The sequence below is a fragment of the Microcaecilia unicolor genome, chromosome 11 (genome assembly GCF_901765095.1).
Source record: "Microcaecilia unicolor chromosome 11, aMicUni1.1, whole genome shotgun sequence".
NCBI classification, from domain to species: Eukaryota; Metazoa; Chordata; class Amphibia; order Gymnophiona; family Siphonopidae; genus Microcaecilia; species Microcaecilia unicolor.
This window is the reverse complement of record NC_044041.1, coordinates 162,099,774-162,343,566: the sequence shown is the minus strand read 5'-3', so window position 1 is coordinate 162,343,566 and position 243,793 is coordinate 162,099,774. Positions and strand designations below refer to the sequence as shown.

The 243,793-nt window shown below is 44.5% G+C and overlaps 1 protein-coding gene across 1 annotated transcript; it reads right to left on the bottom strand.

The window, feature by feature from the left end:
• Nucleotides 1–459: 459 nt before the first annotated feature.
• Nucleotides 460–174,227, bottom strand: NPAS1 (neuronal PAS domain protein 1). The gene is made up of 12 exons (XM_030219981.1): nucleotides 174,184–174,227; nucleotides 144,672–144,897; nucleotides 118,916–118,934; nucleotides 113,077–113,159; nucleotides 96,115–96,204; nucleotides 60,987–61,155; nucleotides 58,775–58,854; nucleotides 55,573–55,763; nucleotides 42,468–42,574; nucleotides 36,394–36,541; nucleotides 3,750–3,856; nucleotides 460–1,634 (listed from the first exon to the last, which is right to left on the bottom strand). The coding sequence occupies exons 1-12, from the start codon at nucleotides 174,225–174,227 to the stop codon at nucleotides 460–462; spliced, it is 2,439 nt and encodes an 812-aa protein (XP_030075841.1).
• Between the last annotated feature and the right edge of the window lie 69,566 nt (nucleotides 174,228–243,793).

The window sequence follows — 243,793 nt, the reverse complement described above, 5'->3', positions numbered from 1 at the left end:
TGTTTACTGAGAATAAGGGAGGGATTAACCTGGTTACTCTGCATTCTAATACAAAACAATCAACTGGAAATGGCTGTGATCTTATGTTCCCACTAGATGGTGCTTCAGGATCTTAGTTCAAGAGCTAGGGCACTGGGGTTTCTTACTTCACAACAACAGATAATATAGAATACCTGGGATATACATATATCACTGACTCCAGAAAAAAAACAGAGGTTTCCCCCTGTACAGCTCACTTTTGTTTCTTTTTCCATAAGTTTGTTCATTTGCTTTTTCATGCGGCTGTATGTGGTATGTTCCATCTTGAGTAGAGAGGTGTGGTAGCCGTGTTAGTCCACTTTTAAAGGTAGTCAATAGCAATACAAAAAAAAAAAACACCTGCAAAATTATTTCATTCAAAGCAGCTGTATGTGGAGCCAGCTATTCCTGAGACCCTCCACCACAAGCTGTCACCCGAGCTCAGGAGAATGTGCCTGTAGATGTACCATGGCTTTCCTTCCACTCTGCTGCTCTTTGGGTGCTGACAGGACCCAGAGAGAGAGACAGGGAGGGGAACAGATGTTCAATTGTTGCAAAACCTGTGGAGGATGGCATTACATTCAGTCTATGTAGGTGATGGTGGTACATGAGTTCTATGGGCATTTTGGTTTCAGTGCTGCCAAGGTCAATAAAACCAATAGGGTGGGAAGTAGGGCCTGTATTTCCTTTCATGGCCAGACTCGTATCAGCTGAGGCATATCTGATAGTGCTTGTTGAATATAGGCTCTGTGAAGAAATCAAGGTGCTGGAGATAGAATGTTGTTGACTCAGCTCCCCTCTAAGTTGATGCATAAGTGGCAAGACCATATTTCGTGCTTGGAATTGTTGAAGAATCTCTGTTTCATTTGGGTACCCCAGAGGCATAATAGCAGCTCTGTCCTCAGAAGAGGACCCAGAGAATGGTGGAGACATGGTTTCCAGGGAGGCTGCTGGATGGAGGTGGATAAAGCCACCTTGTGGTGATGAAGCAGCTAGCGGAACCTTGTGAGGGCCACCACCATTACTGTTGTCGGTCTCTGGTGTTATCAGTACATCTTCAGGAATTGATACATACAAGCTGGAACTAGGCTGCCTCAAGCTATGCTTTTCCATAGGAAGTGCTGTGTTTCTAGTGCACGACCCTTCCATGAAGGTCATATAATCCCACATCCTACCTTTATAGGCTGGAGCCAGAGGCTGCTGTGTTTTAATGCAGAGTCCCAGAGTGGCAGCTTCATCTGGGTTCCTCTGGGCCTGAATGACAGGAGGATATCCTGAAGTGTGAAACCTGGGTGGGTCTCCTTTCCACCTATATCCATTGATCCGTTGGTCCATTTTAGGAGCCATCCTGTCTGCCTCTTCCTCACTGGCACTCTTGCCTGATTCTGAGTTTGCTATCTCCCCATCCCTGAAGACTTCCAGCTTAATTCTTTTCTTGTGCATGGCCATTCCTTTTTGAATCTCCTCAGCCTCACTAGGATTAATACTGGATCCTTTGCTCTTGCAGTCAGCTTCTATGGGGCCGGTGACATTTCTTTCCTTGGCTGTGCTGTGGGCACCAGTGTTCCAGGTTGTGTATGGGTTTCCCAGCTTGATTTCCAAAGAAGAATCATGTTCTGAAAAAGGGAATCTAAAAGTTAATTTTAGCAAGAGCTGGTAATTGAGCCTGTGCTGCTATCACAGCATTACGCTGCATTGGCAAGTCTCTTAGTGAAGCTCTGCAGCGAGTAAGACCTGCAGAAAATCCCAATAAATAAAATAAATTTGTACTGAATCATTTTAATGGAGGAGTTCTCAGGACACACCCAGCCAGTCAGGTTTTCAAGATACCCACAATGAATAGGCATGAGATAAATTTGTGTGCACTGCCTCCATGTATGCAAATATCTCTTATTATATTCTTTTGGATATCTTCAAAACCAGACTGGTTTGTTTTCCAAGGACTGGGTTGAGAATGACTGCTTTAATGTGATAGCTTCTACAGGAATGCCAGTGGCACTGCTCTTTTAATTATATGAATTTGGAAAATGTTTATTTATTTATATATATATATATATACACACACACACACACACACCCTTCCTATGTTACTAATTGCCATCTTCCTTTTCATAATAATTTCTGAAAGATCACCTACCAGCAGTATAGTGTGGCATTATGTCTAGATTTCCCAACTAGCTCTAGCCTAGATATTCAGGACAGGCTGACCTGGTCCTAGTTTTTATCACAGTACATCAAAGGTTCTCAACCCAGTCTGGTTTTCAGGATATCCACAATAAATATGCATGAGATAAGTTTGTATGCACTACCTCCATTGCACGCATATTTATTGGGTGTATCCAGAACCCCTGAGTGGCTGGTTGTGCCCTGAGGACTGGGTTGAGAAGCACTACCCTATTTCATGCCCTAAGATCATAGTTTTCAACCCAGTCCTCGGTGACCACCTGGCCAATCACCGCTCCTATCGTCTCGTTCAACTGCGAGTCTACCCACCCTCTTCATCTGCACTCTGGAGTCCCTCAGTGTTCCATACTTACGTCCTCTCTATTTAACATTTTCCTGCCTCCCTCCTCACTGTCACTCAGAACAACACTTGCCTTTTTGCTATGCTGTTGACATTTAGAGGTTGTTTTTTTTTTAGGGTCACCAGTTCATCTTTAGTCATCACTCAACAACTGCCTTTCTAAGGTTTCTTCCTGGCTTAAATCCAACCTCCTATTCTCAACACCACCAAAAGTGAAGTTATACTTTTTTCTTCTTCACGTCACAAATACATATAGCACATATGCACATACATTATGGAATACCTTAATCTATGCACATACATAAATTGCTTTCCTTCATTTACACCAGCTCTCAAGCAAGTGTAAATGATCACACCTATATCCCAAGTACATTTTCTTATACATCTGCTAGTATTTTATAAAATAAGTAGGCATCTACTTGACTTCATAAACACCTCTATAGGCACCTACCCATGACACTCTATTACCCTGATTCCCAAACCTCCCAAAATTTTATAATAGGGCAGTGCTTCCCAAATCTGGTCCTGGAGTCTCTCCAGCTAGTCAGGTTTTCAGAATATCTACAATGAATATTCATGAGAGAGATTTGCATGCAGTGGAGGCAGTGCATTCAAATCTCAGTGTTACTGAATATCCATTCTAATAAATGTGGTACTCAGCAGGATTGACACTGGTAGTTTTAAGTGCTGGTGGTAGCATAGCTAACCGGACATGTTGGATTGCATAAAAAGCAATCCTAATTACGCCCAATTAGTTATGTGAGTACAGCACTGAATATCAGCCATACCCGGATAGCTTCTGGGCACTGCTATAAACCCATGTATTCAATGCTGATGCCCACACAGGGCTTGGCACTATATATCTGTGTCTAATTTAGCCAGAAATGCTGACTACCAGCACTTGAATATTGACCTGATTAATTTTAAATTACTTTTGTGAATCTTGAAATAGTCACTGCTTTCCGCACCCCTTTCAAAATTCTCAACCTGTACAAGCAGCCTCATTCTCAACAGATCACATTCACTACAACACACAAATGCCATCACACATAGATTCCCACTCATTCACACACACAGGTCTCAGACTGATTTTATCTTTCAGTTATGCGATCTGATCATTCCACTATCTGAAAATAGGACAATACCCTTTTAGGTATATGTAGAATTTTACAGGTTTTTTAAACCCAGAAGACAGCTGAATGCTTACTTTTATCGTCTGGTTCCATAGCAGAAGTTTCCCCAACTTTGCTGCATTCTGATTTCATTGTTGGCAGCTGGCACATATCCAGAGGTATGGTTTTATAGTCCGGTTTACTAAAGATAAAAAAGAAAATGCATCAGCAGGACTCAGGGCTCTCACAAAAGAAAGACCAATACGTGGGATCCTTAGCATCAGGATTCTGGTTGTATCATGTCAAATACGCCTATGGCATAATTTTATAACTTTGTGGATTCATAAAGATTATGCACATACTTTTCCCTGTGTAGCTACAGGTAAATTTTCAAAACGAAATATGTGAGTACATCTGTGGGATATTATATGTATATAAAAAGGCTTATATTTCTTTTGACTGATTAGTGGTATATCAAATAAATTTGAACTACATAAGTATTGCCATACTGGGACAGACCGAATGACCATCATTCCCAGAATCCTGTTTCCAACAGTGGCCAATCCAGATTACAAGTACCTGGCAAGATCCCAAAACAGTGCAATACATTTTATGCTGCTTATCCTAGAAATAAGCAGTGGTTTTTCTCCAAGTCCATCTTACTAATGGCTTATGGACTTTTCTTTTAGGAAGCTATCCAAGCCTTTTTTTTTTTTTTTTTGCTATGAGCTACTTCTATTAAACTAATCCTAGGAAGAAGGAAATCTGATCACATAACCCCCCTTCAAGCTGAGCACTGAATCCTGGTAGCGTACAAGATTACCTTGTAAGATATTGACTATTGCACATCAGGCCGTCTATGTCAGTCACCACCTTATTTCACCTCTTTGCATTTGTTTCCAGCCCAACTTGACCTTTCCCTATCTCCCTCTTGCTGCACTGTGTTTTAAGCATTATATCATTGTAACCTACTTCCCTTTGTACTACCCTCTTCCTTATGTGCCTTGATACAGCTTTCCTGCTTTGATTATGATCTTTTCTCTAAAGTTTTAATTTTGGCATTTATAATCCACTGGACTGTCAAGTTCTAAGCGGAGTACAAATACAATCGACTGTAAATTGACATTTAACCATCAATTATCCAGGGAACCTTCCTTATACAATGAATGTCATTACATAATCAGAAATTAAATATCTAAATATATCAAAAGGTAAAACATTTTAAGACCTAAGGTCTAGATGAACATCATTACATAATCAAGAAATAAAATACTTAAATAGATCATTGGTTAAAACATTTTAAGCCTTACAGGCTCAAACAAGGTTAATTACATAATCAAGGAGTGAAATACTTTGTGGTCTGTTCATATATTGGTCATAATAGAAAGTATCTAGACGGGCTATTAATGATTGGAGATGTCTAAGCATAGTCAAACTGTCTAGTACCATATGAGCTTAGAAAGTATTGTGGAGGTAGGAGGTTTATTAGAGATTCTGCCTTAATATGGTGTATGTTCAGTGTGATACGTGGAGGGGCATAATCGAACGCCCATCTCCATGGGCATCTATGTCCGAAAACGGGTATGTGAAGAGGCGGGACAGACCGTTTAGAGGCCTCTCATTTACCACCACAAGTGTTAGGGGTTGGGGGGGGGATGGGCCTGGGTCTGGGTCTGCCTGCCTGAAGTGCACTGCAGTACCCACTAAAAGTGCTCCAGGGACAGGACTTGTTACTGCTGTATAACCTTGGCACAGCAGTTCACACCTGAAGACTAATCTCGCTGAAAACGTCCTTTATTTGAATAAGCACATTTACTCACAGTTAACTGCAGATCAGGTTGTGCCCCATTGGCAACGAGTCTCGCTGATACTGAGATTAGCAGTAGGTCAGAGCTGGCAGAATGGTGCCCTCTTTCAGCAACATCCAAGGTAAGAACTAAGTGCTGTAACGTGGCTAACACATGAAAGGGATGTAAAAGTGTTTTACACAAATGGCCACTACCTCATGGACTATTGGAAACAAAACGGCACACTCGACCCAGTAAGCAGAGGGAAAAACACCATGGGAGTAGAGCCTACCAACTACCAACATCGTGAGCATTTAACACAAGCTAGTGGAATCACGGAGCCCAATACCCTACACCCACCACAATGCATTGCTGATGTGACTCTGCAGTGCCCTTAACAGAAAAGGTGTCACACTCACCCGAGACCCACATCAGAACCAGGGAAAGGCTGTCAGAGGATTGAACACATTCTGCTGTCATGGAGGTGGGTACGGCATTTGAGGCTGGCATACAGGCTGGGAAAAAAAGTTTGTAAAATGGGTTGTTTTTGGTGAGAGGGGTTAGTGACCACTGGGGGAGTCAGGGGAGGTCATCCCCGATTCCCTCCGGTGGTCTTCTGGTCAGTTGGGGCACTTTTTTGGGATTTGGACCTGAAAAAAAAGGGTCCAAATAAAGCGGACCAAATTCTCGTCAAAAACGCCCTTGTTTTGATTATCAGCTAAAGAAGCCCATCTCTCGGACGATAACCACACCCCAGTCACGCCTCCAACACGTCCCCGTGATCTTTGTTCGTCGTCGTGACAGACTGCAGTTGAGGACGCCAAAAATTGGGTTTTGATTATACCGATTTGGGCGCCCACGGGAAATGGACGCCCATCTCCCGATTTGGGTCAAAATATGGGTGTCTTTCTCTTTCGAAAATAAGCTGGATAGTCTGTACAGAGGCTTTTTGGTGGCATAATTATCCTTATGCAGTGTGATTAGATTGCAGGGTCAAAATAATTCTGAAGTAGCCATATTGAACTTTTGTAATAGCATACTCCTTTTGAATAATTGTCAGAATATCAAAGAACTATTAACTCCAGTTCTTTGACACCCACAAATTTCCCGAGTTAATTTACATGGGTATTTTCTAAAGTTTTTGCATAGATGTTAATCCCTCCACAACTCCAATGCAAGGAATATCTCTGCTCAATCAGGGTAAACCTATGCATACATAGATTCTACACACATTAAGTTCAATTGCCTAGGAGAACAATAATTTATAGGAACCTATTTCTATAGATAAAATATTTTTACCCATAGAAATGCCTTTTAAAATTGCTCTCTAAACATACATAGGAGAGCTCACTATAACCACATCCAGCTTATAGAGTCATTCTCCATATAAAGATGTTATGCACAGAGCTCTTGCTATAACACTACTGACTTAAAGAGTCACCCTGGGCATAAAGCCATGGGGCTCATTTTAAAAGCACTTAGGCTTACAAAGTTCCATAGGTTTGTATGGAACTTTGTAAGTCTTTGAAAATACTCCTCCAAATGAAGGAGCTAAGGGGGGCAGTTCTCTTCAATGGGTGCTAACAGCATGCATAAATGCTTAGAATACTACTACGAATCATTTCCATGCCAACCCCTGCTTGATAGAGCTTACAATCCATTCAAGATAGACAAGCAGAACAAATAAGGGATTATGGAGTACATTTATGTGGTCTTACTACTGCGGGTTTTCCCAGGCATATTTAGATACACTTTTACAGTCTTTTTAAAGACTATTTTATCTCATCGCTCAGTTTTGCTTGGATATATATTATAGGTCTTTTTCTACTATCATTCATATTATAAGACTCCTGAGGTGGGCATCATTGCCAAAACACGGTGCCGTGTTGAGTCTTTTATACATTAAAGTTTCCTGATTCAATATAAGCTGTCCTGTTGTCTTTGGGAGTGTCGTGTTGGTCACACTACTCCTCTTGCTGGTACATTTATTTTGGGAATGATTAAAACAGCATGGGTGTTGTACAGGTGGATAAGGTATTAAGAATTAAAAGCAGCCTCAAAAATGTGGGCTTTTAGCCTGGATTAGAATAGGGCTAAAGACAGGTCATGACGCACCAACTCAGGCAGTCTATTCCAGGCATACAGCACAGCAGATGGAAGGAATGGAGTTGGTGGAAGAGAAGGGTAGAGACAAAAGTAACTTATTTGATGAACAAACTTACTGGCTGGGGTTAGGGAGAGAGAAGAAAGAAGAGATATTAAAGAGCTGTAGAAAGAATGCAGTTGTAAATCAGGAAGAGGAGGCTGAACTGTCTATGAAAATGGATAGGGAACCAATGAAGAGGGGTTATGTGAGTGTAATTACATTGGTGAATGACAAGATGTGCAGAAGAATTTTGTGCACACGCATACCTTATAGAATGCTATAAATTACATGTATCCCTTAGGTATTTAGGCATCTGCAGTTAAACCAGCTGTATGGATGGTGTAAGTGGTTATGCCTAAATACCGTATGCATTTATTACCTGTTATGCTAGTATTTTATAAAGGAGAGTAGGCACCTACTTTGCTTTATAGAATAGGCTTTTACCAGGTACCTTCTGGGGCCCTGTTTGCAAGCACCCAGATACACAATTGCTCTCTAATTTGTATAAGTGACTTGAGCATAAAAAATACTGCTCTTTAGAAGCTCAAGTGAGTGCTTTCAAAATTGCCCCAGCATTTACATGCATAAAAGGGCTCTTTTACTAAGCTGCGGTAGCATTTTTAGCTTGTGGTAGAAATCAGCTGGGGCGTCTCGGCGTTTACCACCAGCTGATTTCTACCGCAGCTAAATATACTACTGTGGCTTTTGTAAAAGGCCCTCAAAGGTAGGCGCTTAGAAAACATAGAAGGCAGTTCTATAAATTGGTATCTACACTAACACACCATTTACATGCATCACTGCCAAAAATTATTGGCAGTTGAGCACCTAAATGCACTAAGCTCCATTCTGTAAAGATGTGCATAACTGCTAGGAGGCATGCTATTGGACAGGGTGCCAAGTAACAGATGTACCTTAAAGAATTCTGTAGGTTATGTAACTGATGGTGCATTATATTTTTGGTGTACTAATGGTGGCTTGCACTAGTATTCTATAACGGAATCTTCATGCCAAGATCCCATTATAGAATTTACAGTGTGCACCAATGGAGCAACAAATTTTGCAAGCAACTTCATAAAATGACCACCATACTGTCTACTTTTATGTGATAATACACACTGGGGAATTACACGATTTATATGTAAGTATTGTAATATTTTTGTTTGTTTAATTGGTGAATTGAACCCCCCCCCCCCCACACACACACACACACACTCCAGGCAGTGATCTTCAAGTCAGTCATAGCAACATGGAATGAAACCCATACAATAGTTGAAAAGTGGGGGACATCCCAGCCCTGGCTTCCCAGTACCACACAAACAGGTCTTCCATCCAAAGAAAAAGAAGGTGTCAACCCCATCCCAGATAGAACTCTCAGTCATGGTCCACACCCCCAGCAGCGACCCCTTCATATACCCACACGCTTCTCAAATATAATCACTCATTTCAAACCAAGCACACACACCAACAGAATCCCAGAGATTCATCCCTCCCCATCCACCCTTGTCAACAATTCCAACAAACCAACGAGCATAAGAGCTCCACCAAAGGAAGCAGCCATGTATCCTGTGTTTCTCCACAGAGAGAAGCCCCCTCCAGATCCCATCCAAAAAGTAAAACATTGCAACATCATAAACCACAAGCAGTGGTAATGAACAAGAAACAGTGAACCTGCCACAAAAATTAACTTTCGCACACAGTTCTGTTTGTCTCTTCTTTCCCTCTTTTGTCCTCACTGCCCTGCCCTTCTCTGCTCCCGTCCCTTTCCTTTCCCTTCTCCCTTCCTCCCTCCCCCTTCCCAATCCCTGGATCATCCTGAAAGGCCATCATAAATACAACCCCACGTGAAGAAGAGAGGGGGAAAAAAAACAGTTTCAGGCAAGTCATAAGTTGCAATTGTAAAGGAGCTGGCAGACAAAGTCAGAATTGGATCCATAAGCATAACTAGCAACATATGCACCAATGTGTCTCTCATACTCTTACATTTCACACATTCTTCCCCCTCCTAGAGACTCCTGTGGTCTGCATATCGGGCCCTACATGTTTATAATATAACAAAAGAAGCATAGTCAAACATAGAATTGCAGCTACATAGATAAGGAGCCCTCTCGAGATTGGTATCAAGCACGCAGAGAACCCTCTTCTCTTACCATGCTACGTGTGTCACCAGCAAAGATATCCTATCTATTTATTTATTTTATTTTTATTTATTTATTTGTTACATTTGTATCCCACATTTTCCCACCTATTTGCAGGCTCAATGTGGCTTACATAGTACCGTGAAGGCTTTCGCCAAGTCCAGTAGAGAAACAAATACAAAGTGATGTTATAGTCGAATAGAGGTCATATGTTACAGGCACATTGGGGAGTCAGGGAGAAGAAGAGTTATGTAGTGTTCATTTTGAGCTTTGGTTTCGTTATATTGTAGGGTTCAGGCATTTAAGTTGGGTTGGTAGGGTATCCCTTTTCGAACAGGTTGGTCTTTAGTGATTTCCAGAAGTTAAGGTAGTCGTACGTTATTTTCACAGCTTTTGGTAGTGCATTCCACAGTTGTGTGCTTATGTAGGAGAAGCTGGATGCATAAGTTGATTTATATTTGAGTCCTTTACAGCTTGGGTAGTGGAGATTTAAGTATGTCCGTGTTGATCTATTTGTGTTCCTGGTTGGTAGGTCTATGTGATCGGTCATGTATCCCGGGGCTTTGCCATAGATAATTTTATGGACCAGGGTGCAGATTTTGAAAGCAATGAGTTCTTTGATTGGGAGCCAGTGCAGTTTTTCTCGGAGGGGTTTGGTGCTTTCAAATCATGTTTTTCCAAATATAAGCCCGGCTGCTGTGTTTTGGGCGGTCTGAAGCTTCTTTATGAGTTTTGCATCCCGCATAAATTCCATTGCAGTAGTCAGCATGGCTTAGTACCATTGATTGTATCAGGTTTCGAAATGTTTCCCTCAGGAAGAATGGTTTCACGCGTTTGAGTTTCCACATTGAGTGGAACATTTTCTTGGTTATAGAGTTCACTTGACTCTCGAGTGTAAGGTTACGGTCGATTATAACACTGAGGATTTTCAGGCTATCTGAGATAGGGAGGGTGTAATCTGGGGTGTTTAGATTTGTAGGTTTGTTCGTATTGTGTTGGGATGAGAAGATGAGGCAATGTGTTTTTCTGTATTGAGTTTTAGTTGGAATGCATTTGCCTATGTGTTCATGGTATTCAAGCCGAGCTTGATTTTGTTGGTGATTTCTGCCAGGTCATGTTTGAAAGGAATGTATATTATAACGTCGTCTACATAGATGAATGGGTTGAGGCCTTGGTTGGATAAGGACTTGGCTAGTGGGGTCAACATTAGGTTGAAAAGGATCGGTGATAGTGGTGATCCTTGAGGTACTCCGCAGTCTGCTTTCCACGGTGATGATATATTTGAGTTTGATTTCACTTGGTATGTTCTGGTGGTTAGGAAACCCTTGATCCAACTAAGTATGTTTCCACCAATCCCGAAGTAGTCTAGGAGTCTTAGTAGTATATTATGGTTTACCATGTCGAATGCATTAGATATGTCAAATTGGAGGAGAAGTATGCTTTTACCTGTTGCTATTTCCTGCTTGAATTTGGCCAGGAGAGTAGTTAGTACTGTTTTGGTGCTGTGGAGGGGGCGAAATCCTGATTGTGATTCATGTAATATTGAGAATTTGTTTATATAGTCAGTGAGTTGTTTGGTTACCATACTTTCCATCAGTTTGACTGCTAGTGGGATTGATGCTACTGGGTGGTAATTGGTGATTTCATTTGGTTTTTTTTCTTTGTATCTTTTGGTATAGGGGTGAATAGGATGTTACCATTTTCCTTTGGGAAGAGACCTTGTTGGAGCATGAAGTTTAGGTGGGATGTGAGGTCTGTTATGAAGCAGTCAGGGGCGGATTTTATTAGGTAGCTGGGACAGGTATCCAATTTGCAGTGAGTGTTGGAGAACCTGTAGATCACATGGGTAATTGATTTGGCTGTGAGGAGAGCGAAGTTTGACCAGGTTCGGTCTGCTGGGTATTCTCCTAAGGTTGGGTCTAGACCATTGATGAAGTTTTCGATATCAGTAGTGTTCTGAGGAAGTGTGTTGCGTAGTTTTACAAATTGTTCATTGAAGTAATTGGCAAGCTTGTCTGCCGATGGGATGTCTGTGTTGGTTGTGGTGACCAAGGTAGTGTCTAGTAGTTTGTGTACGAGTTGGTATAGTTTCTTCATGTCTTTGTAATCCGGTCCTATTTTAGTTTTATAGTATAACCTTTTGGTCTGTCTTATTGCGTATTTGTATTTTCTTTGTGTTTGTTTCCAAGTGTTGAGTGTGTGATCATCTTTTAATTTTTTCCATGCTCTTTCAAGCTTCCTGGTTTGTGTTTTTAGTTTTTTCAGTTCGTCGTTGAACCATGGTATCGAGTTTTGTCTTCGTGATGTTCTTGTTCATAAGGGTGCTATTTCATCTAGTATGCTTCTGCATCTTTTATCCCATTCAGAGAGGTAATGTATGGAGTCCGTTTGTGCTGTCCATTCGTTATTGTATATCTGTTGCCAGAATGTTTTCGGGTCTATTTGGCCTCTTGTACTGTAAGTTGTGTGTTCTTGTATATGGTATGAGCCCTTCTTCCGCCAGTTTAGGGACAGGTTTAGCTTGCAGTGATCGGTCCAAGGTGTTTCTGTCCATTTGATATCTGTTATTCTCAGGTTCTGGTCTGTGGACAATTTGTATGAGACGAGGTCAAGTGTGTGCCTTTTGATGTGGGTTGTTTGCATGTGTGGCCATTTGAGATCCCATAAATGGAGTAATTCCTTGCATTCGCATGCGTTGGTAGAGTTTGGGTCTTCTAGATGAAGGTTGATGTCACCTACTACTAGTATGTTGGAGTTGGTAGCACAAGTATTTGAGATGAAGTCCATGAAGGTTGACTGGCTTTCGTTCCAGTTACCTGGTGGTCTGTAAAACAAGACACAGTTCAGGTGATCTAGCAGGGATTTATTGTGGATTCTGATTGAGGCAATTTCAAGTTGGTTTGTTATGGACTCGGCAATGGTTTCAGTGGTAAAGTGGGATCGGTAGATTAGTGCTATACCTCCGCCTCTCTTTTCCTTTCTGGTCCAGTGGGTGATTTTGTATCCTGGGGGGCAAAGGTCCTTTTGATCAAGGTTTCATTAATGAAAATTAGATCAAGGTTTTCTGACATGATCCAATCTGTTACTGTTGTTTTGTTTACAACGGATCTGGCATTGATGTAACCCACTTGAATTGTTTGGTATGGGGCTTCTAGGTTTGGTGTTGTGTGGATTTTTGTTAGTTGTCGTTTCTTTGTAAGCGTGTGGTTGTTATGACCTTTCTTTCCGTTCTGTTGATGTTGTCCGCATGTTGGTGTTCTTCCTTTGTTTTGGTTATTATCAGTTTGGTGAGATGTGGAGTATCTGGTCATTCTTTGATAATTGTGTAATATGGGTATGATGTTGTTTTCTGCGAGTGGGGTGGTTAATGTTAGGTGGATCAGTGATAAGGAGTAGATTGCTAGGAGTGATTTCACGGTATTCATTTTGGTATTGCTACAGTTTGGGCTGATAGTAGACCATGTTCAGTAGGGAGGGATGAGGTAATTGCTTCCAATGTGAGGAGACATTATCATTGGAGTGAACAGTGGCACCCCAGAACAGACCTGAGTCACTTTCTTATCGGAGGTTTCTTTTAGTGAATAGATACAGATATTTTACTCACAGTCAGATGTTCAGAAGTGATGCTCCAGGGCACAGAGACTCCGTTATTCTGGGTGCTGTGTCTGTGGTTTGAGGTAGGGGTCTAAGAGAGACAGTTATGTTGCAGGACGAGACAATTTTTAATCTAGTCTCCTTTAGTCCTCTGCAAAAGGCACACTCCTGGATGCCACAAGGGTCTCTCGCTCCATATGCCTGGGACCCCTCCATGTCCCCCAAGTCTCAATGTTGCAGTAAACAGTGTCCATTGCTCCATGTAGTGCCTGCAGGAGGAGGAATACCTTCCCCCCTGCTCCAATCTCCCCAAGCACTGTCATCTAAGTTTGCAAAAACACATTCAGGCACTTGTTGTTGTAAAACAGTAACACCATGTCACTTGACTGATCCATACATTTGGCAGATAAAATAGTAGACAAGAAAATAAGATCTGCCTCTGTATGTTGAATTGTCCCTCTTGTAGGCCTTCAGTGCATCCACAGAGTCAAACACCCTGCTTCCTCCTTCCAGTATGACCTTTACCTTTGCAGGAAACTGCACTATGTAGCAAATTTCTCTGCTGTGGAGCTCAGAACAGTACAGGGCCAATGCCTTACGGCTGGTGGCAATGCTTCCTGAATAATCATTAAAAAGCAACACTCATAAGTACATAAGTACATAAGCACTGCCACGCTGGGAAAAGACCAAAGGTCCATCAAGCCCAGCACTCTGTCTCCGACAGCGGCCAATCCAGGCCCCAAGAACCTGGCAAAAACCCAGAATTTAATAACGATCAATGGACTTTTCCTTGAGGACTCTGACCCCTTATACTCCAGACTTTATTTCCTCCAATATAAGAGCATGATTATATCTTTGTTCTCAAAATTTAATATTCTGGCTACCACTGGTCTAGGCCTTCCACCATCCTCATGCTGGGGGCCCACACAATGCACCCACTCTACTTGAATGCGCATGCCTTCTGGCCCCATGCCAACGTGTCCTGGCAGCCATGTTTCCACGAAGGACTCAGTGCGGCATCTATGATATTTTCTGGCAGTCCCACAACTCAGATGTTATTCCTACGCTCTCTGTTCTCTTGGTCCTCTACATGTGCAGTGAGAGTTTTGCACTACTCCTCTAGGCCCCAGATCTGTGTCTCCATTATCCAAGACCTGTCCACCTGGATATGCGGTCCTTGCCGCTCCAAGTTCTCTTTAATCTCATCCATGAATGCCGGCAATTTAGATAGCTTATTGTCCAGGATCGTGGACAAATTCTTTGTGAGTTCTCGAATAGCTTCTTCTTGCAGTGTGATCACCAGGACATTGGTCCCGTCGCCATCTTTGGTGAGTCCTCCTTCTTCTTTTCCCAAGCAGGGTCTTAACAGGCATAACTCTCCTCCACTGTTAAATATTCCCAAAAGGGATTCATCGAGTGGCGCTCTGTTGAGCATATAAGATCTCAAGTAGCGATTTGGTAACAGGGTAAAAAGTTAGATTTTGGTAGAGTGGGAGCAGAGCCAATAGAGAGAGCATCCGCTTAGCACACTTATGATATGACCCCCTCCTAACCTCTATGTTTATATATTTTTGTGGAAGCAATTCATAAATTTTTAAATCTTACAATATTTGAGCTTGAGTTTTTTTGTAAATTTATTTGAAGACAACTTTATTTGAAATTTGATTGGCTTGCATTTAACTTCCATAGAGGTTTTTTTTAAAGCTATTATGGTGATTTTTCCCTAGGGATGGGTTACCCTGGACTTTTGTATTGTTTTATTCACTAAGATCTCTTTTTCCATGAAGAATAGTTTTTGTTTAACTTGTGCAGACATTCTGGTGCTTTTTTGTATTTTATAAGGTTGGATTTTGTTGTGTTGTTGGGATAAACGTAACTTGAGGACATGCCAGGAAGGTAAATTCCTAGGCGAAATCAAGGACTGATTTATGGAACAGCTGGCTCGGGAACCAGAGGGGGAGCAATTCTAGATTATCTAGTCCTTAATGGACTAGACCACATGATCTCGTAGAAGAAATAGCATGATCAAATTTGTTTTAATACCCGGAGTAAGTACATACAGGAAATCCAGTACATCAGCATTTAACTTTTAAAAGGGAATCTATGATAAAATGAGGGAAATGGTTAAAAAAAAAAAAAAAAGATGAGTAGCTGCAAATGTCAAAAATTTACATCAGATGTGGACATTGTTCAAAAATACCATCCTGGAAGCCCAGATCAGATATATGCCACATATTTAAAAGGCACAAGGCAGGACAAGTGGCAGCCAGCATAGTTAAAAAGTGAGGTGAAGAAAGTTATTAGAGCTTAAAGAACATCTTTCAGAAAAAGGATCCAACTGAAGAAAAAAGAACAACAGCATAAGGAACGGCAAGTCATATGCAAAACGCTGATAAGGAAGGTTAAAAAAAACTTTGAAAAGAAGCTTGCCTTGGAGGCAAAAACATACAATAAAATCTTTTTTAGGTCCATTTGAAGCAAGAAGCTGATAAAAGAATTAATTGGATGACCAGATGATTGAGGGGTAAAAGGAGGACAAACCATAGTAGAGAGACTAAATGGATTCTTTGCATCAGTCTTCACTATGGAAGATGTGGAAAGATACCCATGTCTGAAATGGTATTTAATGGTGATGAGTCAGAGGAATTTAAATACATCTCTGTAAACCTGAAAGATTTGATAGGGCAATTTGACAAACTAAAGAGTAGCAAATCACCCGGAGTAGATGGTATACATCCCAGAATACTAATAGAACAAAAAAAATGAACATGCAGAGCGATTATTGGTAATATGTAATTTATCTTTAAAATCAAGTGTAGTACTGGAAGATTGGAGGTAGCCAATGTAATGCCAATTTTTAAAAAGGATTTCAGAAAATTATAGACTACTGAGCCTTACATCGGTGCTGGGCAAAATGGTGGAGGCTATTATAAAGAACAAAATTAGTGAGCATATATGTAGGCATGGATTAATGGGAGAAAGCCAACACGGATTTAGCCAAGGGAAATCTTGCCGCATCAATCTGCAATATTTCTTTGAAGGGGTGAATAAACGTGGATCAAGGTGAGCTGGTTAAGTACTGCTGAATGTCAACAGTTGGGTAGCTCCAGGTGATTTAAGCGGGCTGGAACCTCTCCTGCCCACTTAAATCTCTTTGAAAACCGGCTGGTAGGTGTCATCATTGATGATACGTTGAAACTCTGCTCAGTGTGCAACAGCAGCTAAGAAAACAAATAGAATGTTAGGAATTATTAGGAAAGGAATGGAAAACAAAACTGAGAATGCTATAATGACTTTGTATTGCTCCATGGTGCTACCACACCTCAAATGTATGCAATTTTGGTCACCACATCTTAAAAAAAGATATACTGCCCAATATTCAGTGCTACTTAACCAGACAGGAATGGCTCCTGGCTGGTTAAATAGCGCTTAGCCGGCTAACCACTAATATTCAGTGGGAGATAGCCAGTTATCTCCTGCTGAATATTCACAGTCAGTACTTAGCGGATAACTGGTTATATCACGCAATATAGCCGGCTATCTGCTAATATTCAGCTTTTTGCAGGCTAGGTTTGGCAACCAAATTGAGCTTCTGAAATAGCAGGCCTATCTTTGGTTGGTTTCAACTTAACCGGCCAGCACTGAATATTGACTTGGCCGGTTAAGTTGAAACCGGTCAAAAATGAACCAGATATTCAACGTTGGTTACCAAAAACGACCTGGCATTGAATATCCGGGCTCAGAGCCGACTGTGGGAGGCAGCCCGACTAATTCTCATGGTCTGCATATTGGCCCAATAGAGAATTAGAAACGGTACAGAGATGGGCAACCAAAATGATAAAGAGGATGGGACAGCTTCCCTATGAGGAAAAGCTAAAGAGGCTTTGGCTCTTCAGCTTGGAGAAGAGATGGCTGAAGGGAGATATGATAGAGGTCTATAAAATTCTGAGTGAAGTGGAAAGAGTAAATATACTTTTTGAAAGAGTGGAGGAGTGGCCTAGTGGTTAGGGTGGTGGACTTTGGTCCTGAGGAACTGAGTTCAATTCTCATCTCAGGCATAAGCAACTCCATGTGACTCTGGGCAAGTCACTTAACCCTCCATTGCCCCATGTAAGCCACATTGAGCCTGCCATGAGTGGGAAAGCGCAGGGTACAAATGTAATAAATAAAAGGCAATTTACAAAGACTAGGGGCAATAAAGTTACTATGTAGTACATTTAAAACCAATTGAAGAAAATATTTCTTCACTCAACATATAATTAAGCTCTGGAATTTGTTGCCAGAGAATGTAGTAAAAGTGGTTGGCATAGTAGGGTTTAAAAACGGTTTGGATACATTTTTTAAAGCAACAGAAAATCTGTTTTACTGTTTTGGCCACTGTTGGAAACAGGACACTGGCCATGATGGACCTTCAGGCTATCCCAGTATGGTGATGCTTATGTACTTAGGTGACCTGCGCACTACAATAAAGATGATGTACAGGAGGTGGTGAAGTGGGAGGAAGCATTGTATATACACTAATGGAAGGTGGTCAGGTGATATAGTGCATCACAGATCTGGGCCTGTGTGTTTCCTTGCATGTCTTTCAGACAAATCAGTTATTAAAATAGATGGTATACCTCCAAATAAACAACTGTGACAACTGAATGAAGAGCGAAGTGATCAAGAAGTTAAGCTTGATGTCATCACAATGTATTCAAATAAAATCACACTGACCCAACACGGCTGTGTTTCGGTATATGTTGCCTGAGTCAGAGGTCTGCAAATATACAAATAAAAATACTAAACAAAAGACTAAAGATACACAGCTCTCAGAATAAAATGTGCACATTTTATTTGAACAACTATATCTTCAGTCTTTAGTATTTATATTATATATATTTATAGTATTGATGCAAGCAACATACACCAAAACATAGCCATGGTGGGTCAGTGTGATTTTTATTTAAATAAATTGTGATGACATTAAGTTTAATTCCTTGGTCATTTCACCTCTTCATTTGATGGTCACCACTGTCCTTTTGCTGTTGGTGCCCTTTGTGAAGACCTTTCTCTTGTTGATTCTGTGACTTTAGACCTCCAAATAGAAACATAGGACTGCCATGAAGACCTCATGTATAATGTTGTACAGTATTGAATTATACCCCTTACCAGTTTTCCCAGGGACATGCAGAAATGACACGAGGTCTTTATAAAAGTATATATTTATCAAATAAATAACCAACAAAAACACAGGCTATTTGCCATTGACCAAAATAATAATAATAAAAATGAACAGGGACAACAGACTTAAGAGTTCTTTTACTAAAGCACGCTAACATATTTAGCATGCACTAAATGCTGCGCAGCCCATTCTATCCCTATGGACTGCATAGCATTTAACACATGCTAAATATTAGTGGGTGCTAAATTTGTTAGCACGCTTTAGTAAAAGGACTCCTTAGTGGTTACAATAATATATATTTTTTTAAAAGGCCCTCAAAGCAGGCCCAGGGCGGAGCAGTGGTGCAGGCAACATGACACAAGATGGCAACAGTGTTTGCCTGCATTGCTTCCATGACCTATTTACCCACTGCAGCCATCTTCTCAATGGTGGCCCTCACTGCCTGCACTTCAATCACCAGCTCGATAGTTAATGAAGGTTGGGTCTGAGAGCCAGCATTGGGAGAAGGATATGATGGGTGCTGGTTTCTCCCTTCAACAGCCCTCCTGTTCTGACTTTGAGGAGGAGTCTGAGCAAGAGGAATCTTCTTCCTTCCCCTGCCATTCTGGTCCTGCCACTGCAGCATCTTCTGGTCGCTGGCCTTGCTCCCCAACTGCATACCATGCCTCCTGACCTCGAGCATCTGCAAACATTAAAGAAGGTAATGTAGTGGCATAATTCTGATCAAATTTGGGGCAGTACACAGAGTGACAACATGTACAGAGACACATAATGGATAAATTAGATGTCACTCAGTAAGGAAGGTAAATGTATACACTGAGGAATCAAGCTGTGGCCTTAATGTCATAATGCATACATTAGTCTTTATAGTTCAACATGTGCATGTCCATTTGGCTAAAACGTAGAGTGGCCAGGGATGGATGCATATGCCAGGTATACATGATTTTGGACTTACAGATATTGCTAATGCTTCTGTTTGTTGTAACATGTTACTAACATAAGGTTCACAATGAGGTCACCTTGCCAAGGATGGAGGACAATACATGTCTGTATGAGGACATGGTCTGCTCTCCTCTCTCCCATGTGCCCTGGAATATGTACAATTTAGGTGTATCGATGCCATGCAGAAAGTTGTACATGAGTCTATAAAGGGATTCCAGGTGCCATGGGGCCAGGAGTTTATATACATGACTAGTGCACCCATCCCTATGGATAGTGCATGCCACACCATAGCCAATAAATCTAATTATGGAGGTCAGTTTTAAGGAATTCACACTTATTCACCAGGCAGGGGCCAGGTAACACAGTCCACACTCATGAAAAAGCCCAGCGCCTATTAGCTTAATCTAACTTTTCAACAGAGCATGTTTCAATCAATAAATCAGTTTTCAATTAAGCAGATCTCTATACTCAATATATTTTCCACTTATAATGAAGTGGACCTCAGCAGCACTGACTGTGCGGTGGTGATTCATTTATTAAGAGGAAGGAATACGCATGACTCTTAACTCTCTTAATTTGCCATTTCCTCTTCACCGGTCCAGTTTTATCATCATATTACTTGTGCAAACTTTATTGTAACTTCTATTAAATATATATCTTAAAGCTCAAAAAAAGAGAACTTAGCTTTTTAAAGCCGTTGTATAGAATGGGACCTCTGGCCGACATGCAGCATGTTTCACTATGGCTGTGTCACCATGGTGGTGATCAACGAGAGGACCCGACCCCGACACAGCCATAGCGAAACATACCGCATGTCGGCCAGTGGTCCCATTCTATACAATGGCTTTAAACAGCTAATTTCTCTTTTTTGAGCTTTAAGATATATATTTAATAGAAGTTACAATAATGTTTGCACAAGTAATATGATGATAAAACTGGACCAGTAAAGAGGAAATGGCGAATTAAGACAGTCATGAATATTCTTTTCGCTTAATAAATGAATCGCCGCTGCACAGTCAGTGCCGCTGAGGTCCACCTCATTATTTGTGGAAAATATATTGAGTATAGAGATCTGCTTGATTGAAACCTGATTTATTGATTGAAAAATGCACTGTTGAAAAGTTAGATTAAGCTACTAGGCACTGGGCTTTTTCATGAGTGTACACCATAGCCAATGGCAGACTGCAAAAAAAAAAAAATCCTTACCTCTTACCTCCTCCAAAGAATGCTTGCCTCTATGGTCTGTGGCACCTCATTCATCCTACGGTGGGAACAGACTTATTTCTTCTAGCAGCCATCACCTGGCATACTTATGATCCCCACCTGCAGCCTCTGAACCATTCTGTATTTTGCCTTTAAGACCTCCAGGTCTTGCCAGAGGTTGAACTGTCTGGAAGGTAAACATGATGGTTTGTTACAGTTTGAACACGTCAGGTCTCTCTGCAAGATATTTTCCATCCACATTGCTCTCCCTCGCTGTGTTTTCCTATCAATGTGGATGTATTGTGCAGCAACAGCATTCATCTGGCACATCTTACTACCAATATTAGTCTGCATTGTAGGTGAACATGTATCCATGTGCAGATATGTTCCTGCCAGTTTGCTTCATGTCCTGGACACGCATCTCATGCTAAGGGCTCTACTGTCATTCCACAATCCGTAATGCATAAGGCATGTTTGAGGGTTCATGAAATTAGAGATGGGCTCACATGGTAACATTATCTGTGGTAGCTCTGGCAAGGTGAACGTGGTTGGGTCAGATGACACCCTATCACCCCAGTCTTACATATGGAATGGTGATTAAGATGGGCATGGCATAGTAGTAATGTCATGTGCCTGAGTCCAAACCTATAAACATCAGTAGTAAAGTGAACCTTTGTAATATACACCATAAGTAAGGAAACAATTGTTTTTACACATGCAGTGACTACACACTTGGGGCCTGATTTATTAAAAAGGATATGGAGTGACATATTGCCTCTTACCAGTGCAACCTGCTTTGGAATTGCCTCCAGAGATTCCTGCAGCATGCAAGCTGGTCGTCTTATCACCCTTAGGGTAAAGGGTGGCCTTCTGCTGGAGTACCAACTTGCACAGTTCCTCCACCTACTCCTCTGAGACATTTGGTTCTCTCTTCTGCATTGTGCCATGATTGTAGTGAGTCTCCCAGCCTGAGAGGGCACTAAACCACTGAATGTGTTTCTACACAATCTCCTTTAAATGCTCAGGTAACGTGCTGTGTCCCCAGGTACTTGGCACTATGCCCCCAGGTAGGTGGCAACATACGTCTGGATGGATGCTGATAGCTACCCAGGTTTGGTCATACACACACAGCAATTCATATCACACACATACATACAGTCAGTCAACATAGTTGCTTTATTATGCGATATTCAGCACTGAAAGACCAACATCATGGCTGCTCAGTGGCCAGTATTGATCAGCAAGCAGGTTGTATGGTGGCCATATCAATTTTGAATAGCACCATTTTGGGGCATTTTCATTGTTGATACTCATTCAAGGATATTTATGTGATATGCAGATATCGCATGGGGTTTCAAAATGCAGGTTTAGGTTTGTGCAGTTGCTTTTAACCACTACTACTACTACTACTATTTAGCATTTCTATAGCGCTACAAGGCATACGCAGCGCTGCACAAACATAGAAGAAAGACAGTCCCTGCTCAGAGAGCTTACAATCTAATAGACAAAAAATAAATAAAGTAAGCAAATCAAATCAATTAATGTGAACGGGAAGGAAGAGAGGAGGGTAGGTGGAGGCGAGTGGTTACAAGTGGTTACGAGTCAAAAGCAATGTTAAAGAGGTGGGCTTTCAGTCTAGATTTAAAGGTGGCCAAGGATGGGGCAAGACGTAGGGGCTCAGGAAGTTTATTCCAGGCATAGGGTGCAGCGAGACAGAAGGCACGAAGTCTGGAGTTGGCAGTAGTGGAGAAGGGAACAGATAAGAAGGATTTATCCATGGAGCGGAGTGCACGGGAAGGGGTGTAGGGAAGGACGAGTGTGGAGAGATACTGGGGAGCAGCAGAGTGAATACATTTATAGGTTAGTAGAAGAAGTTTGAACAGGATGCGAAAACGGATAGGGAGCCAGTGAAGGGTCTTGAGGAGAGGGGTAATATGAGTAAAGTGACCCTGGCGGAAGATGAGACGGGCAGCAGAGTTTTGAACCGACTGGAGAGGGGAGAGGTGACTAAGTGGGAGGCCAGCAAGAAGCAGATTGCAGTAGTCTAAACGAGAGGTGACAAGGGTGTGGATGAGGGTTTTGGTAGAGTGCTCGGAAAGAAAGGGGCGGATTTTACGGATGTTGTAAAGAAAGAAACGACAGGTCTTGGCGGTCTGCTGGATATGAGCAGAGAAGGAGAGAGAAGAGTCAAAGATGACCCCAAGGTTTCGAGCTGAGGAGACAGGGAGAATGAGAGAGCCATCAACAGAAATAGAAAACGGGGGGAGCGGGGAGGTGGGTTTGGGGGGGAAAATGAGAAGCTCGGTTTTGGTCATATTTAATTTCAGGTGGCGTTGAGACATCCAGGCAGCAATGTCAGACAAGCACGCTGAAACTTTGGTTTGGATGCAAGGTGAGATATCAGGGGTAGAAAGGTAGATTTGGGAGTCATCAGCATAGAGATGGTAGGAAAAGCCATGGGATGAGATTAATGAACCAAGGGAAGAAGTGTAGATAGAAAAGAGGAGGGGACCAAGAACAGAACCCTGGGGTACGCCGACAGGCAGAGGGATAGAAGTAGAAGAGGATCCACCAGAGTGAACACTAAAGGTGCGGAGGGAGAGGTAGGAAGAGAACCAGGAAAGGACAGAGCCCTGGAATCCAAGTGAGGACAGGGTATCGAGAAGTATGCTGTGATCGACAGTGTCAAAAGCAGCGGAAAGATCAAGAAGAATGAGGATGGAATATTGACCTCTGGATTTAGCCAGTAATAGGTCATTGGAGACTTTAGTAAGCGCAGTTTCGGTTGAGTGGAGAGGGCGAAAACCAGATTGTAATGGGTCAAGAATAGCATGTGAGGAGAGAAAATCAAGGCAGCGGCGGTGAACAGCACGCTCAAGTAATTTGGAGAGAAAAGGAAGGAGGGAGATGGGTCGGTAATTAGAGGGACAAGTAGGGTCAAGTGAAGGCTTCTTAAGGAGAGGTGTGACCACAGCATGTTTAAAGGCAGCAGGGACAGTCGCAGTGGAAAATGAGAGGTTGAGAATGTGACAGATAAATGGAATAAGAGTAGGAGAGATGGCATTAAGAAGGTGGGTGGGAATGGGATCAGAGGAACAGGTGGTACATTTTGAGGAAGAAAGGAGAAGTGTAGTTTCCTCAATAGTAACTTCAGGAAAGGAGGAAAGGGAATGAGGGGAAGGAGAGAGAGGGGAACGGACTAGTGGAGGGAGAGCTGGTGAGGTAGAGAAAGCAAGGTTTATCTTTTGAACCTTGTTGTGAAAGAATTCAGCAAGGGTCTGAGGAGATAATGAAGGGGGAGTTGGGGGAGGGGGCACCTTGAGGAGAGAGTTCAATGTGGTGAAGAGAAGTCGAGGATTAGAGCCAAGAGAGTTGGTCAGTTGGATATAATAATCCTGTTTGGCACGTAAAAGAGCAGATTGGAAGGAGGTCAGCATGAACTTAAAGTGTAAGAAATCAGCAAGGGCCCGAGATTTCCGCCAGAGGCGTTCGGCTGAGCGGGTACAGGAACGTAGGTAGCGGATATTAGAAGTCAGCCAAGGTTGGGGTTTTGTACGCCTTACAGGGTGGGTCATCAAAGGTGCAAGAGTGTCTAAGGCAGAGGATAGAGTATTGTTGTAAGAAGAAACAGCCTCGTTGCAGACGTGGATGGTGCCACAGTAGAGAGGAGGTTTGAAACATGGGAGGATAGAGATGAAGGGTCAATATCGTGAAGATTCCTAGATAAATTAGATAGGATAGGACGGGACTGGGAGGGAGGAGATTGAAGTGTGAAAGTTATAAGATGGTGATCAGAGGAGGGATGATCAGAGGCAAGGAAACTAGAAGGTGAACAGTTGCAGGAGAAGATGAGATCAAGACAGTGACCATTTTGATGAGTGGGGGAGGTGGAGCATAGTTGGAGATTAAAGGACGACGTTAAAGCGAGTAACTTGGAAATATAAGAGTTGGAAGGATCATTAGCAGGAATATTAAAGTCACCAAGGATGAGAGAGGGAGAGGAAGGATCATGGAAGAAGGCAAGCCAGGCGTCAAAGTCACTGAGAAAGGATGAAAGGGACTTATCAGGGGGACGATAAATGACCGCTATTCGAAGAGGCAAAGGAGAGAAAAGGCGGATAGAGTGGACTTCAAAGGAGGAAAAACAGTGAGATTGAGGTGGAAGAAGGGGTTGAAATCTGGAGGACGGAGAGAGAAGTAGTCCAACACCGCCCCCACGGCCAGCAGGGCGAGGAGTATGTGAAAATAGATAACCGCCATGGCAGAGGGCTGCGACTGAAGCAGAGTCATCAGGGCAGAGCCAGGTTTCTGTTATGGCAAGCAGATGGCGGTGACGCGAGATAAAGAGGTCCTGGATATAGGGGAGTTTGTTACAGATAGAGCGGGCATTCCATAGGGCGCAAGAGAAGGGCAGAGAAGAGGAGGGGAGTAGAGGAATAGAGATGAGGTTAGAGAGGTCACGGTGAGATCTGTAGAGTTTGGATAATAGTTGGTGAGGAGGGCCAGGATTGGGATTGATGTCACCAGCTGAGAGTAAGAGAAGGAGTAAAAGAGAGCGGAGGAGAGTAGGAGAGGTGTGGCCACGAAGGTGTCGAAGGCGAGAGGTATTTAGGTGGAATGGGGAAGGCAAAATGGAGGGAAGAAAGAGACGGAGATTAAAAGCCAAGAGGGAGGAAGAGGGTAGGAGAGAAGGTGAGGTGATGAAGTCAATGGATGGGAAGTGAGTTCCTGTAGCGGAGAGAGGTAGGGGGTGAGGGAAAAGATTAGGAAGGGACAGAGCTAGGAAGAGAATGTGAATAGGGGCCATAAACGATTAAAGTACTTTAGCAACTGGAAAAAGATTAGAGCGGAGGCCCTGAGTGGATCGGGGTGGACCTGGGTGTCACCCCGGAGAAGGCTGTAAGGATATGCAGATGAGCTGCAAGTCCTCCACAGCACCTGAAAGGCAGCCGGTGGTAGAGGTGGGCACCTCTCAGCTGAGGAAAGGCTTACCAGGGGTTAGGCCGAAGCCAGCATTCCTCCCCCTGAGGGTCGCCTGATCCAGCTGTTTAACTGTTCACTGAGTTTCTGAATATTGACTGGACAATTCTTTTTGCTAACTTTTTTTTTGTCTGACCATTTATATTTCTAATTGTTTTGGTCCTAGTCTCTGGTTTCTGTTTTCTTCTGTCTTTTCTTAACTCTCTTGAAAGGGTTTCCTGGCCATGTGTCATTTTTGCATCACCTCCTGTTTTCTTCATCCACTACATCCATCTCCAAAAGAATCGGTTGGGCTGCTGGATGACCGAGGGGTAAAAGGGGCGATCAAGGAAGACAAAGACATAGCGAAGAGATTGAATGAATTCTTTGCTTCGGTCTTCACCGAGGAAGATTTGGGTGGGATACCGGTGTCGGAAATGATATTTCAAGCGGACGAGTTGGAGAAACTTACTGATTTCACGGTAAACCTGGAGGACGTAATGGGGCAGTTCAGCAAACTGAAGATTAGCAAATCTTCTGGACCGGATGGTATTCATCCTAGAGTACTGATAGAACTGAAAAATGAGCTTGCGGAGCTAGTGATATGCAATTTATTCTTAAAATCGAGCATGGTACCGGAAGATTGGAGGGTGGCCAATGTAACACCCATTTTTAAAAAAGGTTCCAGGGGAGATCCAGGAAATTATAGACCGGTGAGTCTGACGTCGGTGCCGGAGAAAATGGTAGAGGCTATTATTAAAAACAAAATTGCAGAGCACATCCAAGGACATGGATTACTGAGACCGAGTCAGCACGGCTTTTGTGTGTGTGGAAATCTTGCCTGACCAATTTACTTCAATTCTTTGAAGGAGTAAACAAACATGTGGACAAAGGGGAGCCGGTTGATATTGTGTATCTGGATTTTCAAAAGGCGTTTTACAAGGTACCTCATGAAAGGCTACAGAGGAAATTGGAGGGTCATGGGATAGGAGAAAAAGTCCTACTGTGGATTAAAAACTGGTTGAAGGATATGAAACAGAGAGTGGGGTTAAATGGGCAGTATGCACAATGGAAAAGGGTAGTTAGTGGGGTTCCTCAGGGGTCTGTGCTAGGACCGCTGCTTTTTAATATATTGATTTAGAGATGGGAGTAACTAGCGAGGTAATTAAATTTGCTGATGACACAAAGTTATTCAAAGTCGTTAACTCGCGACAGGATTGTGAAAAATTACAGAAGGACCTTACGAGACTGGGAGACTGGGCGACTAGATGGCAGATGACATTTAATGTGAGCAACTGCAAGGTGATGCATGTGGGAAAAAAGAACCCGAATTATAGCTACGTCATGCAAGGTTCCACGTTAGGAGTTGTGGACCAAGAAAGAGATCTAGGTGTCGTCGTCGATAATACACTGACACCTTCTGCTCAGTGTGCTGCTGCGGCTTGGAAAGCGAATAGAATGTTGGGTATTATTAGGAAAGGTATGGAAAACAGGTGTGAGGATGTTATAATGCCGCACCTTGAGTATTGTGTTCAATTCTGGTCGTCGCATTTCAAGAAAGATATAGTGGAACTGGAAAAGGTGCAGCGAAGGGCGACTAAAATGATAGCGGAGATGAGACGACTTCCCTATGAAGAAAGACTAAGGAGGCTAGGGCTTTTCAGCTTGGAGAAGAGACAGCTGAGGGAAGACATGATAGAGGTATATAAAATAATGAGTGGAGTGGAACAGGTGGATGTGAAGCGTCTGTTCACGCTTTCCAAAAATACTACGACTAGGGGGCATGCGATGAAACTACAGTGTAGTAAATTTAAAACAAATCGGAGAAAATTTTTCTTCACCCAACGTGTAATTAAACTCTGGAATTCGTTGCCGGAGAACGTGGTGAAGGCGGTTAGCTTGGCAGAGTTTAAAAAGGGGTTAGGGGGTTTCCTAAAGGACAAGTCCATAAACCGCTACTAAATGGACTTGGGAAAAATCCACAATTCCAGGAATAACATGTACAGAAAGTTTGTACGTTTGGGAAGCTTGCCAGGTGCCCTTGGCCTGGATTGGCCGCTGTCGTGGATAGGATGCTGGGCTCTATGAACCCTTGGTCTTTTCCCAGTGTGGCATTACTTATGTACTTATGTACTAATTTTTTTACTTCAGCTCTCATCCGTTTATTTTTCTGCCTCTCTGTCCAGATTTCATTCATCATTATTTTCCTATCTTCAACTTCCCTCTTTTTACTGTGTCATATTTTCTCTCTCTTTATATTTATTTATCTATCTAAAAAAATAGATAGATAGATAGATAGATAGATAGATAGATAGATAGATAGATAGATAGATAGATAGATAGATAGATAGATAGATAGATAGATAGATAGATAATGGATGTCCACATCAGTACATCACAAATGGATGTCCATCTCACATGTAAAGGATGCAACTTGTTCTAAAATACATGTGAGATGGAAGTTCATGTGCTGGTAACATCCAGCATGAACATCCATTTTAGAAACTGAAACTTCCAAATTAAATAGGGGAAAACAAGGGATATGGATGTCAGTATAGCAGCATAGGAACATCCATCTTATAAAATGGGCCACACAGATGTCTGTTCAGAGCAGAGGGGTAACCTAATGGTTAGAGCAGTGGGTTGAGAATTAGGGGACCTAGATTCAAAAACCACTTCAGCTGTTTGTGATTATTATTTTTCTGATTGTGAGCCCTCCTGAATGTACACCACTTCAATAGCCTTGCACATCTGTTATATATTCAGTAACGGTAGGTACTTTTCTGCCTGCTTAAGAGCAGGTGTAAATGTTACATGTATCTTATGCACATATTTGATAAAAGTACATGCAGGTTTGCAATGCACGTACTTGTAGGCGTGATTTAATTTAACTTTTTTTAAACATTCTTTATTGGTCAAGGTAGAAAATAGTACAGCAGTGGAATGATAATACAACTCTTACCAAACAATCAGGCAAATAAAAAGCAGTAGCACATAATGTTCAATATAAGTCCTTGACCAAATTTTATTTTACAATATTAAATAATGCTAACAATTATCTCTAATCTCCCCCTAATCCTGTATACCTCCCCCCCCCCCCAACTAAGACGATAAGCAGGTGCCTATTTCAAGTCTAAAAAAGTAGGTGTTTACTTTTCTTTATAGAATACTAGTGCATGTGGTAGAAATTATGCTTACATTTAAAGTGTGATCACTTACACCATCACTATAGCTAGTGTAAATGCCTACACCTAGAGGGTAAACAGGCCAAGCAAAAAAAAAAAGCACAGTGGGCCTCCAAGAGTGGGTTGTCATCTAAACTTTAATGAGAGACCCAACACGGACTGTGTTCCAGTGGTACACCTGCATTAGGGGTCCTGAGAAATGTCCTCTTCTCTCAAAATTCCTAAGAAAAGTTCTTGTATAACCCCTAGGTTTTCTCTGCATTGTTCTCTAGCAGCAGCCACTTACAGCCAATATGGTTGCGAGAAGCAAGTGATACAGCGCTGAGGCTGAGCCATGAGCGGCTGCTGCTAGAGAACAATGCAGACAAAACCAAGTGGCTATACAAGAACTTTTCCAAGGAGTTCTGAGAGAAGAGGACATTTCTTTGGACCCCTGAATAGGCCTACTGCTAAAACACGGTCTCTCATTAAAGTTTGGATGCCAACCCATTCTTGGAGGCCTGCTGTGTGTTTTTTGCTTGGCTTGTTTTCCTGTGCTTCGGATCCCTTCTCTTCCTTCCTTTGCCTACACATAGAGGTTATCCAGAATACTTGTAAATTATAGTATTCTACTATTTACATGTCATTTGCATACTCTGCCCACTCACCCACCACCAAATTATGCACCATCATAACATGGCGCAGACTTTTCTGCTAGTCTGTATTCTATAAGAGGTAATTTACTTGTGCTCCTCCTGCTGCATAAAAGTAGGTGACTCATTAGGTGCTAACATTTATGCACCAATTAAGCACATAAATGTTTAAAATAACAGCATATATGCATGCAAGTGTGCGTATATGTGCATGCATGCCAATGTTCCTCCTAAGTGCTATTCTATAAATATGCATGTAAGTTATATAGGGCCAAATTCTATAAATGGCGCCTTAAAAACTGGTGTCAAAAAACCATGCACTTAGTGAGATTCTATAAAGTATGCCTAAAGCTAGGCGCAGTTTATAGAATATGCTTAGCAGCCATTCTTTCGACTAAAATGTAGGCACACCTATTTAGGCCACCTAAAACTAGGCCTAAATATAGGTGTATTCTATAATAGTGGACATAGTTTTTTAATATGCCCATGACACCCATTCCATGCTCCCTTTTCGGCTGTGTACATTAGAATTTACATACACCACATTATAGAATATGCCTAGAAAGTTGTGCATATAAATTCTAATTAAAGCCAATTAGTGCTGCTAACTGGTTGTTAAGCATCAATTATCGGCACTGATTGGCTTGTTCATCAATTAAGTTGTGCGTACAATTAGGCCATGTGGCCAAATTAGCATGCCCAACTTAAGGCACCATTTATAGAATGTGGGGGGGGCAGCATGTATTTTACAGGTGGGTAAATAGACGGGCAAAATCTGGGCAGGGCATGAGTGAGACTCGTACCCACTTAACATAGAGAATACTATAAGTTACAGGCATATTACCAGCATTTAGGCACAAGCACATGCATCAGCTCTATTAAGTGGTAACATCTAAATTCTACTTATCTTTCTGGTATGGTCAAGAGGTATACTCCCACAAGGCAACTACGCTGTTCTCAGCAATCTTTGCTGGTACTCCCTTCATTATCTTTGGCTAAATTGTCTTCTATTATGAATCATGTTTTATGTTACTGTGGTACTCATCTGTGGAATTCTTTGCCAGAAGAAATTAGAAGCATTAATAGTTATTGAATGTTTTGCAAAGCCTTGAAAACATGGCTTTTCAAAAGCTCTTTTGGGCAGTTGTTTTAGTTTTCTGTAATGTTGAAGAAAGTACTTAACTGGTCAGCGGCTAGCCTGGTCACCAGTTATGTCGCATGACATAGCCGATTAACGCTGACTTTCAACGGCTGACCGGTTAGGTGTAGCGGCCGCGTAAATAGCAGGTCTATCTTTGGCCGCTAGAACCTAGTCAATCAGCCAATAATTATCGGCTTAACCGTTTATGTTTGCGGTGCCAAAAATCCCCCTGGAAATTCAATGCTGGAGGCTTGCATTGAATTTCCGGGTTCACCAGCAACAGCAGGAGCTGCCGGTCTAACTCCCGCTGTCTTAATATCAGGGCCTCAGTTTCATGTAAGCTTTTTTTATTTTTAAAAGAAATAATGATACATTCTGGCTGATATTTAAAACCATTTAACTGGCCAGGAAAGACACCTGGTTGGTTAAATGGTACTTATCTCCCACTGAATGTTGCTGGTTAGCGCTTATTACTTGATATAATTGGCTATCTGCAGATATTCAGCACATTGCCAGCTAAGTCTGGCAGCCAAATTCGGCTACCAAAATAGCAGGTATATATCTTTGGTTGGTTTAAACTTAACCAGCTAGTACTGAATATCGGCTTAGCCGGTTAAATTTAATCCAGCCAAAACACACCTGGATATTCAATGCCGGTCACTGGAAAAGGCCCAGCATTGAATACCTGGGCTCAGCACTGACTGGGAGAGGCAATGTTTGTATTGTATTGTTGTTTATATTTTATTGTAATCCTTTTTGATGCATTTTTTGTGCAATGCGGTATATCAAGTTAATAAATCAAATCAAATAAAAATCTGATCTGCTTCACTAGTATGCTATAAAGGAAAGTAAGCACCTGAATATGGGTGCCCTATTATTGAATTGCTCACTATTATGTAAAAGTATGTTTGCTGGGGGGTCGATATTTAGTTGGCAATGCTCAGAGTTTTGCTGACCGCCACCAGCGTTATTCCCAGAAATTCAATGTCAGGCCATGTCTAGGCTCCTGGTGTTGAATTTCCGGATTTATGGAGCCAGTTAAGTGCAATATTCAGTAGTTAACCCGGCTATGGCATGCAGTATAAAGATAGGACTGATTTTTACATGGTTCTATTTGGCCGGTTAAGTGCTAAACATTGGCACTTAACTGGCCAAGCGCCCTCAGAACGCCCTCAAAATAGACAGTTTTGAGTTTGGTGCTAACCACACGTTTTCAGCAGCACTAAATGGTTAAATGCTGCTGAAAATGAATGGCTAGCCCTGAACAAGTGGTTTAACCAGCCAGGATCCAAATCTGACTGGTTAAATCACTTTGGATATCAACCCCTATATTTCGATATTCCTACTTTTTACAAGTGTATACCCACACACACACTTGCCGAAAATGCTTTATAGAATAGTCCCACACTGTGGAAACATGTGCATAATTTTGGCAATTTTCAGACATTCTAGCTGGGTAAATCCCTTTAGAAATCTTACTCTATTCATTTTTATAGCTCACAATTCTGTATTGTTTTTTTAATTTGAGAATTCTGTATTTTCCTCCTTTAGTTCCTCCCTAGTGTGGCTGTGAACTTTATCTTACCACAACATCACTTTGTATTTGTTTACACCGGAGTCTGTAACGCCTCTCCAGTACTATGTAAGCCACATTGAGCCTACAAATAGGTGGGAAAATGTGGGATATAAATGTAACAAATAAATAAATAAATTAGTTAATGTTGTCCAGTAATTGTTATAATTATTAATGCTTATTTTGCTGGGAATTCTGTTCAATTTGCTTAATTCTTCAGTTATTTGGAAGAGATTATTTCTAAAACTGAATTTTAGAAAAATCACTGCTCCAACTGTAGAATACAGTGTACATGATGTGTTTTATGTGTACACATCACTGTGCTGTGTATATTGATGGCATTTCACAAATGATAGCTTGAGTCTAACTTTGTCTGTAATATCTTCCCTTAATTTTTCTTTCTCTTTTCCGCTTTAATTCTCTCTCTCTCTCTCTCTCTCTCTGCCTTCCAGTTGTCTCTTTCCCGCTTTAGACCCTTTACGCTTTCCTGAAACTGAGTAGGATGTTGCTAAAGGGGCTTTTATCCCAGTTGCCTAAGAAGCTCCCACTACTGCACTTCAGCTGAGATCTGAACTCCCGCAGGGAACAAATATACCCACAAAGGAGAAGATAGGTGATGAAAGGGAGGGGGATAATTTGTTCATTGCCCTCCCCCCAAACCAGATCCATCAAGGCCCAAACTCCCAGTGCAAAAACTTTCAAAAACCCCATAAGCTCTGCTCCTTGAAAGCTGTAGAAAAAGTTAATTAGTCTCTGTAATTACAGCACTAATTAACTAAAATACTAATCACCCTGACAAATCATACATCAGTATCTGTAATTACAGAAAAATTAGCATAATAAAGCCGCCTTTTGCTTCTGTAGAAAAAAAATATCCATTAATAACATCTGTTGTAGTGATTCATATATTAATATTTTTTTAATGTTTAAAAAAATGCAGCATAATTGTGGTATATTTTTAACGTGCAGGTGGAGAAGGAGTAAGAAACCTAAAAGCAAACATTTTCTGATAAGTGGTTATGACATTCAAAGAATGTTTCTTGGATTCCAAATTGCAGCATCTCTTTTACTGTCCTGCTGCCTGTAAATCTCAGGGTGATATAGAAAAATTCCAGACATGATACCAATCCTCATGAAAATACCATGCATGTGTGACACTGATACATGTAATGCATGAACACAGCATGGACACTTGAAGAGCAAACCTTCATAAGAGCTCCCCACTGGCACCACATTGATATGTGTAATGCATAAATAACATCAAGATCAGAGCCAGTGGAACGTGGTAAGCCAAGCAAGCATGGCAGAAGGGCACCATTTGAGGGGTGCCACAGTGCCACACTTACCTGGTTTACTGCAGTGCCAAGCCTGCACTCCAGTACTGAGTGTCCTGCTCCTTCCAACAGGAAGTCATCTGAGGGAATGGGAAACAACGTTAGACCATGGGCCTCAGATAGGCCTCAGTTAGCACTGCAGTGGTGGTGGACCTGGGGGGGGGGGGGGGAGGTGGCAGTAACAGCAGCAGCAGCAATGGAGGGGAGGATGCCAGCAACACTAGCTCTGTTCCTGAGGCAGATCTTCATCAGTCCAATGCATATATGATACTGATACATGTAAATCATGAATACAACTTACATAAGTACATAAGTACTGGGACAGAACAAAGGTCCATCGAGCCCCGCATCCTGTTTCCAACAGTGGCCAATCCAGGTCACAAATACCTGGCAAGCTCCCCCAAAAAGTACAAAATATTTTATGCTTCCTATCTCAGAAGTAGTGGATTTTCCCAAGTCCAATTTAATAATGATCTATGGACTTTTACTTTAGGAAGTCGTCCAAACCTTTTTTAAACTCTGCTAAGCTAACCAGCTTTACCACATTTTCTGGCAATGAATTCCAGAGTCGAATTACATATTGAGTGAAGAAACATTTTCTCCAATTCATTTTAAATTTACTACTTTGTAGCTTCATCGCATGCCCCCTAGTCCTAGTATTTTTGGAAAACGTAAACAGACACTTCATGTCTATCCGTTCCACTCCACTCATTATTTTATAGACCTCTATCATATCTAACCTCAGCCGCCTTTTTTCCAAGCTGAAGAGCCCCAGCCGCTTTAGCCTTTCCTCATACAGAAGTCGTCCCATCCCCTTTATCATTTCTGTCACTCTTCTCTGCACCTTTTCTAATTCCACTATATCTTTTTTGAGATGCGGCAACCAGAATTGAATACAATATTCGAGATGCGGTCGCACCATGGAGCGATACAAAGGCATTATAACATCCTCATTTTTGTTTTATATTCCTTTCCTAATAATGCCTAACATTCTATTTGCTTTCTTAGCCACAGCACACTGAGCAGAAGGTTTTAATGTATCATCAACGACGACACCTAGATCCCTTTCTTGGTCCGTGACTTCTAACGTGGAACCTTGCATGACGTAGCTATAATTTGGGTTCCTATTTCCTACATGCATCACTTTGCAATTGGTCACATTAAACGTCATCTGCCATTTAGATGCCCAGTCTTCCAGTCTCGTAAGGTCCTCTTGTAATTTTTCACAATCCTCTCGCAATTTAACTACTTTGAATAACTTTGTGTCGTCAGCAAATTTAATCACCTCACTAGTTACTCCCATCTCTAGGTCATTTATAAATATGTTAAAAAGCAGCGGTCCCAGCACAGACCCCTGAGGAACTATCCTTCTCCATTGAGAATGCTAACCATTTAACCTCACTCTCTTGTTTTCTATCCTTTAACCAGTTTTTAATCCACAATAGGACACTACCTCCTATCCCATGACTCTCCAATTTCCTCTGGAGTCTTTCATGAGGTACTTTGTCAAATGCCTTCTGAAAATCCACATACACAATATCAACCAGCTCACCTTTATCCACATGTTTGTTCACCCCTTCAAAGAAATGTAGTAGATTGGTGAGGCAAGATTTCCCTTCACTAAATCCATGTTGGCTTTGTCTCATTAATCCATGCTTTTGAATATGCTCTGTAGTTTTCTTCTTTATAATAGTCTCTACCATTTTGCCCGGCACCAACATCAGGCTCACCAGTCTATAATTTCCTGGATCCCCTCTGGAGCCTTTTTTTTTTTTTTTAATATTGGCGTTGCATGGGCTACCCTCCAATCTTCCAGTAACACACATGATTTTAAAGATAATTACATATTACTAATAATAGTTCCGCCAGTTCATTTTTCAATTCTATCAGTACTCTGGGATGAAAACCAACCGGTCCAGGAGATTTGCTACTCTTCAATTTGTCAAATTACCCCATTACATCCTCTAGGTCTATAGAGATTTCATTCAGTTTCTCCAACTTGTCAGCTTTGAATATCATTTCTGGCACCGGTGTCTCTCCCAAATCTTCCTCAGTGAATATTGAAGCAAAGAATTCATTTAATCTCTCCGCTATGGCTTTGTCTTACTTGATCGCCCCTTTTACCCCTCTGTCATCTACCGGTCCAACCGATTCTTTTTCCGGCTTCCTGCTTTTAATATACCAAAAAAAAAAAAAATTACTATGTGTTTTTGCCTCCAACGCAATCTTTTTTTCAAAGTCCCTCTTTGCCTTCCTTATCAGCGCTTTGCATTTGACTTGACATTCCCTATACTGTTTCTTCTTATTTTCAGTCGGTTCCTTCTTCCATTTTCTGAAGGATTTTCTTTTAGCTCTAATAGCTTCCTTCACCTCACTTTTTAACCATGCTGGCTGTCGTTTGGTCTTCCATCCTCCCTTTTTAATATGCGGAATATATTTGGCCTGGGCTTCCAGGATGGTGTTTTTGAACAGCATCCACACCTAGACACCTAAACAACTGAAGAGCATATCTTTATCAAACTCTATGCTGGTATGTCACTGGTATATGTAAATTATGAACACAGCACATACAACTGAAGAACAGATATTCACAAGAATCTAGTGCATTCACAACATTGATTATATGTAAAGTATGAACCCAGCATGGACAGCTGAACAGCAGATCATCAGATCTCCATGGAGGCACCTAACTAATAAGTAGAACGCACAAATAACAAAAGATTTATAAAAATGGCTGTGTAGTAATGGTAAAAGAAACACTCCTTTGTATTCCAAAAGAAAAGTTAAACAAATTTTTGAAATAAAATAAAACATATTAGGATAAAAAAAGAAGACCCAGAAATAAGACTGAATATGAATACAATGGAGTTAAGAAACAGATAAGTCCCACTGTATGATGTCAGTACTGCATAATGCTCTAGGTAGCTGTAATTAGGAACCTTACCTGAGGATGTAGTTCAACCACACCATGTGCCTTTCGGTTGGGTTCTTCAGGTTTACTGAGACTGTAGCATATGACTGGACCCAAACAAAACCAGCACTCTTCTGTAGCCAGCGGTAGTACTGAGTTACCACTTGTCCTTTCCTCAACACTGAAAAGCAGTCAAAAGAATCAGAAAAGGAGAAGACTGAGGAGACCAAATGCAGTTGTCTAGAATTAGAGAAAGACAGAGCTGGAACAGATATGAGTTATGAGAAATAGTTCCAATTTTTGGAATTTGCTAGCTACTTGTGACCTAGACTAGCTGCTATCAGAGGCAGGATGTTGGGCTCGATGGACCTTGGTCTGATATCAGCATTTCTTACATTCTTAAGTGTTCATCAAGAGAGGGAGAGCTTGTAGGAGCTTCAAATGACTGTCCAGAGTCAGACAATGAGAAAGCTGAGAAGGACCTTATGAGTTGATCTAAAATCTGATCATGAGCTAGAAGAGAACTCAATTGGTTATCCAGAATCAACAAAAAAGATGACTGTGAGAGACCTTAAGAGGTCATCCACAGAAATCTGAGCCTCCATTCAGAAAAAGATGGCTAGAAAGGTTATCTAGAATCAAGCACTTATCCAGAGAAAGGGTCTGGGTGGAATTCATGCCATTGTTCAGAATCAAAGAAAGAGAGGGTTGGGAGAAACTTCACATCATTGTCAAGAATTAGAGAAATACAGATCTTGGACACCACTGAATATGTCTAAAAGTAGACTATAATCTATCAGCTGGTATTCCATCTTCCTTCTCTGCAATGAAAGGCAAAGTTTCTGTCTGATCTCACTGTTACTTTATTACAGTTTGTCTAACTAATACCACTTTTTCTAGAAAAATAGCAAGTTCAAAGGTGCTTGGTTGGTTTGGGGAAGTTATCAGATCTTTAGCAGAGGTAAGGTCATTCATTGTAGATGTTCTGAAAACCCAACTGGCTAGGTGTCCAAGATCTGTATTTCTCTATTTATATGCATGAATTATAGAATACTACTAGTAAAACAGGCCCGTTTCTGACACAAATGAAACGGGCGCTAGCAAGGTTTTCCTCGGAGTGTGTATGTTTGAGAGAGTATGTGTGAGATTGACTGTGTGAGAGAGAGAGAGTGAATGTGCAAGTGTGTGTGTGTCGCCACCGCCACTCCCCCCTCTCCGTCCGCCCACCCACCCAACAGACCTGCTCAAGTCTCCAGCATCAGATTTCTGGCCACTGCTGCTTCTCCTATTCAGCAGCAGCAGCCACTACAAAAACACCAACAGCTGATTTTAGGAAGCAAGACGGCACCGCAGGCAGCCAGCAGGCATTGGCTGTTGGCTCTAAAGCCGCTCCTCCTCTCACCTCTCACGTCGCTGTGCTCCTCCAGAGTCATCCTCCTGGGGCAGTGACGTGGAGGCGAGAGGAGGAGTGGCTGCAGAGTCAATAGCAAATGCCTGCTGGCTGCCTGCGGTGCCGTCTTGCTTCCTAAAATCAGCTGTTGATGTTTTTGTAGTGGCCACTGCTGCTCAATAGGAGAAGCAGCAGTGGCCAGAAATCGGAGCTGGTGCCGCCTCTGACGCTGGAGACTTGTGCAGGTCTGTTGGGTGGGTGGGCGGACGGACAGAGAGGGGGGGAGCGGCAGTGGCTGTGGTGACCTCAGGAGGGGAGCGGTGGGGACCTTGAGGTGGGTGGAGGGGTGAGCGGCGACCTCGGGGGGGCGTGGCGGCAGGGGCGGACCCTCCGTCCAAATCATTAAAATGTCATCGATGTACCGGTAGTATTTTAGAGGTTTGGTCTGGTGTGTATTCAGAAAACAATTTTATTCTGCCTTCAATACATACCATCCTACAATCAGATTCAAAATTGACTACTCCCCAGAAAAAGTCAATTTTTTGGACACCACAGTCTCAATCAGTGATGGCTGTATACAACCATCTATATACAAGAAACCCACAGACAGATGCAGCTACCTCCACAACTCCAGCTTCCATCCTTCACATACAAAAAGATCCATCATTTACAGCCAAGCCACAAGATACCACCGTATCTGCTCTGACCCAGGGGACAGAGACAGACACCTTAAAAGCCTGACTGCATCCTTCAAACAGAAAGGCTACAACCCCCAAATAATCTCCAAGAATATTGCCTCCTCCCTCAAAACACCCAGGGAGAATCTGCTACAGTACAAGAAGAAAAAATCCACAGGCAGAATCCCGCTTGTAGTGACATACAATCCAGAGCTGGAGAAACTGAGGAAAATCATAAGAGATCTACAACCTATACTCCAGGAGGATGAATTACTGAAAGAGATATTCCCATCCCCACCAGTACTGGCCTTCCGACAGCCACCCAATTTAAAACACAAGCTAATCAGAAGTAAACTTCCATCACAGACTGAAAAGGAACAGAAGGGCACACTTCCCTGTAATTTATCCAGTTGCAAACTATGCCAAAATATTTCACATGACCCCAAAGTCATCCGCAAAGGAAAGATATTCAACATAAAGGGATCTTTCACTTGCTCATCTTCCAATGTGGTATATATCATTCAGTGTAAAAAATGTAACGAAGGATGCTATATTGGAGAAACAGGCCAGATGCTTAAGACAAGATTCAATTTACATAGACATCACATGAACAATACTGGTGCCAGCAGGGTTCCCACGCCTGTTGGTCAACATTTTACAGGACCAGGACACTGTACCAGTGACTTCACAGTGAGAATCCTAAAAGGTAACTTTAAAACCATACAAGAACGTAAGACCTTTGAAGTCAGTATGATTGAATATTTTAACACCCAACAGAAAGGACTTAACAAGGATCTGGGGTTCCTAGCCCATTATAAACCATAAAGCTGTATGTCTCTGTTGATCACCCTCCCCTCACCTATCCACACCCATCCTGTTAGAATATCAATGATATGCTTTGATGTCCCCATGCATACTTCCTACCCACCCCCCTCCTCCCACCCTGTCAGACTGTCATAGTAATGCTTGAATGTTTTCACTTATATACACTGTCAGCTAGCACATTTGCTTATTTCCGATCTGAGGAAGAAGGGCAACCTTCGAAAGCTAATCAAGAAATGTATTAAGTTATGTCCAAAAAAAAGTATCATCTTATTTTCTTTTCCATGTTTTATTTTGTTTGATTTCTATTGATAACCTTAAGAGTGGACTAACACGGCTACCACACTCCTCAAATCATCATCTAAATCCAATAAGTAAAGTTTTGTACTTTTCACAAAAGATTGTCCAATGAGTTTCTCTAAATGCTGCCAAAATGCTTCCGAAAAAGCAGCTATACTAGAGCAACCCCCCCCCCCCCCCCAACAATGAACTATATATATATATATTCTTTCTCATCTTACTACTCACCCTTCTGGGATGAATATGAAGCCTATGTAAGATGTTATAGTGCATTTCCCTAAGCTGGGCGCTTTCTACCAGATCCTCTCTATTCCTTACTCCTTCTAAAAATCCCTGGTATTATATTTAACTGTTGTATCCCAAACCCATTTTTGTATTGTGTGTCTAAATGGGTTCTAATATCTTTTCTGCATGTATGCTGCACAGTAGGTTCCTATGAGTCCCTTAGTAATCCTATCCTGGGGCCAGAATTGATCAAAAGTTCCCCTCTCCCCTATCCCTGGATACTGGTCTGTTAGGGACTGGACATAACGTTTCATCTGTAAATATCTAAAATAGTCCTTATCTCCAAACCGAAATGTCTGCTTCAGTTGTTCAAATAAAAGACGTTGCAAGAAATCTGACTCCTTTACCCTCTTAAGTGATTTAATACTCTGTTGATTCCAAGCAGCAAACCCATACCGTGTATGCCTGGTATAAAATCCTCATTATCCATCAAGGGCAGATAAAGTGAACAGTGTACTGGTACTGAAAATCTGTATCTTCTCTGTTTCTAGGCCCATCTTACTGATTGAATCAAGGAGTTCTGTATGATTTCAGTGGTTAACTCTTTACCTTTAGCATGGAACACATAAGATCATTTATACAGTCTAACAATTTGGCACTCTATCACCTAATGCAAAAGATACTGGTCTCTTGAATCCAGTCCCTAGCATGTCTCATTAAACAAGGCATATTATAGACTTTAATATCAGAAAGGCCAAAGCCTCCTTCCTCTTTGGAGACCTGAAGCAGATGCAATTGCATCAACGGTTTTCTTCCCCTCCAGAGAAAATGATTTAGAAGTTTATTCCACCGCTTAATATCTTCATCTTTTAGTCTTATGGGAAGGTTTTATAATGCATACAGCCACTTGGGCAATATTATCATTTTAACTAGTTGTGCTCTTCCATTTAGAGATAAGGGCAAATCCTGCCAATTTTTCAAGAGTCTTTCCATGTCTTCTAAGAATGGTTTTATATTTAACGACTATAATTTACAGAATTGTCTGGGGATGCATAATCCTAAATATTTAAACTGATTTGAGGCCCATTGCAAGGAAAAAGTCCCCTTCCACTTCCCCTGCTGATCATCTCTAGTACTAAGCATAAAAGACTTCCCCAAATTTGGTTTGAGGCCCGCAATATCCAAAAGCTCCTTAAAATGGGCTAACAATTGAGAAAGCACAGTCTGAGGTGCCATTATGAAGAGCAAAATTTTATCAGCAAACAATGCTATTTTTATTTCACGGGAATGCAGATAAATACTCCACATTCCATTATCTTGTCATCAGCTGTACTAGCGGTTCCATGCAGAGAACAAAAAGAGATGCCTGACTCAACGGGTTTTCAAGCATTTTAAAGTGGAATACAGATTATATGATGACATATAGTACCTGATTCCAATTGATGGCACAAAGGAACATGTGCTGGGATGGATTTCTAGTACATTGATGCAAGTTCAATATTGGATATTTAGTCAAAGGTTGAGTTTGAATGTAAAGAAAACAGATCTGGTGGTTTTAAAGTAGACCCTGAGTTTTTGGAGGTATTGGAATCTGAGGATTATGAGATAAAATTTGTGTCTGAAGTAAAGACTCAATTCACATCTGTCATTAAAATTACAGGTGAAGTTGGTGGTTTGGAATAGATTTTTTTAAATTGGGGATGATATGAAGACTGAGACCTTTTCTCAATTATGATAATTTTCATTGGTTGTTCAATCAATACCAATCAATAGTTATCACATATCTTGACAACAGCTGAAATATGTATTACATGCCTTACAATTGGTACAAAATACAGTAATGTGAGTAATTACTGCAGCATGACACTGTGAACATATTACACCTATTTTGGTGTCATTTCATTGGTTGCCAGTACTGTGGAGAGTAAAATTTAGGGTTTTGGTTATGATGTTTAAAATTTGGAATTGAGTTTCACCAAAATGTATGACATCAATGTTGCAGATTTTCCCTACTCAAGATTGTTGCAGTCCAAAGGACAGAAATGTTTATATGTTCCACCTGTGAAGCTAGTGAGATCGTCACTTATACAAGAGCATATGTTATCTGTGGCAGGACCCATTTTATGGAATATGCTACTGAGTGAATTGTGCACTATAACTGATGTGATGAGTTTCAGAAAGGAATTAAAAACGTATCTATTTCAGCAGGCCTTTGCATAATAACCAGTTGATCTACATTACTGTGTGATAATCTAAAGGAGGCAGAGTGAAGGTTTGATCATTTATGATAGAATTTATTTTTGATGGACAATATGAAGTACATGTTGCGGTTTGTACTTATGTGAAGTGACTGTCTTTGTTTTAAACTAATTTGTTTTATGTCTCAAATTGTATATGTTTTTACTGTTATCTGTGTAGATGTTTCGATATGTGGATTATAATTTAAAAAACAAACAAACCAGAATTTATGAGCTATGTTCCCTCTCTCCTAGCCACAGTTCTGTTTATAGCATTTGAGATATTTTCTGCATGCCTGGTTCACACCACTGGTTATACTTCAAACCAGCAATTTATTGATATGGAATATTTGTGTGGAAAATTCACCATTCTTTGGAAAACAATTATCTTCTCCACCGCTCCACTAATTCAAGCCACAGCTCACATAGTGGATTAATGTGGTCTCTAATGCTTACAGTCTATGTGGCTCTGACGGATTCCTTCCACATCCTCCACGTGAACAAACTGGTAACAGCTTTTGCCCACAAGCTCTGAGGGGGACAGGTCCATGTAGTCAGTGATCCTGTAGATGAAAAGGAGAGGAGGAGAAAGACGGCAGGAAGAAGATTTGGGCAAAGGCAAAGAGAGAGAGAGCAAAAAGGGAAGAGAAAATAGAAGAGAAGAAAAAAGAAGGGGAAGCAAAGGCCAGAAGAAGAAAAGAGTTGAGAAGAGGAGGAGTTGGGAGGAAAAGTTGAGAAAACATGAGAGAGATAATATTTGACTGAGGTTTTGAGTTTATCAGCAGAATTAATTCTGCCAGTTAATATACCAACTAAAGTATTGGCTGATAATGGACAATCTAATTTAGATGTATCTGCTATCTTGGACTCTTCTCAGGAATATGTCTCAGATTGTGCTACTTTGCTTGTAAATTTTGTGTTTGAACAGGATTTAAATATGCTGATGCATTTATATTTCCACAATTTACAAGACAGCGAGTATGGATATTTCCAGATTAGGCGAGAATGATTCAAGAGAGACGTAAGACCTTTCTGGCCATGCAGCAGGAGGTCTTGTCTCTAGGTGCCACTTTCGTATTGCGATATCCTTGCAAATGTATAATTAAATATGTTGGTACTAGATGTATATTCTTTGTCCCGGAACAGCTTTGTTCCTTTTTAGATTTGAAGAAGCTCTCCCTAGGTATTCCCTCCCCCGGTTTAGTATTGTACTCTGAATAGTCATCATGCCAATGCCTTATTGCTTCTGTCTTTTTTTTCTTCTTTTTTAGAAGTTCCACTTTTTTTTTTCTTTTTCTTCCCCTTCCCACCAGCTTTGTTTGTGGTCTTATGGATTGACTTTGGGATTGTTTATTTTCTTGAAAAAATTATTTATTGTAACATTGTTTTGGAAGTTAATCATATTTCTGAATCAAGTGGATAGCTTATAAAATTATGTTTATAACTTAATAAAAATGAAGTAAAAAAATATGAGAGAGATGGCAGAAATAGAGAATGACAAGACAAGATGAAATACTTGAAGAAAAAGTGAAAGTGATAAAAATGCACATGAATGATAGAGAAGAGAAGAGAGAACAAAAGTAAGAAACAATGGTCGCTAATGGAGAAGCAGATAGAAAGATAGAGAGGGAGAAGGAGAGGAAATTGGATAAAAAGGGAGGTAAGAGAGGGAAGGAAAAATGAAAATAGATGAAGAAAGGGGGAAATAGAAATTATACACTGTTGTGATTCACAGGATTTTCACAGCAGTCCAATACAGACTAGAGTAGCCCCGTGTCAATACCATCTCTATGAGCTGGGGCAGGGAATTGTAATGTTGTGCCTGATCGGGATTACTTTGGCATTATGGGGATCCAATTTACATCAAACAATCCAAGTGTGATGCTGCATTCAGAGAAGTTAAAACCAACAAATGTCATAGCTTGTTTTCTGCTTCAAAAGCAAAAAATGAGGCCTCATGGTGCAATTGGTAGGTTACTTGCCTACTGTGACTATGACCTGAGTTTGAATCCTGAACTGGGATTTCTGTCAGGTAGCTGGCCTCTGACCAACCCAGTCATCCATTCACTTTGGTTACTAAATTTTAGAAGGGCTTTTCATATGTGAAACTGGGTTTTACACATGGAAAAAGTGCATAGGCAGCCATCCTATGCATATTTTGAAATAGTTTATAAGTGGGCGTTCCCAGGGACAAAGGTAGGCGAAGTTTAAGATTTACATATGTGGAGCATCATTTTGCAAGGACGTATGAAATGGAATTGAGATGTCCAGGTTGGGACTTCTCCAATTCCACTAGTATTTTAGAACAGGCACTGCTGATGTAGACCCTGTTTTTAAATACATCAAGAAATATACGTATATGCACCAGATACTTGCAGCTGGAGTAAATTTTCACAAGCATCAATGTTGACAATATCAATGGGCACAACATGGCAACATGAATGTGTATAAGCCAGTATTTTAGAACATACATGTGTCCATGTCAGCATGTACAGCTGTATGTTAGCCATTTTACAAACATATACATCTATGTTGCTGAAGATGTCACAGAGGCCAATATTCTTTCAAGCACTAAGTAAAGTAGAGGTTGACCCATGACAAGCCAACGTATTTTATTTTTTTATTTTTCTTACATTTGTACCCCGCGCTTTCCCACTCATAGCAGGTTCAATGCGGCTTACATATTATATACAGGTACTTATTTGTACCTGGGGCAATGGAGGGTTAAGTGACTTGGAAGTGTTGCTTAGGAAACTTTATTGAAGGCACCAGACACTTGACCCGACACAGGCTGTGTTTTGAAGAACACGAACCACGTACCTCAGAGGCGCCAACGCGGGCCAATTTGGAGTTACCACCCGGCTACCGCATGGCTGTTGTGGTAATTTCATTTTTGGCGTGCGTCCGCTACGTGCATCCAAAAAATAACTTTTATTTTCTAACTTGTGTCTGCTACGAGCGTCAAGTGGCATTTGACACACATAGGTCATTACTACCCAGTTACCGTGTGAGATCTTACCGCTAAGTCAATAGCTGGTGGTAAGGTCTCAGACCCAAAATGGACGTGGGCCAATGTTTATTTTGCCGCATGTCCATTTTCGTCAAAAATTTTAAAAGGCCTCTTTACAGGCACGCTGAAAAATGGATCTGCGTGTGCCCAAAACCCGCGCCTACACTACTGCAGGCCATTTTTCAGTGCACCTTAGTAAAAGGATCCCATAGATAACTGGTTTTTGTAAAACCGGACATAAAGCTAAAAAGTTTCCTAGGCAACACTTCCTACATTTTTTTGTCATTGGGTCAACCTCTACTTTACTTTGTTCTGACTGACTTTTCAGTAGGGGTCTTTGCCCTGTTTGCAGCTTTGTCATTCGGCAGCACTATCCAGATAGTACCACTGAATCTATCATTACAGCCTGCCTAGGCTCTATTCCCTGGATTCTATAAATGGCGCTCAAAATTAGGTGCAAATTTGTGCCCTCACACAATTTAATTGATTAACTAGCCAATTAGCATCAATAATTGGGTGCTAATGTTAATTGGCAACCATTTAGATTTATGCATGCATCTCGCTAAGCGCTATTCTATAAAGATGCGCGTGCAAATCTCTTAGGGGCCCTTTTACTAAGCTGCGGTAGACTCTACGCGCATGCAGTGCATGCCAAAATGAGACTACCGCCAGGCCAGCATGCCCCCTTGTAATAATTTCAGATTTGGCACGCGCCCATAATGCCTGGATGAATTATTTATTTATTTCCATCCTGTGTGTGCCATTTCTGGTGGTAATCGCATTTGGCACATTCCGACTGGTCACCGCACGTGTAGCGCATGAGCCTTAACGCTAGATCAATAGGTGGCGCTAAGGGCTCAGGACGGTTTTAGACGCACGCTGGTTTCAGTTTTATCGGCTGCCCTTTTCCTGTCACATTAATAAAAAAAAAAAATCTTTTTTGCAGACATGGTAAAAACTGGCCCAGCATGTGCCTAATACATGTGCCTACACTGCTGCAGGCCACTTTTTACCGCAGCTTAGTAAAAGGGCCCCTTTGCATGCAACTGAAAAGGGGGAGTGGCCATGGGAGGAGCATGGGCAGGTCAGGGGCACATACTATTATAGAATTTGAGGGAATTTATGTGTGAGGATTTACATCAGGTTTCAGTTGGTGTAAATCCTCACGCCCAAAGTTGGTCATGGATCCCAATATTACATGCTATTCTATAAACAGTGCCCAACTGAGAGCGCCATTTATAGAATAGTGCTCAGCACTCATTTTTTTTTGGCACCCATTTACAGAATGTAGTCCCATCTGGATAGTGTACGGGCGGTCCATGGATGAAGCAATTATCCAGATAGTGGCTATATTCCGCACCATTATCCAGATAACTATCCGGATGACTTAAGGCAGCCCTTTTGCTGTCTTAAAGTCAGTGCTTTTTTTGTGCCGGTATGCGCCAGTACGGCGTACCAGCACCTTTTTCGTGAGGCCCCGCTCCCGTCCGTTCCTGCCCCGCGCTCCGTTTAAATAACATTACCCGTCTTGATTCTCTGTCCCTCCCCTGCCCTCCCCTCACCTACCCTCCATCAGCACGTCGCCTCTCTCCACTGCCCTCCCCTCTGCAAGTCGCGCAAACCAGTCCGGAAGTGAAGGCAGCAAGGCAGGCACGCAGCAGACAGGTTCCTCTCCTCTTGCGTCGCTTCCCTTTAGCGCGCCCCACCTTCGTGGGTGGGACATGCTGAGGGAAGCAACGGGAGAAGAGAGGAACCTGTCTGCTGCGTGCCTGCCTTGCTGCCTTCACTTCCGGCCCGGTTCGCGCGACTTGCAGAGGGGAGGGCAGGCAGTGGAGAGAGGCGACGTGCTGGACATGGAGGGTAGGTGAGGGGAGGGCAGAGGAGAGATGAGAAGTGCTGGGCATGGCTGAGGGGAGGGCAGGGGAGGGAGGAGAAGTGCTGGGCATGGATGAGGGGAGGGCAGGGGAGGGAGGAGAAGTGCTGGGCATGGATGAGGGGAGGGAGGCGACATGCTGGGCATGGAGGGGAGGGGGGAGAGAGAATCGCTGGACAAGGAGGGGAGGGCAGAGGAGAGATGAGAAGTGCTGGGCATGGATGAGGGGAGGGCAGGGGAGGGAGGTGACATGCTGGGCATGGAGGGGAGGGCAGGGGGGAGAGGAGACATGCTGGACATGGGCAGGGGAGGGCAGGGGAGAGAGGAGAAGTGCTGGGCATGAATGAGGGGAGGGCAGGGGAGGGAGGAGAAGTGCTGGGCATGGATGAGGGGAGGGAGGCGACATGCTGGGCATGGAGGGGAGGGGAGAGAGAATTGCTGGACAAGGAGGGGAGGGCAGAGGAGAGATGAGAAGTGCTGGACATGGGCAGGGGAGGGCAGGGGAGAGAGGAGAAGTGCTGGGCATGAATGAGGGGAGAGCAGGGGAGGGAGGCGACATGCTGGGCATGGAGGAGAGGGCAGGGGGAGAAGAGACATGCTGGACATGCGCAGGGGAGGGCAGGGGAGAGATGAGAAGTGCTGGGCATGGATGAGGGGAGGGGAGAGAGAATCGCTGGACATGGAGGGGAGGGCAGGGGGGAGAGGAGACATGCTGGACGGGCAGGGGAGGGCAGGGGAGAGAGGAGAATTGCTGGGCATGGATGAGGGGAGGGCAGGGGAGGGAAGCGACATGCTGGGCATGGAGGGCAGGGGAGGGAGGCGACATGCTGGGCATGGAGGGGAGGGGAGAGAGAATCGCTGGACATGGAGGGGAGGGCAGGGGGGAGAGGAGACATGCTTTGACATGGGCAGGGGAGGGCAGGGGAGATAGGAGAATCACTGGGCATGGGTGGCTGGAGGGGGGCAGGGGGAGAGGAGGGTTGCTGGACATGGGTGGATGGAGGGGAGGGAAGAGGAGGGTTGCTGGACATGGATGGAGGGGAGGGAAGAGTGAGGAAGGAGATGAGATGAGGGAAAAGGAAGAGAGGAGAAAAACTGCACATGGATGAAGAAAATAGGCAGAAGCTGGATCCACTGGACAGTCGTCTGCGGAGTAGGACCCAGCTTTTACTTATGGATGTAGGGCAAGAAATGAAGAAGAAAAGTGGAAAGTAAAGAAATAAATGGAAAGGAAGCCCTGGAAATGGAGTTAAGAGGACAGATAGCAGCAGAATCGGTTACTGGGCTAGCATGATCAGAAAAACAGTCACCAGACAACAAAGGTAGAAAAAATCATTTTATTTTCATTTTAGTGTCTGGAATATGTCCAATTTGAGAATTTACATCTGCTGTTACAGGTCTAGTATCCCACTGGGGATACTGGACCTGTAACAGCTTACAGAAATTATTTATAATAAAAATCACATTATTTTTTTTCTCCTATACTACTATAATATTTTCAATGTCTGTTTATATGTGCCATGGCTGGTATAAGGGGTGTGGCTAATGTGGGTGTGGCTATAACAGGGGTGGAGCCATATGTGGTGACCCCGCCCACAATGAGTACTGGCACCTTTTTTTCTACAAAAAAAGCACTGCTTAAAGTTATCTAGAGAACACCAGTACCGATCACTCAATTTGAATATTTACCTGTCACTATCCAGATAGTATCCAATGTCAAGCCTATATACCTGAATGAACAAACTATAACTACAGTTCTAATCAATCAACGCAATTCCACATATATTTTTGTAGTTCTTCTATTAAACCTTGTTCAAAATTGTAAGTTATTGAGGACCATCAGAGGTGGACTTCCTTGAGAGAATCTTCTCTCCTATATGGTAAGCAGGTAATATACCTAGGTCTTCATTGGTCCCAGAGTTAAGCTTTTTCTTTTTTTCTTTTATGTATTTTCTTTTCTGTAAATATTACTCTTTCTCTTTAACTTTAAATAATAAATTGTTTACTTATCTTAAGTAGTGGAGATTTCCATATCATCATGCTGATCAATCCATAGACTGGTGGGTTGTGTCCATCTACCAGCAGGTGGAGATAGAGAGCAATCCTTTGCCTCCCTATATGTGGTCATGTGCTGCCGGAAACTCCTCAGTATGTTCTCTATCTCAGCAGGTGGTGGTCACACACAGCAGCAGCTCTGGCTAGGCCTCCAAGCCTAATTCTTAGGTTTTGTTGAGTGCCTGGGGTTGAGGGCTCTTCTTGAGCAAGTGCAAACCTGGTGGTGCCAGGTCCCTCCTTTTCTCCCCCCTCCCGCTGGCTCCGTTTAAAAAAAAAATAAAAATTTTGGACGTCCTTAAGGGCGTTTATTTCGACGTTTATTTAAACGTTTATTGCAGCTACTCACTGGGACACCAGGTCGTTACAGCTCGGAGCGGAAAGCAGGTAATTTTACCTTTTTGTAGCGGGCAGGGGGTTCCCCGATTGATCTCCACGTGGCTGATGGCGTCGGAGGGCGAGGGCGCAAAGAATCGCTCCCCGGACCGCGTGTGCGCGTCTAGCGGGGATGCGGGGGTTTTAAAGTCTGATTCGCCCTTGTTGGGTGTCAGTTTGGAGGCCGGTCAGTGTCCCGGTTCTTCCTCCGGTGCGGCGGTTTTTCCCGTCATAAATGCCCATCCCCCGCTGCTCGCCTCCGCCATCTTGGCCGGCCATGCTGCTCGGACGGCTTCTTCTTGGGCCACCCTTGAGGTGGGAGACAATGCCATGGCCGCCCTTCATTTGGGCGACGGCAGAAAAGCGGCTAAAGTTAAGCGCCGTTCTTCCCGCGCGGCTCCTTCGCGGAGTGTCGTGCCGGACGCCATCTTGGATGCGCAGCATGTTTCTCCCCCGCTCTTGCGAGCGCCGGTTGAGGGTGCATCTAGGGCTGTGGCCCAGGCTGCTGAAGTGCACAGTCTGAGGGGTTTCTCCCCCGAGTTTATTTTGCTGCTGCATCAGGCCTTCCTTATGCAAAACGCTGCCCCTGCTCCCTTGTCCGATAAAGGGATTGAGGCCCCCGGAAGTAAACGCCCTCGGGTGGATTTCCAGGCCTTAGAGGACTCTGTCTCCTCTGATGTAGATGAGGGCAGCGTATCTGAGTTCTCCCAACGGTCCTTTGGGGATTCCTTGGAGGAGACGGATTCCCGCTCGGATGGAGCGGATGACCCCTCTGCAGCGCGGATCTTTCGCTCAGAGGACTTGCCCAACCTGTTAATGCAGGCCATGAGCATTTTGAAGATTTCCTCTCCAGAGGACGTCTCTCCCTCAGCCCCTGTTGGCTCCGCCATTATGCTGGGGACGAAGCGCCCGCCTAGAACCTTCCACGTGCATGATGCCATGCGCACCTTGATTTCGGCTCAATGGGATGTCCCGGAAGCGAGCCTCAAAGTGGCTAGGGCTATGTCCCGCCTCTATCCTTTGCCTGAAAGTGAACGGGAGACCTTTCTTTGGCCTACCGTGGATTCTTTAATCACTGCGGTGACTAAGAAAACGGCGTTGCCGGTGGAAGGTGGCACGGCCCTAAAGGACGCCCAAGACAGAAGATTGGAGGCGGCCTTAAGGTCGTCCTTCGAGGCGGCTGCTTTAAGTTTGCAGGCCTCAGTTTGTGGCTCCTATGTGGCCAGGGCGTGCCTGACAATTGTGCAGCGGGCTTCCCCCTCGGATCCTTCCTTGAGGGCTGACTGGCCAGCCCTGGAATCGGGCCTGGCTTATTTGGCAGACTTACTGTATGATGTCTTGAGAGCCTCGGCTAAAGGTATGGCTCAGACAGTCTCTGCGCGGCGGTGGCTTTGGCTGAAGCATTGGTCTGCTGACCACGCATCTAAGTCCCGCCTGGCTAAGTTGCCTTTTAAAGGCAAGCTGCTCTTTGGGGTCGAGCTGGACAAAATTGTGACCGATCTCGGCACGTCTAAGGGCAAGAGGTTACCAGAGGTCAGGGCTCGGGCCAGTGGTGCTCGCCCTGGTAACTCCAGAGGACGGTTTCAGGAAGCCCGTCGGTACCGCCCGGGCAAGTCGGGCTCCTCTGCCCCCTCTTCCTTCAAAAGGAACTTCTCCCCCAAGCAGCATTCCTTTCGCAGAGACCGCCGTCCCGGAGGTGCGCCCTCCGGTCCTCCCCCAGGGTCTCGTACCCAATGACAGGGCCATGGTCCATGGCCCAGTGCAGATTGGAGGACGCCTGTCCTCGTTTCTGGGCGAGTGGACCAGGGTAACTTCAGACGCTTGGGTTCTGGAAGTCATCAGAGACGGCTACAAGCTAGAGTTCTGCCGACCCTTAAGAGACGGGTTTGTACTCTCTCCCTGCAAGTCTCCGGTCAAAGCTGTGGCAGTGCAGCAGACCTTGGACAACCTGATACGCCTGGGTGCGGTCGTTCCGGTGCCAGAAAATCAGATTGGCAAGGGACGTTACTCCATTTACTTTGTGGTACCAAAGAAAGGAGGTTCTGTCCGGCCTATCCTCGACCTCAAAGGGGTCAATCGGGCCTTGAAAGTGCGGCACTTTCGCATGGAGACTCTCCGCTCTGTTATAGCGGCAGTGAAGGCAGGGGAGTTCTTGGCTTCCTTGGACATCAAGGAAGCGTACCTGCATATTCCCATCTGGCCTCCTCATCAACGCTTTCTGCGTTTTGCAGTCCTGGGCTGACACTTCCAGTTCAGAGCCCTCCCTTTCGGGTTGGCTACTGCTCCGCGGACCTTCTCCAAAGTAATGGTGGTCATCGCGGCCTTCCTGCGAAAGGAAGGAGTACAAGTCCATCCTTATCTGGACGACTGGTTGATCCGAGCCCCCTCTTATGCAGAGTGTGGCAAAGCTGTGGACCGGGTGATTGCTCTTTTGAGCTCCCTGGGGTGGATCATCAACTGGGAGAAGAGCCAGCTGCGCCCGACTCAGTCCCTGGAGTATCTGGGAGTTCGATTCGACACCCAAGTGGGCAGAGTGTTCCTGCCAGACAATCGGATTGTCAAACTTCAGGCTTAGGTGGACCGGTTCCTAGTAGCCTCTCCTCTTCGGGCTTGGGACTATGTGCAGCTGTTGGGCTCTATGACGGCCACGATGGAAGTAGTGCCCTGGGCCAGGGCTCATATGAGACCACTACAACACTCTCTGCTGCAGTGCTGGACTCTGGTGTCGGAGGATTATGCTGTGCGCTTTCCCTTGGACCCAGCAGTGCGCAAGGTGCTGAGCTGGTGGCTGCAGACAGACAAGTTGTCTGCAGGAATGCCTCTGGTGACCCCGGAGTGGATTGTCGTCACGACGGACGCCTCTTTGTCGGGCTGGGGAGCCCACTGCATGGGAAGGACAGCGCAGGGGCTCTGGTCTCCTGCAGAGGCAAAGTGGTCTATCAACCTCCTGGAACTCAGAGCCATTCGGTTGGCGCTTTTGGAGTTCATCCCGGTACTGGCGTTGAAGCCAGTACGGGTCCTGTTGGACAATGCCACGGCTGTGGCCTATGTCAACCGCCAGGGAGGTACCAAGAGCGCCCCTCTAGCCAAGGAGGCCATGAATCTATGCCAGTGGGCGGAAGCGAACCTGGAACAGCTGTCAGCAGCCCACATTGCCGGAGTCATGAATGTCAAGGCGGACTTTCTCAGTCGCCATAACTTGGATCCCGGAGAGTGGCAGCTATCTGCTCAGGCGTTCTTGGACATCACGAAGCGCTGGGGCCAGCCGAGCCTAGATCTGATGGCGTCATCGGCCAATTGCCAAGTGCCGCGCTTTTTCAGCAGAGGACGGGACCCTCGATCCCTGGGAGTAGATGCTCTTCTCCAACAGTGGCCGACACAGGAGCTTCTCTATGTGTTCCCGCCCTGGCCCATGTTGGGCAGGGTGCTAGACTGGGTGGCAAAGCATCCGGGCCGGATAATCCTGGTGGGTCCGGACTGGCCCAGACGTCCCTGGTATGCGGACTTGATCAGGCTCTCAGTGGACGATCCTCTGCGGCTGCCAGTGGAGCAGGGCCTGTTGCATCAGGGTCCCGTGGTGATGGAGGATCCCTCCCCCTTTGGTCTTATGGCCTGGCTATTGAGCGGCAGCGTCTGAGAAAGAAGGGCTTCTCAGACAAGGTCATCGCCACTATGCTGAGAGCGAGGAAGCGCTCTACTTCTACTGCTTACGCCAGGGTTTGGCGTACCTTTGCAGTGTGGTGTGAAGCAGGCTCACTTTCTCCCTTCACTGCTCCAATTTCTTCAGTGTTGGCGTTCCTGCAAGAAGGTCTGGAGAAAGGCCTGTCGCTCAGTTCCCTTAAAGTCCAGGTAGTGGCTCTGGCTTGCTTCAGGGGCCGCCTGAAGGGTGCTTCCCTGGCTTCGCAGCCAGATGTGGTGCGCTTTCTCAAGGGAGTTAATCACCTGCACCCTCCTCTGCACTCAGTGGTGCCTGCGTGGAATCTCAACCTGGTGCTAAGAGCCTTGCAGAAGCCGCCTTTTGAACCCTTGTCAAGGGCATCTCTGAAAGACCTGACGTTGAAAGCAGTCTTTTTGGTGGCTATCACTTCAGCCAGAAGAGTTTCCGAGCTCCAGGCACTCTCATGTCGAGAGCCCTTTCTGCAGTTCACTGAGGCAGGAGTGTCTATTCGCACAGTGCCTTCCTTCCTGCCCAAGATTGTTTCTTGCTTCCATGTGAATCAGCAGCTCTGTCTCCCTTCCTTTCGTAGGGAGGACTACCCAGAGGAATACTCTGCTCTCAAATATCTGGATGTGAGACGAGTCATCATCAGATACTTGGAAGTGACCAATGATTTCCGGAAGTCGGATCATCTGTTTGTCCTGTTTGCAGGTCCTCGTAAGGGTCTGCAGGCTGCTAAGCCTACAGTGGCAAGATGGGTCAAGGAAGCCATTGCAGCGGCTTATGTGGCCGCGGGGAAGGTGCCGCCTATCCAGCTGAAGGCTCACTCCACTAGAGCTCAGGCGGCCTCGATGGCAGAGGCCGGGTCCGTCTCCTTGGAAGAGATTTGCAAGGCGGCAACTTGGGCATCGGCCCATACCTTCTCCAGGCATTACCGCTTGACTGTGGCTGCTCGGGCGGAGGCCCGGTTTGGAGCTTCAGTGTTGCGGTCAGGGATTTCTATGTCCCGCCCTGGGTGAGTACTGCTTCGGTACATCCCACCAGTCTATGGATTGATCAGCATGATGATATGGAAGGTAAAATTATGTATCATACCTGATAATTTTCTTTCCATTAATCATAGCTGATCAATCCATAGCCCCTCCCAGATATCTGTATTGTTTATATTCTGGTTGCATTTCAGGTTCAAGTTTAGTCTTCAGTTCCTGTTCAGGAGGACTTCGTGTTCAAGTTTTTCAATGGATTCTTCAAGAGTTGAGACGAATTTGTGTTACAGTGAGCTGCTGCATTCCTCTCCCCTCCGTTTTACGGGGCTGGATTGAGACTTAAATTCTGCCGGCACTCCCTCCCGCTTCGTGCGGCAGTAGGGCAGCTTTGTACCCCTCCCGCTTCGGCGGTGTTAGGGTCAGTCAGCTCCTCCCACGGTTGCGGTTGCAGGATAAGCCAGATCCCCCCGCATCAGCGGGTGTGGTGTCCCTCCCCCGCTCCGCGGGGATGAGCTGGACGGATTCCCCTCCCCCACTTGTGTGGGGATGAGCTGGGTTAATTCCCCTCCCCCGTTTCGGCGGTGGTGAGCTGGGCAGAGTGTCCCTTTGTGGGTGTAATTCTCTAAGTGCTGAGTCCTGCGGATGGAGCTTGGATATCGACATACTGAGGAGTTTCCGGCAGCACATGACCACATATAGGGAGGCAAAGGATTGCTCTCTATCTCCACCTGCTGGTAGATGGACACAACCCACCAGTCTATGGATTGATCAGCTATGATTAATGGAAAGAAAATTATCAGGTATGATACATAATTTTACCATTGTGCATTACGCTGCTCAGTATCCTCTTTTATCATAGTCAGGGATGACAGCGCGCTGGGGGTGGGAAGCCCCCGTTGAGCTTACCGCCGCTTTGTAAAAGGGGCCCTAGGTCTTTAGAAAATCACTCAAGATTTTTCTTTTTAAGAAGGCATTCCATGATATTTTATAATTTTTAGATTACAGTTTTTGAGAATTCCGTTTATTGAGAAGGCCATTAATGATACTTTACAATTTTTCGGCGTATTCTTTTTTGATATTTTGTTTACATGTTTCTGATGTATTTAGGCTGTTTGTTTTTATTGTTGGCATTTTTTTAAAATTATTTTTATTGCATATGTTTTATTTGTAATCCACCTAGAATTTTAAAATAGAGTGGACTTTAAATAAATAAATAAATGCAGATTATTCATATTTATTTTTTTCCTAGTTTAAATAAAAACAACAGAGACAAATTTCACAAAATATGAAAATTTCACAGTTGCTCAGGCAAAGGGACAGACACCCACACCCCGACAACAGGAATAGGCTAATAGAGCAACAGGATTGAGAACCAGGGAAGCCCAATTCAAATCCAGCTGTAGCTCCTTACAATCTTGGGCAAGACACTTAATCCTCCATTGCATTGGGTACAAACTTAGAGACTATAAGCCTTCCAAGGACAGGAAAATATCTACTGTACTTGAATGTAACTCACCTGAGCTACAACTGAAAAAGGTGTGAGCTAAATCCAAAATCCCTTCCCTTACAAGAATGGAGATCTTAGGGGATGGGCACTTCCCACTCACCTGCTCTCACAGTATACAATCTGGAGATCCACATTGACCCGGAAGACAAACATATGGCAGTCGATGCGGACTTCGTTCGGTATGGAGGGTGGCAGGGTATGGGCCAGCGCCACTAACCCCAGGACACGGCTGGGGACAGAATGGGTACAGGAGGAGGACAGCAAATGCAGGCGACCCGTCACATGAACCACCTGCAACATGTAGAAAGACAAGAAGGAAGTGTGGTGGGAAAGTTTATTCCCTTGGTTGCTGGTGTTCTATGTGGAGTAGTTTCACGCTTTATATCACAATATATAGAGAAGCTGCAGGCCACTACTCCTGGATAAATGTTCCTAGCCCAGATCTTTCACTTTTGAAGTGTGTGGTAGCTCTTACTTAGAAAATGCACACCCCAGGCCTATTTTATTTCCTTGTCCCAACAGTCTAAAATATAGATTTGTGGCAGCTGAACCAGCTTGAGTCAAAGTTAACACTAGCTCCTCATCAAGATAAGCTGATCCAGCCCTCTCATATGCAAGCAAAGTATTGCTCATTTTAGGGAAGTCAGAACCTGCAGTAGGCCAATCAAGGACTTGATCAACCTGTGCAGGGCTAATTGTCACCTGAGACCTGTTAGTCAGTGTTATTTTCTGTGAAGTAAACCTGGGTTCAGTTCCTGACTCCGGCTCCTGCTCCTTAGATTTGGAGGATTACTTTAGGTTTTAGAGCTTTTGTTTACGCGGATGATATCCAGATTCTTCATGCCCTAGATCCAACTGATATTCATTTGATTAATAATATTAATAGCAATTTGATGCATCTAACCAACTGGTTAAGAGGAAACGGGCTGATCCTTAATCAAGGTAAACTGCGATGTATTCTTTTCTCAAATTCTGTGACTGTCACTTTGCCTTTACCCATTCTTCTTTGTTCAGCCAGTCTCCAACCGCATGCCAAGATACTTGGTGCCATCCTAGACAATACATTATCATTCTAGCCACAAATTTCTCTAGTAGTTAAGAAATGCTTCTTCAAGCTTTGCTAGATTCAATTTATTAGATCTTTACTCTACCTTCCAGCCCACAGGAGCCAGCTCTGTGGGTGCTGTGGGCAGTGGCGTACCAAGGGGGGGGGGTGGTGGGGGCGGTCCGCCCCGGGTACACGCCGCTGGGGGGGTGCCACGCGCCAGTCAGTGTCATTCATTTCCATGCTCACTCTGCCCCGGAACAGGAAGTAACCTGTTCCGGGGCAGAGGGAGCATGGAAACGATCAACGCTGACCGGTGCGCGGCAGCCCCCCCCCCAGCGGCGTGCTCCCGGCGGGGGTTCTTTCACTGAGGTGGGGGGGTGTCCCTTCGCCGGGAGGGGTCGCGCTGCACGGGGGGGGGGGGCGGGGTGCATTGGCGATCCGCCCCGGGTGTCAGCGCCCCTTGGAACGCCACTGGCTGTGGGTGCTTGAGCACCCCAAATATAGAGACAATTCCTTGTATGTGTCCATGGAGGGGTTATTTTCGTTGGGCTTAGTACCCCCAATAATTCTGAAAAGTTGACTCCTATGCTTTGGCCTTATGTATACTGATTCATTTGTTTATTATTTGTTAATTGCCAACTAGATTATTGTAAGTCCACGTTTTATGCTGGACTTACAATAAGGGACATCCGTTGATTACAATTAATACAAAACACAGCTATAAAATTGATCGTGGGGGCAAGAAAATTTGACCATGTCACAACCCTCCTGAAGTCAGCCTACCAATACCCCATCAAGAGCCCCCATATCTTTCACGACTGTTAATCCCTTATTCAACTTCTAGAACTTTAAGATCTTAACCTCAAAATCAGTTGACTGTGCCTTCATTTCAGGAAACCTTCCACGAGCACAACAGAAGTGCAATTTTCTCTGTCCAAGGTCCTTTTCTCTGGAATAAACTGCCACAATTCTTCTGCCACCAGACATCATTAGCAGACTTTAAAACAGAAATTAAAACCTTTCTGCTTGCAGATGCCTATGGCTCTACTGCCTGCAGGGCCGGACTTAGGCAGGGGTGACAGGGGCAGCCGCACAGGGCTCCGCGCTGCTAGGGGCCCCGCATCTTTGGCATGTCTGTCCTCCTGTCTCAGGACACCTCTCTGCTCTGTACCTTAATGTGCATCTACATTTCAGTAGAGAGCATCAGGCAGGGGCAGTGATTTTCATATCCCATCAGATGCCGAACCCAGAGCCTCCTGGCTGCTGCATCCCGCCCACTTTTGATGTCACCTCCTGCTTCTGCAAGGGCGGGATGCAGCAGCCAAGAGGCTCTGGGCTTGACAGCTGACAGGATATGAAAATCGCTATGGTGGCAGGTGCCGGCTGGGGGCCCACTGAACTGGTCTGCACAGGGTCCTGCAATTGCTAAGACCGACCCTGGTTGCCTGAGTACTATGCCGGTCCCGAGAAGAGCCTGAATGATTTTTATTTTCTCCTTCCTCATGTTCTATCCTATGCTGTCCCATCAGAATTGCAGTTCTTCCCCTTTATCCTATTTGTCATATCTAACCTATCACGCTTGCCTTATTTCTTTTCCCTCTCTTTAGATTGTAAGCTACTCAGATATCTCTGTATATTGGGTGGAATAGTAAATTCATAATAAACTTGGAGGTCCTTTTACTAAGCTGCGGGAAAAAGGGCCCCGCGGTAGCGTTTTTCCTGAACTGCAGTGGGTAAAAATCCCCTAAAAAATGACCATGTGGCCATGCGGTGGGTGGGGGGGGGGGGGGGGGAGCACTTACCGCCACCCATTGAGGTGGCGGTAAGGGCTCCCATGGTAACTCAGTGGTAACTGGGCAGCACGCTATTCAAAATTGTTTTTACAGCATGCTGGAAATGGCACACACTCAAGGTGGAACTACCACATTGGGCTTACTGACACTTTGTAAAAGGGCCCACTGGAAACTATCCCAGGCTGGAAGTAAGGACCAACTCCTGCTGTTACATTAACTCATCTTGGCTGGTCAATGAATAGTACTGGAGAGAGCTAGCCTTAGCAGGTCTCAACTGAACTTGATTTATAGATAAAGTGATAGAGAAAAAACTGAGACAAATAGTCACATGACTAAAGGAGGTGTCTATCTTGGAAAGAGTTAAATCGGGTGACTGTTTTTGACATTCTGAAGATGACTGAATGGACTAGGTAAATGGATAAATATAACTACTCAGATTACTATTGTAGACTTTTCATTACCTTGAAACCGGAAGACTTGACATGGAGACCTCGTTTGATTAGTGTCGATTTCATCCGGATGAAGAAGGACCGCTCTAAGTCTTCACAGTCAGGAAGCACAGGATTTCTAGGATCTGCTGCAGATAATTTGGTGTAATCATTTTTACTTCATGTTTCACTGCATGTGAACCCAAAACACAATGCTCAACAAATGCTGACAGTGGATTGGTAGTACCATGACTGTAGTTGTGAACCAGATTCGAGAAAGGTTGGCCTGTGATTAACAATATTGTGACTGTGTTTGTTGACCATGACTTGAGGAAATTAATTATGACTGAACAATACGATAATGATGGCTTTTTATCTATGTTGTAATGCTAATATATATATTTTTTAAATCCACTCATTTGTAAATCAAATTAAGTGGATTTTCATGGGTGATGAGTAGGGTTGATAAGACAAGAAAACCTGATCAGAGCTCAGATCTCAGATGAGTGTATGGGGGGGGGGGGGGGGTTTACAGCTTTGACCTGGTTGGAATTGGGAGGAAGTACCAAGTCTTCATGGGCGAAAAGAACAATTTCAGCCTCAATGAGAACCTTAGAGGCAATAGAAGAGCTATGGGGAGCAAAGGAAGAGGGCAGCATAGGTGCAGATGGGTGAGAACAGAGAGATGTCAACACAGGAGGTGCAATTTTATAAAGATGCATCAAAGTCAAGAATGGCAAGGGAACTTTGTTCATCATATCAAAGGACTGTGGTATTTATTGATGAAGGCTCTATCAATGAGTGATCATGCAAATATGGCACAAGCAATTAATTTTTAATTTGTGGCATAACAACTTGCACATTTAACTAAGGCATTCCAAAATCTATGGGGCCAATATTCAAACCGTGGGAGGTAGCCCGACCAGCACCCGCGTCAGCAGTGAGACCAGATATTCCATGCAGGGCTGTTTCCAGTGACCAGCATTGAACATCTGGTTTATTTTTGGTTGATTTAAACTTAATCAGCCAAACTAATATTCAGCACTGGCCAGATACATTTAAAGTAGCCAAAGATAGGCCTGCTGTTTTGGCAGCCCATTTGGCCACCAAACTTAGCCAGCTATGCACTGAATATTAGCAGATAACCAGTTATATTGCACAATATAACTAGTTATCCGTTAAGTGCTGACTAGGAATATTCAGCGGGAGATAACTAGCTGTCTCCCACTGAATATTCACGGATAGCCGGTTAAATGCTTTTTAACCAGCCAGGTTGTGCAGGGTGCATAGCATTAGATGAAATAATAGGTGACAAAGGGTGTCATAAGACAGAACCAGATCAATGCATCCATATGGTGTGACAAGGAGAAGAATATGCTATATTAATTACCTGTATTGATAAGACATTACTAGTCACACAACATATGACAAGTTTCTACAAAAGGTAAAACATTTTTAGAGACCAGAATTTAACTAAAGATCTAGAAGAGCCAAGTTGAATCTTAGGTATTGACCAAAACATGTGGACAAGAAGTAAATATCAGTTGATCAAAAGGACTACATCCCAATGAAAGACATAATCACTAATGCTTTGACCATACTACTTCAGTACAATAAGAATCTATTTGATATACAAACATTTGGCCTCATGAAAGAAGACGACCTCAGCAAATGAGATTCTCATGAATAAGAAAATGTTGGGCTAATATTTCATGTCACTGTACTGGACTTTGCAAAGGTTTTTCAATTTCTGTACTGATGATTGTATACCTTACTTACTTCCATGTGTAGTGGAATGGGGTGGGCCATTGAGACCACAGCCCAACCAATATTTTAAATTGATTGAGCTGGAAGAGGAAAGGAAAAAGGAGGAACAGCAAGGCCAAAAAACAGAAAGTGACCAAAGTGAGGAAAGAATGGGATAGGAAGAATGTGAGAGGGGTGAGGTGAGGGAGACATTGGAGAGAATGGGGAAGAGGGATGGAAGGGCTGAACAATGTTGAAAATGGGAAAAATGGTAGGAAAAGAGATTAAGGAAGCTGAGTTTTAAGAGGTGAATATAGGATATTGTTTATTGGTTAAGCTTTCAGGTTTCTGAAGAAACAGAAGAATTAAAAAAAAAATTATTTATGCAACTTTTAATAATAAATCCAAGATTATGCTTGTAAAGAAAAAAGAAAGTATGATTAAGTAATAACAACAAAAGCAAAAAAAGAAACAGAAAAAATATATATATTTTTTTTACCAGAGTCTGATGAATGAAGTAGAGAGGAAGAGGAGGAAGTGATGCAGGAAGGCTTTTGATTGGCTGACTTGGAACTTTTGGTAGGCAGCTTCAATCCCAGCTGTTCTGCAGCTTCAGAGTGGTCTCCAGGGTGAATGTAATCAAACATACTGCTCCCTGTGAGCTCTACCTGCAGAGAGAGAGAGAGAGAGAGAGAGAGAAGAAACATGTGAACGCACACACACAGAGGCATAGTTTAAGGGTGCAACACTCCCCAAATGTTCTGGATCCTAGTGCTAAATTGGCCTCTCTCTCCCCTCAACCAATATGACCTTTCTACTCTTGCCACTCCAAACTATACCTATGCATATACACACATTGCAGAAGGAGGGATAGGAGGGTTGCCATTTTTTGAAAGGAAAAAAAAAAAGTCCCTCCATCACCATGCCATCTGCACCTTCCCTGGACAACCTCTTTAGTAGGTGGGCAACAAGAAAAAAATTCACATGTACTTATATCCATGGATAGGCTGGGTGATAATCAACTTGCTGAATTCAGCTGGTAAAATACTATTTTACCTGCAGAAAGGGCATTGACTACTGCCCTCTCCCATTATTAACCTTTAATATTGTAAACATTAATGCACAGAAAAACCTTTCTTCCAGTTAACTATTCCATACTTCCTCACCAATTTAACACATCCACCAGACCTCCCCATATACATGATCCGTTTCTCAGGCCCTCCCCCCTTACATAAACCCCTGGATTCTCTATACGGTGCCCAGAATTGGGTGCCTATATTTGGGCACCAATCCTAGATGTGCATCCAACTAAATTGGTTAACGAGCCAATTAATGCCAATAATTGGGTGCTAACTGGCACTAATCGGCACCAATTTGGATTTGGGCACACATTTTGCTATGCACTGTTCTATGAAAATGTGCACCCAAATTCCATAGCGCGCAATCCAAAAGGGGGCATGGCAATGGGAGATGCATGGGTGGGTCGGGGGCATTCCTAAAATTTGTGTAAGGTGTTTAGAATATTGGGGTTGTGAGCATTGGGTGCTGGGAATTATACCTGGTCTCAGCAGGCATAAATCCTGGTGGCCAAAGTTGGGCACTGAAATCAGCACTCAATGCTATATTATAGAATAGCACTGAGTGCCAGTTTTTTTTTTTTTTCGGTGCCGATTTTTGAGCATCATTTACTGAATCTAGCCCACATCCCCAACAAGCAGCACTTCCTGAATATGCACATTTCGCACTGCCAATATACACAGAAACACCATCCACAGCAGTTCTTCCCCCTCGCCACCTCAGGTTGCCAGTTCACCCCAAGTTTATAAAACAGGCTGATCCAATACTTTTTAGCACATTGGATTAATGGATTTGTGGCTCTGGGTATCTAAGAGAAATCAATGCCCAAAGACCCTCGTCATCCAAGCCCAAGCAAGCATACTAGAAAGACATATCTAACTGCTGTAGTCAAGACAATCTGTAAGGAGAAACCTAAGAACCACTTAAGAGCTACACTGTGACGGGACAGTGAAAACAGGAAACCTGCTGCACCCACTGCTAGACCAAGGAGTAAAGAGAATCTGGGCATAGTCGTGTATTTCCTGCGGGGTGATCAGGCCCACCTACCATCTACACAGGTTCCTGGAACATCTACAGAGGCTGAACCAACAAGAACCACTTAAAGCAAAAAGCCTCCTGGGGCCCATCACACTTCCCCCCAGCATCAAGCCATCTAAGCACTGTTTTGAAGCCTCAGAATCCCTATGTCTCTCAGTGTATCTAACAACAAACACCATAAGTGACAGTCTTCTTTGAAACATACTTCTACTACTTGCTACACTGTTATTAAGCAGCATTCAGGAGAACATATCCACATATTCTGCCAAGGAGGGAGGTTATAAGGGAGATATGAGACTGTGTAATTACTGCTTCTTTCATAGTTACTGACTGCAACTGTTAGTGACCCAATTTATATACTGAAGAGATTTGAAGTAAATCCAATAGAACACCAGTACCAGAGTGGTCTGCCTCATTGACTGTGTGAAGAGTGCAGCATGAGAGGAATAATTGCCTTCAGCCTCCTAGTTTCTTCCAGTCCTGGCCCTGGCTCCATATCAAAAATTCTTCATGTGAGGGGTGCTACCACACAGTCTCTGAGCATACACCAGGCCCTCATTACAAATGCAAGGCCCAGGGGGCAATGGCAGCCCCCTCAACCCTAAGTGTGGCGTCCTGACTCTTTCCTCAATTTCCTCCCACCATTTCCTCAGACTTGCTTAAGTAGAGGAGTGTGGTAGCCGTGTTAGTCCACTCTTAAGGTTATCAATAGAAATCAAACAAAATAAAACATGGAAAAGAAAATAAGATGATACCTTTTTTATTGGACATACTGTAACTTAATACATTTCTTGATTAGCTTTCGAAGGTTGCCCTTCTTCCTCAGACTTGCTGAAACTTCGCCATAATAGTTATTCTGTTTAATATCTATACCACATTGGTGAGTTTGACCTATGTGCTGCCTAAAATCCCACTCTATTCTCAAAATCTATATAAATAATTCTCACCTTGAACATTCTGAAGCTCACTCTGTGGCAGGGACACACTGAAGCCCTGCAATGTTGGTAGGCTAGGCTGCCAGCACCACTCACCTCATGCACCACTCACTCTCAGTCAGAGACCCCCCCCCCCCACAGCCACGCCCCTTCCGGACATAATTCGCAACCTCAACGTTCTAAATGAAGCTGCAGCTTCCGGTCTTGCATGGTGGTGTAGATTGAAATTTGGATTTTTCTCCCAGGACTGTCTGTCCCGCCCTCGCATCACGACGTCGTGACGTAGAAGGCAGAGCTAAGACAATCAACGAATCGCATCGCGCAGCAGCCCCACCCTCGCATCTACACGTCATGACATCGAGGGCGGGTCATGACAAAAAAAACGTCCTGCGCTCTGCAATGCCTGCCCCACGCCGTCCTTCCAGACACACACACACAAAGAAAGCGACGCCCCTTCCAGGCTCCGAAATGCTGTGCACACGCGCCCCCCCCAGCAATATCAACCCCCATTGCCATCCTTCCCTCGCTCTCCGGCCGCTGCTGCTGCTGTACACAATGGACAAAACCTAAAGGTGAGAGGGAGAGAGGGAGGGAAGCAAGCAGGCAGGCACGCAGCCTGAACGTCTGAAGAAGGGAGAGAGGGAGGGAAGCAAGCAGGCAGGCACGCAGCCTGAACGTCTGAAGAAGGGAGGGAGGGAGCGAAGTGACCAAACAAACAGCCAGCCTGAATGTGAGTGGAATGGAGGGAGGGAGCCAGCTTGAACATGGCAGTGCCAGGGATGAAAACTTTTCTAGCGCCCGTTTCATTAGTCTCAGAAACGGGCCTTTCTTACTAGTAGAAATATATTCAGAAAGACTTATCAGAGGCAATTCTATTATTGGCTGCCTCCATATAGGTACCTTGAGGCTGCACAGTGGGAGCCTATTCTATAGCCATGAAAGTCTTTGCTTAACAAGAGGCTTTCCCTACTTCAGGAAGCAGGTGAAAGCTTGGCTCTTCAGCCAGGCCTTTAATGGAAGACATAACTAACTTGCTAGTCACACATACACACACACACACTGCCTGCACATACTGTAGCAAGACTTACTTATCCACTCTTAATCTAGCTGAGATTAAATTCATGCACCTTTCTGACTTCATGTGTAACTTTCTTTCTCCGAGGACAAGCAGGACATTAATTCTCACAAGTGGGTGATGCCGACCCACATTGCCCGATCCGGGACTTATGATTAGCATAAGTAGGGCTTTGTGGAGCACAAACCATGCTCCACCACACATGCGCATGTACCTTCCCACCTGCTTTGAAAGCGCAGTCTCCTCAGTTCCTTTTCTATTGCGGTGAGGAGAGGGTGTGTTTTTTTAATCGTCTCCTCACTTCGCTCAGTCCCTTTTTTTGCCTTATTCCTTTATTTTCTAGTTTAAATTTGCTTGGTTTTAAGTTTCCTTTCTTTTCCGTCATCATTCGGCTGTTTTAGGTCTTTACTTCGGCCGGGATTTTTCCCTTCCTTTTTATCGTGCCTTGCCCCTTTTTCAGGCTCCATCGCTTCATTTAATTTAGCCAAGGAAGTTTTTCCTTCCCTGCCCACGAAGATTCCCAGTGGCTTAAAGCACTGTACATGGTGCAATCAGATGATCTCTGGGAAAGACACCCATTCTTGGTGTCTTCAGTGTCTTGGGCCTGACCATAGCCCAACTAACTGTGTTCTCTGTCTTTATATAAAGAAGAGGACCCAGGTTTCCACAGAGGCTCCATGAAAAGACGGTTTTTGGAGCCAAGTCTGGTTCCTCGATGTCAGCATCAGCATCGAAATCGAAGGTGTCAGCATCGACATCAAGCATCGTACTGACATCAGGAGCTTTAGTAAGCATGGCTGCTGTTAGACCCTTGGACACTGGGAGCAGTGAAGCATTGAGTAAGTCCCCACCTGCCTTGAGGCCTCCTGCCATACAAGACCCCCGAGTGTCAATTGTTGGATCTGACCCGAGGCGATGTGTGAATTTAACGATGTCCTCGTCAGCACCAAGGAGCCTCGATGACAATCGTCAGGTGAAGGCCAAGAAGCATCAACATCGATTGCCCTCAAAGCAAAGTTTCGGAAGCTCTGGGGTGTCGAAGGATTCAGCACCCTAGAAGTGTCAGCACCAGGAGTACAGCTCTCCCTCCATACAGGAGGTGCCGATGCATTGATCTTCCAGCAGCTAAGAGCCAGCTTTGCATCGACCTCGGCAGTTCTGCAACCTGTACCTCAACTAACACTCCAGTCTTTCACAGTGTTGGCCCTCGATGAGCGCATCTGGGCCTTGCTCCCTGAGCTGCTGGATGGCCTTCTGCAATGGTGTGCATTGGCACTGGGGGTGCTTGCGTCTACTTTGCCTCCTATTGTGGCCTCGCTTGGCCCTCAGCCTGCAGTTCAGTCTCCAACACAGACACCGCATGTGGATCCAATACTGACTGCCACCCAAACTGGCACTTCCTTGACATCGGTGGAGGAAGCTTTGCCGGAGTCGAGGTGGGAACCGACTTTGAGATGCTGTTCTTGAGGACATGGATCCTCCACATTGAGGCAGGTTCAGTCTCAACATTCCCACCAGGAGGTATTGTCTGACACTGAAGAGGAGCATTCATGGGTTTCAGAGAAAGATTCAAGATACTTTTCCTCAGATGAGTCCTATGGAATTCCCTCTGAACCCTCCCCTTCACCTGAAAGGAGAAAGTCTCCTCCAGAGAGCCTTTCATTCCCTTCCTTTATCAAGGAAATTGCTGACGCCATTCCATTTCCTTTGGAAGTGGAGGATGAGCCCAGGGCCAAGATGCTTGAGGTCTTCGACTACACGTCTCCTCCTAGGGAGGCTGTGACTGTCCCTCTCCATGAGGTACTCCAGGATGTCCTTGTTAGGAATTGGGAGTTCTCTCTGTCTGTCCCGGTCATGCCCAAGAAGATCGATACCATGTACTGGATCCACAGTACACCTGGTTTTGATGCCTCAGTCGCCTCACAATACAATCCTACCAGCTCTTCATGAGCATCCACTTGAGAAACTCAGTGCGCAAGTTGTTGGACCTGGCTGAGATGCTCCATCTGGAGCAGGCTGAGTCACTTCGTCAGATGGTTAAGCATCAGAAAGCGTGTTGAAAGTTCTTGGTCGGGGCACTTATGATAGAGTATAGCAATGTGCAGACTCATGGCTGCGTGTTTCTGACTTGGAACATTCTGTTCAGCAGAGGTTGGTGAATGCCCCATGTTGGGGGGACAACCTTTTTGGAGAGAAGATTGAGGAGGTCGTATACCAAATAAAAAAAAGCATACTGATAGCATTTCATCTCTCTCCCGCCAGGCGCCTTCTGCATCTACCTCCTCAGCTAGGAGGAAGATTTGGCAAGCCAAGGAGGAGTCCCTATTACTATCAGAGGCATAGGTACAACCCCTCAGCTTGCCAGCCTGCTCAGGCTCAATGCCAGCATGCTCGTTCACATCAACAATGTGCGCCAAAGGCCCCTGCTGCTCCCCAGGCAAAGCAAGGAACGAGCTTTTGACTGGCTCCAGCAGAGAATAGTCACAGTAAAAGTGTCCGTCCTGGACAACTTACCAGTCGGGGGGAGGCTGACATTTCTTTCAAGAAAGATGGCCCCTTATAACCTCTGACCAGTGGGTTCTTCAAATAGTCTGTCTCGGATACGCACTCAATTGGTATCTACAACCTCCAAATTGCCCACTGAGAGCTCATTCGTTCAGCTGTCAGCACAGGCAGTTGATTGTCTTGCCAACATTCTTTCCTCAACCTCATCCCCATCCTGGTGAAAGCATCTTGCACACCTTGGATTGCAAGAGAGCATTGGCCTACTACATGGAGTGGACCAACAATCCGTTTTATTTCTTTTGATCCCAACAGGATGGGGATCATCATCAGGAAACACACCATTTCTATTTGGCTGGCAGATTGCATTTCCTTCACTTATGCCCAGGCATAAGTGGGCTGGTCCTAGAGGGTCATGTCATGGCTCACAATGTCAGAGCCATGGCTGCGCCGGTAGCCCACTTGAGGTCAGCCTCCATTAAACAAATTTACAAGGCTGCAACGTGGTCTGCAGTCCAGGCATTCACATCAGACTACTGTCTTCAGCAGATACCCAACACAACAGTCAGTTCAGGCAGACAGTGTTGCAGAACCTGTTTGGGGTCTAGAATCCAACTCCACCCTCCTAGGCCCATTTTATTCTGTTCCAGGCTGCATTCTCATTCAGATTGTATATAGTTTCAGGTTAATCTGCATAATATCCTCGCTGTTGGGAGGCCCAATTGACCACTGTTTGATGTTTTTGGTGAGCCTGGATGCTAGGGATTCCCCACTTTTGAGAATTAATGCCCTGCTTGTCCTTAGAGAAAGCGAAGCTACTTACCTATAGCAAGTATTCTCTAAGGACAGCAGGGCTTATACTCTCACAATCCCTCCCACCTTCCCTTGGAGTTGTCTCCTTTCTTTCTTTCTTTCTTTCTTTCTTTCTTTCTTTCTTTTTTTTTTTTTTTTTTTTTGCTGTAGTAAAAAACCGAGGAGACTGCGCTTTCACAGCAGGCGGGAAGGCACTCGCTGACTTCAGAACTACCACTGGGCTCCTGCTCTATCCTGGTGGTAGGAATGATTTGGCACATGCTAACTGCACGGTAGCCCTACCGTGCCTTTGTAAAAGGGCCCCTTAGCGATCTATTTTCAAGATAAAATAAAAACTATCAGGGACCAGTTTGCTAACACCAAGAATATTATTGATAGGGATTGTATTCAACTCTACAAAAATAATGGATTTCTGGTGGATAGATTTTGGTCACATTTTGCTTCTCCTACGTGGCAAGAATTTAACACATTATTTAAGAAATATGCCAAATCCTATTACCAATTAGACAATTGTCCAACTAATATTTTGATACTTTCACCATTAAACTTAAGAGTTCATGTTTTTGATTGGATTCTGTTATATCTTCGTTCTGGCACTTTTCCTTCAGAGCTTGGGGAGATTATTGTTACACGTATACTGCAAAATATAAAAACGTCTAGTCAGCTACCTAGTAACTATAGACTGTTGTATCTATTCCTCTGTTTGCAAAGCTTTTAGAAGGATTAGTTACTCTGCAATTGACAAGTTTTCTTGATTTTCATAATATATTCATTTCAATCAGGTTTTTGTTCAACCTTCAGGACAGAAAATGTGATTGGTTCCATATCAGATTACACTATGTTAATTATTAGTAAAGGTAATAAAGCACTTTTATTCAATCTCTCTAGTGTTTTAGACCTAGTAGATCATGATATCTTATTGCAGGAACTGGAATCTTTAGGAATAGTAGGAGGGTCACGTGATGCTGGTGAGCTGAACAGACGCTTCTTTACCTGGCTCCGCTCCTACCACCCGGAAATCTGCTAACTATCAGCGTTTTAGCCCCCGAATAGGCTCTAAAGTTAATCGGCTGAAGACAGGAAGCCCGAGTGCTCCTTGTGGCGGGGTGTAAAGCCCCAACAACCTGGGAAACGGTGGTTATGCCCGCGAAGACCCCGCGGGGGGGAAAAGCATTGCATACAAGGCTCGCAGTCCAAAATGGCAATGGCACACGAGGCCTCACCTGTGGTCAGTTTACCTGCGGACATAGTAAGAGATTTAGTCCAGCAGATCTCAGTGGTCCTTGAGAAGAAGCTGTCCAAGCTCCAAGCCTCCGTGGATCACATTCGGGTTTCTCTGGAGCGGCAGGGCGTGTGCTTACGACAAGCTGAAGAGCGTATATTGCGCCAAGAGGACTGCACTGAGAATGCGAGCGTGAGGATTACAGCGCTGGAGCAAAAGTGCACGCAGGTAGCCCAGAAAGTGGATGACCAGGAAAATAAAAGCAGGTGTAATAAGGCACTCAGGATTATTGGAGTCCCCGAATCAGTGAAGGAGAAGGACCTGTGGAACCTTGTGGAGCGATGGTTGCCTGCGCAGTTAGGCCTGCAGCTAGCTGACAAAGTGCTGCACATCGAGAGGGTCCATAGAGTAGGCACCGCATGAGAGGGCGAGCAGAGGCCGCGACAGGTGCTGGCGTGGATCCTTAACTATGCCGACAAAGATAAAATATTGCAGGCATACAGAGGAAAAAAGAACGTGGAATATGAAGGCCAGAAAATATTGCTCTTCCAGGACTACTCCGCGCTTGTTTCTGACCAATGGAAACAGATGGGGCGCCATTGCAAGCGCCTCTTCGATAAAGGGATCCGTTTTGCGCTGTTATACCCAGCTAAAGTGCTTGTTTTGCATGACAACAAGCTGCTCTATTTCACTGATCCCAAGGATCTGTGTACTTTTGTGGATAAATTACAGTGACACTTTGAGTTCCTGCGAGTGGTGCAGCTTACCAAGTTGGTGAATTTGAAGTCCCAGAACTTTTTCAGCTACTTTGTTTTGAAATTTAAGCAGAGGCCTGATTCTTCGCGCCTATGCTACTAGTCGTGGACTCTGCTGAAGAGACCAAGCACCTCCCTGGATGTTGCAAGGGGCCAGGAAGCTCTAGTGTTGTTTTCTTGAGCATAACATGCTTTTCTTTTCTTTCCTTTTCTTATTCCTGCAAGTATATTACAGCTACTATAGGGCATGTATTAAGCAATGTCTCCTGGAGGTGGGGTGGGCGAGGAGTGCGGGGAGGTTGGTGTTGAGGAAGAGGGGGAATGATTGCTGTGAACTGGTATGATTCGGTTGGTTTGTATGCAGTATTTCTTTTAGTTTCTGTGTGTTTCATTAGGAAAGCGGTTGAGTTTCCATTTGGGAAGGCTGGGAGTGGTTGGGAGGATTGGGAGGGACTGTCCGATCCATTATCATTGCGGGCTATTGACCCACCGAAGTGGGGTGTGAATATTTTTGCTACAGAAAGAGCGATTGGTATGGTGTTTTACCCTAATGTTTATTTGACCGCCAGAGGGGCTCAGCTGGGAGGCCTCCTAGGCACATGTACGTTTTCAACTTACCTGTATGCTATTCAGCTGGCAGAGATGGCCTATGGCTAGTCTCAAAATAGTGTCTCTAAATGTTGATGGTGTGCAGTCTCCCATAAAGCGAACTAAGATATTGCAAGCCCTTAAGAGACAGCACACTGACATAGTACTGCTACAGGAAACACATTTAAGGAAATCAGAACATCTTAAATTGAAGAGAGATTGGGTAGGTGATCTTTACTTTGTGGCTTTCAATAGCAGGCAAAGAGGAGTAGCCATCTTGATAAAGAAAACTATAGCGTTTAATATGCACAGGCTATATCAGGATCCAGAGGGACACTTTGTAATTGTGGCGGGATCTTTGCAAGGAGTCAAGGTGGCGCTTTGTAGCATTTATGCGCCTAACAACTATTCCCATAGATTCTTCACACTCCTGACGGCCCGCCTAGCAATCTTTGACGACTACCCACTTATACTGGGGGGAGATTTCAACATTACTAGTGACCCTTTGCTAGATTGTCCACTCCCTAAAAGGCCTAGCAAAGATCATGATGGGCGGGGGGTGAACTTTGTAGCTAGGGAGTTGGAGGTGATGGATGTGTGGCGCCTTTTCCACGTGGATGAGCGCGATTATACTTTCTTTTCATACCCTCATGGAGTCCATGCACGCCTAGACTATATACTCGTGTCCCACTCATTGATCCAGGTGATTGACCAAGCAGGAATAGGGGAACTGGATGTCTCTGATCACTCCCCCGTGTGGACCAGCATGTGATGGGGGAAAGGGCGGGCTCTTTCCAATGGCGAATGAATCCTGCTTTATATCAGGACAGAGATTTTCGTACATATCTGAGGCAGGGCTGGCTCGATTATGTGGCTGAAAATGACATGCACTCTGTTGGGCCTAGAACGTACTGGGAGGCGGCTAAGGCCATGCTTCTGGGTAAAATCATAGCTTACATGGCATCTTTAAATAAGCGCAGTGACTCTAAAATCAGAGATCTCACATCTAAACTGAGAGATACCCGAAGGCGTTTTATCCTTTCCCCCTCGGAGGCCATGCGCAAAGCCTACTTAGAGAGCAAGAAACAAATGCAAGTATTGCTGGACGCTAGGGCACTTTATAACGTAAAGTTGTATAAATATAGGTTGCACCAGTGGGGCGATAAGACGGGCAAGCTACTTGCTTCTCTGGTGAAACAGAGATCAGCCAAAAGTTATATCAGCAGAATAAGAGATGCAAAGGGAACTAACCATTCGGGGAAAGACAGCATAAAACGAGAATTTGTTCGGTTTTACGCCTCTCTTTATAGTAAGGGTTCTTTCTCTGCTGACAAATGTAATGATTTTTTTGCCAAGTTGAACCTCCCCTCTTTGACTGAGAACCAGCTAGCATATCTCAATGCGTCGCCGCAGGAGAAAGAAGTACAACAAATTATCAAGAAACTGAAATTAGCCAAGGCACCGGGGCCGAACGGTCTGGGCACTGAATTTTACAAAATATTACAGGATTTGCTAGTCCCGTCCTTCATTTCAATGTGAGATGACCTAAAGGCTACTAGAGTAATGGGCCCATCACTGACTCATGTATACATTACAGTTCTCCCAAAGCCAGGAAAGGACGCAGCGCTAGTGGGCTCTTATGACCAATATCTTTGCTCAATCAGGACATTAATATCATGGCAGCAGTGCTGGCATCCCGCTTAAACGTATTGGTCCCCCGTCTGGTCCACCCGGACCAGGTGGGTTTTGTCTTAGGCAGATTTGCATCTGCCAACATCTTAAAGGTGAGCCGTATCCTGTTTGAGGGGAGTCGTCGGGTAGGGGATGCAATTTTGGCTAGCTTGGACGCTGAAAAAGCGTTTGGTAAAGTAGTGTGGGACTATCTATTTTGGGTGTTGCAGCGCTTTGGCATTCAGGGGGACTTTCTGAACTGGATTCGAGTTCTCTATAGCAATCCCACGGCCCAGATTATTATCAATAATTCCCTCACAGAAGTGCTGTCCTTGAGTGGAGGCACTAGACAAGGGTGTCCCCTGTCTCCCCTTTTATTCATTCTCACTGTAGAGCCCTTGGCAGCTAGAATCCGGCAGGATCCGGCTTTGAAGGGAGTCTCTGCGGGAGGCAGGGAGTACTGTATAAACTTATTTGCTGATGACATGTTATTGCTGCTGGACAATGCGTCCTTGACGCTCCCGTTGGTAATGGCTATCATACAGGATTTTGGTGCGTTCTCCGGCTTAAGTATAAACTTTGGGAAATCAGAGGCATTGCCCATAAGTTGCCCTTGTGCCAGCGCTGCCTTGCCAAGTTTTCCTCTGTCCTGGGCTAGAGTGGGCATAAAATATCTCAACGTATATCTCGGTGCAGACCAGGCCTGGGTCTATAGGAAAAATGTGCTAGAGAGGTTAGAAGCTGTCAAAAAGCTTTGTCATCAGTGGAGGGATCTTCCTGTGAGTTTTATGGGCTGGATCGCATTAGTTAAAATGGTTTTGCTGCCCAAACTGCTATACCCCCTGCAGATGCTCCCGATCTGGGTTCGAAAACCTGAGGATGGCATATTTCGCAGTACGATTGGCTCTTTTATTTGGCATGCTAAACGTCCCAGGATATCTTTTGCTAAACTAACCCATAGTAGGGCCCAAGGGGGACTCCACTTGCCCGACCTAAGGGCTTACAATGTTGCGGCCCTTCTACGTTGGACACAGCTGAGCCCATAACGGAGAGGAGACTGGGAGAGGTGTTCAAGAATTTTCATCATGTGACCTCTAATGCAGCATTACAGGATATTCAGTATAAAATCTTGCACAGAGTGCACATCACCAAACAAAAAGGGAGGGTCTGCTACAGGTATGTATCTTCGCTTTACTGCCTTCCTACCAAACCTACCTCTTTAAAACTGTATCAATAAACATCACCAAAACACTACATGCTGTACACAAGGCTATTTCTACCTTTCCTTTCATTCTATCTCTTCAAAACTGTATGAATAAACATATGAACTGCAGAAATTCTCTCCACTTTCCACCACACTGTTTAACTTCACTAAAATGTAAATTGTAAGCCACTTTGAGCCGAAAACTTGTTTTTGGATAATAGTGGGATACAAGAATGCATAATCAATCAATCAATCATGGGTTTATGGGATAGTGACATCTGCAATAAGTGCAAGAGACACGTGGGTACGTTTTTACACTCCTTTATGGAGTGTCCCACGCTGCTCCGGTTGTGGTCCGGTGCGTTGGCCACCACTGAAAGTATTTTGTAGTGCTCCGTAGAATGGGGGTACACAGCTGTGCTCATGGGAAGTGCAACCTCTCTTCAAGAGCAGGGGTTGGGAGAGGCCCAGTGGAAATTCTTACTGTTAGCCACCCTGTTAGTTAAAAAATGCATTTTAAAGGCCTGGGTAGATCCTGAACCCCCTTCGGTGGGTCATTGGCATGGTGTTATGAAGGAGATGGCCAGCTGGGTGCTCACCTCCCTTAAGTTTTCTACTTCTATAGGATAATGCCAATACTGGGATTTGAGGGGCAGGGTGCTCTCTTCGCTCTCAACAGAGAGCTTAGTAGATGATGCTTGCTGAACTTATTCTGGACGGACGGTGGGGGGGAGGGGAGGGGGACCTTATTTCATTTAACTTTTGTATAGCTAAAGTAAAAATGTAATAGAGGTGATACGCTTTTGTACTACTCATGTGCACAGTTCTTTGTATGGGCCGGTCATCCTACCCATCGTTTGTGAATTTTTCTCTGTAACAATGTGTTCTGGGGGCCTGATACGTTCCTCTTATGTTTCACTGTATTTGCCTCTATCACTCAATAAAGATATTTTTAAAAAAATGAATAGTAGGTAATGTGTTGAAGTGGTTTCAGGGTTTTTTGAAGTTTAGATCTTATAGGGTGATATGGAGGAGCATTTTTGATATGACATCTAAGTCCAACTTTTTGCACAAAATGTCCAAAATCTGAACAGGAAAGAAGGTACTTAAGTACATAAGTAATGCCACACTGGGAAAAGACCAAGGGTCCATCGAGCCCAGCATCCTGTCCACAACAGCGGCCAATCCAGGCCAAGGGCACCTGGCAAGCTTCCCAAACGTACAAACATTCTATACATGTTATTCCTAGAATTGTGGATTTTTCCCAAGTCCATGTAGTAATGGTTTATGGACTTGTCCTTTAGGAAATCGTCTAACGCCTTTTTAAACTCTGCCAAGCTAACTGCCTTCACCATGTTCTCCGGCAATGAATTCCAGAGTTTAATTATGCATTGGGTGAAGAAAACGTTTTTCCGATTTCATCGCATGCCCCCTAGTCCTAGTATTTTTGGAAAGCGTGAACAGACGCTTCACAACCACCTGTTCCACTCCACTCATTATTTTATATACCTCTATCATGTCTCCCCTCAGCCGTCTCTTCTCCAAGCTGAAAAGCCCTAGCCTCCTTAGTCTTTCTTCATAGGGAAGTCGTCCCATTCCCGCTATCATTTTAGTCGCCCTTCGCTGCACCTTTTCCAATTCTACTATATCTTTCTTGAGATGCGGCAACCAGAATTGAACACATTACTCAAGGTGCGGTTGCACTATGGAGCGATACAATGGCATTATAACATCCTCACACCTGTTTTCCATACCTTTGCTAATAATACCCAACATTCTATTCGCTTTCCTAGCCGCAGCGAATAGAATGTTGGGTATTATTAGGAAAGGTATGGAAAACAGGTGTGAGGCTGTTATAATGCCGTTGTATCGCTCCATGTGTTTTGAAAATAGTGGTTTGGACATTTTTGCAATAAAAACACCCATCTGCCACTTTGTGCTATTTTTAGGCATTTTTCTGTTTTGAAAATGAGCCCCTAAATGATGCTTCCTATATGCATGCTCAGGGTTTTGGAGCTATTGGTGCTGTAAGCAATGGTTAACAGTCTCCATGTTTTCTCAGTCTATCCCTGATACTTCTGCTGGAGCAAGAAGATCGTGGGAGGAATGGATAGGAGGAATCCCCGCTGTACAGAGGAGTTAGGAATGGGATTGGAGGTTCACCAAGAGGGTTATGGTGTGAAGGCTTGATTAATAAAGTGGCTGTGCCAAAGGGCATCAAAAGCTGAAGATGGGAGGGGAGCATAAAACACCCTATGTAGAAGGCAACAAAATATAGACATACAGACAGCTGCCCATAACGTACATTGGAATTAAGATTATAACATTAAAGCAGGGCGATCCAGACACTTTCATTTTCCATACAATCAGCCTGAGATGCGGCTGATATTCTGGTAGATATTAGGTGATCTCAGTTCAGTGCAGACCTGATTATCATTCCACACTGTGCTGCCTTGCCAGCACTCCAGCACTCTGTCTGAATACTAAAGGTGAGGAATGAAGCTGCTGAATACAGGTGGTGACTTGCATTAGATAGGTCAGATTCCTAATATCCATTTCTAGGAGCTGCAGCATCACCTAAGAGGGTTCATCTCCCTGCCATTTAACTCTGCCCTGCATTGGATGTAGGGGGGAGGGGGAGCCTTCATGTATTTCACTCTGCTTTATTGGGGAAGGGGGGAGCTCCCTCCATTTTGCTCTGGCCTTCAAGGGAGGGGGAAAGCCTCCCTGTACTTCACTCTGCCCTGAAGGGGGGGTTTACTTCATTTCACTCTGTCTGTGGGGGAGGGAGTCTCCCTGCCACTTCAATTCGCTGTGGGAGAAGAGGAACCTCCCTGCTATTTCACTACATGTGGGGGGGGGGGGGGGGGGGGGGAGGGAGTCTCCCTGTCATTTCATTTTACCCTGCACTGGAAAGGAAGCCTTTTTGTATTTCACTCTGCCCTTGTGGTGGTGGTGGTAGGGGCTCCTTGCATTTCAATCTGCCTTGTTGGTTGGGTGAGGGGATGAAGCACGCCTCCTTGCATTTCACTCTGAACTGCAAGGGAGGGGAAACCCCTCCCTGTACTTCACTCTACCCTGAAGGGAGGCTCATTTAATTTCACTCTGTCCTTGGGTGGGGGGGGGGGGGAGCTTCCATTTCACTCTTTCCTATGGGGTGGGGAACTTCCTTGCCAGTTCACTGTACCTGGGGGGGGGGGGCAGGTGCCTCGCTGCATTTCCTGCTGCCATTTCCTATTTACTTACTTGGTTTATTCTTTATTTTAGTTTAGTTTAGTTTTGCTTCTAATTCATTCAGAACTGGTCTACAACAGCTTGAGCCTTTATCCATAACTATCCAGGAAATATTTGCTAGGTGGATGGCAGAATGGATAATTGTATAATTTTCTGTTATTTTTTAATTTAATTTTAATATATTTTGTGATATTGTATGTAAACCATTATGTCAGTATTACCTAATAGCAGTATATCAAGCTCCAATAAACTATAACCTACTAGTTTTTATCTTGTTTCACCCTGCACCTTTGTCTCTCCCTTTCTCTTCCTTGCCCTGTGTGTTAATCCCTAGCCCCCCCCCCCTTCTTCTAGTAACTAGATACCAACATTCTAAAGCCAAATAAATACAGTCCTCCTACAAGATCTTTTACCTCCCTGTTTACTAAGCCGCGCTAGTGGAGGCTGTCTGTGCACTAATGCCAACACAGCCCATTCACTTTTAATGGGCTGTGTCGGCGTTGCTGCACAGCTTAGTAAACAGGGGGCTTAGTGTGTAGGGTGAAAGGGAGCAGCCAGGATGGGGTATAGTTTATGGTTTATTAGATGCTTAATATAGTGCTTGTAATAGTGTACAGCATAAAAGTGTACAATCTGTAAATTCGCTGGAAACAGAAAGGAACACCATGATCCATATAAGACAGGAAAGACCCTCAGCAAGCAAAGAAAATAGTAAAAAATCATAATTTTACATAAAGTAATCCAAGGAAAAACAAAACAACCATAGGGTGTGGGAGAAAGGAGATGGGATGTAAATGTGAGAAAGGGTATTGGCAGGCTAGCATGAGAAGAAGAGCTGAGGTGAAAGGGGGTAGGGGAGCAAAGAGGGAATGGGATGGGATGGACAGGGCAGACAGCTCTATGTGAATCTTTGGCTGTCCCTGGGGCAGCTCAAGGCCCTAACCCCACCCCCTATGTTCAGCACCTCTCCTTCCCTTCCTTACACTACCCTCCAGGTGGCCAGCATCTTCCCTTCTCCTCCTTATCTCCTAGGTGGCTAGAATCTCCATTTCCACTCTATTGTTACTGATTGTGGTGAATCTGTGTCCAGTATGTAAGTACATAAGTATTGCCACACTGGGACAGATCAAAGGTCCATCAAGCCCAGCATCCTGTTTCCAACAGTGGCCAATCCAGGTCACAAATACCTAGCAAGATCCCAAAAAAGTTCAATACATTTTATGCTGCTTATCCTAGAAATAGCAGTGGATTTTCCCCCAGTCAATGTAATAATGGTCTATGGACTTTTCCTCTAGGAAGCTGTCCAGACCTTTTTTAAACCCTGCTAAGCTAACCGTCTTTACCACATTTTCTGGCAATGAATTCCAGAGTTTAATTATATGTTGAGTGAAGAAAACTTTTCTCTGATTTGTATTAAATGTACTACTTTGTAGCTTCATCGCATGCCCCCTAGTCCTAGTATTTTTGGAAAGAGGAAACAAATGATTCACGCCTACCTGTTCCACTCCACTCATTATTTTATAAATCTCTATCATATCTCCCCTCAGCCGTCTTTTCTCCAAGCTGAAGAGCCCTAGATGCTTCAGCCTTTCCTCATAGGGAAGTCATCCCATCCCCTTTATCATTTTTGTCGCCCTTCCCTGTACTTTTTCTAATTTCACTATATCTTTTTAGAGATGCGGTTACCAGAATTGAACACAATATTTGAGGTGCGGTCGCACCATGGACCGATACAAATGCATTATAACGCCCTCACTTTTGTTTTCCGTTCCTTTCCTAATAATACCTAACATTCTATTTGCTTTCTTAGCCGCAGCAGCACACTGAGCAGAGGGTTTCAATGTATCATCAACAACGACATCGAGATCCCTTTCTTGGTTGGTAACTCCTAACGTGGAACCTTGCATTACGTAGTTATAGTTCAGGTTCCTCTTTCCCACATGCATCACTTTGCACTTGCTCACATTAAATGTCATCAGCCATTTAGACACCCAGTCTCCCAGATTCGTTAGGTCTTCTTGTAATTTTTCACAATCCTCTCGCGATTTAATGACTTGGAATAACTTTGTGTGGTCAGCAAATTTAATTACCTCACTAGTTACTCCCATCTCTAGATCATTTATAAATATGTTAAAAAGCAGCGGTCCCAGCACAGACCCCTGAGGAACCCCACTATCTACCCTCCTCCATTGAGACCACTGACCATTTAATCCTACTCTCTGTTTTCTATCCTTTAACCAGTTTTTAATCCACAATAGGACACTACCTCCTATCCCACGACTCTTCAATTTCTTCTGGAGTCTTTCATGAGGTACTTTATCAAACGCCTTTTGAAAATCCAGATACACAATATTTATTTATTTATTTAGTAGCATTTGTATCCCACATTTTCTCACCGATTTGCAGGCTCAATGTGGCTTACATTTGCCGTAATGGCGATTGCCATTTCCAGGTAACAGAGTACAAAAGTCGTTGCATTAAGGTGCATACATACATGGTAACGAAGAATACATTGTGGTAGTGCATATTGATTCCTATGTGAAAGATAAGATTGTAACATACATTAGGTCATCGACTGTAGAGAAACTATATTCAACATAAGGGTTAAAGTGAAAGAGGGTAGTCAGTCAAGTGATAGGGTATCAACCGGCTCGCCTTTATCCACATGTTTGTTCACCCCTTCAAAGAAATGTAATAGATTGGTGAGGCAATTGTGTGTGGGGGAGGGGGAAGGGGAGGATGTTGTATATGTTTCTGTGAAAAAAATAGATAAAGATTAAGTAACCAAAATTATGTTCTTAAACTGCATGCAGATTGTGAGAAATTGCAGGACAAGAGATTGGGCAGCTAAAATTTAATGTGCATAAGTGCAACATGATAGTTGCCTCTCATGTGATTTTGTTTGTTATCTGTTTGTTGTATTTACATTTCTCTGTAACAAAATTCAATAAATAAACTCAGACTAAACAAGGGGAAAAATAAGACAGATTATAGCTGCACAATGCTAGGATCCAAATTGAATTAGCACCCAGGAAAAGGGTCTATTCATCATCATGAACAATATGTTAAAATCTTCTGCTCAGTAAGTGGAGAGCAGCCAGGAAAGTAAATTAATGTTACAAATTTTTAGAAAAGGAATGGAGAATAAAACAAAGAATATCATGATGTCTCTGTATTGGTCTATGCTGCAGCGGCAACTACTCCTTGAGGACTGTGTGCAATTCTAGTTGTCACATCGCAAAGAAGATATTGAATGACATTTTAGAAAGAATGTTCAAATGGAAAATCAGACATTCAGTTTTAGAACAGGATCTGCTGACATTGAACTTTTCTAAAATGCACTGTGAAATGGACATCTTTGTGCAGCTACATGCAGGGGGAACATCCAAGCAGCAGGCATAGACATCCCATTCATAGCCCATCAACATCTATATTGCTGTCACCCAAACCTCGCCATTGTATCCAATCCCCTTCCAGACCCTCTCATTCAGTTCTGATCATCACACTCTCAACCCCTCCATTCAGTTCCAATGCCTTCTCACACCAAACTCCACCTTCAACACAACAGCGGCAGCCCCTCAGAGCTATATCCTCTCCCACCCCCACAACTCCCCCACACACCCACTAGGATTTACCTGAGATGTAGATGGGCCATGTCAGCATTGCCAAGTGGCAGCAGTGTCCCCTCCACTGCTGCCCGGGTTGCTGACAAGATCCAAGAAAGTTACTCTACCTTCTAGCACTACTAGAATGTAGAAGTCCCATCTTGGATCATGGCAGAGGCATCATCTTGGATCCTACCACCATCCTGGGCAGTAGCAGAGAGGGACCGTTGCCACCTGGCAACATTGACATGATCCATATACATCAGTGAGGGTAAATATCTACTGTTGTTTAATAAGCAAAACCATATGGTGTGATGACCACTATTACATAGGTGGGCACCCATCCAGATATTGGAAACTCTTCCTCCATTCGTGAGCACTAGATCCAGCTTTGACCCTTTCCTCGTGGGTTCTGTCACCATTTGTCTGAGCAAGGCATTTTGACAGGCATCCACAATCTCCCTACTTCCTGATTCTGAAGACGGGACGTTCCAATCCACGTCAGATAAATTGAAATCTCCCAACAGTAGCACCTCCATTTTCATACCAGTCTTTTAAATATCTTCTATCAGATCCTTGTCTAACTTCTCCATTTTTGCCGGAGATCTGTAGATAATCCCCGTGTGGATACAGGTTCCATCTTCTCTTTCCAGGACAATCCATAAAGCTTCTTCCTTTCCCCAGGTTCCCCACATTTCAGCTGCTCTGATGTTGCCTCTCACATACAGTGCCACTCCTCTACCTTTTCCCCACCCATTAAATACATTTCCCTTTGGGAAGGCCTACGTACTTATGATGCTAAGGTTTGGGATACAGTTTTTAAACATCTCCTTAAGATTTATATTGCTAGCAATTTAGTAGAAAACGGATATAAAATGTTATATCAGTCGTATCTCACTCCTGCCCATTTACATAAAATGTATCCTTCTCTTCCAGCTGCATGTTGGTGGGCTTGTGGTAGTCAAGGTACATTTATCCATATTTGGAGAACTTGTTCTTCTGTAGAAATTTATTGGGATATGATCTTTGCTTGATTTCTGATATCATTGGGTTGCCCTTACAGAAATCCATAGGCTGTGGTCTTCTTCATATTAAACCAGGGGAGCTCCCGAGGAAATGTGTACACTTAGTTCTTCATATTGTTACTGCAGCCTGGTTGCTGGTGGCTGCATCCTGGAAGCAACCCTTCTTGCCATCAAATTTGCAGGTGCTGAATAAAGTGAACTTTCTTTGCAGGATGTCTCATCTCACAGTGCTTAGTTGGAATCGATTCCTGAACTTTACCCAAATGTTTACCCTTATATTTAATGGAGAGAACGAACAGTTGTTTGAGCTCTGTTGCTTATTGAACCTTATTCTATTCTAGGTGATAATTTTTTTGGTGGGGAGGGAGGGGGGGGTTGTTCCCCAGCATGTATACTGCATTGTACCTAAGAATACAGGTATGACTTGTTGGTATTGTGGGATGTTATTTCTGGTTCTTGAATTGCACTATGTTTTTTTGAAAATGTGTAAAATACTAAACAGTTGGCTAAGAACCTGGGAAACTGGCTTCAATTCCCACTGCAGCTCTGCCAGCACACCATGTTTAGCACGCTTGGGCTCTGCCAATTTTAGCCCTCTAGTGTGTTACCAAGAGGAGAAGGAAATCAGCCCATAGAACTGTTGCCTATAGCATCCCCCAGGCTTAGTCTGTGCTCCACCAGGAATCTGGGCCTACAGCCTTCTCAGGAGCAGCCTACTCATAGTTGCTGCACCCTCTTCTGAAGCCAGAGATATGCTGTGGAGCTGAAGGCAGCACTAGCCCCTATAGGGGAATAAAGTCAGTTCTGAGCTGTTTTTCTATGGCAGGTGGATATAACTACTTATCTGGACTGGTCTGGCATGGATGATAAGGAAGCCTCGTATAAAAATCTTTGCACAGCACATTTAAATCCCATGATAATATAACTATTTGGTATGGAAGACCAAAAAGCTGAGTGCAACACAAAGGACTTTCAAGCCAGGTCTGAGGAGACATGAAAGGTTAGCTCATTTTGCAGACAGTTTTAGTGTGTATTCCATGCCTCATTCTTCTCTTTACTGTGAGCATATAAGACCTATGATGCTTTTCTAGGCTCTATATAGAGCATGGTTAAAATAAAAGACAGAACTGAGGAGGAGGTGCACTGAAACAAAAGCAGAGTACTGGACTGTTGTGAGTTGCGTGTGCACATAGGTCTGAGTACATAAAATTATATCAGCACCCAGAATCATATGCACATACATCTGCACATGCCATGGAATGTTATTGCGCACATAAATATTGGTATTTTATGCACAAATAGCATTCCAGAACATGCACAGATGTATGTACATACCACTCCAGGTGCTGATACAATTTTGTGTTCAGACCTGTGTGCAAGATATAGCAGCCCTAGTGCAAAGCTGTGTGTGCAAGCGTCTGGTATCCTCTCCCATTTTGGTGCACAATTCTTGTGCTTGGCTTATTTTCATGCTATTTGGTTACTGCAATGGGGAGCAAAATGTTTGCATTACACTAAGTATTACCACACGGCTCTAATGCACACTTGCTGCATAGGTCCTTGCCTCAGAACTGAAGGATGGCTTCACCTTCAGCATGTATAGTATTACCACTGAATTACAGCATGTCCCACAGTTTGCTCTGTAACATTTTCACCAAATTACAGCATCCCCATATGCATGCCACTGTGACACTGAACGACAGTTTCCTCTGCAGTACATACTGCAATCTACTGTGCATTACAGTGTATTCTGGGAACCATATGCAGGTAGAAGGGGGCACCTGTTCCCTTCTGCAGTTCTCTCAGACATAGGAAGGATCATTCTCAGTACCAAGATCCAGCTCTGAGTTTGGAGCAAGCTTGTTCACAAGCCATGACTCCTATTTCAGGAGTTACAGCCTCCCTAGCAGCCTTTACCAAAGCCTGTGGCAATGTTCTTTTGCTCAGAACTGAATATTTCATCAAAGGACATCGTCTCCTTGCCTGGGGTGCGCCCTAAGTCTGAAATCCTTGATTACAGTATGCTAAAGCACCAACCATCTGATTCAGTAGCACAGAGGATGGGCAAGTATCTCTCCTGAGACATTCCCAGCTATTGTATTGTTCAGAGTGAGGGGAAATAGGGAGGGTTAAGACTGCGGTTTAACAGCTGGTATATGGCCCTTCCATCAGACATCACATCCTCCTCTCCTTGCTCCATGGCCAAGACTTTGGTTCTTGCAAGATGCCTAGAAAAGCATGCATAACATAAAAAATAAAACTTGAAAACCTCAAACAATGGAGGGAGATACAATGTGGGATGGACAATGGGTGCTTCACTCCTTATGCTGCAGTCCCTGTTATCAGTACGCCCTACTCACTTTCCCCCTAATTCTATAAAAGTTGCTAAAAATTGTGCTCACAAATTTAGGCATGTGCCCAATTTGCACATGCAATTTAACTGAATGAGCTAATTCTGATAATTGGCTTGTTAACCAATTATTGGCATTAATTAGTTTTAATTGAAATATACATGCATAAATCTAGGCACAAGATCTGCACCTAAATTTTGCACACGTTCAAAAAGGGGGCTCAGAAATGAGAGAGTCATGGGTGTAATGGGGGCGTTCCTAACATTTGCTTGCATTGTTATAGAATGAGGGGGACGGTGCGTACATTTGCACCACATTTCAGTTGATGCGCATGGCTATGACTAAAGTTAGGTGTGAGTGCTATTCTATAAACCATGCCTAACTTTAAGGCAGCTTATAGGATAGTGCTTTTTTCAACGCCAATTCTTTCAGTGCCATACATAGAATTCACCCCTATGGGGTTAATTTTATAAAGGGGTGTTTATTTTTAGGCACCAAGAAAGCACCTGTTTGGAGCCTAGTCTATAAAGGAAAGTAGGTACCTATGCTCATTAATAAAATACTAGCATAGCAGGACAAACACCACACAGTGGCATGGAGGAGTGGCTAAAAGGTTATGGCACCAGCCTTGACATCTAGAGGTGGTTGGTTCAAATCCCACTATTGCTCCTTGTGATCTTGGGCAAGTAACTTGACCCTCCATTGCTTCAGGAACAAGCTTAAATTTTGAGCTCTCCAGGGACAGCTTCACTGGCTCCCTATCCACTTCCGCATACGGTTAAAACTTCTACTTTTGACCTACAAGTGCATCCACTCCGCAGCTCCTCAGTACCTTTCCGCTCTCATCTCTCCGTACACTCCTCCCTGTGAACTCCGTTCGCTGGGTAAATGTCTCCTGTCGTCCCCCTTCTCCCCCACTGCTAACTCCCGGCTCCGTTCCTTCTATCTCGCTGCTCCCTATGCCTGGAATAGACTCCCTGAGCCAGTACGTCAGGCTCAGTCTCTGGCTGTCTTCAAGTCTAGGCTAAAAGCCCACCTCTTTGCTACTGCTTTCGACTCCTAACCATGACTCTCTTACTTATCACCCCTACCACTGCAATTTCCCCACCCCTAGCTGTCTGTTCATCTGTCCAATTTAGATTGTAAGCTCTGTTGAGCAGGGACTGTCTTTTCATGTTAATTTGTACAGCGCTGCGTAAGTCTAGTAGCGCTATAGAAATGTTTAATAGTAGTAGGACAGGGAAATACCCAGTGTACCTGAATATAAATCACCTTGAGCTACTACTGAAAAAGGTGTGAGCAAAATCTAAAAAAATAAAAATATATTATAGGTGTGACCAGCTATAGAGCTGGTATAAATGCTCATGCCTAAATTTCTAGAAAACTCACATAAATTATAGTATCCTATAATTTATGAATGTAACTGTGCAGTGTTCCCAAACTTCACCTAGACGCTACTCATGTGTATGCCCACCTTCAAAGTACACATCATCACATGTAATGTTATATGATAGTTCTGCAGTGCTGTTAAATGTGTATATTTTGATACTGTTTCATGTTAGTCATATCATTAGGTTTAAATTTGCCATTTCCAAGTTTATCTCATTTATCGTATTTATATTTTACTAGTGTTATACTGTCAACGAAATTGTAAATTTTATGTTAGACTGTACCTGCAGTACATCGTCTTGGGTGAATCTCTTTATAAAGGTGGTTAATAAATCCCAACAGATAATGCCATATGATAGAATATTATGTAGCCAGAACACTGGCATTTATACACTCTCTTAGAAACATAGAAACATGACGGCAGATAAAGGCCATATGACCCATCCAGTCTGCCCATCCTCTGTAACCCCCAATTCTTCCTGTTCCTAAGTGATCCCACATGCTTATCCCATGCCTTTTTAAATTTTGGAACAGTCCTCAACTCCACCACCTTCACTGGGAGGCCATTCCACGCTTCCACCACCCTTTCTGTGAAATAATACTTCCTTAGGTTACTCCTAAGCCTATTCCCTCTTATCTTTGTCATATGCCCCCTCATTCCAGAGCTCTCCTTCATTTGAAAAAGGCTCTCTTCCTGTACATAAATGTAATTGAGATATTTAAGCATCTCTATCATGTCTCCTCTCTCCCTCCTCTCTTCCAGCGCATACATGTTGAGGCTCATAAGCCTGTCCCTATAGTTTTTGCATTCAAGACCGCTTACTAATTTCGTAGCCGCCCTCTGGACCGACTCCATCCTGTTTATATCTTTCCATAGGTGTGGTCTCCAGAACTGCACGCAGTACTCCAAATGAGGCCTCACCAGAGATTATACAACGGCACTATCACCTCCCTTTTTCCTGCTGGTCATGCCTCTCTTTATGCACCCAATCATCCTTCTGGCTTTGGTCGTTGCTTTTTCTATCTGTTTGAAAGCTTTAAGGTCGTCCGACACAATCACCTCCAAGTCCCACTCTTCCTTTCTTACACTGAAGCACTACACCCCCTATACTGTACCGTTCCCTCGGATTTTTGCATGACCTTGCATTTATTGGGATTAAACCTTAGTTGCCAAATATCGGTCCATTCATCTAGCTTCGCTAGATCCTTCCTCATGCATTTACACCCTCCAGGTGGTCCACCCTGTTGCAGGAGTTTAGTATCATCCTCAAAGAGACAAACCTTACTAGGGCAGCCCTTCCGCAATATCACTCACAAGACGTTTAAAAGGGCCGGCCCTAGGACCGATCCCTGCGGTACTCCTCTGACTGACAACCTTTTCTCAGAGCAAGCTCCATTTACACCACCCTCTGTCTCCTACCATTCAACCAATTTTTTAACCCCAATCAGTACTCTAGGTCCCACACCGAGGGAACTCAATTATTTATCAGTCGCCTGTGCGGAACCGTGTCAAAGGCTTTGCTGAAATCCAAGTATACCACATCAAGCGCCCCTCCCACATCCAACTGTTTGATCACCCAGTCGAAGAAGACAGTCAGATCATTGACACGACCTGCCACTAGTGAAGCAATGCTGCCGGGTCCCGCATTCCATGTAGTGCAAGAAATGTCACAATCTCTTCTTTAGAAGCGTTTCTTGGCAATTAAATGTTGGCACCTCCTTATAGAATGCTCTCTATAGAGTATGACATGCTGGCATTGTGAATTGCTGTGCTGTCTTCACCAGAACATAGCTGCTCCCAGCTTGCCAGCAGGAAGGGAGGCTGTCTAAAAGGCATACACTTGCCCCTAGTTCAGGAAATTAATATCCAAAACCTACTCCTCACTTCACCTGACTGAACAATAAGCCATATTAAATTTCCGCAAAAGAAAAAGCAGAGAGCTGTGAAAAACAGAGTCAGAGGCTTCAAGAAGTTTGACTGCCACTCTTAGAATTCACGGTATAACCTTGAGAGAATCCCTTAACCTTCCCTGAGCTGAAAACTTCAATAGGTAAGATATCATGGGCAAAGTTAAAAAAATACCCTTACCTGCTCATTTCAGACAAGTTAATTTTCACCACTGACATGAATGGCAACACCCCCAACCCTGCTTATGAAGATCAAGAGGAGAGCAGTAGAGGGCACTCCCCTCCCCTCCATTCCCCCCACCCCCCCCCTTAAGGAAGCAATGACTGGCAGCACCATTGACAAGAAGCAGCAGCATTTGGGGCAGTGACTTGACAGCTGACAGAGAGCAAGGCTGCAGAGTCAGGCTACAAGAAACATCCCCATCTTGGAAAAGGAGCAAGAGTACCAATAAGCTGGACAGCTGCATCAGCAACAACCACCACTGCCAAAGAGGAGCTGGACCAGAAATCCCCCTCCTTAAAGGAGCGAAACAGTGTTTTGGGGCTGGGAAGACAGAGGGGCTGGAAGGGGGTAGGAAGGAGAGAAGAGGAAAGTGATAGGGGCAAAGGCACAGCCATTTGTGGCCTCGGGGGGCCATGGCCCACTAATTTGTAGACAGAACTACCAGTCAGCCGCAGCAGCACTAGCCAATGAGAAAGAACTGGAGGTGTTGTGAACATCCATATTGTCTAGCCCCTCAGGCTCCCCCTAAAATCAGTCCTCACTATGCCACTGGATGAGGGAACTAGAGGAATGGAGAAAGGGGATGTCACATGAATTATGGGGCAGGGGAGGACAGGACTGCACTGAGCTGGGGAGTGGGGGAATGTAGAAGCTAGGGCTGCATGAGGGTAGCGTTGAGGGGAAGGTACACTTTCACTGGGAGAAATGGTATATGCATTGTAAAGCATGTTTAACAAGTGGGGAAATGGTTCTTATAAAGTTGTGTACTTTTATGCAGTCCATGCATCAATGTTCCCAGGGACATAGTTTAGGTGGAGTTGCAATGTCCACATGTACATTCAGAGTACACACAGAGTAGATGTACATTTTTGTGAGAACATTTGCACCTGTGGGGATTATAGTAGGAGCCTGTTTTATAAAGGCACATAGGCCCCTATATTCCTTTAAAATGGATGCCTTTTGGAGAATTTATATAGGTGCCCTGTTCTAAAAGTACCCCGGCGAGTGCATATCACCCCTGCTGAGTACGCCATTCAGAACATTTTTCAAACAGACCTTCTGAATTATTTGTAGAATAAGACAATTCTATTAAGGATTTTTAATGCCCCTACATGCAAGCAAGTTCTCAATGCAACAATAAATCAGACATTCCACAGGCTGTGTTGTGGCTCAACCTCCGCCCCCATACATAGTGAACACACCTGTCATTCAAATAAGTACATACGTATTGCCATACTGGGACAGACACGAATATCCAATCAAGCTCAGCATCCTGTTTCAACAGTGGCCAATCCAGGTCACCAAGTACCTGGCAAGATCCCAAAACAGTTACAATCTATTTATGCTCTATCCTAGAAACAAGCAGTGGATTTTCCCTAAGTCCATTTTTAATAATGGTCTATGGACTTTTCCTTTAGGAAGCCATCTAAACCCTTTTTTAACCCCATTAAGCTAATGCTTTTACCACATACTCTGGCAATGAATTCCAGAGTTTAATACACATTGAGTGAAGAACTATTTCTCTGATTTGTTTTAAGTTTACTACTTTGTAGCTTCATTGCGTGCTCCTAGTATTTTTGGAAAGAGTAAACAAGCGATTCAGTTACTCTCATTTTTTAGACTTCTATATATCTCCCCTCAGCCATCTTTTCTCCAAGATGAAGAGCCATAGCGCTTTAGCCTTTTCCTCATAGGGAAATCGTCCCATCCCCTTTATCTATCATTTTTCATTGCCCTTCTCTGTACCTTTTCTAATTCCACTATATCTATTGCTTGTTGCCAATAGAACATCAAAGGCCCATTAACAATGATTGAAAACTTAGAGTTCTTGTGACAGCCTCGATCTATCCTGTAGTCCTTGTTCACCTGATTGTCCTATCACCCCAGAGCTGCAGAGGGAGGTGGTGGGCAAGACGAAAATTATTCCACTCTCCAAAAGTTGCTACCATGTTTCACTAAATTCTCTTTGGCCCAGGACCGGGGTTAGGGGGTGGCAAACGGGCTATTGCCCTGGGCCCCTATACCATAATGGGCCCCAAACCTGCCTCAAGCTAAAGGAGGCATAGGAGAAGGCCGCTTTTGCGCCCCCTTCCTGTTTTTGCCCTGGGGCCCTGAATGTCTAACGCCAGCCCTGCTTTGGCCAATGCAGTAGCAAATCATCCATGCCAGTGAAACCAGCATTCAGCTACGTAGCTACTCAAATAGCGGGGCCTATTCACCTTCCTCTCCAGCCCATCAGTGATTCTAGGCAAGGTGCCATGTTCCTTTTATGGGAGTATGACAGACAGTCACTAGATTTTATCATACATCACAGAGAGAGAACAATTTAGTTTTTAAGCCCAAAATCAAATTCTTTAAACCATTAAATTACTAAAAACGTATTTGTTTAGTAAAGCATATCCCAGAGCCCTCAATACTATCTAAACCCATATTACCGTTTTGTTTGATTTCCCGCTTTTTGCCTTATGTCTGCTTTTCCTTTTGTTGCTCCTGTTTTCCCATCCGTTTTTCACTTAATTAGCAGCTTACGTTACTGTATTTGTCCATTTTTATATAACTATTATAACCTGCTGTACTATGTAATTTTCTTGTAACTTTGTTAGCCACATTGAGCCCGCACAAGCTGGGAAAATGTGGGATATAAGTGAACCAAATAAATAAATAATAAATACATTTCTCTTGTCTTCCACCTCTTTATCTCCAGCAAAACACCTTACGAAATAACATCCCAACTTCTATTTCCCAGCACTCAGCTGTTTATTTTTATAGCAGAGCGGATAGGGGAAACACACTCAGGGGAGGTGGAAAATTTGCCTTCTCCTAAAAGGTTTCATTGTTCCTGGACAAAGAAAGCAGAAGAAAGCAAGCTACCCCCTATCCTCCCCCTGCCATCGACCTTTATCCTTTATGAAAACAGTAGCGGAACCAAATAAAACTATATTGGATCTCACGACACTCCATAGCTCACTTTCTCTTTTTGAATGAGTTGTGATGCTGATGGGATATGTTTCATTGTCTATTAAAGTGGGCAGCAGTGAAAAAGAGGAGAAAAAAAAGTCCAAAAACAGTCCCACAGGTATAAATTAGAATTTGACATTATTTCGCCATAAACGTTTCTGCTCACTGGCAAGATACTTTTGGAAGTGAACTTTCCATCAAGCACTTGGGCTCCAGTTAATTTATACTCTGTGTCTGCATCCCCCTGACTCATCTGCTCACATACTTGGCAGCTAAATGCCCTAATATTCATACAATAATCCTGGCTTATGACCTAGCAGAGTTTAGAAGCACAAGGTTATGCACACGGGAAAGTTGGGGATCAATTCTGACAGATATTAAAAGGGTAATTTTATAATAGGGCGCGTAGGCTGTGACAGCACACAGAAGTATATAAGAACCATAAGAGTTGCCATACTGGGACACACCGAAGGTCCATTAAGTCCAGTATCCTGTTTCCAACAGTGGCCAATCCATGTTACAAGTACCTGGCAAGATCACAAAACAGTACAATACATTTTATGCTGCTTATCCTAGAAACAAGCAGTGGATTTTCCCAAGTCCATCTTATAATGGCTTATGGACTTTTCTTTTAGAAAATTAGCCCAAACCTTTTTTAAACCCTGCTAAACTAACTGCTTTTACCACATTTTCTGGCAATGAGTTCTAGAGTTTAATTACACGTTGAGGTAAAGAATATTTTCTCCAGTTTGTTTAAATTTACTATTTAGTAGCTATATTGTGTGCCCCCCTAGTCTTTGTATTTTTGGAAAAAGTAAACAAATGATTCAGGTCTACCTGTTCCACTCCACTCAGTAATTCATAGACCTCTATCTGACCTCCCCTCAGCAGTCTCCTCTCCAAGCTAAAGAGCCCTAACTGCTTTAGCCTTTCCCCATAGGGAAGTCATCACATTCCCTTTATCATTTTCTTTGCCCTTCTCTGTACCTTTTCTAATTCTGCTATATCTTTTTTGAGATGCGGTGACCAGAATTGCACACAGTATTCAAGATGCTGTCGCACAATGGAGCAATACAAAGACATTATAATATTCTCATTTTTGTTTTGCATTTCTTTCCTAATATTAGTAATAATATGCTGTGCCTGTTTTATAAAGACACCTAGGGGGTAACTCTATAAAGGAGGTGCTAACATTTCCATGCTAATAACACATGTAAACGTTTACAAATGCCAGCAAATATGTATGTGCGCATGTAGATATATATGTACATGCCAAAAATCTGCCTAAGCAGTATTCTGCAAATACATGCATATTTTATATATTTATTTATTTATGCACATAAATGTGGACTTACTGCCGATATTGAATTTGCACTTAGCGTGCATCATACCGGCAACAAACGTTTCATTGGTGCAAATGGACGTGCCTAAATTTACATGTCACCCCTGTGCTTAAGCACTATTCCATAAATCACACCTAACTTTAGGCACGGCTTACAGAATAGCGCTTAAGTGGGTTTTTTCAGCACTGATATTTTTAGGCGCAATTTATAGAATTCACCCCAATCCTAAGAGCAGTTATATGTATAACAGCTAATTAGTCTCAATTAGATCCAATTAACACCAATTATAGCCACTTATTGGTAAATGCCAATTAGCAGCTAATTGTTAAATTAAATTACATGCACAACTGACACTATTCTATAACTCTTTTGTGCAACTTCACACACTAAAGGGGAATTATACATAAAGTACCGGAAGTTAGATGCTGGAAAGATCCATGCTGAGTAACTGACCTTTATAGAATATTTTGGGCACTAGATTTACACCTGATTGAAACAGGTATAAGTTTAGTTTCCAACTTAGGTGCAGATCGGCACTATTCTAGAACGTGGCAGACTTATACGGTCTGTGCCAGAGCCAGTGGTGGGAGGCGGGACTGGTGGTTGGGAGGCAGGGATAGTGCTGGGCAGACTTATACAGTCTGTGCCAGAGCTGGTGGAGGGAGGCGGGGCTGGTGATTGGGAGCCGGGGATAGTGCTGGGCAGACTTATACGGTCTGTGCCCTGAAGAGGACAGGTACAAATCAAGGTAGGGTATACACAAAAAGTAGCACATATGAGTTTATCTTGTTGGGCAGACTGGATGGACCGTGCAGGTCTTTTTCTGCCGTCATCTACTATGTTACTATGTTGGCACCTAACTTTTGGGAACATCCATGACCTACCTATGCCCCTCCCATGGCCACGTCCCGTTTTGGTTTGTGCTTGGGAAAAGTTGGAAGCCAAGTTATAGAATAGCATGCCAGGGAGATTCATGCACAACTTCAATCAAATATCAATTAGCACCAATTAAGTGGCTAATTGGTGCCCCTTTCTTCATTAAGACATGCATGGATCTCGGATCTGCATGCAAATTCTGGCTCCGAAATTTGAGTGACCTAGGTAGAACCCAGGGGTTAATGTAAACTTGAACACACAAGTTCATAGAATTTAGGGGTTTGTGTGTAAATTTATAAGATCGTTCATTTTTATTTTGATATACCACCAGTGGTGCAGCCAGGAAATTTTAATAGGTGGTGCATCTCCCACACACGCACACCCTCGGTACCATAAAATCACCTCTGCTTCAGTCTTCTCCCGGGCAGAAACACTCATAGGCTGCCTGCGGTCTACACTGGGAATTTCTCTCTGAACCGTCCCACCCTTCACAAAACAGGAAGTTGTGTCATAAGGCATAGGACGGTTCAGAGATAAAGTCCCAGTGCAGGCCGCAGGCAGCCTATGAGTATCGCTGCCGCTGCCCGAGTGAAGGCTGGAGTGGAGATCATTTTAAGGCATGAGCGGAGGGTCGGGTCTGACAGGGGTGCGTATGCAACACACATACCTTGAATAAATATGCCACTATATACCACCTATCAGAGCTTCGGCTAAGCACATACATAAGAGCTGATTCCACCACCGCTCTGCTCATTCTCCACGCCTGGGAGTGTCTACATGTGTACCACATAAAAATAGATACTTATCATAGCACTTACTTTTATGATGTATATACAGGAACATTTTATGTGCACCTACCTGGATACATAAAATGCTGTAATTACTACTACTACTACTTATCACTTCTATAGCGCTACAAGGCATATGCAGCGCTGTATACCATACATGAAAAGACAGTCCCTGCTCAAAGAGCTCACAATCTAAATAGGACAGGCAAACAGACAGAACAACTAAGAGGTAAGGGAATTAACATAACCCCAATTGTCTAAAACCCACATACAGACATCACACCAGGCATTGTCTTGTGATGGCAAAACAATACTCCTTTGATTTTTAAACATGAGAAAAATGTAAGCTATTTCGGAGGGTCGCATAGAGAGCCCCCTCCCACCCCCATCCCACCGACAGGGTGATCTGATGGCACCTAATTTTGAGCTCTACAGTCAGGCAGGCCAATAAAACCTGGGGACTGGCTGGAATCTATTCATTTGGGAATTTTAACGTTTAAGGATGCACCTCCTGGTCAAAAGACTCCACATTTCCTTCTGCCCAACCCCCCTTCAAAATCGATTCACTTCTTAATGCAGTCATGAATTACACAACACATGGAAAAGGCTTCACTTGCAGGAGAGATAATTACTGCTATTAATTATTCAGGCAGTAATGGCCAAAATGTAAAACTGAGAAGAAGTGACTGCTTTTTGTTACCTCTGTGAATAGTTAAAACCCTTGCTAAGTTCTTTCTGTTCAGATCATCACTTCACCTGTTGCTTACCCTGGCATTCCCCTTTCTTTTTTATCCTATTAGGTTGCATTTCTTATAGTTATGCCTTCCTTTTATTTCAAACTAGTAAAAAAGGCCCGTTTCTGACACAAATGAAACGGGCGCTAGCAAGGTTTTCCTCGGAGTGTGTATGTTTGGGAGAGTGTATGTGAGAGTGACTGTTTGAGAGTCAGAGTGAAAGTGTGAGTGTGTGAGAGAGAGAGTCTGGGTGTGAGTGTGTTTGTGAGAATGAGAGTGTGTGCAAGTGTGTATGTGAGACACAGTGTGAGAGAGAGTGTGTGTGTGTGGGCGAGAGAGAGAGTGTGTGTGAGACACAGATTCTCTGTTTGAGTGAGTGTATGAGACCAAGCGAGTGTGTGAGTGACTGTGTGGCACATAGAGAGTGAATGTGATACAGTGTGAGACAGAGTGTGTGAGAGTGAGAGTTAGAACGACATTGCATATCAGAGAGAGAGTGTGAGCCGTGCCCTCCCAATCCATGGCCATCTGTCCCCTGCTCACTCCATTCATCCTTTTCCAGCAATTCCCCTCTCTCTCTGAGCCCTGCCCTCCCAATCAATGGCCATCCATGCTCCTCTGTCCCCTGCCCCCTCCATTCATCCCTTTCCAGCAATTCCCCTCTGTCCCTGAGCCCTGCCCTCCCAATCCATGGCCATCCATGTTTCTCTGTCACCTGCCCCCTCCATTCATCCCTATCCAGCATTTTCCCTCTCTGCCTGAGGCCTGCCCTGCAATCCATATCCATCCATGCCCATCTGTCCCCTCCATTCATCCCTATCCAGCATTTCCCCTCTCCCTGAGTCCTGCCCTTCCAATCCATGCCCATCCATGCTCCTCTGTCACCTGGCCCCTCCATTCATCCCTATGCAGCATTTCCCCTCTCTGCCTGAGGCCTGTCCTGCAATCCATATCCATCCATGGCCATCTGTCCCCTCCATTCATCCCTATTCAGCATTTCCCCTCTCCCCGAGTCCTGCCCTTCCAATCCATGGCCATCCATGTTTCTCTGTTACCTGCCCCCTCCATTCATCCCTATCCAGCATTTCCCCTCTCTGCCTGAGGCCTGCCCTGCAATCCATATCCATCCATGCCCATCTGTCCCCTCTATTCATCCCTATCCAGCAATTCCCCTCTCTCCCTGAGCCCTGACCTGCAATCCATATCCATCCATGCCCATCTGTCCCCTCCATTCATCCCTATCCAGCATTTCCCCTCTCCCTGAGTCCTGCCCTTCCAATCCATGCCCATCCATGCTCCTCTGTCCCCTGCCGCCTCCATTCATCCTTTTCCAGCAAGTCCCCTCTCTCCCTTCCATGACCCCCCCTCGCATCCATGCTCCTCTCTCTCCCATGTCCCAGCCTGGCCCGCCCTCTTCTTCCCCCCCCCCTCGCATCCATGCATCGTTTTGTTTTGTTTTTCTTCTTTTTCAATTTACCTCCATGGCGTTTCCGGCAACGAAGCGTCAGGGAAGGAGGCGGCGCTCCCGACGTCTAGCTTTCCCTTCGCTGTGTTCCGCCTTAAAAAGAAGGCGGAACACAGCGAAGGGAAGGCTAGATGTCGGGAGCGCCGCCTCCTTCCCTGACGTTTCGCTTCCTGATTTGTTTGTTTTGTCGCGAGGGCGGGGCAGAGACGGCTGGCTGGCTTGAAGGCTTCACACCACGAATCCACGAACCCTACAGCCTCAGTGACGTCAGATGGCTTCAGGGCTTCACAGAACGTTGTCCTCAGAACGTTGAGGGTGCGTTTTATTATATTAGATGAATGGTGAGTGAGCACCTTAACTATGACGGAGCCAACTTTTCAAAATTATTGAGGGTGCTAGGCCCAATGAAAATAACCCCTCCCTGGACACATACAAGGAATTTTCTCAATATTGTGGGTGCTCAAGCACCCACAGCACCCACAGAGCCGGCTCCTAACAACCAAAATGTCATTCAATGAGTCCATTTTTAGCAGTCTATGTTATATTCATAATGTATCGGGTAAGTATGAATATAGCTCTGAATACCCGGGGCTTGGTGTTGTTGACGAAGATTGCTTTTCAGCTATCCATTCTGTACTATGAGGTAAATTCTATATATAGCACCAAAATAATTGGCGCAAAAAAAGCGCTTTTCTATAAACTACGCTTAAAGTTAGGCACGGTCTATAGAATAGCACTTAAGCCTAGGAATTGCGGCTAACGTTAGGCACAGCCCTGTATATTAGATATCACATACCCAGTAGAACTTATGTATCAATGTGTGTTCATTAGTAAGGAAGGCATCTCACCTGTGACAGGCCGAGGTAGATGGATACTGTCTCAGAAATGTAGAGAAACTTGCCCTCCTGGCTCAGTGCAAACACAAAACCATCCAAAGACTGTGGGAAGCAGAAGACAGAAAAGAAGGGTAGGCTTTACTATCCCAAGCATGCCTTAAAAGGACATAGAACCTCATTTCAGAATAACTTGGTTTATCTCTAGCAAGCACATGAGTTATGTGGGATGGAAAAATTACAAATATCAGACCCTGTGGTTAGCACCTTGGCTCTAGGATAGCTACAACTTAATTCTGGAGACAGCAGAAAAGGAGGGGAGTGGCACCAAATGAAGGATTTAAATACTGATGATGCCATGCTGCAAGATAATCTACCACTAGTACTAGGTATTACTACATTTTAAACATTCTATTCACTGATCTATTCAAGTTACTCTACACTTTCAAAATGAAAAAACAACTATAGAAGTATTTAAAATATTAATCAAAAGAATAAGAAACCAAAATGTCTTGATTATATGTTTTCACACCTTTTATCATAGGAAACTCACATTATGGTTTAAGGTTTATTAAAATTTTATATACCGCCTTTCTTTGGGTAAAAACCAAAATAGTTTACAAAATAATTTTTTTTTTAAAACATGAAGGATATTGGAAATAGAACTGCAAATGCACATAGTACAGATGAAGTAGAAACTGTATTTACAAAAATTGTCATAACAAGGCTCATAATAAGTTAAGGAGCTACTCCTGGGTGCTGGGTAGAATTCATGTATCCCCCCCCTCCCCCCCCCACACACACACAAAAGGCACGGAATTTACCTTTTGCATGCAGAAAAGTGAAGAGCCAGCAGGGGGGCCTGCTAGCAGAGAAAAAGATGGAAGCAGATAGCCTCTAGCAGGCAGAGCAGGGCCTAGTTTAGTTTTCAATCCCACCCACACTCCCCAACTCCCACCCACCCCTAACACAACTCTTCATTTATAATAAGTTATTCTAATTAAGAACTCTTTGCCAGAGGATGTGGTAACAACGGTTAGCGTATCTGGGTTTAAAAAAGGTTTGGACAAATATGGGGAAGCAACTGTTTGCCCCAGTATTGGTAGCCTGGAATATTGCCACGATTTGGGTTTCTGCCAGGTACTTCTGACCTGGCTTGGCCACTGTTTGGAAAACAGAATACTGGGCAAGATGGACCATTGATTTGACCCAGTATGGCTACTCTTATGTTATCAGATAAGTGTGGCAATTGAAAGGGTTGGCTCTGGGGCTATCCAGGACAGCAGGAGATGTGTGATCTGCATTCCTATGGCACTGGAAAGAGCTAACTGTGGGCCTGCAGGAGAAGGAAGAGTCAAATAGTGCAGTGGGCTCCAACTTCAAAAGTAGAGTGTCAGCCTCTTAAGGCACAGCAGGAGCTGGGGAAGGGGTAAAGCTTTGGGGAAGAGGGAGGAGAGAAGGAACTGGAGGGGGTAAAGCCAAGGGAGTGAACTAGTGTGTCAGACTAGTAAAGTACAAGAAGAGGTGGAGAGACGATCAATCCTTGGGAGGAGGGAGGGGAAAGAGAGAACTGGAAGGTGTCAAGCTAAGGAAGAGAACTAGGGTGTCAGCCTAGTAAAGTACAGGAAGAGGTGGGGAGGGGGGTCAAGTCTTGGGGGGAAGGGGACAGAGAGAGAGCTGGAGGGGGTGAAGTCAAGGGAGAGATCTAGGGTGTCAGCCTAGTAAGATACAGCAAGAGCTGAGGAGGGGGGTCAAGCCTTGGGGGGGGGGGGAGGGATGGGAGTGGCAGAAAGTGCTGGGGGGGGGGGGTCAAACCAAGGAGGAGAACTAGGTTTTGGGAGAAAGAGAGATACAACTGGGGCTAATCAAGACTGGGAAGGGCAAAAGATATGAGGATCAAACCCAGGAAAGATTGCTTTGGTGGAAGAGAGAGAATGTGAATGCAGTGGGATGTGAACCTAGGGTAGGGAGAGAGTGGGCATGAATGATGGGGTCAATACTGGGATAGGGTGGTAGTGGACCTGAAGCTTAGGGAGGCAGAATGTTGGAGAGGGAATGAAATTGGGGAAGGAGCAGGGAAGAGAGAAATGCAGGTGGAGATGAGTATGTAAGAGGTATGCCTTGGGGTAAGGGGCTGAGAATTGGGGGGGGGGCAGGAAAAAGAACATATTTTATGTTTAATTGTTATGTGGATGATATTCTGATAGTGGCAAAAGTGAGCCCTCTTCACCCAGATTTGACACCTTTTCAAGAATGTTTATCAGCAGTAGTCAAATGGCTGAAAGAACAGCGCCTGGTTTTAATGTCAATAACACATGTACCTGCTCCTGCTGGATTATGGGACATGGGAAGGAACCAATTTCTTGCAATGTTGTTTCATCTCTAGTAACTCAATGTTAAACCATAGATGTGACTGTCTTTTATTTCTTATTTTCAGTTTGAGTGGTGCTATTTTGTTCAGTATGTTGTTGCTTACTTCATCCCAATTCTCCATGAAATGTACGTTATTAGGTGGTATTTTTGCTTGATCCATTTGCACTGTTATCCAGAAGCTTTGATTATCCACCTTTCCTCTGGTTGTAATGGTGTGCGGTGTTCTTGATTCCCTATTCTTGCCATTTTCTTTCTATTGGAGTGTGAATTAGGGAATGACATGGGGACAAAGTTTGCCCCATTCCCACCCCGTCCCCACAGGCCCTATCTTCGTCCCCACCCCATCCCCGCAGGTTCTGTCCCCGTCCCTGCCCCATCCCCATGGGCTCTGTCCTCATCTGCAGAAGCCTCGAACAATTATGATTTTATATTTACTACTACTACTACTTAACATTTCTAAAGCGCTACTAGGGTTACGCAGCGCTGTACAGTTTAACAAAGAAGGACAGTCCCTGCTCAAAGGAGCTTACAATCTAATGGACAAAATGTGCAGTCAATCAAATTGGGGCAGTCTAGATTTCCTGAATAGAGGTATAATGGTTAGGTGCCGAAGGCGACATTGAAGAGGTGGGCTTTGAGCAAGGATTTGAAGATGGGCAGGGAGGGGGCTTGGCGTATGGGCTCAGGAAGTTTATTCCAAGCATAGGGAGAGGCGAGGCAGAAAGGGCGGAGCCTGGAATTGGCGGTGGTGGAGAAGGGTATTTAAATATTTTTATTAAAGTATAAAAAGGAACAATATGCTGTGCAACTACTGTGTATAAATTACAAATAGAAAACAATAGTAACAGCGATCAGCTATAATAACCCTCCTCACCACCACCCTCTACCCTTCCAACCCCAACAATAGCTGATTTCTACTACCCCAAGGAATCCTAATCCACTCTGTTAAAATGTCCAGGATACAAAATACAACTTGTTCTGTATGCCCTAAAGGGGAGAAATATGCCCTATGAAGCATTGCTATGATTTTTTAATCTGTGGATGAATAAGAAGTCATCAACAATCTCAGGATTCAGTCTAGCTCTCCTGTCCTCCACAGTCCTTCCTGCAATAGAAGATGTCTTCTTAGAAGATGTGCCACCCCTTCCCCATAGGATCTGTCCCCATCCTATCCCCACAAGCTCTGTCACCATCCCCATCCCCGTGGTTACTGCTGGTCCCCGTCCCCGTGTCATTCTCTAGTGTGAATGTGAGTTTGCTGTGATCTGACCATATCACCTCTTCCCATTTACGATTTTCTAGTAAATGGTTATTATTGGCTGAGAACCTGTAGTATGTCTAATAGGTAACCTTTTGCTTGAGATGAAGTGGCTTGTAGTAATGTGAGGTCCCATTGGTTCAGGAAGTTTATTAAGGACCTAGTGTTGGTGTCATGGTGTTTTTCAAGGTGCAGATTAATGTCTCCTAGTAGAAGGACATCAGTGGAGTTAACACAGGTATTTGATATAAAATCCATGAAGTTGTCTTGAGTGTTAGACTAGCTTCTTGGAGGACGATAGAAAAGTACGCAGCATAGTTGACCAGCTAGTGTTGTATCAGTGATTTTACATGCCAGAAATTCAATTGTAGAGGATATGTTTTCTGCTATGGGCTGTACTGTGAAGAAGGATTTATATATTAAGGCAACACCCCCCTTTCTTTTTAGTTCTGTTGATTTGTATTATTTTGTAACCTGGTGGGCATAAGTCAAGCAGTACTGGGTCATCTTTAAGGTGCATCCACTTTTCTGTAAAGAACAGTAATCCTAGTTGTTCATTTGCAATCCAGTATCTGATTATAGCTGACTTATTACTACTACTACTATTTAACATTTCTAGAGCGCTACAAAGTGTACGCAGCGCTGTACAAACACAGAAGAAAGACAGTCCCTGCTCAAAGAGCTTACAATCTAATAGACAAAAAGTAAAGCATTTAAATTTAAAATATTTAAGCAGTCAAGCACAAGAGAACAGTCACAGAAGGACAGAAGATGTTGAAGGGTGGTCAGTGTGATTAGGTGTAACTCTGGTTGGAGTAGTGGGAGAAGGTGATAGAAGAATAGAAATGGGTGAGGTAAAGTAATGAGTGGGTTGATAGGGAGGTTATATAAGACATGTCACTCTAGGGGTGGGTGGGTAGAGGGGTAGGGTGGGTGGAAGCAGGAGAAGGTATTCTCTGCAGCCTATCTGTGAGATGGAAAATGCTCTCTGAAGCTGCTGCTATAAGTTGTTAGTTTTCTCTCCCTGAAAGAGATCCAAGCCACACCCACGAAGTTCAAACTGTCAGTGGGGAGGGTGAGGGGAGGAAATGGCAGTGCTTGATGAAAAAGAGAGCTCAGTTTGATAGGAGATATACAGCTGACCTTGCATTTATATAGCCTATTTAAACAGGAACATAAGTATCATGTTTAATATTAGTATGTTTAACAGTTTGTAATTGTCTGTGCATTTTTTCTTTATTGATTTTTTTTCCCCTTGGTTAACATATTGTTTTCTGGTTTGTAGTGTGTTTTGTAGTTTGGTCCTTCCAGTTGACAGTGTGTGTCATCTGTCAGAAATAAGTACAGGGATTTTGTTCCAGTCATAAAGTGAGGCAACTTGTAGCCTAGTTATCCATATATCATGAACATATAGTAGAAAAGCCATGCCCTTATTTAGTCATTTTGGAGTGTGTTAGGGCGTATGTGGAGGGGCATTTTCAAAAGAAACGTCCAAGTTGTGATTTGTTTGTCTTTGCAAAATGTCCAAATCCAGGGGCGGGAAAACCGGATTTTCGAAAAAAAGATGGACGTCCATCTTTCGTTTCGAAAATACAATCAGAGACGTCCAAATCCTTACATTTGGACATTCCTAGCTTTGGACGTCCTTGGATCTGGACGTTTCTTTCAGCGATTTTTGAAACCAAAGATGTCCATGTCAAAAACGTCCAAATGCAAGCCATTTGGATGTGGGAGGAACCAGAATTTGTAGTGCACTGGTCCCCCTGACATGTCAGGACACCAACCGGGCACCCTAGGGGGCACTGCAGTGGACTTCATAAAATGCTCCCAGGAACATAGCTCCCTTACCTTGTGTACTGAGCCCCCCAACCCCCCCCCCCCCAAACCCACTACCCCCAACTGTACACCCCTACCATAGCCCTTATGGGTGAAGGGGGCACCTATATATGTGTTCAGTGGGTTTGTGGTGGGTTTTGGAGAGCTCACTGTTTCCTCCGCAAATGTAACAGGTAGGGGGGTATGGGCCTGGATCCACCTGTCTGAAGTGCACTGCTGTACCCACTAAAACTGCTCCTGGGACCTTCATGTGCTGTCACAGAACTGAGTATGACATCTGAGGCTGGCACAGAGGCTGGCACAAAATATCTTTAAAGATTTTTTTGAGGGTGGGAGGGGGTTAGTAACCACTGGGGGAGTAACGGGAGGCCATCCCCGATTCTCTCCAGTGGTCATGTGGTCATTTCGGGCACCTTTTTGTGCCTTATTCGTTAAAAAAAACACGTCCGGGTTCATGTGTTCATCAGGCATGTCCTTGCTTTTTTCGATTATGGGTCAAAGACGTCCAAGTGTTAGGCACGCCCAAGTCTCGCTTTTGCTATGCCTCTGACATGCCCCCTTGAAATTTGGACGTCCTTGCGACGGACTGCAGTTGGAGACGTCCAAAATCAGGTTTCGATTATACCGATTTGGACGTCTCTGGAAGAAGGATGTCCATCTTCCGATTTATGTGGAAAGATGGACGTCCTTCTCTTTCGAAAATGAGCCTGATAGTGAATTGAGCAATAGTCCTTCACATGGCTTGGGATCAGCTATCTATTATCCTTAACATTGACATATTTTAGAAAACAGACCTGTGGTGACCTCACAGTCATGTTTGTGACGATTAAAAAAAAACTTAATAGAGCTGCACGAGACTATGTTGCCTTGAGGTGCAGTGCATGTTCTTAAAAGGACAATTCCCAAAAGACAAAGGTGACATTGTACTCACACCAATCCCCAAAAACACAACCAGCAAAATCAGCAATATCCAAAACTACAAACCAGTGGCCTCAATACTACTGGTGACCAAAGCGATAGAAGGCCTGGTAGCACAGCAACTAATGGAATACTTGACAATTTTCAATCCTTCACAAATCCCAATCAGGTTTCAGACCAGAACACAGTATAGAGACGGTCATAACCACCCTAATAACAAAGTTCAGAAGCCTAATCTGCCAAGGACAAAGCTTAGTACTACTACAATTCGATATGTCAAGTGCATTTGACCTAGTAGTTCACACAACACTAACGACCCTGCTCGACAACATGGGAATCAATGGAGCAGTGGCAGCATGGTTCAATTGTTTCCTAAAGACCAGATCCTACATTGTAAAGATGAACAGCCAAATGTAATCCTCTTGGACCTCTGAGTGTGGAGTATCACAGGGATCACCAATATCAGCCAATGTTGTATATGGGTCGCGTTATTCAATGGGTATAGTGGAGAAAAAGCCCTCAGAAACCTCCAGTGATTCTGGTGGTTTGATGCGAGGTTATACACAATTTTGTGAAGTAACTCACGCAGTGATTCTATCATAGGGCAAAAAACTCCACTCCCTGACTGTTACTTAAGTCTTAATCTGCACACAGTATGAACAGTGTTTAAGCGATGTTTTTAATAGTCGCGATTTAAACAGTGTTGAGGCAATATTTTGTGCTCTAATGTATCTTTCAACTGCACAGGGAATAAGTAGCACTTAGCTTTGTGATTTAAATCGGCACTCTTCTGTGAACGGTCACAGAAGAGTGCCGATTTAAATCACAAAGCTAAGTGCTACTTTATTCCCTGTGCAGTTGAAAGATACATTAGAGCACAAAAATATTGCCTCAACACTGTTTAAATCGCGACTATTAAAACATCGCTTAAACACTGTTCATACTGTGTGCAGATTAAGACTTAAGTAACAGTCAGGGAGTGGAGTTTTTTGCCCTATGATAGAATCACTGCGTGAGTTACTTCACAAAATTGTGTATAACCTCGCATCAAACCACCAGAATCACTGGAGGTTTCTGAGGGCTTTTTCTCCACTATACCCATTGAATAACGCGACCCATATACAACATTGGCTGAAGTTGCTTTATTTGGTATTAGGTTACAATTTTACCTCAGCCACACTGCATTTGTCTCATTTAATCACCAATATCACCAATACTGTTCAATGTAATGATGGCACCACTCGGACAAAAACTGGAACAAATGGGCTTCAACCCATTTATATATGCAGACAATGTCACTATATACATACCGTTCAACAAAAGTATCACAGAAATACAGGACAAAGTTCAAATAGGCCTAGACGTCATGGAAAATTGGGCATCAACCTTCAAACTCAAACTAAACAGAGAAAACAACATTCCTGGTTGTATTCAGCCCACATAACCCCACACCCTACCAAAATTTCACAATAAATCAGCAAACATATCAAATCAAATCATAACTAAAGATATTGGGTATTATTCTCAATAAACACCTAACACTGGACAAACAAATATCAGCTGTAGCTGCAAAATGCTTCAGAACACTATGGAAGCTGAGAAGAATAAGAGACTACTTCCCTAGACAAGCATTCCGGATAATGGTACAATCAACGGTACTATCACAACTAGACTACTGTAACGGAGCATACGTGATAGGGTCTAAGGAAAACACTTTAAAATTGTAAACTGTTCAGAATACTGCAGCAAGACTGATATTCAAGAAGTCGAAATATGAAAAGGCAACTCCACTACTCAAAATACTACACTGGCTGCCTATCAAGGCAAGACTATTTTTCAAAGTGAGCACCCTAATTTTCAAGATACCATTTGGTACAGTGCCTGAGTATATGATAGACTTGATCAAACTGTCCCCAAGGAATGCAAACCCAGAAACCAGAGGATACCTACTCCTTTCCCTATACAACTGCAGAAATGTAACCTACAAAACCATCTACACAGCAGGCTTCAGCTACCTAGGCTCCAAATGGTGGAACTCTATACCAGAGACAACGAGAAGCATCACAAAACTACCTTAAATTTAGAAAAGAACTGAAGATCTACCTCTTCAAAACATTCTATAGCTAACCACATAAGCTATCAAATTCCAACCACTTTAAATCCTACCTTGCCTAAAATGACATGGTCATACACATAAGCTATCAATGTTCTCCAAATCTTGACTACTAAAATCTATTGTAACTACGCTAAACTGCAAACTGCAAAATGTAAGCCACTTTGAACCAAAACTTGTTTTTGGATAACAGTGGGATACAAGAAAGAAAGAAAGAAAGAAGAGACAGAGCATAGCTGTGACATAGAAAATCTACCTGTTCTGCCTGTTCTGGGCTGGGCAGTTTGTCCTTTTGCTTCTGGCTGTTTTCAGCATTTGTGCGGTTGGGGGAATCACTGTGGTAGTGTCTCTTGGAGCTATGCAGTGGCTCCCTTCTGTTCCTGATGGTGGAAGGTGGCATGTCTGCTAGCGAGTATGAGGTTCATCCTCTATGTGTTCGTTGGAGGCTCCAGATTCGTTGTCACGTGGTGTTGGTCAAGGAGGCTCTCCGTGATCTTGATGAAAGCTCTCCATGCACCTGTTGGCTGTGTTAGTCAAGTTCCTTCTCATGGCTCCAGTCTTGGGGGGAGAGGGGTCACACTGTGATTTTATCCTCACCAGAATTATGTTTGTGTTGACAGTCTCTGGAGAGCACATTGAAGATACTTGTGCTCAGCAGCCATCATTACACCAATATTCTGGGGGATACCTATTCCCCCAGTTGATACTTTCAAATATTTAGGAAGAGAGGTGTGGTAGCCGTGTTAGTCCACTCTTTATTTTATTTTGTTTGATTTCTATTGAAAATATTTAGGAATATCAGTTGATTCATGATTAACCTTTGACAATGAAGTCACTGAAGTAATGAAAAAAGGCTTTTGTACTTTGAGATTATTGAGGTCAGTAAGACATCTTTTTGATTTAAAAAATCACTTCATATATTGCTTCATGCACTATTAATTTCCAGGTTAGATTACTGTAATGCAATTTACGCAGGGACTTTGAATGCTAATATTAAGTGCCTTCAAACATTACAAAATACACCACTTACATTACTGGGTAATTGTAGGAAGTATGATCAAATTGCACCCCTTTTTTGAAAATTTATTGGAATCAGTTTCATTTAGCATGAAATTTAAGGTGTTGACATTAACTCATAAAGCATATTATTCTTTACAACCAGGTTATTTACATTCATTAACCATCCCTTATACTCCATCTAGGGTCTCTAAGTTCCTACAAGATCACAAATTAATAGCCCCTCTCTAAAGAGGGTTAGGTTAAATTTAACTAGAACTAGAGCACTTTTCTACATAGCATTTTTCCTTTGGAATCATCTTCCAAACCATATTCATTTGGAAGAAAATTTTAAGAAATTCAAAATGTTATTAAAGCGTCTTTTGTTTAAAGAGGCTTTTAATTTGGACACCTGTACTGATGGCTTGGTGCACTAATGCCTCTGGAAAATGGTAATTTCCTTGCAAACTGTGGGGCCATTTTACTAAAGGATTGCCGCATGGCATCCCAGACCTACTACTGGCCCAATGCGGCCTACAGTGGTAGTTCCACCCCCAGCGTGCAGCATTACTAGCACTGCTTGAATTTTTGAAAAAATAATACAGCAAGGCGTTACCCAGTGGTAACCAATGCCCAGTTACTACTGGTTTAGCACGGGAGCCCTTACTGCCACCTCAATGGGCAGTGATAAGTGCTGCCCCCAAAATGGCCACATGGCAAGTGCAAACTTACCACACGACCATTTCCTTTTTCCACCTTTGTACCCTCTGTGGTAAAAGGGGACTCTGCACACATCAAGAGCTTGTGCAAACAGGAAGTTGTGTCGGAGGGAACGCTCAGGGCTGGTGCGAACCGCTGGTATGAGTCACAGCTTACTGCCAGTCCAGCACTGAAGGATTTAAAAGGTACCGGGGGGGGGGGGGGGGGGGGGGGGGGGGGTTGGAGGAGGAAGTTAAGAGATGCCAGATCACTGGGAGTCTTTAGCTGGCAGGGTTTGTGGATCTCTGAGCTCAAAGTGGGCAGGCTTGGGCTTAGTAGGGCCCACTGGTGGCTATGTTAATGATTAGGTTAATCCTGAAAATCTGACTAGCTAGGTATGCCTCCAGGAGTGGGTTGAAGCACTGCTGTACATTATAATGGACAGGTTGATCCAATCCTTGTTTTACTTCATTCCATACGTGGAATTCAGTTCTGATTTCTCTAACAAAAGCAGAAATTAATTCTTCAAGCATGCACTGAAAGGGGGTTAGGGATGGAAGTGGTAAAAACAGGCCTGGATTCACCTATCCTGAAAAAAAAGATGATGGTAACTGATCACTCTAGACCCTTGGTCTTCACTCCCAGTCTTCAAGGTCCACCAATGGGTTGGGTTTTCAGGATATCTCTAAAGAATATGCATGAGAGACCTGTTGGTGGCTTTCAGAGGTTGGGTGTGAAGACCAAGGCTCTAGTTTTATTCACGCTCCCTCCTCCCTGTGAAACCCAGAACACACGGATGCAGTAGTTGCCACCACACAGAAAGATGTTCTCTGGATGGTCAAGAATTAGCATCTCAGGGGTTGGTGTATGTTCAGCTCATTGTTAAGCTTCTGCTCTTTTGAGGGTCTGCAATCAAACAAGGGCTTTTTGCCTTTTCTCTTTGACTTCCATCTTGAACCTAGAAATGTGACTCTGATGGTTTTGGTAGTCAAACTGTAATTTCCAGTCATCAAGGTGCAGACCTTAGCTCAGTGATTCTCAGTCCAGTCCTTGGGGACCACACAGACAGTCTGGTTTTCAAGATATCCACAATGAATATGCATGATATATATTTGAATGGCCATGCTGAACACCCTGAAAATCCAAATGGGTGTGGCGTTATCAGGGCAGTTTTAGGAGGACCTGTCTTTTATACTTACCATGGTTCCAAGTCACCCTACATAACTGGTTGTGAATGATTCAAAGCCTCTCATCCTTCTGGGGTGCAGATACAACTTTGGTCACCTTGTTGGGCAGACTAGATGGACCAGACAGGTCTTTATCTGTTATCATCATTTACTAAGTTACTATATTCTGTGAATTTGTCAAGATTCCACACATGCCACCCTACATATGTTTTGTAACTGCTCCATGTGAGTTGCTGGACAGAGAAATGGAAGGCAAAGTTTGATGGAAGGATGAAAGTCATGCCTTGGCAGGAGGCTCAGGCAGGGTTTGATGGACAACAGGAGGCAGGGATCAATTGGTGGATGGATAGAAGGTAGGCCTTGATAAGTGGATGGAAACAGGCTTGATGGATATATCTCAACAAGCATCAATCTTTCAGAAGAAGCCAGGAGACAGACAGAATATTATAGTATTCACTCCTCTCTTCCCCCACACATCTGCATACTAAAGAGCTATTAAGGCTGGTCAAATCACAGTTGTCTAAATCAATAGCACACAGTAAGCACAGTTGACGGTCTTCCTCTCAGAAACACTCGGGTTAGCTGCTCCTGAAGCTAAATCCTTTCCCCTTTGACAGTCTTTGTTATCAGAAACATTAGACTTAAAAGTTTTCCATATCTGATGAGGTAAAGGGATAATTGTCCACAAATTACTTTGTTAAGTTCTTCATTTGAATGAAAAACTAGAAAGAAAAAAAAAAAGCTGCACTGATTCTCCAAAAGCTCCTGTCCTCTGGTTGAAATTTAGAATGCCAGCCATGTAGTTTCCCAAGAGTGATCCCCAAGGATGCATTGATTCAGTAGGAGTGCTCTGCTCTTTACTGCTAGCATAGAGCTGTTGTCCCAGGGTTGTGTTGGAAGGACACTGCTCAGTGCCTTTCAGGGAAATCAAGGATCTGTCTTTCCAGCGGGAATCACTTCTGAACAGTGGAATGGCAATCACCGAGTCCTGGAGTGTTGTCAAAATAGATAAGATGATGACCAGATAGCTCCATGTCACAAAAGATCCAGATTCAGCTTGTTCTGACTTTAATTGCACCACATCTATGGACTTTTAGTTCCAATGTCTCTAAAAAAATTACAAGTCCATTGAAACACTGGTAAAACTAGGACCAGCACAGCCTGATTCAATCTAGCCTATACAGTCTGACATAGAGAAGAGCTTTCAATTTACCTGCATATTCTTCTGTGGTCCCTGACAAATAAAAGCATTATTCCAGCCACCTGTATCACTTCCATAGTGTCTGACCAACGGAAGAGAGTTTTACCAGTTGCCTGTATTTCCTTCCACACCTGTATCACTTCCATAGTGTCTGACCAACGGAAGAGAGTTTTACCAGTTGCCTGTATTTCCTTCCACAACTTCTTACCAATGGCACAGTTCCGCTTGCGCTTCCTTCCACAGCTTCTTACAATTAGAAAGTTCTCCTGGTCACCTATGTTCCCTAACCCTTACACAGCCTCTGACCAACAGCAAAGTTCTTCTGACTGCTTGCGTGCCCTTCCATAGCCTCTTTGAAACAGAAGAGTTCTCCAGGCTGCCTATGTTCTCTACCCCTTCTCCTGACCAATAACAGAACTGCTGCCTGAACTACCACCTGCAGGCTGTAACCAGCTATTAATCTCTTTATCTCTCTCTCTCTCTCTCTCTCTCTCTCTGACTCTCCATTAATAAACCTGAAGGCCAATCAGTTAAGAGGTATTAAGTTATGAACTCCTTGATTTGCTCATGGCCATCTTTATATAACATGCTGAAGAGCTGGAACTGGAAAAAATGTATACATGTTTGCTCCAAAAAACAAACAAACAAATGTTCAAACCAAGTTATATGTTCACTGGTGGCAAGTAAAATGATTATCCTCTATTTTAAGATAACGGGCCAAAAATCAGGCTGAATGGTCTGATACTATCTGTATAATATGGGGCTGAGCGTGAAATGGCTTAAGGATTGGGCTTTAAAATTATCCTTTTAGAAGCAATATATGTGTATTAACTTATGTGCCGACACCAGCTCTTAAATTAATGCACTTATAGTGCCAGTTCAACAATGTATAATCCCAATACTTTGCAATGCAAATCTGATCTAATACTGTATATATTTCAGAAGTAACTTTGACTATTTTCTGAAATGTCGAGTTTTAGATACTGAATTTGTTCAGCAATACTTGGTAATAAGAGGTCAGCATTCAAAGTGATTTAACCAGCCAGAAATGGCTTCTAGCCAGATAAATTACCTGTTCGGGGCTAACTGCTAATTTTCAGTGGCACTTAACCAGTTAGCGCCAAACTGAAATTTTGGGGCATTCCGTGGGTGGAGTCAGCACTTGACAGGTTAAATGGTGATATTCAACATTTAACCAGCCAGGTTAGTTGCATAAATAGGTCTGCATAAAAGTCAGTCCTATCTTTACGCGGTAACCCATAGCCAGTTAAGTGCTGAATTTTGTACTCCCTGGAAACACAGAAATTCAATGCCAGTGCCAAGATACGGCCTAGCATTGAATTTACGGGTTTAATGCCAGCAGTAGTCAGCAAAATGCTGATTACCACCGGCTGAATATCAGGCCCTCAGCTAGTCCAGTGTATATTAGACCCTGCCATGCCTTATTGCCAATATGCACTGAGTGTCAAAACATCCTTAGTATCAGCTGCAGATTTTGTTCCTTTCCTGAATTCAACCTACAATGAACATAAAGTACAAATGCCAGCGAGCTACTTGCTTCTGCTCTTAAGTCTTCATGATATTTGACCACTGACCAGATTATTTATTTATTTATTTATTAGGATTTATTTACCGCCTTTTTCAAGGAATTCACTCAAGGCAATGTACAATAAGAATAGAATCAAACATTAGCAATAGACAATTATAGTAAAAACATTCAAATAACAATACAAGTATGGCATAATATACTACTAACAATGCCAACATTTTTCTTTTGAGAGGCAGATGAAAATCTTGCCTCTTATCAACGGCATTTTAAAAATTACTTTTGCTGTTCTCTTCATTGCTTTTCTCATCCTCAGTGCATGGGGAAGAAAACTACAGTCTTTTCGATGCTTCTCCCCTTCTCTCTTGCCCAACCCAGATGACTGCTGTAGTAAACAGGGTTTAATAAATTGCTGTTTGTATGTATTAGCATATGCCACTTTTCACAATTAGTCAGCAGCCCCAGGAGACAGCTGTAATGGGAGCTCCTAAGCAGTAATTAGTCAATTCTGTCTGCTTTGGGAGCTCTTGCCTCAAAGTTATCTGGGCCTTGATTGAGAGCAAATAGTCATAGGTACTCTCATGGGATGCAGAAAGAAGGCCAACTGGTGCATACCCACGCAACTGAAACCTACTCAGTTGATTTACAGGGGCTACTCTGACCATAGGGGTAAGGTATGGGGATGATGACCTTAGAGAAGCTTAGGAACAGGGCTCTCCATTCTATTCATTCACCATGCACCATGTCTTCCTCTCCAACAACTCAAGGTAGCTATTTGATGAGTTAGAAACTGTTGAGTGATAGATGAGAGAGGGTATTGGTAACTGAAATTCACTTGGGGAGAGAAAAGTAACGTAGTAGATGATGGCAGATAAAGACCCACAAGATCCATCCAGTTTGCCCAACAAGGCAGCCAGAGCCGCATCTGTCACTCTATGTAGGTTAAATTCCTTTATGATCAAATATTGTCATATAAACAGGGCAGTTGACAATTTGCCACAATGCCAATCACAAATAAGCAGTTGTATTTGATGCAATCTTGGAAGAGTGGTTTTATATATTGGAGGCTTAGTATATGCATATTTGTCTCATGAATATTCATTGTGGATACCCTAAAACACAAAATAGTGGCTCATCAGTAACCAATAGTGCTTCCATTAGGTGAACTTGCTGGTTGCCTACAACACCAAGATTTGTGGCACAGCAAACTAGTAGGTAGCCTGGGTAAATACTAGATCCCCCCTCCCAATCAGCAGTTGGCGGAACAGTGGGAACGAACAGGTAAGTCAGCAGCTAAAGAACAAGGAAGCATAGGGCCTCAGCACATACACACACTGCCTGCCACATGTCTGCCCATTCTGACAGAGTCTTCCTGTTATGGAGTGGGTGGGAACACCTTGCCCATTTTCCCCACTGTTCTGCCTGAGCAAGGCACAGGGAAAGAGAAATGGGAGAGGCTGATCCACCAGGTAGATGGGACATAGGATGCTGGATTAGGGAGAGGAGAAAGAGAATAGAGAGGGAGGAATGCTGAGCCATGAGATGGGAAAACAGAAAATTGTGGGGAAGAGAGGGAGTGGTGAGAATCTGTATTGCGGGTAGTGGTCTGTGGGGCACAAAATTAAAGATTCACTTAAGGCAACTAATATCCTTGCCCCAGCCCTGGTAACAAAAGTCATATGAGACCTAAGGACTTGAATGTATATACCTTACAGGAGAGGAGAAACAAAAGGATATGATATAAACTTTTAAATATCTGAAAGATATCAATGTACAAAATACAAACCTTTTTCAGTGTTAAGGGGGTTATAGCATTAAGAGTCATGATATGAAACCTTAATGGGGCAGAATGAGAAACCATACCAGAAAATAATTTTTTCATGGAAAAGGTAGTGGATGCCTCAAATGCATGAAGAAATGATTCAGTCCAAAACAACAGTGGGTTAACCTGCATGGTTACAGCAATAGTACAAGAGCACTGGGCTTCTAAGATAGGTGGGGTGACCTTCATGGAGATACCATGGTTGAAACCCTGATTTCAATAAGGAGGCCAAACTTTGAATCCTCAATAACCCTAGTGGCTAGGGATTATTACAAAACTTGATAACAAGATAAAGGGGACCTGGATGTTAAGAAGCAAAGTTGATGATGGCAAGGCCTGTTAGTGGAGGTGGTGGAGGCCATCCCTCTAACATATTTTGGGCATGCTTGGGGGAAAAAATGGAAGATAGTAGGGATGGTTGAGAGGCCTGTAAAAGACATGGGAGGAGGATTTGGTACATACAAATTCTCACGTACAACCTAGTACTTCTACTTAAGGTGGGTAAATCTCAGATTAGCTGGATGGATGGATGGACCATTTAGATCTTTATCTGCCTTCATTTGCTATATCACAAAATGTCTCCAACCCATCCTTTAGGAAGAGCATCCATCTATCCCTTGGAGGAGTTTCAAGTCAACCCTTGGAATAAATTGCCATAATGATCTTTGTAGAAACCTCCAACTTGTCCTTAGTCGGAGTGTTTAGGGTGACCTCTGGAGAAGTTTCCATCTTGATGGGAACCTCCAACTAGCTATCAGAAGTATTTAAGCTGACCTTGAAGGGTGTTGACTCTGGCAAAGTCTCTGTCCTACACTGAAGAGAAGCAGCTATCCAATATTAAGAGAAAAGGGGTGGATGAGGCAGTATTTTATCTTAATGGAAATCTTCAATAAATCCTTAGCTGGGGGGGAAATAAAGAACAAACCTTCCTAAGGAAAACAGCCCTAGGAAGATTGCTTTGATCCCCTCTCATCCATCTCTCTGCCCACTGCCTCTGTTTTCAGATGTCCTTTGCACTCCTTACTCACCTGAAGAATGTGTCCCCCCAGGTGCTGCTCAATGATTCCCTCAGACAAGGATGTTGCCTTCCTCTTCCCCTGACTTCCTGGAGCTGGACAAAGAAAACAAACCCAAAAAGTCAGCACATTTCTCCCCTCCATCCATTCCAGTCCCCAAACAGCCAAGCCTGAAAAGTCAAAATGGCATAAGATCTGCTGGCTAGTGCTTATGAAATCAGACTGGATCGAGCAACAAGAAAGTGAATCTCATTGATTCAGTCATCAGTGTAAGAGTGCCACAGGCTAGTGGGGGTACAACCACCCAGGTAGGGGGTGGCCTGTGAAGTGCTAGACTTAAGTCCTGGACTTTAGGCAAGTCACTTAACCTCCCTCTGCCTTCTTAATTTACATGTTATTTTGGGGATGGACTAATCTATAGAGGTTTTGGCGTGCAACCCCCAGATAAATGGATTTAGCTCACACCTACACAGTAGTAGTTCAAAGCAACTTACATTCAGGTATACTAGGTATTTGCTGTCCCCAGAAGGCTTACAATCTAAGTTTGTACCTGAGGTAATGGAGGGTTAAGTGATTTGCCCAGGATTACAAGAAACATCAGTGGGATTTGAACCTAGCTTCCCTGGATTGCAGCCTGCTGTGCTAACCATTAGACTATTCCTCCACTCCAAGCTAAGTAAATATAAAAACATTTCAACTTAACCAAACCCAGAAGTCTGCAACAGTTGATAGAAATGTTGTCCGGGGGTATATACTGTAGTTATTACATTGTAAGTTATTTCCCTAGAATGGTGGTTCTCAACCCACTCCTGAAAGACTACCTGACTAGTTGCATTTTCAGGATATCCAAGATGAATATGCATGAGATATGTCACTACACAGTGGTGACATATTCATTGTGGATATCCTTAGGGCCTGATTTAAGATGTTGGCAAGCAAAACAACGGAAAGAGGTCCAAGCTTCATGAATATGCAACAGAAACAGGAGAAATAGTGAGACAACAAAGAAAACAGGATTCAATGAAGCAGTCAAATAAAATCTCTCTAGAGGCTGTTTCACGTTCACGCTGCTCCCACGACCAATGTTTCTTTCTGCCGTATCTGCACATATTGTTTTGTTGTTTGTACAAGTAGAAGGACTCCTGACGCAGGCACATATGCTGAAACACGGCCGTGTCGAGTCACCTCTATAGATGTTTTCCTTGATTTGGATTTTATGAATGAATTAAAAGTTTCTTGTGCTGTCATTGAATCCTGTCTTCGTTGTTGCGTCACTACTTCTTCTGTTGCTCTTAAGATGTTGGCACCCATAGGCACGACGACCGCAGAGCAGTGGAAAGAGTTTTCTCCTCTAGAGATCATACAGCATGGTCATAAAGCAAGTAGAATCAGGCTCCTGTGCAACCCAGGTATTTAGGGAGCAATTCTATAGGTGGGTGCCTCCATTCAGATGTCCTGATGCCGCACAGTGATAGCCTATTCTAGAATGGCACCTAAGTGCCCAGATTTCATTACAGAATAATAGCATAACCCTGAAATGGCACCTTACATTTATCTACCTACTGTTACACCAGCCATAGACCTGGCATAACTGCGTTCACATAAATGCAGCAGGGATGCTCATAACTGACACTATTCTGTAAATTCGCATGTAAGCAGGAGCTCATCCATGCCCCTCCCATGCTCTGCCAATGTGAATGCCCTTCTTGTCAATTATGAGCATAAGGGAAAATGAGCACAAATTACTCATGAAAGTGTCAGTATTCTGTACATTCTGAAAAAGGTCCTTGTTATCTCTATAGCTGGGGCCAATGTTATAAGTTAAACTGCACCCAATGCTAAAATCAACTCACAACATTTAACCACATATGTCAGTATTCAAAGTTTTAAGACCTCAATGATGACTCTTTTCACATAGGGACTCACAGGCTTATGACTCGCCAACCTCGTCATTGGTCTTTAATCATTTCTTATTTTTATATATAATTCTACTCATCAATTTTTAGGGGAGAAAAAAACCTTTTGTAAAAGTGTACTTATCTGAATGTACGGACCCACAATCAACATGGGCCATGTGTCACTGAGGGCTGGTATAGTCCTCTGACATTTACAGGCTTATTTTTGAAAGAGAAGGATGCCCATCTTTTGACACAAATTGCAAGATGGGCATCCTTCTCACAGGGTCGCCCTAATCGGTATAATGGAAAGCCGATTTTGGGCGCCCCCAACTGCTTTCCGTCACAGGGACAACCAAAGTCCCCAGTGGCATGTCGGAGGCGTAGCAAAGGCGGAACTTGGGCATGCCTAACACATGGGTGTCCTCGACCCATAATAGAAAAAAAGGACGTCCCTGATGAACACTTGGACGACTTTACCTGGTCCTTTTTTTCTTACAACCAAGCCACAAAAAGGTGCCTGAACTGACTAATCGGGGATGACCTCCCCTTACTCCCCCAGTGGTCACTAACCCCCTCCCACCCTCAAAAAAAAATTTTAAATATTTTTTGCCAGCCTCTAAGCTAGCCTCAAATATCATACCCAGCTCCATGACAGCAGTATGCAGGTCCCGTGAGCAGTTTAGTGGGTGCAGTGCACTTCAGGCAGGCAGGCCCATCCCCCCCAACTGTTACACTTGTGGTGGTAAATGTGAGCCCTTCAAAACCCACCAGAAACCCACTGTACCCACATCTAGGTGCCCCCCTTCACCCATAAGGGTTATGGTAGTGGTGTACAGTTGTGGGGAGTGGGTTTTGGGGGGACTCAGCACACAAGGTAAGGGAGCTATGTACCTGGGAGATTTTTCTGAAGTCCACTGCAGTGTTCCCTAGGGTGCCCGGTTGGTGTCCTGGCATGTCAGGGGAGACCAGTACACTATGAATGCTGGCTCCTCCCACAACCAAAGGGCTTGCATTTGGTTGTTTCTGAGATGGGTGTCCTTAGTTTCCATTATCGCCGAAAATCAGAAACGACCAAGTCTAAGGATGACCATCTCTAGGGATGACCTAAATGTCAAGATTTGGGCGTTCCCAACTGTATTATCGAAACGAAAGATGGACACCCATCTTGTTTCGATAATACGGGTTTCCCCACCCATTCGTCTGGACGTCCTGCGAGGACGTCCTGAGGAAAACTTTGGCGCCCCTTTCGATTATGCCCCTCCACGTCACCCTTCTTCCAAATATTCTGTATATTTACACGTACTAGTAGTGCATAAATACAGACACCTTATTGTAGGATTGCTCTTTGTACGTCTTCAAATTGGGATCCCTAGGCGGTTTCCTATATTGTCAATGCTTACATTTGGGCCTGCTTAATCTGAAATCCCAACTGGTGAGGTGGACTGAAAGACCAGACTGAGAACCACAGAACTAATGCATTCAAACTTCTTCATCAAAAGAGTTAAACAAGGGTTCAAATATCAATATCAAAATAATTCTTATTGACCACTAAGCTCCCCTTTTCAGGGTTCAGTGTGGTTTACAATAACAACTAAAAAATCTAAAACAACAACTTGCAGAGACAAGATAGAGGTATATAAAATAATGAGTGGAGTGGAACAGGTGGATGTGAAGCTTCTGTTCACGCTTTCCAAAAATACTAGGACTAGGGGGCATGCGATGAAACTACAGTGTAGTAAATTTAAAACAAATCGGAGAAAATTTTTCTTCACCCAACGTGTAATTAAACTCTGGAATTCGTTGCCGGAGAAAGTGGTGAAGGCGGTTAGCTTAGCAGAGTTTAAAAAGTGGTTGGACGGTTTCCTAAAGGACAAGTCCATAAACCGCTACTAAACGGACTTGGAAAAATCCAAAATTCCAGGAATAACATGTATAGAATGTTTGTACGTTTGGGAAGCTTGCCAGGTGCCCTTGGCCTGGATTGGCCGCTGTCGTGGACAGGATGCTGGGCTCAATGGACCCTTGGTCTTTTCCCAGTATGGCATTACTTATGTACTTATGTACTTATGTACTTATGATATTACATTAATGTCATAAGATACATTGGAAATATATTTACCTAACAGTCAAATCTTCAGGAAAAAAGTAAGTTTTTACCTTTTTTCTGAATATAAGGTAATTTGTTTCTGCTTTAATAAAAGATGGAAATGAATTCCACAATGACACCCCCTTGACTGAAAATATGGTGCTGATAATTTTTTAAACATCACATTTCCTTAATAAGAGACAGACATAATACTAATTGATTTCTCAATCTGGATAAAAATCCAAATAAAACAGAAACCGTATACCACACAAAATATGAAAAAACAGGCTGCCTTAAATATAATTGTAAACTGAACATTTTTTGTTGTTACCTTTGTTTATTTGATTGTAAGCCACCTCGATGGTTCTTCCTGTAGGCGGGATAGAAGGTTTTAGTGGAATGGAGGAGTAGCCTAGTGGTTAAATATCCACCATTCTTGATATCCAGAGGTGGCTGGTTCAAATCTCATTGCTGCTCTTTGTGATCTTGGGTAAGTCACTTAATCCTCCATTACCTCAGGTACAAAATTAGATTGTGAGCCCTCCAGGGACAGAGAAATAACCCAGTGTAGCTGAATGTAACTCACCTTGAGCTACTACTGAAAATGGTGTGGGCAAATCCAAATAAACAGAAACATGCTTCTAAAGCTTCATTTCCAAAGCATGTCACAGAGGTAAAGTTTAATAAAGCCTATATCAGATAATTATTGTACTATACATGAACTTATTATAAAGTACTTGTATGTCTCCCATTTTGTGAGTAATCTGTGAAACAATGGATCCTTTCCAAACTGGTATACAAATTGGGGAACATAACCACACTCCCCCCCACCCCCCAAAAAAAAAACACTCTGGGAATGTTATACAGGAAATAAGAGATTAGAGTGTATCTTCTGCTCTCTGAGGCTTTATAATAAGTATTTGGTATCTCAAAAATATATTCAGCTTTAAATATTGTTTCATAAAGTGAATTATACAATTAGTATTAAATGAACAAGAGTATTGGGGTCACACAGGTATCCTGTTCTGCAGCTGCTTTGTTCCCTCATTTTGGGCTCTCTCTCAGCTACAGCTTTTCCCTCCTATATCAATGAAAGAGGATGCTGTAAGCCTTCCAGTATGCGCCACTGCTTTAACCTAAATATCCCTTCTCTCGGTGTGCATGGCCTGTGTTTCTTGTGTGTCTTATAAGATTATGAGCTTTAAAAAATACCCAGGAAAATCTTGTAGGTATGTCTGTAAAGCAATGTGCACACCTGATTGTACTATGTAAATTATAACACTGAGCCAGGTTAAAACACAGTCATAGCTTCATGATCTAGGTTAACTGAGCAGTGATGGTGACATTCCTCCAGGCCTACTGTTGTTTTGTCCAGAGGTTAGCTTCAAGGAACTTCTATATATCTAAATATTGTGACACCTTCACATTTCCATTCAGCTCGTTGATTCTTGAGATTGGCTGATTTTGGGTTGGAGTCTGATTCTGGCTCAAGGACATTCAACAAAATTTTGGGTGGCCTCAGTATGGCTACTGCTTCTTGCCAATGGCTATTTCGACAATTCTTCCATTTGTCCCTGGATGCATTCACCCATTTTTCATTTCATCCAAACCCCCCTATTAGATTTATATCCCACCTGTAGAAAAAAGGTCAACCTTCAATCTCCCTTCCAGTGTTCTCATTCCTTCGCTCCGTACCCAACCCTGTCCCCATAGCCTACCCCCGCCCACTTTATCACTGATGCAGTCACCCAGCCATCCCTGATCCTCATCCACCACTCCTTCAGTCTGCTCGCCTTCCTGACTACCCTCTTCTCCCAACCAGCAGGAGAAGAACAGTCACCTCCTTTCCTCCTCATGTCATGGCCACCTTCTACCACTGTTCGGGGCTTCTCTAGAGTTGAGGCAGCAGAAGACAGATGGCAGGAGGGAGGTATATGTCTCCTCTCCTCTTCTTCCAGCCAAGGAGATGGATATGTAAAAGACAAAAGACTGGTGAGTAGAGGGGGAAGAATAAGTGGAGGGAGGAAGGTATATGAAGGGAGATAAAGGTGCATTATCGTTTCCTTCCAAAGCTTCTACCAGGCTCTCTCTCTCTCTCTCTCTCTCTCTCTCTCTCTCTCTCTCTCACACACACACACACACACACACACACACACACACACACACACACACACACACACACACACACACACACACACACACACACACACACACACACACACAAGTGGGTGGGGACCTAAAATTAATTCATTCCACAAGTTCTCCCTCAGAGCAGCAGCAATGGCAGCAATATCAGAGATTCATGATCAATGTCCCACATTCACAGCAAAAAAGAAAGGACCCCAGGAGCACAGCGTTAACCTCATCACACGCATGCATATATGCTCAGTGGTCTTTCCTAGGGTTCCCCCTTGAACTCAGGTCTTCCTGAACAGGCTGGTCCAATCCTGGCTTTCCCTACTGCATGCACAGATATAAGGACAGCTTAAACATCAGGTGGACTAGGCAGTCTCCTAAGGTCGCAACTTCTAAGGGTTACCTAGCTCCCTCACTTTGGATTATTCTTTCAGGAACTCTATATTCTGAGTTATCCTTTAAAGGTTAAAAAATTATTATTTCCAACAAGCCTTTGATTAATGTCGTTTCCACTTTCAGTTGACAATATAGTTTCCTAGCGCACATGGTCTTGAATGAATGTTTGTCTCCTGTCCTATCTGAAACAGAGTTCTTTTCAATTTTATTCTGTTGAATAATTTTATTGTAAACCTCTTAGTTCCTCTTTGTTGCTATTTGGTGGTATATTACGTTTTTTTAATAAACATAAATATAATGTAAGAGAGTGGCAAAAAGAAAATGGCTGCAAATAAAAGAAAACAATGTCCTAACAGCCACAATAACTCAAAGAACTATCAACATGTATTTTACCTACAAGGAGGGTGAACACTTTTCAATTATTTTGGTCATTGCCTTCAATAGGTATGTGTAATTTCAAATACTAGAAACTCTGTTTCAATGTCAAATTATCTGTTTTTACAGGATCACTTTGGGAGAGGAGGTTTTGGAGTGATCATGATTTTTAATTTAATTATCTGGGGAGCCCCTGGGGCTTAAAAGGTAATTGAAGGCGTACAAAGCTGAAGGAGTAGACTAATGTTAGAGCAGCAAGCTGTGAACTGAAAGGCCCAGGTTCAGATCTCTTAGCAACCCCTTGTGGCCTTGGGGTAGTCACTTAGCCTTCCATTGCCTTGGAGCCAATAACAGCAATAACAGTCCAGATCATGCCCCTCCCCTGTGTTGGGCTATCAACTTAAACCAAAAAAAATAGACGTGATGTTCACTTTTAATTGGGCAGCAGCAAAATAGTGGTACCTTACTTGGCAAAGGAGAAGGCAAAAGCAAACCACTCCTGGATCATGCCAAGAAACCAACGTGGGGAGGGGGGGTGAGGTCCCTTACTGTGTGCTTACCAAGAGTCTGTTTGACTCAAGGCACATCTGGATCTGGACAAGGCTGAAGGTTCACCTAGGATGCCTAATGACCTTGCACTGGCCCTGCATAGATGTGTGGTTCTGATTTCCGAAATAATAATAAACATCAAGCCCATATAAGCAATGGGAGCAAAACCAGGACTGAACTAGCCTCTCCTGTCTGACCTTGTAAACCTAACCTCTGCCCAGCAGTACACGTACACACAGTCCAAAAGATTTCATCAGGCTCTACAAACCAAAGCAACAGCCTTTCTCTGAATTAATTCCATCATCACAGCAATTCTACTTGTAAGCAGCAAACACAGCGTTCCATTGACAGACACCTTAAACAATAAGAAGCAGAGCTTAATTACTGCAATTTTCCCTGTCATTTTCCTTTAATTCTTTCATGTTTTTTTCCACTCGCTCTCTCCTCCTTTCTTTTGAAATAACCTCACAGGTCAGAAAATATACTCCTATAATTAAAAAGCATTTAGCACAGAAAATGGAAAATAAGATTTAAAACAGCTCCAATGGAATATATATATTTTTTAATCTAATATTTTTTTTCAAGTTGCCCTCTTAAAGTTACAAAACAGTACATTAAAGATACCAGCTCATTAAAATAAATAAATAGAAAGATTCTTAAATGATATAGGCCGGGCATGTTTAACTTGAGCAGTTGCTAGATAGCCCTCTTGAAACTCTGCTAACACGGACTGGCTTTCGGATGGGAAAAGTCAGTGGGTCATTCCTCTGGCCAGTTTGCTGCGATGAAAGTCAGTGATGGACAATGGCAGCTTCCACAACACTTGGTAACATTGCAAGGATATTCTGTTAGTTTCACTTAAACTAAAACAGCCTGAAAAGCTACATTGTGAAGCAGTACAAAACCCTGCAAAAACACCCTCAGAGCAAACTTGCAATATCAACACAAACTGCCAGACTCCAAACAATCCTAGCAATGAAAAGGCAGCACATGTATTATACCAGGTCCTAAAGCACCAATACACCAGACCAGAAAAAAAAAGTACGGCTATAGTTTCTCACACAGTCCCCCAGATTCTATATAGCTCGCCTAGGGATCCGCGCTGAAATCAGCGCAGATTCTATAACAATGCATGTAACTTATAAAGCTTAAACAAACTAATGAGTTCTGATAACAGCACTTACGCGATAATCCGGGAAATTAAAGACCGGTGAACCTGATGTCGGTGCCGGGCAAAATGGTAGAGACTATTATAGAGAACAAAATTATAGCGCATATTCAAAAGCATGGTTTAATGAGACATAGCCAACATGGATTTAGTGAAGGGAAATCTTGTGTCACCAATTTGTTACATTTCTTTGAAGGGGTGAACAAACATGTGGATAAAGGAGAGCCGTTCGATATTGTGTATCTGTATTTTCAAAAGGCATTTGACAAAGTACCTCATGAAAGACTCCAGAGGAAATTGGAGAGTCATGGGATAGGAGGTAGTGTGATTAAAAACTGATTAAAAGATAGAAAACAGAGAGTAGGGTTAAATGGTCAGCATTCTCAATGGAGAAGGGTAGATAGTGGGGTTCCCCAGGGGTTTGTGCTGGGACCGCTGCTTTTTAACATATTTATAAATGATCTAGAGATGGGAGTAACTAGTGAGGTCATTAAATTTGCTAATGACACAAATTTATTCAAAGTTGTTAAATCTTAAGAGGATTGTGAAAAATTGCAAGAGGACCTTACGAGACTGGGAATCCAAATAGTAGGTGACTTTTAATGTGAGCAAGTGATGCATGTGGGAAAGAGGAACCCAAACTATAGTTATGTGATGCAAGGTTCTACATTAGGAGTCACTGCCCAGGAAAAGGATCTAGGTGTCATAGTTGATGATACGTTGAAACCCTCTGCTCAATGTGCAGCTGCACTAAGAAAGCAAGTAGAATGTTAACTTAGGAATTATTAGGAAAGAAATGGAAAACAAACCTAAGAATGTTATAATGCCTTTGTATCACTCCGTGGTGTGACCACACCTTGAAAACTGTGTGCAGTTCTGGTCAGAGCATCTAAAAAAAGATGTGGTGGAATTAGAAAAGGTACAGAGAAGGGTGATGAAAATGATAAAGGGGATGGGATGACTTCCCTATGAGGAAAGGCTAAAGTGGAAAGGAGCTCTTCAGCATGGAGAAAAGACAGCTGAGGGAAGATATGCTAGAGGTTTATAAAATACTGAGTGGAGTGGAACAGGTAGATGTGAATCACTTGTTTACTCTTTCCAAAAATACTAGGACCAGGGGGCATGCAAAGAAGCTACTAAGTAGTAAATTTAAAATGAATTGGAGAAAACATTTCTTTACTCAACGAGTAATTAAACTGTGGAATTCATTGCCATAGAATGTAGTAAAAGCAGTTAGCTTAACAGGGTTTTAAAAAGTTTGGATACTTTCATAAAAGAAAAGTCTATAAGCCATTATTAAGATGGACTTGAAAAAATCCACTGCATACTCTAGGAAAAGCAGCATAAAATCTGTTTTACTGTTCTGGGATCTTGCCAGGTACTTGTGGCCTGGATTGACCACTGTTGGAAACAGGATAAAGTTGATGGACCCTTGGTCTGTCCCATTACGGCCATGCTTATGTTCTTAGGTTCTTACATATTTCCTTCCATAGTTGGCAAAATACAAAGATGTACGAGAGGCACATTCTAAAGATAACCTTTCTGAACCTACACTGAAAATAAAATTTTTTTTGTTTTTTTTCACATTTTGTTTGGGCATTTTAGTTTTCTAACTGCATTTGTTCTAATCTTTTCTTTCTACTTTTCTCTTGTCCATTTTCGTTTAGGGGTCCTTTTACTAAGCTGCAGTAAAAAGTGGCCTTAGTGCACCCTTATGTGGGTCTTTCCTGAGTGCTAAGACCATTTTTACCACAGTCATAAAAATGCCTTTTTGCATTAATGGCCATGTGTTAATGTTATTAGCCAAAGAAGCAGAAGGAGCCTTCAAGGGTGGGGCGTCAGAACTTTTCTTTATTAATCAGACCTGACACGGTCCGTATTTTAGCGAAGAATGCCTGCGTCAGGGGTCTGTTTCAGGAAGTTGCTCGAGTCCTGCAGCACAGCTCCCAATGGAGAAGAAGAATGATCAAGGGAGTCATTAAAAATAAATTCATATCCCCAGCCATGACCGAGGTAGTACATCGCCAGTAATCTAGGAAAAAATACTGAATCAGAGGGCACGGGGCCATACACAGAAAGTAAGATGAAGTCCTTACCTTGTAAATTAAAAGAAACTCCCCACAAACCGACCTTCAGAATCATCAAATAGGAATGCAGTCTGACAGGCTAACAATTTACAAACCAGAATTGCCGCCCTATCCCTTCGTCCTGTGGCTGGGGAGCAATAACCTTGCCTACCCACTGGCGACTAAGTTTAAGGTGTTCCTCCGCCGAGAACCTAGTCTCTTGAAGACAAACTATGTCCGCCTTATGGCGCTGGAGTGCCAGTAATATTTTGGCCTGCTTTATAGGGGAAGTTATTCCATCCACTTTCTATGAACAAATACGAATGGCTTTCCCAGTAGTAGTGCTCAGTGGAAATAACAGTAGGGATAAGAAACAGATGAAGCCAACATAAAAACTGCCCCGGAGTTTCCAGCCCCCACCCCTGAGCATAGAGAGCACATAGCATCCAGCCCATAAAAAAACCATCGGAAGCAGCCCTCCATATACACAGCATGTACACAGCCATACACACCGGTCAATGCACTCACAACAAATTTTTGTAGAAGATTCCTACGCTCCTGTCTATACTCCAACCCTCAACCCTCCCAAACCCCAATACCTCCTCTTCCCCCAACCAGACTAGATCTAAAATGGTTCCCCCTCTTGTGGGTTCCTGGACCAGTTGCTCCAAGAAGCAGTCATTTATTACATCCAGGAATTTTATCTCCCTGGCACTCCCTAATGTAACATTTATCCAGTCAATATTGGGAAAATTGAACCACCCATTATTATACTGTTGTCCAGTTTGCCAGCTTTCATAAACATTTCTTCATCTGTCTGTTCTTTCTGTCCTGGTGGACGTTAATATAGCCCTACAAGAATACTCCTTCCCTTCACAAATGGAATTTCTATTCGTAAATGATTCCACGTTTCTATCTGTTTAATGTAGAATGTTAATTTTGTTTGTCTCAATTCCCTTTTTAACATATTGTGTAACCCTCCCCTCCAATTTGATCCCCTCTATCATTGCGATCTAATTTGTACCCTATTAACACAGTGCCCATTGATTGTCCTCCTTCCACCAAGTCTCTGAAATGCCTATTATATATACCTCATCATTTAGGAGTACTTTTAATAAGGCGAGTCGGTGCCTACGCACGTCCAACGCATGTCAATTTGAAACTACTGCCCGGCTATCGTATGCCCCAGGCAGTAATTCCATTTTTTTACGCGTGTCCGATACACACGGCAGAAAATATTTTTTTATTTTCTACCGCTAACTGGGAGGTAATCAGTGTGACAATTACCGCCCAGTTAATGCGTGAGACCTTACAGCTAAGTCAATGGGTGACAGTAAGGTCTTAGGCCCAAAATGGACATGCACCAATTTTTATTTTGCTGCATGTCCATTTTTAGCCAAAAAACAGGCCTTTTTTGCAGGTGCACTGAAAAATGGACCTGCACCGTCCAATACATGCACCTACAACAGTGCAGGCCATTTTTTTGGCACACCTTAATAAAAGGACCCCTTAGTACTATATACTCTAACTCTTCCATCTTATTTTTTAGGCTTCTAGCGTTTGTATACAGGCACTTCAAATTGTGTTTTTTTTCCTTCTATCTACAAGCTGCTTTGAAGTCGAGGGGAATAATTTGTATCCTTTACTCTTATAAGTACATAAGTATTGCTATACTGTGAAAGACAAAAGGTCCATGAAGCCCAGCATCCTGTTTCCAACAGTGACCATTCCAGGTCACAAATACCTGGCAAGATCCCATAAAAGTACAAAACATTCTATACTGCTAATCCCAGAAATAGTGGATTCTCCCCAAGTCCATTTAATAATGGTCTATGGACTTTTTCTTTAGGAAGCCATCCAAACCTTTTTTAAACTCCACTAAGCTAACCGCCTTTACCACATTCTCTGGCAACGAGTTCCAGAGTTTAACTACACGCTGAGTGAAGAAATATTTTCTCCAATTCGTTTTAAATTTACTACATTGTAGCTTCATCGCATGCCGCCTAGTCCTAGTATTTTTGGAAAGCGTAAATAGACACTTCACATCTACCTGTTCCACTCCACTCATTATTTTATAGACCTCCATCATATCTCCCCTCAGCCGCCTTTTCTGTTCTCCCATTAAGCACTCCTGGCTTTCTTTCACCATCGTTGAACCCTCTCTATTGGGATTCCCTAAAGATCCTATTTGAATAGTATCCTTCAAAGATACTCCGCACAAAACCATGCGCTCCTGGGCAACTGTCAGCTCCCCTCCCCCTACCAATTTTAGTTTAAAAGCTGCTCTATCTCCTTTATAAAAGTTAGCGCCAGCAGCCTGGTTCCATCCCGGTTAAGGTGGAGCCCATTCTTCGGTACAGGGTCCCCCTTTCCCAGAATGTTGCCCAGTTCCTAACAAATCTAAATCCCTCATCCCTGCACCATCGTCTCAAACACGCATTGAGACTTCGGAGCTCTGCCTGCCTCTTGGGTCCTGCATGTAGAATGGGGAGCATTTCTGAAAATGCTACCCTGGAGGATCTGAACTTCAGCTTTCTACCTAAGAGATTAAATTTGGCTTCCAGAACATCCCTCCCACATTTTCCTATGTCATTGGTATTCACATGTACCAAGATAGCCAGCTCCTCCCCAGCACTTTCTAAAATTCTATCTAGTTGATGCATGAGATCTGTCACCTTCACACCAGGCAGGCAAGTGACCAGGCAATCCTCATGTCCACTAGTCACCCAGCTATCTACATGCCTAATGATTGAATCACCGACCACAACAGCTGTTCTAACCCTTCCCACCTGGGCAGAAGTTCTTGGAGGTAGATCCTTGGTGCAAGAGGATAGTTCACCCCCTGGTGGGCAGGTCCTGGCTACAGGATTACTTCCTATTTCACCAGGGTGATACTCTCCTTTTAGGAGACTTCCCTCCTCCAAGGCAGCACAGGGGCTGCCAGACTGGAGGTGGGACTTCTTACAACATCCCTGTAGGTCTCATCTACGTACCTCTCTGTCTTTCTCAGCTCCTCCGCTACTCTAGCCTCAAGAGAATGAACTCTGAGAGCTAGGAGCTCCTTGCATCGAACAGACACATACAGCCTCTTACCAACTGGGGGATAATCACACATGTGACACTCAGTGCACACACACTGGCAAAGCAGAAATAGATGGCACATACACACATGGACACATATGCAATTTCCATGAGCTATGTTCTGCATGCTTTCTTCACTTGTTTAGAGAATGAGAGATATATTATCAGTATCAATTTATTGTTTATATACTGCTGTATCCCCTAACAAGGGTTCACTACAGTTTACAACAAGGCAATAAAACACATCATAAAACATAGAAGCTCAATAATTACATCGATCAAATCTCAATCATCAAATAAAAAGTTTTAAATTTCTTCCTAAATACAGTATAAGAAGATTCAAGACGCACTATAACAGGTAGAGTTTATCCACTCCTCTATGTGCAACTTTCTTCAAATCAGTCACCTTACTTTCTAATTCTTCCTACTTTCTTACCCATCTATATGTTACAACTCTGCCTTACCCTTCACTACCAATTATAATGTTCTATTACGTACTGTGTTGACATTGCAAGTAGTATACCATGCCATACTTTGTATTATTAGTTGAATATTTTTACTGCTGTAATTGCCTATTGCTCATGTTTGACCTATTCTTACTGTACACCGCCTTGAGTGAATTCCTTCAAAAAGGTGGTAAATAAATCCTAATAAATAAATAAATATTCCAAAAAGGAATAATAATAATAAAGGAAAATAATGAATTAAAATATTCTAAAAAAAATGGACACTTTTTGCATTTGGGGAGCAAAGTATCAAAGGCATTGTAACCGTGTTGAGCAACCAAATAAAAAAATCTTTGAAGTGAGGCCATAAATTACTTGGAATAACAAAAAAGTAGCTGTGAATAATATTCACTTATGTATAGAAAGCCAATGAAGTGAGTGCAAACAAGGAGTGATCCTATCAAACTTTTTTAACCTGAAAATTAAACGAGCAGATGTGTTCTAAATAAGTTGTAGTTTAGACATCAGCTTAGATGATATTCCTAAATATAACACATACAATAATCAGTGTGAGAGACTACAAGCGCCTGAACAAGCAGATCAAACGTGAACTGATCAAAATAGGATCTGACCAGTTTTAACTGAATTTTAAAAATGTTTTCTGCCAGAGATAGTTAATCTGTGGTTCAAAAGGATGAATCAAGAACAATGCCCAATACCCTAGATTTATTCTCCATCAGAAGAGATAAGCCAGAAGATAAGGTTATTGTGTCTGGGATAGTAAAATTAGAATAATAATTTGGTTTTGTACTTATTTACTTTTAACATGTTGTTAATAGCCCAATTTTGAATATGATTCAGACAACATAATAGCCTTGAGGCAATTTCAGACAGCTCATCACATGCTGGTGTTAACATAAAAATATTATCTGCATAAGAGAGTAATAATTCATTTTTCCCCAACCTAATATTTCCAGGGGATAACATAAACAGGTTAAAAAGAAGAGACAAGAGTGGGGAACTTTGAGGCATCACATAAACTGGAGCCCAGTATTGGGAAGTTTCTGTCACGTCCCAGGTTTGATGAGCCCTAGGACCATAGTTGGAGAAAGCTGCCCAACTGACAGTAGGCGAATCATCCTGGCTAATGTAGGCAGGAGGCTGGAAGCTGGATACTGGAATCTGACCCAGGAGGCTGGAAGCTGGCAGCTGACGCTGGAGACTGGAAGCTGTAAACAGGAGGCTGGAAGTTGGATGTTGACCCAGGAAGCTGGAAGCTGACAGCTGATGCTGGTGACTGGAAGCTGATCCAGGAGGCTGGAAGCAGGAGGCTGAAGACTGAACTCTGACCCAGGAAGATGGAAGCTGGCAGCTGATGCTGGAGCCTGAAAGATGGAACCAGGTAGCAGGAAGCTGAAATGGACACTGTAGCAGGAAACTGGAGACATGAAACAGGAAGCTGGAAAATGAAAGCTAGAATAGCATGGAGACCTGTTACAAGGCAACAAGGCTATAATAATAATCATCTTCTTAAAAAGCCTGGGTGTCATGTCATCACTCAGACCTGCCCATAGGAGATACCTGAACAGCCCCATGCATGCACGCATGTCCCCAGGGAGACCAGCAAAAGAATGGCCCACAGCACCTAGAGTAGGACCCAGGATGCCAGGAATGCATGCACGCATAGATCCACAAGCAGCGGAAGTGGGAGGAGATGCTGGGGAACGCCACAGCACCCAAAGACCATGCCCAGCAGCAACCCCAGGTGAGCTACTGTGGAGAAGGACATGGTGGGGCCATGACAGTACCCCTCCCCCCCAAAAAAAATCCCTCCATGGTTTGGGTTTCAAGGGAAACGTGATGGAACCACAGGACCACTTGAGGAGCGTGGATATGGAGTGTAGGCTCCCAGGAGTTCTCTTCAGGACCATACCCCTTCCAGGCAATGAGATAGTGGAGCTTACCCCACAATCTTCTGGAGCTGAGAATGTCCCAGACTTCATACTCACTATCTGGGTCTACATGTACAGTGGCGGCTATGGGCGATCTCCTTTTCCTATTCAGGACTAGAGGCTTGATTAGAGAGGCATTAAAAATATTATGGATCCATAAGGTAGAAGGTAGCTTCAGATGGTAAGCCACAGACCCCACTGGGGAAACAACAGGAAATGGCCCGATGAATCGAGGAACAAACTTAGCAGAGGGGGTCTTGAGATTGTGGACAACCAGATTAGATCTCCGGGTCACACCTACTTCACCAAGGATGTCACTAAGGAGTTGGACGTCACTTCTTATCTGTTTGTTCTTTGTACCTCACAGAAGCACAAAGAAAAGTTAGTGGGTTTTCTTCCAAAGCTTCTCTAGAGACAAAGCTGTGGTCCTGACAGCCGGTATGGTGGCAGAAGTAGGTACAAGCAAGGTACCCAGTGGTGCTGTCTGAAGACTAACTGAAAAGGAGAGGAGCCAGAGGCTTCACTCACATGGTTATTATAACTGAACTCGGCCCAAGGTACTACTGCAACCAGTCATTATGTTGAGCAGACACATAGCTGCATAAAAAAGTCTTCAAGATTTGGTTGACTCGCTCCATCTAACTATTAGTTTGGGGATGATAACTAGAGGAGAAGTTCAATTGAATATGTCATAACCTCAAGGTGAATTGGACTACCTGATTAGAAGTGATGGTCTCTGGTAAACCATGCAAGCAGAAGATCTCCTTAAAGAACTGTTGAGCCATGGTAGATGCAGACAGTAGGCTGGCCAGAGGAATGAAGTGGGCCATTTTGAGAACCGGTCAATGACTACCCAGATGGTGGTGAAGCCTCCAGAATCAGGAAGGTTGGTCACAAAGTTCACAGTGATGTGGGTCCACAGGGTCATGTGTACTGGAAGAGGCTGAAGTAGGCCACAAGGGTGAGACCATGATGGTTTATGGCAGGCACACACTGGACATGAGGATACAAGATTGAGCATATCTCTCTTCATCTGGGGCTACTAGTAAGTTCATGAAATAAGTTCCAGAGCATGCTGTATCCCAGGATGTCCAGCCAGTTAGAGTCATGACCCCATCTAAGAGCAGCATCTTGGAGACATTTAGGTATAACGGTCTTGACTGGGGGTATGAGTAAACAGACTAAGGCCAGGATTTTAGCTGGATCCAAGATAGGCTGCCAATTTGGACCCTTGTTGATGGAATTGAAGGACCATGAGAGGATCTCTGCCCATAAGTTCTTCTCAGCTGGGTGAAAGACCATTTTGAAATCGAAACAGGAGAAGAAGAGAGACCACTGTGCTTGGTAGGAATTGAGCCTAGGAGCCTTCTGAAGATTTCGCAGATTTTTGTGGTCCATAGTCACTGTAAAAGGGAATTTGACTCCTTCTAAGAGATGAAACCTCTCTTCTAAAGCCAACTTGATAGCTAGCATCTCCCAATCTCTAACAGTATAATTTTTCTCAGCTGGTGAAAATTTCTTGGAGAAGTATGCACATGGTAACGGCTTACCCCTAGATTCAGGCTGAGATAAGATGGTTCCAGCCCCAATGAATGAGGCATCAACTTCTACCATGAAGATCTTCTCTGGGTCCTGGTGGTGGAGCACTGGAGCAGAGATAAATGCTTGCAAGTATCGCCTCCTCAGGCCAATGTCGAGTTTTGGCCTCCTTCCAAGTCAGGGCGGTAAGGAGCGCCACAAGAGTGGAGTAGCCCTGTATAAACTGACAGTAGTAGTTTGCAAAACCCAAGAAACGCTGGATGGCTCATCACCCCTGGGGGCATGACCAATTAAGAATGGCTGTTAGCTTCACCAAATCCACTTTAAGTCCTCAGTCCAAAACTGTGTAGCTCAGGAAGGGCAATTCCCTATGTTTAAAGGAACATTTCTCCAATTTAATGTACAGCTTATTCTCCCAGGTATGATGTAGGACCTGTTTCACATGTTTTCGGTGTGGTGTAAGAGTCTTACAGAAGATCAATATTTTGTCCAAGTAAACCAGCAATTAAGTCAGAAGCAGATCCGGGAAGATGTCATTGATGAAGTTTTGAAAGACAGCTGCGTTGGCAAGCCTAAATGGCATAACCAGGTATTCACAGTGACCATCCCTGGTATTGATGGCCATCTTTCACTCATCACCCTCACAGATCCGGATCAAATTGTAGGCACCCCTCAGATCCAACTTGGTAAAGATGCGAGCCCCTTGGAGACAATCAAACAGCTCTGTTATCAGCAGAAGTGGGTACATATTCTTGATTGTTATAGCATTAAGGCCTTGATAATCAATACATGGACGTAAAGTACCATCCTTCTTCCTGACAAAGAAGAATTGCTCCCAAAGGAGAGGTAGACAGTCGGATAAACCCTCTTTGAAGATTCTCCGCATGTCTAGTTGGACATGGCCTGGGTCTTGGGTTTAGAAAGAGGGTAAACCCTCCTGCATGATGGTGTCCTCCCCAGCTGAAGGTCAATGGGACAGTTGTAATCCCAATGAGGTAGAAGAGTCTTTGCTTGTTTCTTGGAGAAAACATTGGCATAAGCCACATAAAAAGAGTGGGAAATGGACCAATGACTCCAGGAGAACGGGAGATAAAATTCCTGGAGTCATTGGTCCATTTCCCACTCTTTTTCTGTGCTGTTATTTTTACGTGGGAGTTAGTGTTCATCCACTTAGGTGGATTACTCTCATAAGCCACATAAGCCTGAGGAATGCTTATGTCCACAAAGGCAAAAGTGAAGATGAGTGTTACAGTATCCAAACAGTGTTGCTGGCATATATCTCCCCAGGCCAAGATTTTTCCCATCTGCCAGTCTATGGCTCGGGTTATACTTCTGAAGCCAGAGTAAGCCAGGATAATTGGATTTACCGATGTCTGTAGTACATGGAAGGTGATGGCCTCTCTATGGAGGACCCCCAACTCTTAAATGTACAAATATAGTTTTATCTTTAATGTGCCTCTCATATTCATGTAAACCAAAGATATTGGAATGGCCCTGGAGAGTTCTGAATAGGAATACCAAAATGATGAACGAGTGCCTCATTAATGAAATTACCTCCTGCCCCGGAGTCTATGAAGTCCTCAGTCATCTTAGCTTCTTGGTCAAATTTGATCAATGCTGGAACTAAGAATTGGGTGCGGAACTTGGTCTTCTGACCCTAGTGCTGATTCCCCTACCAGAGCTAGACCAGCGAGTTTTCCAACTTCTTAGGACATTTCTGGGAGTAATGACCTGATTCCCCACAGTAGAGATATAAATTGAGGGCTTTGCATCTTTGCTTCTCCTGTTCAGAAATGGAAACGCAGTCCACCTGCATAGGTTCGCCCATATCTGGAGATGCGTTTTCCTTACTGAGAGGCCAAACTGCCGGGTTAGCACAGGAGCCCACACCGTCATCTCAATGGGTGGTGGTAAGTGTTCCTCCCTGAAATGGCCGCGCAGTAAGTGGTTCACTTATTGCACGGCCATTTCTTTTAAAAAAAAAAAAAGAGATAGCTTTTTACCCATTGTGGTAAAATGAGGCCTCAGCATACATCAAAAACACATGCTGACAGTAGCACAGGCCCGCTTTTACCGCAGCTTGGTAAAAGGACCCCTAAGTAAGGCAGTGATCACTATTTCTGTGCTGAAATCAGCTCAAAATCTGGACTGCCTTGGATGTAATGCATTAATGGACTTTGTGTAGGCTAGAAGTTGATCAAGGACCACTGTCTCCACAATTTTAGAAAGAAAAGGTAAGTTTGAGACTGGTCAATAGTTTTTAGCCTGCAGAGGATCAAGATCTGGCTTTTTAAAAATAGGTTTAATAATGGCTGTCTTCAGTGGGACTGGCAGCTCATCAGAAGATAAGCTATTTGTGAGAATAGAATGAAGACATGGAAATAAGCTGATAGATGGGGATTTCAGCTAGTTTGAAGGAATGGGATCCAATGAACAAAAAGTATTGTGTAGGTGCATCACTGTTTTAGAAAAAGATTTCAAAGATGGGATATTAAAAGAAGTCCAGGTAGCCGACTGAACTTGGGCAGATGGGACAGGACTAATAGGCAAGGCAAGTGACGTAAAATTTTCCTGAAGTGAGACTATTTTTGTGGTGAAATAATTGGCCAGAACATCTGATGATAGTTGAACCCTAGAATTCACTTGCGATGGGCAGAAGTAAGTTTATTAAAAACTTGAAACAATTGCTTTCCTGAACTAGATACCTACTAAATTTGTTTAGTGTAGAATGCTTTTTTTTTTTTTGCCGTACACAACTTAGTCATATAATAGTGCTGTACTTTTCTAACTGTCCTTTTGGAGGCCTCTGATTTAGTTTTCAGCCATTGGCATTCAGCCCTCCTTACTTGGAGTTGGCACAGTTTCAAACCGGGATGGAACCAAGGTTCATGGGCAGAGATCCGGTGCTTAATCAAAGTAAGTGGAGCAATAAGGTCAAGTGCCTCCTGTAATGAAGAATTCCAAGTATCTACTTGTTCAACAAGTGTTAGATCCTGGAAGTCAGAAGGAAGATAGTCTCGCATAAGACATAAGCATCGCCACACTGGGACAGACCAAAGGTCCATCTAGCCCAGCACCCTGTCTTCGACAGTGGCCAATCCAGGTCACAATCACCCGACAAGATCCACGGAGCAAAGCATTTTGAACTGCTTGTCCCAAGAATAGTGGATTTTTTCCTACGTCCATTTAATAACATTCTATGGCCTTTTCCTTCAGGAAGCCGTCCAAACCTTTCTTAAACTCTGCTAAGCTAACCGCCTTAACCACATGAGAGAGTATGAATGTCTATCCTACCAAGACCTCTGGACCAGAAATCTTTAGTGCCAGTCTGTCTCTTTAGTGTAGATATAGAAAAAGAGAAAGGGAGATAGTAGTGGTCAGACCAAGATATTGGCATAGCATGCAAAGAAATGAGAGAGAGAGAGTTTTCTGAGGCAAGATGATCAGATCAAGAGTGTGTCCAGCAATATGTGTTGGAAAAGAAACATGCTGTATCATACCCAGATCAGAGACCAATGAAGATAAATAAGTGGAATATGGGTGCCCAACAAACTCCACATGAGTATTAAAATTCCCTAATACAAAAAGATAAGGAAATTTGGCTGAGGCATCCACTAAAGTCTGGTACACTTTAGTGAGGGGGAGCAATAGACTAGAAGAATTTGAATCAGTGAGCGAGAAGATAGTTCAACCAGAAGTTGTTCTGAATAAGGAAAATTGTGAAAGGATATTTCTGTGATAGTGAGCATAGGGGAGAAAAGTAATGCCAACCCCCCCACCATGCCTACCTACCCGAGAGGAGTAGACCCGCAGAGTAGTCTGGTGGTAAGCATTGAAAAAGATAGACTTTCTCCCTTGGAAGAAGCCAGGTTTCCGTGAGGCCAAAAAGATCCAAATGATTAGCAATCAATAGGTCCTTAATAAAAAGAGATTTCTGTTTTAGGAAACAGTAGTTTAGCAATGCACAAGATAAAGTGAGTTGAGCAAAAGAAGGAGAGGAAGAAACAGGACAGGAAAGCAGTTGTTGGGCAGATGAGATGGACCGTATAGGTCTTTATCTGCCGTCATTTACTATGTTACAGATATGCACCCACACCCATTTATTGTCACCACTGTGCAATGAATATGATTCCTTCTCACTGCTATGGACTTTACTTTGAGGCATCCCCAGAGCCAGGAATTAAACCTAGATCCCCCCTACATTATAGTGCCACTGAGCTGGCCCAACTATTTTGGGGTGATATGTCTGAACATCTTTCTATATATTTGAAGAGATTGCAATGGTTACCAACTGTTTTTGGGTAAAGTTTAAATTATTATTGCTGGTTCACTGTGCACTGCATCAAGACTCTTCTGTTTATTTGAGGCTTGTAGTTAAGAGATACGTACCATCACGGCAGTCACGCTCAAAGGTAGCTGGCAATGTGGTTGTACCTGCTTTGAATCGCCTACATCTGGATGTGACCAAGAAGGGGACTTTCTCAGTTACTGGTCCAACTGAATGGAACAAGTTGCCTTTTGGACTGAGAAATGAGACTGGCTTATTGACATTTAAACATCAATTGAAGGCACAATTATTGTGCTTGGCTTATTATCCAGCTTATTTTCGAAAGAGAAAGACGCCCATATTTCGACCCAAATCGGGAGATGGGCATCTGTTTCCCGTGGGCGCCCAAATCGGTATAATCAAAACCCAATTTTTGGCGTCCTCAACTGCAGTCCGTCACGGAGACGAACAAAGATCATGGGGGCATGGCGGGGCATAGCGAAGGCGGGACTGGGGCGTGGTTATCGGCCGAGGAGAGATGGGCGTCTTTAGCTGATAATCGAAACAAGAAGGGCGTTTTTGACGAGAATTTGGTCCACTTTATTTGGACCCTTTTTTTTCAGGTCCAAGTCCCAAAAAAGTGCCCCAACTGACCAGATGACCACCGGAGGGAATCGGGGATGACCTCCCCTGACTCTCCCAGTGGTCACTAACCCCCTCCCACCAAAAAAAACCCCACTTTACAAACTTTTTTGCCAGTTTGTATGCCAGCCTCAAATGCCATACCCACCTCCATGACAGCAGAATGTGTTCTATCCTCTGACTGCCTTTCCCTGGTTCTGATGTGGGTCTCGGGCAGGGGCGTAGCTACGGGTGGGCCTGGGTGGGCCCAGGCCCACCCAATTTCAGCTCTGGCCCGCCCACTCCCATTGCTCCCATTGCCGGCCACTAATGCTTTTCCTGTTGAGCAGCAGGGCCGGCGCTACAAAAAGAAGAAGCGCTCAGCTGATTGAGCTGAGCGCCGCCGCCAACATTAACAACGAGAAAAAATGTAAAAAAAAAAAAAAAGCGCGGCAACCGTAGGCAGCCTCGAAGCATTGGCTGCTGGCTCTGCAGGCTCCTCCCATCTCTTACGTCACTGCCCCTGGAGCAAAGCAGGGGCAGTGACGTAAGAGACGGGAGGAGCCTGCAAAGCCAGCAGCCAATGCTTCGAGGCTGCTTGCGGTGCCGCGCTTTTTTTTTTTTTTTACATTTTTTTCTCGTCTTTAGCGTTGGTGGCGGCGCTCAGCTCAATCAGCTGAGCGCTTCTTCTGTTTGTAGCTGGGGCTGGCGGGCCGAATCGGGTGGGCCTGAATCGGATGGCAGGATGGGGACTGGGGAGAAAGAAGGAAAACGGATGGCAGGATGGGGACTGGGGAGAAAGAAGGAAAACGGAAGGATGGGGAGAGAAAGAGGGAAAACGGATGGCAGGATGGGGACTAGGGAGAAAGAGGGAAAACAGAAGGATGGGGAGAGAAAGAGAGAAAACAGATAGGAGGATGGCAGAGAAAGAGGGAAAACGGAAGGATCGGGAGAGAAAGAGGAAACAGACTGAAGGATGGCAGAGAAAGAAAACAGAAGGACGGGGAGAGAAAGAGGGAAAACGGATGGCAGGATGGGGACTGGGGAGAAAGGGAAAACAGAAGGATGGGGAGAGAAAGAGAGAAAACAGAGAGGAGGATGGCAGAGAAAGAGGGAAAACGGAAGGATCGGGAGAGAAAGAGGGAAAACAGACGGAAGGATGGCAGAGAAAGAGGGAAAACGGATGGAAGGATGGCAGAGAAAGAGGGAAAACGGATGGATAGGAAGAGAGATACTGGATGGAAGGATGGGGAGAGAAAGAGGGGAGATGGATGAAAGGATGCAGAGAGAAAGGGGCGAGACTGGAAGGATGTGGAGAGAGAAGGGACACTGAACAGAAAAGGGTAGAGAGATAGACACTGGGTTAGAAGGAGGGAGAGAGAGACATTAGATGGAAGGATCAGGAGAGAGGGTAGATGGTGGAAGGATGGGGAGAGAAAGAGGGAAGACGCTGACGGAAGGGTAGGGAGAAAGAGGTGACACTGGAGGGAAGGATGCAGAAAGAAAGAGGGGAGACTACAGGAAGGATGGGGAGAGAGAGGGGAGACACTGGAAGGATGGGGAGAGAAAGAGGGAAAACAGATAGGAGGATGGCAGAGAAAGAGGGAAAACGGAAGGATGGGGAGAGAAAGAGGGAAAACAGATAGGATGGGAGAGACAGAGGGAAAACGGAAGGATCGGGAGAGAAAGAGGGAAAACAGATGGGAGGATGGCAGAGAAAGAGGGAAAATGGAAGGATGGGGAGAGAAAGAGGGAATACAGATGGAAGGAGGGCAGAGAAAGAGGGAAAATGGAAGGATGGGGAGAGAAAGAGGGAAAACAGACGGAAGGATGGCAGAGAAAGAGGAAAACGGATGGAAGGATGGCAGAGAAAGAGGGAAAACGGATGGATAGGAAGAGAGATACTGGATGGAAGGATGGGGAGAGAAAGAGGGGAGATGGATGAAAGGATGCAGAGAGAAAGGGGCGAGACTGGAAGGATGTGGAGAGAGAAGGGACACTGAACAGAAAGGGTAGAGAGATAGACACTGGTTAGAAGGAGGGAGAGAGAGACATAGGATGGAAGGATCAGGAGAGAGGGTAGATGGGTGGAAGGATGGGAGAGAAAGAGGGAAGATGCTGGATGGAAGGGTAGGGAGAAAGAGGTGACACTGGATGGAAGGATGCAGAAAGAAAGAGGGGAGACTACTGGAAGGATGGGGAGAGAGAGGGGAGACACTGGAAGGATGGGGAGAGAAAGAAGAGAAGCTGCTGGATGGAAAAGGAGGTAGTGAAAGACTGGAGAATAAGAGGAAGGGGCATGGGGAGAACAAGGGTGAGAAAAAGATGAAAAGCCATAAGTAGATGAAGGAAATTAAAGTATGGATAGTAAGAATGAATTAAATCTGGACAGAGAGAGAGAGGCAGAAAAATATTGAAGAAAGCAAAGAAAAAGGAGAGAAAAATGACAAATGGCCAGGAAACCCTGGCAGAAGAGTTAAGCGAAAACGAAGGAAAGCAGAATCTAGAGACTGGGAGCAACACAATGAGAAAAAGTAAATGGCCATACAACAAAGGTAAAGAAAATAATTGTATTTTTAATTTAGGATAAAGTAATATGGTGTTAATAAAGTTTCAGAGACCAATACTTCCTTCCTTAGGTCAGGAGAGGATACCGTAACAACATTATACTGACCTGAGGCAGGAGGTTTTGGCCTCTGAAAGCTCACTGAAAAGGATTAGGCTATTAAATAAATTGTCTGAAATCTGATGCACTGAAAAGCAGCACTTTACCCTGTGTGACAAATGTATCTGAGTGTGACTACATTTTACTGGGGGAGGGGGGTAGAGAGAAAATTTTGTGCCCACCCACTTTGGGTTCAGGCCCACCCAAAATTGGCAGTCTGGCTACGCCACTGGTCTCGGGTGAGTGTGACACCTTTTCTGTTAAGGGCACTGCAGAGTCACATCAGCAATGCATTGTGGTGGGTGTAGGGTATTGGGCTCCGTGATTCCAGTAGCTTGTGTTAACTGCTCACGATGTTGGTAGTTGGTAGTTGGTAGGCTCTACTCCCATAGTGCTTTTCCCCCTGCTTACTGGGTCAGAGTGTGCCCTGTTTTGTTTCCGGTAGTCCATGAGGTAGTGGCCATTTGTGTAATACACTTTTAGATCCCTTTCATGTGTTAACAACGTTACAGCACTTAGTTCTTACCTTGGATGTTGCTGAAAGAGGGCATTGTACACCATTCTGCCAGCTCGGACCTACTGCTAATCTCAGTACCAGCGAGACTCGTTGCCAGTGTGGCACAACCTCTGATCTGCAGTTAACTGTGAGTAAAGGTGCTTATTCAAATAAAGGACGGTTTCAGCGAGATTAGTCTTCAGGTGTGAACCTCTGTACCAAGGTTATACACCAGCAACAAGTCCTGTCCCTGGAGCACTTTTAGTGGGTACTGCAGTGCACTTCAGGCAGGCAGACCCAGGCCTATCCCCCCCTCATCAGTAACACTTGTGGTGGTAAATGGCAGGCCTCTAAAACCCACTGTACCCACATGTAGTTGCCCCTTCAGCCCTAAGAGCTATGGTAGTGTTGTACATTTGTCCCTCCCACGACCAAATGGCTTGCATTAGGACGTTTCTGAGCTGGGCGTTTTTAGTTTCCATTATCGCAAAAAAAAAAAAAAACGCCCATCTCAGAAGGGATCAAATCCATGGCATTTGGTCCGTCCAAACCGTATTTTCGAAATGAAAGATGGACGCTCATCTTTTTTGATAATACGGTCTGTCCCGTCTCTTCACATACCCGTTTTCGGACATAGACGCCCATTGAGATGGGCGTTTGCGTTCGATTATGCCCCTCCACGTCTCTACTGAACACATATAACTCTCTGTTTGGGACAGAGACACAAAGGATGCCAATGAAGTGTGTTGCATAGACTTTTTTTTTTCAAATTATTGTTTGAGTATGGTATTACTGTGCATGTTTTCTATTTTTTATATATGTTACGTATGTTTTTTTGTTCCCCGCCCTAAATAAGGGCAGGTTATAAATAATAAATCCAATCCAATATTCAACCTGTGACAATCAGCGGTTTTAAAGCCACTGACAGTTATGGGCTGAATTAGATCTGAATATTTAATGCCAGACCATATTCATATTCTGGAAATGGCACTGGCATTGAATATCTGGGTCTTCAGCCCACATTTGGTGCCGGTACCCACATATCTAACTGGGCAAAGATAGGACTGCTTTTTGTTTGGTCCAGTCACCAATGCCTGTATAGCTTCTGGCTCTCCCTAGCATTGGCTGGATTGTGCCGGAGTAGTCAGAACTAATGTTTAGCGCCCTCCCTGGGCAGGAACCTCCCCTGCCCAGTTAAATCATTTTCAATACTGACTCCTTCATTTTTGCTTTTTGGTAGTAGCAGCAATTCTGCTACAGTCCAGTTCATGTTCTAGAGCAGGGGTGAGCAGGGCTTTTTTGAGGGGGTACTTGGGGGTACTGAGTACCGGCACCTTTTCCATTGTCTGCTGAAATTGACCCATGGTCCCCAAATTTTAATGAAAGAGCTCAGGTTCTACACACCAATTCTGCCTTGTCATAGATTCTGTGACTGTTGCAGTGGGCCTGACTATTGTGGGGTGGGTCCCTCAGTGATCACCCCACCCTTGAAGAGTGGCCTGGCATTTGAGTACCGGCACCTTTTTGCTAGAAAAAAAATGCACTGGGGGTGAGCAACCACGATCCTCAAGGGCCACAACCCAGTCAGATTTCCAAGATTTCCACAATAAATATGCAAGAGATTGATTTGCATGTACTTCTTTCATTGTAGGCAAATCGATCTCAGGCTTATTCATTATGGAAATCTTGAAAAACCAACTGGGTTGTGGCCCTCAAGGACCATGTTGCCCATCCCTGATCTAGAGGTACTGTGCATCCTGTCATCTGTAGTTGATTTCATGTTTACATAGGTTAGGTGAGAGACAGGGAGAGCCAGGTGGATGAGGGACAGGGAGATATGCGGGTGGATAAGGGACAGGAAGCCACCCAGCTCTCCCTGTCTCTTACCTAACCCACCCCACCCCTGTGAGACTGTCACTGAAATGCTTTGATGTTTCACTTATATATACTGTTATTTATCAACATTTGCTTATTTCGGATCTGATGAAGAACAGTTACCTTCGAAAGCTAATCAAAAAATGTACTAAGTTAGTCCAATAAAAAATTTTCTTTTCTCTGTTTTATTTTCTTTTATTGCTATTGATTACCTTTAAAAGTGGACTAACACGGCTACCACATCTCTCTACTCAAGATGTTTATATAGGAGTCCATGCATCAGATTTGAAAGTTCACCTTAGAATAGTCTAGTTCAATCCTGCTCTAGCAACCATACCCTTCAGCTGTATTTTAGGGCAGCAGGGAGAAAGAAAGAGAAATGGCTAACTGAAAGGGCTCAGCTCCTGCCATCCCCAGGTTACCCCCTCCAGAAGTGGCAGCTGCTTCTTCCCTGCTTTCAGGAACATATGTTACACATCTGATAATTACTCCTTCCAATAATGATAGTAATCAGAATCTTCTGGAATCCTGGAATCTTCCACAGCAATTAATTTGCTTAATTATAGACATTGATGCTTGCCTTATTTAAATCGTGATTTATTGTGTTCATAATCAATGCTATTTTTTTTAGTTAGTGTTGTGTTGGAATTGAAGTTGCAGCTCTGAGAGGCTGATGTGAAACATTTTTCTGACAGAACTATACCATCTAAACAGGCTGGTTGAAACCTGGCTTTGCTTCTCTTGTCTATGTGAAAATATGATATATCTTTCTAGGAACAAAAAAGGTTTGGACGGCTTCTAAAGGAAAACTCCATAGACCATTATTAAAATGGACTTGGGGAAAATCCACAGCATAAAATGTTTTGTACTTTTTTGGGATCTTGCCAGGTATTTGTGACCTGGATTGGCCACTGTTGGAAACAGGATGCTGGGCTTGATGGATTTTTGGTCTGTCCCAGTATGGCAATACTTATGTACTTATGTAACATTAACCATAGGGTAAGGTGGCAACCTTAACATCAGTGAAGTGTTAATCTACACCATTTGTCAAACAGAGGCCAGTTTCTCAATGTGAGAACCAAGATCATCACTAGACAAAGAGGCAGACACCCTGATACCCTCAACCATCCAGATTCCACCCCCATGCTTTTTAATCTGCTCTCCCACCCTCTCTAGTTTATACTTTCTCTAGAGGTGTATTTGTGATGCAAACTTCAGAACAGCTCTTCTGTTTTCTTCCAGCACCATGTAGCTCAGAGTAAGTTTGAACTGTGTGGTGCTCTCAGAGTCTTGTGAGAATAGAGTGGGATTTTGGGCAGCACATAGTTCAATCTGACGAAGAGCTGTGTGGTACAGATATTAAGCACAATAAGCCCGATACATGAAGTGATTTAAGCAGGCAGGATGCTGATGCTAGGAGCAGAAGCAAGTGGGTTTCGCTCCTGCCCCCATCACTTCTACTGGGTGTTGAGGGCAGGAGCCCACTGTGTAATGGGAACCTATCAATATCGAGGGGTGGAAGAGGGGTTCTTAATGTTCGATATTGTATACCTGGATTTTCAAAAGGCATTTGACAAAGCACCTCATGAAAGACTCCAGAGGAAATTAGAGAGTCATGGGATAGGAGGTAGTGTTCTATTGTGGATTAAAAACTGGTTAAAAGATAGAAAACAGAGAGTAGGGTTAAATGGTCAATATTCTCAAAGGAGAAGGGTAGCTAATGGGGTTCCCCAGAGTCTGTACTGGGACCGCTGCCTTTTTAACATATTTATAAATGATCTAGAGATAGTGAGGTAATTAAATTTGCCGACGACACAAAGTTATTCAAACATAGTAACATAGTAGATGATGGCAGAAAAAGACCTGCATGGTCCATCCAGTCTGCCCAAGACAAACTCATATGTGTATACCTTACCTTGAATTTGTACCTGTCCTTTTCAGGGCACAGACCATATAAGTCTGCCCAGCAGTATTTCCCGCCTCCCAAACACCAGTCCCGCCTCCCATCAGCGGCTCTGGTACAGACCGTATAAGTCTGCCCTCCCCTATCCTCGCCTCCCAACCACCACCCCCTCTCCCATCAGTGGCTCTGGTACAGACCGTATAAGTCTGCCCTCCCCTATCCTCGCCTCCCAACCACCACCCCCTCTTCCCCCCAACTGCTCCGCCACCCAATTTCAGCTAAGCTTCTGAGGATCCATTCCTTCTGCACAGGATTCCTCTATGCATATCCCACGCATGTTTGAACTCCGTTACCGTTTTCATCTCCACCACCTCCCGTGGGAGGGCATTCCAAGCGTCCACCACCCTCTTATTCAAAGTTATTCAAAGTTGTTAAATCGCAAGAGGATTGTGAAAATTACAAGAGGACCTTACAAGACTGGGAGACTAGGCATCTAAATGGCAGATGACGTTTAATGTGAGCAAGTGCAAATTGAGGCATGTGGGAAAGAGGAACCCAAACTACAGTGCGTAATGCAAGGTTCCAAATTAGGAGTCACAGACCAGGAAAGGGATCTAGGTGTCATCGCTGAGCAAATAGAATGTTAGATATTATTAGGAAAGGAATGGAAAACAAAAATGAGGATGTTATAATGCCTTTGTATTGCTCCATGGTGCGACCGCACTTCAAATATTGTGTGCAGTTCAGGTCACTGCATCTCAAATAAGATATGGTGAAATTAGAAAAGGTACAGAGAAGGGCTATGAAAATGATAAAAGGGATGGGATGACTTCCCTTTTAGGAAAGACTAAAGCAGCTAGGGCTCTTTAGCTTGGATAAGAGACGGCTGAGGGGAGATATGATAGAGATCTATAAAATAATGAGTGGAATGGAAGGGATAGACGTGAATCGATTGTTTACTCTTTCCAAAAATACTAGGACTAGGGACCCCCAATGAAACTACAAAGTAGTAAATTTAAAACAAATTGAAAAAATATTTCTTCACTCAGCTTGTAATTAAACTCTGGAATTTACTGCCATAGAATGTAGAAAAAGCAGTTAGCTTAGTGGGGTTTAAAAAAGGTTTGGATAGCTTCCTAAAAGAAAAGTCCATAAGGCATTATTAAAATGGACTGGGGAAAATTCACTGTTTATTTCTGGGATAAGCAGTATAAAATGTATTGTACTGTTTTGGGATCTTGCCAGGTACTTGTGACCTGGATTGGCCACTGTTGGAAACAGAATGCTGGGTTTAATGGACCTTCGGTCTGTCCCAGTATGGCAATACTTATATATTTATGTAATGTCACAGGCTGGGGTGAGGGGGAACAGAAGGAGGGGGTGGGAGGGGACTCAAAAAGGATTTCAAAAGTTATGCGGGTGCTGGCTGATATTCAGTTGTTATGTAGGTGCCGGGTGATATTCAACTGTCTTATGCAGGCCCTGGCTGAATATTGGCCAAGACCCTTTACCCTACAGCGGCCAGCAGTGGGACAGTTAGCCTCGGGTATTCAGTGCTGGTGCCTACACATGACTCAGCACTGAATATCCGGGGCTAATGTAGCCAGGAACAAGCAGCATTTAAAATAATACTGATCACTGCTAGCTGAACAGTGGCCTGAATAACTGTTACAGAGGCATGCCTGAAGCAAGTCTGAGGAAAAAGTGAAGAGAGATTTTGTACTGGGGAAAGAGCCAGGGGTCACATTTAGGGTCAGTGGCGGCTGTTACTGGCCCCTGGGTCTTGCAGTGAAGAGCCTGTGGTTTGAGCAGTAGGCTGAGAATCATAGAAGCTAGGGTTCAAATCTCACTTCTCCCACTGTTGTTTTCTGTAACGTTGGCCAAGTCACTTTATACTCCATTGTCCAGATACAACTTAGATTGTAAGCACTCTTGGTAAAGGACCTACCCATAATACAGGAATATATATCTTGCTTTCAGCTCAGATTTGGAAGGGCAACAGATTAAATCTGAAATCCAAATCATAGAACAGTGTTGACAACATCACCGCTGAGCTCCAGTTTCCATCCCCAGCTTCTTACCCTTAACAGCATTGCCTTCAGAGCACCAGCCCCATGGCAGATCGCCCTGGCTAGCAAAGTCTCTCATTCTGAGGTAACTGATGGTCAGTCGGATGATGGATGCCTTGTCCAGCTGACTGGAGATGGCTCCAGGGATGGGCAGCATTTTTGCCAGCTCATAAAACTCAAAATTTTCTTTCCCACGCCGGGAGCGGGCTGCATTCCTAGATTTCTCCTTCCTCAGTGCATGCAAACTGTAAGAAAAAGGAAAAAGACTTTAGTAAATGATAAAGCAATGAACCCCCGATGTTATGTTTGCCACCTGACTCCGTGTCATAAGGAACAGGTTAATCCTGCCTGGTTTTATCCTATCGCATGCAGGGATTTGTTATCCATTTATTTTAAAATTTATATTCCACGCTATCACAAAAGGTTCTAGGTCGCTTACATCTTCAACATACATAATATAATCCAAAATTTAAAATTCACACAAAAACATAAAATCAATCCATACTAGTCAATAGGCATAATACAGACTTCATTATACTCTTCATATCCATTACATCAGATTCTAAACAGCTTTAATTGCAAGTTGGAATTTCATACTCCTTCATAAGCTTGCACAAACAAAAATGGTTTGAGTTCTTTCTTAAATTCATTCAAACTTTGAATTTCTCTCAATTTCAGAGGAAGTGCATTCCAAAGTGCAGGACCAGCTATATGAAACTCATATTTCCTATATTCTTTCAACCTTATAGTTTGATAAGAAGTGTAGATTAATAAAAGGTCTCAGTAAGCCACTTAGAAACAAGCAAAGGCGGAGGGATCATTTCTATAACATTATAAGGCACACGTAGTGCTGTACACCATACATAAAAAACAGTTCCTGTCCAAAGAGCTTACAATCTTAGCCAAAAGTAGCTCACGTCTATTATCTACAGTGGCAAAGTCAGGGAGAGAGAGAGAGTTGCAACTTGCAAGGCATGGATGGGCATTTCAAACTCTGACCACATGGGCACAAAAATAAGCAGCTCAAAAGCAACAATCTTGTTTAACCTGCAGACAGGGATTAAGTAACGTGTGCAGCAATTTCCAAAACCAAACCAAGAACATAGAGCTTTAAAACTATAAATCTTTAAGAGGCAGGGAAGGAAGTTTGAAAGTAGTAGATAAGACGTGAAAAGGAAAATTAAAACAGTTAATTCATTCTTACGGAGCACATCCCCAATAGAGAACCAGGAAGTGAACATCAGCACTAGTTATTTTAAACGTCACAAATAAACAGTGTTTTAGATGGCATGTAATACAGAACCTTTCATAGTAAATATCTGGAATAATTATGCAATTTTCAAAGAACACATACACGGATGCACACCTATAAAATTAAATCCGTAAGTGGATCTCTTTAACTAAGAAGTCTATCATATGATAGATGAATAAGAATGACAAGTATGTCCAGTATATCTGTCTTATCCAGATTTAGAATCCGGATGTGAGTACCGGAGCCAACAAAGATAAATTATCGAAAACCCTTAATCTATTTATAGCTACTAGAACTAAAAAGTGCTCGGATTTCTAGTGAAAGCAATTTACCAGAAATCAAAATATTCAACTGAAGATTCCACTCAATTCAACTAACCCCCATGGGATACTTAAATATACGTCTAAAAATTTAAAATCCCCTAGTCAGCTTGTCCAAATGGCAACATATGCACTAGACGTCTCTTTATGGCATTGCACGCATCAGAGCAAAGCTAACTCATGCAGGGGCAAAAGGTTGAGCTGTGGAGCTAGCACACTTCGGGAATGAAGTGGGATATTGCTCAATTTCTACCAATTTGTTTATACCAGCAGATATGAGTCCCATAGGTGGGTGTAAGCGATTCCTCAAGCATCGGTATTAAAGCCAATGGATCTAGCGTGACACAGGTGGAAGAGGGAATAAGAAAATAGGATTGTAGCATGTCCCAGGGAGAAGTCCCTGAAACATACTTCAGAAATAGTAAAGCAGGAAAGAGTAAAAAGAGTAAAAAGGAAAATAAATATTTTAAAGCAAAACAAAACACATGTAAGATCATGGGGGAAGGTACAACCATAAAGGAGCCATTAGTCGGAACACATTAGCCGGAACAAAAAATGTGAAAAATTCCACGTTCATCATTCACTAGACAATATATTTTCCACTCAACAAACCACGAGAGGGAGAAACTCTATTAGAGTTCCTAGGGGGGATGCCAGATGATTTTAAAATGCTCAATTAGGTTGCAGCTGACCTTAAATCCACAATGATCTATTGGCTGGATTAATTATACCATGTATACCAGAGAAAGGGTTTAGAAAAGGAGCGGACTGGATACTAGTTCCCAGCACCCCTCAAGTGGGCACCAAAAGGGTAACGGGGCAGAGATGGAACTAAATATAGGTATCCTATATGTTAGCATACACCTTTCTCTCATTGTTCCCCACATCTAATAAAAAATTATTTGCAGACCCCATGGGGATGTCTAGTTTGATAAATGTGGAATTTATTTGTCAATAGTGTTGGCATCTGACCTGTCGGACCTTAAAAATTAAACAGAGAATTTTAAATTTTACTTTATAATCAACTGGAAGCCAATTAAGCTTCTTTAAAACTGTTGCCTGATTGTCTCATTGAGTTTCCCCAGAAAATCAAAATGATAAAATCCATGTTTGCAGGACTGGATTAGCCTGTTCCTTATGACATGGAGTCAGGTGGCAACCCTACTCCCTCTTTCTGGGGTCCTTTAGTAAGCCGCGTAAGCATCTCCACGCATCCAACGAGCGCCAAAATGGAGTTACCGCTCGACTACCACATGGCTCTTGTGGTAATTTCATTTTTGGCGCGCGTCCGATACGCGCATCTGAAAAAACATTTTTGGATGCATGTACTGGGTGCGTGTGTAGGTCACTACCACCCGGATTCTTTACTACTAGGTCAATGGCTGGCGGTAAGGTCTCAGACCCAAAATGGATGTGTGGCAATTTTGATTTTGCCGCATGTCCATTCTTGGCAAAAAAAAAGGCCTTTTTCACAGGTGCATTGAAAAATGGATTGGCGCGCGCCCAAAACCCGCACCTACACTATCGCAAGCCATTTTTCAGCACACGTTTGTAAAAGGGCCCCTCTGTTTGTTAAACAATGGCAGTTAGGCTGTGTGGAATTTGCTGTCTGAGATTTTAAGCATCTCTTTGTTAAGGACACTAATGCAGGCCAAAATGAGCAGTATTCTGTCTTCTGTTTTACCTTTTCACGCTCCTATTATAATATTCATATTAGGAGTGTGCAGCCATAACATTATTATTTCATGTCATTTCCCATGTCATTTTTGGGAATGTTCATTTTGTTCATTCTTTCCCTTGTGTCAATATGGGAGCATTGAGTGTGAACTATTCACAAAGAGTGAGTGCTCTTTTCTGAGAGTGTGCACATGTATGCACTATCAGGAAAGAGTGCTAACTCCTTGAATAGTGCATGCTTGCTCAAAAGAGTGAGTGCTCTTCTGTTGAGTGTGCACTATTAGTGTGCACATGCACAATGCTTGCACATGTATGCGGTAACAGGAAAGAATGCACACTATTGACAGCAAATGAAAAAAAACATTTCTGCTTATTTTCATTTACCAATGACACGAAACAACATAGAATATGTCACTGACATTTCTTATGTCATCATAAACGAATGTACATCCCTAAATCATATCCCTTTCTCTGCCAGTAATTCGTACTGTAAGCGCATTCCCTTTACAAGCATGCATCTCCCTATAAAAGTAATGCTTGTTGTAAGAACATTCCCCTTATAATAATAGTTTTGCATGTTTTTTTTGCAATAGAAATCTCCTATTATCTCAAAAACATTCTATCCCCCCCCCCCCCCCCCCCCCCCCACACACACACTCTTTTCCACACTCCTCAGGAGATTACAGGCATGTTCAACAAGTAACAAGCTGGAACAGGATTTTGTTCTTAGGTAGTGACCTTATCAAACTTCTTTTACAAAATAATAATCCTTGCAAAGTGCCAGGACCCTTGTGTGAATGACATTGCCCCCCTCATCTCCAGAGCTGGAGAGCCTTAAATTTATGGTTGTATTAACAGGGATTCTTTAATGGGGCATAATGACTTTCAATTTACAAATGTCAGAGGTGTTTGGCGTAATTACTCCATTGCTTGCTCTCCACAGGACCCACAGTAATAGGCTAAAACTGAGACTTAAGATACTGCAGGCCTCTTGTGCACTCCTTACTAATTCCCTCATTAGTAGTGGTAAAAGGTTTGTTTGCCATGTGCCTGAGATCAAACCACAGCCTGTAAATGACCCCAGGGTGTGGGTCCTCAGTACTGCCCACCATCAAACCATAGGTCAGCTCTTTACAGCCCTCAAAGTGTAAATCATCCCAGGGTGTCTCTCTCTATGGCTGCACACTGTAGACAAGCCCAGGGTGCCAGATCTTTACAGCCACTGTAGAATCACAAGGTGCATGTCTTTATAGTTACACAGTAAAAAATAATAGCAATAATAATAAAATAAAAATTGCCCACCATATAGTTCTCTGCTGCCATCAAAGCATAAACATTCCTAGAGTGCAACTTTTTCTGCTACACAGAATCAACAGGCACAGGGTCAGCTCTTTGCAACTTCCAAGTGTGATGCTTCTCAGTATATCTAGCATGGTGGAGTGTAAAGAGCTATCCCAGGACCCAAAATTAAAATCTAGTGGGATTTAGCCATTTATAAGAACATAAGCAGTTCCAGGCTGGGATAGGTCAGTGGTCCATTGAGCCCAGCATTCTGTCTCCCACTGTGGCAAATCCAGGTCATTTGGAAAGATCTGGAAGAACGTTTCTCTGTTGCTCATTGCCTGATGTAGGAACTGGAGCCACCTAAGGCAATCTAGCTAAATACGGGTTAAACTGACCTATCCTTGACTTCTTGAAGCTTATCCAAACCTTTTTTCAAAGCCAGCTATACTATTAACTTTGACTATATCTTTGTTGATCTTCTGGCAACAAATTCTACAGCTTATTTAGCATTAACTGAACAATACTTTATCCAATTTGTTTTAAATATGCTGCAACTTAGTTTCTTGGAAAGTCTCCTGGCCCTATTTAGAGTGGTGAATAACCTTTCCCTATCTACCTGATTCTGCCACACTCCTCTGTCACAAGGCCTAACAAATTCTAGATACCAATCCGGCAATAAGAAATCTCACCAGGGCACTTGAGATTTTCATGCCCTCAGCACTGTCTGCTGTTGCCACTGCCACTACCACCACCAAAGCAGGAACTTTCTCCTTGTCTGTACCACACAGATCTCATTGAGTTTGAGATGTAGAGATAAGGAACTCCCGTGCTGGTCTCAAGTCTCTAGCTACAGTGCCAAAAAGGAGAAACCTTTAGCAACCCACAAGATGAGGGGACATGGATGACTAAACGGGAAGGGAAACCCTTGGAGGGAGGTACTAGTTGGCAGGCTGGCCAACTGGGAGGATAGCTGACTAAATGGAGGAGTGACTAGTTAGCTAAAGGGAGATGGTTGATGAGGACTGATTGTGAGGAGTGGTTGGCTGCTAGAAATCCGTGCGCATATGAGAGAGAAAAACTTGAGACTGAAGGGAGTTGCATTTGTGAGTGAGAGTGAGTAAGAGAGAGAGAGAGACACTGCCGTGGACTGGGTAATGGGATGAGTGAATAAATAGCAATAAAACAAAACAAAAAAGAAGACATCTTTTTTATTGGACTAACTTTAATACATGTTTTGACTAGCCTTTGATGGCCAAAAGCTTCTTCCTTTATGGTTTGTAATGTGATAGGAAAACCAGATCTCTGTCATGTTGATGTCAAAATATTTTATCATCATAACTTCAATGGTCCTGGATTGTTTTAAAATTTCCTCTTAGTATTCTGACCATATGCTCATTGATGCAGTGCTCTGGCTCTAGAACAATTTTCTCTCACATAGGTTTCACTTGTTTTTTCTCAGGGCAGTGTGATCTCAGTCTCTCAAATTGATTGCTAATGCTTGTCTTAAAACTTGCATCGTGCCAAAGAGAACTTCCCTCTGGAATTTGTAAGATGTAACATGTATAGGCAACCCATCCAGGTGTGTTTGAAAATTCTTTTTGATCAAGCCTGTGAAGGACTACCTGAGGACAAGGAGGAAGGATGAAAGTGAGAGACTGGGTGAGCTGTCGTAAGAACATAAGCACTGCCATACTGGTACAGACCGAAAGTCCATCAAGCCCAGTATCCTGTTTCCAACAGTGGCCAATAGAACTCACAAATACCTGCAGTCCGTCTCCCCCCTCCCCCCCCCTTCAAACCGGAGGCTCCTTACCGATGCAGCGCTTCTAAACTCTAAAAGAAAAAGATAAAGCTGCCGGGACAGAGCCCTGTGCTTACAACACTGACAGCGAAGCTTGCTGGAACCTCACCCTGTGAAACACTTCCTGCTGCAGTGGGGGAGGTTCCAGCAGAGCCTCGCTGTCAGTGTTGCAACACGCGGCTCTGTCCCGGCAGCTTTATCTTTTTCTTTTTAGAGCTTAGAAGTGCTGCATCGGTAAGGAGCCTCCAGTCTTAAACCAAGGGGGGGGGGGGGGGGGGGGGGGTAGATGGACTGCAGGAACCAGAGCCCCATGGGACTAAGGAGGTTAGATTGAGAACAGGGGACGGCATGTTTTGTGGAATGCAGTGGTATATTATAAGATTTCCCAGTGCAGATTACAGTAACAGTTAAGATGAACCCATCTGGAAACAGGATAAGCTCATTGAAATTTGGCCATCTGTCTTGTATAGAACAGTGTAGAAAAATGAGCACAAAATACAGAGTTTATAACTGCTGTTTCTACCAGCTACAATCATTTTTAAGCTGTTTTAGTGATATTAAATTTTATTTCATGATATTTATATCTACATATGGAAAGCTGTCAAATAAGTTTTAAAAAATCTTTTGTCCTATACCTTTTAGGGCACTGCCTATCCAACTAGAACAGCTTTAGACTTCTTACAGATGGACCACACATAGGCAGTCCCTTATTTCTAATAATTTTTTGCTGGATATTGTGGAAGGGAAGTTTGAAGGGGCATGCTGGGCACAGAGGAATGGAGGAGAAGAGATTGGGGAACATTCTGGCCTGGTTATGGAGGGGGTGGAAAGAGAGATCAGGGGATCATGGTGGAAGCAGAGGATAGGAACACAGGAGGAGAGAAAAACATGGCAAATGGATAGGAGGCCCTGAACAGCGATTTAAGCAGGGGCGTAGCCATACCTCGAGGTGGGAGGGGGCTAGAGCCCAAAGGGGGGGCACATTTTGGTCCGCCTCCCCGCCATCCTGATGCTCCCCACCCACTGCCACCGCTACACATACCGTGGCTGGTGGGGGTCCCCAAACCCCGCCAGCTGAAGCATTTGTCCAGCGCTGGTCTCTGGCACCGCCGCATTGCCTGCCCTGCTCTCTCTTTCCCTCACATCCGGCATGCTCATTTATCAATGCTATTATCTTCCTAGTAAGAAATCAGTATCTAATCCTGTGGAAGGAGCTTTTGATTCCTTAGAAAGTAGTGACTTTAATTTGACTAACTTTTGAGAAACGTCTACAGCTAATATTGTTTCTAGAGCCACTCTTTCGGTTACTTTTTTTTTGCTTGGAAAGATAAAATACTAGTTTTGTTCCCTGATGTGGCTAGGTCCACACAGCTTAGGAGAGAGTCTTTTCTTCAGCTGAGATCTAAAGTTATACAAGTAGGTGAAACATTCAAATTCTGACTTTCCAAAATCAGGATTTAGACCTTTTTAGAAGATGGATGTTTTTTTAGGCATTTTAGGGCATCCATCTGATTTGAAAATGAGCACCATAAGGATTTATTACAAGTTCCAGTTAATAAACAGTTCAAGGCGTTCACAGAGACCTGACACAAACTGTGTGTTGGTGTAATATGCCTGCACTAGGGGTCCACAAACTGTGATATGCCAAGCATGTAATTCCGGATGATAAAAGTCTTTATGAGTTTTCAAGCTCTCTTTTTGTCTGTGCTTGCACTGCTAAGGTAGTGGCTTCTGACAAACACTGTACAGGGGTCTGAAGAAGTGATGGAGTTAGATACCATTTTGCAAAGGCCTGTTTGAATTATAGGATGATGCTCCCTGGGTTCATGCTGCCTATGAGTGACACACTGGGAGCAGCACACAGAAGGTTGGGGTTGCTATCAGACATCCCCCATAACAAGGTCTCATCTGCTGTCACAACACTGTGATTTTTGGGGTGTGGGGGGAATGATGAAAGTGTGATAGGGTAACCTGTCCATTGTGGCCAGTCCTGCCAGGGCTGGCTGGTGCAGGTAGATGTGCTAGACAATTTGGCATTGTGGGGTCAAGGGTTGTCTTATTGCACATGGGAACTGCCCTAGGCATCATGTGTGCAGTGTGTATCGGCTGTGCTGCCACAGTGCTGTGATCTCTGCTAGGAACATGTGTGGTCAACAGTATGGTAGCTGTATGGCTTGCCATGGTCTCAGATAGGTGTGTGAACCTGTGGGCAGTGTGTGTCCTCCAAGACTCTTCCTGCTGATGCCTGCAGGACCCTCCACCTTCCCTCCCTCAACAGACATGCCTCGTTTTGTAGATTGTGGAGTGCCAGGAGGTCACACTCTTTTTCTGAAAAGTTGCATTTCTCCTGGCCTCCATCTTCCATGTGCATGTGACAAGTTGATAGAGGGGAACTGTGTATATTTAACGAGATGGCTTACAGGCACATGGCTGCCCTCATCATTGCTAGGAGGGGCTGTCTACTTGCTGCGCCTGTATGGAAAGTGCTGCATGATTTGTGTTGCTGTATGCATAGGACTTCACGGTTAGTGCTGCTATACAAATAGCACTTCAAATTTTCTGTCACCACCAGAACCCCTGTAGATGTTTTGCTGTGCAGGTGCTACATGAGCAGCTTCCACAGCCAGGGGACCCCCACGGACACTATTTTCTCCATGTGCATGGGCAGGACATGCCCATGTTTGCCCATGTAGACCCGGTTTCTGTGCCACAGGCACCCTTTCAGAACATCCTGAATTTATATGTGTACCATAGCTATATTTTGTGAGATCCATGTTTATCTCCTATATGTTTTATACTGTTTTCAGGGTGTCTTTGGCAGGGAGTAGAGTTATATTGATTTTAGTATACACAAACATGTACAACTCTGGTCTTCTGAAATAAGTCAGAGAGTATGTACATTTTCGACAAAACGTTGATATTTCCACATCCACAACTTATCTAAAATGGTAGGAGCATGGGTGAAAGATTTCTGCACGGCTTAGAAGCAATGTTGCTCATTGATCCATGTCATTTTTCCAGAGTCAGTATGGGAGTAAAGCCTCAGTGAATCAGAGTCATAGTCTCATGAATATATGTGTATCAAGATCAGGGCAAGCGGGAGGTGTCTAGTTCAATCTTTATGTCAGATCTTCCGTTCTCTGGGTCAGCTGAAGCAGCATTCACATAATGGAAGGTGTGGGGGGAGGGGGAAGGAAGGGAATCATGGTCATTGCTGGTAGATGGCCCCCTGGCTGGAGACTCTCATTGTAATGACCATATATTTGTATCTTCCACATTAGGAGTCACCGACCAAGAAAGAGATCTAGGTGTCATCGTTGATGATACATTGAAACCTTCTGCTCAGTATGCTGCAGCAAATAGAATGTTAGGTGTTATTAGGAAAGGAATGGAAAACAAATATGAGGACATTATAATGCCTGTGAATCGCTCCATGATGCGACTGCACCTCGAATATTGTGTGCAGTTCTGGTCATCACATCTCAAAAAAAGATTCTGCCATGGATTTAGTTGTTTGTGAGCTGGGCGGTTTTTTTTTTTTAGTGATAATGGAAAATAAAAACGCCCAGCTCAGAAATGTCCTAATCCAAGCCATTTGGTCGTGGGAGGAGCCATGATTCGTAGTACACTCACCCCCCTGACATGCCAGGACACCAACTGGACACTCTAGAGGTCAGTGCGGTAGACTTCAGAAAATGCTCCCACATGCATAGTTCCCTTACCACGGGTGCTGAGCCCCCAACCCCCCTCCCCCAAAACCCACTGCCCACAAATGTACAACACTACCATAGCTCTTAGGGGTGAATGGGGCACCTACATGTTGGTACAGTGGGTTTTGGAGGCCTCCCATTTACCAGCACAAGTGTTACAGGTAGGGAGGATAGGTCTGGGTCCACCTGCCTGAAGTGCACTGTGGTACCCACTAAAAGTGCTCCAGGGACCTGCATGCACGCAGGCCTCTAGGACTTGTTGCTGCTGTATAACCATGGCACACCAGTTGACACCTGAAAACTAATTTCTTTGAAAAAGTCCTTTATTTGAATAAGCACATTTACTCACAGTTAACTGCAGATCAGAGGTTGTGCCCCACTGGCAAAGAGTCTTCCTGGTACTGAGATTAGCAGTAGGTCAGAGCTGGCAGAATGCTGTACAATGCCCTCATTCAGCAACATTCAAGGGAAGAACTAAGTGCTGTAACGTGGCTAACACATGAAAGGGATCTAAAAGTGTCTTACACAAATGGCCACTACCTCATGGACTACCGGAAACAAAACAGGGCACACTCGACCCAGTAAGCAGGGGGAAAAGCACCATGGGAGTAGAGCCTACCAACTACCAACATCGTGAGCAGTTAACACAAGCTACTGGAATCACGGAGCCCAATACCCTATACCCACCACAATGCATTGCTGATGTGACTCTGCAGTGCACCTAACAGAAAAGGTGTCACACTCACCCGAGAGCCACATCAGAACCAGGGAAAGGCTGTCAGAGGATAGAACACATTCTGCTGTCATGGAGGTGGGTACAGCATTTGAGGCTGGCATAGAGGCTGGAAAAAAAAGTTTTTAAAGTGGGTTTTTTTTTTGGTGGGAGGGGGTTAGTGACCACTGGGGGAGTCAGGGGAGGTGATCCCCGATTCCCTCTGGTGGTCATCTGGTCAGTTGGGGCACTTTTTTGGGACTTGGACCTGAAAAAAAAGGGTCCAAATAAAGCAGACCAAATTCTCGTCCAAAATGCCATTCTTGTTTCGATTATCAGCTAAAGACGCCCATCTCTCCTCGGCCAATAACCACGCCCCAGTCCCGCCTTCGCCATGCCTCTGACACGCCCCCGTCAACTTTGATCATTCCTGCGACGGAATGCAGTTGAAGACGACCAAAATCGGCTTTCGATTATACCGATTTGGTCGCACACCGGAGAAAGACGCCCATCTCCCGATTTGGGTCGAAATATGGGCGTCTTTCTCTTTCGAAAATAAGCTGGACAGTGTTTACAGGTTTAGCTCTGAGTTAGTTTAAATATTTTCTGATTCATAGGAAATACATGCTTAAAATAAAGGGTGTATTTTCCAATGCTTGGCACCCTTCATATGGGGTCCCTCAGAGATCACCTTTGTCGCCAGTACTCTAATATTTTATGAGTTCTCTTGATTCTATTTCTTTAGCAGCAGATAGAACTATTTTTTCCTATGCATATGATATTTTTATTTTGTTAAATCTGTCATCAACCAAAATTACAACTTGTATTGCCAAACTCAAAATTGGGCATTATCCTATCTGTTGAAACTGAATGCCAGTAAAACTAAAATACTCTGGTTCGGTAACAATCAGGAGGTAATGCATATGTCAATTTCAATAGGTCATAATGAAAGCCTGATGGTAGAAAAATCGACTAAAGTGCTTTAATTAATTTTAAAGTCATTTCTATCTTTTGATTTGCAAACTAATCATCTGTTCAAAATGGTGTTTTGGGTTTTTTTTTTGTAACTTAAGCAGTTTAGAACTATCCGTTCATACGTTCACAAGAAACATTTTAGGATTCTGGTCCAGAGTTTAACATTGCCACAGGTGGGCTATTGTAATGTATTGTATCATGATATATCAGTCAAATTATAGAATCAACTTCAATTGCTACAGAACATGGCTGTATGTTTAATTTTCAGATGAAGAACATTCTATCATACATCACCCTTATTGCTAAGCTTGCACTGGCTTCTGATAGCTCCTCATATTGTATTTAAATCTTCTTATTTTATCTTCAAGATTTTGCATGGTTTAACTCCCAATACATCTCACACACTTGATTCACATTCCATCTGGGTTTAGCGCTAACCAAACTTTACATCGATCAGAATTAGGCTTTTCACCATTCGAAGGGATTTGTTTTAAAAAGAGACTGGAGAACTCTTTCACCTATCAAGCAGTTCTTCCCTGGAATAATTTACCATTAACTATAAGACATCATTTTTCCTCTACCTTATTTCGCAGAAGTTAGAAAATGTATTTATATGTTAAACAAAATGTTAGTTACTACTTACTGTCTACTCAATTATTGTATATTATTTTGACCAATCATTTTATGTATAATTCATACATGCAATAGATTGTACACCACTTTGGACATTTTTTTATAGAGTACATAAGTACATAAGCATAAGTACATAAGCACCGCCATACTGGGAAAAGACCAAGGGTCCATCAAGCCCAGCATCCTGTCTCCGACAGCGACCAATCCAGGCTTCAAGAACCCGGCAACCCCCTTTAAATTCCGTAAGGCCAGCTGCTGTCACTACATTCTCCGGCAACGAGTTCCACAGTCTAACTACATGCTGAGTAAAGAAAAACTTTCTCCTATTTGTTTTAAATCTACCATATTCTAGCTTCATCTTGTGTCCCCTGGTTTTGTTGTTGTTTGAAAGTGTAAACAAATGCTTCACATCTGTCCGCTCTACTCTGCTCATTATCTTGAAGACTTCTATCATATCACCCCTCAGCCGCCTTTTCTCCAAGCTGAAGAGCCCTAACCTTCTCAGTCTTTCCTCATGGGGAAGTCGTTCCATTCCCTTTATCATTTTCGTCGCCCTTCTCTGCACCTTTCCTAATTCCTTTATATCTTTTTTAAGATGCGGCGACCAGAATTGGACACAATACTCGAGTTGCGGTTTGTTTTCCATTCTTTTCCTAATAATACTCAACATTCTTTCTTAGCCACCGCAGCACACTGGACAGACGTTTTTAACGTCTTATCAACGATGACTCCCAGATCCCTTTCTAGGTCCATAACTCCTAACACGGAACCTTGCATGACATAGCTGTAATTCGGGTTCCTCTTACCCACATGCATCACTTTGCACTTGTCAAGCAGGTTACAAGTATCAGATTAGATTAAAATTCACTTTACCGCCAGGCTTTAACAGATCACAGCAGTTTACAACAAAATAATAAGAAATATAAAACATAAAAGAAAGGAACACTGTTTAAAATAGAAAAGAACCTCTTAGGATCCTATGTGAGGAGCAGGATGCATTTCTATGGATGCTAGCCTGAAGGTTCTCTGTTTCAGTTTATTACCTGCAAAGAAACAGGAGAACTATCTTCCTCAAGTAACTCACAGTAAAAAGCAAACAGCAGAGATGACCAAAAACAAAAAAAGGACAATCTACACCGAGGGTGGTGAAAATTTTTGCTTTGGCAGTGCCCCCCCCCCCCCCCGGTCAACTTCTTTCTAGCCAGCCAGCCTGCATGCATCAGATCCCAACCAAGCAGCTTTCCTTGCCAGCCCATATCAGCTCCCTTCCAGCAAGCTCCTGTATTAGAATGAGTTACCAATTCAGATAAGGACTATAACTCATTTTGGATCATTCCGCAAACAGTTGAAAGCCTATCTATTTGAAAGACATGCTTTACAAAATATACAATAATCAATGATTACCAGTATTAGTCTGTTATATGATATTCGAGCCCCCTCTCCCCTTATTGTAAAATTCACTATCGGGCTCATTTTCGAAAGAGAAGGACGTCCATCTTTCAACATAAATGGAGTGAAGGAGTGGCCTATTGGTTAGAGCACCAGTCTTGAAATCCAGAGGTGGCCAGTTCAAATCCCACTGCTGCTCTGTGTGATCTTGGGCAAGTCACACAACCCTCCATTGCCTCAGGTACAAGCTTAGATTGTGAGCCCTCCTGGGACAGAGAAATATCCAGTGTACCTGAATGTAACGTACCTTGAGCTACTACTGAAGAAGGTGTGAGCAAAATCCAAATTAATAATAAATCAGAAGATGGACATCCTTCTCACAGAGACATCCAAATCAGTATAATCAAAACCTGATTTTAGATGTCTCCAACTGCAGTCCGTCGTGAGGACGTTCAAGGGGGCATGTCAGAGGCATAGCAAAGGCAGGACTTGGGCGTGCCTAACACTTGGACATGTTTGACTCATAATCAAAAAAAACAAGGACGTCCCCGACGAACACTTGGATGTTTTCACCCAAATGTGTTTTTATTACGAATAAGGCACAAAAAGGTGCCTGAAATGACCAGATGACTACCAGAGAGAATCAGGGATGACCTCCCATTACTCCCCCAGTGGTCACTAACCCCCTCCCACCCTCAAAAAACATCTTTAAAAATCTGTCGTGCCAGCTTCAGATGTCATACGCAGGTCCATGACAGCGCATGCAGGTCCCCAGGAGCAATTTTAGTAGGTACTGCAGTGCACTTCAGACAGGCGGACCCAGGCCCATACCCTCCCTACCTGTTACATTTGTGGAGGAAACAGCGAGTTCTCCAAAACCCACCACGAACCCACTGTACCCATATATAGGTGCCCCCCTTCACCCATAAGGGCTATGATAGTGGTGTACAGTTGTGGGTAGTGGGTTTTGGGGGGGCTCAGCACACAAGGTAAGGAAGCTATGTTCCTGGAAGCATTTTATGAAGTCCACTGCAGTGCCCCCTAGGGTGCCTGGTTGGTGTCCTGGCATGTCAGGGGACCAGTGCACTACAAATGCTGGCTCCTCCCACGCCCAAATGGCTTGCATTTGGATGTTTTTGACATGGACGTCTTTGGTTTCGAAAATTGCTAAAAGTCAGAAACGTCCATGTCTAGGGACATTCAAATCTAGGGACATCCAAAATTAAGGATTTGGACGTCTCTGATGGTATTTTCAAAACAAAAGATGGACGCCCGTCTTGTTTCAAAAATACGGGTTTCCCCACCCCTGGATTTTGCCATTTTGCAAGGACATCCAAATCGCAACTTGGACGTTTCTTTCAAAAATGCCCCTCTTTGTAACTCTTGAGAATGTACTTCTTTTCTTGAAGTAAGTCGCATTGAACTCTATATGGCAATGTTGGCAACTAATAAGAAATAAAGTAAAGTAAATAACACAAAGGAATGGCACAATTACTCAGCATAAGCCACAAGCACAATAATGTCTACAGTGAAACAGGGTTATGTGGACTGGATCCCCTCTGCCAGTCCACATAACCCTGACTCACCCCAAAGAACCCAGCAGAGATGGGGGCAGAAGTGTGCCCTACTTGCTTCTTGCCCTGGCAGTTGACTTCTTTAAAATGCCACCACTGACTCATAGCCATAGCCTCGTGGTGCTACTGCTAAGGGTTCAAGTTAAATGTAAGGGAAAAGAGACTTTATATGACAGCTTGAACCACTAGCAGTAGCACCATAAGACTACCACTAGGGGGTCAGCACCATTATTGTGAAGAAAGCAGCTGCTGGGGCAGGAACAAATGAGAATCTCTCCTGCCTATGTCATCCTCAGGACCCCTGGGGCGAGTCAGAGTTTGGTGTGGAGGAGAAGGAGTGTGATTGGAAATAGGAGGTGCTTTGGGAGCAGGCTTACATGGGGAGGAGGTCGCATCAGGCCAGTGGACCACCAGGGACTTCAGGTCCCCTCAAGAAAGTGGATTCTAAGAAGCCTCATATTCCCTGAGCTGCTGCCAGCACTGCCGCAGGTTTAAACACATGAACAGAAAATACCTATTCTCATGTTTTAAACTTGTAATTGTGCAGTGGCAGCCTAAGGAGGAAAGCACAATGGACAGAACAGAACAGCACACTCTGGTAACTGTGAAGGGTGAAGTGGTGAGGCAAGCTTTTGGTGCCCTGAGCCAGTGCATCACCTGACTCATGTCTTAAATCAGGCTTGTATCGTTTCCAGAACCTCCCTCCAGCTTTGGTCTTTACAGTGGAGGATTTTGAGGAGATACCCATTCCCAAACCACTCTTTGTAGGTGATGATTCACAGGAACGGAAACAAATCAATGTGCTAGAGAAAACTAACCAGCTAAAAAGTAGAAAATCACTGGCATGGAGTACAGGGGTAGCTTAGTGGTTAGAGCAGTGGCCTGAGAACCAGGGGAATGGGGCTCAATTCCCACTGAAGTTCCTTGTGACTCTGGGCAAGTTACTTAGCTCTCCATTGCCCACAGTACAACATAAGTACCTATACACGATATAAAAAAACTTCTTTGATTGTAACCACAGAACGGTGGTATATCATATCCCATCTGCTTTCTCGTATTCTTCCCAAAGTTCTAAAGGAATTCAAATACAAAACTGCAGATCTGCTACTGGTAATCTGTAGTTTATCATTCAAATCTTTGTACTTGAGGACTGAATGTGAGCCAATGTAAAACCAATTTTCAAAAACTGCACTAGGGTGACTCCAAGTAAATACAGACCAGTGGGCCTGAGATCAGTACCAGGAACATAAGATATGCCATTCAGGAGCAGACTGAAGGTACATTGATCCCAATATTCTCTCTGACCACTCCATGTGTCAAGTACCCAACATGATTTGAAAGAGTAGATCTATTCCTTGTTGCTCATTGATTCCCAGGGATAAGCAGTGGCTTTCTCAAGTCTACATGGCTGTGCCCCCCCCTCCCCAACACAAAACCTTGTATATGACAAAATTGGTGTGAGTTTGAGCTGTTTTTGTAGATACTTGTTTTTGCCTCATGCAGTGATGCATAGAAGTTAGCTGAAAACAGTTCAATTCTCCTTGAACTCATTAGGCCTGATATTCAGAGCAATTTAAGCTGGCAGGAGAGGCTCTGGCCACTTAAGTCATGGTGAGCCGCCGAACTGCCTATATTCATCAGCATTAAACTGGGAAGTGCTGCTGAATATTATCTCTGACTGCTCATGTTAAGAGTGGGCAGGTCAGGGGTGGTACAAAGGACAGCACTGGAGAGGAGCCAGCAGTTATGTAGGTGCCGGCTATATTCAGTGCCAGGACCCATATAGCTAACACAGCCAAGTTAGGCCAAGTCAGGCCAGGTTAGGTATGTGGGTCCCTGAACTGAATATGAGACCTGTATAACTTTGTTTAGGTGTCTTGCGCCCCCCCCCCCCAGGCCTATCTAATATCCCTGATGGTCCAATTGGGGGTGATGGGAGTAGGAGCGAAGCCCATTTCCTCCTGCCTCTTGCTGCTGCCTTCATGCTATTGCAAACTTCTCACGGCAGCTTCATAGTACTACACAAGTACTGCGAACTGCCACAAAAGGTCACAGCAGCCATTCTCTGAATATAGGCGCATGGGGCAGGAGTGAATATGACCTACAATAGCCTGATCTGGAAGGCAGCTGCCTCCCAATGTAAGGGTCATGGGTTCAAGCCCGCCTGCCTGGTCCACCAAAGTGGGGGGGGGGGGGACTTTTGGAGTGAAGGAGTAGCCTAATGGTTAGTGCAGCAGGCTTTGATTCTGGCAACCTGGGTTCAATTCCCATTAATGCTCCTTGTGACCCTGAGCAAGTCACTTAACCCTCCATTGCCCAGGTACAAAAAACTTTCTCTGTCCCTAGAGGGCTCACAGTCTAAGAACCTACATATAATACATACAGCACAGATTAGCTATAGAATGATTAGTACTAGTAGTAGTACCTGCCTCTGCCCCCATCCCCCCCCCCCCCCCCCCACTTGGACCACCAGGGATATCAGGATAGGAGGGGGGAGGGGAGCCATATCCCTCACAGGACTTAAATACCTCTGTGGCATTAATGTACAGTAGGTGAGCCTCTTTCAAATGAAGTTAAACTCAGGAATGAGGGGGCATAGGATGAAGTTTAGGCTCAGGAGTAATCTAAGGGATTCAAGGAAAGGGTGGTGGATGTGTGAAATCGCCTCCCAGTGGAAGTGGTGGAGTCAAAGACTGTGCCTGAATTTAAGAAAGCATGGGACAGGGATATGGGCAGACTGGATGTGCCATTTGGCTCTTATCTGCCATCATGTTTCTATGTTTCTAGGAGGGGAGAAAGAAGAAGGGAGTTTTTTTCAGGGGCAAGGTGGGGGGGGGGGGGGGGGCTAAAACACCCAAACAAAGTTATGCAGGTCCTGGCCAGTATTCAAGCAGGACCTGCATAACTGTTTTATGTGGTTCCTGGGACCCACATAAGCTCTGGTGGCCATGCCCCTTACAGTAAGGCCTGGATTTTCAGTGCTGGTGCCCGGACATGGCCTGGCACTGAATATCTGAGGCCAATCTAGTCAGCTACGGTCAGCATTTAAAAAACACTGACCACTGCCAGCTGAATATCAGATGGATTAGGTCTAGTTAGTTGGTGATGGGGAAAATGAAGGGAGCTTTAAAGAAGCATTCTCTTGATTTCTCACACATTTCTCAGGCAGTTACTAGGTTTTGCCTTGTGGGGTCAGAATTATTTATTGACTTTTGCTCTAGGAACTTGTCCTTTTAAAACCAGCAATGCTGACTTGACCACATCCTCCTTGCAACAAACTTATTGGTCATATGGAAATGGCTTAATAAAGATGAACCAATATGGATTTAGCTAAGGTAGGTCCATACCTAGGCAATCTATTATAATTCCCTGAAGGTGTGAATAAGTATATGGATAATGGTGAACTGGTCCATACAGTGTATGTGGATTTTCAGAAAGGATTTGATAAATTCCTTAATTTCCTCAGGAAAGTCATGTAACCTTCCATTTGCACCAGATACAAAACAGATTGTGAGCCCATTAGGGACAGGGAAAATACCTACTGTACCTGTATGTATGTAAACTGCTTTGGTTGTATCACAGAAAGGCAGTGTATCAAGAGTTATAGGATCAGAGATAATGTTTTAATTGTGGCTCAGTAACTAGTTAAAAGATAGGAAGCAATGAGTAGGACTAAATGGTCAGTTTTCCTAGTGGAAAGACGAAAGTAGTGGAGTGCTTCAGGGATGTGTACTGAGACCAGTGTTATTTATTTATTTAATTTATTTATTAATAATCTGGAAAAGGGAGTAACAAGTGAAATGATCATATCTGCAGATGACACAAAAATATTAAAAGTAGTTAAATAACAATAATTTTGGCAGCTGGGTATCTAAATGACAGCTGAACTCTAATGTGGACAAGTGCAAAATGAGGCATATAGGGAAAAATAATCCAGATTATAAGTACACAAGCCTGGATTCCACATTAGGAAGCTCCACCCAGGGAAAGCATCTCAGAGTCATTGCGGATAATATATTGAAATCTGCTGCTCAGTGTGCAGCAGCAGTCTGACTCAAAAAGCAAGGAGAATGCTAAGAATTATTCAGAAAATAATAGAGAATATTATTATGCTTCTGTACAGGTCCATAGTGCATCCACACTTTGAGTATTGTGTACAATTCTGGCCAGAATTACAAAGGTAGAGAGAAAGCAACCTAGATAATAAAGGAAATGGAACAGCTTTGGTAAGAAGAAAGGCTAAACAGGTTAGGGCTTTTCAGCTTGAAGAAGAGACAACAGAAGGGATACGATAGAGGTGTATAGAGTAAAAGCATGAGTGGGGTAGAATGGTTATCCATCCTTCAAATAGTAGGACGACAGCTACAGTAGTTGGAAACTAAGGACAAGGCCAAGTGGACTTCAACGGTCCATGTCCCAGAAACCCAAAGAGAGACAATGATCAAGTATTTTATATCACAATGAATGTGACTGTTGGGTAGACTGGATGGACAGTTCAGGTCTTTATCTGCCCTCATTTACTATGTTACTAGAATAGGGGATGCTCAATGAAACTAGAAGGTAACAGATTTAAAACAAGTTGCAGAAAGTAAGTTTTCACTCAGTGCACAGGTAAACTGTGAGATTTGTTGCCAGAGGATGTAGTCAAGACATCTAGCATAGCTGGATTTAAAAGGGGTTCAGGCAAGTTCCTGGAGGAAAAGTCTATAAACTAATGAGGTAGACCTAAGACAGCAACAAAGAATAGATCTGCTCCTTCTGATCAGATGGGCCACTGTTGGAAACGTCTGTTGTGATCCAACACAGCACATATTGTGTTTTAGTGTCTGTATGCTGCATTCTGAGCAACTAATTCTATCCCCTTGATGAGACATCGTTTTAAGATCTTCAATATTGTTGCTCTTCTTTCAAACATTATGTGGAAGTAAAATTTGTGAAAACCCCAAACCTCCAAATAGGAAAACTCTTGCCTCTCCTCCCTAGCATGGGTCAGAACCTGCCCCTTCCCCTACCTTTCCTTAACTACTTCCTAAGCAGATACCTGTCAGCTCAGATATCAGGGTCATGTTGTCCTGTGCAAGAGTCAAGCAGCCCCCCCCCCCCCCCCCCCGCATCGGGCAGAAGAGAGAAAGAGCACAGAGGAGAGAAGAAAAGATGGACAGAGAAGCAAAAGTGACACATCTCACTGTTGTCCTGTGATCAGATTTGAAAAAAACAAAAAACAAAATGTGAAGGGACTGAAGTCTCCATTCCTCTCTTGATCACAGGGTGGGAAGCTGTGCCCAACTTCATACACATATCCCTCCTTTGCTGCCTGCAACACCCACCCCTGCAAGTCCTGGAAGTAAAAGGACAGCTTACCTGGCTAGCATGACTGACTCCAGCTCTACCCTTTGCACCGCATGAGCCCACTCCTCTTGGAGCCTAGGGTGTTGCCAGCTGACCATCCGTTGCTGTTTCTGCTTTTCCTTTAAACTGTTGGGGGGGTCAGGCTGCAGACAGCCGGACACTCCATAGACCTTGGGCAGGAGTTACCCTCACTCTCCGGTGCAGAAACCTTTTTCCTCAATACTGCCACTTTCCTTTCAAGAGTGCCATGGTCTCTGGAAGCATTCTGGAGTCTTTATGAATTACAGACAGGTTTGGCTCTTTCACAGCTTGTCTTGTCTCTCTCTCTCTCTCTCTTTTTCTCTCTCATGCAGGCACACATACATCCCCCACCCCTTTTCAAGCCCATCAGTTCTGTCTTTCACATGCTGATTAGCGGACATTGTGAGTGGAGGAGGTGGGGGAAGGAGGAGATTCCATTAATTTCTTGAATATTCAGGCATAAACACACTCACACACCCCCAGCATACTGATGTTCAGTACAGGCATCACTTAACCCTTGCCTGGCAAACCAATACTGGACTCCTCAACACTGCTGTGGACCATAGACACAGAGCTCCGGATGGGGGTACAGTAACAGGGCACTACTCAAACTTAATGTGATTGTGTGTGAGTCTGCATTCACACTTGGGCCCCTCCAGCTCTTTTCCCACCTTGAGAAACGCCAAAAATATAGCTGGGGGGTGGTGGTCTACGTAGCACATTTCTCAGCAGGACTCATCAAGATCGTAACTGGATGGTTCAGGGTAGGGACTGGGATATAGAGCTGACTAGCACTTGTGGGTTCAGTAGATGAGCACAGGTCCCATCACCCCTAGGACTGGCAAGCTCAGAGGGCAGGCACAGGGATACAAAGCCTGTCATCATTAGGATTGGAAGGCTTGGGATGGGCACAGGAATACAGAGCCTGTCACATCTAGAACTGGAGAGCTCAAGATGGGCACGGGAATACAGAGCCTGTCAACTCCTGAACTTGAGGTCTCGGGATGGCCACAGGAATACAGAGACTGTCAATTCTAGAGGGCCAGGGTATATGTGCAGGGATACTGAGCTTGTCACTTTTAGGACTGGAGGGCTCAAGGCATGGGTACAGAGATACAGAGCCTGTAGCTTCTAGGATTGGAGGGCTCAGGGGATGGGCACAGGGATACAGAATCTGTCACCTCTAGGATTGGAGTGCTCAGGGATACAGAACCTGACACCTCAATGACTGGAGAGCTCAGGGGATGTGCACAGGGATACACAACCTGTTACCTATATGCAGTGCATTTTTTTCTAGTGAAAAAGGTGCTGGTACTCAAATGCTAGACCACCCTTTAGGGGTGGGGTGATCACTGAGGGACCCACCCCACAATAGCCAGGCCCCCTGCAACCAGTATCAGAATCTATGACAAGGCAGAATTGGTGTGTAGAACTTGAGCTCTTTCATTAAAACTTGGGGACCATGGGTCAATTTTAGCAGACAATAGAAAAGGTGCCAGTACTCAGTACCCCCTCAAAAAAAGCCCTGCCTATATGACTGGAGAGTTCAGGGGATGGCCCAAGGAAACAGCAAGGCAAACAATTTGCAAAATCCAATATGGTTAGCAACAGAAAAAAAAAGCAGATCGTGTAAAGTTGAAGGCTTTATTCACTACTTTAGCAACCAGGTTTTATACATACACACCTGACATGGCCATGTTTCCCTAAAAGTGGAGGAGTGGCCTAGTGGTTAGGGTGGTGGACTCTGGTCCCGGGAAACCGAAGAACTGAGTTTGATTCCCACTTCAGGCACAACTCCTTGTGACTCTGGGCAAGTCACTTAACCCTCCATTGCCCCAGGTACAAATAAGTACCTGTATATGAAAGCCGCATTGAGCCTGCCATGAGTGGGAAAGCGCAGGCTACAAATGTAACTTTAAAAAAGTAATAAATAAAAGGGCTGATTCAGGGGTGAATGGATATTGTGAACATATACATACATAATGGGGTCCTTTTACTAAGGTGCACTGAAAAATGACCTGTGGTAATGTAGGCATATGTTTTGGCCGTGCACAGAAACATTTTTCAGCGCACCTGCAAAAAATGCCTTTTTAAAATTTTTGTCGAAAATGGACGTGCAGCAAAATGAAAATTGCTGCATGTCCATTTTGGGTCTGTGACCTTACCACCAGCCATTGACCAGGCGGTAATGACCTACACGTGTCAAATGCCACTTGGCACGTGTCCAAAAATAAAAGTTATTTTTCAGCCGAACGTATTGGACGCGTGCCAAAAAGGAAATTACCACAAGAGCCGTGTGGTAACTCCATTTTGGCATGCAATGGGAGTGCGTAGATGCTTTTGCGGCTTGGCAAAAGGGCCCCAATGATAGCAATAAAAATAAATTATATATCTATATATAGAGAGAGAGAGATGTAATTTATTATATACTACACTAAAACACTAAAAAAACATTTTTTATAAAACATAATTTAAATTAGTGTTTTTCAACCAGTGTGCCATGGCCGCTCCTGAGTTGTGCCACGGCCCAGAGCTGAATGGGGAATCTGTGGGGATCCCACCAGAATCCCCTCTAGGTCCATGGGAATCTCGCAGGCATGGAAGTACTTCCTGCTGAATTCCCATGGGAGTTACAAGATTCTTACCGATGGGTCCTCCATGATTCCCAAGTACCACCTCCTCCTCCTCCTCCTTTCAGTAATTCAGCACAGCTGCACTTGCTCTCTGCCTGGGTTGAGGCAGCAAGGCTCACACAGATGCATGCATGAGCCAGCAGTAGAGGCCACCTGATCTACTGACACATGGCATGTGGCGTCCTCAACATGCAGCTGGCTCACCCACGTATTTGTCAGTGTCAGCCTTGCTACCTCAGCCTGAGTAGAGAGCAAGTGCAGAACTAAATTATTGAAGGGAGGACTCAGAGATCTTGCACAGTGGCAGTTAACTGTGGTTTGTCACCAAAGTGGTAAGTGTTTGATGTCATCACCGTTATTGCTCCCACAATATTCTGATCCAGCCCTTTGCAGTTATCATTGCGCCCTCTTTTGTTCTTCCCGTTGGGCAAGGAATTGGCCAAAGTTTTGTCATCGAAAAATGCACAAACCAGTTTTCTGAACAGCAGGCTTCCTGGGCATGGGCGTAGCTACGGGTGAGCCTGGGTTGGCCCAGGCCCACCCAATTTCGGCACAGGCCCGCCCACCCAAGCGCACGCACACTGCACTATTATTGATTAGTGCGAGCCTCAGCCTGGCCCTGCCCTGAAACGTGGGAATTTATTGGGAAAGAAATGAAAGGTTCTCTTGGAATCGACTCGAGAAGATCATTCCAGAATTGAGTAACTTTACTGCCAAGCAGCAGCAGCTGCCAGCAGCCCAGCCCAGCCCAGCCCAGCAGCAGGTAATAAAATTGTAAATGTTTTTTTTTTACATCATATAATTTTAACATCATCTTGTAATTTTTTTTTTTAATTACACTAGCTGGGGCCTGGGCACTATTAAAATTTATTGTTGTGGAATTTCTGGGTGGGGTAAGTACTTCACTGCCTAGGGCAAAAAAATGTATATATTTAATTATTAAAATATACCTTTTTTTTGCCCTGCAGTGAAGAGCCCACCCCCACCCAGAAGCCCACCACCATGACCTGCCAGCATTTTGATTACTCTTTTGTAATCAAAATGATGGCTGTGGTGTGGTGGGCTTCTAGATGGGAGGGGGGGGTAGACATCACGTTTCACTGCCAGTGCCGCCCTAGGGCAATGAGGAGCCCATCCCCACCTAAAAATTCCCCAACAATAAATTTTAATAGTGGCAAGCTAGCTTAATTTTAAAAAAAGTTGTCTTTCTCTCATTTTGGTGGGTTTTTGGGTGAGGATGGTCTCTGCAGTGCCTAGTTTAAAATTTAAAAAAAGTATAGGCACCGGCGGTTTTCTCTGGGTGGACCGGTGCATGGCAGAAACACTACTCATGTCTCATGTCTATCTATCTATCTATCTATAAGTCCTAAGCACTGGAATGCTCTCCCGCAACACCTTAAAACTCAAGCGGACCACGCCCTCTTCAAGAAGTTGTTGAAGACCTACTTCTTTGCCAAGACCTACTCCTCACTTTATACCGCTGCTTGATGCACCCTCCCTGGCTCCTACCCTGCTAGTTCACCCTCTTAGATGCTTCTCCCCCTGCATACTCCTTGTATACTCTTCTAAGTTTTCCTATTCTGTATTTTATTTAATGTTTGTAAGCCACATTATGCCTGCATGAGTGGGAAAATGTGGGATATAAGTGAACAATAAATAAATAAATCTATATATATATATAAAGATAGATAGATAGATAGATAGATAGATAGATAGATAGATAGATAGATAGATAGATAGATAGATAGATACGGACCTCCGACACAATTGGAGGAATTAGATAAAGACCTGATCGCAGATATTCAAAAGTTGGGAAGCAAGAGAGAGGTGCTGTTGCTGGGAGATTTCAATCTGCCGGATGTAGATTGGAAGGTTCCGTCAGCGGAATCGGAAAGAAGTAGAGGGGTCGTGGATGCTTTCCAAAGTGTTTTGCTCAGACAAATGGTGATGGAACCCACGAGAGAGGGAGCGACACTGGATCTGGTGCTCGCAAATGGGGATAGCGTGTCAAATATCCAAGTGGGTGCCCACCTGGGCAACAGTGACCATCAAACGGTTTGGTTTGATATAACAGCTAAAGTGGAGAGCGGCCACTCAAAACTCAAAGTCCTGGATTTCAAGCGTGCTGACTTTAGTAAGATGGGGGAATATCTGAGGAAGGAGATGATGGGCTGGGAGGAAGTACAAGAAGTGGAAGGACAGTGGTCCAGGCTGAAAGAAGCTATAAATAGGGCCACGAACCTTTTTTGTAAGGAAAGTAAATAAAAGCAAGAGAAAAAGGAAACCGATATGGTTCTCCAAGCAAGTAGTTGAGAAAATAAAGGCTAAAGAGTTGGCGTTCCAGAAATACAGAAAAACTCAAGAAAAGGAATACATGGAGGAATACCGGATGAAACTGAAAGAAGCCAAGAGAGAGATACGACTGGCAAAAGCGCAAGCGGAAGAACAAATGGCTAGAAATGTAAGGAGGGGTGACAAAAATTTCTTCAGGTATATTAGTGAAAGGAGAATGACTAAAAAGGGAATTGTGAGACTAAAAGATACTGCGAACCGCTATGTGGAAAATGATGAAGAAAAAGCAAATTTGCTAAATAGATACTTTTGTTCTGTTTTCACAGAAGAAAATCCTGGAGAAGGACCGCGATGGACTGGAAATAGTACAAATGAGAATGAAGTGGATAGAGCACCGTTCACGGAAGAAAGTGTGTATCAACAACTTGAAAAGCTAAAGGTGAACAAAGCCATGGGACCGGATGGGATCCACCCCAGGATATTGAGGGAGCTCAGAGAGGTTTTGGCGGGTCCTCTTAAAGATTTGTTTAATATATCCTTGCAGACGGGAAAGGTTCCGAGGGATTGGAGAATGGCAGAGGTGGTCCCTCTTCACAAAAGTGGTGATAGGGAAGAAGCTGGAAACTACAGGCCGGTAAGCCTCACTTCGGTTATTGGAAAAGTAATGGAAGCGATGCTGAAGGAAAGGATAGTGAATTTCCTGGAAGCCAATAAGTTGCAAGATCCGAGACAACATGGTTTTACAAAAGGGAAATCGTGCCAAACGAATCTCATTGAGTTCTTTGATTGGGTGACAGGAGAATTGAATCAGGGACGAGCTATGGACGTAATCTACTTAGATTTCAGCAAAGCTTTTGACACGGTTCCCCACAGGAGGCTCTTAAATAAACTGGAGGGGCTGAAGATAGGACCTGAAGTGGTGAACTGGATTAGGAACTGGTTGACGGGCAGACACCAGAGGGTGGTGGTGAATGGAATTCGCTCAGAGGAGGGAAAGGTGAGTAGTGGAGTGCCTCAGGGATCGGTGCTGGGGCCGATTCTGTTCAATATATTTGTGAGTGACATTGCCGAAGGGTTAGAAGGTAAAGTTTGCCTATTTGCGGATGATACTAAGATCTGTAACAGAGTGGACACCCGGGAGGGAGTGGAAAACATGAAAAAGGATCTGAGGAAGCTAGAAGAATGGTCTAAGGTTTGGCAATTAAAATTCAAAGCGAAGAAATGCAAAGTGATGCACTTAGGGAATAGAAATCCACGTGAGACGTATGTGTTAGGCGGGGAGAGTCTGATAGGTACGGGCGGAGAAAGGGATCTTGGGGTGATAGTATCTGAGGATTTGAAGGCGACGAAACAGTGTGACAAGGCGGTGGCCGTAGCTAGAAGGTTGTTAGGCTGCATAGAGAGAGGTGTGACCAGCAGAAGAAAGGGGGTGTTGATGCCCCTGTATAAGTCGTTGGTGAGGCCCCACCTAGAGTATTGTGTTCAGTTTTGGAGGCCGTATCTTGTTAAGGATGTAAAAAGAATCGAAGCGGTGCAAAGAAAAGCTACGAGAATGGTATGGGATTTGCGTTACAAGACGTATGAGGAGAGACTTGCTGAACTAAACATGTATACTCTGGAGGAAAGGAGAAACAGGGGTGATATGATACAGACGTTCAAATATTTGAAAGGTATTAATCCGCATACTAACCTTTTCTGGAGATGGGAAGATTACCATTACGAGAGGACATGAAATGAGATTGAAGGGGGGCAGACTCAAGAAAAATGTCAGGAAGTATTTTTTCACGGAGAGAGTAGTGGATGCTTGGAATGCCCTCCCGCGGGAGTTGGTGGAAATGAAAACGGTAACGAAATTCAAACATGCGTGGGATAAGCATAAAGGAATCCTGTGCCGAAGGAATGGATCCTCAGGAGCTTAGTCAAGATCAGTAGGCGGGGCTGGTGGTTGGGAGGTGGGGATAGTGCTGGGCAGGCTTATACGGTCTGTGCCCTGAAAAGCACAGGTACAAATCAAAGTAGGGTATACACAAAAGTAGCAAATATGAGTTATCTTGTTGGGCAGACTGGATGGACCGTGCAGGTCTTTTTTCTGCCATCATCTACTATGTTACTATGTTACTATGTATATATATATAGATATAGTGCCCACCCATATTAGCTCTGTGCCCACCCAAAATGTCAGGTCTCGCTACGCCACTGTCTGGGCATATGTAATTAAAAACCCATTTATTCAAGCAAGCCTATCCAAATGATCCTGACAAATCTAATGTACCATCTAATGAACCATCTACCTACACATACCCCATGATAACGACATTAACCCTAACTATATCTCCCACCTCACTCCCCTCTCCATTGCCTATTTCTACCTATTCATCTTGCCTTTTATTCTGATATCTTTTACTTTTACCCTCTAATAATATTTTGTATTCCTTTTACTATGTAAGCCGCATTGAACCTGCTTTGAGTGGGAAAGTGCGGGGTACAAATGTAATAATAATAATAATTTAGCCATAAACACACCAAATCCTTCAGCAAGTTGCACTTCTGGATCTAAGGAGGCAGAGACGGCCTAATGAACAATTCCAAGGCCTGAAGCGTTGTTTTCCTCTTTGGGAATGTGGTCTGCCCCTGGGAGATGGTAGAATTCCAGGACAGCTACAGCAGCAAGACTGATTTTTGAACTAAATAGATACAGCAGTGCCTCATTATGTCTTGTTAAATTGCATTGGTTTCCCATAACGGAAAGAATCAGATTTAAAGCTGCTTGCATAGTTTTTCAAAATGTATATGGCTTTACATCTGATCTGTTGATTAATGTATTATCATTATGTATTGCTCATACTGATAGACTAAAAGATCAATTGTTTCTGTCATCTCTATTCTGCAAGGGCATTAGATTCCAGAAGATGTTTATTTCCCCCTTCCCTGTATCAGTAACTTCTCTAAGGAACTCCCTCCATCTTGCTATAAGGACAGATAACAGCTATATTAAGCTTTAGGAAGAAGTTATGTGATCAACCATTGCTGTTTCTGTATCCGCTAACTGCTCATAGGACTGTTTTTTTTCTAATGTTTTTGTATCCTCTACTGTTTGTTGAACTGTGGTATCTTGTGTTTTAAAAACTGATGTAAAGTAATTTGTTGTAAACCACATTGAACCCTGAAGAGGGGATTTTAGCAGTATATAAGATTTGATTTGATTTGATTTGCTGTCAGCTTGGCAGCTGATTGGGGATCACCACACCTGGTGGAAGGTAGAGATGGTGGGGGTCACCTGGTGGCCTCAGCGGTAGTAGGTGGGGCTGCCAGGGGCTGTTGTGTACCCTCTCTGGAGGTTAGGGCTGTGGTGTACACTTGCAGATCCCCATGTAGGCCCAGGATACCCTCCTCCAGCCTTCTGAGCAGCTGCTCACATTCTCTTTGCACCTCCACTCCCTCCCGGAGCAGCTGCAACTTCTGGCAGTGATAATCACCAAGCTGCACATTGTGGCCAAGGAGCTGGTTAGCGAGGTGCAGCAGCTACTGTCTCTGCCTGGAGGGTCTGTGATGGGCCCACTGTGCCTCCTCTTGTGGCTCTTCACTCTCATAGGCCACATCAGCAAAGGCTTCAGGGGTGGGGGGGATGTCCACTACTGCAGCCTCCTGTGTCTCAACCACTTCCATCTGCCCCTGGGGGGGGGGGGGGTCTTATCTCCTGCCTGCTCCTCAATCCCATTGGCCTCGTGTGTGGGCGCAGTTAGCACATTTCCTGCCTCTGCAACTTGCTCTTGGGGCTGCTGGGGCTGGCAGCCACTAGGGCCTGCCTCGGCCTCTGAGTCTGTCTCATCAACTGCATAGGGAAAGTGGAGGAAATGTGTTTGTTGCACTACCTAAACTGACACTGTTTTGCAGCATTTTTGTACATACCTCTCCATGTGCACATCCAGATCATGGATGGTGAGGAATGGCATTGTCACGTAACCCAAAGATGGGTGCCTCTACATGCAACACTGCTGGAGCCAAGGGGTATAGTGCACTGTACCTCAGAGATCAGCATGCCAGAGAGCCACACAGGCAGGTGGGTATCCTCTTCCACATATTTCTCTCCCTCAACTTTGAGCCTCACAATGCTATTATGGCACTTCCTCTTGTCACATATATCTGAAAAAGCTCTTATCCCCCAATTTTACCGTATTAGCTATCTTTTCTTCCATTTGCCGCTTAGCTTTCCTGATAGCTTTTCTAGCTTCTCTTCGCTTATTCAGGTATTCTTTCCTGTCTTCATCTTTCTGAGTCATCTTATAACATGCGAAGGCTAACCTCCTTACCCTTATCTTTTCAGCTACTACATTCGAGTACCAGAGCAGCCTTCTTTTCCTTTTATGTAATTTTCTAACATAAAAGTTAGTTGCCTCTAATATAGCTCCTTTCAGTCTTGTCCATTGCTGTTCTACATCCTTCAGCTGTTCCTATCCTACTAACTGTTCCTTAAGAAATTCCCCCATTTCGGCAAACTTAGTTCCTTTGAAATCCAGGACACTTGTCTTTGGTCGTTTTGCGATAAACATCTCTGGCACCATTTAGAAGTCATATTGAAAATGTCCCTCCATGTAACTCAAGCCTTGCTTCAATGCATCCAGCGGTTTCAGGCATAATCACATTTGGAAGACTGAGCAATGATGAAGATGACAATGACCATCATGGTAGATGCGCAATACGATTTGATACGTATGATAACCAAAGAGTGTGATGGGGACTCTGGCTCTGGGTGGCAAATTCAGCCTTGAAAGCTAAGTTAAATAAATTGCCCTCTAGATAACAACAGCTCATTGAAGATTCCTTACATAGGCTGATGGAAAAGTTGGAAGAGCATAAAACACTTTGACTGCCCAGGGACAAGGCAAAGGGAATGTTTAAGTATTTAATAGGATCCAAAAGGGTAGAGGATTCCAGCAGTACAAGTAGTACATTTCAGACTCACCCATGGCCAGTTGGCAACAAGTCCTCTTGGGACGCAGGAAAAATATTAAACAAGGTAGTTCAGAAGGCCCAAGAAGGCATAGACTTGGGCTTCAGTTCTTCCATCCCTGGGCCTCCTTAACCTTAGCCTGGCCCTGTCGTTTAAACTCCAAGGTATGGACTCCGCCCCTCTCGGCTCACTTCCTTCCAGGGCGGGATCTGTGCTCTAAAGATGGCCCAGGCTAGTAAAGGAGGGTCTTTTCTTAAGGGGAGGGGCAGTGTTAGATAAACTCCCTCACACGAGGCCATGACTGTGGTAATCCAGCCGCTAGAACCATTTTGCCTAGTGGTAAGCAAGGTCAAGAGTGCACTGATGCCCTCCCAAAGTTGGAATATTTGGATGTACTATTCAATATAGCACAAGCAAAAGTATACCTGATAGAAACCTGGATTTGCATGCTGCAAGATCATACTCAGGAATTTCAAGTGCAACCCTATGTGGGGTATGGGCATCGGATGGGCTATACAAATCTATTTTTTATGGACTGTTTGAAGATCAGGGTGGGGATTAGTAGGGGACTAGTAATAATAGGAGACTGGCTGGCATTTTAATCTACTCACTCCACACATCTTTCTCAGTCAGTAAAACAGTCCAGGATAACATGTGTATTCCAAATCAAACTTGATTTATTAGAAGAGCATCTAAATAAAGGGGTCATTATACATTCAGTATGGGGCTCTTTTTCAAAACTGAAAAACGTCCAAAAAGTGGCACAAAGAAGCACTTGAACTCCCCCCCCCCCCCCCCCAAATGTCCAAATTGCTATTTCCTATGCAGTTCATCTGAAGTGCATCCAAATCACAAGGGGGCATGTTGGGGGCAGGATTTGGGTGTTCTACCATAATGGAACAAAGCAAAAACATCCAGGGCTAAAAGTTGGAAGTTTGGGGCTAGACCTGTTTTAATAACGACTAAGTCATAATAAGGTGCCCCAAATGACCACTGAAGGGATTAGGGCATGACCCCCCCTTTACTCCCCCAGTGGTCACTGACCCCCCTCAAACCCCTAAAGATATAAAACAGTACATGCCAGGCTCTATGGCAGCTTCAGATGTTATAGTCAGTCCTATTAGAGGAGCAAGCAAGCCCCTGGAGTAGCCTAGTGATCAGTGCAGTGCACTGTAGAGAAGAGGTTCAAAAATTGCTATGTTCACTACTGGATTTTTGGACGTTTGCCGCAAAATGTCCAAAGTCGGATTTAGACACCATATCGAAAATGCCCCTCCACATCTCCTCAGATATATGTGATAGCATCATTAAAAACACTGGTATAGTCTTTCTTAGTGGACTTGATTCTTGAAATCATATACCTTTACTCCTTCTCTGGGATCATCAGAAAAAATTTAAGTGCCATTAAGAAGTGAAGGAGTAGTCTAATGGATGGAGCAGCAGGCTGCAAACAGGGAAGCCCAGTTCCAAATCCCACTGCAGCTCCATGTGATCTTGGGCAAGTCACTTAACCCTTCATTGCCTCAAGTACAAAAACAGATTGTGAGCCCAACACAGACAGAGAAAATTCCCACATATATGTAAACTGCTTTTGGTTGTACCACAGAAAGACAGTATGTCAAATCCATGAAAAGAAAGAACCCTCCATTGCCTCATTTTAGCTGTAAGCCCTCCAGGGCCAGAGAAATATTTACAGTACCTGAATGTAACTCACCTTGAGCTACAACTGAAAGAAGTGTGAGGTAAATCCAAGTAAAATATGTTTGAGCTGGTTTCCTTTCATAACATATTGCTGTATGGGCCTTACATTATTTCTGTGGAAGAGTAGCCTAGTGGTGAGTGCAGTGCCCTGTGAACCTAAGAAGCTAAGTTCAATTCCCACTGCAGCTCCTTGTGACTCTAGGCAAGTCACTTAACTCTCCATTGCCCCAAGTACAAAATAAGTGCCCGTATATAACATGTAAACCATTTTGATTATAACCACAGAAAGGTGGTATACTAAGTCCCATTCCCTTTCCATAGAATAAAAAAATGGGGAGTTTTTTGTAGCAGTAGTTTGTTACATTTTGTGGTGATTTCTATTGTAGCAGTGTTCTGGCAATTCTGAGATATTTTCTGTTTGGTTTGATTTAAGATGGCAACATTACTGAAGCTGGTGTATAAGAGATGTTACCTTGTGGGGTCAAGTAGAATAATATATAGACTGTGCAGGCAGTGATATCACAGTTTATTTGGAGATTTAAAAGACCACAGGTTAGTTTGAAAATGCTTAGGCAGTCAAAAGAGGGAGGGGCTTTTTTTTGGCCACCTCACCTTAGGTTATGTAGGCCTTAATTCTATTTAAAAAAAAACCAACCTAAATTAGGTGCCAATCGGCAACAGAGGTGCCAAAAATTACTAAGTGCAGTCCATTGCACCTAATCTTCTGTGCATTACTAGGTTTTCCACACTGAAAAGAGAGATAGAAGAAGCATAGAGTGGAAGGCTGAATTTCAAAAAACATTGAACAGACCAGGGGATAGGGAGATTAAGAAGGTTAGCAATAGGGTTACCACTGTGAGTGACTATAAGATCAAGAGTATGTCCAACTGTGTGGGTAGGGGAGTGAACATGTTGAGCTAAATCTGAATCAGAGAGAAAAGTACGACAATCAGAGGCTAGTAGGTCTTTAGGATCAGAGAAATGGATATTAAAGTCACCTAGAATCAGTAGAGGGGTTGGGTCAATTAACAATGGAGAAACTACATCATAGAATGATTGAAGTGTTGCTTGGGTCACAGGAGGTGGGACATAAATAAGAAGGGCAAGAGCAGGTTGTGGGAAGTGGAGACAGAAAGCCATGCCTTCAAGAAGTGGAGAAGAATAGGAATGAAGCAGAGTTGTTTTAACCAAGGAGATGTATAAAAGTCCATTACCACGCTTGTGGACATGATTAGAGAAAGGGATTGTTCAAGGAAAAAGATATCAGAATTAGTCAACCAGGTTTCAGTGAGACAGAGTAAGTCATAAGAGCATATGAATAACCATAGTGGGTCAGACATATAGTCTATCTAGCTCAGTATCCTGCTTCCAGCAGTGGCCAATCCAGGTCACATGTACCTGTCAGAAATCCAAATAGTAGTACCATTCCATGCTACCAATCCCAGTGCAAGCAGTGGTTCCCCCCATGTTTATCTCAACAACAGACTATGGACTTTTCCTCCAGGAAGTTCTCCAAACCTTCTTTTAAACCCAGATATGCTAACCAGTGCTACCACATCCTCCGACAATGAGTTTCAGAGCTTAACTATTCTTTGAGTGAAAAAATATTTCCTCCTATTTGTTTTAAAAATATTCCATGTATGTGGAGAGGGGGGAAGGTTTTTAGACTAGGAGGAGTGCGGGGTCCTGAGGGGCTATCAGAGTCCAGGCCCCTGGTGACCTAAGCATTGGGAGTTTACTTGAGGTAGGTAGGTTGGAAGGAGTGTTGGGGGTGTTAGTTGATGGGTAGTTTATGTTCATGTTGGTCTGCTGGTTGCCCCTTCCTGTCTTCATAAATGGGTGTATGTATACTTTCCAAGTTTAGGGGAAGAGACGGTGTGGGAGGGGGTTAATGTTACACAAAACGTTGATGATGTTTTTGACGGTCTGCTATATTAGACCATTCTCTTAAGTCTGCACTGGACATTTCAATGACACCCAGATCTTTTTCTTGGGTGTTGACTTCTAAGGTGAACCCTAGCATCAGTTAACTATGATTCAGACTACTCTTTCCAATGTGCATCACTTTGCATTTCTCCACATAAACATCATCTGCCATTTGGATGCCCAATCTTCCAGTTTCCTAAGGTCTTCCTGCAATATTCTTCTTCAGGGAACCATAACGCAAGCAAGACGTTTGATAGCAATTACTGCTGGAGTAAAAACAAAAATCAAACAAAAGATATTGTATTTCGAGTCTGTATCGCATGTTTTGAAATGCACAAAAGACAATCATGTACAAAATATAGACACAATGTCCTCATGTACCTTCATGCTAGAGGTACCTTCAACTGGCATCAGCACTACTGGGCCGGGCCAGATTTAACATCATCCGTAGAAATTGGGACATTGTTCAAGCTCATGATGTTTTCAGAAATTCTGACCTGCAAATAGCGTTCTCCAGAGAACGGAATTTAAAAGAAATATTATGTCCCGCAGACAGAGAGGGGCATAATCGAACGTTGCCGGCGAAATAGATCACCGGTGATCTATTTTGGCGGCGGCCAGAACCGTATTTTCGAAAAAGATGGCCGGCCATCTTTTTTTTCCGATAATACGGTTTAGCCCGGCCAAATGCCAGAGTTCGCCGGGGTTGAGATCGCCGGTTTTGTTTTTCAGCAATAATGGAAAAAACTGCCGGCCATCTCAAACCCGGCGAAACGCAAGGCATTTGGTCATGGGAGGAGCCAGCATTCGTAGTGCACTGGCCCCCCTGACATGCCAGGACACCAACTGGGCACCCTAGGGGTCAGTGCAGTGGACTTCAGAAAAAGCTCCCACATGCATAGCTCCCTTACTTTGGGTACTGAGCCCCCCAATCCCCCCCCCCAAAACCCACTACCCACAAATGTACAACACTACCTTAGCTCTTAGGGGTGAAGGGGGCAACTACATGTGGGTACAATGGGTTTTGGAGGGCTCCCATTACCAGCACAAGTGTTACAGGTGGGGGGGGGGCATGGTTCCGCCTGCCTTAAGTGCACTGCGGTACCCACTAAAAGTGCTCCAGGGACCTGCATACACGCAGGCCTCTAGAACTTGTTGCTGCTGTATAACCTTGGCACACCAGTTGACACCTGAAGACTAATCTCTTTGAAAAAGTCCTTTATTTGAATAAGCATGTTTACTCACAGTTAACTGCAGATCAGAGGTTGTGCCCCACTGGCAAAGAGTCTCCCCGGTACTGAGATTAGCAGCAGGTCAGAGCTAGAAGAATGGTGTACAATGCCCTCTTTCAGCAACATTCAAGGTAAGAACTAAGGTCTCTAACGTGGGTAACACATGAAAGGGATCTAAAACTGGCTTACAAAATTGGCCACTACCTCATGGACTACCGGAAACAAAACAGGGCACACTCTGACCCAGTTAGCAGGGGGAAAAGCACCATGGGATTAGAGCCCACTGCCCTACACCCACCACAATGCATTGCTGATGTGACTCTGCAGTGCACCTAACAGAAAAGGTGTCACACTCATCCGAGAGCCACATCAGAACCAGGGAAAGGCTGTCAGAGGATAGAACACATTCTGCTGTCATGGAGGTGGGTACGGCAGTGGCGTACCAAGGGGGGGCGGTGGGGGCAGTCCGCCCCGGGTGCCAGTGGGTGGGGGGTGCTCCGCTCCCGCCGCCTCCCGTGGCCGTTCCCGCGGCGCCGCACATTAAAAAAACCGGCGAAGCAGTGTCGCAGGCAGCGCCTCGTGCCCTGCTTGTTAAAAAAAAAAATCAAATCTCCTTCCTTCTCCTCCTCGTCTTGACGTCTTGACGTTGACTCGGGCCTTCCAATCAATTTGATTGGAAGGCCCGAGTCAACGTCAAGACGTCAAGACGAGGAGAAGGAAGGAGATTTGATTTTTTTTTTACAAGCAGGGCACGAGGCGCTGCCTGCGACGCTGCTTCGCCGGTTTTAACGGGACTGAGGTGGGGAAGGAGAGGGGCAAAAGGGACTCGGGTGGGGGTGTTCAGAGGGGAGAAGGGGACTGGGGTGGGGGGTCTCAGACAGGGGAGGGGAGAAGGGGACTGGGGTGGGGGTGTTCAGAGGGGAAAAGGGGAGGGGAGAAGGGGACTGGGGTGGGGAGAAGGGGACTGGGGTGGGGGTCTCAGACAGGGGAGGGGGAGGGGAGAAGGGGACTGGGGTGGGGGTGTTCAGAGGGGAGAAAGGGACTGGGGTGGGGATCTCAGACAGGGGAGGGGGAGGGGAGAAGGGGACTGGGGTGGGGATCTCAGAGGGGAGAAGGGGACTGGGGTGGGGGTGTTCAGAGGGGAAAAGGGGAGGGGAGAAGTGGACTGGGGTGGGGATCTCACAGGGGAGGGGAGAAGGGGACTGGGGTGGGGGTGTTCAGAGGGGAGAAGGGGACTGGGGTGGGGATCTCAGACAGAGGATGGGGAGGGGAGAAGGGGACTGGGGTGGGGATCTCAGAGGGGAGAAGGGGACTGGGGTGGGGGTGTTCAGAGGGGAAAAGGGGAGGGGAGAAGTGGACTGGGGTGGGGATCTCAGACAGGGGAGGGGAGAAGGGGACTGGGGTGGGGGTGTTCAGAGGGGAAAAGGGGAGGGGAGAAGGGGACTGGGGTGGGGAGAAGGGGACTGGGGTGGGGGTCTCAGACGGGGGAAGGGGAGGGGAGAAGGGGACTGGGGTGGGGGTGTTCAGAGGGGAGAAGGGGACTGGGGTGGGGATCTCAGACAGGGGAGGGGGAGGGGAGAAGGGGACTGGGGTGGGGATCTCAGAGGGGAGAAGGGGACTGGGGTGGGGGTGTTCAGAGGGGAAAAGGGGAGGGGAGAAGTGGACTGGGGTAGGGATCTCAGACAGGGGAGGGGAGAAGGGGACTGGGGTGGGGATCTCAGAGGGGGAAGGGGAGGGGAGAAGGGGACTGGGGTGGGGGTGTTCAGAGGAGAGAAGGGGACTGGGTGGGGGTCTCAGACAGGAGAAGGGGAGGGGAGAAGGGGACTGGGGTGGGGGTGTTCAGAGGGGAGAAGGGGGCTGGAACTGGGGGCTGAAAAAAGGGGCAGAGAGAGAGAGAGGGGACAGATCCTAGATGGAAGGGAGAGCGAGAGAGAGGGCAGACCCTGGATGGATGGGAGAGGGAGGGCAAATGGTGGATTGAAGGGGCAGAGAGAAAGGGCAGGCAGTGGATGGAAGGGACGGCAGAGAGGGCAGACACTGGATGGCAGAGAGAGAGAGAGAGAGTGAAGACAGATGCTGGATGGAAGGAAGACGGTGAAAAGAAGATGAGGAAAGCAGAAACCAGAGACAACAAACTGTAAATAAAATATATTTTTTTATTTTTTTTGCTTTAGGATAAAGTATTGTAGATGTGTTAAATGTTTATAATAGAACATGTAAATAAGGTAATCTTTTTATTGGACTAATTTTAATACATTTTGACTAACTTTCAGAGAACAAAACCCCCTTCCTCAGGTCAGGATAGGATACTGTAACAGCACTATACTGTACTGACCCGAGGACGGAGGTTTTGGCCTCTGAAAGCTAAATGTATTAGTCCAATAAAATGGTATTATTTTACTTTCTATATTTGTTTTATTTCTATTTGTTAATTTGTAAAGTGGTGATTGGTACTTGTTAGTTTTTTTCAAATTTACATCTGCTGTCTTTATATTTTGCACAGTACTAGGGGACAGTTTCTGTTTCTGTGGTATTGCATTGTATGCAGAGTCTGGCATTGGGGGTTCAGTTTAATTTTTGTCTAAATAGAAAGTTTATGATTACTTATTCTATAGTGGATTAGGGTGTATCTGTGTTTGTGAAAAAGACATGGCTTTCAGTTGGCATTGACTGTGCAGGATCTACGATCTGTACTATTCTGTCTGGTTTCGTTTTACAATAGGTGAATTGATGTTCTAGTGCTCACTGTAGTGTTTAAGATGCTTTCCTTTTCCTTGTGTGACTCGTAGAAATGACTGCTTATGGTATGGTAGAATTGCTCTATAGGTCCTGAGTGTTTTGTATTCTCGGCATGCCTAGTACTGGATTTGGGGGGGGGGGGAGTGTTAAAAAATGACCGGCCCCAGGTGTCAACTACCCTAGGTACGCCACTGGGGTACGGCATTTGAGGCTGGCATAGAGGCTGGCAAAATATGTTTATAATTGTGTTTTTTAGTGTGGGAGGGGGTTGGTGACCACTGGGGGAATATGGGGAGGTCATCCCTGATTCCTTCCGGTGGTCATCTGGTGAGTTGGGGCACCTTTTTGAGGCTTGGTCGTGAAAATAAAAGGGCCAGGTAAACCCAGCGAAATACTGCTTAACGCCGCTTTTTTTTGTTCTAGTATCTGCGAAATCTGGCCATCTGGTAGCCACGCCTATGCCCGCCCATGTCCCGCCTTCGCTAAGCTGCCGACACGCCCCCTTGAACTTTCGCTGGTGAGGCAACGGGAAAGCGGTGATGCTGTCAAAAAAGCAGCTTTCGATTATACCATTTTCGCCGCTTTTAAGAAATCGCCAGCCATCTCTCGATTTATGTCGGGAAATGGCCGGCGATCACTTTCGAAAATAAGCCTGAGAGTGTCCAGATGGAGCACACAAAGATTGTGGAGCTTGCAGTTTTTGTAGTATGATGATTGAATGCAACAGTTACTGTAATCCTGCGGATGGCAAGATGTATAAATTAAGACATTTGACTACATGTCGATCAGATCATGTCATCTATGACTTACAATGCCCATGTGGCAAACTGTATGTCGGTAAGACTGATAGACGTCTAAATCGTAGATTGAGCAAACACAAGTCTTGCATCACGTCACTTAAGTTGGGAGCTCCGATAGTAGCTCACTGTAGAGCATTGAATGACTGCTTTAATGAATTTAAGTGCTGGGTGATTGATTGTGTGACTGAGCACATACGTGGGGGTGATCGCAGTAAAAGACTTTTACAGATTGAACAAAGATGGATCTACAGATTACATACTTTGGAACCGCAGGGCTTAAATTCTACCATTCATTGGGCAGCTTTTCTTTAAATCATATATTTACATTTTTCAGACTCTCTATTGGGTCCAGCGATAAACCTGTACGACCGGTCAATTAGTGATGGGGCCATTTCCTACTCATTCATAATGGCACTGTGAGAGTTAGATGTCATCATCAGCTGGTGTAGTTATCAGCTGATTGAGGAGACAGTTGACTAGGAGGGACTAGTATTGACGTGTCAGCTAGGGATTGGGTTACCACATATTTAAATCTGGCCCGGCCCAGTAGTGCTGATGTCAGTTGATGTAATCTCCAGCATGAAGGTAACAGCATGAGGACATTGTGTCTATATTTTGTACATGATTGTCTTTTGTGCATTTCAAAACATGCGATACAGACTCGAAATACAATTTCTTTTGTTTGATTTTTGTTCTTTACTCCAGCAGTAATTGCTATCAAACGTCTTGCTTGCGTTATGATTCCCTGAAGAAGAATATCGAAACGGGACCGTTGGAATCAACATGCAAGCTGGAGCACACATTTTAAAGATAAGTGTTTTTGTGCGCTTTATGAAATAATAATTATGTTTTAAGAGGAAAGGACACATGATAAGAGTCTATTGGGTTGAAGCACAAAATGAAAAATACAAAAAAGTAAATATATTTTTCCATGGGGGTTTTTCCAGTCGATGATGACTTTTTGTGCATGCAACAAAATTCTTGGATAATAGTTGCCGCATTAGTTGAGACTTTTTCCCCTTTTCTAATATAGACACCATAACACTGCTAGTTTGGTTCTTTGAGATATCATTATTAGTGAGCAGTAACTGTTGATCTGTGCATAATATTTATGATATTTATTATGTAAACAAAAGTATAAAGGCAGGTGTAAGGGAAGATATGGGGGGGGGGGGGGGCTGGCTGGGTCGACCTCCCTAATTGTTTCTATTTTATATTTCAGATTTGCCTTGCGCTTGTGCTGCAGAACCAAACTTATTCTTTATTTATTTCCATTGGAATAAACTTTCTTTTTATTTCTAAGGAATTTGTGAGGTTTGTTTTTTTACCTATGTATATTGCTGGGAGTGTATCAGCTTGCAGCTGGGGTATGGTGTGGTAATCATTATCTGACCCATACACAGCAGCTAGGCTTAATAGCAAGGTTGCCTAAGTTCCCACATTGCAAGTTTGTTGTACCATAGAGGTTCAGGATTTGAACAAAAACCTTACAGTTGTAGGCTGGGGGGCATGTAAGTAAAGGTCAGGATTCAATCAGGGCCAGAACTGTATCCTGTGAGGGGGCAGACTGATGCATTTTAGGAAGGAGGACCATTTTGACTAATGCAACACGACCCAAAAAATTTACAGGTCCTTCCAGCGGCGACACAATTGTTTTATCACATCTAGCTTTTCCAAGACATTTTTCTTGTAGACCCAGGCCTGATCCGCCACCAAGTATACCCCAAGATATTTAAGGCCTACCCCGGCTCATGACAGAGGGAAGCTGGGCAGAGAAGCGCTTACACAAAGGCGACTGATGGGCAGCGCCTCCGATTTCCCAACCTTTGCCTATTAGTTATATATTTCCACCTCCTGTTTACAGTAACCCTGTTAGCGTGTTCAGATAGAGTGACAGCTCATTCAGTAGCTTCTTTCCTCTAGGATGAGTGAGAGGTAGAGAGGGAGCCCATGATGTATGCATTTGACACTACGGTGTTACTCACTTACCTGTGCCTGCAGCTGCCATCACACCCCCTGGAGATAACTCCGCTTCTTCTGCCGCAGGTACCAGCTGCATTTCCTCAAATCCTCAGTTTGCATGGAGACAAAGGATGGGATGAGCGAGGGAGAGGAGGTTGAGTGGCAGGTACATGGCAGATGTTTCGCAATATAGTGCCCGCCATTTAAGTGCATGTCAGATAAGTGCATGCTCTGTTTAACTGCATGCCATATTTCGGTCCCATTTTTGGCAGCATCAGTTTCTATGGGGACAAACTTCAGTTTAGTGCACCACTGATAAGTGCAAGATTCGCTTATATGCATGGTTTAATACCGCTCCTCTGCAGGAAAGACTCCGCATAAGCATGCGCACGGAATATGGAAGCCGATTGGCAGGTGACAACCAACAAGATTTCAAAACTACCACCCCTTTAACTGCCACAGGCAGAATAAGCGAAAGAATGTTGTTAGAGTGTACACTGGGGTCGTCGTTGTCGTCGTCGACTAATTGAATTCAAAGCCACTGTTGGATGGTTGGAAAGATGGAAGGAGAGGAACAACATAAAATTCAAGAAACAGCATGGTGAAGAACAAGATGCTGATGACTTTGGTGCTGAAAATTGGATTCTCGTGGTAGGCCTTGTTGAAGAGATAGGTTTTCAAAGATTTGCGAAAGTTAGTAATTTCCTTAATTGTTTTCAGATTTGTTGGTAGTGCATTCCACAGCTGCGTGCTCATGTAGGAAAAGCTGGTAGCATGTGCTAGCCTGTATTTTAATCCTTTACAGCCCGGGAAATGTAGGTTGAGAAATGATAAGGAGGGTAATTATATGTGGAATTTTATCAAAATTCCTGGGCTGGACCACAAAGGAAAAGTGGGGTGGATAACAAAAGCATTTCAGGTTGTAGGACCTGAGTTATGGAACAGATTACCTCCTGACCTAAGAACGGAGTCCAATTTATTGAGGTTTTGGAAGAAATTGAAAATGTTCTCTTTCTTCATCCCTGCCTGCTGTATAAGATGGTGACAGAGTGGTGGATGCAGGGGTGTGCTGGTAAATTTTTAACAACAGGCTCTTTCTCCGGACGTAGCCAGCTCTGCAGTTGGAAGGGCCAGGGGTGGCCGGGTGGGGGGGGGGAGCAACACTTGCCTCTCTCTCCTCCCTCCCTTTGTGCGGGCACACTAGGCATACCTTTGCTGGCAGCCACCACTCCCAACGTCTTGCTCTGAGCAGCATGCTGGAACTTCTCTCACATGCTCCAGAAGTCTCAGCCTGCTGCCCAGAGCTGGAAACAAGGAGTGGGGAGCAGCAGTAGTCTATTTACTTGGCTGGCAGGGCTTAGCATCCCCACCAGCAAAGTAAAAGAGAATTCAGCAGGGGGCCCAAGCCCACATTTTGGGATTCAGTTGTTAAAGTAGCCATGGAGGGCCCTACTTTAACAACCAGCTCCCAAAATTCTTAAAAACTTAACAACTGGCTCTTAAGAGCCTGCTCCAGCCTGCTCCAGCACACCACTGGGTGGATGCCTGATATAACTTCCTTGTGGAGGAGGTGGAGACAAAACAGTGATGGAATTCAAAAATGTATGGGATAGACACAAAGGATCCCTAAATAGAAAGAGTATAGTATCAAAACAAAACTTAACAAATCAACGACCATGAGTTTATTTATGAAGAGCAGGAATAATGCTTAAACAGCAATTCCAGTAGTGGGGAAGTGATGCCACTGTCCGATGGACTTTTACAGTCTATGTCATGTATATGGCAGGACAGATCAGGATGAGCTGGAGTGGGCATTGATGGCAATGGGAATTGATGGTAGTTGGGAAGTAGGGTCAGTGCAAAGCAGAATTTACGATCTGAGCCATGAAAAGGGCAAGATCAGATCAGGATCTATATTATGTGTATTTTATACCAACATTCATATCATATGCTATATGTGCAGGTGATGTGTATTTCAGTGGGGGAAAAGAAAACATCTTAAAGTGGAACTATGTGATTCAAATGTTGTTAGTTAGTAAAATTGTTGGTTCAATCATGATTTGATAGTGAATGTGATGTTGGGTAGACTGGATGAACAATGCAGGTTTTTATTTGCCGTCAGATATATTAAAATCTGCTTCACTGATTTTAATATAACTTTTAATCTTTTCTGTTCTTTTTTTTAAATATCTTTATTGAATCAGAGAAATGCATACAACAGAGTGCTGCAAGAGCACTACAACAGAACACATTACAAATCATAGCAGAATACACACAGGCAAAATTCAAACTCAATAATCACATTCCGGTCTTCCTAGTTGCCAAGATTAGAGTCAGCTCCCCCCTCTGATTCATGGTTTATTGATTTAAGTCCCCCCACCTCCCTTATCCTCCCTCTCCTTCCACAGGGACACCCAAAGCGTAATATCCGCTACAGAAGTCTCTGACACATATAAAGAAGCATATCTGCTCCATATATCACGGTACTGACGGTGCCCCATTAAGGCAGAAAACTTAAGAGGAGTAAGCAACCAGCTTGCCATTTCCCACATAAAACCATGCCAGGCAACTATTGATGGAGGGCCCGGATCAGCCCAGGACTGTAGGATGCATTTTCTCAGCCACTTGCTTGGAGAACCATATCGGTTTTCTTTTTCTCTTGCTTTTATTTACTCTCTTTACATAAAGGTTTGTGGCCCTATTTACAGTTTCTTTCAGCCTGGACCACTGCCCTTCCACTTCTCGTATGTCCTCCCAGCCCATCAGCTCCTTCTTCAGGTATTCCCCCATTTTACTAAAGTCAGCATGCTTGAAATCCAGGACTGAGTTTTGAGTACCGACATCCACTCTCAGCCCATCGCTTGAATACTGGGGAACCACAGCCAGCAGGAAAGTTGGGGTTATCCACCAAGGGTAAAAAAAAGGGCTAGTTCCTCCCTTCACTCCAATGCGAGCTTGCCACCATTCCCACGCTCGCCTCAGAGCACCCAGATAAGGGTTTCCCTGTAAAGCTGCCAGACCCCGTAGCTGATGAGGGCCTAGCACCACAAAAGGGTTGTGAGGGGCACTCCAGCTATTCCAAAAATCAGCTGGGGCAAAAAGACTGACTCCCGATTGAATCTCATGTACCCAACAAAGAAGCGCCGAAACATTATACATCCTCAAGTCAGGCAGCTGAACCCCCCCCCCCCCCCCCCCCCCCCCCCCCCCCCCCCATGAGTCCTGCCAAGAGTTAACTTAGTAAAAGATATCCTAGGTCTCTTGGCATGCCAAATAAATGTACTAATGATGCTTCGGAATAGATGGTCCTCTGGTCCACGTACCCAGAGTGGAAGCATTTGTAAAGGATACAATATTTTAGGAAGGAGGACCATTTTGACTAATGCAACACGACCCAAAAAATTTACAGGGAGGTCCTTCCAGCAGCGACACAAATGTTTTATCACATCTAGCTTTTCCAAGACATTTCTCTTGTAGACCCAGGCCTGATCCGCTACCAAGTATACCCCATGATATTTAAGGCCCACCCCAGCCCATGACAGAGGGAAGCTGGGCAGAGAAGTGCTTACACAAAGGCTACTGATGGGCAGTGCCTCCGATTTCCCAAAATTTATACTAAGGCCGGGGAATGCACCAAACTCCCATATGATAGCCATAACCTGCGGCAAGCCAGAGGACGCATTGTCTAGCACTAGGAGCATATAATCCATAAACAAATTAATTCAGCACTCCCTACCCCCACCATGGACACCCCTTTCAAGGCTCCAGAGTCAGTATAAATAAAAGGGGGATAGTGGGCATCCCTGCCTGGTTCCTCCATGCAACGAGAACTACTCAGTCAGAGTGTCATTGATAATAATCTGAGCTGCACGAATCCAGTCTAGAAATGTCCCCCGAATACCAAACAACTTTAGCACCCAGAACAGATACTCCCAAGTCACTTTATCAAAAGCCTTTTCCGCATCCAGACTGGCCATAATCCCCCGACCTGAGACTCCCCTCCAGCAAAATACGGCTCACCTTTAGTATGTTGGCGGAAGCATACCTTCCCGGGACAAAACCCACCTGGTCTTTATGAACTAGGAGGGGCAGAAAAGAATTGTCTGGATGCCAAAGCCACTGCCAATATCTTCACATCCTGATTTAGCAATGAGATAGGTCTATAAGATCCCACAAGATCAGTATCCTTTCCCAGCTTGGGAAGGACCGTGATATAGACATGATTCAGGGAAGGGCCCATAGTGCGTGAGTCTTTCAAATCTTCGCATATTGGTATAAAGGAAGGGATCACCAGATCCTGCAAACTTTTGTAGAATTCTGTACCAAGGCCATCTGGACCTGGCGCCTTAGCCAACTTCAGCTGCCTAATGACTCTCTGCACCTCAATCCCTCACAGAGGCGCATCGAGGAGCACCAATTGGTCTGGTGTCACTGATGGAAGATTCACTTTGGCAAAGAACTCCTTGCAACTGTCAACTGAAAAGGGGTTTTTACCATATAGGTTGGTGTAAAAATGGATAAACTCCTTCTGTATAGCTTCCCTTCGTGTGTAGGTGGCCCCCGCAGCATCCCTAATTCGGCCAATGTAACTTTTTGCTGACCTCTGCTTCACTAAAGAAGCCAGCAATTTACCAGTCTTATTACCCCATTGATGTAGGTAATACTTATAGAGCTTGACACTGTAGAGTGCTCCGACGTCCAGCACCACCTGAAGCTGTTTCTTATCATCAAAATAGGCCTTGCGGGATACATCAGACAGGCTGAGAATAAAAGCTCTCCTAGCGTCCCCCAATTGCTTCGTAAGATCACGAATCTTATGCTCCCTGTGTCTGTTCAAAGATGCAGTGTACGCTATGATTTTACCTCAAGGCCCCACTGACTGAGCATCATTCTCAGCAACGTAGTCTAACCACCCCTGGTGTAGATATTTACAAAACTCCCGGTCTTGGTAAAGAGCAGGGTTCATACGCCAGTGGAACATGTTCACCCTATCTCCCCACTCTAGCTCAACCCATACTGGGGCATGATCAGAAACATCGGGCGTCCCTATCCCTACCTGAACAGCCCCCTGAAACAGCGAATGCGAAAGCAGGATATAATCCAGGCGTGCATTGACCCCATGAGGGTGGGAAAAGAACGTGTAATCACGCTCATCTATATGATACAAACGCCAATAATCCACCACCCCCAACTCTTGAATAAGGAAGTTCATCCCTTTCCCTTCATGGTCTTTGGATGGTCTTTTGGGTGGCTTGCAGTCTATCAGTGGGTCACTAGTGATGTTAAAATCCCCTCCCAAGATTAAAGGATATTCATCGAAGGCGGCCAAGCGTACTGCCAAAAGTGTAAAGAATTTGTGTGAATATGAATTAGATGCATAGATGTTGCAAAGAGCCACCCGCTTTCCTTGCAGTAACCCTGCTACAATTAGAAATTGACCTTCTGGGTCCTAATATAGCTTATGCATCGTGAACACCACATTTTTCTTGATCAATATGGCCACTCCCCACTGCCTGCTATTATAGGCGGCAAAGTAGATATCCCCCACCTAGTCCCTTTTTAGTTTAAGGTACTCTGCTTTCTCCAAATGGGTTTCTTGAAGAAACGCTATGTCTGTACGCAGCCTCTTAAGCGCCTGTAAGATTTCAGCTCTTTTTACAGGAGAATGGACACCATCAACATTCAGCGATACCACTTTAAGAGCAACCATGGAGCACCGTCAGCAGTCGGGGCTCAAACGAGTACGCCACTATCCTCAATGTGCCTAGGAGACCTCCCAGCTGAGTCCCCCAAACAAATGTAAAGTAAACAACAAGAAGCAGAGACTTCCCCCTCCAGTCGCCCTGCAAAGTCAGTCCCCCCCCCCCCCCCCCCCCCCCCCCCCCGTAGCTTATAGGATTTTGATGAACATGAATCACACTTATCCCCCCTAACGTCCCATGTTCCCCCTCCCCCTTCCCCACCAAAGACTAAACCAATCCCTCCCTCCCCCCTCCTGACAACCCACCAGCAAATCCAACAGTATTAGCACACATAACCCATACAAAATCACAACAAACATTCCCCTTCCTTCACACCACTAACCTTCCCATGCCCCCCCCACCCCCCACCCCCTTCTATGAGCAGTAAAAGTAAGATCTTCCCAGGGAATAGTAATTCCAAATCAGTAACATACTTAAACGAAACCCCGCTCGAACCAACCCGCTAATAATGAAGGAATCAAAATGTCCAGTACGGCCTTCAGGCTCACCCGAGCTCCATGCAGAGGCCCAGACCTCTAATCAACATCGGGCTCCTCGAAAATAATAGAGCATGACAGCACACCAAGCCCCTGATCAGCACAAGTGCAGCACTGTAGTGAGAAATCGCACACAGGGCCGCCGAGAGGGGGGGGCAAAATTCCCCAGGCCTCCAAGGGGGGCCCGGCGCCAAGGTCAGGCCACCGGCGCTGCAGTCCCCGGTCTCACCTGCCTACCTCCACAGCTCCAGGCCCCCTTCATTCAAAGCAGCAGTCGCAGATCTCATCTCTTCTGGCCTTCCCTCCCTGTGTTCCGCCCTCGCAGAAACCGGAAGTTACATCAGATAAGGGCGGGACACAGGGAGGGAAGGCCAGAAGAAACGCGATCTGTGACTGCCTCTTTGAATGAAGGGGGCCTGGAGCTGTGGAGGTAGGCAGGTGAGACCGGGGACTGCAGTGGCGGGGGGAGCAACGGGGGGTGGCAGGGGGGGTGGAGGCGGGGCAGCGGAGGCGGGGTGGCCTTGCCCCTGGCCTGGCCTAGTCTTTCGGCGGCCCTGATCGCACATCTCCGCCAGTCATTGAAGTTTGTCCACAAATGTGCCTATATCTCCAGGTTCCGTGAAAAAGATTTTATTGTCGTGCACCACACGCACCTTCACTGGGTACAATAGGGCAAATCTTATGCCTTTGTCAAAAAGATGCTTACAATGTCAGACCATCTGCTTCCTCTGATCAGCAATACGTGCCAAGTAATCTTGGAAAAGTAGCAGCTTATGTCCATTGTAGTCAAGCGATTTCTTTCCTCTGTAAGCTTGTAACACTCGCTCTTTATCTGCATAATTAAGTATTCTGGCCAGCACAGGTCTCAGACGCTGTTCCCCCTCACGCATAGCCCCCAACTCGGTGGATCCTCTCGACTCTCATTATCTTGTCTGGCAGCTGTATGTTTAATTGTTCCAGGAGCCACCACTCGATGAAGTTCCACAGATCCTTTTCTTTTACAGTTTCAGGTAAGCCTATGATTCGAAGATTATTTCGCCTTCCTCTATTCTCTTGGTCATTGACTTGTTGCATTAGAAGTGCGCATTGTTTCTCAAGCGCCAAAATCTTCATGTCCACCATCTCAGCACGATCTTCCTGGCGTGAGATACGGTCCTCTGCTTGTTAGATACGTGCACCCTGCCACTCCAAGGAGTCCCGAATTTGATCCACCAACGTTTGCAGCTTAGAAAGTTTGTCCTCAAGCACTGGTCTCCGCCGAGAGATTTGCCGGTGGAGGACTTGCTTGCATTGCCGCCATCTTGAGGCCCAAGTTCTGTCCGTGGTTCCTTCCTGTCCGCGGGGTCTTCGCAGGCATAACCCACCTGTGCTACCGTTAAGATGGACTTGAGCGCCATCACAGGGTGCACTGGGACTTAGTCTCGCCATCAGGGATCTTCTAAGCCCGCAAAGGGAAGATCTCACAGGTAAATTAAATGATTTTGGGGTGGTTGGAGCAGAGCTTGGCTAAGAGACATCCGCTCAGCTAAAGAGCATCACGTGACCCCCCAATCTTTCTGTTCTATTCTTTGTTTTTCTTGATTTTTTTGTCTTTTTATATTGTGTAAAACTTTTTGAATGAATTTTAATCAGGAAAATGGTATATAAAAGTTAATATATGAATATGTGAGCATTTGAGCAGTTAAAATATAATTTAAGGAATCAGCATTTCTATGGATTGTTGCAAATCAAACCCTACATAGGTGCTGTGCATTGGAATTAAGACAGGTTATAAAGGGAATGGGAATTAGAAGAGTGGATGCGGCCAGGTAAGTTGAAGGGTAATTCAGTTGTACACTGCTATACTACCTTATAAGGCTCATTTTCAAAGCACGTAGACTTACAAAGTTACATAAGTTACTATATGTAACTTTGTAAGTCTAAATGCTTTGAAAATACATCCCCATGTGACTTTGTAAGTCTATGTGCTTTGAAAATGAGCACCTATTTGTGTTAGAAACTTGAATTCCATGAGTAGGTTGGAAAAATATTGGCAGGAGATGTTGTGGTGGGAAATCTCAGAAAAGGATGTAGGAAGTTTCTTACAAACAACGCATCATGAAGCTATGGACTGCGGCCTAAGAGAAATGCAGTTTAAGATAACCCATCACTGTTGGGTTATGTGAATGTGGAGAAAAGATTATGCCCTATATATTAAGCATAATGTAGTCTAATGGTTAGAGCAGTGGGTGGAGAACTACAGGTCCTAGGTTCAAATCGCACAGCAGCTCCCTGTGGCATTGGGCAAGTCACTTAACATTATTGTCTTGAGATGGTAAGGGGTAGTGCTAGCAAGGCCTGCAATTGAAACTGTTACACTTGTGGCAGCCCAGATCCATCTTACTGAACCTGTAACACTACAGCACTGGTCTGAATCAGGGTTCAGGGAGGGTGGGGTTGTATGATTGAGTGCATGAACGTTAGAGCTTATAGAGATTCCCATTAGCCATCCACAGCTTGCTGCTTGTGGCAGGAGGGATAAGAGAGAATATACATAGTTAACACCCTGATAAGTAATTAAATGTTTGCATGAGAAGCATAGAACAAAAGTAGCACCAATAACCAACAAACAAGATTTAAACTTCAAAAAAAGTTCCTTTTTTAATTGAGTCATTCTTAAAACATAGCTTTTTGACCACATTAAAGTACATCTTTCTTTGAAAAATTAAACTTAAGTACAGCTATCTTATCCAGTTCAGCACTAAATGTAACCACTGATGTTGCTCTGGAGGAAATTAAATCCTGTAAAGATTCAAGGAAATCCATCAGATTAGAAATAAGATTGTCTTCCCCTTGAGCAACATCTGATTGGCCAATTGTGGATGAAGATATATAACACAATTCTGAAACAAAGATATTTTCACAATTAGTCAGCAGTAAACTATCCTTAAAGTGATTTTATGAAAGTATCTAAGGAGAAAGAAGGTGCATTGTAGGAAACTTTTCAAGTTTCAGGTTCTTTGCCTTAATATAATTCTCTAAAGTCTCTGCCTATGCATTTCCAATGTATCTTTAATCCATGTAGTTACCAGCTACTTGAGACTGCATTAACCTGAGACTCCATTTCCCAAGCCCATCCGCCACCCCCTTCAACCTTATCATGATCTTGAATTTTGTCAACAGTTTCTTGGGGGAAAAAAACAGTAGTAAATTAGTCATAGAAAGCAAACACCAAATATATTTTAGGGACACTTCTTCAATGTAGTTTCTAATGGCAAAGAATCTACTGCAAGCCCCATCAACAAAATGATGGATCTTTGTAGAGACAATTCAGAAATGTCTTTAGGAGAAGATGTCAAAGGGGAAAGGAGCAAGTCACAAAACAAGGAGTGGGCGCTGGATCAGGATCTTCAAACACAGACTCAGGACTCCAAAGTGAAATTATAGGTGTTTATTTAAGCCGACTCGACACGGTACCATGTTTCAGCACATGCATGCCTGCTTCAGGAGTCTATACAAATAAAAGCAAATGTATAATAAGACAAATTAATACATAGATAACAAAGTAATTTTAAAATCATACATGAAGATAAAACAATGATATAAAAGAAAACAATCAAATGGGAAAAATAATAAATGAAATGTAAATTGAGATTGATCACTGAAGGACAAGGTTAAGAATCATTGCATGTGGTTTTTTTTTTTTTTTAAACAAGTGAACAAACTTTGATGCGTATACTTGACAATCAAATTTAACTTTGGCAATATGTCTGGTAAAATAAACATAGGCTAGTCTGAAAAGAGAAAGTAAGAAATGAGACCTTACTCTCCTAAATGCATTATATGATGTGGTGTAGAATGTGAGTGTGATGAAACAAATAAAAGTGGGAGTGCCAAAGTGCTATTGAGAAATAGAAACAGATAAAGGCCGAATGGCCCATCCAGTCTGCCCATCCTCTGTAACCCCTAACTCTTCCTTTTTCTAAGCGATCTCACATGCTTATCCCATGCCTTTTTAAATTCTGACACAGTCCTCCTTTAAAAAACATGATCATTGATATGTGTGATAATGAAGTAGTGAGTATGATAAAGTGTAGATAAATACCTTATGGGATAAAATGACAAAACCATCCAGCATTGAAAATCACGATCATTGATATGTGTGATAGCATGGTAGTGAGTATGAAAATGGATATAGCGATAAAGTGTAGATAAATACCTTATGGACAGTGGCGTACCAAGGGAGGGGCGGTGGGGGCGGTCCGCCCCGGGTGCACGCCACTGGGGGGCTGCTGCACGCCTGTCGGCTCTTCGTTTTCATGCTCCCTTTGCCCCCGAACAGGTTACTTCCTGTTCCGGGGCAGAGGGAGCATGAAAATGAAGAGCCGGCAGGCGCGCGGCACCCCCCCCCCAGTGGCGTGCACCCGGGGGGGTTCTTTCACCGGGGGATCGGGGGTTCTTTCGCCGGGGGGCGTCACGCTGTTCTGGGGGGGGGCGCTGCACCCGGGGGCGGGGCGCATTGGCGATCCGCCCCGGGTGTCAGCCCCCCTAGGAACGCCTTCTTATGGAATAAAATTACAAAACCATCCAGCATTGAAAATCATGATCATTGATATGTGTGATAGCATGGTAGTGAGTATGAAAATGGATATAGCGATAAAGTGTAAATAAATACCTTATGGAATAGAATGGAATAACAGAAACAAGACTGCAGTAGTGAATATGGATCATGTATATGAGTGATGAAACCAGTGGCATAGCCACAGGTGGGCCTGGGTGGGCCAGGGCCCACCCACTTTGGACTCAGGCCCACTCAAAATTGTGACACTCTTGCTGTGGCTGGTGGGGATCCTCAAACCTTGCCAGCTGAAAATTTTCCCTCCTTGGGCAGCCAGCGCTCTTCCAAATGTCAGCCAGCAGCACTTGCATTGAGCTGGCGCTGAGACCGGCCCTTCTGCACATGCTCAGTTTTCACACATGCAAAAGCACTGAGCATGCACAGCCTGGACAGCAGCATCAGTGTGAGGCAAGTGCTGCTGGCTGCCGTTTGGAAGAGTGCTGGCTGATCAAGGAGGAGGTAATCTTCAGCTGGCAGTGTTTTGGGATCCCCGCCAGCTCATGTATTTAATATTTGGGGTTTGTGGGCAGGGAGGGGTGGAGAGAGGAGCAAGAGAAAACCAGAGGGGGGGCCGGGGCAGGGCAAATTCCATGCCCACCCACCTTGGGCTCAGGCCCACCCAAAATTAGCCATCTGGCTACGCCCCTGGATGAAACTCCTTGTGCCAGTGTGGCACTCATGAGCCAATGCTTGCAAATGTGTGAATGTATAGTAAAGTAGATTTCCCTCAGTCAGTGCAGAAAAACATTTAGCGGTGTTCTGTACAAGAGACAATGTAATTTTCACTGTGTATGTATGCAAAACCATGAAGAACTGTTCGCACATATGGTAGATAGTACACTCTGAAAAATGGTTTGGAAAAAAGTGCAAGTAAAGAATGCAGAGTGATTCAATGTGTTTCACTGTGTGTATGTGCTAAAATAACGTCTAATAGCAAGTCATATTGTGAGAATGCGCTATAAAAATCAGTCAAACCATACGGCTGTTTCTAAATGGTATAACATAAAACACATAAAAAGCGCTCTAAAACTTACCTATGTGGCAGCCCAAATTAAGATAAAGGAGCACTAAGAGACACATGAGGTAAAAATATAAGGGAAGGGGTAACGGGAGAGGTAAAATATGAGAGCATGAGTAATTAGAAAGGTCGCTTGCCTACTGCAATAAAGGAAAAAATATGAGAACAAGGGTAATTAGAAAGGTCACTTGCCTACTGCAATAAAGGAAAGTGAAGTGTCAATGTAACAATTTGATTGATATTCATGTAAATAATGATGTAAACATGTACCGCAGGTAAAAAATGAAAAAGGTGAAAAAACAGAGCGCGTGTGCAAAGTCCCAAACAGGATATCGTCAATCAACCAATAAATGATAACTCACACATAGTAAATTACCGGACTTGGCGAACGCCTTTACGGTACTGCAAATAGGTGGGAAAATGTGGGATACAAATGTACCAAATAAATAAATGCTGAAACTGTCATCTTTCAAAGCTGTTGATTTGCGATGTCCTCCCGCTGGGCTCAGTTTCTTCAATTCCACCAAAGTGGGCAAATGATGCAGTACTGGCACAACAAGCATTGGACAACAATTAGGCCAACAGATTAAAAGTACAATTCAATTGCTCTTCTGCTCCCCAATGTGAGACCGCAGTTCGTAAATCTTCCTCAGGAGAAGCAAGAAAAATCACAGAGGGACTACATTCAGATCATGCTGTCAGCGTCCTAACCTGTACTTTATGGTGAAGATCTGATGCTGCTTCTTCCCCAGAACCCCGAATTGGAGAATTCCCAGGAAGTAGAGAAGAGGAGTCATAACAAGGCTCACTGAGGCCCCTGAGTTGGTGGAAAATTTGGGAGAGGCACCGACTTAAAGTTCCTACTTACTGAAGGCTTCAATGCCATATATTTATTGGAAGGATAGATAATAACAGAGCCTGCTGCAGATGAAATAACTTAAATTTAGCTTTTCTTTTGCCCATTCCAATAAACTCATCCTTATAGTTCAAAAACATCCTGAAGTGCCCCAAGGAGGGCACCAAATTGGAACTTTCTCCTTTGGTCATGTGCCCCTTCAGCCCCCCTCCCCCGGAGAACTCTGATGAAGTTTCCTTTCTGAACATAGCAAACATGCCTTATATCTTTCCTTGAATGCACTGAACTAATGTTTCTTTTGGCCAGCATTTGTGCATAAAAACAGCCCTTGGTTTGTGATTTCCTCTTCACTGGCACTAAATGTACCAATGAGACCTAGTACAAGCTGCAGGCTTCTAGGACAGGGCTGAGGTGTTCAGATGTGAAAAGCTGCATGACAGACTGCATTTTATTTTTTACCAGGTTTACATCTCTTGGAAATTTAAAAGCATGTACCATTTAACAGGGCTATCAGGGCCAGTGCAAACCTTTAGCCATAAAACCTTTCCTCTTCCCACAATTAACTTTCAAGCCTCTAGGTCCCCCCTTACCTTTATTTAAACTCAGCAATCATATTAAACTCAGCACTATCCTCTCACAGAAAGATCTTGTAAAATACATAATTAGACATTATACTTTCAAATATTAAACTTTGGTGTGTGTGTGTGTGTGTGTATGAATAGAGGTGCGTGTCTGGTGAATGTTGCAGCAGTCAAGAACAAAAATTAAAAATAAAAAAAAATACATACTGCATTGGCTGGAGGTACACAGAAGGTGGCTTATATGTAAGATGAACTGAGAACTTGAATGGAAATGAAGTTAGAGAAACAATCAATAATGTTTGTAGGATGGAAGAAGGTGTTCAGTTTCCTCTACAGTTTGCAAAAAGGAGGAAAAGATGATAGGGGGGTTGGTGGAGAGCTCAAGATTAATCTTATTAACTTTGTCATGAAAGAAATCAGCCATAGTATATACGAAGTGGTGGAGGTAGAAGGTAGAGGCAATTTGAGGAGGGCAAGGCTGTCTGTCAGATGCACATAACAGATTTGCTTGGCTACTGCAATAACACACTAGAAGGAGACATGTTCTTGTGTCCCTTCTTGATAATCGCCACAGAAACTGTGACAGGACATCCACCTTGATACTATTGCTGGATTTCTCAGCCCTCTTTGATACTGTGGATCATAATATTAGGCTCACAAAGTTGGCAGAAACAGGTAGCAGTGGCACAGTTATTACATGGTTCAAATCCTATTAGGCAAGCAACAATCAGTTTGGTTCAGCAAAAGTGAGCACAGTGAACAGATGGTAAAACCAGATGGGCATCAAATGCTGAGCAGAGCTCACGAGCAGGACAGTAAGGATTAATCATATTGGCCAGATATGGGGGCGAACCCAAGCGCAATGCCTTAAAAGTGAGGATCACAATCTTATAAATAATCCGATAATTTATGGGAAGCCAATGGTGTTCTTTTAGAGTGAAGTTACATGATCATAGCGACAAGCATGTGCAAGAAGAAGGATAGCAGTATTCTGGACTGTCTGTAATTTATTAAGGGAAACATCTGGGAGGCTGGCATATATTACATTGCAGTAGTCTAACTTTGAGGCAACCAGAGCAAAAACAAGAGTGGCACAGCTCTCAGAGGAGAGAAACGGACGGAGTGAGCACATTAGGCGCAGAGAATAAAAACAGCTCTTAATGGTAGCAAAAACGTGCATAGAGAAAGTTAAGTCATTGTCCAAGCAAACTCTGAGATATTTTATGCTATTGATCAGGTGAACAGGATCCCCATCAATGGATGGCACAGCAGAGGGTACGGAGCAATGCCCAGTAAGCCAGATAGCTGAAGATTTCTGCTGATTAAGGTGGAGGTAATGAGAGAAAAGGCAAGAAGAAACAGCATCAATTTTGTAAAGAGCCAGGATTAGGGTGAAGGGGATCTTGGGTAGAGACTAAGAGAATGTAATCAGTGTAAATATAGCATTTCACATGGTTCCCTGGATGAGAGATGCCAGAGGGCTTAAGAAAGCATTAAAAAGCAATGGTGAAAGGACCAAACCCTGGGGAACACCAGAGCTAAGAGGTACAGGATTCGAGAGGGAGGAATGGAGGAGTACCCGAAAAGAGTGATCAATAAGAAGAAGGAAACCAGAGAAGGACAGTGTCAGAGAGGCCTAAAGAGGAGAGATGGGAGAGCAGAAGTGAGTGTCTAGCCAAATCAAAGGCTGGAGATAAATCCAATTAAACCAATAGAAGAGCTTTACTGTGCTCAATCGACATACAACAGTCATTCAGTAACAAAGCAGTTGAGACCCCTGGTCAAAACACAGACTGAGAGTGATGGAGCATGTTAGAGGATTCAAGATGATCCGAGAACTGCTTAAAAACACAATGTTCTAAGAGTTTACTCAAAAAAGAAAGGTTAGAAACAGGACAATAGCTACTTAAGGGGGCTGGGTCAAGAGACTGATTCTTCAACAGGGGATGAACCAAAGCTGTCTTCCACTGGGGAGGTACTTTCCCAGTTGTGAGACTGTTAGTAATCATAGACCATGCTAGTGGGCCAAGACTATGTGAATTTTGGGGAAGCCATTGAGATAGAACAGAATCCAGTGAGCATGTGATCTTTCGTGCAGATTGAAGGATGTGGTCAAACTGTGTCAGTGATGGAATGTTAATGTTTGCCCAATGATGGGCAAGGGAAGTAGAGGACCATGAAAGAGGAAAATCCAATGTGTCTGAAGAAGGATGAGACATGGAAGTGGGTGAAGATGGAAATATAGACCGCAGTGATATCTTTGAGGAAAAGAATGCCAAGAAATCATGAACTGATAGTTCTGAAGAAAGAGCGTGGTCCAGATTCAGGTCAGTTAGTCTAGAGACCAAGGAAAACAATTGATTCCAGATCTCATAATCATATCAGAGAAGTATTTAGATCAAGCAGACCTCAACGACGAACGATAGTGTCATTGAAGAGTTTGGTAATATTGAAGGGTTGAGGGATCTTGTACAGCTCTCCAGATTCACTGAGCTCTCCTCAATTGTCATATCACAAGTTGAAAGTGACCTTGGAATCAGGGGCGAGAGGGACGGCTAAGAGCATTACTTTTAACACAGACCGAAGAATGTAAAATAGACTGTAAAGTCGTGTTCCAGACAGAGACTTGATCATCAAGAGACAGGAAACAAAATCTGAAGTGAATACTGAAAATAAAACTGGAATGGAGGAAGGATCACAGGGAAAAGAGGAAAGTGGGTGGTGGGAAGAACAGGGAGAGGATGAAGAAGATGGTAGAGGAGCGATCAACAAAAATGATCCATCCAGGGATAAGGAGTATAAGAACAATCAGAGACAGTAAAAGAATCCAGACCATGAGAAAGAACTAAGTCTAGGGTATGACCCACTGAATGAGTTGGAGCCAAAACATGTTGGGAAAAATCTAAATCCTCAAGCAAGGAGCAGAGTTGCCTATTGAAAGGACAGCGAGGAAGACTGAAATGAATATTAAAATCTACATGCAGAAGAAGATGTGGGTATCATAATGAAATATCAGAGAGGAAAAATACAAAGGTCTCCTGAACAGTTAAAGGCAGGGCAGGGGGAAGGTAAACCAGCAAAATATACATGCTAGGAGATGTAAGTTTCAGTAGGAAAATATCAAGTGATACTGGAGAAATCGAGAAGGAGGAAGGGGCAAGTAACGCAAGCCCATCACCCCTACTTTGAGAGGGTCTGGGAGAAGAAAATGTAGAATACTCTGGAGGCAGACATTGAGAAAGGAACACATCCTCACCTTCACAGAGCCAGGTGTCAGTGAGGAAGAAAAGGCAATAAGGATGAGCCTGGAGAATATCATAAAGTAGAATGGTTTTGGAGTGAAGCAAAAAGCAGTTCAAAAGAAGCATAGAGAAAGTTAGAAAAGCTGGTCAGCTGTAAGGGGGTATGGAGGAACTGATGAGGCAGCTGCAGAGAATGAAGGCAAACATGGGGGTTAGGCAAGGAGGCAGCTAAATTGTGAGGCAGAGGATGAGAACCCTAGAGGACTAAGTGACTTGCCGAAGGTTACAAGGAGCTACAGTGGGAATCAAACCCAGGTCACCAAGATCAAAGCCCACTACACTAACCATTAGGCTAACTCCTCCACTCCATGGCCACAAAATGCAATATCTATGCCAATGACGTGCAACTACTCATAAACCCACCAAGTCAGAGCTATCTACAGCTTTGAGTAAATTAACTGTCTGAATCAGGAATGGAAAAAACTCTGCCTAAACCCAAGCAAAACAGAGAGTCTGTGGGTTCCTGTCAGGTACCTGACTTCAATCTACCATTTGGGAAATATGAACTCCCCCTAAAATCACATGTAAAGAATCATGGGAAACAACTTTTTAAAACTAGTTCTGTCACCTACAGCAACTATGAAATCTCTCTCTCCATATGTTGAAAAGAGAAGTCTGACTACAGTGGTCCATACTATGATAACATCATGTCTGGACTATTGTAATGCCCTGTACATTGGACAAACGAAAAAGAGTTTGCGCCACCTCCAACTAATTAAGAATGCTGCAGTATGACTGATAGAGGACTGCAAGCAGCATGACTACATCACAACCTTCCTGCAAAAACTACACTGACTACCAGTACTTACAAGGCCAAATTTAAAGCTCTGTCTTTAATTTTCAAGGTTCTCAGACAAAATGGGTCCGTCAGAGCATCATGATCTGTATCCTTATCAAAAAAATTGCAGAATGTGATATCCGTCAGCAAGCCATCTCAGGAACAGCCCCACATTCTGAAACTCACTCGCAGAGAGGCTATACCGAAGTCAAGACCACCTCTAAAGGAAGCAGGTGAAAGCCTGGCTCTTTTCACAAACTTTTAATACATTTGCAACTTACTATCCACTCACTCTTCACTTGAACTAGTTTGCTGCACCCCCTGCAACTTAGACCAGTTCCTCATAACTTATTCAACTGCCTTCAGTTTATCCACCCATCTATTTATACCTCTCTGTTCTGTACCTTAATGTGCATCCACATTTCAGTAGAGAGTATCAGGCATCGGCAGCAATTTTCATATCTCATCAGCTGCTGAGCCCAGAGCCTCCTCACTGCTGCATCCCACCTCCTTTTGATGTCACTTCCTGCTTCCACAAGGGCAGGATGCAGCAGCGAGAAGGCTCGCTACCGCTATCTACTGAAAAGTGTGGGATGCACATCAACTTATGGGGTGAGGTGGGGGTTCCAAGAGCTCTAAACCTCCTTATAAACTCTGATAAATTATGGCATATGGTGACCTTGAGCTACTCATCTTGTGCCATCTATGCATCTTAACTGCACTTACCCCCTCCTCTACACACTAAGATGTTTCATTGCATTGTAACAACAGTGTTAACATCATAACTTATTTTGTATGTTCTAATATGTTGCCTCTCAAGGTGTGTCATTTGTATTGTGCTAACATTGTGAGTATCATACCTATGTCATATGAATGTTCTTTCATGCTGCCTATTATGGTATAATTTGTATTCTGCTGTAATTTATCATATTTATATTGTACTAGTATAAAAGGCCTGTTTCGGTAGGCAATGAAATAGGCGCTAGCAAGGTAACCCCCCCCCCTGCAGCGTCCTTCCTGTCTCCCCTGCCCCCCCTGCAGCCACCCATCTGGTCTCAGGACCCCTTCCCCACCAACCCTCCTCTGCCCCTGCAGCCACGCATGTGCAGCGGCCCTCCTCTCTCTCCTGCTCACCCTGCAACCACCCATGTCCAGCGACTCTCCTCTCCCCTGCCCCCCCTGCAGCCACCCATGTCTGGCAACCCTCCTCTCTCCCTGCAGCTACCCATGTCCAGCGACCCTCCTCTCCTTTCCCCTTGCCCCCCCTGTAGCCACCCATGTCCAGCGACCCACCTCTCTTCCCTGCCCCCCCTGCAGCCACCCATGTCCAATGACCCTCCTCTCCTTTCCCCTTGCCCCCCCTGTAGCCACCCATGTCCAGCGACCCACCTCTCTCCCCTGCCCCCCGTGCAGCCACCCATGTCCAGTGACCCTCCTCTCCCCCTGCCCCTCTGCAGCGTCCCTTCTGTCTCCCCTGCCCTCCTCTGCAGCCACCCATCTGGTCTAAGGACCCCCTCCCCACCTCCCTCTTCCTTGCCCCCCCCTGCAGCCATCCATGTCCAGCGACCCTCCTCTCCCCCTGCAGCCACCCATGTCCAGTGACCCTCCCCTCCCCCTGCCCACCTCCAGCCACCCATGTCCAGCGACCCACCTCTCTTCCCTGCCCCCCCTGCAGCCACCCATGTCCAATGACCCTCCTCTCCTTTCCCCTTGCCCCCCCTGTAGCCACCCATGTCCAGCGACCCACCTCTCTCCCCTGCCCCCCGTGCAGCCACCCATGTCCAGTGACCCTCCTCTCCCCCTGCCCCTCTGCAGCGTCCCTTCTGTCTCCCCTGCCCTCCTCTGCAGCCACCCATCTGGTCTAAGGACCCCCTCCCCACCTCCCTCTTCCTTGCCCCCCCCTGCAGCCATCCATGTCCAGCGACCCTCCTCTCCCCCTGCAGCCACCCATGTCCAGTGACCCTCCCCTCCCCCTGCCCACCTCCAGCCACCCATGTCCAGCGACCCTCCCCTCCCCCCTCGGCGCATCACCCAAACCCCTACCCCCCCCCTCGGGCACATCAACCCCCTTGCCACCCGCAGCCGCCAATACTAACGCTGTCCGGCCGCTGCTGCGTCTCCTGTTGAGCTGCAGCAGCCGGTACAAAAAGAAAAAGCCAAAAAAAGATTTTAAACCTGAAACATGGCTCCGTAGACAGCCATCTGGCATTGGCTCTCATCTCTGCAGCCGCTCCTCCTCTCCCCTCTGATGTCGCTGCGCTCCTCCGGGGTCTTCCTGCAGGGGCAGTGACATGGAGGGGAGAGGAGGAGCAGCTGCAGTGACACGTTTCAGGTTAAAAATCTTTTTTTGGCTTTTTTCTTTTTGTACCACAGGAGAAGCAGCAGCGGCCGGACAGCGTTAGTATTGGCGGCTGTGGGTGGCGAGGGAGTTGATGTGCCCGAGGGGGGGGGGGGTAGGGGCTTTGGTGATGCGCTGGGGGGAGGGTCTTGGGTGATGCGTCGAGGGGGGGTAGGGGCTTGGGTGCTGCGCCGGGGCGGAGGGGCTTGGGTGTTGCGCCGAGGGGGGGGGCACTGAAAGCTGATTGGTAGGCAGGGGGAGGAGTAGGGAAACACGCGGAGCGTGTTTCCCTACTCCTCCCCTTAGCGTGTTTCCCTACTCCTCCCCTTGCCTTGGAATCAGCTGTCAGTGACATCACTGATGTCAGTGCATTCTAAACTGCCTAGCAGACCACCTCCGAGGGAGCCACGGTACCAGGCACATTACCATGTTGGAGGTGAGAATTATTATATAGGATGATTGTTTTACAGTGCTGCTAAATATTTATGCTTCTAATAATGTATTATGGTAGTCCTGATACTAGGATTGTACCATCTCCAAGGTAAGACTAGTGAACCTTTAGTGACCAGGGGGATTTTTTGCTTGCATGTGCTCCACACATGTACAGTGCAAGGTTTCCCTCTAGTGGTGTCACTACATCATAACCCATAGGATTTCAACCCTTTTTCTCATCAGTGGTTTCCACTATGGGTGGAAGGGATGTAAATTTAAAAAACAGTTAATTCAAAAACACAGCAGTAAAAATCCTCTACAAAGCTTGCAAATATCATCATATTACCCCTCAGGCTTCAGTTCAGGATCATGCCCCATACTGACCAACCATTTTAGATTGGTCTCCCTTAATACTTTCAACTTAAAGGTTATGCCACTCCACTACCTATAAGAGTGGTGCTCCAACCCTACCCCACCCCTTTCCTCTGTCCTTCCCAACACCCTCCCCTGCCCCCTCTCTGAATCTCCCTAGTCTATCTCAGAGGCATCCCAGTGGCTTCAATGATTCATCTTTGCTGCCTGTGCTGGCCCCCACAGGCTTCCCTTTGTGCCGCATCCCACCAGTGAGGAAACAGGAAGTGATGCCAGCAAGAGTGGGATATGGTAGAGGGAAGTCTGTGGATGCTGGCGCAAGCAACAAATATGAATTGCTGCAGCCGCCAGGGTGCCTCTGAGGTAGACCAGGGACATTCAGCGAGAGAGCAGATGCCAGGCTACCGGAGGAGGAGAGGAAGAGAGGGGAGTGAGGTGCTGCTGCTGGGTAGGCCTGTGCCCACCCAACTGCACCTGTAGCTACAGAGCCTCAGATCTTCCCAATGCACTCCTCTGAGTCTCCCAGATCCTATAAGTTACACTAAATTCACTTATCTGGCACCTCTTTTCTGGAACAGATTCCTCACTGATCTTATGTTTCAGCTTGCTTACTTGAAATTTAGGGCTATCTGAAAAACATGGCTTATCTCTAAAGCATTCCCTCAGTGCAGGAGCTAGTGAACTGGGTTATTCTCAGGCAGGTGGTTATGTTGTCTTAGATTCCTGTCCTGTTTGGTCTAATGTGTCTCCTCTTGTTAGTTGCTTTTAAATGTGGATGCTGAAATAGGCCAGATTCATATCCCCTTCATTTGCTGTTATATGATTAATTTATGTTTCTGTTTAAACGTGTACACTGTAGCCCCAGGAATCTTGTTATCCAACTACTAATCATTTTTATAACTCTACTCAATATACACAGCACAGTTCCGTGCTGATAAATGTTCAGGTATAATATGCCCCTACCCAAAAGAGCTTGCATACTAAGTGGGCACCTAAGGCAATGGAGATAATGACTTGCCCCAAAGTCACAAATTGCCAAGTGGCAGAAGTGGAGTTTGAACCCTGGCCTCCCAAGTTTTTCAGCTTATCGCTCTAACTCAGGGGTTCTCAACCCAGTCCTCAGGATACACTGAACCAATCTGGTTTTCAAGATATCCACAATGAATATGCATGAGATAAATTTGCATGCACTGCCTCCATTGTATGCAAATCTATCTCATGTACGTTCATTGTGGGTATTCTGAAAATCTGGCTGGCATGGTGTGTCCTTAGGATTGGGTTGAGAACCCATACTCTAACCACTAGGTCACTGGTTCCCAAACCTGTCTTGGGGGACCCTCAGAAAGTTGAGTTTTCAGAAAATCCACAATGAATATGCATGATTGCAATCTGCATGCAGCAGAGGCAGTGCATGCACATCTATCTCATCAATATTCACTTTAAATATCTTGAAAACCTGCCTGACTGGCTGGAATTCCCCCAGACAGGTTTAGGAACCACTGCTGCACTAGTTCACTTCCTCTATACTATACTACCCTACTGTCTGCCCTATCTCTTCATTTGCTGTCTACAGTCTAGTGTCCCTGTTCTTAGCACTATATTATAATTCTCTTCCTCTTTCTTTTAGGTCCTTTCTTGGTCTGTACCCTACTTTGCTGTTCTACATGAAATGTATTAAGTTATGTCCAATAAAAAAGGTATCATCTTATTTTCTTTTCCATGTTTTATTTTGTTTGATTTCTATTGATAACCTTAAGAGTGGACTAACACGGCTACCACACTCCTCTACTGTTCTACATGAAAAGTGGTTAATCAAAACAATAAATATTACCAATACTATAGGGGTAAATGTATATAACTTTTTCCACATATGAAGCCTGTTCCACCAACAGAAAAGGGCTTTTATAAAATTGCAAGACCACAGATGCATGTACCCATTGTACCTGAATGTAACTCACCCTGAATTTCTGAGAATAGGTATGAGTTAGTCTGACAGCCAAAATTTAATGCAAAGAAGTGCAGAGTGATACACTTGGGGTACAAAAATCAAAAAGCGATGTACCAGATAGGAGGGGAGAGATTGGTAAGCTTGGCTCAGAAGGACCTTGGGGTGCAGGTGTCTGAGGATCTCAAGATGACAAAACAATGTGACAAGGCATTGGTCGTGGCCAGAAGGATGCTAGGCTGCATAGAGAGGGGTATAACCAGTAGAAAAAAGGAGGTGTTAACTGTGTTCAGTTTTGGAGGCCGTATCTTGCTAAAGATGTAAAAAGATTGGAAGCGGTTCAAAGAAAAGCGACAAAAATGGTATGGGGTTTGCGTAGCAAGATGTATGAGGAGACACTTGATGACCTGAACATGTATACCCTGGAGGAAGGGAGAACCAAGGATGATATGATATAGACGTTCAAATACTTTAAAAAGGTATTAATCTACAAACAAACCTTTCCCAGAAACTGGAAGGTGGTAAGAACTAGAAGTCATGAATTGAGGTTGAAGGGAGGCCAACTCAGGAATAATGTTAGGAAGTATTTTTTCACCTAGAGGGTGGTGGATACTTGGAATGCCCTCCCGCGACAGGTGGTGGAGATGAAAACCATAACAGAATTAAAAAATGCGTGGGATAAACACACAGGAATCCTGTTTAGAAGGAATTGATCCAAAGAAGCTTATCAGAGACTAGGTGGCAACACTGGTAATTTGGAAGCAAAACCAGTACTGGACAGACTTCTATGGTCTGTGCTCTGATCGTGGCTGGATAGATTTGGATGTGCTGGAATGAAGCTTTTCAGGGGCTTTGATGACAACTTCAGAAGAATGCTGGACAAACTTCTACGGTCTATGCTCTGAAAATGGCATGGACAAATCAAGATCAGGTATACATATGTTGTATCATCTCATACCTTATGTAATGAGTTTATCTTCTTGGGCAGACTGGATGGACCATACAGGTCTTTGTCTGCCATCATCATCTACTACTACCTAATGGACTGAAAAAATTATCTACTACTACTTCCAAATCCATTTCCCTTACTTTTACATGGACCTCATTTAGGCAACACCTGCTCCTTACAGCTCACTACTGTAATTCCTGTGTTCTCGCTTTCTCTGATCATTGTGTCTCATAACCTTCTTGCTTAACCTTAATGGGCTATACCAACATTTGCCCATAATGACTGACATGGTCAATGTTTGTTTATTTATTTATTGGGATTTATTAACTGCCTTTTGGAAGAGATTCACCCAAAACAGTGTTACAATAAACCACACCAGAATCAAAAAGGCACAGTTTGGGCACAACTATAGTGTACACACACAATTTATAAAATACATAGTTACGTGCACAGAACACACACACATTTATACCATCTTTAGAACAACATCTTTAGAAGCACCCAGATACCATCATGGGTGCTTCCTCTGCTGTAACCTTCACCATCACATGTTGCCCCTGCTGCTTCCAGTGGTGCCATTCAGAGAATAGTTTCTCCAGACTTCCATGGCACAGCACAGCAGGCAAGGCTGCAGGATGTTGGCATTGGGGCCACCTCAAAGAAAAGTACTGAAGTGACCAATCAGAACAAGAATGACCTGGTCTGGAGATACCAAGGAAGTTCATTTGTGTTGGCATAACACCACATTCCTATAGTTGTTCCTCAGAGCTAAATCACATATTGAAAACTCATATCCACAGACAATATTTCTGCGGTCAGATCCCAGCATCTCTTTAAATTGTTATCCCTGATATAGACATACACTGAAACATCGTCACATTGGGTTCTACAGTGCCACTAAAACATTCTGCTTTTGCCATTTTGCTATGCTCTCTGGACCCTTTCTTCTGTCCACCACATGGGTGGGAGGGTGCTCAGAGCTGCTGGGTGTGATGCTGCTGGTGTCTGAGGTAGCCCCAGACAATAGGAAGAGCAAGAATAACACAGTTTGGAGGTACCAAGGAGGCCAACAGTAATAGATTGTTTCCTAAAGGACAAGTCCATAAACCACTACTAAATGGACTTGGGGAAAAATCCACAATTCCAGGAATAACATGTATAGAATGTTTGTACATTTGGGAAGCTTGCCAGGTGCCCTTGGCCTGGATTGGCTGCTGTCATGGACAGGATGCTGGGCTCAATGGACCCTTGGCCTTTTCCCAGTGTGGTATTACTTATGTACTGTCCCGTTTTGGGACCTTACCAGTGCTCCCGCGGCGGGGAGCGATGGTCGGTGGGGGCCGCGGGCCCCGGTGCGGCAGAGACAGGCCGCCGACGGGGCCGGCACTTCCGCGGGGCGGCCCAAGGCTGGCGACCCGCGGGAACGAACGCTGGCCCCAGGGAAGGGAGGACGCCGGCCAAGATGGCGGCGGCGTCGTTGTCTCCCCGACCGGAGCTGAGAGGATTGCAAGTCCCGCCCCCTTGCGCCGGATTGGTGCATGGCAGGAGGAATTCCGCCTGCGAGGCGGGTCCTCCAATCCCGGCCATCCTTGCCTGTCAGGGCTACAGGGATTGGCTCTTCTCCAGGGAGAGGATGGACGGGCGGGGGATTTAAACCCCGGAACAAGGAGGGCTCGGGGCTTCCGTTTCAAATGTCAGAAGCCACCCTCAGAGACTGTGTTCTTCGTCCTGCTAGCCGTCCTTGCTAGCCACCCTCAGAGACTGTGTTCTTCGTCCTGCTAGCCGTCCTTGCTAGCCACTTCAGGGATTGTGTTCTTCGTCCTGCTAGCCGTCCTTGCTAGCCACTTCAGAGACTGTGTTCTTCGTCCTGCTAGCCGTCCTTGCTAGCCACCCTCAGAGACTGTGTTCTTCGTCCTGCTAGCCGTCCTTGCTAGCCACCCTCAGAGACTGTGTTCTTCGTCCTGCTAGCCGTCCTTGCTAGCCACTTCAGGGATTGTGTTCTTCGTCCTGCTAGCCGTCCTTGCTAGCCACTTCAGAGACTGTGTTCTTCGTCCTGCTAGCCGTCCTTGCTAGCCACTTCAGAGACTGTGTTCCTTTCGCTAGCCGTCCTTGCTAGCCACCCTCAGAGACTGTGTTCTTCGTCCTGCTAGCCGTCCTTGCTAGCCACCTTCAGAGCCTGTGTTCCTTCCGCTAGCTGTCCTTGCTAGCCACACTCAGAGACTGTGTTCTTCGTCCTGCTAGCCGTCCTTGCTAGCTACCTTCAGAGACTGTGTTCCTTTCGCTAGCCGTCCTTGCTAGCCACCCTCAGAGACTGTGCTTTTGCAGCGCTAGCCGTCCCTGCTAGCCACTCAGTCGGGACTGTGTTGCTGGTGTTCCGCCAGGCCGGCCGTCACCCCGCGGTTCCAGCAGTCCCGCTGGCCGCCTGCAGCTGGGGGCTCAACCTCCGGTGAACGGCGGTCGCCGCAGGTGAAGATCCGGGGTGCGCGGCAGTCCTCTGAGGTCCTACGGGCCTCAGAGAACCTAAGGGCTCACCACTACCTAGACGAGACAGGAAACGGAAGCCATGAGCTCGCCGACGCAGCCTGATCTACGGGACCTGGCCAAGGTACTTCAGCATCAGCAGGAGCAGTTGAACGCCCTATCAGGGGCGCTTCAGAATGTATGCTCGCAACTGTCAACGCTTCAGGTACAGAACCAGGCCGCTGCGGTCCAGGGGGCCGCAGCGGCTCCCCGTTCGGGAGGGTTCCGCACGGGACCTCGGTTCCCTGAGCCGACACGATATGATGGGGCCCCCGGAGGTTGCCGGGGATTCCTCAATCAGTGCAACTTGGCCTTCCGGATGCAACCGGAGACATTTGCTTCAGACCAAAGTAAAGTGGGATATATCATGGGCCTATGTGAAGGGAAGGCCCTGGCCTGGGTGACCCCATTGAATGAACAACAGGACCCCATCCTGGATGACTATAGTGAATTTCAGCGCCGTTTCCGTATGGTGTTTGACCTTCCGGGAAGACCATCGTCTGTGGCCTCGGAACTGCTGCGAATTCATCAGGGGGAGGGGACGGTGGCCGATTATGCCATCCGTTTCCGGACTTTAGCCACGGAGCTCCGTTGGAACCCTGAGTCCTTGATGGCAATTTTTATGGAAGGGTTACAAAAACGAATCAAGGACGAATTGGCAGGATGAGAGGTCCCAGGCCAGTTGGATGCCCTGATTTCGCTTTGTATCCGAGTAGATACCCGGTTCCAGGAACGAGCCAGAGCCCGGGCAGAACGGCAGAAGTGGACGCGGGGAACGTCCCGGACTGCCAAGGGGCTATCTCCTCGCCGTGGGAACCGGGATGGCAAGGAGAGTGGGGAGGAGCCGATGGTGATGGGCCGGCAACGGCTGGCTTCCTCCACTAGGAAGAAACGCCTTTGGGACGGACTGTGCTTCTATTGTGGTGAGGCTGGACATTTTATTCGAGCCTGTCCCTCCCGGGCGGGAAACGTCTCCCCCAAGGCACCTTGAGGGGAGGGGTCTTGGGGCATTCCGCTCCCCTGCCGGAGGCCTTGATCACGCTACCAGTAACCCTCCGATGGCATGAGACCATGATTCAGACCCGGGCCCTGGTGGACTCGGGGTCGGGGGGCAACTTCATCGGGCACGAGCTGCTGCAACAGATGGGCTGGCCCACGCTCCCGCGGCGGCCGGCACTGCAAATAACCTCCATCCAGGGGACGACGTTACCGCAGCCAGTCACTGAGATCACCCCCTATTTTCAGCTCCAGGTGGGGGAGGATCACCAGGAGGAGGCCCGATTTCTGATTCTATCCCGGACCATTCATCCAGTGGTCCTGGGACTGCCCTGGTTACGGAAACATTGCCCGGTTATTGACTGGACCAGTGGAAGCATCCAAGCTTGGGGTAGTGCCTGTCGGAAGAACGGTTGTAAGGGCCGGACCGGCAGCTGCTCTGCCCTGGCGGTGGTACCCGGAGGGGCACAGGTAGAGCTGGGCTCACTGCCTATGGACTATAGAGACTTTGCAGATGTGTTTAATCCCAGGGAGGCGGAGGTTCTACCGCCTCATCGGTCGTTTGACTGTGCCATTAACTTGAGAGCAGACACCGTGCCGCCCAGGGGTCGCCTATATACCCTGTCCCGAGGAGAGTCCAAGGCGATGCAGGAATACATCCGGGAGAATCTGCGGAAAGGTTTTATCCGGCCCTCTACGTCCCCGGCCGGGGCCGGATTCTTTTTTGTTACTAAGAAGGACGGCTCCTTAAGGCCCTGTATTGACTATCGGGGATTGAATGCCATCACGGTAAAGGATCGTTTTCCTCTACCGCTCATCCCCGAACTCTTCAGCAGGTTGCAAGGGGCCCAGATGTTTACCAAGTTGGACTTGCGGGGGGCCTACAACTTGGTTCGAATTCGGCGAGGGGACGAGTGGAAGACGGCTTTTAACACCCACGAGGGACATTTCGAGTATCGGGTGAGGCCTTTTGGCCTATGTAATGCCCCTGCGGTGTTCCAGAGACTTATCAATTTTGTGCTTGAGGATTTTTTGAACTCCACAGTGATTGTGTACCTGGACGATATCTTGGTGTTTTCCCAAGACCCCACCGACCATGTGAGCCATGTTCGCGCCGTGCTGCAACGGTTACGGCAATACCGCCTGTTCGCTAAGCTCAGTAAGTGCGCTTTTCATCAGAGGTCGCTACCTTTCTTGGGACACATTCTGTTACCCGGGGGCCTACAGATGGAGCCGGACAAACTCCGGGCAATTCGAGAGTGGCCCCAGCCGCTGGGATTGAAGGCCCTACAACGTTTTTTGGGATTCGCGAACTACTATCGCCAGTTTATTCCTCAGTATTCTCAACTGACTGCGCCGCTGACGGCCCTTACTAGAAAAGACGCCAACGTCCGGGACTGGCCGCCCGAGGCGCAAGTGGCCTTTCGCCAGGTGAAAGAGGCCTTTAAATCAGCGTCCATTTTGCTAGCCCCGGATCCTGAGAAACCCTTTATTGTGGAGGTGGACGCGTCTGCGTTGGGAGCCGGGGCGGTCCTCTCACAAGTGAATTCCAAGGGCCGGCGTCAGCCTTGCTCTTTCTTCTCTCGTAGATTCTCCCCGGCGGAATGCAATTATACAGTAGGGGACAGAGAGCTCTTAGCATTGAAATTAGCCCTACAGGAATGGAGACATCTGCTGGAGGGGGCGGAACATCGATTCACAGTGATCACTGATCACAAAAATTTACTGTATTTACAAGAGGCTCAACGGCTCAATCCCCGACAAGCCCGGTGGTCATTGTTTTTCGCCAGATTTCATTTTCAATTAGTTTTTCGGGCGGCTGCTCAGAATACCCCTGCGGATTCCCTCTCCAGAGCGTTTGAGGTTCCTGAGGAGACTAAGGAAACCCATTCCATGTTGGATCCGGCCTGCCTCAGCGCGGCCGTGGGGGAGGTGGCTCCTACTAAGGAACTAGTGCCGGCCGCTGAACGAGCGAAGGTAATGCAATGGGGGCATTCGTCCCGATGGGGGGGACATTTCGGGTATCAAAAGACTCTGCGGCTCATTGCAAGACTGTATCAATGGCCTCAGATGAGACGGGACATTCTTCAATTTGTCACCACCTGTCCTGTGTGCGCCCGGATCAAACTGGTGATCGGGACCCCCATAGGGAAGCTACAACCACTGTCCGTACTGACAGGGCCCTGGACGGAACTTTCCATGGATTTTATCACCGACCTTCCCGGTTCCCGGGGACATACGGTGATTTGGGTGGTAATTGACCGTTTTTCCCGAATGGCCCATTTCGTGCCCTTGCCAGGACTTCCTTCGGCGATCGCATTGGCTCAACTCTTCATTCAACATATTTTTCGACTCCACGGGCTGCCTCTTCGGATTATTAGTGACCGGGGCCCCCAATTCACCTCGCGCTTCTGGAGGGCCTTGTGTACAGCATTGGGGGTGAAGACCCATTTCTCATCAGCATACCATCCCCAAACCAATGGCATGGTCGAGAGGGCGAACCAAACGTTAAAAGGGTTCCTACGAGCGTTTGTCAACAAACGCCAAGATAACTGGGTCTCCCTACTTCCCTGGGCCGAGTTTGCATATAACCACAGTGTCCACTCGGCCTCGGGAGACTCTCCATTCTTCTTGGTGTATGGACGACATCCTCGACTACCAGCACCTTTCCCATCTGGATCTCCGACCCCCATGGTTAATGTGACTCTGGCAGATCTGCAAAGAGTTTGGGAAATGGCCCGAGAACAACTACAGAAGGCAGCCACCAAGTACAAGGTCTTCGCGGATCGGCATCGGAGACCCGCTCCCGACTTGCAACCAGGGCAGAAGGTCTGGTTAAGCACCAAATATCTCCGACTTCGGGTACCCTCGCGGAGATTAGGACCTCGGTATATTGGACCGTTTGCAATCCAATCTCGAATTGGAGCTGTGACTTATCGGTTGCGATTGCCTAGGACCCTGCGGGTGCATAACGCCTTCCATATTTCCCTATTGAAAAGCTTTCAAGGATCTCGATGGCACCCCCAACGGCAGGAGACCGAAGATCTTGAAGCAGATCCCGATCCAGAGTATGAGGTGGAGGATGTTCTGGATTCAAAGAAGCGGCGGGGGAAGTTATATTACCTATTGTCATGGAAGAACTTTGGCCATGAAGACAACTCCTGGGAGCCCGCGGCAAATGTATATGCTCCGGAGTTGGTCAAAGCCTTCCACGCCCGGTATCCTTCCAAACCCGGGTCCGGGGGAAAGGAGGCATCCGGGAAGGATACTGTCCCGTTTCGGGACCTTACCAGTGCTCCCGCGGCGGGGAGCGATGGTCGGCGGGGGCCGCGGGCCCCGGTGCGGCAGAGACAGGCCGCCGACGGGGCCGGCACTTCCGCGGGGCGGCCCAAGGCTGGCGACCCGCGGGAACGAACGCCGGCCCCAGGGAAGGGAGGACGCCGGCCAAGATGGCGGCGGCGTCGTTGTCTCCCCGACCGGAGCTGAGAGGATTGCAAGTCCCGCCCCCTTGCGCCGGATTGGTGCATGGCAGGAGGAATTCCGCCTGCGAGGCGGGTCCTCCAATCCCGGCCATCCTTGCCTGTCAGGGCTACAGGGATTGGCTCTTCTCCAGGGAGAGGATGGACGGGCGGGGGATTTAAACCCCGGAACAAGGAGGGCTCGGGGCTTCCGTTTCAAATGTCAGAAGCCACCCTCAGAGACTGTGTTCTTCGTCCTGCTAGCCGTCCTTGCTAGCCACCCTCAGAGACTGTGTTCTTCGTCCTGCTAGCCGTCCTTGCTAGCCACTTCAGGGGTTGTGTTCTTCGTCCTGCTAGCCGTCCTTGCTAGCCACTTCAGAGACCGTGTTCTCGTCCTGCTAGCCGTCCTTGCTAGCCACTTCAGAGACTGTGTTCCTTTCGCTAGCCGTCCTTGCTAGCCACCCTCAGAGACTGTGTTCTTCGTCCTGCTAGCCGTCCTTGCTAGCCACCTTCAGAGCCTGTGTTCCTTCCGCTAGCCGTCCTTGCTAGCCACCTCAGAGACTGTGTTCTTCGTCCTGCTAGCCGTCCTTGCTAGCTACCTTCAGAGACTGTGTTCCTTTCGCTAGCCGTCCTTGCTAGCCACCCTCAGAGACTGTGCTTTTGCAGCGCTAGCCGTCCCTGCTAGCCACTCAGTTGGGACTGTGTTGCTGGTGTTCCGCCAGGCCGGCCGTCACCCCGCGGTTCCAGCAGTCCCGCTGGCCGCCTGCAGCTGGGGGCTCAACCTCCGGTGAACGGCGGTCGCCGCGGGTGAAGATCCGGGGTGCGCGGCAGTCCTCTGAGGTCCTATGGGCCTCAGAGAACCTAAGGGCTCACCACTACCTAGACGAGACATGTACATACTGGTGTGTGCTTGCAATCTATTACTGTTGGCCTCCTTGGTACCTCCAAACTGTGTTGTTCTTGCTCTTCCTATTGCCTGGGGCTACCTCAGACACCAGCAGCATCACACCCAGCAGCTCTGAGCACCCTCCCACCCAGGTGGCAGACAGAAGAAAGGGTCCAAAGAGCATTGCCAATCGTTCTCTTGAATCATGGGAAGAAGGGTGCCCAGGGAAACCATCCTGAACTTTTCTCGGACTAGAAATTTGTTCAGGGCCCTTAGGTCTAGGATGGGATGAATCCCCCCTGTTTTCTTTTGCATAAGGAAGTACCTGGAATAGAATCCCAGCCCTTCTTGCCCTGGTGGAACAGGTTCGACCACATGGGCTTTTAGAAGGGCAGAGAGTTCCTCTGCAAGTACCTGCCTGTGCTGGAAGCTGTAAGAATGAGCTCCCGGTGGGCAATTTGGAGGTTTGGATTCCAGATTGAGGGTCTGTCCTAACCGGACTATTTGAAGAACCCACCAGTTGGAGGTTACGAGAGGCCATCTTTGGTGAAAAACATTAACCTCCCTCCAACCAGCAAGCCATTCAGTACGGACACTTTTACTGCAGCTATGCTTAACTGGAGCCAGTCAAAAGCTTGTCCCTTGCTTTTGCTGGAGAGCAGTAGGGGCCTTAGGCACACGCTGTTGATGAGAACGAGTGTGCTGGGGCTGAGCCTGGCTAGGCTGTCGAGAAACTGGAGTGTACCTACGCCTAGCATAGGAATAGGGAGCACTCCGCTTCCCACCAAAAAACCTCCTAGTTGAGGAGGTTGTAGCAGAAGGTGCCCGGCGGAAGAGAGAATCCATAGCATCATTATGCTTCTTGATCTGGTCAACAAGATCCTCTACTTTTTCTCCAAAAAGATTATCCCCTGGCAAGGTACATCCGCCATCCACTGCTGGACCGAAAAATCCAGGTCAGACACACACAGCCATGAGATTCTGCGCATCACTATACCCTGAGCAGCGATTCTGGATGCCACATCAAAAGAGTCATAAGCGCCATTGGCCAGGAATTTACGACATGCCTTCTGCTGCCTGATCACCTGGTGAAAAGGCTTGGCCTGCTCAGGAGGGAGGGCATCGACCAAGGTAGACAGCTGCCTCACCAAGTTCCACAAGTGAATGCTCGTGAACAGCTGGTAAGACTGGATACGAGCAGCGAGCATAGCAGCCTGATACGTCTTCCTCCCAAAAGAGTCCAAGGTCCTAGCTTCTCTGCCTAGGTGCACCGAGGCATAGTTCCGAGTACTCTTGGCTCTTTTGAGGGCGGAGTACACCACCATGGAATTGTGGGGTAACTGAGACCTCATCAACCCAGGTTCACCGTGGATCTGATACTGGGAATCAGCTTTCTTCGGGATCACGGGACCAGACAGAGGAAACGACCAGTTTCACATAAGGACTTCCTTGAGTACCTTATACAAAGGAGCCATCACATCCTCCTTAGGTGGAGAGGGATAATCCAGGACCTCGAGGATCTCAGCCCTGGGCTCATCCTCCACCTCCATAGGGAATGGAATAGCAGTAGCCATTTCTCGGACAAAAGATGTAAAAGAGAGGAAGACATGGAATCCTCACATCTCCTCGGGGTCAGGCCCGACCAGGGCTTGCATAGCAGGAGGCCTCGAGACAGGTGGAGACCCACTCAACACCTCACTACTCCCAGTGCGATTTGGTCTCTCAGCAGCCATTTCCTCTGCTCCTGACATTGATGCTTCCCTCAATGTCGATTTTGACGCCGAAGGACCGGACCAAGCCCCAAAAAGTAGCTTCTCGAGCTACTTGGGTCCGCTTCTTCATACGAAGACACAGAGCACAAGCAGCTGGGCTGTGGTCAGGCCCAAGGCACTGGATACACCAGGAATGGGTATTGGTACCTGAGATGGTCTGGTTGCACTGAGTACAATGTTTGAAGCCGCTGGGTGTCCTCAATGGCATGGAAGGAAAAACAGCTCCAGCGAAATCAAAAGACTCGATTGTGCCAATAAAAAGTGGCACAAAAATAAGGAGAAAGCCAGCTGCATCGAAAAAGAAAGGAAATTAAAAATTGGACAAAAAAGTCTGAGGATTAAGAAAAAAAGGGATCCTAAGTGCTTTTTTTAAAAAAGAAAATAAAGAAAACAAGAAAAAAGCACACGAAAATGCTCTTCAGAAGAACTCTTTCCCAGGCCAGAATGAGGAGCACAGGAGGAACCTGCTGCAGCTCGTCGCAGAAAAAGAGTAGCTGAGGTTACACGCTCGCGCGATGGGTGGGAAGTCAGTCCACGCACGCACGCACGCCAGAAGACTCTAGCAAAGTTTTTTTTGTTCTTTGCTGTGGCAAAATGCCGATTACCAGGCCGACGCAGAAATGGACACACGTGTGAGAATAAGCAACCTGCTTGTCTTTGGAGAATATCCTGTTTCCAACAGTGGGCAATCCAAGTCACAAGTTACTGGCAGAAACCCAAATAGTAGCAACATTCCATGTTACCAATCCCAGGGCAAGCAGTGGCTTCCTCATGTCTGTCTCAATAGCAGACTATGGACTTTTCCTCCAGAAACTTGTCCAAACCTTTTTTAAATCCAGACACACTAACTGCTGGCTACTACATCCTCCAGCAAAGAGTTCCAAAGCTTAACTATTTGTGCTATAGAAATGCTAAATAGTAGTAGTAGTAGTAGTGAGTGAAAAAATATTTCCTCCTATTTCTTTTAAGTGCGTTTTGACCACTGCTGCATATTGGGCAGAAGGTTTCAGTGCACTGTCTACAAAAACACCTAGATCTTTTTCTTGGGTGCTGACTCCCAAGGTGGACCTTAGCATCAGGTAACTATGATTCAGATTATTCCTCCCAATGCGCATCACTTTGCATTTGTAGATGAGGACAATCCTTTGCAGTGGTAAGAACTGTCTAAGAATGCTGAAATCTTAACAGGTTTGCCACAATTGGCATCCCTAATGGGGTTGTTGCAGTTTTGAGTCTTTGTAATTTGAGCACCATTTACTGTGTGTCCATTGGCAATTTTAGACACTGGCAATTTTGGCTTTTTTTTTTTTTTTTTTTAGCTTATTTGTTAAATTAAAAAACTTTTTATTTTACATTTAGAGAGTCACAATTGATATTTGGAATTATTTTGAAGGCACAGTTTTATCTGTAATTAATTTGTTCTGGTGCATAACCTTTCACCTTCCCTTAGGGTTTGTATTTAACTGTAGCAATGAGTGCAGCATTCAGTCATGCTGTCAGCTGATGCCAAACTGAACTGCTATGTTAAACTACCATCTAGTGAACACTATTGGTAAGTGCTGTGCTGTTCTGTTTTATTTATTTTTATGATCAGTTCTTAACTAGTAATCTCTTCATTTTTATAGTTTTAAACCAGGCTAGTGAGAATCTATTGTTTAACACCGTCTGGGTAGGTGTTCCTCTTTCCCCTCCATAATGACGTAATAGTTATGTGTGTTTCTGTTCCCAATTGTGTGTATTTCTGTTCCTTTACCTGTTTCAATTCCTATGTTTCATTTTGTTAATAATGACTATTATTTGTATTTTATTATTTATTCTATTATTCATTATATTATTAGTTTTATTACTTTGTCTAATATATGGTAAGCCACTGGTTATTTCTGAATATATATTGATTGAATTAACATTTATCTATTTGTTCATTATTGTTTTGATTGCCTCGATGCAGCCTTTGCGTGGGTGAAACACACCGGTGTCCGGTGTGCTCTTATGTTTTAGCCAATAAACTTTGATGAAAAAAATTTCTGTGTGATCTGCTATCTTTTCTACAGTCTTGGAACTTGTGGATCATCTGCCTTGTTGCTTCTTCATCTATATATATTAGGGCTGCATTTCTATTATAATTTTAAATTGCGATTAATCACATGATTAAAGGCGGGGCATAGCCAGCAGTCCATAGGGAGGGGGCACAGTGATGGACTATGGGGGCACACATTTCCTCTCCCCCCCCTTTCCTCTTGTGCTGCCTCAGGAGTGAGGAAGTAAGAAGGGTGCTTCCAGTTGTTGATGCGGGCACTCCCTAAGCATGCTCAGTTCATGCACAAAATGAGTATGCTTGGGGAGTGCAAGTGCAAGCATTGCTGGTTGGAGGCACCTAGCTGACTTCCTCACTCGTGAGGCAGACAGGTAGTACAAGGAGGAAGGGGGTGAGTCAGGCAGCAGTTTTCTTTGGCTGGCAGGGCTTCAGCTACTGCACCAGTCATTGAACAGGCACTGCAGCTTAGGAGGAGTCCTGAGCCCAAAGTAGGAGGATGAACTCTTCAAGGCCTTTCCCCTCCTCAGTGGCTATGCCACTGATTAAAGGCCCTCTCATCTCCAGGTCCAACTGTCTCTCCATTCCTCCACTCTACCTCCAGATCTATTATTGCTCTCTCCTCCCTCTCTGCCAACTACCTCCCCCAAAGTCCAAAAGTCCAGCACCTCTCTCTTTTTTCTCCAGTTCCATTATCTCTCCTCCCTCCCTCTATCCATCTCTCCCTCCATCCTTCTCTCCCTCAATTTGGCAGCTCTACCTCTTTCCCCCTTTCTCTCACCATGCACAGTCTAGCATCTCTCCCTCCCCTCTTGGCCATGCCCATGGTTCTCTCTCAGCTCAGTAATTAGCTCCTCTTGTTTTGCTCTCCATCGAATTCAGTCTGTCCATCCCTTCCTCTCTCTTATGTACACTTTGGTTTTCTCTTGACTTGATTACTGCAACTCTCTGTATAACGGACTTCATTCCTTGAAACACCTTCAACTGATCCAATCTACATCTGTTAAACTCATTCATCGTGCACACCGGTTTGACTGTTTCCTCCTTCTCTACCTTGAACACTGGCTGCCCGTCTCCTCTCATTCATTTCAAACTGCTCGTGATAGTCTTTAAATGCCGCTCCCCTTCTGCCCCTGCCTAATTAAACAGACTCCTGGTTCTCTACTCCCCCCCTCCCATCTTCTGCATTCTTCCTCTGATAACCTTCTCTTCACTCCCTCCCTCTTGGTGCTCTGCTTTTTTCTCTTGTGTGACACTGCCTTTAGCTACCTTGGTCCTAAGATCTGGAATTCCCTTCCTCCATCTCTCAGATCTGCTACCTCCATTCAAGCCTTTAAGGCCCTTCTCAAGACTTTCCTCTTCTCTGCTGCTTTTGACTCCTCTTCCAGCTAATCCTCTCTCCCTGTCTGTTGTGCCATACCCTGCCTTTCTGCATCTTTCCCCCCAGATCTCTTATCCCTTTTCTCTCCCTACCATCTTTCTCCACTAGCATCGTGACCGCTTGATTGTTTGTATACCACTTAGTTGCCAGTATTGGATTTATTCACAGTATATCAAATGCTTGAATAAATAAAATGCCCACCTGCACAGTCTGGCATTTCTCCCAGGTCCCCTTCTCTTCCAATCAGTTTACCTTGTCAGCAAAACTTCCTGTTTTCAGAAGGGTGGGACAGATCAGAGAACAACAGACATATATTCTCACATGTGGATGACATCATTCACGGAGGCCAGTGTGGACACTGCCAAGTTCACTGTCACTTTAAGTCTTTGAGGTAGTGCACCCACCGCACATGCAAGGGGGCCTTCCTGCCCATCACTCGAGCATGGGACCAGCAGTGTAGTACTAATGGTAAGAAGACAACGCCAATGGGAGGTGGGATGAATGTGAAATCTATGCTTGCTGTCCTTGGAGGACACCTACTACAAGTAAGTAACTTAGCTTTCTCCAAGGACAAGCAGGCATAATAATAATATTCTCACATGTGGGACTCACCAGCTACCAGGCTTACAATATAAATCGTTTTTTGCAATTAAAGAGATAGTGAACCTAGTGGGGGGAAAAAGGGCCAGAGGGCAGAGTTGGCTTTTAATTCGTATAAAGATTCTGCAGGACTGCTTGTCCAAACTGGCTATCCCGCCAGGAATGCTACTCCAGACAGTAGTGAGCAATGAAGGTGTGGAGAGAAGACCACATAACTGCCTTGCAAATGTCTTCAATTAAAGCAGAGCAGAAAATGGGCTACTGAAGCTGCCATGGCTCTCAAATTGTGAGCAGTGACCTCAGCCATGAAGAGTCAACCTATCCTAAGCATGTGTAGAAGATACAATCTCAACTTGGCTGGCTGACTGTATGTTTGGTGATAGCTATCGCTAATCGGTTAGGGTCGAAGGACCTCCAATGAGGTTTTGTACATTCTGGATACTATGCTAGAGCACACTTTCAATCCAAGGTATGCAGTGCTGCTTCTCCAGGATTACAGTGATGCTTAGGGAAGAAAACTGGTAGCACAATGGATTGATTGAGATGCAACTCCGATACCACTTTAGGAGGGAATTCGGGGTGGGCTCTGAGTCATAGTAGAACCTGGTGAGAGAAGGGCCTGACTCTTCTGGCAGAAGTAAGAGCTATTAAGAACATTATCTTATATGTGAGGAATTCAGAGAACAGAAACAAAGTGGTTCAAATGGAGATTTCATGAGAATGTTAGGATGCCATTCAGAACCCACACCACCGGACGCAGGTTGATAGGAGATCTGGTATGAAACAAACATTTCATTAATCTAACTATTAAAGGCTGAACTGACACTGGTTATTATCAACTTTAGAATGAAAAGCACTGATAGCATTCAAATGTACTCTCACTTAGTTTTGAGACCAGAATCTGAAAGGTAGAGGAGGTACCTCCATAACTGTAGATAGAGAGTTTATAGTAGGCTCGAGTGCTCTGGCTGCACACCAGAAAGAAAACCTTTTCCACTTTAAGCGGTAACAATTTTGTGTAGAAGGTTTCCTAGAGGCTAGGAGTAGCCTCGAGACTGTCAGGAAGGTTTAAGGAACATAAATCTACATCATCAGGAACCAAGCTGTCAGGGCTAGAAAGCAAGGGTCTGAATGGAGGGACCCTTTGTTCTGTGTTATTAGGGTTGGAAAAGGATCCAACTTCAATGGTTCCTTGTATGATAATTCTAGGAGCAGGAAACAAATTTAATGTGGCCAGTAGGGAGGTACTAGAATCATGGTCCCTTTTTCATATGAGAAGTAGTGGAGGGAAAAGTGTATAAAAGGTCTGTTCCCCAGTGAAGTACGGTGTCTGGAGCTCTATGGTTGGGAGCATACAGATGGGAACAAAAACGGGGAAACATGTTGTTCTGAGGAGAAATGAAGAGGTCTAATTGCTAGGGTCCCCCACTTCTGGAATATTCAAAGAACTACAAATGTGCTAAGGGATTATTTGTTAGGTTGAAGGATCCTGCTCAGTTTGTCTTCTATGGCATTCTGTTTAACAGCTAGGTAAACAGCACTTGTACAGATGTTTCGAGAAGCTGCCCACGTCCATATCTGGATTGCTTAGTGACAGAGATGGTAAGAACTCGTTCCTCTCTGTTTTAGGTAATACATCGTTACGTGGTTGTCTGTGCAAATGAGTATTACCTGAATAAGAATATGGTTCTGGAAGGTCTTCAGAGCATTTCAACAAGTTCACAATTCCAGAAGGCTGATATGATGGTCTTTTCTCCTGTAGGAACCAAGAACCCTGTGTATGGAGATCATCTAGGTGTGCTCCCCAACGTGTCATGGAGGCATCTGTGGAGAGGACTTTGTGATGCGCAAGGTGCTGGAATGGAAATCCCTGGGTAAGATTTTGAGAACAATCCACCACTGTAGAGAATGGTGTAGTTGTGGAGTGATCCGAATGCGAGCTGATAGTAATCCTGTGACTTGGGACCACTGAGAGGAGAGTGTCCATTGAGGTTTTCGGAAGTGAAGACGAGTCAATGGTGGTACATGGACTGTTTAATTGTAAAAAGAAGATACCCCAAGCATACCAACCAAGACATAAAAAGAAAGAACAAAGGGGGAAGACCAATAAAATGACAACACAAGGGTATGCACGTTTAATAACAAAGCAAACTAGGACTCCCTTAATAGGAAGAAACCGTTAGCTCCGGAGACCTCGATGTGTTTGCTTGTTATTTGGTTGTGGTCTGGCCCGTTTTCACTTGGATTTGCGCCTGGCATTGATCGAGGAGCCGTGGAGATCCATCTGGGTTGCTGACCGGCCATCTTGGGTGACCATCTAACCACACCATTGCCGTCGTTACCGTGGCCTGATCATTTTGCAAGTGCAGCAACCAGTGGCGTAATGTTTGAACCAGCACTTGCTCACCTGCTGGGTCTGAAGTTTATTTTATTTTAGTGCATTTCTATCCCACATTTTCCCACAAGTGCAGGCACAATGTGGCGTACAGTAGCTCAAGAAAAATTACAATAAAAGAAAGGTATAAACATAGAATGACAGAGTTAGGAGGAATTCACAGAAAAGACATGGGAAGGAAAAACTGTCCAACAAGAGCAAGTGGGTGAGAGTCCCACTTCAAACCACAATGGGAACGTCAAATGGTGGGATTCGTTAAGGAATAGGCTTTCATGAATAGCAATGTCTTAACAACTTCTTAAATAATTGATGGTCTAATATCCCTTTTAATTGCTTCAGCAGTTCATTCCAAGACTTAGCACTGGTATATGGGAAAGACGAAGCAAACATATGTTTGTATCTGACTTTCTTACTGCTGGGATAATGAAGACAGAGAAAATTGCACGATGTTGACAAAGAATTCCTTGGGGGCAGATCAATTAGGTCGTGCATGTATTCAGGGTCCTCTCCGTATACGATCTTGTGCGTTAAAGAGCAGACTTTGAAGATGATGCGATCTTTGACTGGGAGCCAGTGCAGGTCAAAACACAATAGCTGTGAATGGGCAAAGCGCGATTTGCCTAGTATTAACCTAGCAGCCGTGTTCTGGGCCGTCTGGAGTTTTCGTAGTAGATAGTCATGACAACCAGCATAAATCCCGCTACAGTAGTCCAAGTGAGAAAGGACCAGCCAGTGAACGAGAGTGCAGAATAGATCTCTAGGCAGGCAATTTCTGATACACTTCAGCCGCCACATTGCAAAAAACATTCTCTTCACGACAACCTTCACTTGATGGTCCAAAAGCAGATGGCTATCTAGCTCGACGCCAAGGATTTTTAGGCTATTTAGGATTGGTAGCTTAAACTCATTGACATCAAGTGAAGTTGGAATTACCTTATTGTGTTGGGATGTCTTTGTTTATCTTAAACTCTGGGCAAGTCACTTAACCCTCCATTGCCCGCGGCATAGAGCCTGCCATGTGTGGGAAAGTGCGGGGTACAAATGTAACAAAAAAAAATACTTTTGCCCATGAGTTTAGGATGGAAAAGCTAGCCTCGATCTTCTCATAGATCTCTGTCAGCGTAGATTTGAAAGGGATGTCTCCCATGAGTATTACATTGTCATATTTAACAAATATGTTAGAGGAATTCTGAGAAAACAGATTTCGGTGGCTGACCAATTACCCGGTGGGCAGTAAAAGAGATTAGGCACATTGAGTCATGTAGGGAATCAACTTTGATTTTATTGGTTATAATTTCTAGATTATGGGAGTTAAGATTAAAAGTAAATTCAATATTGAGAAAGATTTGTAAATAATGGCAATTTCGCCTCCTTTTTTTTTACTGGTCTAGTTTGATGGAGAATTTTGTATTCTGGAGGACATAAATCATGTAACAGTGGGTCATCAATGAGGCGTAACCAAGTTTCAGTTATTAATGCCAAACCAAGATTTTCCTCCTCAATCCATCCTCTGATTAGGTTACTTTTCTTTACTATAGATCTGGCAAGTTATATATATCCAACTGCAATAAGTAGGAAGGATATTGGGAGATAGTTAATATATTTAACGTTTAATAGTTGATGTTGAGAAGAACCAGATCTATGTGAAGAAAAGTGGTTTTGATCTGATTTATTATTTTGGGTCAAATTACTGGGTGTGTTAGGATAATAGGCATGGTTGTGTTCATAACTATATCAATTAGGTTTTTCTCTATTGGTTTTGATCACTGGAATATTAAATTGTGATTCTAGTGCCTCGGATTGAGGACTTAGTTACCATGAACATAAAGCAATGTAGCAGAGCCAATTAGTGAGACTGACTTGTGAGAACATTAGTAGGGAGGATAAGAGCAATTTACAGAGACAAAAGCAAAGTAATATTCAACAATACGATTATAAAGAAGTGCAGTAGTAATACATTGTAAAGATAATGACAGATTTTGTCAAGTAAAAGTAGTGACAGAGAAGTGAACAGCTGACTTGGAGAATTTGCGATGTTCAAGCCAGGACGTTGAAGTCTCAGTCCACCACTAGCTCAGGGCCAACATTTGACAGGTTTTCCTGCTCCTTCACCTCTTGACGACGCTGACCACCTGGGCTTGCTATCTGCCGGGGGAGCTTTGTTTTTAAAATTGAGCAGACTGTCGCAGGAGTGCACTTGCGGGATTGGTGGGCCCACTAACTTCTTAGAGGAGCCCCGCTTTCTACGCTGCTGAACAGCTGTTGATCATTGGCATCCGCCTTCCAGTCAGCTGTTCGTTGCTGAGGTTGCGGAGTGCGTGAGCGATTTTACAGTGCTGTCTTTCCTGCCCTGGTGTTGGAGCTGAGGAGCGGTCAACGGACTCCAGTTTATTCTGTGGGTGCCTGCTTGTGATCTTAGGTTTCCACTGACTGTATGGGTGGTTGCTGCTGGGAAATCGTTCACCACGGTATTGGGTTCGTCTCCTCTTCCTGCTGGGATTGCCGCTTCAAAAGGCACACCGTATCCTTAAACACCTACTCCCACTAGGAAAGTTAACAGAGTCCTCAGTGGCTTGTGGGCTGAGCAGAGGTTGAGTGGATCTGCGGCCACCAACTATGATATCCTCAAACCTTCTTCTTATTTGTAACTCACCATTTTGATACATGTTTCGCTTACTACTCTTTTATCTGAGAACACCTTTATTCCTTCACTCATTTATAATAGAAGATTGCCAAGTATTCCTCGCACCTCTATGTTGGTCCTTGACTTGGCACAAATGATTTCCACGCCTTCTCTATACAGAATCCCATAAGGAATTCTTCTAATTTACAATCTCCTAGGATTAGATGCCTCAGAGTAATTAACACCTCCATGCTCACTGCTGCTCAATATCAACAAGCACGTATGGGCTATATTAACGCTAGATCTGTTGTTAATAAGGCTGAACTTATAACTGACTGGATTACAAATGAGAACTTGGACCTTCTCTTCGTCTCTGAAACTTGGATCCACAGCTCTAAAGATCCTATTTTGTTAGACCTGTGCCCGCAGGCTACAAGATTACACATTGGACCAGATCGGATAAGAGAGGTGGTGGTATAGCATTAATCTATCGATCTCTATTTTCTGTTGAAACATTAGCCGAATCCATCTCGCCATGCCTTGAAATTTCATCTGTAAAGATACACCGTAATACTCTTCAAGATTGCCTGACTTGTGTTTTGTTCTATAGACCGTCTTCCAACTGGAATGATAGTCAATCTTACCTCATGGATTTCATCTCCGATACCTGCACCAATAACTCTAATATTTTAATACTTGGTGATTTAAACCTCCACCTTGAAGTTACAAATTCAAGTAATGCCTGCCAATGTTGGACTTCCTTAAACTATGGGATTTTAATTGGCCCAGAATGCATCCAACGCATATAAAAGGTCACACCTTGGACCTCATATCCCACAAGTTCCTCAATGACAACAGTTTCTTTTTGTCTGATATCAAGTGGTCTGAGGTGCCCTGGTCTGATCACTATAAATTAATCTCACATTGCACTGGTTGAAATCAGGTTTCTCTATCAAAAGAGAACCCTCTTCCTACTATTCAAGAGGAGTTGTTGACCCTAACTCATTTTGGTAATTGTTATATAATACTGACTGGTTAGTTCACCCAGATTCTGTGAATTTCCTTTCGGCATGGGACTCCAGATGTTGTTCAGTGCTGGACGTCTTTGGCCCCTTTGCAATTTAAAGCCTCCTTTAAGCGTACTTCAACTCCATGGTTAATCAGGACTTAAAAAAATGAAACTAGGAGGTACGAACGTGCATGGTCCAAATCAAAAAATGAAATTGCGCTTAATGCTTGGAAAATACAGCGACGAAAATATAAATGTGCAATTAAACAAGCTAAGAGACTTTATTATAGGAAACAAATTCTCAATCTAGTAAAGACCCTAAGAAACTTTACCAACTCATAACTCACTTCTTGACACTACTGCAATTATATTGACCTTCCCAACTGCCGATCAGCTCGCAAAATATTTCAATGAGAAAATTTTAACCCTGCGCAAATCACTGTGCCTCTTCCCCACAGACTTTGGCAACCTTTCTTAATGACATTGATTACTCATCTGTTCATTGCCCTGCAGATCGCTTTTTGGATCAACTTCACACCCTTGACTCGGAGATTGTAGCGCAAGCACTTACAAGGTTTTCAAAAACTTTTTGTACACTATTTGCCCTAATTACCTATTGTCTTCTCCTCCTTCATGTTTTATTACTGATCTCACGTCTCATCTCAATTTTATGCTACAGGAAGGTCGTTTCCCAAAGGACCATGGTAGTATTCTACTTACCCCAATTCCAAAGGACCTGAAGGAAAAAGGCAAATCTCATTTCTAACATCCAGTTGCTTCTATCCCACTACTAGTAAAACTAATGGAAAGTATGGTCACTAATCAGCTTACATGTTACTTGAACAAATTCAATATTCTACATGAATCTCAATCCGGTTTCCGCACCCAACATAGCACTGAAACAGTTCTGATTACTCTGTTGTCCAATTTTAAAAGAGAAATCACTGTGGGCAGAATATACTTCTGCTGCAATTTGATTTGTCCAGTGTGTTCGACATGGTTGACCATACTATCTTTCTCAGCATATTAGATAAATTTGGTATTGGTGGCAATGTGTTCAATTGGTTCAAGGGTTTCCTCTCATCTAGGTCTTATTAAGTCAAAGTGAACTCCACTATTTCACCACCTTGGAAACCCGTCTGTGGAGTTCCACAAGGTTCTCTTCTATCTCCGATGCTCTTCAACATTATTTATTTATTTATTTATTTATGGTTCATTTCTACCCCACATTTTCCCACAAATGCAGGCACAATGTGGCTTACATGAATTATAGAAAAAAGAAAAGTACAATACAAGAATGCTACAGAAGATTAAGGATATAACACTAACAACAACAATAATGACTAAACAGCAGAGTTACTGATGGAGTATGTTTTTTCGAATAGAAACATTTCCAGCAACTTCTTGAAAAGATGGTGATCAGCTTGTGATTTTAACTACAAAGGTAGAGCATTCCAATTCTTCGGGCTGGAGTAGCAGAAAGACGAGGCAAAAAGAAGCTTGTATTTGACTCCCCTACAAGTTGGGTAATGTAGTTGAAGATAGGAGCAAGCCGTTTTGTGGCATTTCTTGGCGGTAGATCTATTAAAGGAATCATACATTCTGGTGCTAATCCGTAAATTATTTTATGTGTTAATGTGCAGAGCTTGAAAGCAATTCGTTCTTTTACTGGAAGCCAGTGTAGATTGAGACGCAGAGGCTGATGATTCCTCTTGCTAATGCAATATCCAAACATGGCCTCAATCCTTTCATTTATGCAGATGATGTAACCATATCCATCCCTTTTAAATCCACACTGACTAAAATTTCTGGCACAATCCAAGCCAGTTTTTCCATTATGGAATCCTGGGCTAATGCGTTTCAATTTAAACTCAATAAGGATAAAACTCAATGTATTGTTTTTTCTTCACAACATAACATGTCTATTCCCAAAGCTCTGGTTACTCCTGATTATACCCTCCCAATCTCGAACAGTTTGAAAATTCTTGGGGTCATGCTGGATAGCCATCTGTCACTTGATAGTCATGTAAAGCAGATTACGAAAAAAATGTTCTTATCTTTGTGGAAGCTTAAACGCATTAAACAACTCCTGCCAAAAGATATATTTCGAACCCTGATTACATTCCATGGTCCTGAGCCACATCGATTACTACAGTGGAATTTACGCTGGTGTACACTCTATATTCTGAAGAAGCTTCAGACGGTTCAAAACACCACAGCCAGACTATTCTTTGGAAAATCTCGTTTCAACAGTGCGCAGCCTCTCCGTGAGAATCTTCACTGGCTCCCATTAAAGACCGAATTGATTTCAAGATCTGCACCTTAACTCATAAGATCATTTACGGAGAATCACCAGTTTACATGTGTGATATGCTTGATTACCACCTAGAAATTCATTGGCATCATCTCAAACTTATCTTAATCTGCACTATCCTTCCTGCAGGAATCTAAAATACAAGACGATAAACGCTTCTCCTTTTCGTTCATCAGCCCGTGAACCTGGAATGCTTTGCCGAGACTCCTGAACAGACACCGGATCATCAAAACATTACTAAAAACTTATTTGTTCAAAAAAGCCTACCCCACAGTCCACAATGCTCCTTAACCCCTTTTTTTTCCGTTTTGTTTGTTTTCCCACTTTTTACCTTCTGTCTGCTTCCCTTTGTTGCTCCTGTATTCCATCTGTATTCTCTTATTCAGCTGCTTCTGTACTTGTATTTGACACTTTTTTCTGGAACAATTTTATCCTGTTGTATTATGTAATTTTCTAGTAACTTTGTTAGCCACATTGAGCCCGCATAAGCTGGGAAAATGTGGGATACAAGTGAACGAATAATAAATAAATAATGACTATTTTACTTTGTTGTTATTAACGTGTATACCCATGTTGGAATTTCACATGGACTGTTGAAGTCATGTGACTGAGTAGGTCGAGCATCTGTAAAGCAGATACATGGGTGGAGCTGAATACCTGAGTGGCAAGATGTAGTATGTTGTTTGCCCTCGGTTCAGAAAGGAAGGCCCTTTCCTGAGCAATATTGATGAGAGCCCATATGAACTCTAAGGTTGAAGATGTGATCTGGGGTAACTGACCATGAGTCTGAGGAGTTCTAGGAGCTGTATGGTGGAGTAAATCAAGGTGTTTGCTAATTCACGGGAGGTTACTTTGATTAACCAGTAGTCCAAGTAGGGGAAGACATGTATGCCCCATTTGCAAAGTGTAGCAGCCACTATCAGACACTTCACAAAGGCTTGAGGAGCTGAGTCTAAGCCAGATGGTAAGGCCTTGTATTGATAGTGTAGAATTTCACAGTGAAAACAGAGGAATTGTCTGTGTGCATGGAGAATTGGTATGTGTGTATATGCCTCTTTGAGATCTACAGAGTAAAGCCAATCAAGTTGTATCATGGGAAGTAGTGACTCCAGGGATACCAAGCAACATTTTTCTTTGAGTAGAACCTTGTTTAAGTCTTGTAGATCAAAAATTGGACTTATTCCCCCTATCTTTTTTGGTATGGAAAATACCTAGAATATACCCTTGACCTCTGTCTGGCAGAGGAACTGGTTTTATTGCATTCTGCAGGAGGAGAGCCTCTTGAAGTAGTTTCATTTCCAGGGAGTTGAAACAAGACTCTCTTGGTGGATGGTCAGGAGGTCTTCTTTGCCAATGTAGAGCATTGCTGTGCTGAATGGTGTGTAGCATCCAATGGTCGGAGGCAGTGGTGTGCCGGTAAATTTTTAACAACAGGCTCTCTCCCCTGTCCACATCTGCACCCCCCATCCACCTCTGTCCCCCCCCCCCCCCCCCCCAATTGCAGAGCTGGCTATTCCCAGGGAGAGAGTTAGCTGGTAAAGTTTTAACAACAGGCTCTCTCTCCGGGCATAGCCTGCCCTGCAATTTGGGTGGGGGAGGGGGACCCAGGGGTGGACTAGGGGGACACACAACACATTTATCTCCCCCCTACCCATGTAGGCACACTAGACATTCCTTTACTGGCAGGGATACTGAGCCCCACAACCTAATAAATGGACTGCCACTGCTCCCCACTGCTTGTTTCTGGCTCTGTGCAGCATGCCGGGACTTTTTGCACATTCTCAGAGCATGTACAAGAAGTCCCGACTGCCTGGCATGCTGCTCTGAGCAGGAAACAAGCAGCGGAGAGCGGCAGAAGTCTATTTGGCTGGTGGGACATGGCAAAAAACAAAAAACTGTACATATGTATGTTGTTGTATGTAATTTTATTATACATTATTGGTACAAAGGATATGCACATGGTTTTGCTTTTTAAACCCAAAGGTGAATCCTAAGGATGCTTGAACAATAAACTGTGTTGTTTCTGACTTGTTTTGGAGTGCTTTGGGTCCTCCTACTGATCTGTACATGTGCTGTCTGGAATTTTGGAAGAATGAAATAAGGAAATAAAAATTAAATTTTGGACGGGACGTACTCTGGCGAATTTGTTTTCTTTTGCAATGTGATGTGATGGATGCCTGTTCTGGTGTATGAATGTGATAATCTTTGAATAACTACCTATACTACATGGCTATGGATTTCTGAACATATGGTATCATTAAAGGACAAACTTTTAAATGCTCAGCTGGGCATATATCATATATATGCTAATCTTAAATGTTTCAGACATATCCATCTATTTGTTCCCATGATATAACTGAATTCTGTTATTCTGTCTCACTGTATTTTCAAATGTAAGCCAACTTTGCTTGGAATAATGTGTGATAAATGTTTTTTTTTTTTAATCCTTTATCCTCCATCTTTTAAGACATTGCCTACCTGCTGGGTAGTGATGGCACAAGGAAGGAAAGCAAGTTTGGTCCAGTGAAGACTAACTCAAAATAACCTGGCTGTTCCTTAGCTGGGCCCTAGTATTACCATATTGAAAATGCGCCCATACCAAGCCTCTGTGGTTATGCTCCACTAATAAATTAAAAGATTAACTGGATTTCTTGAAAGGATTATATAAACTTAGGATGCATCATGACTAGGGTCACACACATACGCTTATTTATGCAATATCACAATTCTTCATGTACAGCCACAAAACAACCTTTTAGGGTGGATAGTGTTCACAATGAGCTCCTTTTATTACCGACCAGACAGAGATAAGAGTTTTCAGTTTTGGCACAGTATAAGTTATCACAAGAACAAAATATAAGAAAACCAATATGGGTTGCATTAGGGGCTTATATAGGCCATTTATGTATAAACAAAAGAAACCACTTGCCCCTGAAACATGTTCAAAACAGAATAATCCATTTGTGTATCTAAAAGGTAAACTTCTACAAAACAGATGAAGATCTGATTCCATGTGTGCCCCAATGAAAGGAGAGTTTAATTCTACTTCCATTTAATTTCAATATATGTCATCAACTTTATAACACCAGGCTTCCCATGGTAGATTACAACAACAGTTAAGATGAGCCCATCAGGAAACAGGATATCCTCACTGAAATTTGGCCATCTGCATTGTATACAGTGTATTTATTTATTTATTTTTATAGTGTAGAAAAAAGAGCACAAAATACAGAGTTTAAAATTGCTGTTTCTACCAGCTATAATAATTTTTTAAGATGTGTTAGTGATATTCAATTGTTATTTCATGAAATTTATATCTATATGGGAAACTTTCAAATAAATTAAAAAGCTGTCCAATAAGTAAAAAAAAAACCCAAAACTTTTGACCTCTACTTTTTAAGGCACTACCTATCCAATTGAATCAGCTTTAGAGTTGTTACAGAAGATGGGCAACAACATGGATGCAGCAGTTCATAGGTTTGCTTATTTTGGTTTGAGTGCACTGTCTAGAGGAGATGACAGCTGCGCGGGGCAGTGAAATTGGCTTCCTTACCATGGAGTAGATAGGCAGCACAGCAGGCTCATCACTTAGTTTCAAACCTCCTTGGCCCGACTCCCAACAGTGTCCTTTGACTGCCGCGTCCTGCTTACGCGGAAAAGAGTAGTTACTCACCTGTAACAGGTGTTCTCCGAAGACAGCAGGCAATATATTCTCACTGATGGGTGACGTCACGTCGGCCCGGAGGACTTTCCAGCAAAGTCCATGACAAAAACAAAATGTCTCTCGTCGCGCGGGTGGATGTAGTGCGCATGCGCGCGTCCACTTTCCCGCCCATCGCGCGAGCACATTCCTCAGTTAATTACCCGAATCAGAAGGATACACTCCAAAGGGGAGGGTGGGAGGGTTGTGAGAATATATTTGCCTGCTGTCTTCGGAGAACACCTGTTACAGGTGAGTAACTACTCTTCTCCAAAGACAAGCAGGCCAATATTCGCACTGATGGGGTATCCCTAGCCCCCAGGCTCACTCACCACAACAAGAAAGGTCAATTTGGTCCCGCAACGGCGAGGACAAAACAGAATTGACCTGAAACCAAATTCAACTAACTGAGAGTGCAGCCTGAACAGAACAAACGGGCCTAGGGGGGGTGGAGTTGGATTCTAACCCAAACAGACTCTGCAGCACCGACTGCCCAAACCGACTGTCGCGTCGGCTATGCTGCTGAAGGCAGTAATGTGAGGTAATGTGTGGATTGAGACCACGTCGCAGCTTTGCAAATCTCTTCTATGGTGGCTGACTTTAGATGAGCCAGTGACGCCGCCATGGCTCTAACATTATGAGCCGTGACATGGCCATCCAAAGTCAGCCCAGCTTGGGCGTAAGAGAAGGAAATGCAATCTGCTAGCCAATTAGAATGGTGCGTTTTCCGACAGCAACTCCCCTCTATTGGGATTAAAAGAAATAAACAGATGGGGGCGGACTGTCTGAAGGGCGTGTCCGCTCCACGTAACAGGCCAGTGCTCTTTTACAGTCCAAGTGTGCAACTTGCTTTCGCCCGGGCTCATGTGAGGAGGGGAAAAAATGTTGGCAAGACAATTGACTGGTTCAGATGGAACTCCGACACCACCTTCGGTAAAACTTCGGGTGCGTGCGGAGGACTACTCTGTCATGATGAAAGACAAGGAATGGTGCATGAACTACCAGGGCTTGGAGCTCACTGACCCTACGAGCTGAAGTAACAGCCACCAAGAAAATGACCTTCAAGGTCAAGTACTTCAGATGACAGGATCCAGTGGCCTCGAAAGGAGTTGTCATCAGCTGGGTGAGAACGACATTGAGATCCCAGGGCACTGGAGGGGGTTTTGGGACAGGGGGCTTTGACAAAAACAAACCCTCATGGAAACGCATGACTAAAGGCTGTCCAGAGATAGGCATAGCCATCAACATGAGAATGATAAGCACTGATTGCGCTAAGATGAACTTTAATCGAGTTGGTTTTAAGGCCAGACTCGGATAATGCAGAAGGTACTCAAGCAAGGTCTGTGCAGGACAAGAGAAAGGATCTAGACCGTTGCTGTCACACCAGACGGCAAACCTCCTCCATTTAAAGCGTAACACTTATGTGTGGAATCTTTTCTGGAAGCAAACAGGACTCTGGAGACACCCTCAGAGGAGACCAAAGGAGGCAACCTCTATGCTCGCAACATCCAGGGCCGTGAGAGCTAGAGACCGGAGGTTGGGATGTAGTAGAAGCGCCCCCTCGTTCTGAGTAATGAGGGTCGGAAAACAGTCCACTCTCCATGGTTCTTCTGAAGAAAGCTCCAGGAGAAGGGGAAACCATATCTGACGGGGCCAAAAAGGCGCTATTAGAATCATGGGTTCCCGCGGTCCCCGCTTGAGTTTCAGGAGAGTCTTCCCCACTAAAGGGATGGGAGGATAAGCATAAAGGAGTCCTGTCCCCCAAAAAAGGAGGAAGGCATCCGACGCTAGTCTGCCGTGGGCCTGAAGCCTGGAACAGAATTGAGGAACCTTGTGAGGTGTCCTGGGAAGCAAAAAGATCTATCGATGGAGTTCCCCAAACTCGAAAGATCTTTTTGGCAATAGTCATGTTCAAGGACCACTCGTGAGGCCGCATAACTCTGCTCAGCCTGTCGGCCAGACCGTTGTTTACACCGGCTAGATAAGTGGCTTGGAGAAACATTCCGTTTTGATAGGCCCATAGCCACATCTGCACGGCCTCCTGACACAGAGGACGAGAACCGGTACCCCCCTTGCTTTTTGGTGTAATACATGGCCACTTGATTGTCTGTCTGAATGAGAACAATTTGTGGCTAGCCGATCTCTGAAGGCCTTCAGAGCGTTCCAGATCGCTCGCAATTCCAGGAGGTTGATCTGGAGATGCCTCTCCTGAAGAGACCAAGCTCCTTGAGTGTGAAGCCCATCTACATGCGCTCCCCACCCGAGGAGGGATGCATCCGTCGTCCAGCAACTTTTTGAGGCTGAGGAATTTGAAATGGGCGTCCCAAGACCAGATTGGATCGAATGGTCCACCAACTGAGGGAATTGCGAAAATTGGGGACAGCCGGACAACATCCTCTAGATTCCCTGTGGCCTGAAACCACTGAGAAGCTAGGGTCCATTGAGCCGATCTCATATGTAGACGTGCCATGGGTGTCACATGAACTGTGGAGGCCATGTGGCCAAGCAATCTCAACATCTGCCAGGGCTGTGACCTGCTGAGATGCTTGTACTTGGAAACCAGAGACAGAAGTCTGTCTGCTCTGGGTCCTGGAGATAAGCACAAGCTGTCTGTGTTGCACAACAGAGCTCCTATGAATTCCAATTTCTGAACTGGACGAGATGGGACTTGGGATAATTGATGACAAAGGCCCAGCATCTCTAGCACCTGAGTAGTCATCCGCATGGACTGCAAAGTTTCTTGCGGAGAGGTTTCTTCACCAGCCAATCGTCTAGATAAGGGAACACATGCACTCCCAGTCTGCGTAGCGACGCTGCCACAAACTGCCAGGCACTTTGTAAAAACCCTGGGTGCAGACGCCAAGCCAAAAGGCAAAAACACAGTACTGAAAGTGCTGTGATCCCAGCCGAAATCGAAGATACTTCCTGTGAGCTGGAAGTATCGATATGTGAGTGTAAGCGTCCTTCAAGTCCAGAGAGCATAGCCAATCGTTCTCCTGAATCATGGGAAGAAGAGTGCCCAGGGAAAGCATCCTGAACTTTTCCTTGACCAGATATTTGTTCAGGGCCCTTAGGTCTAGGATGGGACGCATCCCCCCTGTTTTCTTTTCCACAAGGAAGTACCTGGAATAGAATCCCAGCCCTTCTTGCCCTGGTGGTACGGGCTCGACCGCATTGGCGCTGAGAAGGGCGGAGAGTTCCTCTGCAAGTACCTGCCTGTGGTAGGAGCTGAAAGACTGAGCTCCCGGTGGGCAATTTGGAGGTTTGGAAATCAAATTGAGGGTGTACCCGTACCGGACTATTTGAAGAACCCACCGATCGGAGGTTAAGAGAGGCCACCTTTGGTGAAAATATTTTAACCTCCCTCCGACCGCAGATCATTCGGTACAGGCACTTTGACTTCGGCTATGCTCTGCTGGAGCCAGTCAAAAACCCGTCCTGGTTTTTGCTGGGGAGCTGCAGGGGCTGCTTCGGTGCCCGCTGCTGACGAGAGCGAGCGGGCTGGGGTCGAGCCTGAACCGGCTGACGGGAATAAGAAGTGTACCTGCGGTTCCTAGAAGCGAAGGGAGCACTTCTCTTTCCCTTAAAAACTTCCTAGCAGTGGAAGTGGTTGCAGAAGGCGGCCCGGCGGGAGAGAGAATCCATAGCGTTATCACGCTGGGTAGAGATGATCAATCATCTCTTCTACCTTCTCTCCAAAAAGGTGATCCCCCCGGCATGGGATATCTGCTATCTTCCGCTGAGTTCTTTCCTCCAGGTTAGAGGCACGCAGCCATGAGAGCCTGCGCATCGCTATACCTTGAGCAGAAAAGCGAGATACCACATCGCAAGTATCAAAAATGCCCCTGGACAGGAACTTGCGACACGCCTTCTGCTGCCTGATCACTTGACGAAAGGGTTCAGCTTTCTCCTCAGGGAGTGTATCCACCAAACTCTCAAGTTGCCTCACAGAGTTCCGTAAATGAATACTCGTGAAGAGTTGGTAAGACTGGATCTTGGTGGCGAGCAGACCGGCCTGATACGCCTTCCTCCCAAAAGAGTCCAGAGTTGCAAACTCCCGCCCCGGGGGCGCCGAGGAGAAGTTCCTGGAACTCTTGGCTCTTCTGAGGGCGGAATCCACCACCGCTGAATCATGAGACAATTGGGTCTGCATGAGACTGGGTTCCCCGTGGATCCGGTATTGGGACTCAACTTTTTTGGGGACGGTTGGATTAGGAAAAAGGCTTCTCCCAGTTCCTCAGCATAAGTTCCTTAAGAGTCTCATGAAAAGAAACCGTGGCAGAAGATGAAGGTGGAGATGGATAGTCCAGAACCTCAAGCATCTTGGCCCTGGGCTCGTCCACAATTTCCACTGGGAAGGGGATGGCCTCAGACATCTCCCGAACAAAAGATGAAAAAGACAAGCTCTCGGGAGGAGACAACTGCCTTTGAGGCGAGGGAGTGGAGTCAGATGGAATGCCTTGAGAATCCTCGCCAGAGAACTCCCCATGCACTCCTTCCTCATCCTCAGATGAGGTATCATCAGATGGGGCTAAAAGCTCAGACAGAGCCGCCCGGATCTGAGCCCGTCTCGACGCAGAGGCTTGACGGCCTCTATGATGATGCCGAGAAGTTGAAGGTCCCTGAAGCTCCGGAGAAGCTTCCCGCTCCGATGCCTCGGGAGAGTCAACTCGGGAAGTCAAAGCCACCGGCGCCGGGGGCGACACCGGTGACACAGACCTCACCACAGGCTGAAGGCCTGATGCAGAAACATCCGGCATCGGTAATGTCGACACACTCGACCGCCGTCGGCACCGGTGCCTCTGAAAGCATCGACACCGGCACCGCCGACGCCGGTCGGTACCGACAACCTCGATGCCGACTGCCACTGCTGCATCATGTCCATAAAAAATGGGAACATGGCCTGCATACGCTCATCCAGAGTTGGTGTCGGAAGAGGCTGCGGGGTCGGTTGAGACATCGGAGGCAAAGTCTGCTGAGGTTGGGGAGTGGGGACTCGGCTGCCAGCGACCCCACGCGTCGGAACCTCAGTAACAGAGGGAGAGCGATCCTCTCGGCACCGACGCTTCTCGGGTATCGAGTGCATCGATGACCCGGAGCTCCCGGTGCCGTGTCTCGAAGGAGACCGACGACGATGCTTCTTGGCCTTCGCCCGACGCATGTCGTCGAGACTCCTCGGCACCGGAGAGGAGGACGTGGAATCCACACGTCTCCTCGGGGCCGGGTCCGACGCAGGACGGTCCCGGGGGCCTGCAAAGCAGGAGCGCCGAGGCGGGTGGAGACCCCGCTCGATGCATCACTGCTCCCAGCGTGCATCGGTCTTAAGGCAGCCTGTCCCCTATCTCCCGGTGCCGACGCCTCCTTCGACGTCGACCTCGACGACGCCGGCTCCAAAGACATCATCCTCGACGGCACCGACTTCCCCGGCGCCGATTTGGAGGGCGCCGACTTAGACGACGTCGACGGCGCCGAAGCACCGGGCCCAAAATCTTTTCTCTCTGGGTATCTCGAGAGAGCAGTGTCCGCTTTTTCATGGCGAGACACAATTTACAACTCTCCGAGCGGTGGTCCGGCCCAAGGCACTGGATACACCACGAGTGTGTATCAGTGCCAGAGATGACCCGATGGCAGCGGGCACAAGGCTTGAAGCCGCTGGGCGTCTTCGTTGACATCTCGGGAAAAATAGTCCCTGCCAAATCAAAAGACGCGATTGTGTCTATAAAAAGATGACACAGAAAAATAAAAGAAAAACGGGAAAAAATACCCGACCGAGCGATTTAAATAAAATCGCAGCTAAAAGAAAGGAAACTTAATAAACAAAAAAATATCTAAGATAACTATAAAAGGATACTTCGCTTTTGTTGAATCTTCACCTCCGGGCATAGGAGGAACACGAAGACGAAGGTCGAGCTCCGTGTCACCTCAGACGCGGAGAAGAAAAAAACTGAGGAATGTGCTCGCGCGACGGGTGGGAAAGTGGACGCGCGCATGCGCACTACATCCACCCGTGCGACGAGAGACATTTTTGTTTTTGTCATGGACTTTGCTGGAAAGTCCTCCGGGCCGACGTGACGTCACCCATCAGTGAGAATATTGGCCTGCTTGTCTTTGGAGAACAGCAAGTTGAATCAGAGTAGGTGGGACGTGGCAGCAGAAGGACCCCGACGCTGAGAAGGACCTCGTCCCCAATGCTGGCATCCTGTTCTAACCACCGCCTGCAGCTGCAGGTACGGTAGGACGACGACGATGACAGGCGGGGGCGGAGAAGTTGAGGGAGGGAGGGAGTGGATGCGAGAGGGAAGAGAGAAACTGAAGGGACAAAAAGTTCAAGTTAAAACGCATGGGGCAGCGGGAAGGGCAGCAGGGGAGAGAATCAGAACACGGACGGTGCAAGTGTTTTTTTTTGGGGGGGGGGGGAGGTTGGGGAAAATACTCCCCCCAACCACTTGACAGTGACTTGTCCTCCCCCAACAAATGGGCCCAGCAACAAGTCTGCCTAAAATAATTCTTACCAGACAGAGGGCATGCTGCTTGCTGTGCACAGTGCACTTCTGTAGCAATGATGTAGCACGTTCAGCTGAGCTGTGAGCAGGAGCGCTGCTGAGTTGAACCAGCCCACGAGCACACAAATCTCTTGCCTGCGAAGTGCAGCACGAGGAGGCAGGGCTGCCACACACCACGCATGCACCAATATCAGGTGACAGCTGGTGTGTTTGGGCATGCGTGCCTCCAGCCTCCCGTTGCAATTTGTGGGAAAAAAAACTTCAAGTCCCTGCTGACAGCTGAACAACCGGCTTGCAAAATTCTTCAAAAATTAACAACCGGCTCTGCAGAGCCAGTGCGAGCCGGCTCCAGCACACCACTGGTCGGAGGTTATGAGGGGCTACCTCTGTTGGAAGAGAGGGAGCTTCCCTCCAACAGGTTGCGTGGCATGGACAACTGCACAGTGGCAATGCTGTCTTGGATGTGAGTGCTCTGGCATAGTCCTTTGTGGTAGAGGACACCTAGAAATGTAACAATGCTTAGACATATAGTAATTGGAGTGCCGATATTCTCCTGCAAATCTAGAAGAAGACGAAGTAGCAGAAGTTTATGACCTGGATAGATTCTTAATACTATCTGTATGTTTTTTAATTAGGCCAGCCACTTCCTTGACTTTGTCTCCAAGTGAGTTTCCTCCACGACAAGGGACATCTGCTAAACACTCCTGGACAGCAGATTTGAGGTCGGAGACCCTTAGCCAGGAAAGACATTGCATTGCCACTGCTAAGGAGGAAATACATGAAGAGACATCAAAGGCATGAAAAGCCTGTCTAACCAGATATTTATGATAGTTGAGAATTTTTCCGTGAAGTTTATGGAATTCTCCTGCTTTTCAGGCAGAAGGAATTCTGCAAAAGTATTAAGAGATTTTAAATAAATTGTGGAATAAAGTTGATAATTCAATATTCGATTGGTTAGCATTGAAGCCTAAAAAGTTTTTCTGCCACAAGAGTCTAATGTTCTAGCTTCTCTTCCTGGAGGAGCAGAAGCATGAGATCTTGCACTGCAGATGTGCTTTAAAGCAGATTCGACAACCAGTGAATGGAGGGGTAGTTGTGTTTCCCCAAATCCAGCGTATCCTATACATTGTATCAATTTTCTTTGGGGCTATCAGAACTGCCAGTGCAGTCTCCTAGTATTTGAGTATTCTTCATTGTTGAATGAAGTGGAACATTGAGTAGGTGGAGTACCTGACAAGATGATACTAAGGTCTGAACTGGTTGAAGATGGTGATTTGGGGTAATTGATCACAAACCCAAGCAGTTCTAGAAGCCTTATGGCAGATAGAATGGAAGTGTGTGCGGACTCCCAGAAGGCTGCCTTATTAACCATCAACATGTATGCCCCATCTGCAAAGTGTTGCAGCTACCACTATCAGACACTTTCAGGCTCATTTTCAAAAGAGATAGATGTCCAAATCAGTATTATCGAAACCTCTTTTTGGACGTCTTTCTCTGAAGTCCATCAGAAGGATGTCCAAATCTCAAGGGGGTGTGCCAGGGGTGTGTTCAAGGCAGGACTTGGGCGTTCCTAAGACTTAGATGGCTTTCAGCCATAATGGAACAAAACAAAGATGCTTTGAACTAGACCTGTATTTATAGCAAGTAGCTGCAGTGGGAATTGAGCCCACTTCCCCAGGATCAAAGTCTACTGCACTAGCCACTAGGCTACTCCTCTACTCCACACAAGAGGTGCCCCAAATGACCAGATGACCACTGGAGGGAATCGGTGATCACCTCCCCTTACTCCCCCAGTGGTCACTACCTACCCCAAAAAATGTGATTATAAATATTACATGCCAGCCTCAGATGTTATACTCAGGTCCATTAGAATAGCATGTAGGTCCCTGGAGTAGTCTAGTAGTGGTGCAGTGCTATGCAGACAGGTGGACCCAGACTTCTATCTCCCCCTACTTGTTACGCTTATGGAGGAAACTGTGAGCTCTCCAAAACCCACCAGAAACCCACTGTACCCACATATTGGTGCTCCCTTCACCTGTAAGGGCTATGGTAGTGGTGTACAGTTAGGGGTACTGGGTTTTGGGTAGCTCAGCAGACAAGGTAAGGGAGCAATGGTGAGATATGTACCTGGGAGCATTTGATAAAGTCCACTGCAGTGCCCCCAAGAAGGCCCTATTGCTTTCTTGGGATGTCACTTTTCCACTATTCTACCTGATGCCAAGCTTTCTATTTTTTTTTTTTTAATAACATCTGAGCCTTGTGTCTATTGTTTATCATTAGATTTGGGCTTTGAATTCAGATCTATAGATGAAAAGGAGGTCTCATTACATATATCTAAATACCAGAGTGCTATTTTTCCATACTTCATAGCAAGATTTACATTACAACCAAAGCTTTTACCACACTTTAGAACATGTGAACGGTTTCACTTTATTGTGGATTTTCTTGTATATTTTGTACGTTTTGCATTTGGATGTATTTGTTTGAAAATGGCCCAAAAAATAAAACAACCAAATCACAAAACATTTTTCCAAACAGCATTTTCAAAAGGAAAAGAGAGACTTTTTTTTGGTAGAAAATGACCTTTCCTGTTCTGACTTTGGATGTTTTACA

What these genes read in the sequence shown, in the direction of transcription:
- NPAS1 (XM_030219981.1), bottom strand. Translation starts at nt 174,227, where the DNA reads ATGCCATTCCTCACCATCCATGATCTGGATGTGCACATGGAGAG. An exon ending in TGGGGGGACACATTCTTCAG is followed by an intron (nt 96,205 to 113,076) that starts GTGAGTAAGGAG and finishes TGCTTCCCACAG; the next exon opens with TCTTTGGATGGTTTTGTGTT. An exon ending in TATGGAACCAGACGATAAAA is followed by an intron (nt 1,635 to 3,749) that starts GTAAGCATTCAG and finishes TCCCTTTTTCAG; the next exon opens with AACATGATTCTTCTTTGGAA.